The sequence below is a fragment of the Heterodontus francisci genome, chromosome 8 (genome assembly GCF_036365525.1).
Source record: "Heterodontus francisci isolate sHetFra1 chromosome 8, sHetFra1.hap1, whole genome shotgun sequence".
Taxonomy (NCBI): Eukaryota; Metazoa; Chordata; class Chondrichthyes; order Heterodontiformes; family Heterodontidae; genus Heterodontus; species Heterodontus francisci.
The window spans coordinates 65422930-65711287 of record NC_090378.1 but is presented as its reverse complement, the minus strand read 5'-3'; the positions used below and the strand labels follow the sequence as shown (position 1 = coordinate 65711287).

At 42.7% G+C, this 288358-nt stretch overlaps 3 protein-coding genes across 6 annotated transcripts; 2 read left to right on the top strand and 1 right to left on the bottom strand.

Moving 5' to 3' along the window:
* Positions 1–4654: 4654 nt before the first annotated feature.
* Positions 4655–53962, top strand: srsf11 (serine and arginine rich splicing factor 11). 3 transcript variants are annotated; one of them, XM_068037252.1, is made up of 12 exons: positions 4655–4998; positions 14731–14864; positions 18054–18163; positions 22945–23046; positions 24728–24774; positions 31128–31255; positions 32163–32244; positions 50827–50955; positions 51127–51210; positions 51988–52101; positions 52560–52713; positions 52895–53962. In XM_068037252.1, the coding sequence occupies exons 1-12, from the start codon at positions 4883–4885 to the stop codon at positions 53093–53095; spliced, it is 1401 nt and encodes a 466-aa protein (XP_067893353.1). In that variant the 5' UTR covers positions 4655–4882; the 3' UTR covers positions 53096–53962. The 3 variants fall into 3 exon arrangements, with proteins under 3 accessions (XP_067893353.1, XP_067893352.1, XP_067893354.1); XM_068037251.1 differs by having other exon boundaries at positions 22924–23046; XM_068037253.1 differs by lacking the exons at positions 4655–4998; positions 14731–14864 and adding an exon at positions 17625–17738 and having other exon boundaries at positions 22924–23046.
* Positions 53963–69382: 15420 nt separating this feature from the next.
* Positions 69383–188901, bottom strand: ankrd13c (ankyrin repeat domain 13C). 2 transcript variants are annotated; one of them, XM_068037249.1, is made up of 13 exons: positions 188182–188901; positions 176859–176900; positions 128271–128375; positions 125983–126068; positions 120302–120347; positions 120090–120156; positions 118665–118809; positions 113405–113536; positions 106377–106538; positions 93314–93393; positions 88847–88945; positions 84481–84581; positions 69383–71299 (listed from the first exon to the last, which is right to left on the bottom strand). In XM_068037249.1, exons 1-13 carry the CDS (start codon positions 188468–188470, stop codon positions 71169–71171), a joined length of 1485 nt encoding a protein of 494 aa, XP_067893350.1. In that variant the 5' UTR covers positions 188471–188901; the 3' UTR covers positions 69383–71168. The 2 variants fall into 2 exon arrangements, with proteins under 2 accessions (XP_067893350.1, XP_067893351.1); XM_068037250.1 differs by lacking the exon at positions 188182–188901 and adding an exon at positions 188077–188096.
* Positions 188902–197127: 8226 nt separating this feature from the next.
* LOC137372873 (cystathionine gamma-lyase-like) lies at positions 197128–281227 on the top strand. The gene is made up of 12 exons (XM_068037248.1): positions 197128–197402; positions 208073–208154; positions 210459–210554; positions 215369–215478; positions 228388–228519; positions 233387–233444; positions 238576–238653; positions 258959–259111; positions 265725–265846; positions 267284–267336; positions 275842–275980; positions 277597–281227. The coding sequence occupies exons 1-12, from the start codon at positions 197226–197228 to the stop codon at positions 277630–277632; spliced, it is 1236 nt and encodes a 411-aa protein (XP_067893349.1). The 5' UTR covers positions 197128–197225; the 3' UTR covers positions 277633–281227.
* The last annotated feature ends 7131 nt before the right edge of the window (positions 281228–288358 follow it).

Sequence of the window (288358 nt, the reverse complement as noted above, 5' to 3'; positions counted from 1 at the left end):
AGATCTGAGAAGCAACTGTAAGAAATGGACTGAATCTGTTGCTGCATTTTTCCTGGAAAGCCTGCCCAAACTGATCTTCAATGTCGCCTGACAAGAACTGTTCTAGGAAGATCCCAGTCACAGTCATCTATGCATATTTGGGACACCAAACTAAAACAAAGGACACCTGACATCATTCCATATCTTCTCTTTTTTGATCAAGGATTAGGAAGTATTTGGCTAAAAGATTATTTTTCTTTGTTTTGTATGAGATCTCTAAAGAGTAAATCTCTTGATTTTTTCAGTTAACCAGTGTATGTGTGTTTGTGTGTGTGAGTGGCGAAGGTAAAAAGGAAACTTTTATATTTCAAGCTGTGTGCTAATGTTTCGCTTCATTACTGGTTATGTCTTGTTTTTACAATAAACTGATAATTTTGTTGTTTATTAAGGAAACCTAGTTTATGATTTTATTCTGGGCTAAAAATAGTCTATGATTGACCATATTGGTAACTGGGGAAAAAATCTAATATATGTTGTGACCTGTGGAGAACTAGAACTAGAAAAACAGTGCACTTCTCTAGCCTCGGTCCTAACAATACTACAAAAAGGATACTGAAGACCTGATAGAGGGTATTAAAGTTTTGAAGTGGTTCAATGCCATGGATGTATGGATGTGGAGAAACAATTTTTACTTGTAGGTGAATCTAGAACAAGGGGCCTAAATACATGATAGCCACTAACAAATCAAATAAAGGAGTCAGGAAAATTTGGAACTTGCCACATGGAATAATTGAAGTCGAAATCATTGATGCGTTGAAGGGTAAACATGATCACACATGAGGAAGAAAGGAATAGTGGGAAAAGGGGACAGGATGGGGAAAAGTAATAAAAGTTGAAGGAGACTTCTCAGGAATATAAGTAGAGTCACGGGATCTTCGACATCCACAAGAGGGCATGTGAGGCCTCAGCTAAACATCTCAAGCAAACAATGGCACCTCTGACAGTTTAACACTCCCAAAGTTCTGCACTGAAGTGTCAGACTACATATTGTGCTTAAGTCCCTGGAGTGAGACTTGAATTGACAATCTTCTGACTGAAGAAAGAGTGCTACCACTGAGCCAGGGTTGACACCTGTGATAGAACAGGAATTTCTATAAAGTTCAACAAAAGCAACTAAAACCAGGGCTGATCGAGAACATATTTACTTCCTTACACTTTGCACAATATCTTACAACAAGGGTGAATAGAGTCATAGAGAGATACAGCACTGAAACAGGCCCTTCGGCCCACCGAGTCTGTGCCGACCATCAACCACCCATTTATACTAATCCTACATTAATCCCATATTCCCTACCACATCCCCACCTTCCCTCAATTCTCCTACCATCTCCCTACACTAGGGGTAATTTACAATGGCCAATTTACCTATCAACCTGCAAGTCTTTGGCTGTGGGAGGAAACCGAAGCACCCGCCGGAAACCCACGTGGTCACAGGGAGAACTTGCAAACTCCGCACAAGCAGTACCCAGAACCAAACCCGGATCGCTGGAGCTGTGAGGCTGCAGTGCTAACCACTGTGCCGCCCATACAATATAACATCTTTAAAATTATTTCTTAAAAAGGTGACTGTGGCAACATTTTGAAAATGAAAAGTGTATGTCTTGAGTACTTTTTATACAGAGATTTATAACAACATCTCAAAAAGAAAATACAGTATTACATCATAAAAATTAATGAAAAATACTCGTCTCAGGAGCATTTGTATGCTGAGAAGAATTCTGTGTTTTTTTATGGCGTTTCGCATATTTTACATACAAGGCTGTGTCTGATTTCCTAGCAGCATAGGAATCCATTTGATTCTTGAAAGCTTGCCAAGTTCTTTGGCAAGCTGAATAGCTTTAGATTTCAACGGGCAACTGTCAAGTTGGATTCTCTGAACTTAAGTGATTATATCACCTATACTTTCTTTTGTTTAAACTTAGAAATAGTAAACAAAAGAAATGCTTGTGGCATTATCACACCCTTTCTCTTTCTATCTCTGAACTAAACTTTCTAAGTCTCAGTGATGGTGCCATGAAGCTATCATTGATTGTTGTAAAAATCCATCTGGTTCACTAATGTCCTTTAGGGAAGGAAATTCTACCGTAATTACCTGGTCTGGCCTACATGTGACTCCAGACCCACAGCAATGTGGTTGACTCTTAACTGCCCTCTGAAATGGCCTAGCAAGCCAACTCAGTTGTCAAGAGCAAATAGGGATGGGCAACAAATGCTGGCTTTGCCAGCAATGTCCACATCCCACGAAAGAATAAAAAAAGTTCCCCAGCACTGTCAACTTGTAAGATTTTTCCCCTTTCTCGTACTGCCATATTCTATGAGCAGCACCGGGGCAATCCATTTGTACAATTAAAAGTCTTTCTGCTAGAATTCATCCTTCTTAATTTGAAATAACATAAGTAAAAGTCTCATTCATCCTCATAATCAGCTAAATTATCTACAAATTAGGACTCTAGTGGTAGATCTTAACCTGGACTGCCTCGCATAAACACAACAGTAGTGGCCCAAAAATGGCTTATTACCCCATTTACAAGAGTGCTCTGGCCATTTTATACTGAATTTCATCTAATTTAAAAAAAAAATATCAACTTCAATATCTGCAGAAGGCAATGACATCAATGGGGAGAAATCCTGTGCCACTCCACTGTAAACAAAAGATCTATAATCTTGAATTTACCCAAATATTGAGCTTGAGTCACTTAACTCCCAGAAAGCATACTGGGATTGCAAAGGAACCTGCCGATTGCACGATTTCCTGAGTGTGGGCACCTATTTACAACAACAACTTGTACTTATACAGCACCTTTAACATCATAAAACATCCCAAGGTGCTTGTATATGGGCAAAATACTGTGGATGCTGGAAAACTGAAACAATAACAGAAAGTGCTGGAAATACACAGCAGGTCTGGCAGCTTCTGTGGACAGAGAAACAGAGCCAACATTTTCATATTAACTCTGTTTCTCTCTCCACAGATGCTGCCAGAGCTGCTGTGTATTTCCAACACTTCCTGTTTTTGTCCCACGGTGCTTCACATGAGTGTTATCAAGCACAATTTGACACATAAGGAGATATTAGAACAGGTTACCAAAAGCTTGGTCAGAGGTAGATTTTAAGCAGAATCTTAAAGAAGGAAAGGCAAGGGATTTAGAAGAAATTCCAGAGCTTAGAGCAGCTGAAGGCACTGTCAGTGATGGTGAAGCAATGAAAAATGAGGTGCACAAGAGACCAGAATTGAAGGTGCACAGAAATCTCAGGGGGTTTATAAGGTGGGAGGAGATTACAGAGATAGGGAGGAGCAGGCTGTAAGGTCAGTCCACTACGATAGCTAAAATAGTTCTATGGAGCTAATCCAATATAGTTGGGTTCCCAATTTTTTAATTCAATTCAAGGGATGTGGGCATCACTGGCAAGGCCAACATTTATTGTCCATCCTAATCACCCTTCAGAAGGTGGTTGTTAGCCAGCTCCTCGAACTTCTGCAATCCACATAGCGTTGCTATACTCACCGTACTGTTAGGTAAATGGTTCAGGATTTTGACCCAGCAACCGTGAAGGAATGGTGATATATTTCCAAGTTAGAATGACGTTCCTGTGTTCCAATGCACCTGCTACCCTTGTCCTTCTAGTTGGTAGAGATCATCGGTTTGAAAGTGCTGTTGAAGAAACCTTGGTGAGTTGCTGCAAAACATCTTGTAGATTGTGAACACTGCTACAAGGTACACCTGTGGTGAAGGGAGTGAATGCTTGAGGTGGACTATTTTGTCCTGGATGGTGTTGAGTTTCTTGAATGCTGTTGGAGCTGCAGGACCTCCAGGCAAGTGGTGAGTATTCCATCACAGTCCTGGCTTGTGTCTTGTAGATGGTGGAAAGGCTTTGGGGAGTCAGTAGGTGAGTTACTTACTGCAGAACTCCCAGCCTCTGACCTGCTGTTGTAGTCATGTGCCTGGTCATGTTAAGTTTCTGGTCAATGGCGATCCTCAGACTGTTGATGGTGGGGGAATTCAGCGATGCTAATGCCATTGAAGGTCAAGGGAAGGTGGTTAAACTCCCTCTTGTTGAAGATGGTCATTGCCTGCCTCTATTGTGGCACAAATCTTACTTGCCACATAGCAGCCTATAATAAGCCTGAATGTTGTCCAGGTTTTGCTGCATGCAGGCAAGGACCATTCCCTGCTTCTGATGACCATCGACCTGATACATTAACTCTGCTTCTCTCGCCACAGATGACTTGCTGAGTATTTCATTTAAACAGAGACCTTGTGGGATATATCTTGTGTGAATAAAATATACGTCGTGTAAAAAAGCACAACATGAAATGGGTAAGTTTTCACTCACCCACAAAAAAATAATAGGCATTGGGAAAAAGCGAGACTTTACTTCTTCCGAAATTAAAAGAGGAAGATGCAAAAGCAATAATTTTATTTATTTTCTCCGTTTCCCTTACAGTTGTGATGAGGCTGTGGAACCCTCTGGAAGATGATGGTGGCCGCTCTGCTCTGGGATGTGGATCTGGCAACGAAAGCGCACAGCTCCCTCTTGCGCTTGCGCTTGCGCTCCCGCTTCCATCCAACCGAAAGCGAGAGGGTGGGGGGAGTGCTGCGCTTGCGCAGGGGATTGTGGGATACCGCGGAGTCTGCCCGTTGTCGTTGTTATTGAAGGTTTCGGGGGAAGACTTCAGAATTTTCAGTATCGATTAATTATCTGTAAATTGTCATATATACTCTCCCACTTTCTTTTCTTCTGTATTTTAATGTCTTAGGTTCAAGAAAACGTCGTGGAACAATCGGATCAAGAAAATAATTTACCTTTTTCAAAAAAACTTATAATTTTTTTTAAAAAAGAGATGGCTACGGACGTCATTCAAGTGACCAATGTTTCGCCAAGCGCCACCTCGGAACAGATGAAAACTCTTTTCGGGTTTTTGGGCAAAATCGACGAGTTGCGGCTCTTCCCTTCAGAGTGAGTAACTCCAAACTCCCAGGCAGGGCCGTGGCCTAGGCCGCGCCGCTTCAGATCCGACGCTAAACCTTTTGAGGGAAAGCAGCTTTTGTGTTTTACGGATTTTCGATTTGAACTTTTTTTTTTGAAAATGTCCAATATGTTCCCTTTTACAAATAGCGGAGTTGTATTTCTTTTCCACTATTGTGTGGCTTTGGGACACTCTGCCATCTCACACGCACCATCTCCCCGGACTATGCTTCCAGCCGCATTTATCTGGATTCATATCGGGTGGTGGCCTCATCGTTTAAAAAAAAATAAAACATTAGAATACTCTTCATAAAGATGTTTTTGAAATACTTAAGTTGGATGTTTCATTATTAGCCGTGTGAACTAAAATGGCCGCCAGTATACAGCCTTTTCTTAATGCCGACAGGCCATAATTATTATTTTCTAAGTTTTTACGCTACATTTTTGAACAGTGCATTGAGATATTAAGTTTAATATTTTGTAGATTATTGCATGCATCGAACAATGTTATAACTAAATTAACTACATTTTACGCGAAAATGTGGTGAGAGTAGTAAAAAAAAAAAACAGGCTCGAGAGGCCGTAAGGCCTACTCCTCGTGTTACTTAAATGGGGAACAAGGTTGTGATTTGATATGTCTGGCATCAGTAGAGAAAAGTGGTTATGAACATTTTTCTTCAAAGTACATGTTATCCCCCTTCAAAATATTGTTTGAAGCCTCCATTTGTAATTTATTAGGTTCCCATCCTCCCTGTGTATGGCTTAGTTGTCATATGGCTATAATTGAGTGGGAGAAGAATCACGTGTAACCTTTTTAAATTACATTGCTTACTAACCGTTTAAGCTTCTGTTTGCCTCTTTAGCTAAGGATATACACTTTGCTAAGCCTGGAAATGTAGGTACATATTGGTCAGAGTTAAGGATTTGGCGTCTTTATGCACAAGGTGCTGCTGGAGTTTAACTGACTAAAAATGCATTTGCGAGCACAGAGCATTAATAACCTTCTGTTATCCATTTAGAACCATGTTACGTCAGGGAATTAACTTGCAGGTTTATCTGGAGCTATGATGACGTCTACTTCAGGTATATCAGTGAACTAGAATATCATCAATAATCCCCTGTTACTTATACTACATTCTATCTTGTACTTCGAATATTTTCAACATTTAAGTACTACTTTGGTCACACTTGAACTGATTGCTGGAAAATACCTGAGATTGCCAGTTTCTAATGTCAAAAGTAAACATCTTTATCACTTCTAAAATAGCTAACTTTTAATATTTTTATATCTTGGGACATAAACTTGCTAGATAATGGTTTGCTGGAAAAAAATTTTGATAACCCAAGGTTTGTAAGACAGTGCTGCCAAGGCTGAAGAATAAAATATTACAACGATGATTAGATGATGCCAATATTTAGTTTTAAGATTCTGAATGGTGAAAGGAAGGGGAATAGGGAATTCCATAGTTTTGAGATAGCCATTATGGTGCAGAAGGAGGCCATTCGGCTCATTGAGTCCATGCTGGCTCTGTTGAGCAATCCAGTTAATCCCATTCCCCTACACCATTCCTGTAGCCCTGCAAGTCTATTCCCTCAAGTGTCCATCCAATTTCCTTTTAAAATTATTGATTGTCTCTGCTTCCACCACCCTCATAGACAGCAAGTTCCAGGTCATTGCCACTTGCTGCATAAAAAAAAATCCTCATGCTCCCCCTGCATCTTTTGCCCCAAACCTTAGATGTGTGTTCCCTAGTCCTTTTATTGGAACAGCGTTTCTTTGTCTACTTTATCTAAACCTGAGATAATCTTGTACACCTCCAGCAAATCTGTCCTCAATCTCCTTTGTTGCAAGTAGAATAACCCCAGCTTCTTCAACCTAACCTTGCAGTTAAAATCTCTCATCCCTGGAACCATTCTGGTAAATCATCTCTGCACCCTCTCAAGGGCCCTCACATTCTTCCTAAAGTTGGACCCAGAACTGGATGCAACAACTGTTGTGGCCTAACCAGAACTTTATAAGGGTTCAGCATAACTTCTCTGCTTTTAAACTCTATCTCTATTTATGAAGCTCAATATCCCAAATGCTTTGCTAACTGCTCTCTCAATATGTTCTGCCATGTTCAAATATCTATGCATATGAACCTCCATGTCTCTCTGTTCTTGCACACACTTCAGAACTGTGCCATTAAGTCTATTGCTTCTCCCTATCCCTCCTGTCAACATGCATCACCTCACACTTCTCTACATTAAATTCCATCTCCCACTTGTCTGCGCATTCTCCTAGCCTATCTCTGTCCGATTTGCGGTCAATTGGTATAGTCCTCACTGTCTTCCACACCTCCAAGTTTGGTTTCATGGACAAATTTAGAAATTTTGTTCTGTATTCCAATATCCAAGTCACTTTATATATAATATATACGCAGTGGTCCTAGCGCTGACCCTTGGGGAACATCACTGTTTACCATTCTCCCATCTGAAAAACAACCATTTACCACAACTCTCCTTTCTGTCCATAAGCCAATTTATTTTATCCAAGATGAAAATGGCCCTCTTATTCCATTCCTTCCTATCTTTTCTGAACACTCTGTATCCAGGGATATTTAGTACCCAGACCTGCCCCTTTTTGAATCACGTCTCCGTTATCACCACATCATATTTCCATGTAGCTATTTGCGCCTGCAGCTCACTAACCTTATTTATTATGCTCTGCATTTTCATACATGCATTGTAAACCAGAATTAGATTTTGCATATTACCTTTTAATTGACCCCATCTAATACCTGACTATTTCTTACTCTAATGCTATCTGTCTCTACCAATCCTTTGTGCACCTCGTTTGTCCTTTCTAACGCTACAGTCTAGTTTGCACCAACCTGCCAAGTAAGGTTTTATCCATCACAATAGCAGTGGCAAACCTTCCTGGGAGGACTTTGGTCTTGGCCCTGCTGAGGTGCAACCTATCTGTTCTGTACAGGCTTTACCTCCCCTAGAACTGGTCTCGACGTCGCAGGAAATGTACTCACTAGTGCATGGAGCTGGGAGTAATCCAGATATTAATACCTTGGAGGTCCTGCTTGCCAGCCTCCATAAAATCTGCCTGCCGGGCCTCATTCGTCTGATACGGACCGCAACCTCTGGCTGTTCACCCTCACCCCTCATAGCTCTCTGCGCCAGAGAGGTAACATACCATCCTGGATTCGTGTCTGTGACAGAAACGCCTGTTCCCTTATCGCAATTGCTCTCCCAATTTTCCTCCTGTTCCCCAGTACAGTGAGTCACCCATAGTGCTGTGGACTTGATTCTGGCTGCATGCCCCAGATGAACCATCTCTCTCACCAGTATTAACTGAATACTGATTGGAGAGTGAGATGCACTTGGGGGACTCCTTCACTACCTGCCTGGTCCTCCTTGACTGGCAGTCACCCATTCCCTCTCTGTCTGCACACCCTTAAGCTGCAAGGTGAGCACCTCCAGAAATGTACTATCCACATCATGGATGCACTGCACTGATGCCAGCTGCTGCTGGAGCTCAAGCTGCTCCAGCTGATGACCCTTCCTGCGCATGTGTTTGTCCAGGACATGAGAAGTGTCCTGGAGTTTCCACATGGAAAAGGATGTGCACTCCACTGGAGTGAGATGTCCTCCCATGCCCCTATTATCTAACTATTGAGGCCTGCTTTAGGTCAGGAAAAAGAACCCGACCCGAACCCGCCAGTACTTGACTCGACCCCCCCTTTGCTTATCTTCCTGACACCAAACCTGCCGGAAGCTGCAGTGCGTGCGTGATGACTCAGTTTTGTCCCGGACTCCCAGTTCAGGTAAGTTTTTTTTAAATTCCAGTACTTACCGGCAGAGCACTTAACGTGTGTCCGATCTGACACGACCCGAGCCCGAAAGCCAGGCCCAACCTGACACTTCGGGTAGCAGTCCCTCTGTGCTTTGTGAGGGGTGGAAGCTTCTTCAAATAATACAAGACAAATTACATCCAGGAGGCAGAGTTAGGGACACGTGACTCCCTAAGCTTCTCAGGCTCCCTGGAGATCTGGCACTGTAGCAGTGTAGGATTCACTGAGCAAGTGGAGGCATATTGTGCAGGCCTCTGCAAAGGTGCATGTGGTCTCTATCTGTAGTTTGCACAGCAGGCAAGCTGCCAGCACCTTGAAAGAGTCTCAAAACAGTTTGCTGAATGACCTGCTTAGGAGGCCAATTGGCATACGGCCAGTTGCAGGGAGCGGGTCAACCCCTACCCCATGGTCGGGAAATGTAAGGGAAAGCAGGCTGCTACAAGGCTCATTTCTTTCATCAGGTGACCATGGAACTATTTCTGCTGCAATCCTGCTTGATTTGGGTGGAATAGCAGGATAATCCTGGTCATATAGTATATGCGCCAAGTTAATTGTGGAAAAAGTCAGGGTTCCTGCTCCAAAGTTGCGAGTTTACCTCCAAAAGTGCGCATGAGTGTCCATGGAATATTACTGCAGTGAGTGTGTTCAGGAGAAGATGGGGGATAAAACAGGCAAATTTGGAGAACACAATGAAGAAAAATAGATGTTTGCAAACAGCTGCAAAATAATTCTACCAGCATTATTGAATTTTGAACCATGCCAATTGGATGTATAAATGGAATCAAAATTAAGATTCATATGTGCACAAATTTATTCACCAGTTTGCTTTGTAAGTTGGAGGGAAGATGTACTACTTTTATGATCATGGGTAAATCTGGGTAATATAATTCAATAGAAATACATTGAACAGTAGTATCCTAAAACACAGAACATTGCTTAGCTAATCTTGAGATGAGCAAATGATAACCACTGTCCTGACAGACTTTAACCAATACTTGCATCAAAGAGATCCTGAGTAAGTGAGTAGGAGATTGCACTAAGTCTTGATTTCCATACTATGATGTAAGGGGCAAAAACTTTAAGTATTTAGTTCTTGGATGGAGTTGGGCATTTGAGAGTTAGGTTTAACAGGGTAAAATAAGTGTTTGGAACAAAAGGGAAACTGAGGCATTTGAGGATGTGGGAGTGCCATTTTAAGTCAAGAATTTGGATCTTTAACACTTGTGCTTGTAACCTTAATCTCTTTTAATCTGACTTTTTTTTAATGTATATACATACATATACATTGGGTGTGGCCCATTTGTCCACAAACCTTGCATCTTGCTGTCACGATTTGAGTACTTTCATAACATTTACAATGTAAAATTGCCATGTTAACAGTTTATTATGAGAATTTCTATGTGAACAATTGCCTGTCGGTATAAACAGGCCTCCCACCACTGGTGGAGCTGTGGTACGAATTGCCCAGGTCTGCCTGTCGTTTTCTTCCTTCCTTGTCAGGTAAGTTTTATTTTTAATTTGATCTATTTTTACCTTTTTGGATCTTATTTCTATTTTCATGCCTCTTTCTCCATTCCCACTCTACCTTGCTTCCCTTCAGTTTCCCAACCTTCTCCCCTTCTCTATCTGGGGCAGTCCTGTTCACCCATTGCTTATCCTTGTAGCCTTTCGGGCAGACCTACTGGTATTCCTGGCAACCCTGCTTACATTTTTGTGTCCATCTCGCATCCCCTTTGGTTGCTATGCTATTAAAAATTAACATCTTTACCTGCACATTTAAACTTTGATTCTTCATGCTGTCAGCCCAACTGCTTAATTATTTTATTTTGCTCTGCTGCTGAAATTTTCATGCCACCTCCCCCTGCTGTTTAAATTGTTACTTTATTTTCCAACGGCACTGCTTTAGATTATAAAAGCCTGCTACTTAAATTACAATTTTCTCTTGTGGTCGTGTTGCCTAATTTACATGCTATTTTTAACCCACTCCACTATATATGTAATAATATGAAATCCTAATCTACACCATATTTAACATGATGTATCATTGCTCCTGTAAACATTAATATTAGGTTTGCCTACAACATAACATCTGTGTTTCAGAAGTAATTCCTTGACTGTAAAGCACTTTGGGCCACCCTGTGACATGAAAGGCACTACATGAATGCAGTTTTGATCATGTATTGAACTAGTATTAATGTAATATTGCAACTTACCTAACAACTTACTTAACAGCACTACAAGTACGTATATATATTCGTACAAGAATGATCCACTTTTCTCCTACAAATCCATGTGTGCTTGATACCTAGAAACTTGATTCAAATCTGAAGTTAGGAAAATAGTAGGACAATGCTTGTTAAGTGTAAGAAGTTGTATGTTTGCATCTAGCTATTACAAAACACAGATTTGATACTCCTGGTATGTAATTATAAATCTGATTGCCTACAGTAGCGCTAAACTTTTAATCAAGCCTCGTGTAACTACTTCCAATTTTGTAATGTTTGTTATAGAATTGGTTATTGAACTGCTTTAGCTTAATATAGTGTGCCATAATGGCTAGGCAATACATTTTCAATACTTGGGCTTATAGGGAATGCTTCACAGCTATTACTTTTGGTGTATTGGAAGTACCTCTATGTGATCGTGTAATCATAAGTTTATACTTTTTTTTTAAAAGAACTGTTCATGATTGGCCACATTCATTTATAGTTTCTCTGTAAATCTTTTAAAACTTTACATGTAGAGAATTCAGCATAAACTGATATAAAAGTTCCAGGTACAACTTGTACTCCAGGCAGCCAGCTGAAGAAATACTTCTTACAGATTGTTGCAGATTGTAACCTGCATCAAAGTTCTAATGAAGCTTTAAATGGTGCACTGCGAATTTTGCAAGTTTATATCCATATTTAAAATAAAGTACTGCTATCTCAAGTTTGTGAATTGAAGAGTTGCCTCCTATTTCAAAGTGTATGTTGACTGTAGAGGAATTAAAAATACAGAATACCATGTCATACAAAAACATAAATGATCTCCTGAAGATAATCCACTTTTATTGGTGCCATCCCCAATTATCCATTCCTTATTTTTGTTTCTTGTCTTCAGGGTTCCATGGGTTCTTTTTAACCCATGTGTTGCAATGGCTACATGAGATATACTGACACACTTCTTTTAAACTCAACAAAACTTATATACCGCCTTGAATGTAATAAAACATCCCACAGTGCTTCATCAGAGCATTATAAAACAAAATAACACCAAGCCACATGCGATATTTGGTCAGATGGCCAAAAGTTTGGTTAGAGAGGTAGGTTTTAAAGAGTGGCTTGAAGGAGGAAAGTGAGGTAGAAGTACAGGGGGAGTATTCCCAAGCTTGGGGCCACCAACGATGGAGTGATTAAAATTGCAGATGCACAAGAGGCCAGAATTAGAGGAGCGCAGATATCTCAGCATTGTGGGGCTGGAGGAGATGACTGTTATGGGCAGGGGCTAAGCCAGGGTTTTGAAAATAAGGATGAGAATTTTAAAATCAAGAGGTTGCTTGGTTGGGAGCCAGTGTAGGTCAGTGAGCATAGGGGTGATGGGAAACAGGACGATGCGAGTTAAAATCCGGGCAGTGGAGTTCTGGGTGACCTCAAGTTTGTGATTTTGTATCAAGAGAGGGATGAGAGAATCTTTGTCCCAATTTGGAACCTTGTATCTGCATCCACGTCTCCAGGAGATTGGAGAGTGAATAGCACACACAGAAGAAATCTTGCAGCTGTTCCTGTATAACAATGGGTAAAATATTTTTTAAATGGGAGATGGAGGGAAGCAGGAACAAGTTTGATGGGATGACTGTTACGGTTGTACTGTTGAGATTTTACCTTTTGTGGTTTTGGTTGAAATGATATGAGGATACCTGGTAATGTGATTTGACCTTGTGCAGGTTGAAAGTAATTTTCTTAGTAGTATGATGCTGCTGAAGATTGCTTTGAGAGTCCATTGCTTGAGAGTAGAATAAAATCCCAAAGTCTTAAAACTTCAAATTGAGCTAAATTTCAATGTTAGAAAATTGGAATAGTTCTTTATTGAAGTTACAGATCACTCTTGCTGAATCTAAAATATTTAATGTACTCAGTAAAAGCACTTGTCAATTCCATTTGGATTGAAGAGATGGTTTAAGATGTTACAGGGCAATATAAGTCTTGATACTAGGATTTCTAGTGGTCACCCCCAAAATTGCAGTTGACCCCAAACTTTTTCGAAAAGATTTTGATGAATCTAATTTCTCTTCCTAATAGAATATTTAAATTCCATATCAGTCAGTTGCCATTGAAATCCTTCCAAAAGTGCACTCAAAATCCGATTGCTTGTTGATGAAGCGAAGTTCTTTCTTTATAAATGGTGACAGTAATGTTTCCTCATGTATGTCTGAGCCAGAACTACAATTCTGCTTTTCTAAATTTTCATATTGATTGGTTAACCCTGGCCCTTCCCACCACCCTTATATTTTGGGAAGAGGGCAAAATCTGTATAGTTTTGGACCATTTCCTACTTGGCTGAAGTGATTTTTGTGTTAATTTTTGCTTTCTTTCCTTCAGCCATAATATGCCCCATAGTCATCTATGCACTCAAGGTTTGCTTTCTTGGCCTTCACTTATGGCAATATTTATTTGTTGTGTCTCCAAGAATAGCCTGGGCATGTAGGCTTCATTTTCTATTCTTCCCTTGTAAAGAGTTTGTGCCTGCTCTGTGTTGGCAGAAATGAAGGGAAAACTGATTCGGTGGTGACTTGTCTGCTTCAATGCATTTGCAGATATTGTAGTTAAGGAGGAGGGGTGTGATTAAACATAGGAAGAGAGGAAGTATTAATGGGACTAGCATCCTTGAAAGTTGAAATTTAACTTGTGTTACCAGATATGCCGAATGCCGAAATACCAGATATGTGGATAGTGCCGAAGGATGTTGTAGGGTTCAGAGGGACATAGGCTGCAGAGCTGGGCTGAGAGATGGCAAATGGAGTTTAATGCCGAAAAGTGCGAGGTGATTCACTTTGGAAGGAGTAACAGGAATGCAGAGTACTGGGCTAATGGGAAGATTCTTGGTAGTGTAGATGAACAGAGAGATCTTGGTGTCCAGGTGCATAAATCCCTGAAGGTTGCTACCCAGGTTAATAGGGCTGTTAAGAAGGCATATGGTGTGTTAGCTTTTATTAGGGGGATCGAGTTTCGGAGCCACGAGGTCATGCTGCAGCTGTACAAAACTCTGGTGAGACCGCACCTGGAGTATTGCGTGCAGTTCTGGTCACCGCATTATAGGAAGGATGTGGAAGCTATGGAAAGGGTGCAGAGGAGATTTACTAGGAGGGTATGGAGGGAAGGTCTTACGAGGAAAGGCTGAGGGACTTGAGGTTGTTTTCGTTGGAGAGAAGGAGGAGGAGAGGTGACTTAATAGAGACATATAAGATAATCAGAGGGTTAGATAGGGTGGATAGTGAGAGTCTTTTTCCTCGGATGGTGATGGCAAACACGAGGGGACATAGCTTTAAGTTGAGGGGTGATAGATATAGGACAGATGTCAGAGGTAGTTTCTTTACTCAGAGTAGTAGGGGCGTGGTAGTAGTAGGCCCTGCCTGCAACAGTAGTAGACTCGCCAACTTTAAGGGCATTTAAGTGGTCATTGGATAGACATATGGATGAAAATGGAATAGTGTAGGTCAGATGGTTTCACAGGTCGGCGCAACATCGAGGGCCGAAGGGCCTGTACTGCGCTGTAATGTTCTAATTCTAATATGATTTGGGATTGAAAGATCAATTTGTAGCAATTGTCTTTTCATTTTTTTTAAATAAACAATGTAATCTCAACACTGGTTCAACCATGTTTGGATTTTTTTTTTCAGTGAATCACCATTACCAGTGACGTCTCGTGTGTGTTTCGTAAAGTTTCATGAACATGACGCTGTGGGAGTGGCGCAGCATTTGACAAACACAGTCTTCATTGACAGAGCTTTGATAGTTGTACCTTACACAGAAGGTTTGTGTTTTATTGCTTGGGGTTTTTCTGGCCCTTTATAACCTCTGTTGTGCCCATTAGAATATTGTACAGTAAATTGCAATGTGCCAGCATGCTAAACATTATTAATGATATTGCTGCATTAACCCTTGGTATACTGCCATCATCAACGCAACAAAAATGTTAAAGCTGCAGTGTATTTTGAGAAATTATTGATGAAACCTGTCTGACTTTGACTGACTTCAGTAGATCCTTTAGCGACAGATGATTGTAGAATTTAGACTGAATCATTAATATTAGTGCTGACTGTTATGGACGGGACACTTGCATTTTAAGATAGATTGTACTAATAAAAATTAATTGCTTTTGACATCAATTCTTTTTTTGTAAAAAGCAACATGTTTTGGCTTTGGGTGTGTTTAGTCCAAAGCCATGATAGTGCACATTGTTTCTTATGAACAACACCATCGGTAAATGTGCAATTCGGCCACACATGAGAATAACACACCTCAAAATATAGTTGAATACTAATCGTTACAAATTAATTGTAATTTCCCTACCATTGTCCATCTTAAAGTGTTGTATTTCGAGTGATGAAGTATTCGAATGAGTAATACACTGTGGCATTAATATTTACTAATGTTTCGTGCTTCAGCTTACTGAATTCAGTTATAAGCAATATCACAAGAATATTTGGTTGTAATATCAAACCTGAAAGCAATTACTGATTTTTACTCGAGAAAACCTGGTTTAAAATGGAAGTAACGAGGAGTGAAACTATTGACACTCTAATTGCTATCGGAATATATAAGAATATTCTCAGTTTTTTAATTGCAGTACACGAAGGGTTGTTAATGGGGTGTGAATTCTTAGTCTAAAGTTCTTAAAAAGTTGGTTAATCCAGCTTTTTATGTGTGCTTTTGTGAAGGTGGAGTTGTCTTTTTTTATAACCATATTGTTTCATAAAACCCAGAGCATCACCCAAAATAATAAATTCTTCTCTCTGTTATCTGTGTGTGTGATTTTTATAGTGGAGAAGGCAATTGCAGAGCCCCTTCCCCGATGACTGAAAAAAGTGGGTCCTCTGCAGCGACAGGGGATTCTAGGCAATTTACAAAAGGCCAGCAAGCATAAGAGTCCCCATGTGTTGTCCTGTTGTAAACATTTGTTCTTGTTAACTGCCTTTTCTCTTCACTGTTTCTATATTTCTAGGCTTTGATGTTATCCAGTTTAGATTGTATGAAGGAAATAATTCAGATTGAGAGTGCAGGCTAAAAGAAATTTATTGTAAGGGTTAATGTACTATAGAGTAGGTAATTTTGGCACAGTTTAGTTTGGTTTGTGTGAGACTAGAAAGTGATTGCTAACAGTTCAATTTATAAATCAAATTACGCACTTTGGAATGGCAACACAAGGCCGTGTATGCCAAAATGGCCTGCTTTATGGTATCTGCAATCTCACATTATACAATACTGAATTTTTTTTAAGTAAAATTCTCTCAGGGCTCCAGGTAAGTTACTACATCCTATTGAGCTGCAAAATTCCTTGATTTGTAAAAGTGCTTATTGCATTAACAGTAAAATTTTTGGCCTAGTATTGTGTGCCACTTAAGAGTTTTGATGCACTAAACCAAGTTTCTTAAGGAATTTGGTTAAGATGAAAACATTTCTCGATTAGTGAAATTGGTCAATAAAAATCAAATTTTGAAAATTTGGGGCTAACTCTTGTATGAGCCATAAACTTGAGTACCAATTTACTCTGTGTACTATGCACCACATAAAATCTAACTTGCCTGGGGCCCTATATAGAGGTTTCCTTATTTGCATGTTTTAATTTGTGTGTGATTGTGATTTGTGCTGTAATAAAGATCTGGATTAGCTAAATACAACCAAGAAACACGGTAAGCAAGTAATATGCGCAATAACTTGCTCAGCTTGAAAAAGGACTTACAGCATGTCGGAACTCTTGTTTACTGGTAGACAATGGCTGTCAGTTGTCTTTCATTCTGTTGTCTGTTTTCCTTTTCCTCTTTTTTTCTTCTTTCCCTCCTGTCAAATTCCTCTTCCATCTGAGTATGAACGCCAAAGGTACATATGAACTGCGTAGTAAATTTCATAAATCATTTAAAAAGACAATCCTTTAGTTATGACAGTCGGTAGCATCACAGTGATGTAAACGACCCAGATAACGCTATGCTAAGTGCATTCTGTTAATTTTATCAGCACTGCTCAGTACAGAAAGTGGAACCATTGCCTTTATTTAACAGTGGTTTTTCTTTTTTTGTTGTTGTGTTTTACAGTTCTTTTCCCTGGTTCAGCCAGACCTATTTACCAGGCCCTGCTGAAAATACCACCCAACAGTTTTGCCTTCTGCAGCTAATCCAGTTTCTCTTAAGTGTCCTTTACTTGTTGTATGTTCTCTTGCTGAGGTGCTACACAGTATCTTTATACATGCAGTGCTGATAATTACTATTATCTGTAAAGGATAGAAATGCAGTTGGTGTGTATATATATTTGCAGAATGTCACTCTTGATTATGGGGCATTGGGGCACAGTGGCAAATTGATATCTAGTAACATTGAAAAAAAAAGTGGTTCACTTACACAAAAAGTAGCATTTAATATATAATGAGCAGTATGTTTCAGCTTGTTCATGAATTTCTCCTGTCTAATGGTAAGTTCTAAACAAGTCATAGTGAACTTTTTCATGATTTTGGTCCCTAAATCATAAACTTTTTTTTGTCTTGTGTATCTTGATTTTTCTGTGTGCTTTATAGTGAAGCAGCCGACACGAGTCGCTTGTTCATAAAACATCTTTTGAAAAGTTGAGAGCACAACCCCTGGAGAACCGACTGTGCTTGCTTACGTTTGGTTCATGACTAAAAAATCGAGTACAGGTGATAATATCTTGGCAGTGTTACAAAAAAAAAAGTAGTGTGTATTGTGATATTTATTTATTTTTACTATAGTATATACTGATTTGTAGATTCAGGGCAAAAATCAAATTTTACATCTATGACATTTCATTCTAAAAGTTTAAAGGTTTCAGTTGTAATTAGTAAAACATAAAATCTATTTTAGCAAGATTATAAGTGTACTTTCTACAAGCTAAGGTGCTGAAAACAGTGAGACCTTGTTTTGCTGGGTGTATGTATGTGTATTGTCTCAACTTGAGTGGGCTTATTCTAATGCAGATCTGAATTTTTCTACAGGAGTCATTCCTGATGAGTCTAAGGCTTTGTCTCTGTTGGCACCAGCTAATGCAGTGGCAGGTCTGCTGCCTGGAGGTGGACTTTTACCTACACCAAATCCTCTGACATCAGTAAGTAAACTCTTCAGTTTCAGGTTAGTTAAAATAATCATTATTTTGAAATTCCAGCATAAGAAACTGAGCCAATTTTAATGAGTGGAAGGCGGTGCTTGCAACCCTGAAGCTAGTAAGATTTACGGTGATGAGACTTTCCCATCAGCTCAGCTGAATTGTTTTTCGATTAGTCTCTGCCACTTACGCCCACTTTTGAAACTGGCAGTGGCTTATATCAGCCAAAAAGCAATGACCATTATCCAGTTGCATTGATGTCAGTTTCAGTGTTCATAGTGCCATCAAGTGCTCTGTTTATTTTAGTTAGAACAGGTATGCTGGCTTTTGGATTTTTTTTTGCTTGTCTTTTTATATCTTGATGCACTCCCAAGAAAGCACAAAGCAATTAATTCACCAATTAAGATCAAAGTTCGTTAATTTGGATTGTACGCTTCCAAGGTATAACTGGCAGAATTAACATACTGCTAAATCAGCCCAGGATCTTTAATTGTTGTCTGCTACACGCACTTAGCAGATTTTGAGTCCAAGTGTAAAGTTCTGGCAGCTGTAGTGACATTCATTTTGAGACTTTAAATGTCCTTTAAGCAATATTATCTTAAAAGTGGTGCTCGTCTGCTATTTAAAAACTATCATGATAACACTGACCCTGTTGTACATTGGATGTCAATGGTCAGTGTCTGATCCCTGCAGTTTGACTTTTGAAACCATGTCCTGAGATTATCAGCTGATTGTAGGTTTAGAACCAAGGGATAAAAAGGGCAAAATGCAGCCCAGTGGCAATTTTATATAAACTATTCATTGAACCTTAAAGGTTGATGTTTGCACCAGGAATAATGATTTGGAGAAATTCACAGGCTTGTTCCTTATAAAGTTTGTATCTCATGGCCTGATAGTCCCGGAACAATTTAGGTTAGATGTCCCAAAGCTGGGTGATTCTAACATTCTCAGTCCCTTTTTGTTAAGTTTCGTAATGTGTATTGTTTTCCTCTGTAGCGGGCACATTGCATTGGAATGAATATGCCTGCTATTAGCAAAGGGGGATATATTGGTAAAGTATAATGGTTATATGGGATTTTGTACTGTAACCACATGGTGAAAAGTACAATTTTCGTATTGTCAATCTAAATGTAGTTTATAATCTGAGAATTCAAATGTCTAAAGTATAACATGGATGTATCATTGATTTATGTATGTTACTCTGAAGCAATTTGAACAATGAATTAACAGCACACAAGAAATGTATTGCATTATATGAGAGCGCAATGGATAAATAGCCACTTTTTAACTGCATATTGGCATCAGTATACAATGTATCCCAGTGATAACACTGGAAAATACTGTTGCCTTCAGAAACAAATACTGATTATTTTTGTTTGTGGGAATAAACTAACTTTTTCAAAAATCTACAGTATTTGTTCTAAATGTGTTTGATTAAAATACACAACACAAATAGTCGTCAGCATTGATTTGCAATATCTGAATCCAGAGTGTTTATGATTACTCCAATTCCTATTGGCCCAGACGGATTTTGCTGTCAGTGGCAAAGCAAGCACGCTCACTGCTGACATCAGCTGTCCACAAAGGTCTAGCGATCTCACGCAACTTTCCCCTTTCCGGATGGCAGTTTAAATTTGACACCAAGTCAAGGGGATGTCCTGGCATGCAGCAACAGTGATGTCAGATGGGCAGCCAATAAAATTGAAGTATTTTCACAGACAGCGAACCAGAAAGTTAAAGGCACTTAATATCCTTTACCTTTAATTTAAATTTTAAGATAGTGAAATAAATGATTGGGTTGAGATGGACGCTAAAATAAAGAAACTTCGAAAAAGTTTGTGGAATTTATTATGGCTAAATTTAATTTTCACGAATAGAAAATTAGCTTTTCAGGGCCAGTGAGTGTGTTTAGCTGAAATTATGAAGTTAGTATGCCATTGAAAACTAAGTTACACCCGATTCAACAAGGGGTAATTTTTTTAAGGCGAGACTAACAGCAGTAGAACATAAGAGCATCTGAAATAGAAGCAGGAGTAGGCCATTTGGCCCCTCAAGCCTGCCCGCCATTCAATAAGATAATGACTGATCTGCCCCAGAGCTGTACTCTTTCGTGCCAGATCCTCATAGCCCTCAACTCTGATATTTCAAAAATCTGTCTACCTCCTCTTTAAATACTTGGTGATCTAGCCTCCACAACTCTCCAGGGTAGAGAATTCAGACAATCACTACCCTCTGAGAGAATAAGTTCCTTTGCATCTCAGTTTTAAATGAGTGTCCTCTTATTCTGACATTCCCCCACTAGTGGAAACATTTTCTCAACATCTACCCTGTCAAGCCCCCTCAGAATCTGGTACGTTTCAATAAGATCACCCCTCATTCTTCTAAACTCTGATGAGTAATGGCCAAACCTGTTTAGTCGTTCCTGAAAAGTCAACCCCTTCATCCCGGGAATCAGCCCAGTGAATCTTTTGAATTGCTTCCAGTGCCAGTATACCCTTAAATAAGGGTGCCAAAACTGTACACAGTACTCCAGGTGGGGCCTCACCAACACCCTGTACAATTGTAACAAGACTTCCCTATTTTTAAACTCCAACACCCTGACAATAAAGGTCAAAATTCCATTTGCCTTAATTACTTGTTGCACTTGCGTGCTAACTTTTTGCGTTTCATGCACAGGAACACCCAGATTCCTCTGTGCTGCACTTTTATGAAGAGTGTCTCCATTAAAATAATAGTCTATCCTTTGATTCTTCCTACCAAAGTGCATGACCTCACATTTTCCTACATTAAACTCCATCTGCCAAGTTTTTGCCCACTCACTCAACCTATCTATATCCTCTAGCAGGTTCCTTATGTCCTCATCACAGAATGCCCTCCCACCTATTTTTGTATCGTCAGCAAATTTGGATATATTACACTCTGCCCCTTCCAAGTCATTAATATAGATAGTAAATAATTGAGGTCCTAGGACTGATCCTTGTGGCACTCCACTAGTTACATCTTTCCAACCTGAAACAAACCCATTAATCCCGACTCTCTGTCTTCTGAGAGTTAACCAATCCTCAATCCATACTAATACATTTGCCCCAATACTGTGAACTCCTATCTTGTGCAATAATCTTTTATGTGGCACCTTATCGAATGCCTTCTGGAAATCTAAATACACTACATCTTACAAGTTCCCTTTTATCAACTCTGCTTGTTATATCCACAAAGAACTCTAGCAAATTTGTCAAACATGATTTTCCTTTCACAAAACCATGTTGACTGATTGCATTAAGCTTTTCTAAATGTCCTGCTATTTCTTCCTTAATAATGGACTGTAGCATTTTCCCAACGACCGATGTCAGGCTAACTGGCCTATAGTTTCCTGCTTTTTGTCTCCCTCCCTTCTTGAATGGGGGCGTCGCATTTGTGGTTTTCCAATCCGCTAGGATCCTCCCGAAATCCAGTGAGTTCTGGAATATTTCGACCAGTGCCTTCACGATCTCTGCAGCCACTTCCTTTTAAAACCCTTGGATGTAGGCTATCAGGTTCTGGCGACTTGTCTTCCTTTAGTCCCATTAGTTTGTCAAATACTTTGTCCCTCGTGATAGAGACTGTTACAAGATCTTTCCTCCCATTAGCTCCTTGCTTATTGGATATCTGTGGGATGTTTATAGTGTCCTCCACCGTGAAGACCGATGCAAAATATTGGTTTAAATTATCTGCCATTTCCCTGTTCCCCATTATCAGTTCTCCAGTCGCATCCTCCAAGGGTCCCACGCTCACTTTAGCTACTCTCTTTTTATATACCCGTAGAAGCTCTTGCTGTTTGTTTTTATATTTCTTGCCAATTTGCTTTCATAATCAATTTTCTCTCTCTTTATTAGCTTTAGTCATCCCCCACTAATTAGTTTAAAGTATTTACAACCCTAGTTTTACAATTTGCCAGGACACTGGTCCCAGCATGGTTCAAATGAAGTCGTTCCAACGGAACAGCTCTTTGCTTCCCCAGTACTGGTGCCAGTGCCCCATGAATCGGAACCCATTTCTCCCACACCAAACACACGCGTTTACCACTCTAATCTTATTTACTCTATGCCAGTTTGCACATGGCTCAGGTAGTAATCCGGAGATTATTACCTTTGTGGTTCTGCTTTTTAATTCAGTCCCGAGCTGCTCATAGTCCCTCAGCACAACCTCTTTCCTAGTTCTACCTATGTCATTGGTACCTATGTGGACCGCGACAACTGCATCCTTCCTCTCCAAGTTCATCTCCAGCCCAGAAGAGATGGAGCGCACCCTCCGACGAAGTGTAAAATCACTCACAGCAACTTCTGGATATCTGTGCATGTGCAGAATCCAGAAGTTGCTGTCAGTTTCAGTAGAATAATGACAATGAGTGCTGACAGTAACAATGACAAAATCCAGGCCACAAATTTTATTCTTAAACCTAACTGTAAATGTCTTGCTTCAGATGCACATAAACACTTAGGAAGGTGAGTGAGTTGAGATTGAATTCAATCTTAGAAATGCAGGATACCAAATTTAACTTGATTTAATCAATTAAGGGTATGGGGTAATCTGAAAAAGTACAATTTTTCATAAAATAATTAATTGTCTTGAAACAAAATGGATATGTTTTATATCCATAAATGAGACTTCCTTCAGATGTAAATGTGCAATCATTGTTTTATTTCCTGCATTGCTCCAATGTATTGTAAAAAAAAAAAATGAAGGCCATTTTCAATTAAAACTTTTAATGCAAACTGTTGTTTCAGACAGTTTTTTCTTTTAACCAGCTCAGCAGTGTTCCTTTGGCTGCTACTCTTGGGAATGTTAATCCTGGTTTGGACCCAACACTTGCTGCACTTGGACTGCCAGGAACAAACTTGAATTCGCAGGTAAGTGTGGTCGGATAGCTGTAATATGAATTTTGAGATGGTAATTGGCTGCTATTTTGACTTCATACCATAAAGTAATCAGTAATTCAAGTCTTGCGTGCAGGCTCTGTTAATAAGTATGACTTAGTGACACTTCTTTGTTGTGGGCTACTCTGTTGCTTTGGTACTTGTGCTTTAGATTGATTGATCTTCAGGAGTCTCAATTCCATCCAACTGTTCTGTACACCCAGATGTGAACAGTGGGATTTGTAAAATTGTACTCCTTTGCTAAGTCAACTCATCTGGAGTATCAGGAGGGCCACTGCAGTTGTTCCCAGATTTCTCTGGGCTTTGGAAGAAGATTGGCTGAGCTTCTCGCTCCTCATCACTACCTGTTGCCTCTTGATAGATGGTCTGCGTGCCCTGAGAAGGGAGAGTTGCCCTATATGCATCATAGGAGGAGTTGCCCAGATATTTATAGTAGTATGGGAGTACGTACGAAATAAGTGTTGATTATATAGGACCATAGAAAGAGGCCATTCAGCCCATGTCTGTGCTGGCTGAAAAAAACTATCCGCCCAATCTAATCACACCTTCCAGCATCAGGTCCATGCCTTGCAGGTTACAGCACTTCAGGTGCAGGTCCAGGTACCTTTTAAATAGTTGAGAGTTTCTGCCTCCACCACCAATCCAGGGATCGAATTCCAGCCACCCACCACCCTCTGGGTGAAAAGGTTTTTCCTTGTGTCCCCTCAAATCCTTCTACCAGTCACCATCTGTGCCCCCTGATAATTGACCTCTCTGCTAGGGGAATCAGGTCCTTCCTGTCTACTCTGTCTAGGCCCCCCAATATTTTGTGCACTTCATTGTTATCCCTCAGCTTCCTCTGTTCTAAGGAAAACAACCCTAGCCTAGCCAATCTTTCCTCAAAGCTGCAATTTTCCAGCCCTGGCACCATTCTTGTAAATCTCCTCTGTACTCTGTCCAGAACAATTACATCCTTCCTGTAGACTGAAAAGTCAACAGGTAACTGGGCTTCAGATCTTGCTAGGATTACTGTAAATTATAGGTATTAAAAAAAAAAAAAAATTGGCAAACATCTATATAATTGTGTACAAAACCCAGTTGGCAAGTGCAAGTTACAGTTTATTATCCGAGACGGTTAATAATGTGCCGGTAGAAATTGAAATCCAATGGCAGGTATCTTGTATCTCCTGAAGATTTTCACTTGCTTGTTCCTGATTTAGTGTTCACATAAGGTTTTAATTAATTGAACAGATTTTCGCAAGATTTTCAAGCACAGGTAAAAGTTCGAAATATTCAGGCCTTGCTCCCTTCAGCCTGGTCCTTTTTGTTCCCTTGTGTGAGGGTATGAAACTTAGACTCCATCTGAGTGAGAACCACTGATTCTGTCTTCCACACTTCTGTAGTGACAATATCCTCCAAAGCAAGTGCAGAGGAAAAACGTAGCTGTTTAGTAAGTGGAAAACATTGATTTTGAAATTCTGTTTGACTGAAGAAATGATTTGAAAAGGAATTTGTGCAAAGAGCTAGGAATGGATGTGTTTCCAATTTTGTACTTGTGGAGCCTGGAATTTATCTAAGGTCTTCAGTGACTAACGTTGATACTGTTTTATTCCCAAAGTAAGTCGGTAAATTTTCTTCCATTACCATATAATAATGTTTATTTTTGTGCTCTTAGGTTACAGCAGATCAGCTTTTAAAGCTCATCACTCAAGTTGATCCAAAGTAAGTTAGATAACTTGTTATTCAATAAAAACAGTTTTCTTTACCAGTCCATCCTTGCAGTGAAAGAAGGCATCAGGCTGCCTGCTCCCTGTTTGTCTCAATTACTGGTGCATGGGATAACTTGCTTTGTAGATTTTGGGAAAAATGCAAAGGCTTCCCCAGTTACCCCAGAAGGTAAAGCCTGCTATAGTTCTAAGCCATGAAAAAGAATGTTCCAGTTCAGTGGCACTAAAGGAGGCCATTCGACCCATCGAGTCCATGTCTGCTCTCTGTAGAGCAATCCAGTCTGTCTCATGCCCCTGCTTTATGCCCATATCCCTGCAAGTCTATTTCCCTGAAGTACCCATCTAATATCCTTTTGAAATCATTGGTCATCTCTGCTTTCACCACCTTCATAGACTGCAAGTTCCAGTTCATTACCACTCACTGCATAAAAACCTTAAATCTGTGTCCCCCGAGTCCTTGTGTGATTAGCTAATGGGAGGAGCTTTTCTTTGTTTACCTCATCTAAACCTGTCATAATCTTGTACACCTTGATCAAATCTAAATCTCCCCTCAACCTCCTTTTCTCCAATGAGAACCATCCCAGCTGCTTCAACCTAACCATGTACCATGTAGCTAAATCGCTTATCCCTGAAACCCTTCTGGTAAGTCTCCTCTGTACCATCCTTCCAGTGGTAATCAGAACGGGATGCAACACTCTTTTGTGGCCTAAGCAGCGCTTGATATAGGTTCTCTGTTTTTATACTCAACACCTCTATTTATGAAGCCCAAGATCCCATGTGCTTGGCTCATTACTCCCTCAATATGTCCTGCCAGCTTCAAAGATCTGTGTTCATGCACCCCAGGTGGCTCTGTCCCTGCACGCTCTTTAGAACTGTGCCATTAAGTCTATTGCCTTTCCCTATCTCTTCTGCCAAAATGCATTACCTCTCATTTCTGTGTTAAATTCAGTCTGCCGCTTGTCTGCCCATTCTACCAGCCTATCTGTCCTGTTGCAGTCAATTGGCATCCTCCTCATTCTGCTACACTTCCAAGTTTGATATCATCGTACGAACATACATATGAATTAGCAGGAGTAGACCACTCGGCCCTTCAAGCCTGCTCTGCCATTCCTTAAGGTCACAGCTGATCTGACTGTAACCTCGACTCCACATTCCTGCCTATCCCCAATAACTTTTCAACCACTTGCTTATCAAGAATCTGTTTCCACTGCCTTTTGAGGAAGAGTGTTCCAGAGACTCATGAGCCTCTGCGGAAAAAAATTTTTCCTCATCTCTGCCTTAAATGGACCATTCTTATTTTTAAATAGTGACCTCTAGTTCTAGAGTCTCCCACAAGGGGAAACATCCTTTACACATCCACCCTCTGAAAACCCCTCAGGACTTCTATATGTTTCAATCCAATTGCCTCATACTCTTCTAAACTCCAGCGGATACAAGTCTATCCTGTCCAACCTTTCCTCATAAGACAAACTGTCCATTCCTGGTATTAGTCTAGTAAATCTTCTCTGAACTGCTTCCAAAGCATTTACATCCTTAAATAAGGAGACCAATACTGTACACACTACTCCAGATGTGGTCTCACAATGTCCTATATAGCTGAAGCATAACCTGCCAACTTTTGTATTCAATTCTCCTCGCAATAAACAACATGCTATTAGCTTTCCTAATTACTTGTTGAACCTGCCTACTAACCTTTTACGATTCATGCACTAGGACACCCGGATCCCTCTGCATCTCAGCTCTGCAATCTCTCACCATTCAGATAATATGCTTGTTTATTCTTCCTGCCAAAATGGACAAATTTGCATTTTCCCACATTATAGTCCATTTACCAGATCTTAATACTTCAGAAAGCCTAGAAGAGTATAGAAAGTGCAGGGATGAAGTAGAAAAGGAAATTAGAAAAGCGAAGAGAGGGCATGAGGAAAAACCTTTTCACCCAGAGGGTGGTGGGTGTCTGGAATTCACTACCAGGAATGGTGGTGGAGGTGGAAACCCTCAATTCTTTTTAAAGGTACTTGGACGTGTGCCTGAAGTGCTGTAACCGGCAAGGCTATGGACCAGGTTCTGGAAAGTGTGATTAGATTGGGCGACTAGTTTTTTCGACCGGCACGGACATGACGGGCTGAATGGCCTCCTTCTGTGCTGTAATTTTTCTATGGTTTACCCACTCACCTAACCTATCTATATCTCTAGTCCTCCTCACAAGTCACTTCCCTACCCATCTTTCTGTCATCAGCAAATTTAGCAACCATACCTTCAGTCCCTTCATCTAAGTCATTTATGTAAATTTGTAAAAAGGTGAGGCCCCAGCACAGAGTGGCACACCACACGTTAAACCTTGCCAACCAGAAAACGAGCCATTCATGCCTGCTCTCTGTTTCCGGTTAGCGAGCCAATCTTCTATCCATGCCAATATGTTACCCCCTACACCATGAGCTTTTATGTTCTGCAATAACCTTTGATGTGGCACCTTTTCAAATGCCTTCTGGAAATCTAAGTACAGTACATCCACCAGTTCCCCTTTATCCACAGCATATGTTACTACTTCAAAGAATTCCAATAAATTAGTTAGACATGATTTCCCTTTCACAAAACCATGATGACTCTGTCCTGTTACCTTAAATTTTAAGAGCCCTGCTATAACATCTTTAATAATAGCTTCTATTATTTTTCCTAAGACAGATGTTCAGCTAACTGGCCTGTCTCCTCTTTTTTTAAGAAAGGAGTTGCATTCACTATTTTGCGATCTAATGGAACCTTCCCCGAATCTAGGGAATTTTGGAAAATTAAAACCAATGCATCAACTATTTCACTAACCACTTAAGACCCTGGGATAAAGTCTATCAAGACCTAGGGACTTGTCAGCTCGCAGCTCCAACAATTTGCTTAGTATGACTTCCCTGGTGATTGTAATTTTCTTGGGTTCCTGCCTCCCTTCCATTTTCTGATTTACAGTATTTCTGGGATGTTACTTGTATCCTCTATAGTGAAGACCGATGCAGAATACCTGTTCAATTCATCTGCCATCTCTTTATTTGTCATTGGCAAATTTTGAAATTTTACTCTATATTCTAATATAATTTTCATTAAAATATCAAAAAGTGACTTCTGACAAAGCATGCGCAGAGCGAATATTTGCCAGCTTGCCGGTATCAATGCATGCATGATGTCACCACACAATGATGTCCTCACCCCTCAATAAATCCTCCATTCCCCCGAACAGTACCTCGCTCCCTCCTACCATCCCTGCTTCAATCGCTGTTTGTTCCCGGCTTTGCCGCTCGCCCCATCCCCTCGGCTGATCGAAGAAACAGCGTAGCATGAGCTGCCAACGCGCAAGCCAAAGAGTGAGGGGTGACGCAGGAGCAAGTGGCTGAGAGGAGGGAAGTGACGCGGTCTGGAGCAAGCAGCCGGAGGGGGGTGGAAGCGGGGAGCAGGTGGCCTTGGGGGGGGGGGGGGGGGCGGAAGAGAGTGGCGAGGCCGGGAGTGAGTGGTTGAGGGAAGGCAGCCAAGAGGTGAGATGCAAGCGGTGAGAAGACAGGCGCAGGAGGGAGCAGCAAAGAGAAGCGCAATGGCAGGAAGGAGCGAGGTTCTGTTGTGGGATGGAGTCTGCAACTGCAACCATTGAGGGGATTTGGGTATAATTTGTTCTTTGTCATAAATTGCGCAGCACCATCTTTATTACTGGCAACTGCTTGAGACGTCGCAGACAGTGACATTTCAGTGGATAAGGCTGCATTTGTGCATGTGCTAGTACTGTGCCACCTAGTGGCTGCGTTGTCAGCAAACGCAAAAAAAAAAGTGGTCCTAGCACTGACCTTTCGGGAACACACTGTCACCATCCTCCAGGTTGGGGACTAAAAGCATTTACCATGTTTTTTGTCCTTTAGCCAATTTTTTATCCAGCTGCATACTGACTCTTCTATTCCACGTGCCTCAATTTGTTAACCAGCCTTTTATGTGGTACGTTATCAAACGCTTTCTTAAAGTCCATATCAACAACATTCTTTGTATTCAGTTTCATCTACCACCTCTGTTACTTCATTCTTGACTAATCTAATTGAATTTTTTGATCTGCCTTTTACAAATCGATGCTGGCTATCCTTAATTCAAATCTCTCCAAGTGCCTGTTAATAAGAGTACTACAGTTGGCCTCCATGTCTCTGCATTAGGTAGGGGAAAAATTAGCCAGAGTTCCTACTTCTGATTTCTAACCATGGACCCCTGATTTTTTTAAATATATTTATTTGTGGGATGTGGGTGGCACTGGCAAGGCCATCATTTATTGTCCATCTCTAATTGCCCTTGAGAAGGTGGTGGTAAGCTGCTTTCTTGAACCACTGCAGTCCATGTGAAGGAACGGTGGTATAGTTCCTAGTCAGGATGGTGTGTGGCTTGGAGGGGAACTCGGGCGTGTGTGTTCCCATGCGCCTATTGCCCGGCTCCTTCTGGGAGATAGAATGAGGATTGGCAAGTTGCTACAGTGCGTCTTATGGATGGTACACTGCTGCCACTGTGCACTGGTGGTGGAGGGGTGATGATCAAGTGGGCTGCTTTGACTTGGTTTCGAGCTTCCTGAGTGTTGTTGGAGTTTCACTCATCCAGGCAAGTGGGGAGTATTCCATCACACTCCTGACTTGTGCCTTGCAGATGGTGGACAGGCTTTGGGGAGTTGGGAAGTGAGTTATTTGTTGCAGAATTCCCAACCTCTGACTGGCTCTTGCAGCCACAGTATTTATATGGTTGGTCCAGTTAAGTTTCTGGTCAGTGATAACCCCAGGATGTTGATGGTGGGGATTTCGGCAATGGTAATGAATGTGTCATGGGGAGATGTGTATATTCTCTTTGAGATCGCCATCATATGGCACTAATGTGGCGTAGATGCTCTGCATAGAGTGCGTCTGCATGAATCTATATATAGACATAGGTGAGAACAGGATCTATTATATCTTCATGGTCAAATAATCTGTCCATGTCTGGTTCACACATCAAGAACAGATACTTGGGTCAAGTATAGTAGGAGTGCTGATTAGCTGTGAAGTTCCAGCTTGGCAAATATTGGTACCTTCGAGAGACATCTGCAATTGAAAATATTGGTAGTTTTCTCCTTTAGCTTAATCAGTGGCATGTTTAATATTTTTCAAAAGGCACATTGATACATAGAGGCCTGGTGGAGTTCAGCAACCTGTATGATCCACCAGCAGTTCCATCAAAGCAGATCTACTTGAAAAGGGCAGATATCAGTAGCTGATTAATGAATGAGAGATGAACCCTTTTCCCAGCTGGATTGCCATGGGACTGCACTGTCCAAACTCATTAGCCGGAGCATGATGTGACCAGTCTGGTACTGCAGAAACTATTACGCCATTTGGTTATTAAAGAATTAACTGTTCTGTTCCAGATCTCTGGAGGACTAACAGGCATGGGAATATACAATGGATGGTGGGACCCTAGGAAGTACAGAGGGTCAGAGGGATCTTCGTGTACTTGTCCATAGATCACTGAAGGCAGCAGCACAGGTAGATAAGGTGGTTAGGAAGGCATACTTGCCTTTATTAGCTGAGGCATAGAATATAAGAGCAGGGAAGTTATGATGGAGCTGTATAAAGCACAGCTGGAGTACTGTGTGCAGTTCTGGGCACCACACGATAGGAAAGATGTGATTGCACTGGAGAGGGTACAGAGGAGATTCACCAGAATGTTGCCTGGGCGGGAGCATTTCAGCTATGAAGGGAGACTGAAAAGGCTAGGGTTGTTTTCCTTAGAGGAGAGAAGGCTGAGGGGAGATAAGATTGATGTATACAAAATTATGAAGGGCATTGATAGGGTAGATAGGAAGACACTTTTCCCGTAGTGGAGGGTTCAATAACCAGGGGGCATAGATTTAAGGGAAGGGGCAGGAGGTTTAGAGGGGATTTGAGGGGAAAAAAGTTCACCCAGAGAGTGGTTGAAATCTGGAACACACTGTCTGAAGAGGTGGTAGAGGCAGGAACCATCACAGCATTTAACAAGTATTTAGATGAGCACTTGAAAAGCCATAGCATACAAGACCACAGGCCAAGTGCTGGAAAATGGGATTAGAATAGTTAGGTGTTTGATGGCCGGCATGAACATGATGGGCCGAAGGGCCTGTTTGTGTTGTACGACTCTGACTCTGTGTGCTGCCTGGAGAATCTTCGTTGGCCAATTAAATGAAGGTGGTACCATCTCATTAGTGGACTCTGATCTTTTCCCATTTTCCTTTTCATATGTTAAGTAAAATGCAATATGTATTCAGATCCAGTTTTCCCATTTTAGAAAAGATGTTTTGTCTTGAGAGTTGCACCTTGTGCATTGTTTACCCAGGTTAAACCATGCTGCTGGTGCCATTGTGAGTCCAGCCCTGAAATCTGACACCTCTTCAAAGGACATAGAAGAAGCAATGAAGAGAGTTAAAGAAGCACAGTCACTGATCTCAGCAGCTATAGAAACTGGTAATACTTTTTAAATATCTCACTTCTGATCTTAGTTATATTTATACAGCTTAAACATAAAATAATTAAGTTGAGATAATGTACTCGGAGCCACACTTGTTTGCTTTTGTATGATGGTTGGATCAGTATCCTTATTGTGCTAATTACATAGAGAATGCTTGACATTCAGTTCCTCAGTGTAGTGACAGCACTTGTTTTAAAAAATCACAACCTTTGCGTAAGTCAGTAGAAAACTGAAAGATTGTGTTTTTTGGTGAATTGAGTAACAATTTTTTTTCAAAGGCTCAATTTGTAATCTTGATAGTAATAAGCACATGGAAGCATTACTGTGTTGGCCTAGTCACGCAAGCAGTACATTATTGAATTCTTGCACTATTCAGCATAGCAGTTAAAATATCAAACAGGCATGCATTCAATACTTCAACTGTAACAGCTCTGCTATGTCAGGTCATTTCAGGTTGCTGTTTTGTGAATGGAGTACACTATTAGCGCTGATGGTAACAATAGCAGATAGACATGATCAATGTCATCAATGCAACAGAAATGGCCATTTTATAATTTCCAATTTAAATCTAATTGGGACATCTGATTAGCTTTCAAACCATGATTTAAATTTTGGATACTAATTTTAATTTGAAACTTTGGGAAAATTCGGTCACTCCATGGGATACTACAGTCAAAATTGACCTAAGTTATTCTCGGCGGTGCACAGAGCAACATTTTGACGTAATTTCAAGTAGTGGAGTGGGTGTTATATTGGTTAGTGCATTTGTTTTTTTCTTAAATCTGTCTATTACCAAAATTATTAATGTAGTCAATTTCTGCTCTTTTTAAAGCAAAACAGCTTTGTTATATATTTTGTTACTTCTGCTGCGTTTTGCCAGTTATTTTGGCTTTTGTATTCCAGACAAAAAGGACGACAAAAGGAAACATTCTAGATCAAGGTCTCGTTCGCGCAGGCGGCGGTCCCGTTCCCGGTCAAGGCATAGGTGAGAATAAGGGTTCCTATTATGGAGAATTTTGATGGAAAAGGGTGATTTGGCACATTGTGGCAACTCAAGAAATTTCATGTAATGTGATTTTCTGCCCATTTACTGAAATTGGGATAAATTCCAGTACTGTGAAAATGCTGCCTTCTGAATAATAAATAATTTACTTCACTGATCATATGTGCAACATTTGAAATGTTTGACCTGCAGTGACTTGGGACTAGGCAAAATGGTCTGTCTTGAAACTTACTTTTCCCAATAATACACAAAACAAGGATGAAGAGAAGTACAGCCCAGAATACAGCAGCTAGGATATATATCTAGTCTTTTATTAGTCCTCAGGCATTGCACATTTTCATCCAGACCATTCATCATGTAACATCCTGCTCCTGCCCAGCATAAAGGCCCAGAATCTCTGAAAATTCTGCATCCCTTCCGCCACTCAAATTTTGAGAACATCCAAGTTCTATGTTCTCGATTGTCAGGTGATCAAATAAAGAAGTCAAACTAAACAAGAATAAGGAATGACCAGCACCAAGAATTGCCAGTTATAATATAAAAGATTTCAAGACACTTTAGTGGATGGATTAGCTCCTATCTGAATGCGTTCCCAGGAGTGTTTATTCCTGATGCAAAGCTTTGAGTTAGAAAGACATGGTTGGTCTTAGAATTTAATATGAAATTTGATCCAATTTCTGTTTCAGCTGGATGTGCAAGTTGTTTAAGTTTGTTTCCTCCCAACTTTCAATCCACCTGGTTGCCAAATTTGACTATTTGGTTATAAAAGTGCAAAAGTTTCCAGCAACTTTTTGAAACCAATTTAAGCCTTCCTTCAGCCCAGAGATGCATTGGATTATCATCAGTGCAGATGATCGCCATCTGGTCCTTTTCACCATGGGCAGGTCCCCTTTGAAAGTTCTTATTGACTCCTCCCTAGGCATGATTGAGAGCGATGATGAGACTTATTCAGCACCCTTGATGGATTGGGATATGCTTGTGTTTCTCTTTCTTGCCTGCTTACTGTCCCATTCCGTACCTTTCATTGCTTATGTCTGTTGCAGACTGTTTAATCCTGGGGTGGAGGTGGTTTACTTACATAGGGCCAGCATTTATTGACTGCATTAAGTCAATCAGTGATTGGTTGGAAGGTTCCATTGTATCCAATTTCTCTTATGGAGCTCTTGATTTGAGGCAGAGCTTGTAATTTCCCATATTGGGTGGACTTCATTAACAATATTTCAAGAGCAGAAGGTGTTTTCAAAAGTGAGTCAATGAAAGAAGATGAGGTGTAAGATATTGATGTGCTTGAGAATAGTAAAGCAGGCATTAATGTTAGGTTTGCTGAAGACATTGCCGAGAATGTTAGCTTTGCTGAAGACTTTGGTGAGAGGACGAGGAGATTTTGAGGGTGGTGAGTGGGGTGGGGGATGTGGAAGTGGAACAGCCAGAAGTCATGGCCCATGTGGGAACAAATAACATAGCAAAAAGATTTGAGCTCCTGCAGTCTGAGTTTCAGGAGATCAGGAGGAACTTAAAAAGAGTAAGTCTTCAGTGATCTTGGCTTACTCCCAGTGCCATACACTAATGAGTAAAATAATAGTGGGATAAGAAGGTTAACATACAGCTGAAGAAGTAGTGCAGAAGGGAGGACTTCAGATTCTTGGAGCTTTGGGACCTGTTCAGGGCGGATGGGTTGCACCTCAACAGCTAGAATCAATGTCCTTGCAGGAAGGTTAACTGGTGTTTTGGGGGAGGGTTTAAATTAATATGATATGGGGGTGGGCACTATCATGAAACATTAAAGAGGAGAAACAAGATGCACATAGGACTGGGAGAGACCAATAGTACTAGAGTAAAGAATTTTGAAATAGGGATCAGGCAGGACAAATGTGATGCAGTCCAAGATGGGTTTGGATTGCATGTAATGTGGTATGTAAGGTTGATGAGCTGCAGGCACACATTGCCACCTGAGAAAATGATATAGTGGTAACAACAGACCTCCTTCAAAGAAGGGGAGTTATTGAGGAAATATGGTGAAGGAAAAAGAGGGGGGGGTTGTTTGTGTGAAGGGAGATTTAGAAAGTCAAAGAGGAAAGTCAAGGCAATAGAACAGTCTGGCGATGTGAGTAAAGGTGAACAGAGTGAGACAGGAAGGGACAGAGTTTTAACAGTAATTGTGCATCAGCAAGTAAGGTCCGTGCAGGAATAGCAGTAAAAAAAAAAATAATAAATGCAAGGTTCTTTATCTGAGTGCAAGAAGCATTCATAATAAGGTAGGTGAACTCGTAGCACAAATAGAAATAAATGGTTTTGATCTAATCACCAATACAGAGACATTGTTACAAGGTGACCAGGGTTGGAAAATAAATATTCCAGGGTACACAGTATTTCGAAAAGATAGACAGAATGGCAAAGGAGGAGGGGTAACCCTGGTGGTAAAGGGTCACAGGGCATTAGTGAGAAAGGATCTTGGCTCAGAAGCTCATGAAGTAGAATCAGTATGGGTGAAGATTGAGTAGGAAGGGTCAGAAAACCGTGGGAGTAGTTTATAGGCCCCTAACAGTAGATATACCATTGCACAGAACATTAAACAAGAAATTATCGGAGCTTGTAACAAAGGAAATGTAATAATTGTGGGGGACTTGAATCTTGTAGACTGGACAAATCATATTGGCAAGGGTGGTCTAGAAATTGAGTTTGTGGAATGTTTTCGTTATAGTTCCCTGGAACCAACTAGGGTAAAGCAGTGTTAGATCTAGTATTGTGTAATGAGGCAGGGTTAATTAGTAATGTCAGTAAAAGATCTGGGAAATAGTGATCATACAATTGAATTCCATGTTGAGTTTGAAAGTGACATAATCTGATCACAAACAAGCATTTTAAACCTAAAGCCAATTACATAGGTATGAGGAGAGAGCTGGCTGAGGTTAATTGGGTATGTAGATTAAAAGGTATGACAGTAAATAAACAATGGGAAACATTTAAAGAAACAATTCAAAAGGTTCAACAAAAATACATTCAATTGAAAAATAAAAGCTCAGCAAGGAAGATCCATCCTTGGCTTACTCAAGAAGTTAAGTAAAGTATTATTTTAAATGAAGAGGCTTATAATGTTCCAAAGCATATCAACAAGTCTGAGGATTGGGAGTGTTTTAGAAACTGGCAAAGGGCCACCAAAAAGGTAAGGGATAAAATAAAATGAGAGTAAACTAGTTCAGAATAGTAAAACAGATTGTAAGAGCTTTTATAAGTGTTAGCCATTTGGTAGTGCGGAACTTCTGAGTATTGCTGAAAATAGAGACATTTCGTCAAAGCTTTCGCCTTGCACTCATCAGGGCAATTCGCAAGAATACCAATATAAGGGGAAGCAACAACTTTATACTGTATGAGAAAAGAGTGCTGATTGGTTAGCAGGTGAACTCTGATGGTGGCGTTGCCATGGAGAATGCACCAGTTTATGGTGACAGTTAACTGTCCAGCTTTATTTGAAGTTTAAACCAGGCAGCTTGACTCTTGATTGGTCAAGGCATTGCCCTGAGGAATGAACCAGCGAATGGTTGTCACTTATTTTGTCTAACTGAAGCAGGTGCAATGTGTGTACATGTTCTTTCTGTCTGCAAAGAACAGGGCCATGTGTATTAATATATGTAGCTTCCAGTACGCGCAAATGTGAGCCTTACTGACACTGAAGATTATTTAGCAAATGTTGTCCAATTGCGGAATCGCATATGAACATACGAATTTGGAGCAGGAGTAGGCTACTTGGCCCTTTGGGCCTGCTCCGTCATTCAGTAAGTTCATGGCTGAACTGATTTCTCCAAATTTCCACCTATCCCCGATAACCTTCCACCCCCTTGCTTATCAAGAATCTATCTACCTCTGCCTTAATATTCGGACTCTGCTTCCACCAGAGAATTCCAAAGACTCACAACTCTGAGAAAAAATTTCTCCTCCTCTCTGTCTTAAATGGGCGACCCCTTAATTTTAAACAGTGACCCCTAGTTCTAGATTCTCCCACAAGGGAAAACATCCTTTCCACACCCACCCTGTCAAGAGCCCTCAAGAACTTATATGTTTCAATCAAGTCACCTCTTACTGTTCTAAATTCCAGCAGATACAAGCCTAGCCTGTCCAATTTCCTTCATAAGACAGCCCGCCCATTCCAGGTAGTGGAAGGGGACTGTCAGAGAATACAGCAGAATATAGATAGACTGGAGAGTTGGGCAGAGAAATGGCAGATGGAGTTCAATCAGGGCAAATGCGAGGTGATGCATTTTGGAAGATCCAATTCAAGAGTGAACTATACAGTAAATGGAAAAGTCCTGGGGAAAATTGATGTACAGAGAGATTTGGGTGTTCAGGTCCATTGTTCCCTGATGGTGGCAACGCAGGTCAATAGAGTGGTCAAGAAGGCATACGGCATGCTTTCCTTCATCGGACGGGGTATTGAGTACAAGAGTTGGCAGGTCATGTTACAGTTGTATAGGACTTTGGTTCGGCCACATTTGGAATACTGCGTGCAGTTCTGGTCGCCACATTACCAAAAGGATGTGGATGCTTTGGAGAGGGTGCAGAGGAGGTTCACCAGGATGTTGCCTGGTATGGAGGGCGCTAGCTATGAAGAGAGGTTGAGTAGATTAGGATTATTTTCATTAGAAAGACGGAGGTTGAGGGGGGACCTGATTGAGGTGTACAAAATCATGAGAGGTATAGACAGGTTGGATAGCAAGAAGCTTTTTCCCAGAGTGGGGGATTCAATTACTAGGGGTCACGAGTTCAAAGTGAGAGGGGAAAAGTTTAGGGGGGATATGCGTGGAAAGTTCTTTACGCAGAGGGTGGTGGGTGCCTGGAACGCATTGCCAGCGGAGGTGGTAGACGCGGGCACGATAGCGTCTTTTAAGATGTATCTAGACAGATACATGAATGGGCAGGAAGTAAAGAGATACAGACCCTTAGAAAATAGGCGACATGTTTAGATAGAGGATCTGGATCGGCGCAGGCTTGGAGGGCCGAAGGGCCTGTTCCTGTGCTGTAATTTTCTTTGTTCTTTATTAGTCTAGTAAATCTCTACTTCCTCCAAAGCGTTTACATCCTTAAATAAGGAGACCGGTACTGTACGCAGTACTCCAGATGTGGTCTCACCAATGCCCTGTATAGCTGAAGCATAACCTCCCTTCTTTTGTATTCAATTCCCCACGTGATAAACGATAACATTCTATTAGCTTTCCTAATTACGTGCTGTACCTGCATACGAACCTCTTGCGATTCATGCACTAGGACACCCAGCTCCCTCTGCATCTCAGCTCTGCAATCTCTCACCATTTAGATTATATGCTTTTCTTTTTTTCCTGCCAAAGTGGACAATTTCACAATTACCTACATTATTCTCCATTTGCCAAGTCTTTGCCCATCACTTAACCTATCTATATCCCTTTGGTAGCCTCTTTAGTCCTCCTCACAAGTTACTTTCCTACCTGTCTTTGTGTCATCAGCAAATTTAGCAACCATACCTTCGGTCCCTTCATCCAAGTCATTTATATAAATTGTAAAAAGTTGAGGCCCCAGCACAGATCCCTGTGGTACACCACTCATTACATCTTGCCAACTAGAAAATGACCCGTTTATGCCGACTCTGTTTCCTGGTAGCTCGCCAACCTTCTATCCATGCCAATATGTTACCTCCTATACCATGAGCTTTTATTTTCTGCAATAACCTTTGATGTAACACCTTATCAAATGCCTTCTGGAAATCTAAGTACAGTACATCCACCAATTCCCCTTCATCCACAGCACATGCAACTCAAAGAACTACAATAAATTGGCTAAACATGATTTCCCTTTCACAAAACCATGTTGACTCTGCTTGATTACCTTGAATCTTTCTAAATGCCCTGCTATAACGTTTGTAATAATAGCTTCTAACATTTTCCCTGTGACAGATGTTAAGCTGTAGTTTCCTGCTTTCTGTCTCCCTCCCTTTTTGAATAAATGATGTGCATTGGATATTTTCCAATCTAACAGAACCTTCCCCGAATCTAGGGAATTTTGGAAAATTAAAACTAACGCATCAACTAACTCACTAGCCACATCTTTTAACACCCTAGGATGAAGTCTGTCAGGACCCGGGGACTTGTCAGCCCACAGCTCCAACAATTTGTTCAATACCACTTCCCTGGTGATTGTAATTTTCTTGAGTTCCTCCTTCCCTTTCATTTCTTGACTTGCAGCTAATACTGGGATGTTACTTGTATCCTCAATAGTGAAGACTGATGCAAAATATCTGTTCAATTCATCTGACATCTCCTTATTATCCATTATTAATTCCCCAGACTCACTTTCTATAGGACCAACGCTCACTTTGTTAACTTATTAAAAAAAATATCTACAGAAACACTTACTATCTGTCTTTGTATTTCTAGCTAGCTTTCTCTCGTACTCTAATTTTACCTTCCTTATCTTCTTTGTCATTCTTTGCTGTTTTTTGTATTCTGTCCAATCTCCTGACCTGCCTTCCATCTTTGTGCAATTATAGGCTTTTTCTATAAGTTTGATAATACTGTCTTTAACTGTTTTAGTTAACCATGGATGGCAGGTCCCGCTCCTGGAATTTTTTTATTTAGTTGAAATGTATCTATTCTGTGTATTCTGAAATATCCCCTTAGATGTCTGTCACTGCATCTCTATTGACATATCACTTAACCTGATTTGCCAGTTCACTTTAGTTGGCTCTGCTTTCATGCCCTCATAATTGCCCTTATTTAAGTTTCAAATACTAGTCTTGGACCCACCCTTCTCTCCCTCAATCTGCATATAAAATTCAATCATATTATGATCGCTGCTACTTAGGGGCTCCTTAACTATGAGGTCATTAATTAATCCTGTCTCGTTGCACAGTACCAGGTTGGGTATAGCCTGCTCTCTGGCTCCAGAAGGTATTGTTCCAAGAAGTTATCCCGAAAGCATTCTATGTCCTCCTCATCTAGGTTACCTCTGTCCATCTGATTTTTCCTCTCTATAGGTTAAAATCCCCCATAATTATCGCTGTACCTTTCTGACCAGCTGCAATTATTTCTTCCTTTATACCCCGTTCTGCAGTGTGGTTAATATGAGGTGGCCTGTACACCACTCCCAATCCTGCCTTTGATTGCTCATCTCTACTCAAACTGCTTCTGCATCCTGGTTTCCTGAACTTGGACCATTCCTCTCTGTTGCGCTAATATCATTAATTAATGGAGCTACCCCTCCACTTTTTCCTAGCTTCCTGTCCTTCCTAAATGCCATGTACCCGTCAATATTCAGGTCCCAATCTATGTTGTCCTGCAGCCATGTCTCTGTAATGGCTATCATATTGTACTTATTTATTTCTATTTGTGTTGTCAGTTCATCTGTTTTGTTTCGAATGTTACATGCATTCAGATACAGAGCCATTAGTTTTGTCCTTTTATTATTTTTGTAACCTCTAATGTTGGGCACTGTTTTGAGTTTTGCAAGCACGGGTTGTTTGGGTACAGCCTGTACCTTGAATGTTGTGAATAACGGAAGGGACATGAATCCTGGAAGGGTAATGTATCCCAAATATTTGAGCAACAGGTGAAGCTAGCTGTTTCACACAAACTATGCAGTAGCAACACGCATGATGTTTGCCACTAACAGGATGCTGCCATCAAGCCAGAAAGACGTTCTGCCTATCACACAAATGGGTAATGTGATATATGAATTTCAACGCCAGTGTGATCCTAGGCATATAGGCTGTACATCCCAAAGACTGGCGGATTGTATCAAACATGTACCTTAACATCTTAAGGGATTAAAATCCAGCAACTCCCCAAGAACTGATGGGCTGCATCCCAGGGTTCTAAAAAAGATAGCTACGAAGAGGTTGATCAACGGGCTTTGATTTTCCAAAATTCTATGGATTCTGAAACCGTGCTAGCAGATTGGAAGTTAGCAAATGTAACCACTATTCAAGAAAGAAAGGAGGGAGGGGGAAAACTGAGAATTACAGGCCAGTTAGCCTGATATCAGTCGTCTGGAAAGTGCTAGAATCTGTTATAAAGGAAGTCTTAACAATAAACTTTGAAAATCATAGTATGATCAGGCAAAGTCAACATAGTTTTACGAAAGGGAAATTGTGTTTGACCAATTCATTGTGTTTCAGGATGTAACTAGAAGGGTAGATAAAGGGAACAAGTAGATGTAGTATACCTGGATTTCTGAAAGGCATTGATAATGTGCAACACAAAAGGTTAATACATAGGATAAGGGCTCATAGAGTTGGGGTTAATATATTAGCATGGATAGAGCATTGGTTAACGGACAAGAAAGAGTGTAGACGTAAATGGGCATTTTCAAGTTGGCTGTCTTTTTATCATTCATTCATGGGATATGGGCATCGTTGGCTAGGACAGCATTTATTGCCCATCCCTAATTGCCCTTGAGAAGGTGGTGGTGAGCTGCTGCCTTGAACTGCTGCAGTCCATGTGAGGTAGGCATACCCATGGTGCTGTTAGGAAGGAAGTTCCAGGATTTTGACCCAACAGCAGTGAAGGAATGGCGATATAGTTCCAAGTCAGGATGATGTGTGGCTTGGAGGGGAGTTGGCAAATGCTGGTGTTCCCATGCGTCTGCTGCCCTTGTCCTTCTAGTTGGTAGAGTTCACGGGTTTGGAAGGTGCTGTCTAAGGAGCCTTGGTGAGTTGCTGCAATGCATTTTGTAGATGGTACTGTTACCGACTGAGGGGGGAGGAGTGCACTGTTTATTTTAGTTCCACTTCTCCACGGGCCACAACATATATTGAAATTTTTTCCCACTTACCGATACGGTCAATCATAGACTCTATTTTTATACCAGAATAAAATACACCAACTGGGTTTCTTCAATAAACAACAAAATTATCAGATTATATAACTAGCATTAACCAGAAATGAAGTAAAGCATGAACACACAGATTGAAATATTAAAGTTCCCTTTTAACTTAATCCCTCATAGTCAACGCACATACACTGGTTAACTGGAAAAATGAAGGGATTTGTGTTTCAGAGCTCTATTACAAAAAAGGCAACAAAAACCACGTGGGTTGAATACTTGCTAATTCTTGAAGAAAAGATATGGAAGATGTCCTTTGTTTTGGTTTGGCGTCCCAAATGCGTACAGACAGCTGTCTCTCGGGTCTTCCTAGAACAGCTCTTTTCAGGTGACGTTGAAGATCAGTTTGGGTAGGCATTCCAGTAAATGCAGCGAGAGATTTCAGACACAGGCCTTGAAGGAGGAATGTAGCCATCATTTCAGTCTGCTGCTTACACTTGTTTTTCAGCTCCTTGAGGGGCGGAAAACTGGAAGGCTTTTTCCAAGCTGCTGGACCAGACTGAGTTGGGATGGTTTGTTCTTGGCAAGTTTTCTCCCACTGTCTTTTTAAAACCACTGTCCATATCCCAACTCTCTGTCCAAAGGGAAACCATAATCAATGTCGAGTCAAACCTGCTGACCCCTATAAATCTTGATCTTCTCGGTAAACATCTTCCCCAAGTCACAAACAACTCCTGCTGGGTAATTATTTGAAGACTTCCAGTAACTGTTTAAAATTTAAACCTCTGTGATCCTTGTTTTAAAAAAAAAATCCATGGATTCCTTTTCAGTTTTAAACAACAAATTCTCAAAAATTAACAAAATGGAAGCACTCGTAACAGCACACACTGCTGCCACTGTGCGTTGGTGGTGGAGGGAGTGAATGTTTGTGGATAGGATGCCACTCAAGCGAGCTGCTTTCTCCTGGATGGTGTTGAGTTTCTTGAGCTTTGTTGGAGCTGTACCCATCCAGGCAAGTGGAGAGTATTCCATCACACTCCTGATGTGCCTTGTATATAGTAGACAGGCTCTGGGGAGTCAGGAGGTGAGTTACTCAGTGCAGAATTCCTAGCCTGTGACCTACTCTAGTTCAGTTTCTGGTCAGTGGTAACCCCAGGATGTTAGTGGGGGAATCAGCGATCATAATGCCATTGAATGTCAAGGGGAGATGGTTAGATTTTCTCTTGCTTGAGATAGTCATTGCCTGGCACTTGTGTGACACAAATGTTAGTTTCCACTTATCAGCCCAAGCCTGGATATTGTCTCGGTCTTGCTGCATTTCTACATGGACTGCTTCAGTATCTGAGGTGTCACGAATGGTGCTGAACATTGTGCAATCATCAGCGAACATTCCCACTTCTGACCTTATGATTGAAGGAAGGTCATTGATGAAGCAGCTGAAGATGGTTGGACATTAACCTGAGGAAGTCCTGTACTGATGTCCTGGAGCTGAACATAGCAGGAGTAGGCCATTCAGCCCATTGAGCCTGCTCCATCATTCTGTACGATCATGGCTGATCCACTTCAATGCCTTTTTCCCACACTATCTCCATATCCCTTTATATCATTGGTATTTAGAAATCTGTCAATCTCAGCTTTAAATATATTCAATGACTGAGCTTCCACAGCCCTCTGGGGTAGAGAATTCCAGAGATTCACAACCCTCTGAGTAAAGAAATTTCTCCTCGTCTCTGTCCTAAGTGGATTCCCCCTTTGAAATTGTGTCCCCTGGTTCTAGACTTCCCAACCAGCGGAAACATCTTACCTGCATATACCCTGTCTATCCCTTTAAGTATTTTGTAGGTTTCAGTAAGATCACCTCTCATTCTTTGAAACTCTAGAGAATACAGGCCCAGTTTCCCCAGTCTCTCTTCATAGGACAATCCTGCCATCTCGGGAACAAGTCTGGGGAATCTTTGTTGCACTCCCTCTATGGCAATAATATCCTTCCTAAGGTAAAGGGACCAAAACAGCACACACTACTCCAGGTGCGGTCTAACCAAGGTTCTATACAATTGAGGCAAGACTTCATTCTATACTCAAATCCTCTTGCAATAAAGGCTAACATACCATGAGCCTTCCTAATTGCTTGATGCACCTGTATGTTAGCTTTCAGTGACTTATTGACAAGGACACCCAGTTCCCTTTGTACATTTACACTTTCTAATCTCTTACCATTTAAGAAATACACTGCACATCTGATCCTCCTACCAAAATGGATAACCTCACATTCTTCCACATTATATTCCATCTGTCTCGTTCTTGCCCACTCACTAAGTCTGTCCAAATCCTCTTGAGGCTGCTTTGCATCTTGCTCACAACACACATTCCCACCTAGTTTTGTGACATTTGCTAACTTGGAAAAATTACATTTTGTCCCCACATCCAAGATCAATATTGTGAACAGCTGGGGCCCAAGCACTGATCCTTGTAGTACCCCACTAGTCACAGCCCGCCAACGCGAGAATGATCCGTTTGTTCCTGCTCTGTTTTTTGTCTGTTAAGCAATCTTTAATCCGTGCCAGTATGTTACCTCCTATCCCATGTGCTTTCATTTTGTTAGCCAACCTCCTGTGGGGGACTTTATCAAAGGCCTTCTGAAAATCCAAGTACACTACATCCACCAACTCCCCTTTATCAATTCTGTTAGTAACATCCTCAAAAGCGTCCATGTTGACTACACCCAATCAGATAATTATCCAAGTGTCCATTTATCACATCCATTAGAATAGATTCTGGTATTTTCCTTCCTGCTCACAGCTCTGTGGCTCCCTGTTTTCTCTCTCCCACCCTTCTTAAATAGTGAGATGATTGACCTCCAGCAACAGCAACCTTTGCACCAGGATATGACTCCAGCCAGTGGGGAATTTTTCCTTGATTCCTATTGACTCCAGTTTTGCCAGGGTTCCTTGATGCCATACTCTGTCAGATGTTGCCTTGATGTCCATGGCAGTCACTCTCACCTCACCCCTGGAGTTCAGCTATTTTTGTCCATGCTTGAACCCAGGTCGGGAGCCAAGTGGCCCTGGCGGAACCCAAACTGAGCGTCACTGAGCAGGTTATTGCTAAGCAAGTGCTGCTTGATAGCACTGTCTACGGCACCTTCCATCACTTTACTGATGATAGAGTAGACTGATGGGGCAGTAACTGGCCAGGTTGAATTTGTCCTGCTTTTTGCATACAGGACATAGCTAGGCAATTTTGCACATTGCCGAGTAGATGCCAGTGTTTTAGCTGTACTAGAACAGCATGGCTAGGGGCTCAGCTAGTTCTGGATTACAGGTCTTCACTACTATTGCTGGAATGCTGTCAAGACCCATAGCCTTTGCAGTATCCAGTGCCTTCAGTCGTTTCTTGATGGCACTGGAGTGAATCAGATTGGCTGAAGACTGACATCTGTGATGCTGGGAACTTTAGGAGGAGGCTGAGATGGATCATCCACTCAGCGCTGTTGGCTGAAGATTGTTGCAAATGCCTCAGCCTTATCTTTTGCACTGATGTGCTAGGTTCCCCCATCATTGAGGAGAGGGATATTTGTGGAGCCACCTCCTCAATTAGTTGTTTAATTGTCCTCCACCATTCATGACTGTCTGTTTCAGGACTGCAGAGCTTGGATCTGATCTGTTGATTGTGGGATCACCTAGCTCTGTCTATCGCATGCTGCTGCTGCTGTTTGGCATGCAAGTAGTCCTGGGTTGTAGCTTCACCAGATTGACACCTCATTTTGAGGTATGCCTGGTGCTGCTCCTGGCATGTCCTTCTGCACTCTTCATTGAACTAGGGTTGATCTGTTAGCTTGATAATGGTAGAGTGGGGGATATGCCAGGCCATGAGGTTACAGATTGTGGTTGAATACATTTCTGCTGCTGATGGCCCGCAGTGCCTCATGGATACCCAGCTTTGCATTGCTAGAGCTATTCAAAATCTATCCCATTTAGCACAGTGGTAGTGCTACATAACATGTTGGTGGGTTTCCTCAATGTGAAGACGAGGCTTTGTCTCCACAAGGACTGTGCGGTGGTCTCCTCTCAATATGGTCATGGGCAGATGCACCTGCGACAGGCCGATTGGTGAAGACAAGGTCAAGTATGTTTTTTCGCTCTTGGTTCTCTCACCACCTGCCGCAGACCCAGTCTAGCAGCTATGTCCTTTAGGACATGGCCAGCTTAGTCGGTAATGGTGCTACTGAGCCACTCTTGGTGACATTGAAGTCCCCCACCCAGAGTACATTCTGTACTCTTTCCACCCTCAGTGCTCCATCCAAATGGTGTTTAACATGGAGTGGTACTGATTCATTAGCTGAGGTGGGGTGGTAGGTGGCAATCAGCAAGAGGTTTCCTTGCCCATGTTTGACCTGATGCATGAGACTTCATGAGTTCCGGAGTCGATATTGAAAACTCCCAGGGCCACTTCCTCTCAACTGTATACTGCTGGGTCGGTTCTGTTGGGACATGCCTGGGGATAGTGATGGCAATGTCTGGGACTTTGTAAGGTATGATTCTGTGAGTATGACTATGTCGGGCTGTTACTTGACTTGTCTGTGATACAGTTCTCCCAACTTTGGCACAAGCACCCAGATGTTAGAAGGAGGACTTTGCAGGGCCAACAGGGCTGGGTTTGCCATGGTAGTTTCCAGTGCCTAGGTTGATGCCAGGTGGTCCGTCTGGTTTCATTCCTTATCGACTTTGTAGCCGTTTGGTACAACTGAATGGCTTGCTGGCCATTTTTGAGAGCATTTAAGAGTCAATCACATTATTGTGGGTTTGGAGTCACATGTAGACCAGACCAGGTAAGGGCAGTAGATTTCCTTCCCTACAGATGGGTTTTTACGACATTTTCATGGTCATCATTAGACTAGCTTTAATTCCTGCATTTTTTTTTTTTAATCAATTGAATTCAAATTCCACCATCTGCTGTGATGGGATTTGAACCCATGTCCCCAAAGCATTAGACTGGATCTCTGTTATTGTCCAGTGACAATACCACTACGCCACCGCCTCCTGTGACTAGCGAAGTACTGCAAGGATCTGTGCTGGGGCCTCAGCTATTTACAATCTATATTAACGACTTGGATGAAGACACAGTGTAATATATCTGTTTGCTGATGTTACAAAACTAGGTGGAAATGCAAGCTGAGGACGACACAGCTGCAAAGAGATGCAGACAAGTGTGTGGGCAACAGAGTATAATGTGGGGAAGTGTGAGGTTCTTCACTGTCTTTAGAAGGATATAATTTTTTAAAAGGCTTAGAACTTGTAAATGTTGTTCAGGGACACTTGGGTGTACTAGTACAAAGAACACAATGTTAACATGCAGGTACAGCACGCAGTTAGGAAGGCAAATGGTATGTGACCTTTATTGCAGGGGGATTGGTGTATAGGAATAAGGAAGCCTTGCTACTGGGTACTGCCTGTGTGGAATTTGCAAGTTCTCCCTATATCTGCATGGGTTTCCTCCGGGTGCTCCGGTTTCCTCCCACAGCCAAAAAGACTTGCAGGTTGATAGGTGAATTGGCCATTATAAATTGCCACTAGTATAGGTAGGTGGTAGGGGAATATAGGGACAGGTGAGGATGTGGTAGGAATATGGGATTAGTGTAGGATTAGTATAAATGGGTGGCTAATGGTCGGCACAGACTCGGTGGGCCGAAGGGCCTGTTTCAGTGCTGTATCTCTAAATCTAAAAAAAATCTACAATCGTACCGGGTTTTGGTGAGATCACACTTGGAATATTGTGTGCACTTTGAGTCTCCATATTTAAAGAAGGATATACTTATATCCACAAGTCCGAATGTATCGAGCCTGTGTCCTCAGTACCTTGCTCTATGGCAGCGAGGCCTGGACGACGTATGTCAGCCAAGAGCGACGTCTCAATTCATTCCATCTTCGCTGCCTCCGGAGAATACTTGGCATCAGCAGGCAGGACCGTATCTCCAACACAGAAGTCCTCGAGGCGGCCAACATCCCCAGCTTATACACACTACTGAGTCAGCGGCGCTTGAGATGGCTTGGCCACGTGAGCCGCATGGAAGATGGCAGGATCCCCAAAGACACATTGTACAGCGGGCTCGCCACTGGTATCAGACCCACCGGCCGTCCATGTCTCCGCTTTAAAGACGTCTGCAAACGCGACTTGAAATCCTGCGACATTGATCACAAGTCGTGGGAGTCAGTTGCCAGCGTTCGCCAGAGCTGGCGGGCAGCCGTAAAGACGGGGCTAAAGTGTGGCGAGTCGAAGAGACTTAGCAGTTGGCAGGAAAAAAGACTGAGGCGCAAGGAGAGAGCCAACTGTGTAACAGCCCCGACAAACAAATTTTTCTGCAGCACCTGTGGTAGAGCCTGTCACTCTAGAATTGGCCTTTATAGCCACTCCAGGCGCTGCTCCACACACCACTGACCACCTCCAGGCGCTTACCCATTGTCACTCAAGATAAGGAGGCCAAAGAAGAAGACTTATATTGGAGGCAGTACAGCAAAAGTTCATTAGATTGGTCCCTGGAATGAGAGGGTTATCCTGTCGTAGGCTAAATAAATTGGGCCTATATTCTCGAGTTTAGAAGAATGCGAGGTGATCTCATTGAAACATATAATCTGAAGGGGCTTGAGAGGGTAGACAGAGGTTGTTTCCATTGACTTGCAAATCTAAAACACGGGCACAGTCTTAGGATAAGGGGATGATCATATAGGACTGAGCTAAGAAGAAATTTCTTGGCTCGACGGGTTGCAAATCGTTGGAATTCTCTACCCCAGAGTGTTTTGGATGCTCCATCGTTGAATATATTTAAGGCTGGGATAGGCAAATTTTTGATAGCTCAGGGAATCCAGGAATATGGGGAGCTGCCTTGAAAGTGGAGTTGAAGCCTAAGATCAGTCATGGTCATAATGGTAAAGCAACTCCATGGGCTGTATGGCCTATTTCTTATTTATTCTAACATTGGAGAGGGATGATGTAGTTGAGGGAACCAAGAATCTATTTGGTTTGCATTAAGTAACAGTAGTGGAGCTATTAGACCACTGTTTGTATACTATAGGCCATCAAATAGAGCTGGAGGATGGAGGAGAAAATTTGCAGGCAAACTACAGAAAGATGCATGAACTACAAAGCAGTGAACATGGTCTCCAGTTATCCTGATATAGACTGGGCTAGTAACAGTGTAAAGGGAAAAGAGGGAAAAAATATTCCTGAAATGTGTGCAGAGAACTTCCTTGATTAGTATTTCTCGAGCCCAACAAGGAAGGAAGCAGTGCTAGTTCTTGGGAATGAACTGATGCATGTTTCAGTGAACAAGTGTTCACAATATCATTTGATTTATAGTAACAATGGAAAAGGGACAAGGGATAAACATAAAAATAGTTGGAGGAGGGCTAACTACGTGAATTGAAAAAAATGATCTGGCCCTTTAGATTGAAATGAAAAATTTGAAGGTTAAACAGCAATTGAATAAGGGAGTTAAAATACTGCAGGTGCTGGAAATCTGAAATAAAAACGTAAAGTGCTGGAAATACTCAGGTCAGGCAGCATCTGTGGAGAGAGAAGCAGAGTTAACATTTCAGGTCTGTGACCTTTCATCAGAAGTGGCAAAATTTTTGGATAGAATAAAACTAGCTTATACTTGAAAGCTGACTAATCCTCAAAGTAGAAAAGTCACCTGATCTGATGGGATACATCTTAGGCTATTGAGGAAGTACGTGGAAACTTTGCAGACTCCGGCCACAATTTTCCAATCCTCTTTGGATATGGGAGTGGTGCCAGACGATGAAGGGTTCCCTGTGTTACTCTTCTGGAATAAACTCTGCAATTACGGACCAGTTAGTCTATGATGGTAGGGAAATTTAGAGACAGTAATCTAGGGTAAAATTAATTGCCATTTGGAAAAGTACAGTATAATAAACAGCACAGATTTGTTAAAGGCAAAACCTGTTTAACTAACTGAATTGAGTTCTTTGGAAGTTAACAGTGAGAGTTGACAAGGGTAGTCCGTTTGGGTTTATGGACTTTTTAAGGTGATTTGCAAGTTATCTCATTGGTTAACAGTAACAGCATGGGTACTAAATTGGCTAGGGGACAGAAAACCGTAGCGGTGAATAGTTGTTTCTCAGACTAGAGTTAAAGTATGTAGTGATGTTCCCCAGAAGTCAGCATGAGGACGAGTGCTCTTTTTAAATAACTTAGGCTGGGTTATTTAGGGCATAATTTCAAAGTTTACAAGGTCTTGGAGAGGGTGCAGAAGGCATTTACTAGAATGGTACCAGGGAGGAGGGACTTTAGTTGTGTGAAGAAGCTGGGTTTTCCTTGGAGCAAAGAAGGGTAAGATGGGGTTATGGGGTTTGATGGAGATTTCCAAATTCATGATCGGTTTTAGAGTAAATAAGGAAGAACCATTTCCAGTGGCAGAAGGATCAGTAACCAGAGCGCACAGATTAAAGGTGAAACATTTTTTTGCACATTGATTACCATCTGGAATGTGATGCCTGTAAGGGTGGTGGGAACAGGTTAATTAGTAACTTTGAAAAGGGAATTGGATAAATACTTGAATAGAAAGAATTTACAGGGCTGTTGGGGGGGGGGGGGAAGCAGGGGAGTGGGACTAATTGGATAACTGCCGAAGTGCCGTATCATTTTATGATCTATCGCTGGATAGTAGAATGGTTAAATGATGTTCCTTGCACGGTATCAACAGCCCCTATAGTATCTCCTCTTCAAGTGTCACACTGACAAACTTTGTTGCAATTAATAGGTTTCCATTCCCGTTAACCATTTTTACATGCTGCAAGAGTCTGGTCTAATGCAAGGAAGCGTCTGTGTTCTACCTTCTAGTTGTGTCAGATATTCACTTGTGTTGCAAATTTTCAAGATCAATTGACAGTACCAGACTCATTAGAGGTAATTTACCCAACTCCAATTTGGCAGGCATGGAGCAAAGACCTGGCATTTTCAGATTTTTCTCAAGGTTGCATCTAAATCAACTGCACTTTCAAGGTTCTTGGGAGCTTTGAGCACCCACTCCAAATACTGTTCTTTAATAATCTATGCAAATACCCACTATTCTTCCCTCATACTATTTCATAAATTGTATAAGGTAGGTCAAGCACTTGAGAAATTCATGCAGGCTGGCCCTGATTGACTCGTGTTTCAACCTGCATTGTAGACTGATAGTTCTGTTAGCAACTTCAGCAAATAGTTAGCCTATAGCTGCTGGCTTATTCCTATCTTGGAGCGTAGTGATATGTGCCAACTCCACAGTCAGAGCCTGTGCTATTCCTTTTCTGGCTTCCTTCAGGCTGCTTGCATGTAAAACCCTCAGTTAATTGGGCTACCTTTGTATTTTAGTAACGTTTTTAGTAATTTTCTCTTTAAATAGTGCCCTCCATTAACTTCTAAATGTATTTTTAGTTTACTTTTCTATTCTTCCACGGAACCCCAGCTCTTTTTTTCCTTTACTGGAATATACTGTGTATTGTTTATTTTATAGTTAAGTAAGATTCACTTCGAAGACCATTCACGTCATAGCACTCGAGCTCGTGGCTTTTACTGTCATGCCTGTTTGTCATTTGCATTCACAGTACAAGTTTAACCCATTTGTAGGGCTTTGCTTGTACGTTGTATTTTGTTTTGAGGAGTGGTTTCTATTTGTGTCCTGACCCACTCTTTTAATGCAAATTATTTTTTAAATGCTCACAATATATTTAAATTGCTTTGTTTATTTTGTTGAGTACTTCACACATGTGCTTTGAACAGGCGTTCCAGGAGCAGATCTAGAAGACGTTCACATTCAAAGTCGAGGAGCAGGCGACGATCACGAAGTCCAAGACGAAGACGGTCGCGCTCACGAGAGCGAAGGCGGTCAAGGAGTATATCAAAACCAAGGTTTGTTGCAGCTTTTTTTTGTTTTGTTTTGGTGTTTAAGCATTTATCATTCTTGTCTCTAAATCACTAAATTAACATGGATTTTAAAGGTTTTTGTATAGTTGAACAATGTGCAAGTTATATAGAGCTACTTTTAAGCATAAATTTTATATTTCCTGAACATATTCTTAGGGAGAAAAAGAAGGAAGAGAAAAAAAGATCAAAAACACCCCCCAAAAGCTACAGCACAGCCAGGCGGTCTCGCAGCCCTAGCAGGTATGCATTCAAGTGGGGCACTTTACAAAATAAAACTACATTTTGGAAATGTGGGTGAGGAGAATGAAGACAGCATTGCATTTCTTTCTCCAGTTTTCATAGTTTATGGTCCATGCAGCATTCCTCATTTGGGGGAGACAAAGGATCTTCTCATTCAATAAACTATTAAGCATGTTTTAGAACTGCAAACAGAAAATAGGAAAATCGGGCAAGATCTTGTGTTGCGCTGCTCTATGGCATAGAACATTGAAGTGCCAATGTGATGTGTTGATTGGTGTGTACCTACATCTATTTTCCAATTGGAAACAGGGTTTTAACAATTTCAAGTCATGTACATTTGAAGGGAATTATCACCTTGGCGTCTTAAATGATTGGTGCAATTGCAGGTGTCTTTGTCCCCTCTGTTTTTGAACTTTCCTGGAGGGACAGCACTTAAATCTGAATAGTATTTTCTCAATGCAAGGATTCACTGCAGTGCAATTTCACAGCAGCTGAAATTCACTTTGGAAACTGGACTATTGACATTGGTCCCTGTTTTTTCTCCTAGACCTTAACTTCGTGATAGTTCTGTAAATTAAGTTTTGCCTTTTAGGGGAAAAAACTTGTCAATTGATCTTTTGATGGTTTTAAAAGCATAAACCATGGGAGCAAAGGGAAGCAATGCAAATAGTTATCTTTTATAGAATACTATCTGGATTTATATGGCAAGTCATATAAATTCTGGATGATTATGCAAGAGTAATAGAATACCATTGTTAACATGTTCCCCTTCGGCAGAGAGAGAGAGCGCGAAAGAGAACGAAGGCGTAGAAGAAGTAGGACTATTTCAAGGTCCCCAAAGAAGTCAAGATCACCCAAGCGTAAACTGTCACGGTCACCATCCCCCAGAAGGTAAATGTCTGAGATACAGCCTTCGTTTTAAATTACTACTGTTGATTAACCATTTCTGTGTAGTGTGTGTAAATATATCTCAATGGGTATTCGTATCTTTTAGCATAGTGAACAAGTTCCGAGGATCAATGTTATCAATTTCCTTTTATAATAGAACTTCAGTGTAATCATCTGACATTCTGTTTGGTTCAGTAGTAGCATTGTTGAGTTAAACGGTTCTGGATTGTAGTAGAACTCGGCAAGTGATGTAGGCCACCATTTTGGTCCAGTATTAGAGGTATTATGCTTTTGAATGAAAGATTAAACGAATTCCCTATCTTTTTTGCTTTTCTTTGCCTCCCTCTCCTCATTTCTCTCTTTCCCTGAAGATAAATCCAACTTTTTAACTTTTCCTTGTCTTAAATTGTAAAATACAACTTCAGCTTGTTCGAAGATGTTGACCAAAGTTCATCTTTTAGGCACAAGAAAGAAAAGAAAAAGGACAAAGACAGAGACCGAAGCAGAGAAGTAGAGGAAAGGGAGAGATCATCTAGCAAAAAGAAGAAGAGCAAAGACAAAGAACGAGAGAAGGAGAGGGAGAAAAAGGCAGAGAGTGAAAAGGGGGATGTGAAGGTAAATCTTAAAATATACAGAATATTAGAAATGGTAACTCTCCCTTCTATAAATTTGTTCTGGCTTGAATCATTTAATATTTTAAGGGAGTGAGAGAGGTTGTATATTAAGCTAGGTAATTTTATATGGATTGGTTTATTGAATTGGACAAGTATTCAAAATTTCTGACTTCTTTATGCAGGTTACAAGAGATTATGATGAAGAGGAACAAGGATATGACAGTGAAAAAGAAAGAAAGGAAGAGCAGAGAGTTTCTGAATCTGGTATGTCCCCAAAATTGAAAGAGTTAGCACAAGCAAGCGACAAGGAAAGTACAGATGTTAAAGAGTCAAAGGTCAATGGTGACGACCACCATGAAGAAGATATGGACATGAGTGAATAAATTTAGTGAGAGCTGATTTATATTCCTAATGTGAAGTGATTATTTTTAGCAGTGCTTTCTGTCAAAATTGAAGTGTCGCCCTTCTGTTATATTTTCTACAATTAGAAAGTGGTGACCTTGGCACCTGCCTTGTTCGACACAGTTTGTGAAAGAGGTGTACAGATGACTTGGTTCAGGAAGTGAAACTGCACTTCTTATAGCATCAGATTGGTGTGCCAGTAAGAAGCTTTTTCTGAAATGTATGCAGGGATCTCCTTTTAACACGAGTAGGAACCTCAGTAATGTGTAATATTTGTCTAAAGAGACTCAACCAATACTGATGTAGATAGTTACATATCCTATGAGCCTTGTGACTGTAGATTTGAGTTCATGTAGTTTACTGTTTATTTGGCTTTCTTAGTTTTCAGTGGCTTTGTCTGCTTTTGTATGTAGCTCTACTGAATAACGTACTTTGATATTCCCTGCTCTTCAACTTATTACTGGTGCATTGCCCGCTGTTTTCAAAATGGGAGGCATCTGCACAAACTGGATTTAATGTGCAAAGTCTTGTGAGGAAAATAGTTTTCTTTACCTTGATACTGACAAGTCTGTCAGTTTGTCAGTTTTGGCTGCAGTATGTGCCATGGTCTTGTACAGTTTATGAAAACAATTTCTGTTTTACATGTGAGCTTTGATAATAAAAGCTATTTTAAAGCCTGGTTCAGATCTTCATTATTTTCATTTGGAGCTTCTTTAGTCAGGTCTTCAACTTGAATTCAAATGTAACAGATGTGTGATGGAGAGTAATTTGTGAATCTGCTGTGAACATGGATTGCAATTTTTTGTATTTAAACTAGCTATAAATAAAAATAATATAATTTTAATGAAGTTTCTTTCCTCCTCTTCTCCCATTTTGTTCATTTCCAAGCTGCAGCTAGAGGAGCAAAATGGCCTGGCCTGGCCTGGCCCACAGAATCTCCAAAGCCACCTCCAATGTTTTTTTTCCCTCCCTGCCTTTCCTGGACATGTGAATTAGTAGCTATGGTAGAGTTATGACTTCCAGTGCCTTTTGGAAGGCATTATATCCAGCCAGACTAGACAGGATTCTTTTCCACCTTTTAGCTCAAAAGTGCATATGAACTAGGAGCAGGATTGGGCTATTCAGCCCCTCGAGCCTGCTCTGCCATTCTATAAGATAATGGCTGATCTGTTTGTAGACTCAACTCCACTTTCTTGCCTACCCCCGATACCCTTTGACTCCATTGTTTGTCAAGAATCTTTCTACCTCTTCCTTAAAAACTTTCATTGACCCTGCCTGTACCACTCTCTGGAGAAGAGTGTTCCACAGACTCATGACCCTCAAAATATTTCTCCTCATCTGTCTTAAATGGGAGACCTCTTATTTTTAAACTGTGCCCCCTAGTTTCAGTCTTTCCCACAAGGGGAAACGTCCTTCTAAACTCCAATGATTACAGACCCAACCTGTCCAACATTTCATCATAAGACAACCCCTCATCCTAGGAATCAGTCGAGTGAACCTTCTCTGAACTGCTTCCAACACAATTATAGCCTTTAAGCAAGGAGACCAAAACTGTACAATACTCTGTATGTGGTCTCGCCAATGCCCTGTACCACTAACAAAACATCTCTACTTTTATATTCCATTCCCCTTGCAATAAATGACAACATTGCATTTGCCGCCTTAATCACTTGATGTACCTGCATGCTATTTGTGTTTCGTGTACTAGGACACCCAGATCCCTCTGCATCTGAGTTCTGCAAACTCACTCCATTTAAATGATATGTTGCTTTCTGGCCAAAGTGGACAAGTTCACACTTCCCCACATTATACTCCATCTGCTTAATCTTTGCCCACTACTTAACCTATCCCTTAACCCCTTGCAGACTCCTTATGTCCTCCTCCCACCTTACTCTCTTACCTATCTTTGTGTCATCAGCAAATTTAGCAACCATGCATTCTGTCCCTTGATCCAAGTCATTGATATAGATTGTAAACAGTTGAGGCTGCAGCACTGATCCCTGTGGCACCCACCAGTTATAGCTTGCCAACCTGAAAATGGCACATTTATGCCTACTCTTTCCTGTGAGCTAACCAATCCTCTGTTAATATGTTGCCCCTATACCATGGGCTGTTAGTTTAGTAACCTTTGATGTGGCACCTTGTCAAATGCCTTTTGGAAATCCAAGTACACCGCATCCACAGGTTCCCCTTTATCCACTTTGCTTGTTACTTCAAAGAACTGTAATGAATTTGTCAAACACTATTTCCCTTTCACAAAACCATGTTGACTCTGCTTGATTACACTGAAATTTTCTAAATGACCTATAACCTCCTCAATAATAGATTCCAGCATTTTCCCCATGACGGATGTTAAGCTAACCGGCCTGTAGTTTCCTGCTTTCTGTCTTCCTACTTTCTTGAATAGTAGAGTTACATATGCTATTTTCCAATCTGATGGGACCTTTCCAGAATCTGGGGAATTTTGGATAATTAAAACCCATGCCTTCACTGTCTCAGCAGCCATTTCTTGTCAGACCCTAGGATGAAGTCCATCAGGACCTGGGGACCTATCAGCTGTTACTTCTAATAATTTTCTCAGTACCCTTTTCCTGGTGATGGTAATTGTTTTAAGATCCTACCTCCCTTTCAACTCTTGATTCCCCAAACACACTCAAGAGGATCAAGACTCACTACTTTTTTCCTTTTTAAATACCTGTTTAAAAAAAAACATACTATCTGTTTTTATATTTCTAGTTAGCTTTTTCTTGTACTCTAATTTCTCTCTGTGCTGAGGGACCAATTCGAGCACTGCAACCATGGCTCAGATTGAGAATGCAATGTAGACCAGAGCTTGAATTCGGAACCCTTCTGATGTTAAGTTGATGCATAAGGGGAGCTTGCTAATCGTTTTGATCAGCATTAAGATATGTGCTTGTGAAGGGACACATTACAAACCTCTTCAGCTCTGATTAACAGTCCGTCTGATAATTGATCAAACTTGTCAAACTAAAGCAAAGTGGAGTTCTCATTGGCTGGTAGATCTGGGACTATAGACTTATTGAATATACTTTAGTTGATCATTTTACTTCTAGTATACTACTTGAATCCTGACAAATGTGCAAGTTTTCCAAGAAATGTTAATACTTAGATTGGGGAATCTCCGGTCTACACAGTTTTTAAAAAAAAATTACCAACTTGCAACCTTTTGTACTGCAGCTTATTTCTTTTGCAGCCCAGCTTAAACTTGAGACTTCATAGGTTCACTGTATTCAGTTCAATAAAGTAATAAAAGAAAAATAGAAGAGATAGTGTTCCTGATCTTGTGATTTTGTACAGTGGAGTTAAGTTTCATACATGATTCAAGTTGAAATTTCAATGTATGTGTCTATAATTTGCTTTCGTAAGCATCTGCTATTAACATTAAAATACATCTAAAATTGAGTCATTTATCAAACTTGTGAAAATGGTGAGTGGTTTAATTTTTAGGGCAATGTTTTGATTGTGCAGCCCAACTTAAAATAGCATTTGTAAATTTGTCATCAATTTATTCCGGGTGGGGGTGGAATAATTGTGTGAAACTATTGAGCTCCATGAACAGACCAGGAAGGTACCAGAGGCCAGGTTCAATTTTTAATATGCGGGATTAAATGACATCTGCTGGGAGTGGCAATAGAATGATTGCAAATTGGCATCTGCACCCATGAGCTTGGGAAGAAGGTAAAGAACAATCCAATGTGAACTTGAAGAATAGATCAGGATTGGTTGTGATCCTGCTGCCTTCTACTGTGGTCAAATTGCCTGCTAGACTTCTACATGGAAAGCCATTTATGTAAGTTACAGGACTGTAGCTCGTTGCTGTGAGATAATTTCCCAGCAAAAATATGCACTGTAAGGCGGAAGAAGCTACTTGATAGAAAAATTAATGCTAAAAATGTTAACCATCCGATGAAAAGAATGTTTTTCAGAAAATCTAATTTTCTGATTTTCCCCTAGGCAGATTGTGAAAGAATCAGAAGGGATCGTTCCCTTCGCGACACCTTGGTCCACTCCTCCATTACCCCCACCACCTCATCCCCTTCCCACAGCACCTTCCCCTGCAATTGTAGGAGGTGTAATATCTGCCCATTTACCACCACCTCACTATTCCAGGCCCCAAACACTCCTTTCAGGTGAAGCAGCGATTTACTTGTATTTCTTTCAATGTAGTATACTGTAGTCGCTGCTCACAATGAGGTCTCCTGTACAGTGGGGAGACCAAACGCAGACTGGGTGACCGCTTTGCGGAACACCTCTGCTCAGTCCGAAAGCATGACCCTGAGCTTCCGGTTGCTTGCCATTTCAACACTTGCCTCCTGCTTGCATGCTCACATCTCTGTCCTGGGATTGCTGCAGTGTTCCAGTGAACATCAACGCAAGCTTGAGGACAGCATCTCATTTATCGATTAGGGACACTACAGCCTGTCGGACTGAACACTGAGTTCAATAATTTTAGAGCATGGCTAGGCCCCCCATTTTACTTTTATTTTGTTATTTTAGCTTTTTTATGTTTTGTTTTGTTTTTTATCTTAGTTTGTTCAGTTTGCCTACCCACTTTTTTCATGTTCGTACATGTGGCTGTTCAATTTACAGTCCGTTAACACCCTATCTGTACTAATGCATTGTCTTTCAACACACCGTTAACATATTGTTTGCCTTTGCTCCATGACTTTCTGGTCGGTTATTCTCTATGACCTTGCCCTATCTACACCTTTGTTATCTCTTGCACCCCCCTCTGGCTTTACTTGCTTAAAACCTTATACATTTCTAATATTTGCCAGTTCTGAAGGAGGGTCACTGACCTGAAACGTTAACTCTGCTTCTCTCTCCACAGATGCTGCCAGACCAGCTGAGTATTTCCAGCATTTCTGTTTTCATTTCAGATTTCCAGCATCTGCAGTATTTTGCTTTTATTATATTGTGAAAGAATCTATCTGCTTTCAGCATGCCATCTCCTGCATGGTTTAATCCATTATCCATCTGTTTTATCTGTAAGTATAATTCTGATGGAGGTGCCAATAGAGGTGGATATTTATGATGCACAGTTTTTCAGCTATTGCTGAAGGCAAGTCTAACCTTGCTACTTTGGCAAGTTACTAGAAAACTATGCAATCAAATTATTTTTTATCAGATAAATAATTTTGTACCCTTTTTAAGCAGCAGGAAAGTCTGAGGAATATTTTTCATTCCAAGTATGCCAACTTTTATGGGATAAAACACTATACTTAATTAAAATTTGCAATAATTTTCTTGAAAGTTTAGAGACATTTACTTAGCCTAAGAGCTGTCTGGTAATCTTTGCTAAATATCGTGCATGTAGATTTCCTAATGAAAAGTTTTCCAGAGCCACTTCTTCCCCAGCAATTTTAGCAAAAAAAAACCCTTTAGGCTTGCCTTCTCAGAAATGCATATTTTTGTAAATGAACAGCAGAACCACCATTAAATGCACCAAACTTGTCCCTTTTTCAGGCATTAACCCCTACCTGTTTCTTCTCATCCTAATCTCTAAATCTGTTCTCTTGATCTATTTTATAACTTGTTCCACAATTTTTTTTATTAACCTTTTGAGTGGAAAAATTTAGTTTGATTTGTGTTTTTTGTTTTATTCCCCTGACATTTGAACTCTTCACCATTGCAAACTCTCTGGATCAATTATTCTTAATATCAAGTTTCAAGTAAGACATCTCAATCTTTTCTGAAGAAACTAGGCCCAACTTCCTTAACTTTTCTTAACCTAAACTAGTTTGTGCACTACTCAAGAGGAGTAACCTGATAAATTTTTATTGCTTGGTCAAGTGCCATTTAATAGTGCAAAATTGTGTCCGTTGTTTGGGTGCTACATGTGTTTGAGGACCAAAATGGAGTCCGCAGTGCACCCATACTTTTGGAGCGAGTTATGCTGGATGCCGTATTGACAAGGGTGTTAATGTGCTCACAGTGAATGGCCACCTTGCAATGCTGATTTGATGCCAGTGATGCCTTTTTGGAACTCAACACTTGCTAATGCCTTTTTAATCTTGTACAACTGAACGCACATTCAGCATGACTTGTAAAATGAACAGAGGACATGCAGAGCAGGACAAGCTTCTGGATGAGGGAAGCGAGGGAGAGGGATCTCAGCAGGAGGCCATATCTGCCCAGAGTGTTCAGATAGAGAAATAATGTGTGCGATGTCTATGCTTCATTAAGGATGTTGTCATTGAAATCTGCCACCAGGGTAAGGACCGCATTGCTGGTGACTATGCCAATGAACTTGAATACATCTGGTTTCTTACAAGGTGGAGCTGGAGATACTTGCAACATCTCGCAATTTGCTGTTCCTCTGTTTTCTGTGAGTCTCAACTCATTCCCTTGCCAGAAAGAAGTAGGTGGAACAAGCACATGGTTTTGCTAAGATTGCTGGCTTTCCCATCTTACAGGGTACTATTGACCACGTGCACATCGCTTTGCGTGTGCCGCATGTCAACTCTGACCCATACCAGAACTGAATGGAATTCCACTCAAATGTCCAACTGAAATCTAACATGCAGGTCCAGCAAGCAATTAGGAAGGCTAATGGTATGTTGGCCTTCTTCGCAAGAGGATTTGAGTACAGGAGTAGCGAAGTCTCACTTCAGTTCTATAGAACCTTGCTTAGACCGCACCTGGAGTACTGTGTGCAGTTTTGGTCCCCTTACCTTAGGAAGGATATTATTGCCATAGAGGGAGTGCAATGAAGATTCACCAGACTTGGTTTCTGGGATGGTGAGACTGTCCTGTGGAGAGAGAGTGGGGAAACTGGGCCTGTATTCTCTAGAGTTTTGAAGAATGAGAAGTGATCGCATTGAAACCTACAAAATACTTAAAGGGATAGACAGAGTAGATGCAGGTAAGATGTTTCCGCTGATTGCGGAGTCTAGAACCAGGCGACAAAATTTCAAAATAAGGGGGAAGTCACTTAGGACAGAGCTAAGGAGAAATTTCTTTACTCCGAGGATTGTGAACCTTTGGAATTCTCTACCCCAGAGGGCTGTGGAAGCTCAGATTGACAAATTTCTAAATACAAATGACATAAAGGGATATGGGGATAGTGTGGGGAAAAAGGCATTGAAGTGGGTGCTGAGCCATGATCATATTGAATGGTGGAGCAGGCTCGATGGGCTGAATGGCTTCCTCCTGCTGCTATGTTCCTATGGTGTGTGGCCATAGGCAGTGAATCATGCAGGTCAATGCTGACTTTGCATGACTTCATGGCTGCTGATTGAGTGTAGGCTGATAGGGCAATAATTGGCTGAATTGAATTTGTCCTGCTTTCTGTGGTAAGGACTTACCTCTGGGCCATTTTCCACTTTGTCAGATAGATGCCAGTGTTGTAGTTGTACTGGAACAGCTTGACCAAGGGTGCAGCTAGTTCTGAGCACAAGTCTTCAGTACTGCAGCCGCGATTTTGTCGGAAGGTATGGTGATTATTTCAATGTCAGGATGGTGTTTGGCTTGGAGGGAAAGTTGGAGGTGGTGGTGGTGTTCCCATGCATCTGCTGCCCTTGTCCTTCTAGGTGCTACAGGTCGTGGGTTTGGAAGGTGCTCTCTAAGGAGTCTTGGTGCATTGCTGCAGTGCGTCTTGTCGATGATGCACACTGCTGCAACTGTGCATTGGTGGTGGAGGGAGTGAATGTTTGTGGATGGGGTGCCAGTCAAGTGGTCTGCTTTGTCCTGGATGGTGTCAAGCTTCTTGAGTGTTGTTGGAGCTGCACCCATCCAGGCAAGTGGAGAGTATGCCATCACACTCATGACTTGTTCCTTGTCGATGGCAGACAGCTTTTGGGGAGTCAGGAGGTGAGTTACTCGCTGCAGGATTCCTAGCCTCTGACCTGCTCTTGAAGTCACAGTATTTATATGGTTACTCCAGTTAAGGTTCTGATCAGTGGTAACCCCCAGGATGTTGTCAGGCCATGAATCTACAGATTGTGGTAGCATACAATTCTGCTTTTGCTGATGGCCCACAGAGCCTCATGGAAGCTCAGTTTTGAGTTGCTAGATCTGTTCTGTATCTATCCCATTTAGGATGGTGGTAGTGCCACATATGGAGGGTGTCCTCTGAAGACTGGACTTCATCTCCCCAAGGACTGTGTGGTGGTCACTTCTACCAACACTGTCATGGATAAATGCATCTGTGACAGATTGGTGAGTATGTGGTCAAGTAGGTTTTCCCTTGTGTTGGTTTTCTGAGCACCTGGCACAGGTCCAGCCTGGCAGCTATGTCATTCAGTTCCCCCACCCAGAGTAGGCTTTGTGCCCCGCTATCCTTGGTGATTTTTCCAAGTGCTGTTGAACATGCAGGAATACTGATTGAACAGCTGTGGGAGGGCAGTGGGTGGGTGAAAGGAGGTGGTAATGGCAACAGGGCAGGCACATGCGATTAGAAACTGCTCGTGTGGAGGATAAACATCAATGCACACTAGTTGGGCCAAAGAACATGTTTCTACTTGTAATTTTTTCTGAAATGTATATGGTGCTGTCTTGGTCTTTCATTGGGAGCCATTGCAGCAGAGGAATACCACCACAGTGCAGCAGCAACGAGGTTATCGGAGAGGTGCAAGGAGGACGCTCACAGCAATCGCCAACAGAAAATGCCTGCATTATGCATTTACTCCATTGGGGTCACTATCATTCAGGCTGATTTCTGACTGCTGTCTTCAAAACTTGGGCATTCCCTGCAAACAGTTCCACAATACAGGTTTTTTCAATGCCACTCAGCTTAAATGTAAGTTTAAAAATATTTTTTGACTTCTGGTCTATACCCCTGTGCAGCGTAGATTTGTTTTTGGAAGTGCTCATGAGTCCGGAAGACCCTATTATTTAGTGTGAATAAATAGCAAAACTTGCAAGAGGCTCAAGGATTATTTTATGATCCAGTGCTCTGCAGCTTTTCAGAAAGTTTATTGTGCCCTTTTTGGATTGTGTTGCTGCTTGTTTGGCATCTTAAAATGAAAAATAAATTAATAAATAGCATATTGATTTTTGCACTCAAATTAAAAATTTTAGTTCCACCCAAGCAATCCAAACTTTATTATTCTGTTCCTACCAAAACAACCTGACCATAGCTGTATTCTACTTCCTTCTATAGAGAATTGTTATACTTGCACTTAACTCATGTCACTGATCATTTTTTCACTTAGTATAAGCAACTTCACTATCATAGTTACTGGAAAGGTCCTCAGGTCCACTCACGCTTTACCAGCATTACTACAGCAATGTGGTGGAAAATCCCAATTATGGGCATAAACTGGGTTTCTGCACCACTTTCAGCAAATTAATGAACACAAATGGGAGCATAGCTGAGATATTGCCCAGCTAATGAAGAAAGATTTGCATTTATATCGTGCCTTTCATGATCTCAGGACATTCTTAAAGCACTTACAACCAATGAAATACTGTTTTCACCCAAGTATTATCACTGTGGCAATGCAAAGCCAATTTGTGCACAGTAAGCTCCAACCAACAGCAATGTGGTAATGAGCAGATTTCTTGTTAGGTGATTTTGACTAAGCAATAATACTGGCCAGCTGAAATCTGTGTGCTCCATTCTCTGGAGTGGTACTTGAACCCACAACCTTCTGACTCAGACAAAAGTGCTATCAGCTGAGCCATGGCTGACACACTAATGATATAATTGGACTTCATATTAAAACCTGAAAACGCAAAGGAACAGAATTAAAACAGCTGGTGACAAAACTACTCAAGAATTCTTGGGGTTGAATTTTATTCTCCTGCTGCTGGGAGCGGCAGCCGGCTAAGAAAATGGCAATCTAGCGCACGGCGGCTCATCTGCATATACTCAGCAGTCCATTTCCCCCCCCCCCCCCCCCCCCCCCCCCCCTCCACTCGCATGGTGGCAATGGACTCTGCTGCCAGCAAAAGCGTCAGCTGCCTCTGCGCAGCGCTGGTGCTATTTTTAAAGGGCTGCCACACCTGCACAGTTGAAGCCTGTACCCCACCCCCAAAAACAGTGAATTGATTATAAAAAGAAATAATGCTAGAAATACTCAGCAGGTCTGGCAGCATCTGTGGAGAGAGAAGCAAAGTTAACGTTTCAGGTCAGTGACCCTTCATCAGAATTGTGAATTGATTTTGGCCCATTACTTCCCCACCACCTCCCTGCATATAAAGAAAATTGCCCCGTTTCTGTGTCTCCCCCCAGCCCGCAAAAACAATTTGTATTTAATATATGATCTGCAAAAGTGCAGAGGTTACCCCTCTCTTTTTTGCCAACACCCCCTCCACTTCCCCTACTCTTCACATGCAGATTTGATTCCCCCCCAACTGCACTAAAAATCCTAAGTACCCCATTCCCCACTTTGGTGGGGCCAGCTTTCCCGGGACGGGAAAGTGAAGGTGCATGTGTGCTGGCCGCCGCATGCAAAATTGCAGACAGCCAGCAAGATCGCAGTGAAAGGTCTGTTCATTTATTCGTGTCCTTTATTTAAATATTTAAAGTTGGTTCCATTCGCCAATCTGTGGGGTGGGCCGCCACAGAGCCTTGCCACCACAGCGAAGATCGGGCTCCACGACAGGCTGCTGCCTCAGCGTTCTTCCAGCCCCTCTGCCACGGAACCCGCAGTCAGGCGGTCAACAAAATTCAGCCCTTGTTTTCAGCTAAATCTGGACTATTGTGCAAAAATAGTGTTTCTTAGAAAGAGGGGGCATTTGTTAGAACATGAATCGCCATAGGGGCTTAGCAACAAAAGATTGGAAACCTCTGCTGTGCTAGATGGAGGGAAGAGATAGAAATCTGGTACCAGCAAAGTGGGGAATTTAGGATTTTTGGTGTAGTTGGGGGGGAGGGGGGGATCAAATCTGCACGTGTAGAGTAGGGGAAGTGGGGGGGTGGGTGGGGGAAGGGATGACCTCTGCATTTTTGCAATTGGGGGGTTGAAAGGTCATATATTAAATGCAAGTTTTTGGTGGGGGGGGGAAACAGAGCAGCCATTTATTTTCTTTATATTGTGGGTGGGGGTAACGGGCCAAAAATCAATTCAGTGTTTTTGGGGGGGTACAGGCGTCAACTGTGCAGGTTTGGCAGCCCTTTAAAAAATGGCACCGGCACCTGTGCAGAGGCAGCTGGTGCTGTTGCCGGCGTCAGCGCCTGCCCTCACCATGTGATTGGGGGGTTGGACCACCCGGTATATGCAGATCAGCCAACGTGCGCAAGGCTCACCATTTTCTTCAATAAGGGTCACTGACCTGAAACGTTAACTCTGCTTCTCTCTCCACAGATGCTGCCAGACCTGCTGAGTATTTCCAGCATTTCTTGTTTTTATTTCACCATTTTCTTCGCCCGCCGCCACTACCACGCGGGAGAATAAAACTTACCAGTAAGGTTTGCTCCCATCCACTCCCAAAATACTCAAAAGGAATGCAATTTTCAGGCAGACTGTTTTCTCCACAGACAGCTGATAACAATACCCATCTAGATTGGTAGCTGCAGTCTGCTAACCTCTGGGGGCTTCTTTTAATACTTATCTCTGGGAAGCCCCATGATCTCAAGCCCATGGCTTCTATGGCAGACGCACACATAGCTTAATTGTTTTGACGTCATTAGTTTTTTTCCCCACCCATTCCTATTTGATTTGTTCCTATTTTACAAATGTGAGATTACAGCCAATCAGTGACACAAACATTAATACATACATGACAGAGAATTAAAATGTTATACTGGATCTGAAAATGTAATGAATTGATGTTAACCAATTGGATGAGTTTTTGGTAAACAAAATCCCTCCATTTGCAGATGTTCCAAAATAGAAGTCAGGGCAATTAATGAGGAAAATGCAATAAGAGTTAATGTTTTATCTAAGTGTAAAGTAATTACTGTGGGAAGAAAGAAAGCAAAATAGTGTTATCTGTTAATTGGAAAGGCATACTGTCTGCAGGAGGGTCTAGAATTCTTGATTAAAAGCTTTCTATCTGCACACCTACTGCCTACAAAACCTTACTTCCGGTGGTTATGCTTTTAAACCACACGTGCAAACTTTTTCATTGCAGATGTCTATGTCCTCATTTATAACTGCCTATGTAAACTTGGTACACTATAATTATGCTAACACTGTAGCATCTCCCTTTTGCATTTTCTCATTACACTCCAACGAACTTGCTATCACTTTTTATGTAAGTTGATGTATAGCCCAAGGATAAAATATAAAAAGAGTTTACCATTAGTGCATTAAGTTATCACACCTGGGAGGAGCCTGTCAGTAGTTAGCTGCAGTGTTGCTGCAAGCAAGATGCTGAATATTGGTGCAATGATATACCCCCATTTGCTGCCTGTTTGATGGGGATGGATATTTGCATATTGTCATGTAGGAGACGGGTGATGTTTGTGAACTTAGCTGGGCATCCATATCCCTGTAGCATCTTCCAAAGGGCAATTCAATTCACTGAAGGCTTTTGCGAGATAGTTAAAAAGCCACGTACGAAGGGATGTTCTCTCTACATTTTTCCTGAAGTTGGCATGCTGTTCTTCTGCTGGGTTGGAAGCCCCACTGGGACTCTTGGAAAGACCTCTGCAATTGGTGAGTGACAATTAAGAAGTATCACAGATAGGACATTTTCCACAATTTAGAGCAATGCAATGCTCCTGTACTTGCTGCAGTTCGATTTGTCTCCTTTTTTGAAGATTGTGGTAATCATGGCATCTATAAGGTCACTTGGGACTTCAACCATTGAACAAAACCAAAACAACTTCTATAATAGAACTACAGTATGCTGATGTCACACAAGTTAGTGATTACTCTGAAGAACTGCAACAGATGGTTGACTTATTCACCGAAGCCTATGGGAGCATGGGACTTGCCTTGAACACCAGGAAGACCAAAGTCCTCGAGCCACCCACACCAAATTTATCAAATCCAACTCCTTCAGTGGAAATTCATTGTGAAGTGCTAGAAAATAGCCCTAACTCCCTGTATCTTGGAACCTATCTATCCCAAAAAGCTGACATTGTTGAAGAGGTACACCGCTGAATCCAATGTGCTAGCTCAGCCTATGGTGAATTATGTACTCGCTTTTTTGAGAATCGTGTCATCAGACCCAATACTAAACTCAAAGTCTATTGGGCAGTGGTTCTATCCTTGCTTCTTTGTAGTGCTGAAGCTTGGACAACTTAGGCACCATAGCAAGGCCTTAGAACAACATTATTACTACTGGCTTAGTAGAATCTGGTGAATCAAGTGGAAGGACAAAAGAACTAACATAAGCGTCCTCCAAGACACAGATAGGCCATGATAATCTCACATGAGCTAAGATGGATGAGAGGTGTTGTCAGAATGTCTGTCTCAAGTCTGCCCAAATAGGTGCTTGACTCAGCTACATTAGGAAGCCCATTCACACAGGCCAAAGGAATGATTCAAAGGTAATGTCCTAGGACCAACTATCTTCAGCTACTTCATCCATGACTTTCCCTCCATCAGTAGGCCAGACACATTTTTAAAAAGCTGCCAAACCCTTGACCTCTACCACCTAGAAGGATAAGGGTAGATGCATGGGAACACCACCACCTGCAAGTTACCCTCCAAGTCACACATCATCCTGACTTGGGTCTGTATCGCCGTTGCTTCACTGTAGCTGGGTCAAAGACCTGGAACTCCCTTCCTAACTGTGGGCGTAGCTACACCGGATGGACTGCAGCAGTTCACGATGGCGGCTCACCATCGCCTTCTCAAGGGCAATTAGGGAAGGGCAACAAATGCTGGCCTTGCCAGCAACCATCACATCCAAGGAGAATAAAAAATACAGTAATTTGTTCCAGGAAAGGAGGATTTAAACACCAAAATGAAAAGCACGTCCAGATTATTTATTCCAACAATACATTAAGAAAAATCCTGTATATGTCACTGATTATGTTTTGATATCTTCAGAAACCATTTTCAAGACCACAGTTATCTAGAAAAACCCAGTTTGTGAATACCATACTTGAACAATAAACCACTGGTGATTAACCATAGAATTATATTTCATGTGTGAGAGATCATAGTTTTCTCAGAATTGTAATTAATTTTCCACCTTTGATATAACTTGTGGGAGAATAATACAGCACACAAAACAATTAAACCTGGACTTAGATTCCACATTAAAAAGAATTTATAAAACCTGACAATATTACAATGCCCAAGTAACCTGGAAAGTAGTTCTTTTGCAGCTTGTAATAATCTTTTGCTTTTTTATTGACATGGGGGCATATATTTTTTCCACCCTTTCGAGTTTGTGGAAATTATGAACTGTGTCAGAAGTATAGAAAATAAAAACAGGAAGTGCTGGAAATACACAGCAGGTCTGGCAGCATCTGTGGAAAGATGATCAGTTAGCATTTCAGGTCTGTGACTTTTCATCAGAACTGGCAAAGGTTAGAAATATAACAGTCTTTGAGTAAATGAAAGGTTGGGTGGTGGAAAGAGGGGAAGAACAAAAGGGAAGGTCTGTGATGGGCTGGAAAGCAAAAGAGATTAAATGACAAAGATGTCATGCAATAAAAGACAAAATAAATAGTAGTAGCCATAGTAAAAGACACAGCATTTGTCCAGAGTGTTATTGGCAGAATGATAAACAAAAGCAAAAACATGGAAAACAAGTTTGAGACTGGTTTAAAAAAGAAACAATCAAAATGGCAGTCATAGTTTGAATTTGTTGAACTTAATGTTGAGTCCAGAGGGCTGTAGAGTGACTAATCAGAAGATAAGGTGCTGCTCCTCGAGCTTGCGTGAGCTTCACTTGAACAGTACAGCAGGCAAAGGACAGAAATGTGAGGGTGAGATCAGGGTAGTGAATTACAATCGCAAGCAACCAGAAGCTCAGGGTCATGCTTGCAGACTGAGCACAGGTGTTCTGCAAAGCAGTCACCCAATCTGCGTTTGGTCACCCCAACTTAGAGACCGCTGCATTGTCAGCAACTGTACAGTATACTAAATTGGAAGTACAAGTAAATTGCTGCTTCACCTGGAAGGAGTGTTTGGGGCCTTGGATGATGAGGAGAAAGTAAAAGGGCAGGTGTTACACCTCCTGAAATTGAATGGGAAAGTGCCATGGGAAGAGAAAGAGGTGTCAGTGGTGATTGAGGAATGCACCAGTGTGTCGCAGAGGGAACAATCCCTTCGCAATGTTGACAGGAGAGGGGAGGGGAAAATGTGTTCTGTGGTGGCTGGTGAGGTGGAATGTGAGGACAAGGGGAACCCTGTTACAGTTCTGGGAGGGAGTGGAAGGGGTGAGGGCAGAAGTGCGAGAAATGGGTCAGACATGGTCAAGGGCCCAGTCAACCACAGTGGTGGGGGGAATCCTCGGTTGAGGAAAAAAGACCTATCGGAAACGCTGTTGTGGAAAGTTGCATCATCAGAACAGATGCGACAGAGACAAGAAACTGGGAGAATGGAATGGAGTCCTTACAGGAGGCAGGATGTGAGAAAGTGTAGTCAGGTAGCTGTGGGAGTCGGTGGGCGGTTCCAGTAGATTTATCTGGATTTTCTCTCCATCACTCATTACCTCCAACCTCCCCTTTCCTCCTCCCTGACCCCCAATAAATTTGGTTGATAATAGAAACTCAAAACAGGAAATCACAAGGCCAAATCTACACTTTATAACTAGAGAATTCTAAATAAAACAACGGTTGTCACAACTTTAAACAAAAGGTCTCTTTTTCCCCTCCTACTTTTGGTGCGAGTACTGACTTGTTTACTTTTCATGTTATTTTCTCTACCCTCCCTGTCACATACTAGATCCACACCCAATAAAACAAGTACAATGATTCATTTCTAAGTTGTTGCTTATGCTCCTTGAAGTGTCTGCAAATAGGTGCACATGATTAGCTGCATGGTGATTTTATACTGTCATCTCTACTAATGGGAAAGCCATCTATCATCCACTCAGTGCTTCTCCACAGTAACATGGCTGAGACCAATAAGTCAGTGTGATAACCAATTATGGATACAAACTAGGTTAAACCATTCTGTGACACCAGGTATCAACTTTCTATATGCATCAAGTTACTCAAGTTTAATTAAGTAAAAAGCAGCAACAGGCAAATCTAATTATATTATTTTTAATGGTAAATACAAATAGGAAAATACAATTTGACTTAAATGAAAATCACTCAATCAAAATGAATCATAAAGACTTGTTCAAATTATTCAGTTAATAGTAACAATGGTTACTAATCTTATGCTAAATTTTTCAGTCTTTATAAAATTCCTAAAAACAATGTAAAGAAAGCAAGCACAAATGCGCAGGGTTCTGAACTATATTTATTTGTACAAAGCACATTTGGTAAACAATTTTATGCTAGTTTTTCATCATACCAATACCACAAGATATTGATATATTTATAAGATACATTTTCTTTTTAAAATTCTATTTATCCAATTTAGCACTTTCATATCTTGACATCCCTATTGCTTCATGCTCCCAGTTTTGTTGGCCTAGAGGAAAGATTCCGATAATTTGCGAAATGTTAATTTTATCCAACTTTTCTTCAAAGAGATTAAAACTCCCCGCACTTGACTGACTATGTTTAATACTTAAAGGGAACTGCAAACCTTACAAGGTCAGCTATCATGAGTAAGACGATTAAATCAATTACAAGAAAGAAATGTCACGTAACTCGGGCTATTAATGAGTCACATTACTCTGTTCCACGAGTGAGGTAGCCTTCAGACAGTTCTCACTTGGATCGTCCTACTTCGACTTTAAACATGGTTATACAAGCATTAAAGTTAAAAAGGAGTAGGATTTTTTTTTGAAAGAAAAATGTCTGTGTAGTTATATACAGTGCATTCATTAAACGAACAATTCTGTTCACCAAAAAGCTAATGCTTAATGAATAGTATTTCAAAAATTTTGGGGGATATTATATTAGTTTTTAAACTCTGTTTTATACAAAAAACACTTTAAAACTGTGTAGATTGTGAATTCTGAGTGTGACAATGTTTGCATCAGCTGCAGTCTAGCTGTTTATTTGACACAAAGAACAAGTCTTTTCCACGTGGAAAAGGTTAGGAATCATCATATTCAACAGGAACTGACTGGCCACTTTTGGTCACTTGTTTTCTCACCAGATAGAAGGATAAATCATCATCAGGCATGGCTAAACAATGCAGTACTACACTACAGCCAAACAGACCTCAAGGTCTTACTGGAAGTTCCATGCAATTCCAGTTGAAGCAATGGGATATTTCTAATATCCCATATGTGAGTATCACCACTTTGAAACCTTGCTGATAACTGTGTATGCACAATCATGTTTATACAGTAATTTTTCAATTACGTTCAAAAAAAAATTCCCTTTTAGAATCATGTAATGCTAATTAAAACATAAGATTTAACTTAACGTGAAACTGCAGAACATTAACCTTTACCTTTCTGAACAACCATCATACAATCAGCACAATAAATGCTGCCTCCTGCACTTTGTGGGTTACCTCTTCAGAAACTAGCTTTCTCTTTTTGCCAACACTTGTAAAACTAAATGTAGCACTAATAAAATAGTGTTTTGAAAATATTAAGACACTGAATAAGTACCCCAAAAATAAATATCAAAATATCAACAGCATACCAATTTTATAAAAAACTGAGTCAATTTGGCTTTTTAGTAATTAACTGGTATGTATGCTGTAATATTTTGTCTCTTTTCATTTAGTCAATTACTTGAAGGTGAATTACAGCAAAATCCCTTCCTTCTAATTTTCTAGCAACCAAATTATTTAATCATTGATATATGGACGTACATTTTCATGAAAAAGCTGAAGTTCTTAATGGATTACTTTGCAAATAGAACATCTTGAATTGAAGGTAAGGAATTTAATAAAGGAATTTATCCAAATCAAAGAAAAAAGCTGTATAATCTATTTCTGTAAGACTTTCCATTCTTCCATTTAGGAATGTTCCAGAGTTTCTCCAAATGATATCTTTGGATCATCAAGGAAGAAAGAAGTCAAACTCTTGGATGAGGAAAAAAAAGAGCACACAGCACCTAACATATTTTTCTCTTAGTCCCACAATAACCAGGCAGTCAAATCAAAGTTCAGGGAACCGGCTGGGGTCTTCGCTATAGTCACTTGGAATATTGAAGATAGATTCGTTAAACCCGTCATAGCGGAATTCCTGAAATGTCACAGTGGCAGTGATGGTTGGAAACACAGGCATGTCTAGACAATAAGAAACACAATCGGATTAGTGCAGGTCGATGATACACCATCATACATTGCAGTAAAATGTTCCAGATTGAGATTGCTTAAATTGTTCACTTCTACCAGAATGTTTGGTAAATATGAAATGTTTTAAGGGCAACCAAATTATTTCTATATTACTATTTTGTATACAAATCAATTGGTTTTGTAATAATTGATGCCTTTTAAATGGGAATAGCAATGCAGTGAGCAAAATATTATTTTAAACCAAATGTAGGAGACTAAAATTATGAACTTTTGTTCCTACGTGGGGTACCATTTCAGAGATGCGGGGATGAGCAGGCAATATTCTCCCATACCACTTGGTGCACAGATTGTGAACCTTTCCTCTCACTTTGAAAGGAGGCATCTGACCTCTGCTCAGGGTTATCTTAGATGCTTACACATTTTAATGGTGTGAATGAGATCATGGAGTGACTGAGTGCTGAAGTCACATGAATCACCATTTTCCCATTATCACTGTATACTAGTATTACACAAGCAGAACACCCCTTCTTTCATTATTTCTAGAATGTTCAGGAGATGAACAATCAGTAATCCTAATCCCGTCATATGCCCACTTTGTTCCCTTATTACTTTATCCTCTTTTCCTTCACCCATCTATTTAAGCGATTCTTAAATAGTGATCTGGTCTCTGCTGCGTACAATAATTCTGGATCAGATTGTGAGCTGGTCCAAAAGTTTTCACAAGTCCGCTTCAGGACCCAGTGGATTGATTCTCCATCAATTGCATCAGCAAATAGCTAAGCAGGGAGTGAGGCCTGACCTAATGGATATGTAAAGACATCAAAAAGTTCACCTTTCTTTTGAAAAAAAGAAAATCTAATTTGTTTACCAATGGCAAATTGCATTTTCAAACTTATAACTAATGCTAGATTCAACAGATATGGGGATAACTTCTAAGACTGCACACAGTATTAAAAAAAAGCCAGCAGCATGGAACCAGTCTGATTGAAATAGTAATTGAAGGGTTAGTTAGTTCTTCAGAGGGAAGACAATTGTATACAATATGAAAATTATGACATTTAAGAAGATGGCTCAGTACAGCATTCAGCTATTCCGATTGTCTCTGCTATTTGCATAGTGTAGGGCTTAGCCAGATAGATATATCAAAGGGTAGTCTCTCCCCTCAAGGTAGCAACTTGATTGATAGCTATTTTCAGGTCCCTTGAAGAAAGGGGTAAACCATCTCCTGCTCCCTCAACCCTATTCCCACCAAATTACTTCCTCATTCCCATGTTAACTGATATTGTTAATGGGTCTCTCTCCTCAGGTACTGTCCCCCTCCCCACCAAATCTATCATCACCCTTATCCTCAAAAAAACCCAGCCTTGTTTGTCCTTGAAAACTACCACCTCATCTCCAAAACCCTTGAATATGCTGTCACCTCTTAAATCTGTGCCCATCTTTCCCTGGAACTCCATGTTTGTATCCCTCCAATCAGGCTTCTGTCCCACCACAGTACTGAAACTGCAGATATCCAAGTGGTAAATGACATTCTACATGACAGTGATCATGGTAAAGTATGCCTTACACATTCTCTCAAACCGGTCTGCAGCCTTTTACACAGTTTGCCACATCATCCTCCACCAACGTTTCCTGTCATAGCCAGCTGTATGGGACTGCACTTGCCTGGTTTCATTCTTTTCTATCCAGTCATAAGCAGAGATTCAACTGCAATGGCTTCTCTTCTCACTCCCACACAATTACTTTTCGAGAGCCCCAAAGATCTATCCTTGGCCCCCTATTTTTCATCTACACCGTGCCCCTCGGCGCCATCAGCTGAAAACACATTAAGGTTCCGTAAACATACTGACAACACCCAGCTCTACCTCACCACAATCTCTTGAGCTTCAAATGATTAAGCTAGAGAAAGTAACCTTCTTAATGATGGCAGAGCCCACTGAGTGCAAAAAAAAGGCTGATGCATTTGCAACCATCTTCAGCCTGAAGTGCCAAGTGGATGATTCATTTTGGCCTCCTCCTGAGGTCCCCACCATCATAGATGCCAGACTTCAGCCAGTTAGATTCACTTCATGTGACATCAAGAAACAGCACTGGAAACAGCAAAGGCTATGGGTCTAACAGCATCCTGGCCACTGTGCTGAAGAATTGTGTTCCAGAACTAGCCAAGCTTCCAGCCAAGCTGTTCCAGTACTGTTACAACACTGGTATCTACCCGACAAAGTGGAAAATTTCCCTGGTGTCCTATCCACAAAATGCAGGACAAATCCAATCTGGCCAATTGCTGCCCCATCAGTATACACTCAATCAATCATCGGCAAAGTGAGGGGAGGTGTTGTCAACAGTGCTATCAAGTGGTACTTCCTCACCAATAGCCTGCTCATCAATGCCCAATTTGGGCTCCTCCAGGAGACCTTGGCTCCAGAGCTCATTACTACCTTGGTCCAAACATGGACAAAAGAGCTGAATTCCAGAGGTGAGGTGAGAGTGATTGTTCGTGACATCAAGACAGCATTTCACCAAGTGTGGCATCAGAGCCTCAGTAAAATTAAAGCCAATGGGAATCAGAGGGAAAACTGTCCACTGGCTGGAGTCATACCTAGCAGAAAGGAAGATGGTTGTGCTTGTTGGAGGACAAACATCTCAGCCCCAGGACATCGCTGCAGGAGTTCCTCAGCGTAGTGTCCTAGACTCAAACATCTTCAGCTTTAAAAAAAATTATTTTATGGGACGTGAGCATCATGTCAGGGCCAGCATTTATTGCCCATCCTTAATTGCCCTTGAGAAGGTGGTGGTGAGCTGCCTTCTTGAACTGCTGCAGTCCATTTGTTGTTGGAACACCCAAAGTACTGTCAGGAAGTGAGTTCCAGATCTTTGACCAGCAACAGTGAAGGAATGGCAATATAGTTACAAGTCAGGATGGTGTGTGGTGTTCCCATGCGTCTGCTGCTCTTGTCCTTCTAGGTGGTAGAGGTCGAGGGTTTAGAAGGTGCTGTCGAAGGAGACCTGGCGAGTTGCTGCAGTGCATCTTATATATGGTACACACTGCTGCCACTGTGCGTCAGTGGTGGAGGAAATGAAGGTTTAAGGTGGTGGATGGGGTGTCAATCAAGTGGGCTGCTTTGTCCTGGATGGTGTCGAGTTTCTTGAGTGTTGTTGGAGCTGCACCCATTCAGGCAAGTGGAGAGTATTCCATCACACTCCTGACTTGTGCCTTGTAGATGGTGGACAGGCACTGGGGAGTCAGGGGGTGAATTCCAAGCCTCTTACCTGCTCTCGTAGCCACAATATTTATATGACTGGTCCAGTTAAGTTTCAACGATGAACTCCCCTTCATCATAAGGTCAGAAGTGGGGATGTTCGCTGATGATTGTAGTGTTCAGTTCCATTTGCAACTCCTCAGAAAATGAAGTAGTCCTTGACTGCATGCAAGACCTGGACAACATTCAGGATTGGGCTAACAAGTGGCACATAACATTCATGCCAAACAGATGACAGGCAATGACCATCTCCAAGAAAGGAGAGAATCTAGCCAACTTTTCTTGACATTCAACGGATTTACCACTGTTTAGTTTCCTACCATCACATTCTGGGAGTCACCACTGAGCAGAAACTTAACTGGACCAGCCATATAAATACTGTGGCTAAAGAGGTCAGAGCCTGGGAATTCTGCAGTAACACCTCATAACTCCCCAAAGCCTGTCCACTATCTACAAAAGTTAGAGATGTGATGGAAAACTCCCCACATGCCTAGATCAAAGTTGCTCCAATACTCAAGAAACTCAACACCATCCAGGACAAAGCAGCTTGCTTGACTGGCACCCCATCCACCTCCTTAAACATTCACTCCCTATGGTATATATGTACCATATATAAGATGCAATGCAGAAACTTGCCAAGGCTCCTTCAACAGCACCTTACAAACCCATGGCTTCTACCACTTAGAGGGACGAGGGCAGTAGGCGCATGGGAACACCACCAGCTGCAAATACCCTCCAAGTCACACACCATCCTGACTTGGAACTATATTGCCATTTCTTCACTGTTGCTGGGTTAAAATCTGGAACTTTCTCCCTAACAGTACTGTGGGTGTACCTACCCCATATGGACTGCAATGGTTCAAGAAGGTGGCTCATCACCACCTTCTCAAGGGAATTAGGGATGGGCAATAAATGCTAGCTATGCCAACAAAGCCCCATTCCCATGAATGAATAATAAAAAAAATAAATTTGGGACAGCAGGTTTGAATTATTTTACAACAGAAAACCAGAATAGGTAAGAGGGAAGAGACATTATGAACAGCAATCAGAACTTCTCCGACAAAGTCTGGTCCTGAATTATCTTTAAAAAAATCTTTAGTATCTTCCATGGCATTGCTCATGGTAACAGATGATATGCTGTTTATAAGGACAAAATAAAGGTCCACTGTACAGATGCTGCAGTGTTTTATCAAGTAATGCATAATGTATTTTTTTGCTAAGGTGGAGGTAAATCACTAAGACCACAAAGTTTAATGTCGTAAGTAAATTGTGTTCAGGTCATTCAAAGTTTAATTACTGTTTGGTCAGTGAATGTGTTGGTTAGTGTCAGACTGGAGATTAGATATACGAGATGAGAAGCACACATTATTTTTAAGATAATCTGTATATCTGAAAATATATAACATCTGCCAATATTAGATACACATACTGAAGAAAAATACAATCTGCTGTTTGGTGGCTTGAAAATAGTAGTTCCCCATTTTCGTCTGGTCTCCTGAAGCCACTGAATCCTGCTGGGCTATCCTTCAACAGGTAACCAGCTGCTCTCTGATAAGTCGTAAGTGGCTATTCTTTGTGCAGCCACATCAGGAAGTGTAAGGATGCTATTCAACTATGGAGATGGCTTTATACCTGTACCCAGTCTCATGCTCAATCATCTCTCTCAATTTTCCCCTCCACACGTCCCTCCCCACTACGGTCAAGAATGTGAACTTTGGCTAGTGTCTCGCACTGTGCTCCCACCGACTGCACGAAATGAAGATTCTTGAATCAACTGAAATGCAACAGTTGCCCCAGGTGAAATCAGGTGAGGTGGTAACATCAAATTCAGAGCCTAAACATAAAAGTGTTACACTCAAAAGCATTTTTACCTCTTAGAGCACTGGGGAGCAGGGAAAGCATGGTTAATTTTGTATATTTTCTCAGTTCATCTATGCTGCATCTTGGAAATGGTAAAGAGCCTGTCCGTGATGATGACAAATGCGTATTTTATCACTTACAACCTGGATTTCTATTCTTTGGAATCAGCTAAACAATGATGTAAAGTTAAATGTTTTATGTATTAATAATACTGGATACTTACTAACCAATATATTTGTGTGTTCTGTTTCTAATGTTATTCTGAAGTTTTCCTGCAAGTAAAAACCACATCAGCTCCACCCCACCTTCTCATTTGTGCAGGACTGGAGTACAAGGAATGTGGAAACACACATACAATGATATACTAGATGTGTCAAATGGCACCTCTGCTCAAATCTATCATTCTGACTAACTTATTTGCAAAGAGAAAATTTCCTGGAGTTTCATGCCCTGCCTCCTGGACGCAAGGCAACTAAAAGTTCAAAGGTGGCTGCAGAAATCAGAAAGAGGATATTGTCAAGGACTTGTAATTATTTTTCTCCTCAGATTAAGAACAGTGTGTGTGCCTTTAAGACATTGGTAAAAACAGTGCATCTTTAAGGGAGAGAAGGTTCTGGAGACACAGTGTGCCACAGCTGTACTTTTGTTATCCTGGGCAACAGCAGGAGAAAGAGAGGTCACATGGTAATATTTCCACTTGCCTGTGTGGGGAACTGGGAGAAACTGGCTGAAACCAGTTAGTTCTGAGATATTATCCAGCGAAGCATACTGAAGAGAAGAAAGCTTTCTTTTTCCTCCCAGCAAAAATTCTACAAGGAGCTACAAGCCAGTTAGTTCCGTAAGTAAAGAAAAGACTGATTTTCCAAGAAACCATTTGTATTGCTGTGCTCATCGTTCAAAGAACTATTTAATGCTTGCTGCAGCCGAAGAGTTGAATGCCTATCTACTGAAGGACTATTTTCATCAAATCCACTTGAAGACTTCAGGTGAGCTTTGATTATTTTTTCACATTAGAAGACCGCATCCATCACGTAACCTACAAAAACACTTATTTTATTTATTCTTAAGAGACAGCTAATTTTTAAAAACTCCACTTTTAAAACCAATTAACTGTTAGTTTTTGAGTGTGTGTGAGAATGCGGGAGTTAGATTAAAATAAGAAGTTATAAGATCTTTAGACATAGGTTTATAATAGTGTTTAAGATTTAGTTTTTTTAATAAATAGTTAATTTGTTGTTGTCTAAAGATACCTGGTTTTGTCTGTTTCATTCTGGGGTTACTAGAGTGTTTAATTTGGCTGTTTTCCAATTTGGTGTGAAAGCTTAATAATATGCTGCGACCTACGGAGTGACGGGACTAAACTGACAGTGCGTTGCTCCTGTCGCGGTCGTAACAATATTGTAAACTGACCAAGTCAAATTGTCCTGAACATCAGCACAGCAGTGACATTACTTCCATGCATCAGTTAATAAACTATATCTCAAAATTATTTCTGTCCTGTTATATAATATATAAGCAAGAGGCTGTATTTTTCTGTCTACTAATAACTCTGCTCACAAATAAAGATTTAAACTTGAGAAAACAAGCCTGAAACAAAGGACAGAATTACTGTATTTTGATACATTACACAAAACATCACTGTTCTCCAAACCAGTAACATATCTCATGGTTGAGATAACTTTGGCTGTTAAACCTGGTGGGCTTTGATAATATCTCAAAGCTTTTGCAGTAATATTGGTTGTAACACAAGGCAAATTCTGTATATAATGTATTAAAGAACACAAGAAATAGGAGCAGTAGGCCATATTGTCCATTGAGCCTGCTCTGCCATTCAATACGATCATGGCATCATGGCTGATCTTAGGCTTCAACTCCACTATCCCGCCCGCTCGCCATATCCCTCAATTCCATGAGACACTAAAAATCTGTCTATCCAAGCCTTAAATGTATTCAATAATGGAGCATCCACAACCCTCTGAGGTAGGGAATTCCAAAGATTCACAACCCTTTGAGTGAAGTAATTTCTACTCATCTCAGTCCTGAATGATCAACCCCTTATCCTGAGATTGTGCCCCTGTTTTTTAGATTCCCCGACCAGGGTAAAAAAATCTCTGCGTCTACCCTATCCAGGCCCTTCAGAATCTTGTATGTTTCAATGTGATCGCTTCTCATTTTTCTAAACTCAAAAGAATGTAGGCCCAATTTGTTCAGCCTCTCATCATAGGACAACGACCCCTTCATGCCAGGGACCAATTTTGTGAACCTTTGTTGTACTGCCTCCCATGCAAGTATATCCAGACCAGTAAGTATATAAAAAAAAACTTACCTCGGGGATTCTCGGAGCAGACTCAGAGGGCAGAGTTCCGGAACGGTGAGCATATAAAAAAAAACTTACCTCGGGGATTCTCGGAGCAGACTCGGAGGGCAGAGTTCCGGAACGGTGAGCATATAAAAAAAAACTTACCTCGGGGATTCTCGGAGCAGACTCGGAGGGCGGAGTTCCGGACCGGTAAGTTACCTCGGGTGGGGGAAAAAAAACTGAAAAAGTGACATCACAGGAAAGCTGTGACCTGATTGGCTGGTAGGGAATCTGTACCGAATTTGAAAATAAAACTGATAAGAATTGATTAAAACACTAATTAACTAATTAATAAGTAGAGTAACTAAACCAGAAGGAGGAGATTACTATATTTAGACAGCATTTAATATTTATTGTAGAAATCTAGCACTAGGGACCATATAGTTAAGTGTATCATAATTTAGTACGGATTTAATAAGTATTTATTTATTTTACATCAATTAACTAATTAGTGATGGTTAGAGGGGTGAAGTGCTTCACCTGTGAGATGTGGGAAGTCCGTGATGCTTCCAGCGTTCCGGGCGACTACATCTACAGGAAGTGTACCCAGTTGCAGCTCCTCACAGACAGCATGGATCGGTTGGAGCGGCAACTGGATGCACTTAGGAGCATGCAAGTGGCGGAAAGCGTCACAGACAGGAGTTTTAGAGAAGTGGTTACACCCAAGGTGCAGGCAGATAGATGGGTGACCGCTAGAAGGGGCAGGCAGTCAGTGCAGGAATCCCCTGTGGCTATCCCCCTCTCTAACAAGTATACCGTTTTGGATACTGTTGGGGGGATGGCCTATCAGGGGAAAACAGCAGCAGCCAGAGCAGTGGCACCACGGCTGGCACTGTTGTTCAGCAGGGAGGGACAAAGAGCAGAAGAGCAATAGTTATAGGGGACTCTATAGTCAGGGGCACAGATAGGCACTTCTGTGGACATGAAAGAGACTCCAGGAAGGTATGTTGCCTCCCTGGTGCCAGGGTCAAAGATGTCTCTGAACGGACAGAGGGCATTCTGAAGGGGGAGGGTGAACAGCCAGAGGTTCTGGTACACATCGGTACCAATGACATAGGCAGGAAGAGTGATGAGGTCCTGCAGGGGGAGTTTGGGGAGTTAGGTAGTAAGTTAAAAAAACAGGACCTCTAGGGTTGTAATCTCTGGATTACTCCCTGTGCCACGTGCCAGTGAGGCTAGAGATAGGAAGATAGTGCAGCGAAACATGTGGCTGAGCAGCTGGTGTAGAAGGGAGGGTTTCAGATATCTGGACCATTGGGCTCTCTTCAGGGACAGATGGGACGTGTACAAGAAGGACGGGTTACATCTAAACTGGAAGGGCACTAATATCCTGGCTGCAAGGTTTGCTAGCGTCACTCGGGAGGGTTTAAACGAGTGTGGCAGGGGGGTGGGAACCAGAGCAGTACGACAGCTAGTGAAGTAAATGAGGAGGACATAGTAAATAAGGCCAGTAGGACTAAGAGGAAGAGCAGGCAGGGAGATGTTGCTGAGCACAGCGGGACTGGTGGTCTGAAGTTCATTTGTTTCAATGCGAGAAGTATAACAGGTAAGGCAGATGAACTTAGAGCTTGGATTAGTACTTGGAAATATGATGTTGTTGCTATTACAGAGACTTGGTTGAGGGAAGGGCAGGATTGGCAGCTAAATGTTCCAGGCTTTAGAAGCTTCAGGCGGCATAGAGGGGGATGTAAAAGGGGTGGGGGAGTTGCATTACTGGTTAAGGAGAATATCACAGCTGTACTGCGGGAGGACACCTCGGAGGGGTCATGCAGCGAGGCAATATGGGTGGAGCTCAGGAATAGGAAGGATGCAGTCACGATGTTGGGGGTTTACTACAGGCCTCCCGACAGCCAGCGGGAGGTAGAGGAGCAGATATGTAGACAGATTTTGGAAAGATGTAAAGGTAACAGGGTTGTAGTGGTGGGTGATTTTAACTTCCCCAATATTGACTGGGACTCACTTAGTGCTAGAGGCTTGGATGGGGCAGAATTTGTGAGGAGCATCCAGGAGGGCTTCTTGAAACAGTATGTAGATAGTCCAACTAGGGATGGGGCCATTCTGGACCTGGTATTGGGGAATGAGCCCGGCCAGGTGGTCGAAGTTTCAGTGGGGGAGTATTTCGGGAGCAGTGACCATAATTCCATAAGTTTTAAGATACTTGTGGATAAGGATAAGAGTTGTCCTCGGGTGAAGGTGCTAAATTGGGGGAAGGCTAATTATAACAATATTAGGTAGGAACTGAAGAATTTAGATTGTGGGCGGCTGTTTGAGGGTAAATCAACATCTGACATGTGGGAGTCTTTCAAACGTCAGCTGATTAGAATCCAGGACCAGCATGTTCCTGTGAGGAAGAAAGACAAGTTTGGCAAGTTTCGGGAAGCTTGGATAACACGGGATATTGTGAGGTTGTCAAAAAGAAAAAGGAAGCATTTGTAAGGGCTGGAAGGCTAGGAAGAGATGAAGCACTTGAGGAATATAAAGACAGTAGGAAGGAACTTAAGCAAGGAGTTAGGAGGGCTAAAAGGGGTCATGAAAAGTCATTGGCAAACAGGATTAAGGAGAATCCCAAGGCTTTTTATACATATATAAAGAGCAAGAGGGTAACCAGGGAAAGGGTTGGCCCACTCAAGGACAGAGATGGGAATCTATGCGTGGAGCCAGAGGAAATGGGTGAGGTGCTAAATGAGTACTTTGCATCAGTATTCACCAAGGAGAAGGACTTGGTGGATGATGAGCCTAGGGAAGGGAGTGCAGATAGTCTCAGTCATCTCATTATCAAAAAGGAGGTGGTGTTGGGTGTCTTGCAAAGCATTAAGGTAGATAAGTCCCCAGGGCCTGATGGGATCTACCCCAGAATACTGAGGGAGGCAAGGGAAGAGTTTGCTGGGGCCTTGACAGAAATCTTTGCATCCTCATTAGCTACAGGTGAGGTCCCAGAGGACTGGAGATTAGCCAATGTTGTTCCTTTGTTTAAGAAGGGTGGTAAGGATAATCCAGGAAATTATAGGCTGGTGAGCCTTACGTCAGTGGTAGGGCAACTATTAGAGAGGATTCTTCGGGACAGGATTTACTCCCATTTGGAAACAAACAAACTTATTAGCGAGAGGCAGCATGGTTTTGTGAAGGGGAGGTCGTGTCTCACTAACTTGATTGAGTTTTTTGAGGAAGTGACGAAGATGATTGATGAGGGAAGGGCGGTGGATGTTGTCTATATGGACTTTAGTAAAGCCTTTGACAAGGTCCCGCATGGCAGACTGGTGCAAAAGGTGAAGTCACACGGGATCAGAGGTGAGCTGGCAAGATGGATACAGAACTGGCTCAGTCACAGAAGACAGAGGGTAACAGTGGATGGGTGTTTTTCTGAATGGAGGGATGTGACTAGTGGTGTTCCGCAGGGATCAGTGCTGGGACCTTTGCTGTTTGTAGTATATATAAATGATTTGGAGGAAAATGTAGCTGGTCTGATTAGTAAGTTTGCGGACGACACAAAGGTTGGTGGAGTTGCGGATAACGATGAGGATTGTCAGAGGATACAGCAGGATATAGATCGGTTGGAGACTTGGGTGGAGAAATGGCAGATGGAGTTTAATCCGGACAAATGTGAGGTAATGCATTTTGGAAGGTCTAATGCAGGTGGGAGGTATACAGTAAATGGCAGAACCCTTCGGAGTATTGACAGGCAGAGAGATCTGGGCGCACAGGTCCACAGGTCACTGAAAGTGGCAACGCAGGTGGATAAGGTAGTCAAGAAGGCATACGGCATGCTTGCCTTCATCGGTCGGGGCATAGAGTATAAAAATTGGCAAGTCATGTTGCAGCTGTACAGAACCTTAGTTAGGCCACACTTAGAATATTGCGTGCAATTCTGGTCGCCACACTACCAGAAGGACGTGGAGGCTTTGGAGAGGGTACAGAAGAGGTTTACCAGGATGTTGCCTGGTCTGGAGGGCATTAGTTATGAGGAGAGGTTGGAAAAACTCGGATTGTTTTCACTGGAACGACGGAGGTGGAGTGGCGACATGATAGAGGTTTACAAAGTTATGAGCAGCATGGACAGAGTGGATAGTCAGAAGCTTTTTCCCAGGGTGGATGAGTCAGTTACTAGGGGACATAGGTTTAAGGTGCGAGGGGCAAAGTTTAGAGGGGATGTGCGAGGCAAGTTTTTTTTACACAGAGGGTGATGAGTGCCTGGAACATGCTGCCAGGGGAGGTGGTGGAAGCAGATACGATAGCGACATTTAAGAGACATCTTGACAAATATATGAATAGGAAGGGAATAGAGGGATATGGGCCCTGAAGTGCAGAAGGTGTTAGTTTCGGCAGGCATCAAGATCGGCGCAGGCTTGGAGGGCCAAATGGCCTGTTCCTGTGCTGTACTGTTCTTTATTCTTTGAATGTGCAGGCCAATAAACTGCACACACCACTTCAGATGTGGTCTCACAAAAACCCTGTACAATTGTAGTAAGACTTCCTTAATCCTGTACTCCAATCCCCTTGCAATAAAAGGGCAACATGCCATTTGCCTTCCTAATTGCTTGCTATACCTGCATGCTAACTTTCTGCTTTCCTTGTACAAGCACACCAAAGTCTCTTTGAACATCAACACTTAGAAGTTTCACACCTTTTAAAAAATATTCTGCTTTTCTATTCTTATGACCAAAGTGAATAACTTCACACTTCTCTGCATTATACTCCATCTACCATCTTGTTGCCCACTCATTTAACCTGTCTATATCTCTTTGCAGCCTCTCTGTGTTCCCCTCTCCCCCCACAGCTTACCTTTCCACCTACCTTTGTATCAGCAAACTTAGATACATTACTCTCTTTCTCATCATCCAAGTCATTAATATAGATTGTAAACAGCTGAGGCCCCAGCACTGACGCTTGCAGCACTCCACTATTCACTGCCTACCAACTTGAAAATACCCTGTTTATGCCCACTCTTTGCTTCCTGTCCATTAACCAATCCTCTATCCATGCTAATAAATTACCTCCAACACCATGAGCCCTTATCTTGCCTATTAACCTTTTGTGTGGCACCTTATCAAATGCCATTTGGAAATTCAGGTATACAACATCTATAGGTTCTGCTTTATCTACCCTACTAGTTACATCCTCAAAAAACTCTAATAAATTTGTCAAACAGGATTTTCCTTTAGTAAAACCATATTAACTTGTTCTCATCATACTGTGCCTTTCTAAGGGCTTTATCTCTTTTAGAACCCTAGGGTGTAAGCCATCAGGTACCAGGGATTTGTCTGATTTTAGTCCATTAAGTTGCTCCAATACTTTTTCTTTGCTGATAATTTCCTCACTCTTTTTGCCCCCACGTTACCATCTATTTCTGGTATGAATCTTGTGTCTTCTACTGTGAAGACAGACAAAATATCTGTTCAATGCCTCTGGCATTTCCTCATTCCCCATGATAATTTCTCCTGTCTCTGTTTCTAAGGGACCAAGCTTTACTTAAGCTACTCTCTTTTTATATACCTATAAAAGCTGTTACAATCTGTTCCTATATTACTGACTAGTTTACTCTCATATTCTTTTTTTTCCCTTAGTCAACGTTTTGGTGGCCCTTTGTCGGTTTCTAAAACACTCAAAAAGAACAAGAGTTACAACTGAATATGATCAATCCAAATCCTTTCTTTTGTTTAGCTAGTCCAGCATTTCTTCACATTACAGAGACTACTTACCTAGTTTAACAGGGAATCCTGGTGGAAGTTTCATCTGAACAAATTCTCTGAGTTTATTAAAGTGCTTGAAGGGTGCTATGACCTCTAAAACATTCAGTAATCTGTCAATAAAAGATCAATAGAAAAAGAAAAATTAGGAAACCAGAATCAAGTTAACAAAACCAGGGAAAACCTACATCAAAAAACTTTCCTATTGATTATTTACGACGGTTACGCAAAGTTTTTACATTATTACGTGGTGACACCTGCATTTAAAACAATGAGAACACACTCATTTATATACACACCACACTTCTCACTCATACCCAATGACAACTTATATTTATAAAATGCCTTTAGGTAAAGGTGGAAGGGTAGCACTGTTAATCAAGGATGGCATTAGTGCAATAGTTAGAGAAATCCTTGGTTCAAGAGATCGGGACGTAGAATCGGTTTGGGTGGAGATGAGGAATGGTAAGGGAAAGAAGTCACTAGTGGGAGTGGTCTACAGGCCCCCTAACAGTAACCACAATGTAGGACCATGTAAACAAGAAGAAATATTGGGTGCTTGTGATAAAGGGACGGCAATAATCATGGGTGATTTTAATCTACATATAAACTGTAAAAATCAGATTGGCAATAGTAGCCTGAACGAGGAGTTTATAGAATGCTTTTGAGATAGTTTCTTAGAGCAGCATGTTCTGGAACCAACCAGAGAGCAGGTTATATTAGACTTGGTATTGTGTAATGTGACAAAATTAATTAATGACCTCAGAGCAAAGGCACCTCTGGGTAATGGCGACCACAATATAACTGAATTTTACATCCAGTTTGAAAGACAGAAGAGTGGGTCTAAGACTAGTATTTTAAACTTAAAAAAGGGCAACTATGTGGTCATGAAAGCTGAGCTAGCTGAAGTGAACTGGCTGACTAGGCTAGGAGATAGATCAATAGAGAAGCAGTGGCAGACATTTAAGGGGATATTTCAGAATACTCAGAATAAGTATATTCCGACTATAAAACAAAATTCTAAGGGGAGGACCCACCATCCAAAGTTAACTAAAGAAGTTAAGAAAAGCATCAAACTTAAGGAAAAGGCATATAATTACACAAAGATGAGTTGCAGGTCAGATGATTGGCCAGAACATAAAGAACAGCAGAGAATGATTAAAAGGTTAATCAGGAGAAAAATTAAGAGTATGAGAGGAAGCTAGCTAGAAATGTAAAAACTGATAGCTTCTACAGGTATTTAAAAAAAGAGTAAGTAAAGCGAGTGTTGGTCTTCTAGAGAGTCAGAATGGGGAGTTAATAGTAGATAATAAGGAAATGCCGGATGAAATGAACAAATATTTTGCTTTTTTCTTCACTATAGAGGATACAAAAAGCATTCCAGTAATAGTTGTAAATCAGGAGGTGGAGGGAAGAGAAGAACCTGGTGAAATTACAATCACCAGGGAAGTGTTGCTGAGCAAACTGATGGAGCTGCGGGCTGACAAGTCCCGGGGTCCTGATGGACTTCATCCTAGGGTCTTTAATGAGGTAGTGGATTCTGGAAAGGTTCCTTCAGACTAGAAAGTAGCAAATATAACCTGCTGTATTCAAGAAGGTTTTGGGGGGGGGGAACGCAGAAAACAGGTAACTATAGGCCAGTTAGCTTGACGTCCGTCGTGGGGTAGGTGTTAAAATCGATCATTAAGGAGGCTATAGCTGGGCACTTAGAAAAACTGAAGGTAATCGGGAATAGTCAGCATGGTTTTGTGAAAGGGAAATCATATTTAACCAATTTATTGGAGTTCTTTGAAGGAATAACATGTGTTGTGGATAAAGGGGAGCCCGTTGATGTACTGTACTTGGATTTCCAGAAGACATTTGACAAGGTGCCACATAAAAAGTTATTGTACAAAGTAGGAGCTCATGGTGTAGGGGGTAACATATTAGCATGGATAGAAGATTGACTGGCTGGAAGAAAACAGAGAGTATGCATAAATGGGTCCTTTTCTGAGTGGCAGGATGTGACGAGTGGAGTCCCGCAGGGGTCTGTGCTGAGGCCTCAACTTTTTACTATTTATGTCAATGACTTAGATGAGGGGAGCGATGGCATGGTAGCTAAATTTGCAGATGACACAAAGATAGGTAGGAAAGTATGTTGTGAAGAGGACACAAGGAGGTTGAAGACCAATATAGATAGGTTGAGTGAGTGGGCAAAAATTTGGCAGATGGAGTATAATGTGGGAAAATGTGAAGTTGTTCACTTTGGCTGGAAAAATAAAAAAGCGGAGTATTACTTAAACGGAGAACGACAGCAAAATTCCAGGTGTTCTGGTGCATGAGTCACAAAAGGTTAGTATGCAGGTACAGCAAGTAATGAAGAAGGCTAATGGAATGTTATCCTTTATTACGAGAGGAATTGAAAATAAAAGCAAGAATGTTATGCTTCAGCTATACAGGGCATTGGTGAGTTCACATCTCGAATACTATATGCAGTTTTGGTCTCCTTATTTAAGGGAAGGATGTAAATGCGTTGGAGGCAGTTCAGAGGAGGTTTACTAGATAGATACCTGGAATGACCGGTTGTCTTATGAGGAACAGTTGGACAGACTGAGCTTGTTTTCACTGGAGTTTAGAAGGATGAGGGGAGACTTGATTGAAGTATCTAAGATCCTGAACTGTCTTGACAAGGTGGATGTGGAAAGGATGTTTCCTCTTATGGGTAAGTCCAGAACTATGGGGCACTGTTTTAAAATTAGGGGTCACCCTTTTAGGACAGGGAAGAGGGGAAATTTTTTCTCTGAGGGTTGTGGGACTTTGGAACACTACCTCAGAAGGATGTGGAGGCCGGGTCATTGAATATTTTTAAGGCAGAAGTAGATAGATTCTTGGGAGGCAAGGGGATCAAAGGTTATCGGGGATAGATGGGAGTGTGGAATTCGAAACGCAAACAGATCTGCCATGATCTTATTGAATGGCGGAGCAGACTCGAGGGGCTGAATGGCCTGCTTCTGCTCCTAATTTGTATGCTTGTATGTTAAATGTAATAAAATGTCCCAAGGAGCTTCAAAGGAACATTATAAAACAAAATAAAACACTGAGTCACATAAGGAGATATTAAATCAAGTAACCAAAAGCTTGGCCAAGTTGGTAGGTTTTAAAGAGTGCCTTAAAAGGAGGAAAGTGAGGTAAAGAGGGAATTTCAGAGCTTAGGGCCTAGTCAACTGAAGGCGCAGCCACCAATGGTGGAGCAATTAAAATCAGGGATGCTCAAGAGGCCAGAATTAGATGAGCGCAGATATCTGAGAGGGTTTGGGGCTGGAGGAGATTATAGAGATAGGTAGGGGCGAGACCATGGAGTGATTTGAAAACTAGGGTGAGAGTTTTAAAATCAAGACTTTGCTTGGCTGGGAGCCAAGGTAGGTCAGCGAGCACATAGGGTGATAGGTGAATGGAACTTGGTGTAAGTTAAGACACAGGCAGCAGAGTTTTGGATGACCTCAAGTTTACAGAGCATAGAATGTGGGAGACCAACCAGGGGTGCATTGCAATAATCAAGTTTAGAGGTAACAAAAGCATGAATGAGGGTTTCAGCAGCAGACGAGCTGCGTCAGGGACTGTTGGGTGATGTTACAGAGGTGGAAATAGGCTTTGTGGTCAGAAGCTCATTTGGGGGTAAAATATGACACAGAGGTTATGAACAAACTGGCTTAATCTTAGACTGTTACTAGGGAGAGGGATGGAATCAGTAGCTGGGGAACAGAGTTTGGAGTAAGGACCAAAAACAATGGTTCCAGTCTTCCCAATATTTAATTGGAGGAGGAAATTTCTGCTCATCCTGTGCTGGGTGTCAGATAAGCAGTCTGATAATTTAGCAACAGTGTAAGAGTGGAGAGATGGTGGTGAGGTAGAGATGGGTGTCATCAGCTTATATGCAAAAACTAATGCTGTGCTTTCAAATAATGTTGCCATGGGACACCTGTAGATGCGAAATAAGAAGGGCTCAAAGACACCAAAGGTAATGGTGCAAGAGCAGGAAGAGAAGCCATTGCAAGTGATACTCTGGCTATGATTGAATTATTGAAGTTTATTTTGTTCGGGAAATACCTCCTGATCCGGAGAGGGGCAAGATATTTTACATTACCTTCAGGCGAAAGGAAAATCATCTTGCCGAGTCTGTAATCGAAAGATATTGTTCCAACCAAATAACTATCAGTTTGAACACCAAACAGAACAAAAAAATGATTTTAACAGGAGTTTATGTAAAATACTAACCTGCCTTTTGCTGTTCAGTTTTCTATACAAAAGATTAAGTTTTTGGATACTAAGGGATGTGTTGTGTATCTGCAGCATATCTTCAAAGAAATTATGAAGAATAGGTCCACACAAGGCTACTTACGAGTCAATGCCCAGAGGAAACTCCTGGCTCATGGCTATTGTGGCTTTGAATGTTTTTTTGCTCTCTTTGCAGATCAGTTCTCTTCCTAGATGAGGAGCCCTAGATGGAAATTAAAGTTATATTAGTGAACTGTTATGATAGGATAATTATATACAGTGTAGAAGAGAAAACCTAAAAATTTGTGTGTATATATATATAAATAAATAAAGTAAGCTTGTATAATAACCAAGATCACCAGTACAGGAAATCAAAGGCTTCTCCTCCAATACACACAAGATCTAATATCAACAGCAAAGAACCAGGTGTGGTCACTATTGCTTAGCATGCAAACTAATATGCATCACAAATATTTTTCATTTCATTCAGTATATGAACATCCCTGATAACCACCTTTTTAAAACTGAAAACAGTTAACTCCCTTACATCCACGTACTTTAGAAACCTTTGACAAATATTGCCTCAGAAAAGGCATGTACAGCAGAATTAGGATGCATTTCTATTACCACTTTTAACATCATTGCAAAGCATTTTCCACTTGGCGAAGACCGCATGAAGCAGGCAGCCTCATGCCACTTGAATATGAATCCCAGCACACTATTTAAAAAGTTCAGGATCCTTTGGATTTTGTTGACACTTTCTAAAACTACTTGGAGTGGATTTCATAGAATCATAGAAAGTTTACAGCACAGAAAGAGGCCACTTGGCCCACTGTGTCTGTGCTGGCCAAAAAACAATCCACCCATTCTAATCCCACTTTCCAGCATTTGGTCCATTTAAATGTTGAGAATCGGAACACTCCTTGCCAAACTCTCAAATGGTGCTGGGAAGGGGACCTCTGCTACAAGGGTTCAATTCATTTGTTATGGTGATCAGATTTCAGCGTCCAGAGATATTGTAAAATCAGAATCTTAATGCCTTATTAAAACTTTTTTCTGGAAGATCTGGGATGGCATATCCATTCATGTGCAAAGTTCCCTTCTAGACAGGAACCAATATTGTATCATTAATATTATACCAGCAAAAACAGCCGCCACCCTGCTGATGGCCTACTGGGTAAATGTACCTGTTGGTATAGTACTAAAACACATGGAACCAGAAGATCCCTAGTTCAATACCTAGTCAATGCTGAATTAGCTCTCAGTCAGGGCAGTATCTGGGACACCAGTGTTCATTAGATAGGGAGGGAGCTAAAGATACCAGATAAGTTTGTGTGGATGTCTGATGAAGGTAGGACCTGCATCTCAATGAGTCGCACCTTCAGGAGTGGGACAAAATTGTGTATTGTTGGGGGGGGGGGGGCGGGGAAGGTAATGGGGAAGAGAACAAGTATAAAAATATATAAGTTTACAGAGATAGGGACAGGAGAGGTCAAGAAAGGATTTGAGGATGAGAATTTTAAACTAGAAGGAATAGGGACCAGGAACCAAAGTAGATCAACAAACACAGGGCTGACGGGATCAGTGGAATAGCATACAGGGAGCAGAGTTTTGTAGGAACTGCATGTTGATAGAAGGGAGAGGACAGGATATTGGCAGCAGGGCATTGAAATACTTGAGTCTGGAGGTTGCTGTGGCCTGGACAAGGGTCTCGGCAGATGTGCTGAGGCAGGGTGGATATGTGAGTAATTGGTCTTTGTGATGGCAGAGGATGTGGTCAGAAATTCAGCTCGGGATTACATAATAGTACAGCACTGTAGCTAGTCATGTGGCCTATTGTGTCTGCACTGGCTCTTTCGAAGTGTAAACCAGTTAATCCAACTCCCTTGATCTTTCCCCACATGCCTGCAATTTTTTCTCCTTCAAGTATTTATTCAATTCCCTTACTACCTATCCATTAGCTGACCTGAGAAGTTGGTGATACCTCCCCTTAAATCACAATAGTACTTGTGGTGATGTGGCTTCCATGATGGAGGTACATAGGAAATTTCAGAATTTTTTAATCAGCGATGATGATGAAATTACATTATCTGTCTGTCAGGATGGTGTCTGACTTACATCAAAGAGAACACCAAGGTTGCAAACAGTTTAATTCAACCTAACAATGGCAGATGAAAGGGACATAATCAGTAGCAAAGATATGGAGTTTGTGGCTTGGTTGAATACAATAGCTTGGGTCTTCTCAATGCTCAACAAGAGGAAATTACCCCTCATAGTGGTCTGAATGTTGTACATGAGGCAATGAAGGGGTTGAGACGGGTGGTAATGACGTAAAGGTTGGTCTCGGCAATGTACATGCGTCTGCACCAGTTCTAACCACCACAGTCCAAAAGATATTGCTGCTTTTGAGAGGGTACAGAAGAGGGATACAGAATATTTGAGGGGATGGAGAGATTGAATTATGTCAAACAATTACTTAAATTGGGTATGTTCTCACTGGAAAATAGATTGAGAGGTGACATGATTGCTGTTTTTAGGATTCGAAAGGAATTAGATAACGTAGACCATAACAAGCTGATTCACATGGTTTAGGGAAGTAGAACCAGAGGACACAGCCTGCATTTGGAGAATAAGTTCAAAACTAATCTGCAAAAATGTTGTGTTATCAGTCAGTGAGTGTAAATCTATGGGACAGGCCCCCTTGGTAGAGGAAGCTGATAGTGCTGATTCAATGAAAATTAGATTTCTTTCATAAAATAAACTTTGGGACACAGTACATGAGTAATTTAAGACAGCACTAAGTTAAGTGTAACATGCTTGGCGAGAAGTGGTGACTTTGGACCTATGGTTCCGAAAGCTTTCCACCATTAAAAGGTTTTCCTTACCTCATGCCTGGGGCTGTTGTAGACTAATTGATGGAGATTGATTCCTTTGTTGTATCATGCAATTTTCAGGATAGTAGATAGTGAACTAGACGACCTTGATCTTTATTCTATCTTGCAACTATGTGTAACCTGGCCCCCATGTCTTTGGATGATGTTGCCAAAGGGCCACACATCGATCAGGAAGAGAAGGGGACTAAGTTCACTGGTGGACTCCAGAAGTAACTGTGAGGGGATGGGAAGAGAAGCCATTCGGGACTACGAATGGATAGTCAAGAGTGGAACCAAGGCAGTGCTGTCACATGGTACCTGGACAATGGAGGACAGCCTTTGGAGAATGGTGGTGTGGTTGACCATGCCAAAAGATGCAGAGAGGTCATGAAGAGCAAGGAGCGATAATACACCACAGTCACAGAGAATGTCAAGTGTGATTTTGATTAGGGGCCATTTCAGTGCTGTGGCAGCAGCAGAAACCTGACTGAAGAAATTCAAACATGGAGGTGCAGGAAAAATGGGCACCAACATATTGAAGGACTTTGGAGAGGAAAGGGAGGATGGTAATGGGACAGTAGTTTGGAAGGACACAGGGGTCAAGTGTGGATTGTTTTGAGAAGTGGGTTTATGGCAACAGCTTTTAAAGGAAGGGGGACAGTACCTGAGGAAAAGGAACCATTTGCAATTTCAGCTAGCATCTGGAAAAGAAAGGGAAGTTTTTTGGTCAGCAGTTTAGTGGACCAGGATCAAGAGAAAAGCATGGACAAGATGAGCTGAGGGAGGGCTTGAAGGTAGAAAGGAGAAATACTAGGTAAAGACATGGATTCAGGATTACAGCAGGTAATGCAACAGAGGCAGCTGAGCCAATAGTCTCAATCTTACTGACAGAAGCCCAGGAGGTATTTGTACTTATTGGAAGGAAAGGATGGAGGCGGCAAGAGACAGTTGCTAGCAATGTTCTCTATACATTTTGCGGCGATCTGGAATGTATCACACAGACAACAAACAAGCCAGGCACAAGCAGCATTCCCTTTAAGATGCGCACATGGGCGGCATGTGACAATCTTAAAGGGACCGCACAGTGCAACAAATAGGCCATGCACAGTAAAGGTTAATTGGAGGGATCATTGATTGGTAGTACAGAAAAGAATCTAGGAGTGATTTATTCTTTTGCACATGAACGCAAGAATGATCTTGCAGGATGATCTTGGAGCAGTAAGTGGTTTTGGTAAGAGATAAGGGTGAATAGTGCTTGAATGGAGTCTAGCCAGAGCTTTATGCTGGTATAGGCATGTATTCCTTTAATTGTTCACTGAGCAGGAACATGGTAGGGACACGGACAAAGCCACTGTACCCCTACACTAGTTACTATTTGAGTGGCAGCAGATTCGAAGTTATCAGCATACTCTGAGAAAAAAAATGATAGTTTGCTTTTTGTTTACGTCCATAAATACTATTATAGTGCTAAGAGGTTAATCCATTTTGTTGACAGGAACCCTCAGATATGCCAAATCTATGAAACCTACTGTAATTCACAGCATATATCTATTGCGCAGCCTGTACTGAACAAGGAAGAAACACTGTGCATTAAGGGCTTGGTCCAGAAGCTCCAAATGAATGCTTAATGTGAATGGGATCAAAGACCAATTTAAGTATTTTCCCCTAATAAATACAAATTACATTGTTATGTTGGCTGATAATTCCTTAGTACTTACTTTCCAGTCTCTGCCGAGATGTACTCCTCCCAAGTGATTGTGTTAGCAGGGGGAGTGCTAAGTGACTGTCTACGAACAGGCTGTAAAAGGGAAAAATGTTCATCTATAAAGTTTAAAATTAATTTTAAAAAACTTTCCTCATGACAATTTCATATGCACAAAATTCCTACAATCTTCAGATTCCAGTTGCTAAAAATGAAATCTTTCAATATTTCCCAAATAAAGAGGCTTAAACCCATTTCTGAAAGGAAGGTTTCCTTCGTCTGTCCAGGTCCCAGCATAAACTCCAATGCCTGGTTTCTATGGATGCCGGTCCATTTGGACATCCAGCAAACCAACAAGGAAAGTGAAGTGGGAAGTCAGGAATGCCCTCTCCTGCCTCATTTGAATTGTTACACTGGGACATCTCCTACTCCAAATGCAGGTCCATATGTTCTATCAAGGGATGCCAATGAAATTCCAGAACATAGTGGAGATGGACACCTAACTTAACTTTTTGCTGAACCTGGCAACTAAGTATTCCCCTGGCCCAATGAAGAGGAAATCTACTCTCTGTCCTTCATAATGTTTATAATTTCTCTACACTTAGAGCATAGAGCAAGTCTTTCCTCCCAAGTGACTAGGAGCTTCCAAAATACTAAATATGGTGTGTTTAAGCAAGCATAATACTCAAATTATTATGCATTTGGCCAGTTGAATAGATCAATAGGCTTTAGGGTTAAGGAGAATATCACAGCTGTACTGCGGGAGGACAGCTCGGAGGGGTCATGCAGCGAGGCAATACAGGTGGAGCTCAGGAATAGGAAGGGTGCAGTCACGATGTTGGGGGTTTACTATAGGCCTCCCAACAGCCAGTGGGAGGTAGAGGAGCAGATATGTAGACAGATTTTGGAAAGATGTAAAGGTAACAGGGTTGTAGTGGTGGGTGATTTTAACTTCCCCTATATTGACTGGGACTCACTTAGTGCTAGGGGCTTGGATGGGGCAGAATTTGTAAGGAGCATCCAGGAGAGCTTCTTGAAACAATATGTACATGGTCCAACTAGGGAAGGGGCCGTACTGGACCTGGTATTGGGGAATGAGCCAGGCCAAGTGGTCGAAGTCTCAGTAGGGGAGTATTTCGGGAGCAGTGACCATAATTCCATAAGTTTTAAGGCACTTGTAGATAAGGATAAGAGTAGTCCTCGGGTGAAGTTGCTAAATTGGGGGAAGGCTAATTATAACAATATTAGGCAGGAACTGAAGAATTTAGATTGTGGGCGGCTGTTTGAGGGTAAATCAACATCTGACATGTGGGAGTCTTTCAAATGTCAGCTGATTAGAATCCAGGACCAGCATGTTCCTGTGAGGAAGAAAGACAACTTTGGCAAGTTTCGGGAACCTTGGATAACGAGGGATATTGTGAGCCTAGTCAAAAAGAAAAAGGAAGCATTCGTAAGGGCTAGAAGGCTGGGAACAGACAAAGCCCTTGAGGAATATAAAGAAAGTAGGAAGGAACTTAAGCAAGGAGTCAGGAGGGCTAAAAGGGGTCATGAAAAGTCATTGGCAAACAGGATTAAGGAGAATCCCAAGGCTTTTTATACATATATAAAGAGCAAGAGGGTAACCAGGGAAAGGGATGGCCCACTCAAGGACAGAGGAGGGAATTTGTGTGTGGAGCCAGAGGAAATGGGCAAGGTACTAAATGAGTACTTTGCATCAGTATTCACCAAAGAGAAGGACTTGGTGGATGATGAGTCCAGGGAAGGGAGTGTAGATAGTCTGGGTCATGTCGTTATCATGTCGTAATCAAAAAAGGTGTTGGACGTCTTGCAAAGGTAGGTAAGTCCCCAGGGCCTGATGGGATCTACCCCAGAATACTGAGGAAGGCAAGGGAAGAAATTGGTGGGGCCTTGACAGAAATCTTTGTATCCTCATTGGCTACAGGCGAGGTCCCAGAGGACCGGAGAATAGCCAATGTTGTTCCTTTAAGAAGGGTAGCAAGGATAATCCAGGAAATTATAGGCTGGTGAGCCTTACGTCAGTGGTGGGGAAATTATTAGAGAGGATTCTTCGGGACAGGATTCACTCCCATTTGAAAACAAATGAACTTATTAGCGAGAGGCAGCATGGTTTTGTGAAGGGGAGGTCGTGTCTCACTAATTTGATTGAGTTTTTTGAGGAAGTGACGAAGATGATTGATGAAGGAAGGGCAGTGGATGTTGTCTATATTGACTTCAGTAAAGCCTTTGACAAGGTCCCTCATGGCAGACTGGTACAAAAGGTGAAGTCACACGGGATCAGAGGTGAGCTGGCAAGATGGATACAGAAATGGCTCAGTCATAGAAGACAGAGGGTAGCAGTGGAAGGGTGCTTTTCTGAATGGAGGGCTGTGAATAGTGGTGTTCCGCAGGGATCAGTGCTGGGACCTTTGCTGTTTGTAGTATATATAAATGATTTGGAGGAAAATGTAGCTTGTCTGATTAGTAGGTTTGTGGATGACACAAAGGTTGGTGGAGTTGCGGATAGTGATGAGGATTGTCAGAGGATACAGCAGGATATAGATTGGTTGGAGACTTGGGCGGAGAAATGGCAGATGGAATTTAATCCGGACAAATGTGAGGTAATGCATTTTGGAAGATCTAATGCAGGTGGGAAGTATACAGTAAATGGCAGAACCCTTCGGAGTATTGACAGGCAGAGAGATCTGGGCATACAGGTCCACAGGTCACTGAAAGTGGCAACGCAGGTGGATAAGGTAGTTAAGAAGGCAAACGGCATGCTTGCCTTCATCGGTCAGGGCATAGAGTATAAAAATTGGCAAGTCATGCTGCAACTGTACGGAACCTTAGTTAGGCCACATTTGGAATAATGCGTGCAGTTCTGGTCGCCACACTACCAGAAGGACGTGGAGGCTTTGGAGAGGGTACAGAAGAGGTTTACCAGGATGTTGCCTGGTCTGGAGGGCATTAGTTATGAGGAGAGGTTGGATAAACTCGGATTGTTTTCACTGGAACGACGGAGGTGGAGGGGCGACATGATAGAGGTTTACAAAGTTAGGAGTGGCATGGACAGAGTGGCATGGACAGAAGCTTTTTCCCAGGGTGGAAGAGCCAATTACCAGCGGACATAGGTTTAAGGTGTGAGGGGATGTGCGAGGCAAGTTCTTTCCACAGGGGGTGGTGAGTGCCTGGAACGCTGCCGGTGGAAGCAGGTACGATAGTGACGTTTAGGAGGCATCTTGAAAAATACATGAATAGGATGGGAATAGAGGGATACGGTGCCCGGAAGTGCAGAAGGTTTTAGTTTAGACAGGCATCAAGATCGGCGCAGGCTTGGAGGGCCGAATGGCCTGCTCCTGTGCTGCACTGTTCTTTGCTCTTTCCAGAAGCACATATCTTACTGTATATCAGATATAATTATTAACAATGCAGCTTAATAACTATTATTCCTATGTGGTGTTCAACCCATACTGAAAATTAAGCAGTAAGCAAGAAAAACCCTGTAGTGTACCCATTTGGCCTGATCAGTGTTTTTTACCTACAGCTTTGTACAATGGCAAGCATTTTATAAGGTATCTCACTAATGAGGAAGTTGAATAAGTAGGAAGCATCATCACAAGTACCACAGCACTTCAAGGCAGCTCACCACTACTTTCTTTGGGCAATTAAAGATGCACAATAAATGTGGACTTGTCAACATTACCCACACCCGAAGAATAAATAAAAATATACCAATAGAAAAATAAAAGGAACTTCACTAAAGGAAATCAAGCACGTCAGCTAGGGAAGGAACCTTTTGAGATTCTCAATCCATATTATGAGACTTTCACTTTTAGAGCCAATTAAGATACCTGTCCACTTGAGTTTCACCACATGACTATCTTTAAATACCAGTTAAAATTAGCCCACAGAACAGCAATTACACTTGCTGACTGACCTCTAATTGTACTTGATAATCTTTGTGTTAAATGGCAATCCTGGAGAATATACCATCAACCAAAATATATTTTGAATTCAGAAAGAGACCTAATAAGGTTTGGTTTTATCAGACACCAAGTTTTAAAAGAATTCTACATTTACTCTGCATAGTTACAATTCACAACTTGGATACCAAATGAGAATTAAGTGAAATGGGAAGAAATGCTGAATTCAATTTCTTAAGCCAGTTCAGACATGTTGGGTATGTTGGATTTACACATTACGAACTGATCATAATGATGACCGTGTCATGCATTGAGCTAGGTTAAGACCAGCCAATGAGAAACTGAGTCTTTGTATCTTTGAAAGTGTGATGGCATGCACTTTGGTAGGAAGAATCAAAAGGCAGACTATTATTTAAATGGAGAGAGACTCCAAAAAAGTGCAGCACAGAGGGATCTGGGTGTTCTTGTGCATGAAGCACAAAAAGTTAGCATGCAGGTGCAGCAAGTAATTAAGAAGGCAAATGGAATTTTGGCCTTTATTGCAAAGGGGTTGGAGTTTAAAAATAGGGAAGTCTTGTTATAACTGTACAGGGTGTTGGTGAGGCCGCACCTGGAGTACTGCGTACAGTTTTGGTCCCCATATTTAAGAAAGGATATACTGGCATTGCAGGCAGTTCAAAAGAGATTCATTAGGCTAATTCCTGGGATGAAGGGATTGACTTATCAAGTATGGCTAAACAGGTTAGGCCTTTAGTCATTAGAGTTTAGAAGAATGAGGAGTGATCTTATTGAATTCTGAGGGAACTTGACAGGGAGCGAGTGGCTGAGAGGAGGGAAGCGGTGTGGCCTATAACTAGCAGCTGGGGGGATGGGGGGGCGTGGGGCGACCGACTGACCAGAGAACAGGGTGGCACGAGTGGGGAGCAATGAGCCAGGGATGTGGGGGGGAGCAGCAAAGTCTGGAGTGAGGGGCTGAGGGGGGGGGGGGGGGGGGGGGGAAGGGGGAGAAAGCGAGTTGCTGAGGGAGGAGAACGGCTAGTGGGGTGGGAGCTAGCAGCTGCATTCGGGTAAAATCAGTCCTGGCCAGTCATATAATTGAATCACAATAAAGAATTGGCAGCACATTTTATACTCTGCCTGATTTTCGATCGGGGTGACAATTCACTCTCTTCCAATGGAAATTCAAATATAAAATTCTTTTTGTATTTAATAGGATTACTGGAATATTAAATGGATCTGAGGATTACAGTTAATATCCTATAACTACATAGTAGCATATTACTGGGTTTCCATCCAACTTAATGTAAGGTTAGTTTGCTAAAAAGGATTTAGCCATAAGCCTTTCCTGTGAAAATTTGAGCAGCGCCATCTTTAATCCTGGCAGCTGCCTGAACGTCGCAGACACTGACATTCCAGATGAAGAGTCTGCATTTGCACATGTGCAAGTACTGCGACACCTAATGGTTGCATTGTCAGCAAACAGCCAAAAAAAATGACCTCCACAGGAACAAAACCCTAGGCAATCATGGCAATGGGCAAACTGAAGAAAAGCTTCCCCAAAGAACCACATGGGTACTGGGATGCCAAAAAAGGGGAAATTAAAGCAGCACTGGCACCTAGAAAAGACAATTTTAATAGGCTTTAAGATTGATGAATGAATGGAAATGAATGAGAGAAATGTATGGTTTTTCTTTCTGTATCTTATATTTCTCTCAAACCTTTTAGTGAAATGCACTGTTTTTTTTTTCAAATTGCATTTCATTCCGCTGGGTATGGAGGTGTCATGCAGGCCCCCACCCACCAAGAATGAGGCACATTAATTTCACCACATGGACATTAAATTTTAAAAATGTTGCTGGGAAGAAAAGGCGGCTTATTACAAGGGGTTGCCAAGCCCCTGACTGTAAAAACATTTTTTGCATACTAGCAGACAGTGTTGGAACAAAGGAACCAGTCCCTGCTCCCCAATACACAAAAGAGTCCTGGTTAAACCAGTCGGTCATGTGACCACCTGCTGGCCAACTAAGGGAGTTTTAAATTGGAGAAACAGTGTTGGAACTCAGAAAGTTCTTTGCTCCTGGACTGAGAACGTCTCTGTCCTGTCTGCTCCCATCTCTTTCTCACGGAACTGAAGACCCACTGAAGACACATGAACCCCAAGAGAGAAAAGTCTCCTACAGTGAACAAGGTTTAAGAAGAATACTGGGCCCCAACGAAAAGCAGATCTATCTACAAGCAAGGACTATAGCGAGCTCGAAGCACACTAACAAACCCCCTTCAGAGACTGCCTCAAACTTTTTCACTTTATTTTTTTTCTGCTCTTTTCTGTCTCTATTTGCACTTGTATATGCCATATGCTTGCTAGTGTGGGGCGTGGCGTGTATCCGTAGGCGTTAACCAAAATAGAGTTTAAGTTTAAATAAATTTCACTTTTCTTCTTTAAACCTAAGAAAGCCTGTTTGTGCTCATTTCTTTGCCTTGTAATTGGAAAGTGGTGAACAAGGATTTACCAAGGGGGAGCTCAAAACACAGTGTGCTTAAAACAAAACCCTGTTACAGAAAGACCAGGTGAAGGCTGAGAAAGACACTAGACACCTTTCTCACCTGGTCGTAACAACACACTTTTCTTTCTAAATCTACATTATATTTTAAAAATGCTATGTAGATCAAAATATTCCACTTCAAAATCCATTTTATAAATGTTTACTTGCAGTGAAAGTTGCAATTGTATGTGACACTCAAAATGATAAAATGCCTGTTGTGGTAATGCACGCTCTGGATTCTTAAATTCCGACTCTGCCTGCAGTTCCTGCCTGAGACCACTCGGTGACACCAAAGGAATCATAAGAACACAGGAAATTGGAGCAGGAGTAGGCCATTTGGTCCCTCAAGCCTGCTCCACCATTCAACTAGATTCTAGCTGATCATCTACATCAATGCCATTTACCCACACTATCTCCATATCCCTTGATATCTTTAATAACTTTAACTGGCTTCAGCAGATCAAAGAGGATAAAATATATTTGCAGGATTGATCTTTTGTAAAAGGGGTGCTCTAATTAACATTGTTTTTCAGCTTCTGCCCTTCCAAGAGGGTGTAATTACATGATGACATGTTTACATAGGCAACTGTGGACATAAGAATACATAATGAATAAAGCTGACAGGAATCTTTAATACTTCAGTCGATATTTTTATAAATAATGTATATTTTTGGAAAAAAAAACTTAACGTATATTCCCTTGGGTTAAGATGGTTGAGGGTAATTTGCTCAAGTGTTTAAAAACTTTAAAAGAATTCAAAAGGGTAGATAAAGAGAAACTATTTCCTCTGGTGTGGGAATCAAGAACAAGGTGGCAATCTTAAAATTAGAGTTAGGCCATTCAGAAGCAAAATCACAAAGCACTTTTCACACAAAGAGTAGTAGAAATTTGGAAATAGCACCGTTGTCTTTAGGGGGTGACATGACAATTGTAGCTCTCAAGAGAGGGGGCTGAATGGCCTACTCCCGTTCCTATGTTCTGGTCCAATTGTTCACAGTTTCCTCTGCAGAAATGTCGTAAAACTTGCAGAAGTGAACAATGTTAATGTGACGTTAAACCATTTATTTTGTTACATTCTTCTTTTGCTTATTAGACTTGCAGGTTTTGGTGTTAAATTCTGATTTCAAACTACCAGCTTTAAAGGATACAAATAGAGCTTTGGCAAATAGTTCTGTGCTCAGACTTGCTCCTGTTCCATTTCATTTATACCAGATGGTGAGAAAGATGCAGTGACAATTCAAAATATACACATAACATGCCTGTTGTTAGCCTGACTGCTTCCTGTTTTGCACAATTCTCACTGACAAGAGACCTGTTCATATTGTTCCAAAAAGTTGCTTTCAGAAGCAAAACATGCATATTAATGTATTAAATGTCTTACATCTAGCACACACTTCCTCTGTCACAATTCCTTCACACCCATGCATAGAAGTGCTTTAAAAAAAATTTTTAAATCACTATTAGGCCTTCTAATACTTCTTTAAACTCTTGTTCCATCCACAATCAGCTACCCCATCTCTAATGCAAGGTGTTTGTTACTATTTTAAATCTTTTGAACATTAAAGCAGCTTTGAATTGTCATCTCTTTAACAAATTTATTACATTAAATCTGATTTTGGCAGACCAGCAAGCAATTTAAACAACGGACTTCAATTAGAAGAATCGGGTTTAATTTAAAACAAGCCTTTCTGAAAGCCAGTCATCATCTCTTGAATAAATGAATCAAATAAAATTGGGCTGCACCTAAATTTGAGAGACAAAAATCAGGGTTTGGTAGGCGCAGGCCAATCATGCATCATACAAACTGCTGCAGAATAAATTAAATTGGGCTGTACACTTTGCCCCACTTTTTCCCCGAACATCCACTTAGGCCTGCTGTCTATCTGGTCCTTCATATTCATTCTTCCTTCCAATTCAAGTCACCATTTTGTATTTATTTCAAACTGCATCCAATACACAAACCTTATCCTGCACCATGCCCCCACCAATCTTCCATCTCCAAATCTCCAACGCTCTGTTTCTCAGATATCTGTCTCATTTGTACCCATATCCAAACTGTTGCTTTCTCCCAACAACCCGCTCTCCCACAAATACCCACTACCTCTCCCAATATCCAATGCTACATTTTTGGGTGTGTGTAAGCTAGATATTTTCTCAGGTTCAATATCACTGCTCATTACCGTAAGCAGATCTTACATCCTTAGAATCCAGAGCGCAAACTTTTCTGCTCAATATCTGAGTAAATTAGAGTGAGCTCCAGAGCTTGCAACAGCTTTTACTTTGTGTACTAGATACTGGAATGCATCACATGCTGTCAATTCTCACCTCTTCAAAATACAGACTGGGTATACACACTTTACAACTGAGTACTCAGACAGTTTATTTATCTATCAGATGTAAATAAAATAGCATAAAAAGTGAAATCTATATTTTTCTCTCAGATACATAAAATAATAAATGTGCCAACCCCTTTCTCACAGATTTTTTTCTAAAATATAGACTCACTTCCCATCCTGTAGAATAGGCTATTGTTTTGAAATCTCACTCAACTATCTGCTTCTCAGACAAATCTGTCAAAGACACTGGGCTGGACTTTACGTCGGGTGGACAGGAGCTGCCACCAACGTAAAAGTCAGCAGCGAACCCGCTTCTGCCTAGCCTGAGGATCCATCCTGCATTTTACGGGTCCCCAGGCTCTAATTGTTCTGAGGCGGGACTTCCACCCCCTTAAGTGGCTGTTAATTGGCAACTTAAGGGCCTTGATTGGCCTGGGGCGGGCAGCCCGTTTCCCACCTCCCTCCCATCCTGCATAAAGTGGGGCGGAGGCGGGAGCGGGTCGGGAAGGCCTGCTGGAGCCTCCTGCTCCATTTTACACCACCCCCCGCCACCATCTGGCTCATTGGGCTGGCGTAAAATTCCGGCCACTATCTCAGGCTGTGATCTAATCTTTGAAATGGAGTTTCTCAAATCAACTGATGAAAGGGTCTGGTTTACATCACACCAAAACCTTTAAATCCAATTCAGGAAAGCGTTTTTGGGAGCTCCTCATTGTAAGAGTAGGGAGATGCTGGTAGATCAGGGATTTTCATGGAGGTGCGTTGAGAAGATCATAATAATAAGGGGATGCTTCTAAATTCAGTGGTCTATTCTGACAGTCTTTGAAAAGTATTGGTTGGGAGATTATTTCCAGCCAAGTGTTTAGGCCATAGATATAGGCTGCTCTCTTATTTTGGGTACTGATGCTGCTCAAGCCAAATCTGCAGTCTCTTGTCTGCCCAGAGGATCTTCCAAGGTATGACTGTCCAGGTCTTGGAATTGCTACGTCAGGAGGAAGGAAGGGAGATTCAGAGAGAAGCAGTGGGAGAGGACAGAGTTTTAAAAGCACGCCAAAACCACAGAGATTCGGACAGCAGCAGCAGGAGAGGAGGCGGAGGTTTGGAGGCAAATCAAAAATCCAAAAGTGACTTCACAATCAACAGAGAGTGCGGAGAAACAGAAAGCCAGTTGGGATGAGTACACTGGTAAGTTGGAGTCAATGGGAATCAGGGAAAACTCTCTGCTGGTTGGAATCGTACCTAGCTCAAAGGAAGATGGTTCTGGTTGTTGGAGGTCAATCATCTCAGCTCCAGGACATTACTGCAAGAGTTCCTCAGGGTGGTGTCCTAGGACCAACCATCTTCAGCTGCTTCATCAATGACCTTCCTTCAACCATAAGGTCAGAAGTGGGGATGTGCACTGATGATTGCACAATGTTCAGCACCATTTGCGACTCCTCAGATACTGAAGCAGCCCGTGCAGAAATGCAGCAGGACCTGGACAATATCCAGGCTTGGGCTGAGAAGTGGCAAGTAACATTCGCGCCACACAAGTGCCAGGTAATGACCAATTTCAACAATAATGAATCTAACCATCTCCCCTTGACATTCAATGGCATTACGATCGCTGAATCCCCCACTATCAACATCCTGGGGGTTACCATTTACCAGAAACTGAACTGAAGTAGCCATATAAGTAGCCACGTGTACTTAAGCAGGTCAGAGGCTAGGAATCCTGCGGCGAGTAACTCACCCTCCTGACTCCTCAAAGCCTGTCCACCATCTGCAAGGCACAGGTCAGGAGTATGATGGAATACTCTCCACTTGCCTTGATGGGTGCCGCTTCAACAACACTTGATACCATCCAGGCAGCTCATCACCACCTTCTCATGGGCAATTAGGGATGGGCAATAAATGCTGGCTTGGCCAGCAAACCCATATCCCATGAAACGAATAAAAATTAAGCTTTTAATTTATTCTACATTAGCAAATATAAAATAAGAGTTGATAGTTTTTAGTTTTTATACAAAAAATCAAAGATGGATTTTATAATTTACCCATATATAAGTATCTATAGAGAGCAAGAATGAAAGCAGCAGGGAAGATATTGGTTCAAGTTATGAGCTGGGTGCTTAAAAATTTTTCAAATCGGTGTAGTGTAACAGCAAGTATTGTAATAATATAAACACACAGCAGGACGAGAAGTAATAATTCTTGTTTGAACAAGGTACTAAATAGATTGTTTAAAAAGGGAATAGAGGTTTTTTTGTTTTAGATCATGGATGGGCACCTGCGACCTATTGCTTGCAATTCCTGCACCATATGGGAAATTCAGGACACTTCATGTGTCTTGGGGGACCACGTGAGTTGGAAGTGTCTCCAGCTGCTTCAGCTCGAGCTCAGTCTTTCCCATCTTGAAGGGCAGCTGAAGTCACTGCAGAGCATCAGGGAGCAGAATCGTACATTCCATGAGGTGGTCATCCTACAGGCAGTAAGAATTCAGGATAGTAGGCGGATGGCCATCTGGAACAGAGGGAAGAGGCATAAAGTTGAGGAGTCTTTGGGGTGTGTGTCATTCTCAAACCGGTTTGGAGACTGCTGAGAGTGACAACACCTTGAAGGAGTGCAGTCCAGACCATGGCACCAATGGGCAAGGGACTGTTACAGGAGGGAGCAGCAAAGTGCAGAAATGCAGTTGTTATAGGTGATTCCACAGTCAGGGGACAGATAGGCACTTCTGTAACCATTATGGTGAGTCCCGCATGGTGTGTTGCCTCCCTGGTGCCAGGATGAAGGACATCACAGAGATTGTGAAGGATACTCTGCACCGGGAAGGGTGTAAGCCAGAAGTTGTGGTGCATGTTGGTAAAAAAACGACATGGCAAGGGCAGGTATTGAGGTTCTACAGTCAGATTTTCAGGAGCTCATGAGCTAGGGAGGAAGTTAAAGAATAGGACCTCGAGGGTAGTAATCTCTAGATTACTGCCAGTGCCACGTGCTAGCGAGAGTAGAAATAGGAAGATAGGGAGGATCAATGCGTGTCTTGAAGCATGGTGCAGGAAGGAGGGCTACAGATTCTTCGAGAATTGAGACCAGGTCTTAACTTTTAAATCTGACCTTCCCCTGCCAGATTGCACAAAGTTTAATTTCACGCCTTCCCAACATCCCCTACACCCATTATATTTGACCCCGTCCCCCCCACCGCACTGAAAATCTTAATTCCTCCCCTCTCCCCACCAGTGTCATGCGGCTTTCCCCAGACAGGGAATTGAAGGCACAGGAGTACCGCCACCGCACTGAAGATTGTGGCGGGCCCAGAAGCTTTAAGGTAAGCTTATTTAAATTTATTCATCCCATTCATTTACATATTGTAATTCAGTTGCCATCGCCCAGCTGCTACAGAGCCTCACTGCTGCCGGAAGGATTGGGCTGGGCCCTCCCGATGTTGGCCTCCGTGGTGAGCCTCTGCCAGAACAATCTTCCTCATCCTCCCACCGAAGAGCCATATGTCATGGGCTTGGTAAAATCCAGCCTATTATATACAGTCTATTCAGTAGTAAAAGGAATTTATTATTGCATCTAGTTATCTGTGTGTATATATAATGGCTTGGTAGTGATAGGGAAGGTCAGCAGGACAAGACCATTTTGTACAAATTGGCAAGTTTTGGTGTAATGTGTAGATCCAGTTCCTGATCATACAAAGGGTTAGAATTCCTGTATGTGCGTGGAACACCTTGTATGAGGTACATGCCCTCAGTTTTGAAGTTGTTGAGCTTGTAAGCTCAAAGTTCTCCAAATTCTTGTGAAATACTGGGGAGTGAAATGGTTGAGTTATTTACATATAATAGTATTTCAACCACATACAGAGATATTTTGCGCTTGGTCCCTCCGTTCAATGCCACAGTAGACGGAGTTAGACATCCATCCACTAAAATCACAAATGGTAATTTCTAGGTGCATACAACAAAATCGAACTATTTTCTGCAATAATTAAGTAGCTTGTTACTTGAAACCTATTTAATGTTTCCCAATTTTGAACATGAAGAAAAAACAAATTTGATCTTGTTTAACTCTCATTAAAAAGCAGACAGATATCTTCTTCTTTGGCCTCCTTCTCTCGGGAGACAATGGGTAAGTGCCTGGAGGTGGTCAGTGATTTGTGGAGCAGCGCCTGGAGTGGCTTAAAGGCCAATACTAGAGTGACAGACTCTTCCACAACATGAAGAAAAAACAAATTTGATCTTGTTTAACTCTCATTAAAAAGCAGACAGATATAATACTCAGAATAGGATGATCTTTACCTCAAAGTTTTGTTCCATCAAGTTTCCTCCTTTGCTCAGACTTTCCATTATAGCCTTATTTCTTAGAATATCCTCTTCACTGAGGTGCTCACGACGCTTTCTTGATTCCAGAACAAGGCCATTTACCAAGTAAAAATCTGCCAAGAAGTTTCCTACTCGTTCCTGTAGAATTTTGTTATTCTCGAAGTTAGAAAATGACCTTATTTTATCAATTATATTACACCATAGTTAAGTAGAATCAAGTGAAAGCAAAGGTGACGCATATTCAGGAGACTACACCTTATCTGGGAGACGAGATTTGAGTAGAGTAGGATAGGACAAATAGTACACAGTTAGTTAATGGAAGGAATGGTTCTGATCAGTCGAATTACCTTTTCTCATTCCACGCCTAACAGGCTGGATTTTGTTGAGCTCCCAACATCGGGCTCCATGGCAGGGGGAGGGGGCCTGGAACATTGCAGCGGCAGCAGCCTGCCACGGAGCCCAAAGACGGGATTGCCAGGCCCGATCTTCCTGGCGGCAGCGAGGCTCCATGGCAGCCCACCAGCAACCCCCACCCAACCCCATCCCCCACTGCTCGGCGACTGAACCCAACTTTAAATATTTAAATAAAGGATAGGAATACATTTACATACCTTTCACTGCAATCTTGCCGGCTGCGCGCGATCTTCAGCGCAACAGCCAGCACTCATGCACCTTCACTTTCCTGTCCAGTGAAACCTGGTGCAACCGAGATCGGGAAGAGGGATCTTAGGACTTTTAGTGAATTGGGAGGGGGGGGGGGGCCGGAAAGGGGGGAAATGGGGTCATATCTGTATTTCTTGTATGGGGGCAGAAGGATGACCTCTGTACTTTGTACAGTTGGGGGGAGGGAGGGGGGGAAAAAAAGAGCTCAAATCAACAATGTAAGTGTTTTGGGGAAGGGGGGGGAAAAACAGGGCATCCATTTATTTTCATTGTATTGGAAGGGGGAACGGGTCAGAAATTAATTTTCAGTGTATTGGCAGGGCGGGGGGTTGGAATGGGTTTCAACTGTGCAGGTCTGGCAGCCTTTTAAAAATAGTGCCAGCGCCTGTGCAGAGGCAGCTGATGCCATTGCCGGCATCACAGAGCCCACTCCCACCACGTGATTGTGGTGGGGGGCGGGGGAAGACCGGCCTACATATTTAAATGAGCTGCTGTGTGCTAGATCGCTGCAGCATGGTGGCATGCTCATTGGTGGGAGAATAAAATTAAGCCCTACGTTTCTAAAACACCCATGAAACAGCTATCTGTAAAGTTCTGTCCTCCATTTATGATCAAAGATAAAAAGAGCACCTTCATTTCAGCTTCATATCCACTCTGGTCCAGTTAAAAGCAAATACACTTAAAATATAATCTAATGCAGTAGAGAGGTTTTGAAACCTGAGCTATCACTTTACATTACAACAATGACTATACTTCAAAAAAAGTATTTAATTGACTGTCCTGATCTTAAAAGCCACGATATAAATGCAAGTTCATTCTTTCTTTGTCGCATATTTAGAACATAACATATGAAATAGGAGCAGGAGTAGACTATTCAGCTCCTCGCCTGCTCCGCCATTCAAGGTCATGGCTGACCTGATTGTAACCTCAACTCCAAATTGCCTCCTACTCCCAGATAGGCCCAACCTGCTCAATTTTTCCTCATATGGCAACCCCTTCATCTGAGGAATCAGCCCAGTGAACCTTCTCGGAACTGCCTCCAATGCCAGTATATCCCTCCTTAAGTAAGGAGGCCAAAACTGTATGCAGTACTCTAGCAAGTCTTCTCTACTTCTAAACGCCATCCCCGTTGCAATAAAAGCCAACATTCCATTTGCCTTCCTATTACTTTCTGCACCTATATGCTAACTTTTTGTGATTCATGTCCAAGAACACCCAGATCCCTCTGTACCGCTCTATTTTGCAGTCTCTCTCCTCCACGTAAATAATATTCTGCTTTTTCATTCTTCCTGCCAAAGTAGACAACCTCACATTTTCCCACATTATACTCCATCTGCCAAATCTTTGCCTACTCACTTAACCCATCTATATCTCTTTGGAGATACTTTGTGTGCTTCTCACAACTTTCTTTCATACCTATCTTTGCATCGTCAGCAAATTTGGCTGCAATACATTGGTTCCTTCATCCAAGTCATTAATATAGATCATAAATAGTTGAGGCCCCATCACTGATCCCTGTGACACTCCAATAGTTACAGTTTACCAACCTGAAAATGCCCCATTTATCCCGACTCTTTTTCCTATTAGTTAGCCAATCCTCCATCCAAGTGAACATATTACCCCCAACACCATGAGCTCTTTTCTTGTGTGGTAACCATTTATGTGGCACTTTATCGAATGCCTTTTGGAAATCCAAATACACTACATCTACTGGTTCCCTTTATCCACCCTGCTTGTTACATCGTCAAAGAGCTCTAATAAATTTGTCAAATACGATTTCCCTTTCATAAAACCATGTTGACTCTCCCTGATTGCATTATGATTTTCTAAATGCCCTGCTTCCTTAATAATGGCTTCTAGCACTTTCCCAATGACAGGTGTTAGGCTAACTGGCCTATAGTTTCCTGCTTTTTGTTGCCAGCCCCTCCCTTTCTTGAATAGAGGTGTTGCATTTGTGGTTATCCAATCTGCTGTGACCTTTCCAGAATCTAGGGAATTTTGGAAGATTACAACCAATGCATCCACTATCTCTGCAGCCACTTCTTTTAAGATCCTTACAACAGGCAACAAAACAAAGAGGGGCAATCACTTGACTGGGAGTATACTACAGGCCTCCAAACAAACAGTCAGGGAGAGACAGAGGAGCAGATATGTAGGCAAATCTCAGAGAGGTTTAAAGATAATAGGGTAATAATAGTAATAGTAGGGGATTTCAACTTCCCCAATATCAACTGGGATAGTCTTAGTGCAAAAGGCTTAATGGGGGAGGAATTCTTAAAATGCATACAGGAGAGTTTTTTGAGCCAGTACGTAGAAAGTCCTACAAGAGAAGGGGCAGTACTGGATCTAATCCCAGGGAATGAGGCTGGACAAGTGGTAGAAGTGTCAATGGTGGAGCATTTCGGGGATAGTGACCATAACTCTAAGATTTAAGGTAGTTATGGAAAAGGACAAAGAAGGACCAGAAATAAAGGTACTGAATTGGGAGATGGCCGATTGCAACATGATAAAACAGGATCTGGCCAAAGTGGATTAGGAGCAGCTACTTGTAGGCAACTCTACTTCAGACCAGTGGGAGTCATTCAAAGAGGAAATAGTGAGAATTCAGAGCCAACATGTACCTATTAAGGTGAAGGGAAGGACCAACAAGCCCAGGGAACCCTGATTGTCAAGGGATATAGAGGAATTGATCAGGAAAATAAAGGAGGCTTATGGCAGAGTCAGAGTGCTGAAAACAGCAGAGGCACTAAAAGAGTATAGAAAGTGAAGGGGGGTACTTAAAGTAATTAGGACAGCGAAGAGGGGACATGAAAAAACACTGGCGGGCAAGATAAAATAAAATGCCTTAGGATTTTCCCAAGTATATTAAGGGCAAGAGGATAACCAGGGAAAGAGTAGGGCCCATTGGGGACCAAAGTGGTAATCTGTGTGTGGAGCCGTGGGACATAGGTGAGGTTTTAAAATATTACTTTAATCTGTGTTCACTATGGCGAAGGACAATGTAGGTGTAGAGATCAGGGAGGGGGATTGTGATATACTTGAACATATTAGTATTGAAAGAATTAGCTGTTTTAGCGGGCTTAAAAGTGGATAAATATCCCAGGCTGTTATGTGAGGCAAGGGAGGAGATAGCAGGGGCTCGGACACAAATTTTCAAATCCTCTCTGGCCACAGGAGAGGCACCAGAGGATTGGAGGACAATGAATGTGGTACCATTATTCAAGAAGGGTAGCAGGGATAAACCAGGTAATTACAGGCCGTTGAGTCTAACATCAGTGGCAGGGAAACTATTGGAAAAAATTCTGAGGGAGAGGATTAATCTCCACTTGGAGAGGCAGGGGTTAATCAGAGATGGCTTTGTCAGGGGGAGATTATGTCCAACTAACTTGATTGAATTTTTCGAGGCGGTGACTAGATGTGTAGATGAGGGTAAAGCAGTTGATGTAGTCTACATGGACTTCAGTAAGGCTGTTGATAAGGTCCTGCATGGGAGATTGGTTAAGAAGATAACAGCCCATAGAATCCAGGGCAATTTGGCAAATTGAATCTAAAATTGGCTTAGTGGCAAGAGGCAGAGGGTAATGGTGGAGTCTTGTTTTTGCGAATGGAAGCCTGTGGCCAGTGGTGTACCGCAGGGATCAGTGCTGGGATGCTTGCTGTTTGTAGTGTACTTTAATGATTTAGATGTGAATATAGGAGGTATGATCAGTAAGTTCGCAGATGACACGAAAATTGGTGGTGTCGTAAACAGTGAGGAGGAAAACCTTAGATTACAGGACAATATAGATTGGCTGGTAAGATGGGCAGAGCAGTGGCAAATGGAATTTAATCCTGAGAAGTGTGAAGTGATGCATTTTTGGAGGACTAACAAGGCAACGGAATATACAATGGATGGTAGGACCCTAGAATGTACAGAGGGTCAGAGGGACCTTGGTGTACTTGTCCATAGATCACTGAAGGCAGCAGCACAGGTAGATAAGGTGGTTAGGAAGGCGTATGGAATACTTGCCTTTATTAGCCGAGGCATAAAATATAAGAGCAGGGAGGTTATGATGGAGCTGTATAAAACGCTAGTTAGGCCACAGCTGGAGTACTGTGCATAGTTCTGGGCACCACACTATAGGAAGGATGTGATAGCACTGGAGAGGGTGCAGAGAAGATTCACCGGGATGTTGCCTGGGCTGGAGCATTTCAGCTATGAAGAGAGACTGAAAAGGCTAGGGTTGTTTTCCTTCGGGCAGAGAAGGCTGAGGGGGGGGATATGATTGAGGTATACAAAATTATGAGGGGCACTGATAGGTTAGATAGGAAGAAACTTTTCCCCTTAGCAGAGGGGTCAATAACCAGGGGGCATAGATTCAAGGTAAGGGGCAGGAGGTTTAGAGGGGATTTGAGGAAAAAAAGTTTCGCCCAGAGGGTGGTTGGAATCTGGAATGCACTGCCTGAAGAGGTGGTAGAGGCAGGAACCCTCATAACATTTAAGAAGTATTTAGATGAGCATTTGAAACGCCGTAGCATACAAGGCTACAGGCCAAGTGCTGGAAAATGGGATTAGAATAGTTCGATGGCTGGCATAGACACGATGGGCCCAAGGGTCTGTTTCTATGCTGCATAACTCTGTGACTATCCTCGGATGTGGGCCTTCAGGTCCAAGGGATTTGTCAGCCTTTGGACACATTAGTTTTCCTAGTACTTTTTCTCTAGTGATAGTGATTGTTTTAAGTTCCTCCTTCCCTTTTGCCTCTTGATTTTCTGCTATCCTTGGGATGCTTTGTGTGTCTTCTGCTGTGAAGACAGATACAAAATACTCGTTCAAAGTTTGCGCCATTTCGTCGTTTCCCATTATTTATTTCCCCAGTCTCATTTTTTTTTTTAAAGGGACCAACACTTATTTTAGCGACTCTTTTCCTTTTTATATATTTATAGAAGCTTTTACTGTCTGTTTTTATATTTCTTGCTAGTTTACTCTCATATTCTAATTTCTCCCCTTTTTTAAGGAATACTCTGCAGGTTTCCAAAGTTTTCCTAATTTTCTGGCCTACCACTAATCTTTGTAGCATTGTACACCTTTTCTTTCAATTTGATACCTTAACTAACTTCCTCAGTGAGCCACGGATGGTGCATCCTTTTAGTCTTTCTTTCTCAATGGAATATATCTTTGTTGAGAGTTATGAACTATCTCCTTAAATGTCTACTTCTCTACTGTCCCACCTTTTAACTTATTTTCCCAGCCCACTTTAGACAACTGTCTTCATATCCTTGTAATTGCCTTTACTTAAGTTTAAGACACTAGTTTCAGACCCAAACTTCTCACCCTCAAACTGAATGTGAAATTCTATCATGTTATGATCACTCTTGCCATGAGGGTCCTTTACTATGAGGTCATTTATTAATCTTGTCTCATTACACACTACCAGGACTAAAATAGCCTGCCCCTGGATTAATTCCAGAGCACATTTTTCTAAGAAACTGTCCCTAATACACTCTATGAACTCATCCCCCAGGCTAACTTTACCAATTTGATTAGTTCAATCTATATAAAGATTAAAATCATCCACAATTATTGCAGTACTTTTCCTATAAGCCCTCATTATTGCTGTTAGAGGGCTTACAAATTATTCCCACCAGTGACTTCTTTCCTTTGCTATTTCCTATCTCCACCCAAACTGATTCTACAACTTTATCTTATGAGCCAAGATCATTTCTCACTACTGTACTGATCTCATCCTTTCTTAACACAGCTACCACACCACCTTTTCCTTTCTTCCTATCCTTCGGAAATGTCAAATACCCTTGAATATTTAGTTCCCAGCCCTGATCACCTTGCAACCACGTCTCTGTGATAGCTATCATATCATACCCATTTATTTCTAGTTGTGCTTTCAATACATCCAGCTTGTTACAATGTTACCTGGATTTACATAGCAGAGTAACCAGACACAAAGCCGGGGTTGGAGGATTTGGGGGGCGGGCAACAAAAAAGAAGCACACCTACATTCTCCAGTACAAATTATAACAAGCGATAAATAAATACACAAATAATTTTCTTGTGATATTTTTTCTTCATTCTTCTTGAATCTCTCAATCAAGAATTATACTCACAGGCATCCACCAAATGTGCTTTACCAGCAAGTGTATGAACAGCACAGAGTGGCCGTTCCTCTCAGTAAAGAAATGCATGGCCTTCACGTGTTAGCTTGAATCATTGGTATTTATTAGGTGGAGGATCCTGTCAGGTACTGCACATCTCACAAATGAACATTTTGGAAAGATTAATTTATACGTTACCAACCACATGTATCTTAATGAAAGTTAACACTCACAAACAAAAGCAATCATACCGTTTTGTCCTCCCGGAAAAGCCAGCCTGTCTGTGCACGCGCGAAGGTAATAGATTTTGTAGATAACGTTGCTGAGTAAATGTCACTGCTCATCAAAATATCTACCTCCTCTTCAGTTTCCATCTCCGATTCCTGAAAGGAAATTTTTGGTATATGAAGCAGGAAAAGCAGAATTGTTCAGTACCCAAATACTTGCAGATGACAGGAATACAGGAGGTTTTAACTGAAGGCAGGAAGATTGGTAATGACACATTAGAATAGAATCATTGGCTGAGATCGGCAGCGAGCTTCCAAAACGGCGTGGCGCACACGTGACATATGCGGCATGGAGATATTTAGCGTGGTGGCTCATTTACATGAAGGGAGCGGGTGTGCCCTCCCTGACAATGGCGTCACCATGCAGACGCCATTTTTAAAGGACTTCAGGCCCTTCTGAGGCATTTAAATTCTTACGGCACAGTTTTTCAAAAACTAAAATTATATTCAAAGTTCTAATCCCCCTCCCACCCATACCCATGACTAATCAGTTGATTTATTGCCCTCTCGCCCCCTGAACTTAGGTAACTTTGACCTTCAACCCCTTTTTCCTTTTTGAAAGCCATGATTGAATCTGCCTCCACCACATTCTCAGGCAGTGCATTCCAGGTCGTAACAACTTGGCTGTGTAAAAAACATTTCTCCTTATGTTGCCATTGGTTCTTTTGCCAATCACTTTAAAATCAGTGTCCTCTGGTTCTTCACTCTTCTGTCAACAGGAACAGTTCCTCTCTACTCTGTCTCGACCCCTCAGGATTTTGAACACCTCTATCAAATGTCCTCTCAACCTTCTCTTCTCTAAGGAGAACACCAGCTTCTCCAACCTATCCATGTAATTGAAATCCTCATAGAATCTTAGAAAATTTAAGGCACAGAAAGAGGTCACTTGGCCCATCGTGTCTGTGCCAGTCGAAAAACGATCCACCTATTCTAATCCCACCTTTCAGCATTTGGTCCATAGCCCTGCAGATTATGGCACTTGAGGTGCATATCCATACTCCTTTTGAATGAGTTGAGGGTTTCTGCCTCAACTACCCTTTCAGGTAGTGAGTTCCAGACCCCCATCACCCTCCGGGTGAAAAAGATTTTCCTCATCTCCCCTCTAATTTTTCTACCAATCACTTTAAATCTATGCCCCCTAGTCACTGACCTCTCTGCTAAGGTGAATAGACCCTTCACATCCACTCTATCCAGGCCCCTCAAAATTCTGTACATTTCAATCAGATCTCCCCTCAGCCTTCTCTGTTCCAAGGAGAACAACCCCAGCCTGTCCAATCTTTCCTCATAGCTGCATTTTTCCAGTCCTGGCAACATCCTCATAAATCTCCTCTGTACCCTCCCTAGTGCAATTACATCCTTTCTGTAATGAGGTGACCAGAACTGCGCACAGTACTCAAGTTGTGGCCTAACCAATGATTATACAGTTCCAGCATAACCTCCCTGCTCTTATATTCTATACCTCAACTAATAAAGCAAAGGATTCCATATGCCTTCTTAACCACCTTAATCGACCTGTCTTGCTACCTTCAGGGATTTGTGGACATTCACTCCAAGGTCCCTCACTTCCTCTACACTTCTCAGTATTTTCCCATCAATCGTGTATTCCTTTGCCTTGTTTGGCCTCCCCAAATGCATCACCTCACACTTCTCCAGGTTGAATTCCATTTGCCACTTTTCTGCCCATCTGACCAAACCATCAATATTTTCCTGCAGCCTACAGCTATCCTCCTCGCTATCTACCACACAGCCAATCTTTGTGTTGTCTGCAAACTTCTTGATCATGCCCCCTACATTTATGTCCAAATTGTTAATATATACCACAAAAAGCAGGGGACCAGTACTGAGCCCTGCAGAATGCCACTGGAAACAGCCCTCCAGTCGCTAAAACGCCCGTCAACAATTACCCTTTGTTTCCTGCCACTGAGCCAATTTTGTATCCACCTTGCTGCATTTCCCTGGATCCCATGGTATATTATCTTTTTAACCAGTCTGTCATGTGGGACCTTGTCAAAAGCCTTGTTAAAATCCATGTAGACCACATCAACTGCACTACCCTCATCTATCTTCCTTGTTACTTCTTCAAAAAATTTGATCGAGTTGGTCAAACAAGATCTTTCCTTAATAAATCCATGCTGACTATCCATGATTAACTTGTGCCTTTCTAAGTGACAGTTTATCCTGTCTCTCAGAATAGATTCCAATAATTTGTCCGCTACTGAGGTTAGACTGACTGGCCTGTAATTATTCAGTCTATCCCTCACTCCCTTTTTAGACAGAGGTACAACGTTAGCAGTTCTCCAATCCTCCAGCACCACATATGTATCCAGTGAGGACTGGAAAATGATGGACTGACCTTCTGCTATTACCTCTCTTGCTTCTTTTAACAGCCTTGGACATATTTCATCCGGCCCTGGTGATTTATCAACTTTCAAGGATGCTAATTCCATTAATACTTCTTCTCTCCCTATGCTCATCACATCCAGTACTTCACACTCCTCCTCCTTAACTACAACATCTGCATCGTCCCCTTCTTTTGTGAAGAAAGACACCTGAACCATTCTCTTACATCTTTTCTGCATCCTCTCTAAAGCCTTCACATCTTTCCTAAAGTGTGGTGCCCTGAATTGGACACAATATTCCACTTGAGGCCGAACCAATGTTTCATTACAGTTCATTATAAGTTCCGTGCTTTTATACTCAATTTATAAAGCCCAGAGTCCCATAGGCCTTTTAAACCATTTTCACAATTTGCCCTGCCACCTTCAATGATTTTGCATATGCACCCACTTTATAATTGTACCCACTATTTTATATTTCCTCTCCTCGTTCCTCCTACCCAAGTGTATTACCTCATGCTTCTCTACATTAATTTTCATCTTCCGCTTGTCCACCCATTCCACCAGCCTGTCTATGTCTTCTTGAGGTCTATCACTATCCTCCTCATAGCTCAGAATACTTCAAAGTTTTGGTATTATCCACAAATGTTGAAATTGTGCCCTGTACACCCAAGTCTAGGCCATTAATATAGATCAAGAGAAGCAGTGGTCCTAATACCGACCCCCAAGCAACCCCACAGTATACCTCCCTCCAGTCCGAAAAATAATCATTCACTGCTACTCTCTCAGCCAACTTCATATCCACACTGCCACCTTCCTTTTTATTCCATGGGCTCTAACTTTGCTAGTAAATTGATTATGTGGCACTTCATCAAACACATTTTGGAAATCCATAAACACCACATCAACCACATTATCCACATCAACCCTCCCTGTTGCCTCATCAAAAAACTCAAATCAAGTTAGTTAAACATGATTTGCCCTCAACAAATCCATGCTGGCTTTCCTTAATTAATCCACACTTGTCCAACTGACTGTTAATTTTGTCCTGGATTATCATTCCTGAAAGCTTTCCCATCACCAAGATTAAACTGACCAGCCTGTAGTTGCTGAGTTTATCCTAACACCCTTTTTTAAACAATTCTCCAGTCCTCTGGCCCAATCACCATCACCCCCATCACCCCGCACCACCCACCCCCAGGCATTCACACCCCCCCCCCCCCCCCAACCACCACCGCACACCCCCTCCCGGCCCTGTATCCAAGGAGGACTGAAAGATTATGGCTTAGTACCTCTGCAATTTCCACCCTTACTTCCCTCAACATCCTCAGATGCATCCCATCCGGTCCAGATGACTTATCAACTTTCTAATCGCTTCTCTTTAGAAATTTTTATCCCATCCAGTGTCTCAACTACCTCCTTTTTCACTATGACTTTGGCTGCATTTTCTTCCTTGGTAAAGACAGATACAAAGTACTCATTTAGTAACTCAGCCATGCACTCTGCCCCTCTTATTTGCTTTTTCACTTCCTCGGTGAACCTTCTACAATCGCTTGGTTCTCACTTGTTTAATAAACTTGGCATCTGTCATACATCCCCTGTTTCTGTTTCATCATATTCTCCATCGCTTTCACCATCCAGAGTGCTCTGGCTTTGGTTGCCCTACCTTTCCCCCTCGTGGGAATGTACCTTGACTTACCCAAACCATCTCCTCTTTAAATGCAGCCCATTGTTCCATTACAGTTTTTCCTGCCAATCTTTGATTCCAATTTACCTGGGCCAGATCCATTCTCACCCTACAGAAATTGGTTTCCTCCAGTTCAGTTTTTTTTTACTCTAGATTGCTCCTTGTCCTTTTCCTTAGCCAGCTTAAACATTATACCATGATCACTGTTCCCTAAATGTACCCCTACTGACACTTGATCAAATCTCATTCCCCAGAACCAGATGCAAAAATGCCTCCTTCCTCATTGGGCCAGAAACATACCGATCAAGAAATTTCTCCTGAACACACTTCAGAAACTCTTCACCTCTCTGTCCTTTACACTATTACTATTCCAGTCTATATATTAGGATAATTAAAGTCCATTATCACTATTGTATAGTTTTTTCACCTCTAATTTCCCTGCAAATTTGCTCCTCTCTCTGTACATGTAGAAATATAAAATTGTGATATCAGATTTTTAATCTGAGAATACTAGATGCTGATGTTTTTATATTTCTGTTTCCAATTGTAAATTCGGTGCACTGGAAGAGTGATAAGATCAGGAATGAAGTCAGTAATAGTCAGTAAATGTTTCAGTTTGTGACTCATGCATTTAACACCAAAGTAACATTGACAATATATGCTCTTGAAAAAACAAGACGGAGTGACTTATTAATCCTGCTCTCACTACTGTACAGTATTGATAAACTGCACAACTCTAAACTGAGCCTTTAAATAGTAACTTAAATATTATACAATCCTAGTTCTTTTTCTATTTGCAGATGAATAAGCATGCAAAGTACAAGGAGAAGTCAATCGTATGTGCTTTCTCTGTGTATTTGCACCCATATGCAGCCAGGAAAATAAATGCACAAGCCAAAACTCAAGAAAAGGCCAATTACGACATGTGATCACTGCAGTGTATATGTCCAAACTGTTTTTGTGAAGTTCCGTATCTTGCCACAATTTTAGTAAATAACATTTGTGTGAATAGATTTGTATATCAGGAAACATAAGTAAATACATAGCCAGTAAAGCTATTTATCAAACTTTTAACTATATTAATTATATACATTCATACATCCTGTTTACTGAAAATGATACGAATGGTCCATAGTTAACTGTTCTTACTACAAGATAAATACAGAGTTTGCGGCTGCTATTCATACAACACAAAACTCACCTCATGATGTATTCGTTGGTAAACCTTCTGCTCGTTGTCCAATACTATGAAAGATTCAGAGGGTATAGCCTCACCATTGAAAATGAAGCTCAAATCTCCACGTTGACACTTCATATCCGTAAAGTCTATTAGAGTTGTATCAAGCCTGAAAATACACATTAGTTGCAGCAGTTTTTAGTTCATGTTAAATGTTACTATTTATGAACTTACAGAATTTTCTGCATTAAGATATCAGTGCTCTCTTATGCAGATGATGTTTCACTGGATAACAATCTTTCTTTACATCATCTATAAATAAGAAAATTCAACAAAAATTTTCTGTTAACAAAATTTATTTGTAATAATTTCGTGATTTTGTTGAACTAAGCTAGAAAGCCACTTTACCAATGCAATACAGAACACAATCTGTGTAGTATTTGTTTAATGGCTTGCCTAATGCTGTTTTTAAATTGCACCAGCTGGTAATGGATTACACACAAGTGGTGATACAAGTCCACAGCTATGGTTTAACTGCCTTAGGCAAGTGTTAACGCTTGAAGTCCTGGTCAGCTTATACACAAGCTGGCTTATAAATGATATAAAAACAAGAAATCCAGTTCCGAAGAAGGGTCACTGACCCGAAACGTTAACTCTGCTTCTCTTTCCACAGGTACTGCCAGACCTGCTGAGTGGTTCCAGCATTTCTTGTTTTTATTTCAGATTTCCAGCATCCGCAGTGTTTTGCTTTTATTTTAGTGGCTTATAAATGATTCCTTGCAAGATCCTTGAAAATGGGCACCCTGAGATGAGAGTATTTAGGTGAAGTCAGTAGGATCTGGAAACTAACCTCAACTAGCACACATCTTGAGACCACCATTTGATGACCTTTGGTTAAACTTTAAGACATTGGAAAGCATACAGGAAATCGAGTTAGCTAGTTCAACTGTAACTGGGTAGCATAGTGATTATCTTACTGTACTAGTAATCTACAGAATGTGTTCAAATCCCATTATGGCAGATTGAGAATTTGAATTCAGTTTAAAAATAAAATCTGGAAATAAAAATTGGTATCAGTAAAAAGGTGACCACAAGGCTGTTGGATTGTCATTGGAAAGAAAAGAAACCTGCCATTCTTACACAATTTGGACTAGCGTGACTTTAATTCCACACAACGTAGTTGATTCTCAACAGCCCTCTGACGTCGCCTAGCAAACCACTTAGTTGCATCAAACCACTTTAATGTAGTATGTTTCAAGAATATGACCTATCATCTCCTCAGGGGAAACCAGGGCAGGGAAATAAATGCAGATCTTGACACCAACACCTAGATCCCAAGAATAAATATTTTTTTTTAAATGAAGAATCTAGGATCCAGAAGTACGAATGTACCCTCTAGGAGTAATTGACTTCTGCACCTCATTCTTTAAAAAAGTGAAATTAACTTACCTGATGTTTATACCCTGTTTGTAAATTTTACAAGCATCTGAAGGCAAAATTCTGGAAAGTAAAGGCACTGTAATAGAGAAAGGATAGGAAAAAAATAATGAATCTAGCTTGGCTGCTATACTGACTTAAATTTCATATTTAAAAGTTCGAAAGCAATTGAAGAGCCCAAATTGTGTAGAAAAAGTCAAAAAGACATGACAATCAACACTTACCCCAGCTTTGAAAATCCCAGTGAAGTTCTAAATAAAAATCCCCTAGCTAAAAAATAAAATAAAGATATAAACAAAGTTACCTCCGACATAAGAGACTAATTCTAATTTAATTGATCAATCATGTATGAATATAGAAACAGATAACCTTGTATCTCAATTTACTTGCCTGCAAATTGAACTATAACATTCACTATTTTGAGTCAGTGATTTTCAAACTATTACAATGCACAACATTCACAAAAAGCTCAGGAAAGGGCTGGAAGAACCAGAATCAATAATGTTTTGCCTGAATGATGCTGGCAAGTAAGCGTACAAAACAGTGAGGAGGCTTCAAGAGGACAGATAGGCTGGTGGAATGGGCAGACACATGGAAGATGAAATTCAACACAGAAAAGTGAGAGATGATACCTTTTGGTAGGAAGAACGAGGAAAGGCAATACAAGTTAAGTTTTTAAAGAGGTTGTAAGAAGAGAGAGATCTGTGGAGTGTTAGTGAACAAATCTTTGTCGGTGGCTACAGGTTAGTAAAGCTGTCCTGGGCTTTATAAAGAAAGGCATAGAGTAGAAAAGGCAGGAAATTATGATAAACCTATATAAAACACTTGTTCACTCCAGCTGGAGTACTGTGTCCAATTCTAGTCACCACACTTTAGGAAGGATGTGAAGGCTTTGGAGAGGATACAAACAAGATTTACTGTAGTAGTTCCAAAGATCAGGAATGAGTTATGTGGATAGACTGGGGAAGCTGAGCTTCTCCTTAGAACAAAGACTAAAACGAGATTTGATAGCAGTGTTGAAAATCATGAAGGGATAGAGTAAATAAAAGAAATGCAGTTTCCAATGGCTGAAGGGTCGATAACCAGATTTAAGTTGATTGGCAAAAGAAAGAGAAATGAACAGGAGGAGAAATTTTTTTTTTTTTTTTACACAAGTGGTTAGAACCTGGAATACATTGCCTGATATGGTAGTAGAAACAGAATAGTAGCTTTCAAAAGGAAACTGGATAAATACTTGGAGAAAAAGATTGCAGGCATATCTGTGATTCTGTGATATGTGGAATGAGTGGGACTAACAATTGCTCTTTGGAAGATCTGGTACAGACCCCATTGGCCGAATGGCAGTCTTCTGTCAGTACTGTTCTATGATTCTATGGTAACTAGAAAGGTTTTTCCCAACTACCTGGAGCCAAGACCAATCTCACCAAATTTCAGCACAGCTGCACATTTGTTTGGTTTTCGAGTTTTAGGATTCCACTCTTCATTTTTTGCCTTTTCAGTTGTTGCAGTGGTGCAACGAGATTTGCCTTATCCTACAAAAAAAATAAAGCATTGCAGGGACAAACGAAAGAGAAGTGAAACAGCAGAAGAAAGGTCGAGAGGAAAAGAGAAAATGAAAAAAAAATGTTTTAAAGCTTTTTAAAAAGTTCCATATGCAAAGCTGCTCGTTAAGCTTAAAATGGTTAGCATTGAAGATACAACCTGGAAATGGATAAGGAACTGTGTAAAAAGGATAGTAAGTAGCAGAAACTTGTTAGAGAAGCAAGATGGGAAATCCCCCACATCAGCATTGAGATGCCTAATTTACATTAATGACTTGCATTCAGAAGCACAATGCAAATTGCTTAATGTTACAGGAGAAAATCAAAAGGGAGTCAACTGAATTTGAGGCACCCGGGGGCCTACAGAATGTTAAATCACATACAACTGGGAAGAACAAGGACAGAAGAAATTTGAGACAGACAATTGCAAAATATTGCACTTATGAAAAGATGGACACTTTCATTGCTCAAAAAGGTGTTAAAACTGCTACAATTGGATGCTGTGATTGAGAGAGTAGGGGCAAAGGGGAGGGATATTCAGTTCTTTTTGGATGATTAGCTAAATATGCATCCTCATTCGTATCTTTCTCGCAGTATTAATTGGAATTGGAGGAAGGAAGTGAGAGAAGACAACAAAGTGAAGGAGAGAAAGAATGGAAAACAGAAAAGGAAAAACAAGTATCTTAAACTAAAGCTGCATGAGAGACACAAGAGTATTTTGATGGCTTCATCTTAAATCAAGTAGGAACCCCAGCTTTAAACGATTCATTAAAATGTTAGGCAGAAGAAAAATAACTGTTCACTAGACTCTTAATATAATGGGAAATAAATTATTACAGCATGAAAAGTATTAAGAATTTAATATTGTTTCTCCATTCAACAAAGAAAGATGACGTGCACTCAGATGTTTCTAGTCACATGTTTATAAATTGCAAGAGCTTGAAAATATGACACTTGTTACTGCCACGTGGTGAGCGGTTTGGGTGGTTCCCACAGTTCAACTCCCACCTGATCGCAGCAAGTGTGTTTTATTAGGGGTTAACCCCTTTGTGTTTTATTTGTCAAATAAACAGACAGTGACAGGTTTTCTTGTAGGTTTAAAACAGAAAATCAATTATTTATTTATCAATATGCCTTATCCTGAAATTATCACAACCGTATCCACTCATTCATTCGTGCGCGCACACACATAGAAGAGACCGAGTGAGAGGAAAAGTGGTAAGTGGGTTTACAAGTGGGGGGTCACGGTAAACCTGTTAAGATCTCTCGGAAGTCAGGCTCTCGTTAGTTGCAGGCCTAAGGTATTTGTAGGTTTCTCTCTTGGTTGAAAGTTCAGTTGAAGACAGTGGATCACTTTTAATTCACTGCTGTATAAAAAGTGTAGATGTAGAATTCTACAGCAGGTCATGCCCCTTCTGGTTTTCTGGAAACAAGCTTCTTGGATGCAGTTTTCTGGGTGATTCTCTTTCTCTCTAGGCTGCCTTTTAAAGGTAAAGACATGTTACATCTCACCTTCTGGGAGGAGTTGCTTTGGTCTTTCCACCTTGGTGATCGCACAATGGCCCAGGACGTGGCTACTTCATACCTTCTTTGTTTCAGAAGAACCCAATCAATTCAAAAGGGGCTCTTGATGGGTTCAGGATAAGAATAATTCAGTTATGTTTCCACTTCACACCTTCTTTGTTTCACAAGAACCCATTCAATTCTGTAATATTTTAGGATGGGTGCATTTGACACATCTTAGCTTTGAGGATTTTCCTTTGTCCCTGTCACAGTTTGAATATACAAAGGCCAAGGCCTTTTCCTTTGGTAGCCATTTTGGAGCACATTGTTCACTTTCTAAAAGAAAGATCTTTTTTTTTTTTAAAAAGACAAAGTCAGTTTTTATAACTCGTTAAGTTTCTGTCTGTAACTCTTCATCGTCTCACATCTTGCACGCACGATACATTGCAAAACTAATTTTAACAGGCAAAACCTTATTTGTAATTGGCCAATATTAGTACTATTAAAATCACTTAATATGAAAATGGCAATTCTATTATAATGAACTATTAGCTAAGAATAGGTCTTTTGTTACAGAATTCACTTTTTCCAAAGAAATTTTAGTATCAAGCTGTTCTATTAGGTATTCAGTCTTACATGATTTCGGCTCTTTCATTTTAATATTAAATTGAAGTATTTGATCTTAATTCCTGGACAAGTAGTTTGCTTGCTTTAATACATTTTTGTGCTCTAGGCGAGGGATGTCAATGCTCAGGAATGGAACACTCTCATTTTGGTTTCAAGTCACCTCAGGCCTGTTACTGCAAAGTTCATATGGAGAACACTTTCTCCAAACGTTAGACTTTAAACTCACTTTGAGAAGAGCGCTATGATTGCAAACTAGTTTGATAATTTTATATCTTAAAGTAAACAATATTATTTGAAAAGTAATAAAAAAAAGAAAATGCTGGAAATACTCAGCAGGTCAGGCAGCGTCTCTGGAGAGAGAAACAAAGTTAACTTTTCAGCTCTGTGACCTTTCATCGTGACTGTTCTGATGAAAGGTCTTCGACCTAAAACGTTAACTCTGTTTCTCTCTCCACAGATGCTGCCTGACCTGCTGAGTATTTCCAGCATTTTCTGATTTCAGATATCCAGCATCTGTAGTATTTTGCTTTTTTTATTTAAAAAGTAATTTGCAAAGGTGCTTAAAATGGATGCTGCTGGGAAATTATGAAGGGTGAAAATTGCATACTTGTTTAAAGGGCTTGTTTAAATCACTTACAAAATATGGATTCTTTTCAGTAAAGACAGACTCCTAAAAAGTAAACAGCAACTTAAATCTACAAGGTTATATGAATATAAAGGTTTTTAAATAGGATTGACACATCAGATTTTATTAAAATGTCAGCTCATGAAACTATTAATTGATGTTCATTGGAGGCAATCAAGAGCCAAGAGAAATCCTGAAAACTTTTGCAATTATGATTGATTTGGTTGATCCAGATCAATTCTAAAAGGACCTTAAATAGCAATTATTCTGTGACATGTCTTTTCCAATAAAGATACTATCCTGTTATTTCAGCTTTTTCTTACAAACGTTCACCATTTCCAGATGCCAAGAAATATGTCTTTGTTGGAGATATCTCTTCAAGATTATTCAAGAAAATTTGATGTATTTGGAGAATATAGTTAGTTTTGTAATCCCAGTTTCCCAAGTTGTTTTTGCTCATACAAGTATTTTATATTAAAAGTTCATAAAGTTTCATAAAATGTCTCTAAGACTAACTACTCAAAAAGTAAACATCTGAGGAGTATTCTCTAACCATTTTCACCAATTTTTAAAATCTGGTTTATGTACAAACAAAAATACTAACTGGGTACTAAATACAGGATTCACACAACAGAGGGCATGTCAATCTATTAGAAATGTCCAAGAAAGAAAATATTAATATACAGTCTCAATGCTTCCATTCTTCCCCCCCCCCACCCCTCCCAGGAAACTTTGAAAGATTTGTAGCTGTATTTTAGTTCAGTTTATATTTTTCTTGGTGTAGTGCATCATCGATCAATTTCTCATAACAGCCATACAATTGTGTGAAGTGACTTACTGGCTAGATGCTTTGCCATTAGGAAGGATGGGAAAATTGGAAGAAATTCTTGTTACACAAGAGTTTTTTTTTCAAAAGTGGATATTTGTGGTGATTCACAATTTCACTAACAGAACAAATTAAACATTTTATAGATATCCTTTAAATAGCTGATTTTTAAAAACTAATCTCTTAGTAGTAGCCAAGAACAGACATAGGCTTTAAATTCCCAACATTTGCAGTGTATTTGACAATGAAGTTGCACAGTTAATGAGGCTGAAAGACAGAAAAAGAACTATGTGCAAGAGAAACAGCAAAAAAAGTCAAGTTTGTTAGGCAAACTTTACTACAAACCATTTATGTTTCTCCCCTTCTATGGGCTCAATGCATCACATACCATCTTCTACAAATCATGATGCAAAATGAACCACTGGGGGTATGCAAGAGTAGACCAGGATGACACCTTTCATCTTCTCTCCTTTCCTCTCCGTGGGGAAGTTACCTCTGCTTACACCTCCCCTAGACGACAGAGCAAAGCTCTGGAGTTCAGTGTAGAATCAGAAACACAAACTTCCAAGCCAACATTTAAGTCCCTATTTAATCTCAAGGATTTTACCATGTTTCAAGTAATGCTATTTACAAAGTATGATGCGCAAAGTTAACTGATCACTCAGTTCAATCAATATTATAATAAACATGCTCAACAAAAGTGACAGTGCAAAAATATTTTGACCTAGCAAATTATTGCTCCAAACTTTTATTTAAAGAAAAAGCATAAAATTGCAAGTTTACCTCTTTCAGAGCTTTTAGTAATCGAGGTCGTTTTTCCTCTACATTTTCTCTTGATTGCTGTTTAAGTTTTCGCAACAAAGCTGTGACTAAACACAACCCACAAAAAAAAATTACAATAGCACTGCAGCAAATCTCAATTACTCAAAATAAAACTTTTCAGAAGCTTTTGGGATCAGTTCCCGCTGCTGTAATTTTGTGACATTGTAGGTACAGAGAATTGATAAGAGTCCCCATCATTCGCACCGTCCCTGCTTATCTCAAACAACTGCCAGTATCACGAATATAAAAACAAGAAATGCTGGAAATACTCAGCAGGTCTGGCAGCATCTGTGGAGAGAGAAACAAAGTTACCATTTCAGGTCAGTGACCCTTCTTCAGAACTGGAAAAGATTAGAAATGTGAAGGGTTTTAAGCAAGTAAAGCAGGGGTGGGGCAAGAGATAACAAAGGAGAAGGTGTAGATAGGACAAGGTCACAGAATAGCTGACCAGAAGGTCATGGAGCAAAGGCAAACAATATGTTAATGGTGTGTTGAAAGACAAAACATTAGTACAGATCGGGTGTTAATGGACTGAAAATTGAACAGCCGCAAGTACAAACATGAAAAAAAAGTGGGTAAGCAAACTGAACAAACCAAGATGAAATAAAATAAACACAAAATAAATATAAAAAGGAAAAAATAACTAAAAATAAAAGTAAATTGGGGGGCCCGCCATGCTCTGAAATTACTGAACTCAATGTTTGGTCCGGCAGGCTATATTGTGCCTAATCGGTAAATGAGATGCTGTTCCTCGAGCTTGTGTTGATGTTCATTGGAACACTGCAGCAATCCCAGGACAGAGATGTGAGCATAAGAGGAGGTGGGGGGTGGGGGAGGGGGGAGTGTTGAAATGGCAAGCAACTGGAAGCTCGGGGTCATGCTTTCGGACTGAGCGGAGAGTTCCGCAAAGTGGCCACCCAGCCTGCGTTTGGTCTCCCCAATGTAGAGGGGACCATATTGTGAACAGCGAATACAGTATACTACATTGAAAGAAGTACAAGTAAATCGCTGCTTCACCTGAAAGGAGTGTTTGGAGCCTGGGATAGTGAGGAGAGAGGAGGTAAATGGGCAGGTATTACACCTCCTGCAATTGCAGGGGAAAGTGCCGTGGGAAGGGGACGAGATGGTGGGCGTAATGGAGGAGTGGACCACGGTGTCGTGGAGGGAACGATCACTTTGGAATGCTGAAAGGGGAAGGGAGGGGGAAGATGCGTTTGGTAGTGGCATCACGCTGCAGGTGGCGGAAATGGCGGAGCATGATCCTTTGGATATGGAGCCTGATGGGGGGGCCAATATCACTACTTGCAATCACCATAGGCATCAATCACAAAACCATATCAAGGCCTGGCTATTTTGGCCAGTTCAATCAGCTGTTTGCACCTCACTGAAGTGCGATTACGAGTCATTATGTCCTTTTAAGCAACTCCACCGCTTTTAGTCATCCCCAATGGCCTGCAACTGCTGCTTAAAAAGACGGTGAAATTGACTAGATTGTTGTCTCCTAATGGACCAGATCAAAATCCCTTAACAGGTTAATTGCTTGTGAATTGCAGACCACTTTGTCTCCAGTGCTCTTTGTAAGCCGTGCAGTAGCCATTTGCAAGCAACTACAAATTTCCCCAAAGAATAGTTGTACTGAACAGTCCTTTGATTCAACATTAAACTTGCATCTAAATGTCAACTTGCTGTAAATGACAGCTCGATAATCCAATAAACGGGTGCAACGGCTGCTTCACATTGAATACAGAATATGTCAGAACCACTCTGGTTCGTCCAGCAGCTAAACTCAATCCTCTTCAGTCAACTGTTTGACACAAATCCATTTTTAAACAGGTGCAAGGTCAGCAAGCAGTAAAAGATAAAGATCCCCTCAGTGGGGGTCAGATTTACTCAGTACACTATGTATCAGTGGCATTAGTTAGAGAATGGATTATTAATCGCCTGATTACACCGGCCACAACATACAGTGGGCAAATTACATTGACATCAAAACCCCACTATACGTGGTGGGACTATACATCAATAGATTCACTCCAAAAGACTGTTCTTTTTCTGTAGATACTGAGACTACAGGAACAGGGAAGCTGGAGGGACTAAGGGAATGAGGGCTTCAGTGACGGAGAGAGGGAGGGAGCAGAGTCTCGACTCAAGAGCAGGGGTGCAACTGAAAGAGAGTGGGCGAGATACATATTAATGCAATTTGTTTTATTCCAAATTTAAACAATTGAAATAAAAGTAGACCGCCTTACTCATTTGTCGGTCTCCATAGCTGATGGCTTCTGCCAGCGGGCTCCATCCCTGAGCATTTTTCACCTTTACTACAGCGTTGTGAGCTAGCAGTAAATGGGCACACTCTGCAATGCAAAAAATGCATATTGGAAAACAGTGAGTCAAATGACTATAATGCACAATTAAGTTTGGATAACCACCTCCAACTTCACTTCGATGACAAGTACTCACCAGCAATACTGGTTACTTTCAGTTAAAACAAAATGAATTACCAACAAGGTGATTTGCATTATCTCAGTTTGTTCAAGTATGAGTAATAAATGTTTCATCATTACTCAGCAATTTTGAAGTATCAGTGGAGTATCTAAGGAGCAGGTCATAAAAGTGCATGGGTTAAAGGGAAACAAAAGTCTAACAAACATCTAACCAGCAACACCCCCACCACTATCTTCAGTGATGGATCGCTATTTTAATTAGCATTCAAGTTGAGAATTTCAATCAACAGTTTAGCTGGTAAAGACAGTGCAAAACTGCCATACAGATGAGGAAAGTCTTGGATTCAAATCTCCAAGTCAACTCTTAACTGGGATGGAAATGTGCATGCTACAATTGTCTTCATTGCACCTGGGTCAGGAAATCAATCAAGATTCATACTCCTGTACACGTAGACGAGTGATCGGGTAACACTGACTTTACCAAACTCACACAAAGAGCGTCCCCATGAGAAAGCTGGAATGGTATCTCAGCATCTTCACATGAAGGGGGAGGGAAGAAAGCAAGAAAGAATAAAAATAAAATGCATGACTCAGTACAAAACAAAATACCAAGATTTGAGAAAAGACGACTAAATTTCTTTGTTTTGTTTTCACATTCTAACAGAGTTCCCATGACATTACTCACAGTAAGTCAAAGGGCAAACTGTTTATTAAAAAAATTGAACTTTATACCATATAATTCACACATTGCCCTTTCATACTAGTAATGCGGAGCTATGCTTAAATGTGCCTTTTAAAGGCACAGTCTAGTAACTAAGCAAACAGTCAAAGGTCAATCTAACTGAACTGTTTAGTGAGGTAATACTGCAAATTTCCAGCTTCAGCATGAAATCATAACCCTTCGTTTTCTCTCTTTATACTTTAAGCATGACATCTGAGAAGTGAACAGTTCAAAATGACAATTATGCAAACCACAACAATGAAGTAAAAAGGGCATGGATTCAAAGTTTTGCAGTATAAAACACAAGTTATTTAATTTTTTGCTTTTAGTCTCAGCAGAATTGCAATTCTTTTTTACATTTCATACCAGCCTCCACGACTTTTAACCAACCACTCCTGCCACACAAAGCGCAGGGAATTTCAGTAAAGATATAGTACCTATTTATATAGAGTTGACAGCTAGTCTACGATCAGGAACGTATTACTTATGAAACACTGGGCAGTTCATTCAAAAATACCCTGTTGTAGCAGAGGGCAGCTTCATCAACAGATATATTTTCACATGCAAGCCATTCTCTAAAGTCACAATCAACTGAGCTATAAAGTTTTCTTCTTCATATGAAACTCCCTTAACCAAGTATTTCCTTAAAAAAATACATATTACTCAAATATCCAAAGGAAGTAATATTTCAGCGTTTGAAGGAACTTACTTTGAATATCTGTAAAGAAAACCTATATTGTTTTAAATAAAGGATCTGCTTTGTTTCAGTTGTAGTATATCTAAAACAACCAAAGATAGAACTTGCACTTATTCAGTGCCTTTCAAGTTCTCAGACATCCCAAAGCACTTTACAGCCAATGAAGCACTGTTAATATGCAACCACTCTGGTTATGTTGGCAAAATTTGTATAAAGCTTAAATAAGAGTGAGGTATGTGATCAGTTAATCTGTTCTGGTTGTGTTGGTTGAGGACTAAATGTTGGCTAGGACACAGAACTTCTCTGCATTTCCAATAATGCCACTGGATCTTTTGCATACACCTGAGGAGAAGACGGAATCTTGGTCTAAAATCTCATCTGAAAGGCAGCACCTTCAACAATGCAATACTCACAGTACCGCACTGAAGCATTAGCCCAGGTTAAGATGACAAACGGAAAATGTGTACAATCTCAGAATATACAGCAACAAGACTGGGTTGGAAGGGAAGGAACTAAGCAACTGCCTGAAACGCAGAACTCAACTATTGCTGATTTAAGTTCAAACTCCAAACTGTGCAATTGTCCACTGTTTAAAAACTAATCCCTCAAACCCACAAAGTCCCCTCTTGTGATGTAGCAGGTGAGACTGAAGTGGAAAAATCAGTTGGTTGCATAAAACTTTTTTTAAAAATTGCCTTGCTAGTTTGTTTGGTTGTTGGTGCTTACATTTTCTTTTTAATTGCCATCAATGGCCCAATTTAGTTTAAGGCTTACACAGGTAGGCTTTTTCTGATCCCACAGATCTCAGCACTGAGTTGCAGAATAGTTCAGTGTCAGCAGAATCGGCCTGTATTTACTGAGGGCATCCTACAAGATTCCAAAAGATCTTTATACCACTAAGCGACAACTGACCAATATGAACAACTGACTGCAGACAGGAACTTTGAAGCTGAAGCCTGCCCAATCTGCACATCAGATACTTATAACATTGCAATTTTAGCTCACTTAGGACTAATAAAGTTTGTCTTGTATTTATAAACTTCATAACCATGCAGCTAAAAGTACAAACTGAACTTATTAAATGGCAAAGTTTAAAAAATACAGTTTTACAATTGGCTTTTTGTATTTATTAGCTGTTAATACAAAAGCCAGAAATTATTATACACAGAGGCTGATAATGCAGCAAATTCAGAGAATTCACAATAATTTCTCAGAATTCAGTTTGTCACATAATTCAGCCCAAAAAAGGCTACCAATTTTCAGTTTTCCAAGGATATTCCTGGTTCTTCCATTTCATACATTTACAATGAAAATTTTAACAAACAAAACATAACAGAAGATGGTGACGTACTGGAGAAACCTTTAAAAAAAAAACAGTAATTCTATTGCACACAAAAACTTGATCCTATATCCTATATTTAATATGCTATTAAAAAGTGACGTTCTCTGCACCGAAGGTTTTGACCTTGGAATATCATGCCAAGCAGGTTTCCAGTAACCATGACAAAGAGAAAATAGATTTTGGGAGAGGCAGTAACTATGATTTCGTAAACAGCATTGACACATTTAAGGTGAATAGATAATTACAGCAGGAGGAAGTTTGTGTGGAGTACAAATACATAGATCTATTGGGCCTCAAGATCTGTTTTTGTACTGTAGACAATATGCAATTCAGTACAAGAACTCTGAATGAGAAGCTTGGCCAATGACAAATAACACAGTTCTAAAGCAATTGCCTTCAGTTTTTTTTGATAAGTTATTTGTATACTTTACTTTGACCAAAATGTCTACCTTGCTAGTGTTCTCCACATTTTAAACACAAACTATTAAATTTGCCCAAATTATGTCCTGTGCACAAAAAAACAGAACAAGTCCAACCTGGCCAATTACTGCCCTATCAGCCTACTCTCGATCATTAGTAAAGGTGATGGAAGAAGTCATCAACAGTGCCATCAAGCGCCACTTAAATAGCAATGACCTGCTCACTGACGCTCAGTTTGGGTTCTGCCAGGGCCACTCAGCTTCTGACCTCACTACAGCCTTGGTCCAAACATGAACAAAAGAGCTGAACTCCACAGGTGAGTTGAGAGTGGCAGCCCTTGACATCAAGGCAGCATTTGACTGAGTATTGCATCAAGGAACCCTTAAAACTGGAGTCAAAGGGAATCGGGGAGAACTCTCCACTGGTTGGAGTCATACCTAGCACAAAAGAAGATGGTTGTTGTAGTTGGAGGACAGGAGTTCCTCAGGGTAATGTCCTAGGCCCAACCATCTTCAGCTGTTTCATCAATGACCTTCCCTCCATCATAAGGTCAAAAGTGGGGATGTTCACTGATGATTGCACAATGTTCAGTACCACTCGCGACTCCTCAGATCCTGAAGCAGCCAGTGTCCAGATGCAGCAAGATCTGGACAACATCCAGGCTTAGGCAGATAAGCGGCAAGTAACATTTACACCACAGAAGTGCCAGACAATGACCATCTCCAACAAGAGAGAATCTAACCATCTCCCCTTGATGTTCAATGGCATTACTACTGCTGAATTCCCCACTAACAACATCTTGGAGGTCACAGTTGACCAGAAACTAAGCTGGACCAGCCATATAAATACTATGACTACAACAGTATGTCAGAGGCTAGGAATTCGTCAGCGAGTAACTCACCTCCTAACTTCCCAATGTCTGTCCACCATCTACAAGGTACAAATCAGGAGTGTGATGGAATATTCACCACTTGCCTGGATGGGTGCAGCTCCAACAATGCTCAAGAAGCTCGACACTGTTCAGGACAAAGCAACCCACTTGACTGGCACCCCATCTACCACCTTTAACATTCACTCCCTTCACCACCAATGCACAGTGGCAGCAGTGTGTACCATCTACAAGATGCACTGCAGCAACTCACCAAGGCTCCTTCGACAGTACCTTCCAAACCTACGACTTCTACGACCTAGAAGGACAAGAACAGCGGATGCATGGGAACACCACCACCTGCAAGTTCCCCTCCAAGCCACACACTATCTCGACTTGGAACTATATTGCCGTTCTTCGTTCTTTCACGGACACTGGGTCAAAATCCTGGAATTCCCTTCCAAACAACACTGTTGGTGTACCTATACCCAAGGACCTCAGCAGTTCAAGAAGGCAGCTCACCACCACCTTCTCAAGGCCAATTAGGGATGGACAATAAATGCTGGCCAAGCCAGCGATGCACATATCCTATGAACGAATAAAAAAAACTCAGCACCAAAATTGGACGGTGGGGGATGGGGGAGGGGGCAGGTAAGAGAAAGTAAAAATACATAGTTTAAAAGGCAAAAAAGTAATAAGATCCATCTTATATGGTCAGATAGCCCCTTTAATGTCATCAATAATGCATCCTTGAACTATTTCCTTGTGCAAGAGCAATTTCAGAATCTGCTTTAAAACAGATGACCAGAGAAATTCCAACAGGTCATTGTTGCTGTCAGACCCAACAGGGTGAGGGGGAGGTGTAAAATTTCCAGTCTATTGATAATTTTACATTATAGTCAGCTTGGGAGTAAAACAATCACACCAATTTTTGTGCCAAGATTATTACAGGAGGAACTATGGGAACTGCAATACTGAAAATGACAAAAGGAAGTTGCCTTTAGAACCAAGTTAAATGTCCAGCTCCAATCAAAACTGAATTTTTAGGCCTTGTTTGTTAGCACACCAAGAGGGTGGTCTTTGGAACTGTGATCAGAAGGTTTTCCAAGACCCACAATCTGACACAAAATGACAGCTATGTCCTCTTCAGCATCTGCTCTCTACAATTCTTGGGTTTCACTGCATCTGTTTAGCTCTTGCGTTCCTTAGCTCAAGAAACTTTTCAAAGCTGTGTGGGTGGTAAAAACATTTGGATGCATGGATCATTAAATTAGATGGGGTAATACCAGCTGAAGCCAAAATCTGTTAATTTAACTTGGTACAGTCCCCACTGCTTATAGCGGGTGCATTAGTGCTAACGTGGTTTACCTGCTATGAGGTGGATGGCAAAACCTCAGTTGCAGTATAGTGCTCTCTGCGGCCTGATTAACAGGCTCAACTGTAAATAGTTGCCCGTAATAACCATGGCAGTATAAGTGGTAGTAACTGTATTCTCGAAGTGATGCAAGGGTGTTCACTGCAGTTCTGAATATTCCTTCAAATTTGGATAAAAAGACATATTTCCTCAGCAATTCCTAGGATTCTAGAGAAGTGTACATAGGTTTTACTGAAGCAAAAATGTGTAACCAAGTGTACTATACAGGGGAATTCTGGATAGTTTGGCTACCTAAAGACCCAGGTCAAGGGCATTATTTGTCTGGTCTTACCTTAATACGGTACCTGTTTTTGTGCAATGCAGTTCAATTCTCTCCTTTAAAATCTTGAAGACAATAAATAATCTGAAATTTGTTAAAAATTTATTCTAGTTTTGAAGCTAAACCATCAGCAAGAGCCCATCTCATGAAGCTTTCAATGCATGATGAAAAAAAAATAAGTTGATTAGAAAACAAAATTATCTGTGAAAATGTTTAATTTGTTTCTTTTCCTGAAGTGTCAACTCTTATTGAGGTACAGGTCCATGAATTCTGATTGCCCTTCTTACATCACTCAAGTGACCATTCTTCATGCACCCCACCCTAGTGATAGGTTATTAAACTTCAGGCACCAAGCCTGGATTTCATTCTTAACAGATGTTCACATAAGAACACTCTCCAGCAGGGGCAACTGAATATCAATCAAAAACAGGATATCGGACTGATAATCCTCTCCCTTGCCTACAAATACCGAAACCACCTATATTGCCACATCAGTCAACTCAGTACAGTGCAGTCCAGGAAATGAACTGGGAATATCTGGTTTCTACAGCTAGGCTATATACTGATTTTATCATTATGAGGAACCGTTAGCTTTTATTCTTCTTATAAATCTGACATCGTAAAAGCATTACACCCTGACAATTACTGGGTAGGTGAAGGGATCACAGTATCTTTCCATATAAAACAAATCAGACATAAAACACCAAGTTAGGAGGAACAGCAAGTTGTATAAATGGCAGCAGGAATATAAAAAGGGACAGACAGAATAAGTGGGTGGATAAAACCGTAGCAGATGGAATTCAATATGGGGAAATATGAGACTACCCACTTTGGAGCCAAGAAAAACATCTCAAGAATATTTTCTTAATGGCAAGAGATTATAAATCACAGAGGAACAAAAGGTCTGGGTGTCCAAACACACACCACTAAAAGCCAGCGCACAGATACAAAAAAGGTTAATGGAATGTTAACATTTATTTTTGGAATACAATGCACAGAGCTTTGGTCAGAACTCATCAGGAGTATTATATTCAGTTTTGGGCACCGCACCTCTGCAAGAACATAAACAGCGCATATTAACCAGATTAAGTTATGAGGGCAGGTTGCATAAACCTGATTTATAATTCCCTTGGGTTTGGAAGGTTGAGGAGTGATCAAGGTTGTTAGAAATGATAAACGGATTCGATAGAATAGATACAGAGAAGCATCTTCCCGAGTGGGGGAATCCAGAACAGGGGACACAATTTTAAAATTACAGCTAGGCCAGAGTCAGAAACCTGTGGCTCTGGAGCCACATGCATGCTTTAACATCTCATTTGTGGCTCCCAACCCTTTCCAGTTGGATTGCATTATCATGAAAAAAGCCTAAAAAAATTAAGTCAAGAAAATGACAAATCAAAGATCAAAACGGCAACAAAAATTTCACTGTTCAATTATTCATCTGTTCAATAAAAAATGTAGTTTCTACACTGTCAGGCTTCAAAAGTGGTTTGGCACTTGAGCAGCCTTAACAATTGAGATCAAAAAATGCAAAAAAAAAATTCAAACACATTGGGCTGGGTTTTAAAGGCCCTCCGCCGCCAGGAACTGTGGCAGGGGGTCAATGAAGATCAGTACAGTGGAGGCCCGCTACCAACCCTGACGCCTCGTACTGATCTCAGCTGCGGCGGCGAGGCCTCGATGTGGCCACCCCGCTGCTTGGCAATGGGACTGAATTAAAATATGTTAATGCCTACTTACAATGCAGGCTACAGCAATTCAGCCACCACGTTCCAATCTTTATTCTTGCGGCCGTTCAGGAAAACGAGACGTGATACCTGTGAGGAAGAGGGAGGAGATGATTTTCTCTGTGTGGGAGGGGGAAGCAGGGTTCAAACACTGCGGAGTTGTTGTGGGTTGATGGGAAGGAATAAAAGACAAAAGGTTCTGAACTTTGGGGGGGGGGGGGGGTGCAGGAATGTTGTTATATGCCATTGAGGGGAATGGGAGAGCGCGTGGAAAGATCATTTTATTCATTTTTGCAAAACTTTACATTAACTGGCCCCATAAATTTTAAATGTACATTGAGGGCTGTAAGCCCTTTAAAAATTGTGCTGGCAGCTGCGCATTGGCACCGGATGCTGTTGCTAGTGACGGCTCACCCACCCCCTCCACCTCATCGCGGGAGGCGGGTGCCACGGCCATGCAAATGTGCTGCCGCATTTGAAATTGCAGCAGCTCCGCAACGTGGTCCCCATGCGTGCGGGCTGCATTTTTTAATTACGTCCACCGCCTACTTTGGCGGCAGAGTCTTCAAATGCATCCCATTATGTGCATATACCTCTAATTTGCGAGAAAGTTCTTCAAAAAATATTTGTTTGGTTAAAAAAAGATTTGCAGGGAAAAAAGGGGTTATAAACATCAAAGAATGGTAACAGCACAGAAGGCCATTCAGCCCTTCATGTCCATGTTGGCTCCGTATAAGAGCAACTCACTCCCCTGCCTTCTCTATTCATCCAGCAAATTTTTTCTCTTTTGACAGCCTCGATTGAATCTGCCTCCAACACACTCTCAGGCAGTGCATTCCAGATCCTAACCACTTGCTTTTTTCCCCTCATGTCACTGTTATTTCTTTTGCCAATCATCTGAAATCTGTGTCCTCTGGTTCTGGATCCAACCGCCAATGGGAACAGTTTCTCCCAATCTACTCTGTCCCGGACCCCTCATGATTTGAACAGATCCATCAAACTTCCTCTTAATCTTCCCTTCTCCAAGGAGAACAGCCACAGATTTTTTTTTAATTCATTTCATGGGATGTGAGCATCGATGACAAGGCCAGCAATTGTTGCTCATTCCTGATTACCTTCAATAAGGTGGTGGTGAGCTGCCTTCTTGAACCGCTGCAGTCCATCTGGTGCAGGTACACCCACAGTGCTGTTAGGGAGGGAGTTTCAGGATTTTGATTCAGCGACAGTGAAGGAACAGTGATATATTTCCAAATCAGGATGGTGTGTGGCTTGGAGAGGAACTTGCAGATGGTGGTGTTTCCATGCGGCTGCTGCCCTCGCCTTTCTAGGTGGAGGGGGTCACAGATTCAGAAGGTGCTGCCAAAGAAGGCGTGGTGAGTTGCTGCAACGCATCTTGTATATGGTACACACTGCTGCCACTGTGTGCGGCGGTGGAGGAAGTGAATGTTTAAGGCAGTGGATGGGGTGCCAATCAAGCGGGCTGCTTTGTCGTGGATGGTGATAAGGTTCTTGAGCGTTGTTGGAGCTGCATGCATCTAGGTAAGTGGAGAGTATTCCATCACACTCTTGATTTGCGCCTTGTAGATAGTGGACATGCTTTGGGGAATCAGGAGGTGAGTTACGCGCCACAGAATTCCCAGTCTCTGACCTGCTCTTGTAGCCACAGTATTTATATGGCTACTCCAGTTCAGCTTCTGGTCAATGGTAGCCCCTTGGATGTTGATAGTGGGGGATTCAGCGATGGTAATGCTGTTGAATGTCAAGGAGAGATGGTTAGATTCTCTCTTGTTGGAGATGGTCATAGCCTGGCATTTGTGTGGCGCAAATGTTACTTGCCACTTATCAGCCCAAGCCTCGATATTGTCTAGATCTTGCTGTATTTCTACACAGACTGCTTCAGTATCTGAGGAGTCACGAATGGTGCTGAACATTGTGCATTCATCAGCGAACATTCCCACTTCTGACCTTATGATTGAAGGAAGGTCATTGATGAAGCAGCTGAAGATGGTTGGCCGAGGACACTACCCTGAGGAACTCCTGCAGTGATGCCCAGGAGCTCAGATGATTGACATCCAACAACCACAACCATCTTCCTTTGCGCTAGGTATGACTCCAGCCAGCGGAGGGTTTTCCCCCTGATTACCATTGACCTTAGTTTTGCTAGGGCTCCTTGATGCCATACTCGGTCAAATGCTGCCTTGATGTCAAGGGCAGTCACTCTCACCTCACCTCTGGAGTTCAGCTCTTTTGTCCATGTTTGAACCAAGGCTGTAATGAGGTCAGGAGCTGAGTGGCCCTGGCGGAACCCAAACTGAGCGTCACTGAGCAGGTTATTGCTAAGCAAGTGCCGCTTGATGGCACTGTTGATGACACCTTCCATCACTTTACTGATGATTGAGAGTAGGCTGATGGGGCGGTAATTGGCCGGGTTGGACTTGTCCTGCTTTTTGTGTACAGGACATACCTGGGCAATTTTCCACATTGCAGGGTAGATGCCAGTGTTGTAGCTGTACTGGAACAGCTTGGCTAGGGGCGCGGCAAGTTCTGGATGACAGGTCTTTAGTACTATTGCCGGAATATTGTCAGGGCCCATAGCTTTTGCAGTATCCAGTGCCTTCAGTCGTTTCTTGACATCACGCGGAGTGAATCGAATTGGCTGAAGTCTGGAATCTGTGATGCTGGGGACTTCAGGAGGAGGCCGAGATGGATCATCAACTTGGCAATTCTGGCTGAAGATTGTTGCAAAAGCTTCAGCCTTATTTTTTGCACTGATGTGCTGGGCTCCTCATCATTGAGGGGGGGGGATATTTGTGGAGTCACCTCCTCCAGTTAGTTGTTTAATTTTCCACCACCATTCACGGCTGGATGTGGCAGGAATGCAGAGCTTAGATCTGATCCGTTGGTTAAGGGATCGCTAAGCTCTGTCTATCGCATGCTGCTTACACAGTTTGGCATGCTAGTCGTCCTGGGTTGTAGCTTCACCAGGTTGACACCTCATTTTGAGGTATGCCTGGTGCAGTTCCTGGCATGCCCTCCTGCATTCTTCATTGAACCAGGGTTGGTCTCCTGGCTTGATGGTAATGGTAGAGTGGGGAATATGCCGAGCCATGAGGTTACAGATTGTGGTTGAGTACAATTCTGCTGCGGCTGATGGCTCACAGCGCCTCATGGATGCCCAGTTTTGCATTGCTAGATCTGTTCGAAATCTATGCCATTTAGTACAGTGATAGTGCCACACAACACGATGGACGGTATCCTCAATGTGAAGGCGGGACTTGGTCTCCACAAGGACTGTGCGCTGGTCACTCCTACCAATACCGTCATGGAGAGAAGCATCTGCGGCAGGCAGATTGGTAAGGACGAGGTCAAGTATGTTTTTCCCTCGTACTGGTTCCCCCACCACCTGCCGCACACCCAGTCTAGCAGCTATGTCCTTTAGGACTTGGCCAGCTCGGTCAGTAGTGGTGCTACCTAGCCACTCTTGGTGATGGACATTGAAGTCCCCCACCCAGAGTATATTTTGTGCCCTTGCCACCCTCAGTGCTTCCTCCAAGTGCTGTTCAACATGGAGGAGTATGGAGTCATCAGCTTAGGGAGGGCAGCAGGTGGTAATCAGTAGGAGGTTACCTTGCCCATGTTTAACCTGATGCCATGAGACTTCATGGGCTCCAGAGTCGATGTGGAGGACTCCGAGGGCAACTCCCTCCCTACTGTATACCACTGTGCCACCACCTCTGGTGGGTATGTCCTGCCGGTGGGACAGGACATACCCGGGGATGGTGATGGCAGTGTCCGGGACATTGTCTGTAAGGTATGATTCCGTGAGTATGACTATGTCAGGCTGTTGCTTGATTAGTCTGTGGGACAGCTCTCCCAACTTTGGCACAAGCCCCCAGATGTTAGTAAGGAGGACTTTGCAGGGTCGACAGGGCTGGGTTTGCTGTTTCCGGTGCCTCGGTCGATGCCGGGTGGTCCGTCCGGTTCAACTGAGTGGCTTGCTAGGCCATCTCAGAGGGCATCTAAGAGTTAACCACATTGCTGTGGGTCTGGAGTCACATGTAGGCCAGACCAGGTAAGGGCAACAGATTTCCTTCCCTAAAAGGACATTAGTGCACCAGAGGGGTTTTTACAATGGTTTCACGGCCATCATTAGTCTAGCTTTTGATTCCAGATTTATTAAATTCAAATTCCACCTTCTGCTGTGATGGGATTCGAACCCATGTCCCCAGAAAAATACCCTGGGTCTCTGGGTTACTAGTCCAGTGATGATACCACTACGCCACCGCCTACCCCAAAGACAGATAAATGGAATTAGCCATAATCTAAGTGAATAGTAGAAGAGGCTTGAGGGGCTGAAAGGTCTACTCCTGTTCCTAAAAATTACCCTGGTCCAGAAACCTCTTTATTTTTTTTTAAACATCACATCTATTGACTACAGAAAAGACTAAACAACTAGGCTGTATTCTCTTGAAATGATTGAGGGGGATTTGATAGAGGTGTTCAAAAATAACAAAAGAAATAAAATAAACAGGTAGATTATTTGGATGGGTAGGTAAATTCAACACAAGAGGTTATGACCTAAACATAAGCACCTGATAAATAAAGGTTCGTATTAGAAGAAACATTTTCCAAAGAATGGTGAAATGATTTGCTGCGAGTAGCGATTAATACATTCAAAAAAGGTACTGGATACTTACTTAAAATGCACGAGGAGAAAGCAGTAAAGCTACAAGAAAGCAGGAAAATAGAATTATACAAAATCAGCAACCAAGAAGGGTCTTAATTAAGTGCAGGTCAAATAGGGCTCAAGGATTTTCTCTGTGCTGAAATTTTGAATTGCTTTCGAAACAATTCTTTATACCCACATTTACATGAAAACTTAAGCTTAAGTGTTGAGTGGAGTGTGCTACAGGAAAAATGTTCTATTTGTTAAATAAATTGTTTACTCCCAAAATGTTCTTTTTGGCATATCTACAAAATTAGTTTCCATCAATAAAAATACATCATGCAAAAGAAAATCTATTAGTTTATTGAAAGACCATAAATTGCAAAAATATACTTTAAAATTTCTTTCAAATTTTTTAAACAAAGTGAAAGTTGCAATAAGAAACAAAAATCAAGCCAGGTTCCAGGTTCTTTTTTAAACTGATTGATTATTTCAAATGGATAGATCACATTACCCTTAAAACCATACTACAGACCATATCAGACTTTACAAACTTATATGGACAGTGTTGCAAACCACTGAGGTACTCAGTAACATTTTGTTGCAAGCCATGCTCCAAGAGCTAACAAATCCTCGTGGAAACCGTCCAATGTGTTGCACTACAGAAAGATGTTAATTAGATTTGCACTCACATTTACCCCTGGTTATATGGTGCATCAAGTATGTCAAAGGCCAAAGAAGGAGGCAGACAGCATAGTTATCCCTAGTTATATGAGCACTGCACAAGTTGCAAAACATATGCAAGACTTACAACTGGTGCCTTTGCAAGGCTACTTTAAAATGTGGTGTTTCTGATTTCTTTTAATATAAAGACTTTTGCAATTTGACTCCCACTATTCTTCGCAAGAAAAGACAAATAAATAATCTGCTCTGTGACCTGCCACCACTGCTTCTCAAAAGGTGAAGAACGTCTTTGGTTGGGGTTGGGGTTGGGGGTGGGGGTGGTGGTGGTGGGTGAAGTGGTGGTGGTGCGGTGGCAGAGAGAAAGATAGAAAGTGCACTCGCATAGCACATTATCCTCAGGAGGTCCCAAAGGATTTTACAACACTGAATCAAAGGGCGGCACAGTGGCGCAGTGGTCAGCGCCGCAGCCTCACAGCTCCAGGAGCCCGGGTTCGATTCTGGGTACTGCCTGTGTGGAGTTTGCAAGTTCTCCCTGTGACCGCGTGGGTTTCCGCCGGGTGCTCCGGTTTCCTCCCACAGCCAAAGACTTGCAGGTTGATAGGTAAATTGGCCATTATAAATTGCCCCTAGTATAGGTAGGTGATAGGGAATATGGGATTACTGCAGGGTCAGGATAAATGGGTGCTTGTTGGTCGGCACAGACTTGGTGGGCCGAAGGGCCTGTTTCAGTGCTGTATCTCTAAATAAATAAAAAATGTGTGGATTATGCGTTGTGGTCATAATGGAGCTCGTCCAAAATATACATTAAAAAAATACACATTTCTACCTCAGAGATATGTTCTTCTGAGAAAAACAGAAAAGGCTGGAAACATACTGTAAGTGAAATCAGCATCTGTGTAAAGAATAGACAAGTTAAGATTTTGGATGTAACTAGTCATCAGAATTGAAAAATAAAAAATGAAGTCATGTAGATAGAATCAGAACAAAGGAGAGGAAGGGGCAAAAAAAGTACACACGAGAGGAAGCATTGGTGGAATGACCTTCAATTTGCTTAAAAGGGAAAAAAAAAGTTAAACAGCTGAGACGGTCTCTGCAGCGCACAGGAGATCAAAGTGACTGCTTTGCCAAATACTTCCCTTCTGTCCACACTTGCAATAGTTAGCTTTGTTGCATGCTACTTTACATTTGTAAGCATCTTTCGCCTGGACAATATGGAGACCTCTGGCTGCAACAATAATTCCTCAAGCCTTCAACTTTAACCTCACTCTTTTCAGTAGAGAATGCTAGTCATATTGGATGGCTCTGTTGACATGGGAGTGCGGAAGGGGGGGTGGTTGTGGGTGGAGCAGATAGAAGAGAAGACAGAATGACACCAGACAACCACCTGTTTTTGCCAGTTTCACATTTCAATTTCAGACCATATTTACCTTACTGCTTCAGGCATCCACATTTTCTTTGTTTCACTCATCTCTTTAATTTATTTTATGCTTTTTCCCCATTATCTGATTTAATGACCATTTGAGCAATCAAAACTCTCCTGCTTTTCCTTTTAAAACAGACCACAGGTTATGCCACTGATACTTCATCTTCACTAAAAGCAAACATTGTTGTTTTCCCCCCTCCCTTTTGTTCTGAATCTATTCAAATGCTTGTTTATGCTTCACTTTTCAGTTTTGATGAAAGTATTTTGGTGGAACCTGTCAGTTCTCTGCACAGATGCTGAATTGATCTGTTGTATTTCTCTAACATTTTCTGCTTCATGTTTCATTTCAAGCAGGTGCAGGATTCTTCTGGTCAATTTAAGTCTCTGTTCCTCCAAGCTACTTCAGTGATATCACAGTCAGGTAGGAAATATCTGTGTTGCGAGGCAGTTCCACATATTTTAATAGGAGGGTACAGCTTTAGACCAGCATTGAAACTGATCTGGGACCAAACTCCAATTATACTTCAGAATTTATATCAAAGACAAGTGTTTATTAGCTGAGGTGTAGAATATAAGAGCAGGGAGGTTATGCTGGAACTGTATAAATCATTAGTTAGGCCACAACTTGAGGACTTTGTGCAGCTCTGGTGACCTCATTACAGAAAGGACGTAATTTCACTCGAGAGGGTACAGAGGAGATTTACGAGGATGTTGCTGGAACTTGAAAAATGCAGCTATGAGGAAAGATTGGATAGGCTAGTGTTGTTCTCCTTGGAACAGAGGGCTGAGGGGAGACCTGATTGAAATGTACAAAATTTGAGGGGCCTGGATAAAGTGGAGGAGAAGGGCCTATTTACCTTAGCAGAGAGTTCAGTGACTAGGGGGCATAGATTTAAAGTGATTGGTAGAAAGATTAGAGGGGAGATGAGGAAAACATTTTTCAGCAAGAGGGTGGTGGGGGTCTGGAACTCTCTACTGCCTGAAAGGATAGTTAAGGCAGAAGCCCTCAAGTCATTCAAAAGGAATCTGGATATGCACCTCAAGTGCCGTAATCTGCAGGGCTATGGACCAAATGCTAGAAGGTGGGATTAAAATGGGTGGATAGTTTTTCGGCTGGCACAGACACAATGGGCCAAGTGGACTCTTTCTGTGCCGTAAACATTCTATGATTCTAAGTGTTTATCATTGTTCATCATAACATGCTTGATTAGCATAAAATAAAACTTTGCCTTCCAAACAACAACAACTTATGTTTATCTAGCACCTATAATGTAATGACCTGGAACTCACTGCCCATGGTGGAAGCGGAGACGATCAATAACTGCAAAAGGAAACTGGATGGGCACTTGAAGGAAATAAACATGCAGGGCTACAGGGATCCTTTATTCAAAATGGAAAGGAGAAAGAAAGCAGGAAACTACAGGCCAGTTAGCTTAACATCTGTCTTAGGGAAAATGCTAGAAGCTATTATTAAAGACGTTTTAGCAGGGTACTTAGAAAAATTCAAGGTAATCAGGCAGAGTCAACATGGTTTTGTGAAAGGGAAATCATGTTTACCCAATTTATTGGAGTTCTTTGAAAAAGTAACGTGCTGTGGATAAAGGGGAACCAGTGGATGTACTGTACTTAGATTTCCAGAAGACATTTGATGAGGTGCCACATCAAAGGTTATTACAGAAAATAAAAGCTCATGGTGTAGGGGGTAACATATTGGCATGGATAGAAGATCAGCACTGTAACAGGAAACAGAGAGTAAGCATAAATGGGTCATTTTCTGGTTGGCAAGATGTAACGAGTGGTGTGCTGCAGGGATCAGTGCTGGGGCCTCAACTATTTACAATTTATATAAATGACTTGGATGACGCGACTGAGGGTATAGTTGCTAAATTTGCTGATGACACAAAGATAGGTAGGAAAGTAAGTTGTGAAGAGGACATAAGGAGGCTACAAAGGAATATAGATAGGTTAAGTGAGTGGGCAAATATCTGGCAAATGGAGTACAATGTGGGAAAATGCAAAATTGTCCATTTTGGCAGGAAGAATAAAAAAGTATATTATCTAAATGGTGAGAGATTGCAGAGCTGAGATAGGAACAAGGAGCAGGAGTAGGCCATTCAGCCCATGAGCCTGCTCCGCCTTTCAATATGATCATAGCTGATCATCCCCTTCAATGCCTTTTTCCCCCCACACTAACCCCATATCCCTTTATGTTATTGGTATTTAGAAATCTGTCAATCTCTGCTTTAAACAATGACTGAGCTTCCACAGCCCTCTGGGGTAGAGAATTCCAAAGACTCACAACCCTCAGAGTAAAGAAATATCTCCTCATCTCAGTCCTAACTGGCTTCCCCCTTATTTTGAAATTGTGTCCCCTGGTTCTAGATTCCCCAACCAGCAGAAACATCTTACCTGCCTCTACCCTGTCTATCCCTTTAAGTATTTTGTAGGTTTCAATTAGATAATCTCTCATTCTTCAAAACTCTAGAGAATACAGGCCTAGTTTCCCCAACCTCTTCACAGGACAGTCCCGCCATCCCGAGAACAAGTCTGGTGAACCTTTGTTACACTCCCTCGATGGCAATAATATCCTTCCTAAGGTAAGGGGACCAAAACTGCACCTAGTACTCCAGGTGTGGTCTAACCAAGGTTCTACATAACTGAAGCAAGACTTCACTACTCCTGTACTTAAATCCTCTTGCGATAAAGGCTAACATGCCATGAGCATTCCTGATTGCTTGCTGCACCTGCATGTTAGCTTTCAGTGACTTACTGACGAGGACACCCGGGTCCCTTTGTACATCTATACTTTCTAATCTCTTGCCAATTAAGAAATACACTGCACATCTGTTCCTCCTACCAAAGTGGATAAACTCACAATTTCCCACATGTTATTCCATCTGCCATGTTCTTGCCCACTCACTAAGTCTGTCCAAATCCCCTTGAAGCCACTTTGCATCTTCCTCACAAACACACATTCCCACCTAGTTTTGTGTCATCCGCGAACTTGGAAATACTACATTTGGTTCCCACATACAAATCATTGATATATATTGTGAACAGTTGGGGCCCTAGCACTGATCCTTGCGGTACCCCACTAGTCACAGCCTGCCAATGTGAGAATGACCCGTTTATTTCTACTGTCTGTTTTTTGCCTGTCAACCAATCCTCAATCCATGCCAGTATATTACCTCCTATCCCATATGCTTTAATTTTTCTAACCAACCTCCTGTGGGGAACTGAAAATCTGACTGCCCTTCATCAATTCTGTTAGTAACATCCTCATAAACTCTAACAGGTTAGTCAAACATGATTTCCCATTCATAAATCCAAGTTGACTATGCCCAATCAGATCGTTATTATCCAAGTGTCCATTTATCACATCCTTTGGAATAGATTCTAGCATTTTCCCAACAACTGATGTAAGGCTAACAGATCTGTAATTCCCTGTTTTCTCCCTCCCTTCTTAAACAGTGGAGTGACATTTGCAACCTTCCAATCTGCAGGAACCACTCCAGAATCTATAGAATTTTGGAAGATGATCAATGTATCCCCCATCTCCATAGCTACCTCTTTCAACACTCTCTTTCTTTCTTTCTTTTGGGCCTCCTTATCTCGAGAGACAATGGATACGCGCCTGGAGGTGGTCAGTGGTTTGTGAAGCAGCGCCTGGAGTGGCTATAAAGGCTAATTCTAGAGTGACAGGCTCTTCCACAGGTGCTGCAGAGAAATTTGTTTGTCGGGGCTGTTGCACAGTTGCGCCTCCCCTTGCGCCTCTGTCTTTTTTCCTGCCAACTACTAAGTCTCTTCGACTCGCCACATTTTAGCCCTGTCTTTATGGCTGCCCGCCACCTCTGGCGAATGCTGGCAACTGACTCCCACAACTTGTGATCAATGTCACACGATTTCATGTCGCGTTTGCAGACGTCTTTATAGCGGAGACATGGACGGCCGGTGGGTCTGATACCAGTGGCGAGCTCGCTGTACAATGTGTCTTTGGGGATCCTGCCATCTTCCATACGGCTCACATGGCCAAGCCATCTCAAGCGCCGCTGACTCAGTAGTGTGTACAAGCTGGGGATGTTGGCCGCTTCAAGGACTTCTGTGTTGGAGATATAGTCCTGCCACCTGATGCCAAGTATTCTCCGAAGGCAGCGAAGATGGAATGAATTGAGACGTCGCTCTTGGCTGGCATACGTTGTCCAGGCCTCGCTGCCATAGAGCAAGGTACTGAGGACACAGGCCTGATACACTCGGACTTTTGTGTTCCGTGTCAGTGCGCCATTTTCCCACACTCTCTTGGCCAGTCTGGACATAGCAGTGGAAGCCCTACCCATGCGCTTGTTGATTTCTGCATCTAGAGACAGGTTACTGGTGATAGTTGAGCCTAGGTAGGTGAACTCTTGAACCACTTCCAGAGCGTGGTCGCCAATATTGATGGATGGAGCATTTCTGATGTCCTGCCCCATGATGTTCGTTTTCTTGAGGCTGATGGTTAGGCCAAATTCATTGCAGGCAGCCGCAAACCTGTCGATGAGACTCTGCAGGCACTCTTCAGTGTGAGATGTTAAAGCAGCATCGTCAGCAAAGAGGAGTTCTCTGATGAGGACTTTCCGTACTTTGGACTTCGCTCTTAGACGGGCAAGGTTGAACAACCTGCCCCCTGATCTTGTGTGGAGGAAAATTCCTTCTTCAGAGGATTTGAACGCATGTGAAAGCAGCAGGGAGAAGAAAATCCCAAAATGTGTGGGTGCGAGAACACAGCCCTGTTTCACACCACTCAGGATAGGAAAGGGCTCTGATGAGGAGCCACCATGTTGAATTGTGCCTTTCATATTGTCATGGAATGAGGTGATGATACTTAGTAGCTTTGGTGGACATCCGATCTTTTATAGTAGTCTGAAGAGACCACGTCTGCTGACGAGGTCAAAGGCTTTGGTGAGATCAATGAAAGCAATGTAGAGGGGCATCTGTTGTTCACGGCATTTCTCCTGTATCTGACGAAGGGAGAACAGCATGTCAATGGTCGATCTCTCTGCACGAAAGCCACACTGTGCCTCAGGGTAGACGCGCTCGGCCAGCTTCTGGAGCCTGTTCAGAGCGACTCGAGCAAAGACTTTCCCCACTATGCTGAGCAGGGAGATTCCACGGTAGTTGTTGCAGTCACCGCGGTCACCTTTGTTTTTATAAAGGGTGATGATATTGGCATCGCGCATGTCCTGGGGTACTGCTCCCTCGTCCCAGCACAGGCATAGCAGTTCATGTAGTGCTGAGAGTATAGCAGGCTTGGCACTCTTGATTATTTCAGGGGTAATGCTGTCCTTCCCAGGGGCTTTTCCGCTGGCTAGAGAATCAATGGCATCACTGAGTTCCGATTTGGTTGGCTGTATGTCCAGCTCATCCATGACTGGTAGAGGCTGGGCTGCATTGAGGGCAGTCTCAGTGACAGCATTCTCCCTGGAGTACAGTTCTAGGTAGTGCTCAACCCAGCGGTCCATCTGTTTGCGTTGGTCAGTGATTATGTCCCCCGATTTAGATTTGAGGGGGGCGATCTTCTTGATGGTTGGCCCAAGAGCTCTCTTCATGCCATCATACATTCCTCTGATGTTTCCGGTGTCTGAGGCCAGCTGAATATGACTGCATAGGTGTTGCCAGTAGTCGTTTGCGCAACGCCTAGCTGTTCTTTGTGCAGTACTTCTGGCTGCTTCAAGTGCTGCGGATGTTGAATCGCTGGGGGCTTTCTTGTAGTTCAACAGTGCAATGCGCTTAGCGGCTATGACAGGTTCCAGCTCTTCATTATGAGATTGAAACCAGTCTGCATTTCTCTTCGCACTTTTGCCGTAGGTGGTCAAAGCTGACTCATAGATGGCGTCTCTGATGTGGGCCCACTTGGTCTCAGCATCCCCTGTGGGAGTGTTTTGAAGGGCTGTTACAAGTGAATTTAGAAATTTTTCTAACAGCTGTGGGTGAGAAATTCTGCTCGTGTTGATGCGCGGGTGGCCCTTCTGCTTGGAATGATGCAACTTCTTTGGTCTGAGTCTAACCTTGCTGCACACCAGGGAGTGGTCGGTGTCGCAGTCCGCACTGTGGAAGCTGCGTGTGATTTGAACACTGTTTAAGGCGGCTCGCCTTGTGACAATGAGGTCTAGCTGGTGCCAACGACGCGATCTTGGGTGCCTCCATGAAACCTGGTGACAGGGTTTAGTGTGAAAGAATGAGTTAGTGATGCAGAGGTTATGATAGGTACACAACTCAAGCAGTCTCTGCCCGTTCTCATTCATCCTTCCAACGCCATAGCGCCCAAGGCAGGAGGGCCATGAGTCATGGTCGGCCCCAACCCTGGCATTAAAGTCCCCCAGCAGGAATAGGTGTTCAGTGTTGGGGATGCTGCTAATGATGTTATGGAGTTGTTCATAGAACTGGTCTTTAGCTTCAGGTGGGGAGCAGAGAGTTGGAGCATAGATGCTGAGTAGGTGTACTGGACCAGAGGTGGTGAGCAGTCGGATGGACAGTATGCGTTCCGAGCCATTTGAGGGAGGCTCTATCATGCCGAGCAAGGAGTTTCTGATGGCGAAGCCCACTCCATGCTGTCTTGGTTCTTCAGGATCTCCATAGCTACCTCTTTCAACACTCTGGGATGTGGAATATCAGATCCGCGTGACTTATCAACCTTCAGCCCCATTAATTTCTCCAATACATCCTTCTTACTGATACTAATTTACCTCAATTCCTCATTTTCCCTAGTTGCTTGGATCTCTAATTCTGGAAGCTTTCTTTTATCTTCCTCACTAATCAAACTAATCATTTAGCTTCTCTGCCATTTCTCTATCCCCATTTAAATTCTCCTGACTCTTCCTGTCATGGACCCGCATTTGTCTTCGCCAAACCTTTGCTTTTTATGTATTGGCAGAAGCTTTTACAGTCCGTTTTTATGTTGCTGAGGGATCTGGGTGTCCTTGTGCATGAATCGCAAAAGGTTGGTTTGCAGGTTCAGCAAATAATTAGGAAAGCTAATGAAATGTTATTGTTTATTGTGAGGGGAATTAAATTCAAAAGTAGGGAGGTTATGCTTCAGTTATACAGGCCATTGGTGAGACCACATCTGGAGTATCGTGTACAGCATTGGTTTCCTTATTTAAGGATGTAAATGTATTGAAAGCAGTTCAGAAAAGGTTTACTAGACTAATACCTGGAATGGGCGGGTTGTCTTATGAGGAAAGGTTGGACAGGCTAGGCTTGTATCCACTGGAGTTTGGCAGAGTAAGAGGCGACTTGTTTGAAACATAAAAGATCTTAAGGGATCTTGACAGGGTGGATGTGGAAAGGATTCTCCTTGTGGGAGATCTAGACTAGGGGTCACTATTTAAAAATAAGCATCACCCATTTAATACAGAGATAAGGAGAAATTTTTTCTCTCGGAAGGTCGTGAGTCTTTGGAACTCCCTTCCTCAAAAGGAAATGGAAGCAGAGTTTTTGAATATTTTTAAGGCTGAGGTAGATAGATTCTTGATAAGGAGGGGATGAAAGGTTTTTTTTTTAAAATCGGGGGTAGGCGGGCATGTGGAGTCGAGGTAACAATCAGATCAGCCATGATCTTATTTGAATGGTGGAACAGGCTCGAGGGGCTGAGTGGCCTACTCCTAATTCGTATGTTTGTATTGAGCGGGGGGAGTGGGACTGACTGGCTAGCCCCTTGGAGAGCCGGCATGGACTCAATGGGCCAAATGGCCTCCTTCTGCTCCGTAGATGACTAAACAAAAGACTAATAAAACGTCCCAAGGCACTCCACCGGAGCATTAAAAATAAAATGACTCCGAGCCATATAAGGAGATATTAGGTCATATGACCAAACGCTTGGTCAAAGAGGTAGGTTTTAAGGAGCGTCTTAAAAGGAGAAACACGAGGTAGAGAGGCGGCGAGGTGTAGGGAGGGAATTCCACAGCTTCGGGCCTAGGCAACTGAAGGCACAGCCACCAACATGGAGCAATTAAAATCGGGGATGCGCAGAAGGTCAGAATTAGACGAGCACAGATATCGCGGAGGTTTGTGGGGCGGGAAGAGAATAGCAAGATAGGGAGGGGTGAGACCATGAATGGATTTGAAAACAAGATGTAGCAATGTGCAAAACATTTAATCTACAGCAACATAACTGTTGATAGTACAAAATAACTATCTCAACAATATTAAGGCTGACAATAAACATATTTTAAAATTTTATAGTTTTAATGTGGAGTCCTGTAATTTTTCATAGCACTTTAAATATAAAACAAATCATATTGTACATAAAAGAATTGAAAATTTCATCTGAACACTTCCATCTTTAAATGGGCTGCTTTACTTTCTCTTGCAGTAACGCCACCATTGAATGAGTTCCCAGAGAGGGAAAAAAAGTAAGCACTTAATAGAAATACACAAAAACATTATTGCTTCAAGATTTTTTGTACTTTACAGTCTTTCAATAAACAAACAACAGGATTCTATTAATATACTAAGTTCCTTGGAAAGCAAGCCCATTCAAAAATGTGGACAACAGATCTCACCCTTAACTGACTGGTAATCATAATACTTTTTTTATTCTTTCGTGGAATGTGGGCATCGCTGGTAGGCCAGCATTTGTTGCCCATCCCTAAATGCCCTTGAACTGACTGGCTTGCTCGGCCATTTCAAAGGGCAGTTAAGAATCCACCACATTGCTGTGGATCTGGAGTCTGAAGAGGGCAAGTAAAGGGTTCAGATTAGCTAGCTTCATAATTAACCGGGCTGGAGTTGCACAAACACAGGTGTAGTTGCCAACACAAGGGGAAGATGCGTGCAGGGTGAAGATTTCTCATAAACCACAAGGTGCTGTCTGTTCATGGTCACAGGAACAAAGATGATGTGAATTTTTAATACAGAATGTAATAAGAGTTAATTGCTCGAGGATAACGTGGTCTGCTGACATGTACTTTTGAGCTTCAGTTAAAGGCTGTGTAAACACTACGGATGTGTCTTCATCGTAATAGGACAATAAAATCACTGTGTACGAGTGAGCTTTGATTAAACAACGTCACTTTCATCTTGCGAGTGAGCTTTGATTAAATAAGGTCAATTTCATGTCAATCTGTGATTGGTGTAAGCTAATAATTGGATCTATCTGAACTGTATAATAATGATGGAATGTAATTGATCGGGGAGCTGTACAGGCTCACTGGATATGTGTGACTCCCTTGCATATGCTTGGATAAACCAGTGGAAAAAGACTTGAGTCTCGTCTGGTGACTGCAGGTGCAGAGGGCGAGGGAACTCCCATGACAAGTCACTTGTAAGCAGACCAGGGAAGGAGAGCAGATTTCCTTCCCTAAAGGCCATTTTACAATAATTGATGAAAGTTTCATGGCACCGTTATTGATATTAGCTTTAAATTTATTTATTTATTTAGAGATACAGCACTGAAACAGGCCCTTCGGCCCACCGAGTCTGTGCCGACCAACAACCACTCATTTATACTAACCATACAGTAATCCCATATTCCCTACCACCTACCTACACTAGGGGTAATTTACAACAGCCAATTTACCCATCATCTGCAATTCTTTGGCAGTGGGAGGAAACCGGAGCACCCGGCGAAAACCCACGTGGTCACAGGAAGAACTTGCAAACTCTGCACAGGCAGTACCCAGAATCGAACCCGGGTCCCTGGAGCTGTGAGGCTGCAGTGCTAATCACTGCGCCACTGTGCCGCCCCTAAAATTCTAGAGTTTTGTTAATTAATTAAATTAATTAATTAATTGGATTTAAATTCCACTAGCTGCCATGGGATTTGAATCATTGTCCCCAGTGCATTAGCCAGGGCCTCTGGATTACTAGTCCAGTGACATTACCACTATGCCACCGTCTCCCTGACATTGGCAGCTATTTACAGCCCTCCTTCCTTTCACATTTATCTCTTGGTAGACTTGCCATTCAACTTGCCTCCTTCACGAACTACCCAGCTACTCGATGTGGACCACGTTGGGTTTGGTGATGTTCCTGCAGCACGAAAATGCTACAGGGATAGGGTTATTGCCAAGCACAGGAAATAATTTTTTAAAACGAGTTCTATTAATTATAGGTTAACTCAACAGAACTAATGGTCCCATGGTCTTATTTTTCTTTTCTGGTGTGGAACTAACTGGTTTCTAATTGACAACTGCTCAGAAATATGCAACTTATTTTATTCGTTCGGGAAATGTGGGCGTCGCTGGCTATGCCATTGCTAATTGCCCTCGAGAAGGTGGTGGTGAGCTGCCTCTTGAACCACTACTGTCCTTGGGGTGTAGGTACACCCACAGTGCTGTTAGGAAAAGAGTTCAAGGATTTTGACCCAGCGACAGTGAAGTAACAGTGATATAGTTCCAAATCAAGATAGTGTGTGGCTTGGTGGTGTTCCCATGCATCTGCTGCCCTCGTCTTTCTAGAGGTCGCAGGTTTGGAAGGTGCTGTCGAAGGAGCCTTGGTGAGTTGCCGCAGTGCATCGTAGATAGTGCACATTGCTACCACTGTGCATCGGTGGTGGAGGGAGTGAATGTTGAAGGTGGTGGATGGGGTACCAATCAAGCGGGTTGCTTTGTCCTGGATGGTGTCAAGCTCCTTGAGCGTTGTTAAGCTGCATACAGGCATGTGGAGAGTATTCCATCACACTCCTGACTTGTGCCTCGTAGATGGTGGACAGGCATTGGAGATTCAGGAGGTGAGTTACTCACTGCAGAATTCCCAGCCTCTGAACCTTCTCTTGTAGCCACAGCATTTATGTGGCTGGTCCAGTTCAGTTTCTGGTCAATGGTGGCCTCCAGGATGTTGATAGTGGGAGATTCAGAGATGGTAATGCCATTGAATGTCAGGGGGAGATGGTTAGATTATATTTTGTTTGAGATGGTCATTACCTGGCACTTGTGTGGCACGAATGTTACTTGCCACTTATCAGCCCAAGCCTGGATGTTGCCCAGGTCTTGTTGCATATGGACTTGAGCTGCTTCAGTATTTGAGGAGGCACTTCTGACCTTATGATGGAGGGAAGGTCATTGATGAAGCTGCTGAAGGTGGTTGGGCCAAGGACACTACCCTGAGGAATGTCCTGGGGCTTAAATGATTGACCACCAAAAATCACAACCATCTTCCTTCGTGCTAGGTATGACTCCAACCAGCGAAAAGTTTTCCCCCCGGTTCCTATGACTCCAGTTTTGCTAGGGCTCCTTGATGCCAACTCGTTCAAATGCTGCCTTGATGTTACTCTCACTCTCACCTCTGGAGTTCAGCCATGTTTGGACCAAGGCTGTAATGAGGTCAGGAGCTGAGTGGCCCTGGCAGAACCCAAACTGAATGTCAGTGAGCAGGTTATTGCTGAGCAAGTGCCCTCGATAGCACCGTCAACGACCCCTTCCATCACTTTGCTGATGATCGGCAGTAGACTGATAAGGAGGTAATTGGCTGGATCAAATCTGTCCTTTTTGTGGACAGGACATACCTGGGCAATTTTCCACATTGCCGGGTAAATGCCAGTGTTACAGCTGTACTGGAACAGCTTGGCTAGGGGCGTGGCTAGTTCTGGAGCACAAATCTTCAGTACGATTGCCTGAATGTTGTCAGGGCCGATGACCTTTGCAGCACCCAGTGCCTTCAGCCGTTTCTTGATATCAGGAGGAGTGAATCGGATTGGCTGAAGACTGGCATCTGTGATGCTGGGGACCACAAGAGGAGACCGAGATGAATCATCCACTCGGCACTTCTAACTGAAGATGGATGCAAATGCATCAGCCTTGTCTTTTGCACTGATGTGCTGTGCTCTGCCATCGTTGCGGATGGGTATGTTTGTGGAACCTCCTCCTCCTGTTAGTTGTTTAATTGCCCATTACCATTCATGACTGGATATGGCAGGACTGCATAGCTTAGATCTGATCCATTGGTTGTGGGATCACTTAGCCCTGTCTATTGAATGCTGCTTCTGCTGTTTGGCATGCAAGTAGCCCTGGGTTGTAGCTTCACCAGGCTGACACCTCATTTTTAGGTATGCCTAGTGCTGCTCCTGGCATGCTCTCCTGCACTCTTTAATGAACTACAATCACTGCACTCTGTACAGAGAATCATATGCACAGACTTGTATCCCATCACTGTGATTAAGCACTTCTAAAAAGGGACCCACAGAGAACAGTATAATACAGAGAGGAAAGAACCTGTGGCACTCTGTGCTTGCATGAGGGGCTGGATTTCGTCGTGCTGGCGGGGTTCCCAGCACTGGATCGAAAAGGAAAGGGGAACTCAGGCTCGGCCTTTTGGAGCCACCTCCCACCAGCAAGGCCTGGACAACATTCAGCCATGGGCTGATAAGTGGCAAGTAACATTCATGCCATACAAGTGCCGGGCAATGGCCATCTCCAATAAGAGAAAACCTAACCATCTCCCCTTGACATTCAATGGCATTACTATCACGGAATCCCCCACCAACACCCTGGGGAATTACCCAAAGAAGTTAACTAGGCCATGCAAATACTGTGGCAACAAGAGCAGGCCAGAGGCTGGGAATTCAGCCGTGAGTAATTCACTTCCTGATGCTCAAAGCCTGTCCACCTTCTTCAAGGTAAAGCCAGCAGTGTGATGGAATACTCCCCACTTGCCTCAATAAGTGCAACTCAACAACACTCAAGAAGCTCAACACCATCCAGAACAAAGCAGCCTACTTAACTGGCACCCCATCCACCATGTTAAACATTCACTCCTTCCACCATTGGCGCACCATGACAGTAGTATGTACCATCGACAAGATACACCACAGCAACTCATGAGGCCACTTTGACAGCACCTTCCAAACCAGTGACCTCTCTCACCTAGAAGGACAGAAGGCATGTGGAAACACCAACATCTGCAAATTCCTCTCCAAGTCACACACCATCCTTACTTGAAAATATAGCACAGTTTCTTCACTATTGCTGAGTCAAAATCCTGGAACTGCAACAGTTCAAGAATGCAGCCAACCACCACCTTCTCAAGGGCAATTAAGGACTGGCAATAAATGTGACGCCCATGTTCCACAAACAAATATAAAAAACTCCTCAGTGATTGGAGTAACTTGATTCTTCCTTCCCACTTCCTTTATTCCCTCTTTTATGCAGGCAGGAGTGGAGGGTGGGCAGGGAAAGAGAATTGATTCAAAAATATTTACACTATTGATTATAATGCAATGACTTTCCCCACGCATGTGTGTGAATATCAGTGAAAAACAGGATGTGGCTCAGCTGGGATGCACAGCACCAGCTAATAACTGCTGATGATCACTATCTAGCGCCACACATGAAAAATGTCCTGCCAACAGGGAGGAAGGTCTTTTTTTTTTTAAATCATGCTTTTCACCGCTTTCATGAAGGTCATTTTACTACATTGCTTGACAGTAACAGCACTCCTGTATATCACATATTTTACAACATTGTCAGTGGATATACAGATTAGCAGTAAGAAATTCTAACCACCATTTATCCACAAGCTGCAAAAAATCCAAGATTTTCAGAGAACACGTGCAAGTATCCCAATTCTTCCTCTTCCTACCAAGAATCTCAGGAGACCAATTGTAGTTACAATACATACCTCTGGACTCTTTTTGGGAATGAGAGATTTTTAAAAGTGCAACGTTATAATATCCTGGTGCATTTACATTTCAATATATAAAGAAAATGAACAGAAAAGGTGTGATCTATAGAAAAAAAAGTGATTAGGATTTGGGAGGGCATCTACGTTACTGCTTACAGGCATGAGTGGAAATGATTAAAAATGACCGGAGCATAACTGGCTGAAGGATCATTATGATTTTTGTCCTTGTGTATTTATTTGCTAGGAAAATTCCATACTTGCCACATAAAGAGAATAAGTCCCAGGCACTGAGTATTATATTGGGTTAATAAACTGATTTTTCATTTCCGAAACTTGGAACTCAGCCCAGAATTTACAAGAAAAGCTTCCGAAACTTGGAATTCAGCCCAGGATGACAAGAAAAGTTTCCTCTGCCTACTAACTTCCTTTTGAGTTGAGTTTGGACAGTCTCTACTAATGTCTTAATGGGCATAAAGCAGAAAATTTCCACTTATTCAGCATGACATAGATTGCATTCAGGCATAGTAAAGGATTGCTTGTATCAAAAATGGAAAATTCATATAGGGTCTGTAAGGATGTGCTGCCATGGTTGGAGTTAAGGCACAATGTTGGAGTAAGAGCAGAGGAAGCTTTATTCTGCATCTGGCCATGGGAGTGTTTTGCATTGATGCTGAGCAACAAAAGTTCAGAACACAATAAAACATCAAAGATTTGAATATCTTAGGATGGCTGACATCCACAACTTGAAGATTTACCAGCATTATTAACATAGCTGAAGTTGACAATAGTCTGTACACCAGTGCTGCACAAACCATCACTTTTAAGAATCTAGACTGCCCTTCAAATAACTTTTTAAGTCAAGAGTTGTATGACTGAGAATTTGCAGTGGTGGTATTGAGAGGTATAGTGGTTTAACCACTATCCTCTGGTACCTAGGTTCAAATCCAGTACAGACTGATGGAATGAAAATCTGATGATGATAAGAATCCAATATAAAGAGAAATTTTTTTGAAGTCTCAATCTAGTTCCTATCAAATATTGTTCAAAGCACAAAACCGGCAATCTTACATGAGAAGCCGCATAATGAGAGCTGTGGAAAATGAAAAAAGGTCACATTGTTGCAATACCAGATACTTATGAGACTGGAACTCAGGAATATGTTCGGTCAGAGCAGACGTAGATTTGAATCTAACTGCTATTACCTGACCTCTGAGCACTTGCTGCGAAGACTGATAATTCAACAAGGTAAGATGTTTCACTTCAAAACACTAATATTGCTTACAATGAAGAAATAAACCTCACCAAAAAAGTGTCATTGCTCCTACAAAGATTTCCAATTGTATGATTCAAACGTAGTACCAGGAACTTCAAACACTACTCTGCAAGAGAGGCTTTGCTGGCCCATTATATAAACATTGAAACAGCACTACAACAGAAAATGGCAAACATTCTTGCAAAACAAGGCATCAATTAAATCTCTGTACCTGTAAAGTCTAGTGGTTGTCCAATACAACATTTCAATATAGAATCCAGGAAATAAAAATTAGTTTGATTACACAAGATGCAACATTATTGACGTTCTGAGGGACTTACAAACAATTAAAACTTCCTCTTATAATCTAAGGTTTCTGCTAAAATGACATGTTCCAGCTCTGTAATATTATTAGCTTTCCAGATGTGTAATCCAAATAAAGATCACAAGTAGCTTCTGCAATACAATTAATTTTTTTGTTAAGACTCAAATAAACAACCACAAACTTTTCAGCAGAGGTCAAAATATGTAAACGCAGCTACGTAGATCTGACGCTAATATGTATAAAATTCAGGTCACCATAGGGGGGCTAACAACAGCTATATTGTCTTTCTGAAGAATGAAGGCAGCTGCTAGCTTATCACTGTACTCAATACCAACATATATGATTCCTTCCTCGCAAGTGTCACATTTCATAAAAGCAAAATACTGCGGATGCTGGAAATCTGAAATAAAAACAAGAAATGCTGGAGTTAACGTTTCGGGTCAGTGATCCTTCATCGGAACTGACTGAGCTATGTGGCCTGGTCCAATCTAGACCTCCTTTGTTATCTCTTGCCCCACCCCCACCTCACTTGCTTATAACCTGTGACTTTTCTAATATTTGTCAGTTCCGATGAAGGGTCACTGACCCGAAACATTAACTCTGCTTCTCTTTCCACAGATGCTGCCAGACCTGCTGAGTGTTTCCAGCATTTCTTGTTTTTGTCACATTTCATAATTCAGACAAAGAAAAAAAGCAGCAATCATTCCTGCTTTAATCTGCATAAACATATAAACAGAAAAATAGGAGTAAGAGTAGGCCATTCGGCCCTTTGAGCCTGCTCCGCCATTCAATACGATCATGACTGATCAGCCAAACTCAGTAACCTGTTCCCGCTTTCTCCCCTTGATCCCATTAGCCCTAAGAACTATATCTAACTCTTTCTTGAATATACTGAATGATTTGGCCTCAACTGCTTTCCGTGGTAGAGAATTCCACAGATTCCCACTCTCTGGGTGAAGAAATCTCTCCTCATCTCAGTCCTAAATGGCTTACCACTCATCCTTAGACTGTGACCCCTGGTCCTGGGTTCCCCCGCCATCGGGAACATCCTTCCTACATCTAGTCTGTCCATTCCTGTTAGAAATTTGTAGGTTTCTTTGAGATCCCCTCTCATTCTTCTAAACTCTAGCGAGTATAAGCCTAATCGACCCAATCACTCTTCATATGTCAGTCCCGCCATCCCCGGAATCAGTCTGGTGAACCTTCGCTGCACTCTCTCCATAGCAAGAACATCCTTCCTCAGATAAGGACACCAAAACCGCACACAATACTCCAGATGTGGTCTCACCAAGGCCTTGTATAATTGCAGCAAGACATCCTTGCTCCTATACTTGAATCCTCTCGCTATGAAGGCCAACATACCATTTGCCTTCTTAACTGCCTGCTGTACCTGCATGCTTACTTTCAGCGACTGGTGCACAAGGACACCCAGGTCTCGCTGCACCTCCCACTTTACCAATCCATCGCCATTCAGTTAACAATCTGCCTTTCTGTTTTTGCCACCAAAGTGGATAACCTCATATTTACCAACATTATACTGCATCTGCAATGTATTGGCCCACTCACTCAACCTGTCCAAATCACACTGGAGCTTCTCTGCATCCTCCTCACAGCTCACACTCCCACCCAGCTTTGTGTCGTCGGCAAACTTGGATATATTACATTTAATTCCTTCATCTATATCATTAATATATATTGTGAATAGCTGGGGTCCTAGCTGAGCCCTGCAGTACCCCACTCGTCACTGCCTGCCACTCGGAAAAAGACCCGTTTATGCCTACTCTGTTTCCTGTCTGCCAACCAGTTCTCTATCCATGTCAGTAACTTGCCCCCAATCCCATGTGCTTTAATTTTGCACGCTAATCTCTTATGTGGGACCTTATCGAAAGCCTTCTGAAAGTCCAAATACACCACATCCATTGGTTCTCCCTTATCTTTTCTACTAGTTACATTCTCAAAAAAAATCCAGTAGATTTGTCAAGCAGGATTTCCCTTTCGTAAATCCATGTTGACTTTGTCTGATCCTGTCATTGTTTTCCAAGTGCTCTGCTATTACATCTTTTATAATAGACTCTAGCATTTTCCCTACTACTGATGTCAGGCTAACCGGTCTATAATTCCCTGTTTTCTCTCTACCTCCTTTTTTAAATAGTGGGGCTACATTAGCTACCCTCCAATCCATTGGAACTGTTCCAGACTCTATAGAATTTTGAAAAATGATAAGCAATGCATCTACTGTTTCTAGGGCCACTTCTTAAGTACTCTGGGATGTAGATTATCAGGCCCTGGGGATTTATCGGCCTTCAATCCCATCAATTTCCCTAACACCATTTCCCTATTACTACTGATTTCATACAGTTCCTCCTTCTCACTAGACCCTACATTCTCCAACATTTCTGGGAGGTAATTTGTGTCCTTCTTTGTTAAGACAGAACCAAAGTATGTATTTAATTGGTCGGCCATTTCTTTGTTCCCTATTATAAATTCCCCCGTTTCTGACTCTAAAGGACCCACATTTGTCTTCACTAATCTTTTTCTCTTTACATATCTATAGAAATTTTTAGTCAGTTTTTATGTTCTCTGCAAGCTTACTCTCATACTCTATTTTCCCCTTCTTAATCAATCCCTTTGTCCTCCTTTGCTGAATTCTAAACTGCTCCCAATCCCTCAGGTTTGCTGCTTGTTCTGGCCATTTTATATTTCTCCTCCTTGGATCTAATACTATCCTAATTTCTTTTGTAAGCCATGTTTGAGCCACCCTTCCTGTTTTATTTTTGCGCCAGACAGGAATGAACAATTGTTGTAATTCATCCATGCGCTCTTTAAATGCTAGCCATTGCTTATCCACTGTTACCCCTTTAACTAACGTTCCCCAATCTATCATAGCCAACTCGTGCCTCATACCTTCATAGTTTTCTTTATTTCGATTCAGGACCCTAGTCTCGGAATCAACTCTCTCACTCTCCATCTAATGAAGAATTCTATCATGTTAAAGTACCATGATAAAGTATCAAAGGTACTAATTCAACAAATTACAAAGTATTAAGAGAAGGTGCTACTTACATTTTTATTAACAAAATACATGAGTCAAAACTATTTTAGATAAAACAGACATCTTTCAAATGAATACATTCAAATGTAAGGAGATTCAAGTAATTTCAGTTACCAACAAAAGAGCTTTAAAAACATCAAACTACAAATAAAATTGACAGTAACTGCTGAAGCAGTGTTCAAACTGTGTTAACTCCATTTTTAGATGACTCAAGTGCTTTAGTTAAGCTTTAGTTTTTAGTAATGATTAGCTAGCTTAATACAATTCAGTAACTACTCATTACTGAAATGTTCTACATTTGCACAACATAATTTAATCTTCGCGTGAACAGAATGTAAAAGTATTAATCAGATCATGTAGCTATGACCCAATTTATCTGGTTACAGTACACTGTTCTCAACAAAACAGTTTCAACACAAGAAGCAACATTGTACCACACCTTAAATGCTAAGAGCAATTAGGTTCTGATCCAGCTCACGGCTAAGAGAAAAACAATACAATCCTGTACTCGTATTGAGAAACTGCTTCCTGACACAATTCCACAGTACCACTTACTAAAGAAACTGACACATTTATATTGGGCAATATGCACAACTATGTCAAAGCTGCAACACCAAAGTTTTTCTAGGGTATTATTCAGTAGTTGGAGAAGGTTTGTACAAGTCAGAGTGCAAAATCACTGCTATCTTGTCCAGCATAGTGAATATAAACATCTCAGTCACCTAGCAAACGAGTACACAAAAGGATTTCAAGTACATATTTCACATTGTCCTTATTGAAAACGAGGGTAGAAATGCTCAATTACGGAAGAGCTAATTTAAGTGATTTAAGAAAGATTGGTTGCAGGGTAAAGCAGTAATGGAGCAATGGAGGGCATTCAGATACAAACTAGGCATATTCCTTTGAAGGCTAATGTGCTCTGGATGACAAAGGAAATAGAAGTAAAAATAAAACAGAATAAAGAAGGCTTATGACAAACGTCAGGAGCAAAATTCAGTTAACAATCAGAAATATTATGGAAAATACAGGAGGCAAAGCGAGGTTGTGAGAAAAGACTAGCAAAGAACATTAAACTGAACCCTAAAACATTTTATAAACATAAAATTTGAAGTGTAAGCTGTTTGCTAGGGAAAAAGTTGGGCATATTAAGGATCCAAAAGGAAATCTTCATGTAGAGACAGAGGACATGGCTAAAAGTATTAAATGAAGACTTTGCATCTGTTTTCACAAAGGAAACAGATGATGTGAAGGTTACACTACAGGCGAGGGAAGCTATAGACAGGACAGTAATAGATATAGAAGTAGTACTCAAAAAATTAGCATTACTGAAAATTAGTAAGCCATCTGATTCTAGGTTGCTGATAGATAGCTTCAAAGGTAGAAATAGCAGAAGCAGCGGTCACACTCTTTCAATCCTCATTGGATACAGATGTAGTGCCGAAGGACTGCAGGGTTGCTAATGTTATACCATTATCCAAGAAAGGGGAGAGGGATAGACGAGAAAACTACATACCAGTCAGCCTAACATCAGTGGTGGGGAAGTTATTGGAAACCATTGTCAGGTACAAAATAAACCTTCATTTAGAAAGATATGGGTTAATCAAGAACAGCCAGCACGGATTTGCTAAAGGTAAATTGTATCTGACTAAGGGACTGAATTCTTTGATCAGGTAACAGAGATGGTTCATCAAGATCGTGTAATAGATGTACATATAGACTTTCTGAAAGCATTTGACCAAGTGTCACACAGGAGACTTATTAAGAAGATGGAAGCCCATGGAATTAAGGGGAAAGTGGTGGTATGGATATGAAATTGACTCAGTGTAAGGAAGCAAAATACGGTGGTATATGGACATTTTTCAGACTGGAAGGCAGTTTGAAGTGGTGTTCCTCAAAAGACAGTTTTGGGTGCATTACCCTTTTCAATTTTTATAAATTTCCTAGACTCAGGTGTAGGGAGCACCATTATAAAATTTGCTGATGATACGAAACTTGGCAAAGTAGGAGATAGTGATGAAGAGTTATAGGCTGTAGAATGACAGACAGGATAGGGAAGATGGAGTTCAATGTGGAGAAATATGAAGAGATGCACTTTGGGAGGACTGATATGGAAAAAACAGCATTCTATAAATGGCTTGATTTTAAAAAGTCTAGGTGAGCAGAGCGACCTTGGTGTCTGTATACACAATCCTTAAAGCTGGTAGGGAAAGTTGATAAGTTGGTTTAAAAAGCATAAGGGGCTCAAATAGAAGAGCAGAAATTACGCTCCAACTCTATAAATCATTGGTTAGGATTCAACTGGAGTACTGTGGACAATTTTGGGCACCACGCTGCAGGAAAGGTTAAGAGGATGTTACCAGGGATGAGGGACTTATGAGAGCAAATTGGAGCAGTTAGGATTGCTCTTCTTGAAGCAGAGAAAGTTAGAGGTGACTGGATAGACAAGATAATGAAAGGTTTTGGTAGAAGAGAGAGAGATAGAGTCAGAGTCATTTATGGCACAGAAGGAGGCCATTTGGCCCTTCAAATCCATGCCAGCTCTCCACGGAGCTATCCAGTCAGTCCCACAACCCTGCTTGATTCCCGTAGCCCTGCGTCTATTTCTCTCAAGTGGCCATCCAACTTCCTCGAGGTCATTGATTGGAAGCACTTTCACCACGCTTGTGGGCAGCGAGTTCCATGTCATTACCAACCTCTGCATAAAAAGTGTTTCCTCTTATTCTCTCTGCATCTTTTGCCCAAAATTGTCAATGCGTCCCCTAGTCCTTGTACCATTAGTTAATGGGAACAGTTTTTCCTTGTCTAACATATTTAAGCCTGTTATAGTCCTGTAAACCTCTATTACATCTCCCCTCGATCTCCTTTGTTCTAAGGAGGACAATCACAGCTTTTCCAACCTAACCTTGCAACTAAAATCCTCCATCCCTGCAACCATTCTGGTAAATCTCCTCTGCACCATCCTTCCTGGCAAGTGGGTCAATACCCAGACATCACAGATTTAAAATCATTAGCAAAAGATCTAGAGGGGAGAAGAGGAGAAATATTCCCACTCAGTTGGCAGGATCTGGAACACTGTACTTAAAAAGATGATGGAAGCCAATTCCATAAATAATTTTAAAAGGGAGTTAGACAGGTAATGGAAAATGAGAAATGTACAGGGTTATGGACAAAAAGCAGGAATGTGGGGCTAAGCACAACAGCCTTTTCAAAGAGCCAGCACAAGCATAATGGGAAAAATGGCTTCCTTCTGCAGGATAAATTTCTCTGATTTCATTTTAGCAGCCTCACTACTGACACGCTACGTACTGCGTTTTTTGCTACTTTTTAAACACCGGTGCTAATTCAGAAAATGTATCTTTCCATAACTTGCCTGGGTTTTCTATTTCTCACCATTGTTTGCTTCATAGTATCTTCAAACGGAATTTTTTTTCATTAACTCTTCCTGTTTCTTACAAATCAAACACATAGGCTCTCTCTTCATATCCACAAAGAAATATGAAATCAATTTCATAATTCAACTGAATGTTTGCTAATTTACCTAACTGGCGCCATATGTGTTTTGGGCTACAAACTGCACGGTTTAAAGAGCGGAAGTACAAAAGTAACTGTTGCAGCTTAAAAATTATATACCCTTGCTTGTGAAAAAGCTAGATTTTCTTTGCATCAAAGGCAATAACCTGCATTTATATAGAACCTTTAATGTCATAAAACATCCCAAGGTGCTTCACATGAGTGTTATAAGGCACAATTTGACAACAAGCCACACAAAATATAAGGGCAGATGACCAAAAGCTTGGTCAAAGAAGTAGGTTTTAAGGAGCGTCTTAAAGGAAGAGAAGTGGAGAGGTTTAGGGAGGAAATTCCAGAGCTTAGGTCCTTGACAGCTGAAGGCACAACCATCTACGGTGGAGCAAATAAAATCGAGGATACTCAAGAGAGCAGAATTAGAGGAATGCAGATATCGCGGAGGATTGTGGGACTGGAGGAGATTTGAGAGATATGGAGGAGTGAGGCAATGGAGGGACTTGAAAACAAGTATGAAAATTTTAAAAATCAAGGTGTGCTTAACCAGGAGCCAATGTAAGTCAGTGAGCACAGGGGTGATGGGTAATGGGGCTTGGTGCAAGGACACAAGTAGCAGAGATTTGGATGACCTCAACTGTATGGAGGATCAAATGTGGGAGGCCAGCCAGATGTGTGTTGGAATAGTCATGTCTAGAGGTAATAAGGGCATGGATGAGGGTTTCAGCAGTAGAAGGGGTGAAGCAGCGCAGAGTTGGGCAATGTTACGGAGGTGAAAATAGGCTGTCTTTGTGATGGTGCAGGTATGCAGTTGGAAGCTCATCTCAGGGTCAAATATGACACCGACGTTGCAAACATTCTGGTTCAGCCCGAGACAGTTGTCTAGAATGCAGGATGGAGTTGGTGGCGAGAGAACGGAGTTTGTATCGAGTACTGAAGACAATGGATTCAGTCTTCCCAATATTTACAATTTGAGCAAATCTCTTTTCATCCAGTACTGGATGTTGGACAAGCAGTTGAACCACTTAGAGATAATTTAGGCACTGAAGCGAGTAGGAATCACATCTCAAGAGAATCGGTAGCTGAAGCCAAATAAATCATTTTTAAATTAAACCATGGAAGTGTTAGATTTAGAAATAAAGCACATCAATGGATTTACGCATGGATGTATCTGCCTTTCCAAGATTTATGGATTTGTATGGATTTACGCATGGATGTATCTGCCTTTCCAAGATATATAGATTTGTATCAAAATCCCAACCAGCAGGAAAGCCTCTCCCTCCAAACCCATCTTTTAGCTTTGTCAGACCCAACATCACACTCATGAAGCCATAATTATTGTGCACTTGTAACAAAATCATAGACGAATCAGCATTTATTTCAACTCCAGTTTTCTGTTTATTCATTATTTGAGATTTCTACTTCCATCTCCTTCACTCTGGATTCAACTGCAATCAGTGGGCTTACTGGGCTAGTAAGCTCAAATTACTTTGTTTCAGTATCAAAATAAAAGCAAAACAGGGCAGATGCTGGAAATCTGAAACAAAAACAGCTCGAGGAGAAGCACCTGATCTTTCAATTAGGCACTCTACAGACTTGCAGCCTCAACCTTGAGTTAAACAATTTCAGAGGAGGGTAGGCCCTTTTTATATTTTTATTTGATTTTATTTTTTAACCATGTGCCTGTTTTTCATGTGGACAGAGCTGCTCATTATTCTGCTATTAACACTCTCTCTGGACTAATATTTTGTCTTTCACCACAAGCATCGACACGCTCTTTGCCTTTGTCGCATGACAGCTTTGTTATTTAATCTCTCCTGCCCTATCACACACCTTCCCTTTTGTTCTCTTCCCCACCAACTCCCCTCGCCCCCTTCACTTGCTTAAAACCTAATTCTTTTCTAACCTTTGCCAGTTCTGATGAAACGTTGCAGACCTGAAACTTTAACTCTGCTTCTCTCTCCACAGATGCTGCCTGACCTGCCGAGTATTTCCAGCACTTTCTGTTTTTATTACTTTGATTCAGATTTGGTCTTATTTTAAAGTGCTTAAGAGCACCCTGCTACTCTGACATATGGTAAAATACACTACTTAACGTACAGAGAGATCCAGATTTTTATCAACCTACAATTTTTATCAACTACAATTAACAGCCAGTCCCAACAAGACAACAACTCAGAACCAAGGCCAATTTGACTTTCTTGCAGGCTAGATTGATGCTATATAAGTAAAAAGTAAATCTATTTATCATGTTAGATTGAATTTTCTCAAGTGTATCTCACAATTGTTCCAAACATTTAAAAGCAAAAATATGAAATGCTCTTAAAAAGTTGATTACAAATATATTAATCCAAAATAGCTTAAAAAAATAACCCAGCCACCAGTAAGTCTCATTTTTCAGCTATTCCCATTGTTGCTGATTAAAGCTCAGGCTGCAAATTCTCAGATCCCAAGTAAAGAGCCTAGTCGAGACGGGGTGTCAGGTCAGTGTTGTTTGTGGGGTCTGTTGCCCCAAGAAAGGGGCTGAGGGAGCAGGGCTGCAGTCGCAGCCGCTCCTGTTCACTCCTCACCAAGTGTGCAGTTCTGATTGCAGCCACTAGCAATTCAGCATCAAATTAAAGTCGTGCAGGATAGAACTTGACCCCACAATGCACACCCAATGCCCAGCCAACGCAGGCCGCAACCCTCGCTCAAATGCAGTGTGAAGTGCTGCGAGCCGCTTAGCACTACATGCCTCTTTGGCACTACTGCCCTACGAGACGGTCTCTCAAATCCCTGCGATACAAGCAGAAAAAAAGTATTGTTCCACTTCTTCCTCATTACTCAGAGCCAAACATTAGTGATCAACATCGTGGCTCTTCTCTGCACTACCTACAGGATTTAATGACTCACCTGTTTTTCAGTATCCAGACTGGACACAATACTCAAGGTGAGATCTGCCCAGGGCACTGTATAGTTTAACCACCATTTCTTCTGTTGTATTTTCTACTATTTTGGCTGTGTTGTTGAATATGCTATTAGCTTTGTTGATTGCTGAACATATCTAGCCAACGCAGAGCAGCATTGAGTCTTTCATTACTCCAAGGTGTCTCAACTTCATCTGTGGCCATTTCAACACCATTCCTGAGGTATGGACATTGTTTCTTAGCCTTCCTTGTGTTTAATAATTTACACTGACCTGCATTAATTTCAACAAGTGTTCAGCCCACTCACACTTTTACTAGTCTGTAGTTTCAGGATTGCCTCCTTAGACTCAACTATTTTGGTATCCTGTCAATTTACCCAATTTGCTTTGACGTTCATAATCCAAGTAATTTATGTAAATTACTAAACAGTAGTGGTTCCAAAACTGAACTCTTTGTACTTTTACCCATTCTGACATTATTCTTTGAACCTGTTGTTTCAACCCTTCAGTTTCTTATCTATCCAAAAATACTGCCCAGAGTCCCCCCAGCTTTGAGTTTAATTTGTAATATTTCTGTGGAACTTTAGCAAATGCCTTTTGAAAGGCAATGTACACAAGGTCCAGGGATTATCACAATCCATTTGAGTTGTCACTTTCGCAAAAGAAATCAAGGAAGTTGGTCAGACTATTTATTAGGTTGCTGTAGATACGCCATTTATAGCCATTCCAGGCGCTGCTTCACAAACAACTGACCACCTCCAGTGGTTTCTCGAGACAAGGAGGCCAAAGAAGAAGATACGCCTCAAGTTTACTCATTAATTCCATGTAAAGTAACCAAACTGATTAAATAAAGATTAACATACTTGTTATGTGTTGTTAATGTGTCTGTTATGCTACCTTTTTCAAATATAAGTATATTAGCCTGTTTTCAAGGTACTGGTACTTCGCGCGTTTACCAGCTCACTATGATTATCTGTGCCTTGCAAAATCTCCTCACTAATCTCTCCCGACTATTTGGGATAAATACCATCTAATCTTGAAGATTTAGATGTTTTAAGTCTTCACTTTGTCTAAGACTTTCACCTCATTCATATTAAAGTCTTGAATTACACCTTGGTACTTTTTTTTGGAGCAGGATATGTTCATGCCTTCCCTCGTGAATATCTCAAGGTAGTAATTATTCAGAATATTTACTACCTTGTGATCACCTGTTTCAAGCCTATTTACATATTTTACATATTTCTGAATGACAATAGCATGAAGACTTTCAGGAATAGTTTTTTCTGCTGTTTCATTTTGCCTCTGCAGATATGCTTTTTCTAAATCTCTTTTAGTCCATCTAATTACCTGTTTAACGTCTTTCTGCATGATCCTATATTCCTTCCAGCATTCCCCTTCTTCTTTCGCCCTGTGGAATTGTATTGGTAATTTCTCCTCTTGATTTTACTTTTAGTTTGTTAATCCATTAAGGATCCTGCTTGTTTAAGTTTAAGCTTAGTGAAACTTGGGCATGCCTTTTAAAAGTGTTCTGTTTGGTTTCAACTGAAATTTGACAAACATCCATTTCTCAATCCCTTCGTCAGTGCATTACAAATCTTATTCCTACTCTTGCTATAATTGGGTTCTGGATCACATTAACTTTGATCATTCTGCGGTCACTGTTCCCCAGAGACACCTTCCATTTTCTGTACAGTATTTGGGTAATCTACTAATACCAAGTTAACTGTGCCACTAGTGGCTTCCTTTATGCACTGATTTGTGAAGCAGTCATACAGTACATTTACAAACTCTGACCAAGTCACTTGGGCTTTCCCAATTTCAGTTGGATCTAGGTAGACAAGTACACCCCGAAGATGTAATAAAGTGGTTTCCCTGGTAGCTCATTAGCTAAATGTATAGCATGGCTTGGTACTCTATTATAAAGTCAAATTCAATTTTCAGGGCCACGTGAATCCTTTCCAAAATATTGAACACCAGATGGTCACTTTAGCTCTCACTCATTGATGCATTCCCATACCTTCAAAATAGAGTATTTTCTGACAGAAATAGCAGCGAGCAGATCTGCCGCATCAGTGTTGAGTCTTTTCCTTTATTCTTTAGGAGCAGGAATGGTCATGTATTTTTTGAAGCAATTCCCATCATGGATTTGCAATAATCCCCATCTCATTCCAAAGCACTCCTGTCTTTTCTCATTTCTTTACACAATATATGGTAGCTACTTTCTCCCTCTTGCTTCTAACAATGGATTTGTGGTTCTTACAGTGACAGACATTAGCACAGCACTGCATCAGCGAGATTTTTCCCACTGCCAATGGCCAACTTCTTGAGCAAGAGGTCATTCAATATACTCCAGACTTAACTAATTCCAACCACGATATCAGAGCTTAGAAAAGTGCCTCATACATTGCAAACCCCAACCCCAGTGTAAATCTCAGTTCCCTTTGACAAGACAATTTTTAAAATCTCAAACACTAACTCAATTTTTATTTAACAGCTTTAATTGTTAATAAATGAAAAATATCAAACCTTTTTCATTTAGGATTCCCTCCTGTCCTAGTCATTGTATTTTTTTTAAAAACCTGATTGTGATGTCACGGAGCTTGTTGTGGTGCATTCTGTGTAATGTAATTACACACGTACAGGCTGAAATGATCACTCTCAAGATGTACCTCTCTCTCTTTGACACACTTAAGAATGTGGTGACAAGTCATGGAAAAACCTTGAGTTCAGAATTCGCATGCCCTTGCCAGGGAGATATGTGTAAGGAAAGTTTCCTCCATGCATTTCTCAAATTAAATTACCTATTTTATGTGTGTTTAGTGAGTAATTAGATCAAAATTGGCTTTGTAATACTGGTTTACTGTGGTTTTCCTGCTGCCTAGTGAAGAATGGCCGCCTCTAATTGGCTCAAGCCAAATCAATTTGGACTAAAAGCAAAATACTGAAGATTTATTTATCTGAAATAAATACAAAATGTGCTGGAAATACTCAGCAGGTCTGGCAGCATCTGTGGAGAGAGAAGCAAAGTTAATGTTTCAGTTCTGTGACCTTTCATCAGAATGCTTTGTTTTGAACTGTTGTCCTCACTGAGGCTTGACATCCTATGGATGCATAATCCATATTTATACTTATGATTGGATCTTCAATGGCACTACTCACAGTGCGGAAGAGGTTACATTGCTGAAAAAAGGGATAACACACCATGAATGAAAAAAAAATTTAAAAAATATGTTCTTTCTTTGATTCCTGGAAGATTATATTTTTCTTATTCAACACAGATATGCTGCTCAACGGCAGAAGTATGTAGCACAAATGCCGCAGTTACATAAATAAACTTCTGCATGTAATAGGAGGTACATCTTAAAATATGGTTAGGCTATGCTTTCTTTAAACAAAGGTCAATCTGTAAAATTTGAGGTTAATCTTCCATTTGCATCAGAAATTAATTATTTTGGTAAAATATTTTAAACTGAGGACTTGCTCTAAATTTGAATAATGGTACATTCTTTCATGTATTTGCAAATAATAACAAATACAAAAAAAAGGTAGCTGCTGTAACCATCTAGAATGGAGTACAAAATATAAACACACTTTGAAATCTGGCACTGCTTGAAGTTTCATGTCATACATTTGTAATATGTTGGATGTATGTACACAGTACTTATATTTATTGTAAGCACATTTTTCATTTCAGGATTATCTCAATCAAAGTTGAAGAGTTGATAAATTACTTGATCTTTGATATTTTATACAAAAAAATCAGACTACTTTCACTGTCCTTGACATGGCTTTGCTGTGTGGGGGGGGGGGGGGGGGGGGGAAGAGAAGGAATAAAAGATAAAAGTACATTCTGACTTCCTTTACACTAAGGGACAATGTTTACAAACAGCAAATCCTGGGGCATTCTGTGAAAGGCCAATCTTGCAGTCAGTTCTTAAACTATTCTAGAATATTCTGACACCATGTGCATGCTGAGATCTATAGCTTGTTAGCATGAGTCTCTACTGTAAACAATAATGAGTCTGACAATCTACGTAGACAAACTCAAAAGCTCAGGCTAATCACATAAGCATAGATCTCCAAGGGAAACTGGGTATTAGTAAGTTTCATAATTTTCTTGTAAATTTTGCAATTATACTGTAAATGTTATTTTGAATAGCAAGCGTTCAGATTAGTACAGAAACTAAGATGGCAGCCAAAGGGAGTTTTTTTTTTAATTGAGAAATTTTGTCTGTCACTTTTTATTGGTAGCTGCTGCCAATTGCCCATTTTTGATTCTCTAAATTGCACTATTTGTGGTTTTCTTTTCCATTTGCTACTTCCTGATGATTCATTCCTTACCTATTCAGTTACATTTACTGCTGTTTATAAATACGAAAATTGAGCCACAGTAACAAGAAATCAGCAGATCAAAAAGATGTGATACTCAAAGTGGGATGTGCGATGAACAGAAAGCACTGTGCATATTGTATCTATATAGTATATTAGAAACATTTATTTCTACATGCATTTCCTATGTCTGCCTTTTCTATTATAAATTCCTGTGTTCATATTTATAATGGAAATTGCCTATTTAAACTTTAATTATATCCTCCATCAAGGGCAATGTTGCAGTGCCTCCGTTTTGCATCGCCTGCAACCTAGGCCTGTACAACAGAGAAACTCCTCAGTTGCAACAAATTAGTCTTAAAGTGCTTTGTCAAAGTATTATGTTAAAATGGGCGGCGCAGTGGTTAGCACCGCAGCCTCACAGCTCCAGCAACCCGGGTTCAATTCTGGGTACTGCCTGTGTGGAGTTTGCAAGTTCTCCCTGTGTCTGCATGGGTTTTCACCGGGTGCTCTGGTTTCCTCCCACAGCCAAAGACTTGCAGGTTGATAGGTAAATTGGCCATTATAAATTTCCCCTAGTATAGGTAGGTGAATATAGGGACAGGTGGGGATGTGGTAGGAATATGGGATTAGTGTAGGATTAGTATAAATGGGTGGTTGATGGTTGGCACAGACTCGGTGGGCCGAAGGGCCTGTTTCAGTGCTGTATCACTAAATAAATAAAAATAAATAAATAAAATGAGAACGGAATATATGACTTAGGATAAAAGTAGATAAAGAGGAGGTACTTAAAAGGTTGGCAGCACTCAAAATAGAAAAGGTCACCCTGCCCTGATGCATCTTAGATTGCTGAGGGAAGGAAGGATGGAAGTTGCGGAGGGTCTGGCCACAATTTTAGAATAGTGGCGCCAGAGGACTCGACGGTTGCAAATGTTACACCCCTGTTCAAAAAAAGGAAAAAGGCCTAACATCAGTGGTGGGGGAAACTTTTAGAGACACAGTAATCTGGGACAAAATTAAATGGCTCTTGGAAAAATGTGTGTTAATAAATGAAAGCCAGCAGAGATTTGTTGAAGGCAAATTGTGTTTAACTAACTTGATTTGTGTTATTTTGATGAAGTAATGGAGATAGTTGATAATAGAAGTGTAGTTGATGGTGTATACATGGACTTTCAAAAGGCATTTGACTTAGTTGTACATAATAGAGTTAGCAAAATTAAAGTCCATGGGTATATTAAAAGGGGATGTGGGATACAAAATTGTCTAAGGGACAGAAAACAGAGAGTAGTAGTCAAAAGCTGTTTTTCAGACTGGAGGGAAGCGCAGAGTGGTGTTCTTCCAGTAGTCTGTGTTGGGACCACTGCTCTTTTTGATATATATTAATGACCTGGACTTCGGTAAAATTGGCACAATTTCAAAGGTTGCAGATAACACAAAACATGGAAATGCTGTGAACAGTGATGATAGTAACAGGCGTCAGGAGGATATAGACAGGCAGTGAAATGGGCAGACATATTTCAATGCAGTAAAGAGTGAAGTGATTCATTTTTGTAGGATGAATGAGAAGCAATACAAACTAAATTATACAATTTTCAAAAAGGTACAGGAACAGCAAGTCTGGGGGGGGGGGGTGGTGGGGGGGTGCGGTATACAAGTCTTTGAGGTTGGCAGGACAAGTTGAGAAGGCTACTAAGAAAAAAGCAACAGGATCCTTCACTTTATAAATAGAGGCATAGAGTATAAAAGCAAGGAAGTGATGCTAAATATTTCTAAAACACTGGTTAGGTTCTAGCTGGTGTGTTATGTCCAATTCTGTGCATCACACTTTAGGAAAGATGTCAAGTCCTTCAATTTACTAGAATGGTACTAGGGATGAAGTTACATGGAGACAGTAGAGAAAGTGGAATTGTTCTCTTTGCAACAGAAAAGCTTACAGGGCGATTTAACAGAGGTGTTCAAAATCATGAAGGGTTTTGATAAATAATAAGAAACTGTTGCCAGTGGCAGAAGGGTCAGTAACCAGAAGATAGAGTTAAGGTAATTGGCAAAAGAACCAGAGGTGGGACAAAGAAAAAGTTACAGTGAGTTGTTCTGATCTAGAATGTGGTTTCTGAAAGGATGATGGAAGCAGATTCAATAATAACTTTCAAAAGGGAATTGGATAAATACTTGAAGTGAAAAAAAAATGCAGGGCTATGGAGAAGGGCAGGGAATGGAAGTAATTGCAAAGCTCCTTCAAGGAGCCAGCGCAACCACAACTAGCCGAATAGCCTCCTTCTATGCTGTATGATTCAATGCTTCTATTCTGTGACTTCATCAAATGGGGACTGAGCAGGTTTAGTGTGTATAATCTCTCAGCGTACATCAGTTTGATTTTCAGGACTACAACTTAGTTTTTGCTCAAGCTAGAGCATTAAGTGCTATACTAGAGTCATAGACTCATACAGCATAGAAACAGGCCCTTCGGCCCATCATGTCTGTGCTGGCCATCAAGTACCTGCCTATTCTAATCCTATTTTCCAGCACTTGGCCCGTAGCCTTGTATGCTATGGCGTTTCAAGTGCTCATCTAAATACTTCTTCAATGTTGTGATGGTTCCTGTCTCTACCACCTCTTCAGGCAGTGCGTTCCAGATTCCAACCACCGTCTCTCTGGGTGATAACATTTTTCCTCAAATCCCCTCTAAACCTCCTGCCCCTTACCTTAAATCTATGCCCCCTGGTCATTGACCCCTCCACTAAGGGAAAAAGTTTCTTCCTATCTAATCAATCAATGCCCCTCATAAATTTGTATACCTCAATCATGTCTTCCCTCAGTCTTCTCTGCTCTAAGGAAAACAACCCTAGCCTTTTCAGTCTCTCTTCATAGCTGAAATGCTCCAACCCAGGCAACATCCTGGTGAATCTCCTCTACACCCTCTCCAGTGCAATCACATCCTTCCTATGGGGTGGTGCCCAGAACTGTACACAATACTCCAGCTGTGGCCTAACTAGTGTTTTATACAGCTCCAGCATAACCTCCCTACTCTAATATTCTATACCTCGGCTAAGAAAGGCAAGTATCCTATACGCCTTCCTAACCACCTTATCTACCTGTGCTGCTGCCTTCAGTGATCTATGGACAAGTACACCAAGGTCCCTCTGACCTTCTGTACTTCCTAGGGTCCTACCATCCATTGTATATTCCCTTGCTTTGTTAGTCCTCCCAAAATGCATCACCTCACACTTCTCAGGATTAAATTCCATTTGCCACTGCTCCGCCCATCTTACTAGCCCATCTATATCATCCTGTAATCTAAGGATTTCCTCCTCACTATTTACGACACCACCAATTTTTGTGTCATCTGCGAACTGACTGATCACACCTCCTATATTCATGTTAATGTACACTACAAACAGTAAGGGTCCCAGCACTGATCCCTGCGGTACACCACTGGTCACAGGCTTCCACTCGCGGAAACAACCCTCTACCATCACCCTCTTCCTCCTGCCACTAAGCCAATTTTGGATCCAATTTGCCAAATTGCCCTGGATCCCATGGGCTCTTACCTTCTTAACTAATCTCCCATGCGGGACCTTATCAAAAGCCTTACTGAAGTCCATGCAGATTACATCAACTGCTTTACCCTCATCTACACATCTAGTCACATCCTCAAAAAATTCAATCAAGTTAGTTAGACACGATCTCTCCCTGACACAGCCATGCTGACTATCCCTGCCGCTCCAAGTGGAGATTAATCCTGCTATAGTACTCACTACAGCACTATAATAGCATATAGTACCACTTTTGAAATACAAACAATTTCAAAGCAAGCCAAATCAATATCTTTAAAAACCATTTTTTTTGAGGTATGGTATTATAAGAAACCTATTTTCACATGTTTTTGTTTATCTCAGAGTGGCTAGATGACCCACAGACAAAGGGGAGTGAGTATAGCATATACTCTTATTTCACCTCTACTGAAAATTCAGGAAAAAAAAGATTTGCAAAGATTTATTTATTCAATGGTGATATCTATTTATCTAGCTGCAGTTAGTAAGGAAAAAAATCATTAGTTTACAGAAACAAAACACCACTTGCCTCAAGTGTCACTGGGCAGAACTTCTACAAATTTAATTCAGAATTCTTTCCTCTGAATCAGTGAGCAATGCTGCAGAAGGTTCATTAAAAAGTCACAGCAGTTATGCTTGGTAGTTTTAAGGAACACGCTAAGTTGCATGTTTCTGCACTTAAGCAGCAGAATAATGCATTATGCATTACAGGTATAATGCTCGTGTGCTCCTTAAAGCAATACATCTTGACTGACAGTCAGCACTGCCACAAGAGATTGACTTCATATTTTTCTCTGTTAGTAACATGTTAACATTATATACTGTAAATGCAATGTATATCGCATGCCAATCACATATTAATTGGGTGTTTAATTGTATTCAGTTGGTGGGCATTAATTGGGGGCTCAACTGTCCTCATATATATAAAATACATATTATAGCAGCAGGCTGTAACTGTGGTTGTTGGGTTGAAAGTGCACGAAATAGAATATGCGTCTCTGTAAATAAAAGCTTCTAAGCGCATACCTGGCTCCAGTTCTACCCTTTACCTCCTGGCTCTGGAGTTGTAATAATGTACAATGTATATATGCTATTCATAACTCTGCAAATTGAATCCTAGGTGAGGTAGTGTTATAAAATAAATTTCTGTGTGTCTACATTAATGTAACATCCAATTTAATTTCTGATTGAATACAATATGGGGAGAAATTGGATCAGAGAATCACATTCCACAAGAGTCACACACATCCATTATACTTCCATATCAAAAACCAAAAGTTTAAGTAAACATATTTATATAACTCTTACCTCAAAAGTTTAATTCATTAAGTAACTGACAATAACTGGAAAAAAACTAAATCCATCTAAGTTCTAACAGCAATTCTAACTGAATTGATGGTCTAAGCCGCATCAAGGAAAGCCCAAAGACTGTTCAATTCCAATTTTTACATTTAAAATTCTTTCGGTCTGCAATACTTTGAGTGATCAACTTGACAAATTGATCCATTTGACAATATTTTAGGTTTGTAGCAATCTACAATGTTCAGATAAATCTTCTGCAATAAATTAGAGAGAATACAGTACTAAGTGCAACTTTTAGAGACATCAGAAAATGTACTCACCTTTATGCCCTAGCATCACAGCAAGGTGCAACGGTGTATTTCCTAAAAAAAATAAAATATGTAGAAACTGAGATGTGACTCTATACAATTTCTGTCAAGTGTTATTTATATTACCTATATCAGTAAAATTTTTGCAAATGATTATACCCAATTATGTCTGAACCATTTCTAATTTATTTTTATTCTCTTTGACATGAAAAAAGAACATTAATGAAGATCAGGAGAAATTAAAGCTTTTGGACTTAGAAATAGCATTAGTTTCAAAGCTACAGGTGCAGCTTTAGTTACACAGCAATGCAAAGTAAAGCAAGACAACAAGGTAATTTTGCTACAATAATACTAAATATCAATAACCAATACAGGTTTATGTTGTTCTACTTAACCCAAAGGGACATAGCAATCCATGAGAACATGAGTGAGGAGCAACAAAAACTAATGTAAGAGGAGTGTGGTTTTGAAAGGTGATGAGTTCAGTCATTCCAGAGTAAGGCCAAGCAAGGTGAATTACCACTACGACAGGACAGGCAAAGCTGATATTTTGTGGAAGTTTCTAAGCATGAAAAGAAATCATAAATGCAAGAATGATCTTTCAACTGAAGAGTTCTGAGACAAGCATATTACTGGAGGTAGAAACCCATAACTAGAGGGGCACAGTATGGAAGAGGACAGGAAGAGGAGACCATTAGTTGAGAAGTGAGGTGAGAGGAAAGGAGAACTCAGATAGAAGCGATAGAGACAACTTGTGATGGTCTGAATTTGTCTGTTATCTAATATTGTATATTGATCAAAGATATAGATAAGAACAGGAATACATGATCCCAGGAGCCAGGGTGAAGGAGAATAGGGAACAGCAATCATGGTTCATGATGGAACCAATATCAGAAGAACAGATGGAGATCGTGTACAATTTGAGGAGCTAGATGTTACGTTAAAAAGTAAGACCTTCAGGCACAGGTTCATGAGAAAATTCAGAAGCATAAATACAAAGTTGGTTGACAGACAGAAAACAAAAAGTCAGGGTTAATGAGAGTCGCTCAGATTGGTGAGGTGTTGGAAGTGGTATATCCAAGTCTGTGCCGGGTCCCCTTTTGTTGATAAATCTACTTGGGTATAAACATCACAATATTTGATTTTGCTGACAATAGAAAAATAAGGAGTTTGGTAAACAGAGGCAACTGTAAAAAACTTCAAGAGAAGAGAGAAGTGGAAAGGTTGTAGATGCAATTTAATGCAGAAAGGTGTAACATTCTACATTTTGGGAAGACACATGGAATGGGAATTTAAACCCAATGGAAGGATATTGAAGGGGGTTATGAACAGAGAAACCTTGGGGTTCAAATACATAATTCATTGAAAGTGTAAATGCAGGTAGAGAAAGCTGTAAAAAAAAATCAACAGAATCCTAGATTTCACAAACAGGGGCATAGGATACAGAAGCAAAGAGGTTACAATGAATTTGTACAAGACACTGGTCAGACCACTGTTTACAGCACTGTGTGCCATTTGGGTACCCCATTATTGCTTTAATGAAGGCATACGGCATTGATTCATCAGAGTGATACAAGAGATGACAAACTATATAGTTATGAGGAAACACTTCAGATACGAAGACTATTTCCAATGAAACAGAGATGACCGGAAATGTTTAAAAGGTTTTTAACACAAAGCGTTTTGATGGGCTCAGCAAGCGAATGTGGAGACCTATTTAGGACAGGTCGGAGAAATGTTGAGAACAGTGAAGGACAAATTATGAAATAGACCAAACTTCCTGCACTTCAGTCCCACAATCCTGATCTCTGGCCAGCTGGTGCAGAGGTTGGCGGGCAAGTCAGAGGACATCCTGTGGGACAGCTCCTGGGCTTGGCCAAGGTACCATTAACATGTCTACAAAGTGTGCAACTGAAGGGACCCCACAACTATGTCTACGCCCAGGTGTCGATCAAGAGGGAGCATGTGATGTCCACCAGTACGCTTAAAGCCTTCCATGACTAGTGGGCACCAAAGCAACTAGAGTGCATTGTGTACATGGCAACAACATTTTGATTTGATTAAATTAAAAGCAAAATACTGCAGATGCTGGAAAACTGAAACAAAAACAGAAAGTCCAGGAAATACTCAGCAGGTCAGGCAGCATCTGTGGAAGAGAAGCAGAGTTAACATTTCATGTCTGTGACTTTTCATCAAAACTGGCAAAGGTCTCAGACCTGAAGCGTTAACTCTGCTTTTTTTCTCCACAGATGCTGCCTGACCTGCTGAGTATTTCCAGCACTTTCTGTTTTTATTTTTGATTTGATTAGTTTCCTTTTGTTTTGAAATATAATTTGAAGTTTATTGTTTGTGCTCCTTTGAAAAGGGGGAACTTTTGTTAATTTGACTGATGACAATGTCATCCTAATTGCCGATTAACAAAAGTTAGACCAGATTTCCATGGCAGCCAAAAATCACCAAATCATACCTCCATTCTGCCCCTAGTCCTTGAAGCACCACAATCTGTTTCGTCCCTTCTCCTTTGCATTCAAAATTCTTGTTTACCATTCTCCCAAGCCCCAAGTTAATTTCCTCCTTTCTCCAACATCAAGTAACTACTTACCCTTAGCAACTTCAATCTCCACCTAAGTTCCCACACCCGGTTTTTGCGGCCCTGCATAAACGCTCATCCAAAACTCCTGCCTGTATCCTAACTTTCACCAAGTCTCGTTCACCCATCACCCCTGTGCTCACTGACCTATTTTGGCCCTTGGTCCCCAAACACCTTGATTTTAAAATTCTCACACTATTCAAATCCCTCACTGGCCTCGCACCCCTCCCCATCTCTGTAATCTCCTCCAGGCCTGCAAACCTCCAAGAACTCTGCATTCCTCTAATTAAGGCTTCTTGTGCATCTCTGATTTCCTTCACTTTTATCATTGGTGGCCATATCTTCACATGTAGAGGGACACAGCTCCAGAATCCCTCTCTCTCCTCCTTTAAAAGATTCCTTAAACTCTACCAAGCTTTGGTCACCTGTGTTGTTTTTGCTATCCTCACCTTTCACATACCTATATCCACCCTCTTGATCTCACGGAGTCTCGGCATGTGACATCATCATCAGCAATAAGGATATCCCTTCCTGCGCCGCTTACCCACCATATTCCTGAATCTTACCCCAATCGGAATAACCTCAGCATTTCTATATGGAAATTTTTTTTTCAAAACCGTAGAGCTCTCACGACTTTTCTTTCCACCCATCAGGACACCTACTACCATCAACTTACCATTCCTTCATCTCAACTTTGCTTTCCTAGAAACAAGGATGTCATTCACTGCCTTCCATACCTGTTGCTTCCTCTGGTACACTACCATCTTTGCTCTGCTAAATCAAAAGGGTCCAAGTTTTAGCACATTTGACACACAACTGGTGTAGTCATTGACAGATCTGCCTACTGTTCCAAAATCCTCCTGTAAAGTAAGACCAACACAAGGCTCCTTTCCTCCACAACTATCCTTTCTCCTTTCCCCACTATCCTTGGCTCCAATTAAAAAGATGTAGAACTAAAGGAGCTATTCTGTCTCAAAGAACAAAGCAATTTTTTTATTTTATTTATTTAGAGATACAGCACTGAAACAGGCCCTTCGGCCCACCGAGTCTGTGCCGACCATCAACCACCCATTTATACTAATCCTATATTCCTACCACATCCCCACCTGTCCCTATATTCTCCTACCACCTACCTATACTATGTGGTGGGAGGAAACCGGAGTACCCGGAGAAAACCCACACAGACACAGGAAGAACTTGCAAACTCCACACAGGCAGTACCCAGAATTGAACCCGGGTCGCTGGAGCTGTGAGGCTGCGGTGCTAACCACTGCGCCACTGTGCCGCCCATATTTGTGTAGCTGCTGCCCTTTTCTCCACTTCTAGACCTATCCTCAGTCCCCAACCATTCCAGCAACATATCCTCAATACTTTCCAGTTGCTTTGCTTTCAAAACTCCACCTCCAGGAAACCCACCACATACTCCCTAGATGACCTCCCCAACACTGATCACTCATTCTACTGCCACTCATCACCCCCACACATGCGAGCTATTACTTTAATAGCACCCTTTCATCGGCATCATCACCCTCAAAACCTATCATTACCTCGTACTCAAAAAACTCACCTTCAACCCATCCATCCAATCATCCCATTTCTAAGCTTGCTTTATTCCAAGGTTCTAGAGCAGATGTTGCCTCCAGCTCCATGCCCATCTTTCCAGAAACTCCTTATTTAATTCCTCTAGTCCAGTTTCTGCCAATGTTGCAACACTGATATTGCCCAGGCTAAATTCATGAATGACACCCGATATAATATTGATCCCCCTCAATCTTCCTGCAGCATGTCACAGCTGGCAATACTGTCCTCCTCTACCACCTCTTCTCTGCTTAGTTCCATGGGGCTGCCATCGCTTGGTTCCTTTAACTTTCTGAACATGGCCACTGCATTTCTAGTAATGGCTTAACCTCCCCCTTCCTACCACACCATCACCTCGGTAGTTTAAGGACCGATCTTGGCCCACTCCTTTTCCTTAATTTCATGTTGCTCCTCAGTGACATCATTCACTGGCATAGGTTCAGGTTCTGTATGTATAATGATGATATCCAGCTCTACCTCTCAACACCAAAACCACTCAGATGAGGAAACTGCTCTTCATCCAAGACTTTGGAGAGCCAACTTTCTTCAGTTTAACATGGGGCAGACTGAAGACACGATTTTCAATGCTCAACACAAACTCTGCTCACTTGACATGGACTTCATTCAACAAAACTGTGCAACCTTGGGGTTCCTCTTTGACCCAGAGATGTACTTCTAGACTGATTATGTCTCCAGCATAACCACTTATTTTTACCTATGCAACATTGCACAACACTGCTCCAATCTTAGCCTCTTCACATTGCTTTAGTCACCTCCAGACCCAACTACTTCAATGCTCTCCTTCTGCCTTCACAAGCTCCAACTTAGCTGCATTCTGGTTAAGTTGAAGTTCATCCATTATTCCCACCCTCACAGGCCATTAATGGTTTAAAATCCTCATCGTCAAATCCCTTCCTGGCCTTGATACACCCTAACTTTCTCCAGTTTTACATTTTTTTGTTTCATTCATGGGATGTGGGCGTCACTGGCGAGGCCAGCATTTATTGCCCATCCCTCATTGCCCTTGAGAAGAATGTGATGAGCTGCCTTCTTGAACCGCTGCACTCCATGGGTAGGTACACCTACCGTGCTGTTACGGAGTTCATTACTTACAGAGTTTGTAGTGGTTAGATACAACTGAGTGGCTTGGTAGGCCATTTCAGAGGGCATTTAGGAGTCAACCACATTGCTGTGGGTCTGGAGTCACATGTAGGCTGGACCAGGTAAGGACAGCAGATTTCCTTCCCTAAAAATGACATTAGTGAACCAGGTGGGTTTTTACAACAATCGACAATGGTTTCAGGTCACCATTAGACTAGCTTTTAATTCCAGATTTATTAACTGAATTCAAATTCTGCTGTGGTGGGATTCGAACCCATGTCCCCAGAGCAATACCCTGGGTCTCTGGGTTACTAGACAAGTGACAATACCACTACGCCACCTCCTCCCCCAATTTCTCAGTTTTCCAACTCTGGCCCCTTGTACATCTACCCTTCTTCTGTCCCATCAGAGGTATCAGAGCTTCCGTTTGTCTCTGCCCTGCTTTCTGTAATTCTCTCAGCCCTCTCTCTCCTCCTTTGAAGAAAATTCTGAAAGCATAACTTTTCACCAAGCTTTCAATCACCCCTCCTAAGCTCTCTCTTCTGGCAATCTTTTTTTAAAAGAACTGCATGAATGTCAATTGTAGTAGGTGGTACAAGGGTAGAAAGAATATAAAAACAGAGGAGCCTCACTAAAAACTTTATTATAAATATAGAATTTTTTTTTTTAATTGATGGTGTTCAGACAAAACTGTCTGGATTAAGAAACAGAGGGATCCATTACAGTACTGAGACCTGTTCCAGTATCAGGCATGCATTATGGGTGAAATAGTCAGAAAGAAATCAGGATAAGGTTTCCAGGCAATTTGGAAAGACTTACAGTGGTAACGGAGTTACAACACTGGAGGATTTTTACTATTCCAAGATAGACTAGGATAAGACATTTGTTTGTGGTCAAATTGGAGAGGCTTCTAGAATGCAACCAAGTCTGCTTCCTTAATCAGGATTTTGCACATTCAAAACAAAAGGAGTGCGCAATATTAAAACTAATTCTGGGTAATTTGTCAAGATAAGTAAGTAACCTGAAGCAGAGCAACACTTGGAAAACAGCAACTATTACCTAATTAGTTTCACATTCAAAATAGATATGAAAAGGGAGTTAACAATAAAAGTGCTGCAACGAAAATAAGCTAACTTATATGGAATGTATGGTAATCTAGCCCAGTCTTACTGCGTGAGAAAATATCAAGCATTTAACCAGCAGTGGGAAATACTTAAATAAGGTGCAAATTAAACAAATTCCGACGATGAGCAAAGCAACTGTACCAAAGGCCAGGGGTTCTATGGATGAGAAGAGTGAACAAAAAATAGGTTTACAAATGCATAAAATAAATAGACGTATATTACAAAGAAAAATGGAAAAATAAAAAAATATGCAAGCAAGCAAAATAGTGGGCGGCACAGTGGCGCAGTGGTTAGCACTGCAGCCTCACAGCTCCAGGGACCCGGGTTCGATTCTGGGTACTGCCTGTGTGGAGTTTGCAAGTTCTCCCTGTGTCTGCGTGGGTTTTCTCCGGGTGCTCCGGTTTCCTCCCACAAGCCAAAAGACTTGCAGGTTGATAGTTAACTTGGCCATTATAAATTGTCACTAGTATAGGTAGGTGGTAGGGAAATATAGGGACAGGTGGGGATGTTTGGTAGGAATATGGGATTAGTGTAGGATTAGTATAAATGGGTGGTTGATGGTCGGCACAGACTCGGTGGGCCGAAGGGCCTGTTTCAGTGCTGTATCTCTAATCTAATCTAATCAAACGAAAAGTGTGATTAGATAAATGAAAGATAATGGTAGTCAAGTTAAAGAGAAATAGCAAGCACATTGGGATATATTTATCCCAAGTCATTACTGAAGTGAATCAGAGGTTTTAAGAATAACATCTCCTGAATCCAAAAGCCTTTCCACCATCTACAAGACAAGTCAGGAGTGTGATGGAATACTCTCCAACGACACTCAAGAAGCTTGACACCATATAGGACAAAGAAACCTGCTTGACTGGCACCCCATTCGTCACTTTAAACATTCACTCCCTCCAACACCAGCGCAGCCTAGTTGTAGCGCATACCATTTACAAGAAGCACAACAGCAACTCACCAAGGCTGCTTCAACAACACCTCTCAAGCCTGCGATCTCTACCATCTAGCAGAACAAGGGCAGCAGGTGCACGGGAACACCACCACCTCCAAGTTTCACACCATCCTGACTTGGAAATATATCGCCGTTCCTTCATTGTGGCTGGGTCAAAATCCTGGAATTCCCTCCTAACTGTGGGAGCACTGTCACCACACGGACTACAAACAGTTAAAGAAGATGGCTCACCGCCACTTTCTCAAGGACAATTAGGGACAGGCAATTACATTTCCCCTGCCAGTGACACTCATACTTCATGAATGACTAAAAAAAAATGATCAGGGACATGGACTTAGCAGCATTGGGATGGGTGTAAAGGTCTAACTATATTTTGAGGTGGGCTCAAGTTTTCAGGAACACTGAAAAGGCAAGTTCTTAAAACAAAGGAAGGTCCAAGGATTCTGGAACAGAGAGGCATTGTGGAAGGTCAATGTCTCGGAGCAGTTAATGAATGTGGTGCACAGTTTGTGTTTCCTAATATTATATGCTCCATCAGCAGTTCTCATCATAATCACCCAGTTTCTATTTTTATGTTCTTACTTTCAAGCAATAGTGTAAATTTTTCCACAAGTTAAAGTTAATTGACAGAAAATCAGGGATTGAAGGTATGTGGTTTCCTGATTTATGCAATTCTGTCATGGACCACAGCACACTATTAATGAGATTGCTAACTAATACAGTCTTTGATAAATATAAATTTCCATAATCAAACAAAAATTCTCAAATCACACATTTGTTTTTATAGTTCCAAGATTTTATATTTTAAAAATCAGTAAGTCTTAAAAATAGTTCAGGTGATGTTATGTGCAACTATAACTGATGAGTGACCCAAAAAAAACCTTCTATAAACACTAATTTTTTTCCCTAAGCGCCACCAATAAAAAAACCAAACAGATAATATTCCTACTACTGCCTCTATTTGCATTCACCACATATTGTTTTGTTTTTGAGCAAGTATATATAAAATTTCATTGGCTGTCTGAAATAAAAGCTTTGAGAATTTAATCAGCAGTTTCTTTCAAAGTCTTTTGGAAAAAGCAAGGAAACTTTCAAATCCTTACTAGATGAGAGGATACATCCTTCTATATTTCAGCTCTCGTGATGCAAAGAATGTAGGCCAACACATTTTGCAGATGTGAGGCAGAAAGCAAATGGGAGAACAAGGGTGTAGAGGGATTAGTTATTTATCAGTTTTGGGGGTGGGTGTACCTTTTCCATACCCTATATGTCATTAACCTACTAGAGCAGCCCAGATTGTCAGCATTGGGGGGGGGAAGGAGAGAGGCACTATTTGAGACATCGGGTGGTCATGAAAAGTGCTATATAAATGTAAGTCTCTTTTTCTTTCCAAAAGCAAGGAAGTTACGTTAAATTTTAATAAATTAATGGTTAGGCCCCAGCTGCAGTTGTGCCCATGGCCTGTTTCTGTGCTGTAAATACAATGCATTTTGCAGTAGAAATAACAGTGAGGCTGTCACCATTATTAAGGAGTAAATTTGACAGCAATTTCCAGATTTGCACATGCACAGTTAAACGTAGAAATGTTAACACTGCTGAGTTGCCCTGCGCCTCCAGAAGCTTTGCTACACGGGTATCTCAGAGACTCAGGAAGCACAAGGAAGGGTGATAAGTCGGAATGCTTACATGATAGATAGCTATTAAACACGCCAGAAAAAGTTTGGGCTCGTCCATTCAAGAGTAAATGAATTTTTAACGGCATGATAAGTTTTAATTACTGCCAAACAACTTCTCTGGAATGAAAATTAGCTTTTATAAGTGTGGAGTCTCATTCCTTCAGATTTTAATGATTGAAGATTTTTTTTTAATCTACAAAAAATTGATTTTTGTACTTTTTGATTTTCATTTCTCTCTCTGAATTCCACCTTTCTTTCCCTCTCTTTATTTCACATAATTTGACATTGAATTAAACATTCTCACTTACACTTCCTGGTTATATATTTCAGTAAGGACTCTTCAGTCTGATTAGTTGAGATACACAGTTGCTTTCTCTCTTCACACAAGTCCCAGATCTCCTGTCGAGGGCACTGTGCTACTTTGACTTTCTAATAACTGCAAGTGTCAGTGTAAAAGCTCATGGAAAGTCTGTGGGCACGTGTACGTGCAGTAAATGGCTAATGTTATTTGTTTGGCACCGACAGCAAAGTCCGAGCCTTTGTAATATTATGTAATTCTGGACATCACACTTTAGGAAGCTGTATAAAACGCGAGTTAGGTCATAGCTGGAGTACTGTGTACAGTTCTGGTCACCACACTAAAGAAAGGATGTGACTGCACTGGAGAGGGTACAGAGGAGATTCACCAGGATGTTGCCTGGGCTGGAGCATTTCAGCTATGAAGAGAGACTGGGTAGGCTAGAGTTGTTTTCCTTACAGCAGAGAAGGATGAGGGGGACCTAATTGAGGTATACAAAATTATAAGGGGCATAGATCGGAAGAAACTTTTTCCCTTAGCAGAGGTGTCAATAACCAGGGGACATGGATTTAAGGTAAGGGGCAGGAGGTTTAGAGGGGATTTGAGGAAAACTTTTTTCATCCAGAAGGTGGTTGGAATCTGGAACACACTGCCTGAAGGGGTGGTAGAGGCAGGAACCCTCACAACATTTATAAGTATTTAGATGAGCACTTGAAACGCCATAGCATACAAGGCTACGGGCCAAGTGCTGGAAAATGGGATTAGGATAGGCTTGACGGCCGGCATGGACACGGTGGATCAAAGGGCCTGTTTCTATTCTGTATAACTCTATGTCTCTATCAAGGCCTTACAGAAGGTGTAGACGAGATTTTCTAGAATGATAACAAGGATGAAAGACATCAGCTATGTGGAGATTAGAGAAACTGGAGTTGCTCTCCTTACAACATAGAAGGTTAAGGGGAGATTTAATAGAGCTGTTGAAAATCATGAATAGTTCTGCTAGTTTAAATAAGGGGAAACTGCTTCCATTGGCTGAAGGATCGGTAAACAGAGGACACAGATTTAAGGTAAATGGCAAAAGAACCAGAGGTGAGAGAGAGATTTTTAAAATATATACCTAGCATGTTATGATGAGCTGGAATGCACTGTCTGAAGGTGTAGTGGAAGCAGCTTCAATAATAACTTTCAAAAGGGAACTTGATAAATAGTTGAAGTGGAAAATTTGCAGGGCTATGGAGAAAGGTTTGGGACTAATTGGCAAGCTTTTTCAAAGCACCAGCATAGACACAGTGGGCTGAAAAGCCTCCTTCTTTGCTGTATCATTCTATGCCTATAAGATTTTATGATCGAGGTGGAGTAAAATTTGCCAGAGTCATAATCTATTTCAATGGGTCACAGCATTACAAATATTTCAGGTTGCACTATCAATAAAACAAAATGTCAACTAGATGCTTAAAACACACTTTTCAAGTGAATACTTGCAGTTTGTTTGTATTGAAAAATACACGTACAAAGTAATACCAACAGCCCGTACAATTTGCTATGTGTGTTCAAAACTTGAACAATTCTCTCCCTGAAAGTTTAGCTAACTCAACACGAACTTTCCTGTTTATAGTGCACCATTAATTTTTGATCCATCTATGCAGAACTAAGCAGGAATGTAAAAGTCTTTTCATTGTGATAATAGCTATAGTTTTCAGAATCAAAGTTCTCAAAAAGCAGATTTTAGCATATTTGAGACTGAGTAACTAAATAGATTCTGTAGTTTTCTCTACGATTAGTATATTCTATTTGGTCAACTTTATATATTAAATTTAAAGTTGAAAATTAGGTAGAGCAAATGATTAAAAACTGGTAAGATATACATTTCCCTATTAAATTTATCTCCCAATTAAAAAAACATACACTTAACAACCAAAAGTGCGTATCCATTCAACTTTGATCAGCAATCGCTACTGGTAGCGCCGTACTCCCAGAAGAATTACATAGCACTGCAGTAAACAAACTCACCATGGAGATCTTTTTGAGCGATGTTGTGGGTCCTTATCGATGACGATAATTTACGAATATCGCCCTTAAAGACGCACTCGTGGACTGGAAAATCCTCGTTTCTGGTCGCGGACGCCTCCGTGGTGAAAGCTGGGCTCTTGATCAATTTGTGGTTCGCAAAGAGTTTAGTCCGGTTTTTAGTCCTAGCCGCCTCGTCGTCCTGCTCAGCTTCAGCCTCCTCTTTGAACAGCCTGTGATCCCTACGCACCGAGCGGCCGTTGGAAATCCTTTCCGCCTTCTCTCCTGTCATGACGACGAGGGCAACAGTAAAAGGGACAGTGGCAGTACTGCTGCCGTACACCTCGCACGAGCTCGGAGGTTGACGATCGCACTTTTAGCTGCTGTTGCGCCGTGACAGCCACACAACGACATGTAGAGCAGTCAAACACGGGGCTCGGAGGCTGCAGTAACATAGGAATAACACAGCGGCCTGGAGCAGGGAGTGGGGGGGAGCGGCACCAGAGAGAGCCTGAGGGAAGGCGGGAAGCAGTGAGAAACTAACTTTGTGGGGAAAGAAAAGCTACAGCAAACGCGGCTAAAAAAAAAAGGGCACATATAAAGTGGGAGGGCCGCTGATCACCAGCGCCACTATCCAGTTCGCAAACTCTTCGATCTTACTTAAGATAACACCGCCATTTTTCTTCCCTCACTCCCCTCTGTCAAATATCGCGAGGCTTTGCGCGGCCTTCACTTTTGTCGCGATCTTTCATAACTCCCGATTGTCGCGTTGCGCCGTAGCCAAGGCAACCGGGCAGCTACGCGTCTACATAGGCCGGATCTTGGTTTGTGGGAGGATGAAGTAATGTGTGTAGAAAATGTTCACTGTAGTATACAAAACAATAATCTAAAAACAGTTTAAGGCAAGAGGAAAGCTTGGAAATCAAATGAGGTCACGAAACTCTTGGGTCACTGACCCGAAACGTTAACTCTGCTTCTCTTTCCACAGATGCTGCCAGACCTGCTGAGTGATTCCAGCATTTCTTGTTTTTGTTTCACGAAACTCTTGTTTTACTCAAACAGTGGGCAATAGTGCTTCCAGTGCCAGGGGACATGTTCACACTGGCTTGTTGGTGTTGAGATGGAAAGTGAGGTGTGACTATTTTTTAAAACACCAAGGTCAATAATAGTGGCCTGGAATTTTCTCTCATCGGCAAAGGAACGGCTTTTGCTGTTCCTTCCGTGCCGTTGCACATAGACTTTTCACGGGCTTGACAGCGGAGATTTTGACTGATCCCTTGCTGCGCCATGTACATGGGATCCCTGGTGTCTGTGAGCTGGGGAAGCAGCGGGGAGACTTTTCAACTAATCAGATTGAAGAATCCTCACTGAGACACACCGACTGTAAACCAGGAAATGTAAACCATATTTGAATCATTGTACAGGAAGCAAAATAAAGGGATGGAATCTACACCTACAGATGGAATCAAGGGAGAGAGATGAGGAAAACTAAACATAATTTTATTTCATTTTTAAATAAGCAGCATTAATTTTCTTCTGAGGGAATGAGACTCAATACTTTTAAAATTTTGGGGGGGACCAGAAGTTGTTCAGCTGTAATTATCACTAATTACACTGTTTCTGGCAGCAACGTCTGGATTTCTGCATTTAACTGCATGTATGGATGCCAAATGTTCCTGTCAGATTTACTCTCTAGTAATGGCGAGTGCAATCAGCCTCGCTATTATTATTACGGCAAAATCCAGGCCATTGTTGAGTAAGATAGCAGGTGAGGCCATTGAAATGGAAGCTATATGGATTCAAGTACAGTAATCAACATTTGTGTGAGATGCGAAGAGTGACATTTATACATGTCTGCAATGATTGACAGATCACCAATCCGTTTGAAGACAGTGGATGAGATTTAATTGTTTTGACTTTAAGGGGCAATTTAAATATGTTTATAGAGTCATAGAGAGATACAGCACTGAAACAGGCCCTTTGGCCCAACGAGTCTATGCCAACCATCAACCACCCATTTATATTAATCGTACATTAATCCCATTTTCCCTCTCACATCCCCACCTTCCCTCAACTCTCCCACCACCCACCTACACTAGGGGCAATTTTTTTTACAATGGCCAATTTACCTATCAACCCACAAGTCTTTGGCATGTGGGAGGAAACCAGAGCACCCAGAGAAAACCCACACAGTCACATGGAGAACTTGCAAACTCCACACAGGCAGTACCCAGGTCACTGGAGCTGTGAGGCTGTGGTGCTAGCCACTGTGCCACCCTTTGTTTAGAGATAAGAGCCATTGAGGGATTTGATGACAGGGATTGGTATTTATCAAAATGGGACAGACTTGTAGGCCCTAAGTGCAATTCTTCCACATAAGACATTTTTCACACATGCAAGTTCATGCAAGGTAAATTTCCCTTTTAAAAAAATTATGTTAAAATTCATGGTCTATACTTGGCCAAGTCTTTTCATTAATGTTCAAAGATGAGACCTGCATCTGCAAAATTCTAAATTTATACACTTATAATATCAGAGTATGATACAGGACAGGAGGTGGCAATTCATCCTATTGTGACTGTGCCAGCTCTCTGTTAGAGCTATACAATTAGACCCACATCTTCGCTCCTTCTCCATTGTCCTGTAAATGTTTTCCTCTTCAACTGTTTATACCTTGTGAAAAGTACTATTGGAGCTACCTCCACCAGGTGTTCAGGCAGTGCATCCCAGACCATAATAATTCTGTGTATGAAAAAAGTTTGCTTATGTTGCCTCTGGTTCTTTTTCCAATCACCTTACTTCAGATAATAAGTTAGTTGTTAGTTTATATAGCTTGATTTTAACAATTAGTATGCTGGTTAGTAACTTTTAGTAACCTAATAATCTTACAAACAGTACTGTTCTTACTCTCTTCCTATCTCACTCCATGGTGCGTTCATTATTAAAACCAATGTTCTCATTAATAACTCTTTTATATTCTACCAAAAACCAGTTTCAGCTGTTCAGTCAAGTCAAATACACCGTAGGTTACTTAACACCCAGCTGATGACTAATCATCACCTGCTATCTATTAACTAGCAATTCACAATGGTTTCTTAAATTTAAACTTCAGTTGAAAAGTAGAAAAGACACAAAAGATCTTCTAAATGACTTACCCATTACTTACCTCACCACTGAATTCCCACAGTGATTACATTTTCATTAATGGAAATACTGCTGTCACTCTGTACCTGTCCCCACTCCCACCTTGTTACCAGTTCATGTCTTGGTGTGTTCGATGCTCAAACTGGCTTCTTTGTTCATGTTCCCCACCTGCTCTTGGTAGTATCAGCATCAGTTAGAACACAGTTGGACCTCACTACTATGATGGGCACTAGAGGTCAGCATTGTCATTGATTTTTCATTCTGGAATTCAACTTGGTCATACATCTAAAGTTATTATTCTCTCTTCCATTAAATATGTTTTATTGCCTTCTACAATTGGGATATATTCTAACCCTTTGGACAACATTTCAGTCTTACTGTCAGCATGATAAAGATGATAGGTCGTCAACAAATACTGATTTCCCCTCAACTTGCTCAGGTGATGGAGATAAGTTTTCTAATAGTTTTTCTCTCCACCATCATAGATACCTTAAGGGTGCCTTAATGGTTAACAATTAGAAATAAACTTTATAACATTTCTTTCCTCCGATGACTTATTGTTGCACTCAGATGATTTGCTTGTCAGCTTTTTGAATAGTCTGGGAATGCATATTCAGTTGTCCAACATAATCTTCTCATCCAGTCTAGTTTCTAGATTTCAACTCTTAGAGAACATCTGATTTGCTTCTTTTTGCAGTTGAGTGGATGGTGGATGGCAGGCTTCCAGTCTTATGATTCAAATCGCCTCATCAATTGAGAAACTAGCAACAAAAAAGTAGGGTTATTCTCTTCTACCATATTCTGTAATATCCACAATATTGGAATCTGCTTTTTCTAAAAGAGGGTACTTGATGTTGGAATCTGAGCAAGGACAGGAGAAGTCCCTCCTCACTCACCATAACTCAGTACTATATAACCAGATGGTGTGGCTTTTATATTATTTTTAATATCAAGGTAGCCTAATTACTGAATTAATTGCATCTGGATGGTCCAGAGACGTGAGTTCAATCCCACCATGGCAGCTGGGGAATTTAAATTTAGTTATTTAACTAAATCTGGAATAAAAAGCTAGTATCAGTAATGTTGGCCATGAAACTACCGAATTGTCATAAAAACCTATTTGGTTCACAAATGTCCTTTAGGGAAGGAAATCTGTTGTCCTTTCCCAGTCTGGCCCATATGTGACTCTAGCCCCACAGCAACATAGCTGACTCTTAGCTGCCCTCTGAAATGGCCTAGGAAGCCGCCCAGTTTTATCAAACTGCTATGAAAATATCTAATAAGAATAAAACTGGACGGATCACCCGGCGTTGACTTAGGCACCAGACATGACAAAGGTACATATTATATGAGAAAGGTACACCTGGCCCCTTAAATCTGCAAAGTTCACCTTCACTAACATCTGGGGTTTTGCTCTAAAATTGAGACAGTTGTCCTGTAGATGAGTCAAACAACAGCCTGACATGGTCATACTCACAGAATCATATCTTTCAGCCCACATCCCTGACTCCTCCATTAGGAATATAGGAGCAGGAGTAGGCCATTCAGCCCGTCGAGCCTGCTCCGCCATTCAATTAGATCATGGCTTGATCATCTACCTCAACGTCGCTTTCCCACGCTATCTCCATATTCCTTGATGTCATTAATATCCAGATATCTATCGATTTCTGTCTTGAACATGCTCAATGATTGAGCTTCCACAGCCCTCTTTGGTGGATAATTCCAAAGATTCACCACCCTCTGAGTGAAGAAATTCCTCCTCATCTCAGTCTTAAATAGCCTACTTCATATTCTGAGACTCTGTCCCCTGGTTCTAGATGCACCAGCCAAGGGAAACATCCTATCTGCATCCACCCTGTCACGCCCTGTAAGAATTTTGTAAAATCTCCTCTCATTCTTCAAAACTCTAGAGAATACAGGCCCAGTTTCCTCAATCTCTCCTCATAAGACAATCCCACCATTCCAGGGATTAGTCTGGTGAGCCTCCTTTGCGCTCCCTTGATGGCAAGTATATCCTTCCTTAGATGAGAAGATCAAAATTGTATACAATACTCCAGACGCGGTCTCACCAAGGCTCTATACAATTGCAGCAAACTTCTATACTCATGTATTCAAAACCCCTTGCGATGAAAGCTAACATATTATTTGCCTTCCTAATTGGTTGTTGCACCTACATGCTAGCTTTTAGTGACTCGTGAACAAGGACACCCAGGTCCCTTTGGACATCAACACTTCCCAACCTCTCACCATTAAAAAAATACCCTGGCTTTCTGTTTTTTGTAACTAAATGGATAACTTCACATTTATTCACATTATATTCCATCTGCCATGTTCTTGCTCATTCACTTAGCTTGTCCAAGTCCCCTTGAAGCTTCCTTGCATCCTCCTCACAACTTACATTCCCATTTAGTTTTGTGTCCTCAGCAAATTGGGAAATATTACACTTGGTCCCCACATCCAAATCGTTTATATAGATTGTGAACAGCTATGGCCCCAGCACTGATCCTTGCAGTACCCCACTAGTAACAGCCTGTCATCCTGAGAATGATCCATTTATTCCATAGAACCATAGAAAAGTTACAGCACAGAAGGAGGCCATTCAGCCCATCGAGTCTGCGCTGGCTGTAAAAACTAGCCGCCCAATCTAATCCTACGTTCCAGCACCTGGTCCACAGCCTTGCAGGTTACAGCACTTCGGGTGCAAGTCCAGGTACCTTTTAAATGAGTTGAGGGTTTTAGCCTCCACCACTGATGTGGGCAATGAATTCCTGACACCCACCACCCTCTGGGTGAAAACGTTTTTCCTCATGTCCCCTCTAATCCTTCTATTAATCATCTTAAATCTGTGCCCCATGGTAATTGACCCCTCCGCTAGGGGCAACAGGTCCTTCATGTCTACTCTATCTAGGCCCCTACTCTCTGTTTCTGTCAGTTAACCAATTCTCAATCCATACCAGTATATTACCCCCAATCCCATGTGCTCTAATTTTCTTTACTAACCTCCTGTGTGGGACCTTGTCAAAAGCCTTCTGAAAATCCAAAAACACCATATCCACTGGTACTCCTGAAATAAAAACAGAAAGTGCTGGAAATACTCAGCAGGTCTGGCAGCATCTGTGGAGAGAGAAGCAGAGTTAACATTTCAGGTCAGTGACCTTTCATCAGATCCAGTGCAAAAGACAAGGGTGAAACATTTGCGACTATCTTTAATCAGAAGTGTCAAATGGATGATCCATCTTGGTCTCTTCCTGAGGTCCCCACCCTCACAAATGTCAGCCTTCACCCAATTTGATTCACTCCACATGATATCAAGAAACGGTCAAGAGCACTGAACACAGCAAAGGCTATGGGTCCCGACAACATCTTGGCTGTACTGCTGAAGACCTGTGCTGTAGAACTAGCCACACCCCTAGCCAAGTTGTAGAGCTACAACACTGGCAACTACCTGACAAAGTGTAAAATTGCCCAGGTATGTTCTATCCACAATAAGCAGGATAAATTCAATGCAACTAATAACCACTTCATCAATCTACTCGCAATTATCAGCAGAGATGGAAGGTGTCATCAATAGTGCTATCAAGTGACACTTACCAATAACCTGTCAGAATCACCTTGCTGCAGACCCCATTACAACTTTGGTCCAGACATGGACAAAATATATGAATTCCAGAAGTGAGGTGCGAGTGACTGCAATTGACATCAAGGCAGCATTTGACCGAGTGTGGCATCAAGCAGCCCTAGTAAAATTGAAGGCAATGGGAATCAAGGGGAAACTCTCCACTGGTTGGAGTGATACCAAGCATAAAGGAAGATGGTTATAGTTTTGGAGGCCCATCATCTCAGCCTAAGGACCTCATTACAGGTGTTGCTCAGGGTGGAGGCCTCGGCCCAAAAATCCTCAGCTGATTCATCAATGACCTTCCCTCTATCATAAGGTCAGAAGGGTGGATGTTCAGTTCATTCACAACTCCTCAGATAATGAAGCAGTCTGTGCCCACTGCAGCAAGACCTGGACAACATTCAAGATTGGACTGATAAGTGGCACATATCATTTAAGCCACACAAGTGCCAGGCAAGAGTCTAATCACCTTCCCTTGACATTCAATGGCATTACTATTGTAAAATCACCCACTATCAACATCCTTAGGGTCACCATTGACCAGAAAATGAATTGGACCAGCCACATAAATACTGTGGCTAAAAGAGCAGGTTAGAGACCGGATATTCTGCGGCGAGTAGCTCGCCTCCTGACTCACCAAAGCCTTTCCACCATCTATAAGGCACAAATCAGGAGTGTGGTGGAATACTCTCCATTTGCCTGGATGAGTGCAGCTCCAACAACACTCAAGAAGTTTGACACAATCCAGGACACAGAAGTTCACATGTTCAGCACAGCATCCACCACATTAAACATTCACTGCTGCACGACTGCTGCAATGTGGCTGTAGTTTGTGCCATCTACAAGATGCACTGTAGCAGCTCGCTGAGGCTTCTTCCACAGCAGCTTCCAAACCTGCAACCTCTAGCACCAAGAAGAAAAAGGGCATCAGATGCATGGGCCCGGATTTTGTGTGGCCCACTGAGGTAGAGTTGGAGGCGGGGGTGTACAGAGTATCATGATGGGTGGCGGGGAGGACAGTGGCTGGCCTGTCACCTCCCCATTGCCCAGCGATCTTCTCGGGGGCAGGATAGGCTGATGATGGCCTACCCACCCAAATACAAACTGAGGTCCTTATGTGGCATATTAACAACCAATTAAGAGCCTTTTCCTGCTGCTGCTGGGATCTTACTAGCAGCAGGGGAGCGGGCCCTCTGCCACATGGGGAGGATGCCTGTAAAACGAGGTGCCCTCCCTGTGGGCTTGGGGTGGTGAGGGCGCCCAGTCCCTCCTGCATGGGCAAACTATGGTCCATGCAGGGACCCCAGCTGGAACAACGTTACCCCTGGGACCCCCTCCCCTTGGACTGCACAACCATCCCCGAGCCCTCCCCCCCCCCCCAAGACTGGCCCCAGTGGTCCTGCCTCACCTGCTTCTGTTCTGGGGTTCCAGCACTGGGCCTGGGTCTGAGACCTCTGCAGTACCGACAGTGGCTACTGCTCCCAGTGGCACTCTAGCCCTCTGATTGGCCAGCAGCTCTTGGAGGGGGAATCCCTATCTTTAAAGGGACAAAAATTCTGCCTCCTGAAATTTTGATTTAAAAAGACCAGAGGATCGGTCCGGTCGGTTGGGGGGGGGACAAAAAAGCAGAGGTTCCCCCTGCCTTTTTGGCCATGAGCCGGGAGATCCGCCTCCAGCACAGAATCCAGCCCATGGGAACAACACCACCTTTCAGGTTCTGCCTCTGTGCCTCAGTAAGGATTCTTCATTCTGATTGTTTAAGGAGATACACAGGTGCTTCTCCTGTTCACGTTGGTCCCAGGTACAGGGCACTGCATCGAAATGGCATTCTAATCACAAAGACGATGTAATACCTATGGAAAGTCTGTGGGTAAGTGTAATGAACAGCTGGTGCCGTTTATTCGCCACTGACCTCAATTCGGGTTATTATGATTTAATTTATTCAGCTTCCTTCCTTTTTGTATAATTTGGGTGTTTATTGTTTGTGGACCTTTTAAAAGGGGGGAACTTTTGTGAGATTATTTGTATTTGGGTTGCTGACTCTGGCCGTGTTCTATTTGGCCAATAATAAGAGAAGCAAGGGCGTTAGATTTGCAGTAGTTTGCAGCATTTAAAAGGTTAAGATCATGTTCTGTCACGAGGGAGAAGCTGTGCCTCTTGCTTAAGCGAATCAGATCAACTGCAGGGGGAGGTCTTTGTCAAGTGTCTTTTGAACTTATCCCTGGTGAAAGTATACTGCGTATTTGTTTCCAGTCAAGGTTATTGTGTCGCATAAAATACAGTAATGTCGGCTGGAGACACAGGAAACGATCTGTTGAGCGGGTTTCAGCCGCCTTTTGAACATTTTTCCACGCAGGCACTTCATGTGGGGCAGGAACCCGAACAGTGGAAATCTATGGCAGTGGTTCCTCTAATTTCTCTATCCACCACGTTTAAACAGAGCGGTCCGGGAGAGCATGCGGTAAGTGTTTCATTGCAATGCAGCTTTAGGTTTCTGGTACTATTGACCAGTATGAAGAAGCAAAAGCCGTGTGCGCACCTTTTGTATATGTATGTTTTTTGGTTTGTAATAAAGTGTTATGGGGATTGGGGGCGATGAACAATTATTATTAACATACTAGTAATTTGTCTTATGCATCGTTTACATTGTAAAGATGTTTACCAACAAAAGGAATTGTATTTTAGATTAAAAACAAGAAATGCTGGAACCACTCAGCAGGTCTGGCAGCCTCTGGAAAGAGAAGCAGAGTTAATGTTTCGGGTCAGTGACCCTTCTTCGGAACTGACGAATATTAGAAAAGTCACAGGTTATAAGCAAGTGAGGTGGGGGTGGGGCAAGAGATAACAAAGGCGGTCTAGATTGGACCAGGCCACATAGCTGACCAAAAGGTCAAACAATATGTTAATGGTGTGTTGAAAGACAAAGCATTAGTACAGATTAGGTGTTAATATACTGAATATTGAAGTCGAAGAGACTTAGTAGTTGGCAGGAAAAAAGACAGAGGCGCAAGGGGAGAGCCAACTGTGCAACAGCCCCAACAAACAAATTTCTCTGCAGCACCTGTGGAAGAGCCTGTCACTCCAGAATTGGCCTTTATAGCCACTCCAGGCGCTGCTTCACAAACCACTGACCACCTCCAGGCGCGTATCCATTGTCTCTCGAGATAAGGAGGCCCAAAAGAAAGAATTGAACAGCAGCAAGTGCAAACCTGAAAAAAACAGTGGGTAAGCAAACTGAACAGACTAAGATGAAATGAAATAAATGCAAAAAAAAAATTGTAAAAATTGTAAAAAATGTAAAAAAGAATAGGGGAGAAAAAAGTGACTAAAAATGAAAGTAAAATGGGGGGCTGTCATGCTCTGAAATTATTGAACTCAATGTTCAGCCCAGCAGGCTGTAGTGTGCCTAATCGGTAAATGAGATGCTGTTCCTCGAGCTTGCGTTGATGTTCACTGGAACACTGCAGCAATCCCAGGACAGAGATGAGAGCAGGGGGGAGTGTTGAAATGGCAAGCAACCGGAAGCTCAGGGTCCTGCTTGCGGACTGAGCGGAGATGTTCCGCAAAGCGGTCACCCAGTCTGCGCTTGGTCTCCCCAATGTAGACGAGACCACACTGTGAGCAGTGAATACAGTATACTACATTGAAAGAAGTACAAGTAAATCGCTGCTTCACCTGAAAGGAGTGTTTGGGGCCTGGGATAGTGAGGAGAGAGGAGGTAAATGGGCAGGTATTACACCTCCTGCGATTGCAGGGGAAGGTGCCATGGGACGGGGACGAGGTGGTGGGGGTAATGGAGTGGACCAGGGTGTCGCGGAGGGAACGATCCCTTCGGAATGCTGACGGGAAGGGAGGGGAAGATGCGACTGGTAGTGGTATCACGTTGTATTTTAGCATTGCATATGATGTGGATTGCTCGTTATATTTTAAACGCAAACTCACTTTGATCGGTTGCTCTGTATGTTAGGTGAAGTTTTATCATGTAAATTGACTTAACATTGGGGCAAAAATAAAGCACCAGAACAGATGGATCTTTTATTCAGCTACTGAAGTTGTTGCCGGTATGATCGCGTTTTGCAAAGTTACAAAAGTTAGCTTTAACACAAAAAATGCATACGTGTCAGACAGTGAAATGAAACCAAAAAGTGTTGGAAATACTCCGCAGATGTTGCAGCATCTGTGGAGAGAAGCAAAGGTCAATGACCTTTCATTGGAACTGGCAAAGTTAGAAATGTAATAGGTTTTAAGCAAATAAAGTGGGGGTGGGGCAAAAGAGAACAAATGGGAAGGCGTTGATAGGACAGTGGGTCACAGAATAACTGGCAAGGAGGTCATGGGGCAACGACAAAGAGTGTGTTCATGGTGGGTGGTGAAGTACAGTGCATTATTGCAGGGAGGGTGTTAAATGACCTGAAATGTTAATCCTCAGATGCTGCCAGACCTGCTTCTTGGTTTTATTTCAGATTTTGAGCATCTGCAGTATTTTGCTTTGACTTCATGGAAATGCCTCAGGCCCAATGTCTCAACCTGCGTTTTCCTATTTCTCTTGTTTGGGTTCTGTTTCGTAAAGGACATGGGGTGGTGGAAGCAGGTAGCTGGACAAGAATTCCTTATCTTGCCTGGACAGTTTGAATAATGTCTCTTTTTCCCATTAGCCTTTCTCCCCTCTTTTCCCCCCCCCCCATTTCCAACTGGCTCCTCCCATCCCCACACTGTCTTGAGCGCACAATTTTATACTGCTGAACACATTATTCCAATACATTAGGATTGAATTAGGCTGCCATAAAGCTACTTTTTAAAGTCTACTTTTATATATTGCCTACAAAATTTGAAAATTGAGGGGTACTGCATGAGACATTAGATTAAGTACAGACCTGAGATAGCACTTGGAATATTGCTCCTTTGTTTGATCAGTATTGTGGTACAGATGGTGTTATCATTTGAGCCATGGAGTGAAATTCATGTGTTGAATGCTGTTTTTTTTAAACACGGAGTAATTACTGAACAATTATTTTGGCATGTGCTAACAACTAGATATTTTGTCTACGCTTTTTTATTTTCTAACTCTACAACATTTTTTCTGGGGTGGCAGGGTTATTTTAGCTCAGCTGGTAGTACTGTTGCCTCTGGATCAGAAGGTTGAGAGTTCAAGCATTGCAGCAGGCCTCAGAGTGCTGAGGGAAGTGTTTTGTTCAGAGTAGTGCTCTGAGACATTAGCTTCTATCTGAGCTAGATAAATAGGCTTTTCAAGATTAGGAGGTGCTGTAATACTAGTCCAGACTAGTATTTCTTCTTCAACCAAAGTTGCCACTCCTACCATCTGTCCATATTTAGTAATTAACAAGAATGAGTATTTGATCAGATGTAAGATCTTACAAATTCTGTCCTCGGAAGTTGAAATTAATTCCCAATAAGCTGAACATTGTTTTATTTTATTTTATTTGGAGATACAGCACTGAAACAGGCCCTTCGGCCCACCGAGTCTGTGCTGACCAACAACCACCCATTTTATACTAATCCTACATTAATCCCATATTCCTACCACATCTCCACCTTCCCTTGATTCCCCTACAACCTACCTATACTAGGGGCAATTTACAATGGCCAATTTACCTATCAACCTGCAAGTCTTTGGCTGTGGAAGGAAACCGGAGCACCCGGCGAAAACCCACACGATCACAGGGAGAACTTGCAAACTCCGCACAGGCAGTACCCAGAACCAAACCCGGGTCACTGGAGCTGTGGTGCTGCGGTCATCCATGCCATTGTTTGCTCTAGATGACTATTACAAAGCTTTCCTGGCTGGCCTCCCAACCCCCACCTTATGTAAACTTGAGCTCATCCAAGACTCTGCTGTAACCTAACTCACAGCAAGCCCTTTACCTGGGCTCACATACCTGCATTGGCTTTGGTTCAAAGCTGCAATTTAAAATGCTCATCCTCATTTTCAAATCCCTCCATGGCCTCACCCCTCCCTACTTCCAACCTCTTCCTGCCATACAATCTTTAGATTGGAACTCCTCCAATTCTGGTCTTTTGAGCAGCCCCGATTCTAATTGCTTCACCGTTGGTGGGCGGCATGCCTTCAAGCTGCCAAGGCCCCGAGTTCCAGAATTCCCTCCCTAAACTTCTAGCTCTCCACCTCTTTCTTCCTTTAGGACGCTCCTTAAAACCTACCTCTGACTAAGTTTTTGTCCTCCCAATCTCTCATGTAGCTTGGTGTCAAATTTTGTTTGGGAACACTTGTGAAGCATCTTGGAATGTTTTACTTCAGTAATGGCACTACTTAAATCCAAAATTGTTATAACAACAGTGAAGACACAGCTTCGCTTGTATGACCACATACAACTCTACACCCCCCCCCCCCCCCCCCCCAACCACTTTCTCCACCCCATTACTGTCTATATTATGCAATTCAGTCAGGAATCCAATCTTGACGGAGCTATAATTTCCTCTAAATACTAGAAATACAATGGCCATTTGGTCTTCAGACCCTTGTCAAAACTCCACTTTTTTTATTATCAATTCCAGCCCCTCCCCAGTCACCATCTGTCTGAACCAGAACGTTCAGATCAACTTCTTTGATCCCCGGGTGGAGTTTTGACCCTCATATCCTCTCCATCACAAAAATGCCTAAATCCTTTCAACATTGCCTGCCCCACTCCTACCTCAACCCATCTACTGCTGAAGCCACCATCCATGCAGTTGTCAGCTCCAGACTCAACTATTTTAATGTTTTCCTGGCCAGCTTCCCATCCTTCACCTTCCATAAATTTTAGCTGATCCAAAACTCTCCACATCATATTATATCCTGCACCATGTTTTGCTCACCCAGCACCTCACATCCCAACTGACCTATTTTGGGATGCAGGAGCCATTGCCTCAAAATTTAAAATTCTCGTCCTAGTTTTCAATCCATCTAACCTCCTCCAGTCATACATTCCCCCACGCCCCCAACCTAGAAACCCAATTCATGGACTCTGCCCTTATGTACCAGCTCCTTTGTCCATCATTAGCAGCCATGCCCTGAGGTACTTGCGCTACATGCTCCAAGATCACCATTCCAAATCTCACTTTTTTAAATAAAAAGAAAAGGCCCTTTACCTCTGACCAAACTTTTGTTCACCTACCAAATATCTCCTCCTTTGACTCAGATCCATTTTCTCCCATTCCTATAGTGCCACACAAGTGTAATTTTGTAAAAAGATTTTTATTTATATATGCAAATTATTTGAAGCTTACAAAATTCATTGCATTCCAAACTCAGCTGTGCATGCAGCAGAAACATGCAGTAATATTTAAAAATTGTGCAACATACAGGAAAAATTAAGTGCCAAACTGTTGTAACAATTAAATTAGCAGGAACATTTGATGGAATGGAGTGCCAAGCTTCCAAGTAGATACAACTTCTATTATTGAAATTGCAGTTCCAGAGAGCTTGCAAGCATGCCTGTATCTCATTAGTCATAAAACTAAAAAGTTTTTAGGTTCCATTATCCCAAAGTTTGATGTAATTTATGAGAATCCAACATACCAAGTCATAGCTGGATAGGTATTAGTTATGATAATGCAACTTTTAAGCTCAATAGTCAGAATGCTATAGTTTGAACTTTAACAGTTGCCCAGAAGTGCAGAGAAACTGATTTATACCCCACATATTACAGGACTACTTTCACAACATTGCAAATTGAAGTTTGAATTTCCCAATTTGTACTGTACAGATTTAGAGACCAGTTAAAACATTGGTACAATTGCACTTGGACAAATCTAAATATTCAAAAACCATATTCAGACCACAACAGCACAGCAGGAGTTCCTTGGGACCCAACTGTCTTCTGCAACTTTAAACGACCTTTTCTCCTTCATAAGACCATGCTCATCAGGCTGGATGCTTGACTGCAGCGGTCAGCTTTTCCAATAACGAAGCAAGTCATGCTGGGCTACTGTAGGATGTGTGCAACATCCAGGCTTGGGTCAGTTGAGTAGCAGGTAATATGTGCACCACAAATGCAAGGCAATAACCATCTCCAGTTAAAAAACCTAGCCATTTCCCTTAATCACTAATAATTGTGCTCTTGGCAGCATTGCTCACATCCAATTAAGGAAACAATTCTGGCTGCAGACATGGGAAGGCTAGTTTGGGGCAATTGTTAAAATGTTATTGACCTGTCAGCCTGGCCAGGGCCAGATGGACAGCAAGTGGAAAATGTTGGCAATGGGTGTTTGCTTAACTTAAAGATCTAAGCAACATTTTGAATAGTTTCCAATTCCCTTCTGTAAACAACCAGTTTTGTACAGTGCGAACCTTGTACATGCATTTTAATCAAAAACCTGATAATTGTACCCATGTAACCGTCCACAAATTTCACAACTTGTAACCTCCTATGGTAACCTTGAAACATCTATGTAATTAAATCTTCGTGTTAATTTGTGCTACTTCAACCTATAATTGTGATTTGCTGCAGATTTAAAATTTACTTGCATTGTATATTTGAGTTCAACATTTGTACAGTAATCTTGAAGTTAAGTTCAGCAGGATAGGTAAATATAGTTGAGGTGTAGCTTGGGTACTACAGTATTACCTCAAGGCAGAAAAGTCCAAGAGGAAACTTAATACTGGCTTTTAAAACAGTTTTGATGAAGTAAATGAGGATAGAAAATTTCCTCTGGGGAGTCAGTGAAAGGGAACATTTTAAAATTTCAAGTGAGGAGAGGGGTTAGAAGAAATTTCTTGAAGGTTGTTGGAGCATGGAATGTTTTGTTGCAGGAAGTGTTTGAGGCTGAGACTTTTGCATCTTTTACTGGAAAACTAGATAAATATTTTAAATCTGAGAAAGATGCAGGGCTATGAGGCAGTGGGATTAATTTTTAATTATTCTAAGCCAAGTACTAATGCAGATATGATGAGCCAGGTACTTTGTGCTGTAGACCTTTTTTATGGTTCCAAGTTCATTGTGTACTTGAAACTAAAGTTCAGCTGCAGTGCTGAAAGTGATTTGGTAGCTCAGGTGGTATACAGCAATGGACTCAAAGATTCATGTAAGTACCTTTCTTTAGTCCTATTGCTTGTTTTGGCTTTAATTTTCCTAATTTCAGTTGGAGGAAATTGAGTCATAGACTGTCTCTCTGACATCAAGCTTTCAGACAGTATAACTGTTTGAGGGGGCTAGTGGGACGAAACCACTTGTCGGACCATCCATGGGGAAGCTAACTCAATGCTTACAGTTGATGTAGTATAAGGATGTTAAGGGTTAATACCAAAGACCATGAGACCCCTCCCACTGTACGAGCAATGATGGATCATTCACATGAGAGGCTTGAGACAAGGAAGGTATAGCAGCATAATATAAAAGCAAAATACTGCGGATGCTGGAAACCTGTAACAAAAACAAGAAATGCTGGACTCACCCAGCAGGTCTGGCAGCATCTGTGTAAAGAGAAGCAGAGTTAACGTTTCGGGTCAGTGACCCTTCTTCGGAACCCTTCTTCGGAAGGTATAGCAGCATGATGGGTGGCTTGTGTGAGACCTTCCGTCAGTATAGGAGATATGTAGTCATAATCAACTTATCGTAACATTCTGGGGGTTACCATTGACTAGTAACCGAACTGGACCAGCCACATAAATACTGTGGCCGCAAGAGCATGTCAGACGCTGTGAATCGTGCGAGTAACTCTCATCCTGACTTCCCAATGCCTGTCCACCATCTACAAGGCACAAGTCAGGAGTGTGATGGAATACTCTCCATTTACCTGGATAAGTGCAGCTCCAAAAACACTCAGGAAGCTCGACACCATCCTGGACAAAGCAGCCTGCTTGATTGCCACCACATTATGCATTCACTCCCTCCGCCACCAATGCACAATGGCAACAGTGCATACCACATACAAGATGCACTGCAGCAATTTGCCACGCCTCCTTCGACAGCACCTTCCAAGCCTGTAACCTCTTCCACCTAGAACGTCAAGGGCAGCAGACGCATGGAAACATCACTATCTCCAAATTCCCCTCCAAGCCACACACCATCCTATTTGGAAAACATTTCTGTTCCTTTACTCTTGCTAGATCAAAATCCTGGCACTCCTTCCCTAACTACACTGGATGTACCTGCACCAGAGACAACAGAGGTTCAAGAAAGAAGCTCACCACCACCACTTTCTCCAGGGCAATTAGGGATGGGCAGCAAATGCTGGCCCAGCCAATGCCCACATCCCATGAAACAAAAAAAAAGTACAGAGCAAGGGCATAATCTTCAGTATGGTGGCCTGGGATATCTAAGGATATTGAGACAATGATCAGCAACTGTCAGACGTGTGATAGAGGCCAGAACAGCGCAGACTGCTATGGACAACCCAATTTCCAACTAGACCTTGGTAAAGAATAAGCATGGATTTATTCATGTTTGGTAGGAAGCCATGCATCATTATCAACTACTTTCCCAGGTGGATATAAGTCAGATGGTTACCGAGGAAGTTATCAGAATCCTTACGAACATCTTCGCAACACGTGGGATTCTAGATGAAATATTATCAGACAACGGACCACAGTTTGCAAACAAATGTTTTACCCAGTTTGCTCTGAAGATGGGCTTTCAGCATTTTACGAGCTCACCGAGGGTATCCATGGTCCAATGGTGAGGCAGAACAAGGTGTGAACTATAAAATCTTGGAAAAAAATTGAAGATCTTCCCATCTCACTCACTCCTAGTTTATCGTTCAATGCCGCTGCTGTGTGGGTTGTCACCAGAATTACTAATGGGAAGGAAGTTGAGAACACCGCTTCCAGAATTGCCTCAACAATTAATGCCAGGATTTAAGACTACAAGAACGAGAAAACTCCTACAGAAGGAAAAGAACCAGGAAATACGATAGGAGATTTCAAGTAAGAAGCTTGCCCAAATTAAACAATGGTCAAAAAGTTTGGATGTGACCTGGTTCGAGAAGGTATAGTAATCCATAAATGAGGGCTATCAGTGATTTTGTATGTTTTTTTTTTATATGAACAAATGAAGGGAACATAAGGAATCTGAGGAATATCATTTCTATTCCACAAAAACAGCCAATAATGTATCTGCAAGATCCAGATAAAGATGAACAAAACCCAAACTGAACGGACTGCTACAACCTGTAGAAACGAAAGACCAAGTCAGCAATCCAGACTTTTTACAAAGACTACTGATCATCAGACAGATTATAGTTGGATCGGGGAGAGGTGTCAAATCTGAGACTGAATTTGTAAAGCTGGACACTTTTTTTTGAGAGGTGGTGGGGGTGTGGTGGGGGGGAAGAAAGGCGGAGAATGGTGGGGGGTGGTGTAGAGAGATGGTAGTACACAGGTCATAAATGCAGATTGTTACAACTGAGGTGGGAGGAATGCGCTTCTGATCCCACGTCTCCACAGGTCACAACATAACTTTCCCACTTACCGTTATGGTCAATCATATACTTTTTTTCCCCCAGAATAGAACACTCTCTAACCAAGTTTCTTTAATGAACAACAAAATTGACAGTTGACTAGTTAAGACTTATTCGATAATAAAGCATAAACACAAATTTTAAGTTCCCTTTTTTACTTCTTGTCCCAGTCCTACCCAGGCGCCCCTCCCTCACCACTTTTTTTTCTGGTTATGATGACTGTATTGGTGTCGCCTCCTGTTCTTCTGTACTGGAAAATTTCATTTTGGCTTTGCTTCCAATTTCCACTTTTTTTTTTTCGCTCCCCCTCTCTTCCGCTCCCCCTCTCTTCCGCTCCCCCTCTCTTCCGCTCCCCCTCTCTTCCGCTCCCCCTCTCTTCCGCTCCCCCTCTCTTCCGCTCCCCCTCTCTTCCGCTCCCCCTCTCTTCCGCTCCCCCTCTCTTTCTCATTGCTGAAACAATGGCAGGGTAGTCTTGTTTGTGGATTTTGGGAAGGAGGTGAAAGCGGGCTGTACGGGGTTGAGGGACTGAGGTTGGAAGCCATAGAGGGAAGGTCTCCAGAGAAGATGAGGTCCATGACAGTCCTGGATACAATGTCGATGGTGGGTTCAAGATCCGGGGGAGGTAGGAGGAAGTGTCAGAGTTGGCGTTCAGCCTCTGCGAGGTAAAGCCTGGCTACTAGACCTGACCTACATGTGTCTGGTTTAGGTCGGGTCCAAATTCCAAGTCCAGCATTCGGGCTTGGGTCGGGTCGGGCTAGACACTGATTCCGGGAAGTCACGTGATCAGGCTTACCCATGATTACCCACAACTCCAACTGCAGGAATAGCCTGCTGCCGGAAGAGATGAAGGAAATTGGGGTCAGGTCGGGCGCAGAAAAAAATTAAAGGGCTCTGGTTCTGGTTGGCCGTGGTCAGGTCGGGTCCGGGTCGGGTTTTAATTTTATACCTGAGCCAGGCTTTACTGCTAGGTAGAGGTCGGTATGGCACACAACAATGGCACCACCCTTGTCAACAGGTTTGATGACTTTGTTTGTTTGTTTGTTTGTGTTAGACCTGAGAACGGAGTGCTGCAGGTTCAGAAGGAGGTAGGTTAGAGTGATTGAGAGGAGCAGAGGAATTGAGATGGCCGATGTCAAGCTGGCAGTTCTCAATGAAAAGCTGGAGAGAGGGTAAGAGGCCAGAGGGAGAATACTGGAGATGGGTAAAAGTATCTGCTGAGCAGGGGGAAAGACTCCTGGCCAAAGAAGTGGGTGCAGAGTGTAGATGACAGAAGTAGAGCTCAGCGATGTGTCAAGCTTGAAATTTATTGAGCTGGGGACGTGAGGGGATGAAGCTGTCTTCAGCAGAGAGGAAGGTCAGAGTGTATTGTGACTACATGGCAAGGGGTGGAGTCAGGGGGAAGAAGGGTCCAGAGGGATGTTGGTACCCATGAGTTATTGATGCTTGAATCCTTTCACATCTGAAAGGGAGATCAGTTTTTGAAGGACAAGAATCTGTTGCTTCCTGGAAAAAAAAACACATGGCTGTCTGGCTGTCAAGGGATAATAGTTAACAATGGGAGTGTATGCTACGTTTAGATAGAAACTGTAGGCTATTGAGAAACTTGTTTTTTGTTTTTTTTTTTTTAAACTGTACGTGACAGAGGATTATGTTTCATCTGCAAAGCTTTTTGTGGATCTATTGTACTGCTAAAGTGTCTGCTTCTGGATTTTTCTACAGGGCTTTGAATACAGCCGCAGTGGGAACCCTACACGGAACTCTTTGGAGAAAGCTATTGCAGCAGTTGATGGAGCGAAATACAGTAGGTCACAGTACCTGCTATTTTTTTTTGTGGCGGGATTTTTGGGGGCGGTGGGGGGGTGGGTGGAGTGTTGATGAGTAAGAGGGGACGCTTTTGTCTCACGACAGATATGCATATCCTTTTGATCCCAAGTTTGGGTGAATTAAACGAGTTGGTGTTTCTGTCAGCATTGCATGCTAGAACGGGTGAAATTGGGCATGGTAGTGCCCTTTTGTTTTTGAATGCTCAAAGTCCTCTTGGGGGTTCCAAAATGGTATCCACAGTGTGAATGCATAATGCTAACCTGAAGCGTGCCAGATGCCATCTTGGTAAAGGGGTTATTCCACATGCATTTAAATTCCACTGGAAGCATGTAGAGCAGGCAGATCATGACGCTGTTGCCAGCGCTGCTTTTTTTTTGGAGTTTCATGCTCCAGCTAACGCCCTCTCTTAACCTCATACAGTCAAATACATGTTCAGTAGTGGCACAGTGGTTAGCACTGCAGCCTCGCAGCTCCAGCGACCCGGGTTCAGTTCTGGGTACTGCCTGTGCGGAGTTTGCAAGCTCTCCCTGTGACCGCGTGGGTTTCCGCTGGGTGCTCTAGTTTCCTCCCACAGCCAAAGACTTGCAGGTTGATAGGTAAATTGGCCATTGTAAATTGCCCCTAGTATAGGTAGGTGGTAGGAGAATGATGGGGATGTGGTAGGGAATATGGGATTAATGTAGGATTAATATAAATGTGGTTGTTAGGCACAGACTTGGTGGGCCAAAGGGCCTGTTTCAGTATTGTATCTCTAAAATAAAATAATATAAAATAAAAATAAGTAGCACGAAGGGTACACACCAGTGCTACTTAAAGGGATCATCAATCACTTCAGGGTAGTTGCTGGCTTTTTTTTTTCTGGCTGGAGTGGGTAGATGCTGAGAGATTTTTTTTTTCCCCCCCTGATTAGTGAGTATAAAACCAAGTATCATCGCCTCAGGTTAAGGGGTCAATTGTTTAGGACTGATAGGAAATTTCTTCGCTCGGAAGATTGTGAATCTTTCGGACTGTGTATCCCAGAGAGCTGTGAATGCTCAGTCTTTGAGTATACTGTAAAGTGAGATCAGTAATTATTTTTGGATACTCCAGGGATAGGATAGGTGGGAAAGTGAAGTTGTAGAAGTTCAGGCTCGAGGGGTCTACTCCTATTTCGTATGCTCAGTATCTGAAGTGAACTTGATAGAGCTCAGCAAAATCAACCAGTGGAGTATGAATGCAAAATGGTGTAGGGATGCCCCTACCTTTTCTTAATGGAACACTTAATTGCTTATCATGGAGTTCTATGACTAGTATATAAGCAGTTACAATGCAAAACATGGATTTTGATGCTTTTTGTGAATTTTCTTGCTTTTGTTGCTAAATAAATACTTGAGAACCAAATATGTTTCAAATACCATTGCACTATATGATTAATGTGGGATAATTTTAAGGTTTTCAATGGATATTGATCAAATGTCAGAACTGCATTAATGTTCCACTGTATGCCTGTTCCTATCATCGATTTGGACAGTGTAAAAGATGGTAACCCTACCAGAATTGCCTTTTTAAAAGAGCTATAGTCTATCTCTCCCTATAACAAAAATTTCTCTCATGACTATTTCCAAAACGTGCACTGGATGTTTTGAAGTGATCTGTTTACAATGGCAATTCACTTTCTCCCAAATTGAAGCACCAGTCATCGCCACAAAATATTTCACCCACAGATTACTACTGGATTTCTTAGTCTGTGTCTGTGGGTAAAAACCTGCTTTGTTTGAGTTATCCCTATTAATCACTTCAATTTTTAAACAAAAACTTCTTCCACTAAATACATAAGCATTAGACAACTCGGTCAAATAACTCTTTTTTTTCAATATCTGATCCCAAATGGTGAATGTTGGGCTACCTGACTTTGTGGGCTTAGATTTGCACCTGATTGTGTTATTGTCTGACATTTCCGTGTATTCACTTCCTTGCATCCAGTAACACCATGCTATCAAGTGTCAGAATCCCAGCTGGTAGTTTATGTTTCTTGTTTTGTTTTCTTTTAGTCTTTATCCACAGATGATTTTTGTATTGCTGTAATTGTTAACCTGGTTGGGAGCTACCTCCATACGGTCCAGGGATTGGATCTGAGTCCTTTATGGTTTGTGTGGCTCATTGCTATATTGGACATTACACTTGCCCATTAAGTCATGCAGGAAGCATATTTTGCTTTTTATGAATACAGCATTCTAAACTATCTTGCATTGCATTTTATTGCGTAGTTCATTGACTTTATTTTTCTTTTTTCATTCTGCAGGTTTAGCATTTGCATCTGGTTTGGCAGCTACAGTGACAATTGTTCACCTGTTGAAATCTGGTGATAACATCATTTGCATGAATGATGTCTATGGAGGTATAGTTTGCATTGTCTTGATGTAGAATTTATGGAAGAACATAAGGGGAAATTTAACTCCTACCTGACAGAAACTGGGTTGGCAGTTGGCAGGAAAAAAGACAGAAGCGCAAGGGGCGAGCCAACTGTGTAACAGCCCCGACAAACAAATTTTTCTGCAGCACCTGTGGAAGAGCCTGTCACTCTAGAATTGGCCTTTATAGCCACTCCAGGCGCTGCTCCACAAACCACTGACCACCTCCAGGCGTTTACCCATTGTCTCTCGAGACAAGGAGGCCAAAGAAGAAGACCTGACAGAAACTGGGTGGGCGGGCAGTTAAAATGAAGTGGGTAACTTGCTCGTTGGCCTCCTGCCAACCAAGACATCAAAAACACCAGCTTGAAGCTGGTGGGGTTGAGATTGAAATATACAGATTGGATCCTGATGACGATATCTGGGCCCGACTGCTATTTTAACGTTCTCCTAAGTGGGAGAGCAGCTGTGGATATCCTGTCCGGCTGAAGCAGACTGAGCACCAATGGAAGCAGCCCCTCCAGGAAAAGTATATTTCTTGCTTTTTGTGGGGTCTGGAGGAGCAGGAGAGATCGTCCATTCTCCACGAAGAGAAAATGTAGGTTTCCTCTGCTCCACAGTGCACCAGCCCCCCCCCCCCCCCCCCCCAAACCCGTTTTTAGAATTCCTGCAGCCTATATTTAATTGGTCTAAATGGTGTCCTTGGAGCTGCTCAATTTTAATAGCTGGATAGCCACTTCCCAACAACATCCTGGACATTTTGGCCAGCAGCATATTAATAAGCTGCCTCTTCAGATGGTCTGGCCACTTGCTAGGCCACTTTCCTGTGTAGGAGTTAAAAATGCCCTCCCAGAAATTCGAGAGGAGGAAAAGGCTTTTAAGATCTCCAACAGGATTAAGGAAAATCCCAAGGCTTTTTATACATATATAAAGAGCAAGAGGGTAACTAGGGAAAGGGTTGGCCCACTCAAGGACAGAGAAGGGAATCTGTGTGGAGCCAGAGGAAATGGGCGAGGTACTAAATGAGTACTTTGCATCAGTATTCACCAAAGAGAAGGACTTGGTAGATGATGAGCCTAGGGAAGGGAGTGTAGATAGTCTCAGTCATCTCATCAAAAAGGAGGAGGTGTTGGGTGTCTTGCAAAGCATTAAAGTAGATAAGTCCCCTGGGCCTGATGGGATCTACCCCAGAATACTGAGGGAGGCATGGAAAGAAATTGCTGGGGCCTTGACACAAATCTTTGCATCCTCATTAGCTACAGGTGAGGTCCCAGAGGACTGGAGAATAGCCTATGTTGTTCCTTTTGTTTAAGAAGGGTAGCAAGGATAATCCAGGAAATTATAGGCCGGTGAGCCTTAACGTCAGTGGTAGGGAAATTATGAGAGAGGATTCTTCGGGACAGGATTTACTCCAATTTGGAAACAAACAAACTTATTAGCGAGAGGCAGCATGGTTTTGTGAAGGGGAGGTCGTGTCTCACTAACTTGATCGAGTTTTTTGAGGAAGTGACAAAGATGATTGATGAAGGAAGGGCATTGGATGTTATCTATATGGACTTCAGTAAAGCCTTTGACAAGGTCCCTCATGGCAGACTGGTACAAAAGATGAAGTCACACGGGATCAGAGGTGAGCTGGCAAGATGGATACAGAACTGGCTCAGTCGTAGAAGAAAGAGGGTAGCAGTGGAAGGGTGCTTTTCTGAATGGAGGGATGTGACTAGTGGTGTTCCGCAGGGATCAGTGCTGGGACCTTTGCTGTTTGTAGTATATATAAATGATTTGGAGGAAAATGTAGCTGGTCTGATTAGTAAGTTTGTGGACGACGCAAAGATTGGTGGAGTTGTGGATAGTGATGAGGATTGTCAGAGGATACAGCAGGATATAGATCGGTTGGAGACTTGGGCGGAGAAATGGCAGATGGAATTTAATCCGGACAAATGTGAGGTAATGCATTTTGGAAGATCTAATACAGGTGGGAAGAATGGCAGAACCCTTCGGAGTATTGACAGGCAGAAAGATCTGGGCGTACAGGTCCACAGGTCACAAAGTGGCAACGCAGATGGATGGTAGTCAAGAAGGCATACGGCATGCTTGCCTTCATCGGTCGGGGCATAGAGTATGAAAATTGGCAAGTCATGCTGCAGCTGTACAGAACTTTAGTTAGGCCACACTTAGAATATTGCGTGCAGTTCTGGTTGCCACACTACCAGAAGGACGTGGAGGCTTTGGAGAGGCTACAGAAGAGGTTTACCAGGATGTTGCCTGGTCTGGAGGGCATTAGCTATGAGGAGAGGTTGGATAAACTCTGATTGTTTTCACTGGAACGATAGAGGTTTACAAAGTTATGAGCGGCATGGACAGAGTGGATAGTCAGAAGCTTTTTCCCAGGGTGGAAGAGTCAGTTACTGGGGGGCATAAGTTTAAGGTGCGAGGGGCAAAGTTTAGAGGGGATGTGTGAGGCAAGTTCTTTACACAGAGGATGGTGAGTGCCTGGAACTTGCTGCCGGGGGAGGTGGTGGAAGCAGGTACAATAGCGACGTTTAAGAGACATCTTGACAAATACATGAATAGGATGGGAATAGAGGGATACGGACCCCGGAAATGCAGAAGGTTTTAGTTTAGGCAGGCATCAAGATCGGCGCAAGCTTGGAGGGCTGAATGGCCTGTTCCTGTGCTGTACTGTTCTTTGTTCTTTGTTAACAGATTGACCCCAGCTCCCTGTCTTCTCACCAATATCCCTTGGTGACTTTTGACCTGAAATGATTCAAGTTGTCTATTGAATCCATATACACTGTCTTTCCTTCTCCACTTCCTGATCTAAATGCAGCCTCTTGGTGATATTATCTGCAGATATGTGGTCAGCTCTCCACGTATATCCTGGTGATATGCAATTCTACCTCTTCACTGCCCCTCTCAATCCCTTCACTGCCCCTGACATCCAGTCTTGGATGAGCAACAATTTCTGCCAGCTAAACACCTGTAAGACTGATGTCATCAACTTCAGCCCATCACAAGCTTCCCACTGATTCCATCCTCTTTGCTGACCAGTTGAGGAGCTGAACTAGATTATTCAAAATCTTGCAACCCTATTCGATCCTGATCTGAGGTATCCAACACACAGACTGCTTATTTCCACCTCCTTATCATTGCCTGTGCCTACCCCTTGCCTTTACCTCTACCAGATGTGACCGTTTCCATCCTTCATCCTACGTTTCAGTTAATCTAAAACTCTACTACTACTTTCTTGCTCCAAATCCTGCTCGCCCATCAACTCTGTCCTTGCTGATGTATGTAGGCTTCCGGTCTTGCAATGGCTTCGCTTTAACGTTCTCATCCTCACACTTAAATTCCTTTGTGGCTTTGCTCCTTCTTATTTCTGTACCACCTCCAGCCCTCCAATCATTTTCCCCTCAGACTGTGGATCATTCCTCTGACTCTCTGTTCTGTTCATTTTCCCCCTGTGTTTGCCCCATCATTGGCAGTCATGCTTTCAGCTGCCTCTGATCCTTGCTCTAGAATTCTCTACTTCTGTATCCTATTTTTTTTTTAAATTCCTTCCTTAAACCATACCTTCAACCAAGCTTTTGATTACTTTCCCATATATCTCATATTTTGACTTGCTGTTTGTTTTCTTTTCTTCCCTATATGCCTCTGAAGCACATTTGGACCTCTAAATGTTAAAAGGTACTATATAAGTACAAGCTGTTCCCTATGTCCTTTCTTTACATCCCACCACTTCTTCCCAAGCTTTCTTTCATTTCTTTCCTCCCTCATGCCCCTTGCTCGCCATATCAATTTGCAGCTTCTCTTTTTTTTTTTTGAAACCTGTTTTCTGCTCCTTCAGTCTAATCCCCGATCAACTCCTGACTTTTCAATTACCCTTCTTTTCCATGGCGTTCGATGGCTGGCTTTCTTTTCACAAATAGCTTTCCTTTCTCACTCAAAACTGCTGTCATCACCTCTGCCACAAAAAAGTTCACCCTCAACACCTGTCTTCTCAGCTATTGCTCTATATCAAATCCAACACTACCTCTTTATAAGTACCCTTCTCTTGTTAGACTGCTTGTTTGACATTGTTATGTATGAGTCAGAATTTTGTCCAGTTATTGCTTTGGTTCCCACAACAGCTCCAACTAGTACCCAGGCTGAACCATATGGTGTGCAATCTCTGTGTGCTCTTTGATCCTGATTTGAGCCATATTCAATCCCATATCTTGTCTGTCACCAGGACCACTTGCTTCCATCTCTATAACATTGCAATTTTAAAAAAAAAACTGAAGTTGAGAAGTATGAACATTCATAAATCGCCTGCCACTATATTGAGTAAATTTAAGTGGTAGCTTTATCAAGCATTTGGGTTTGTACTTGAATTCAAGTAATCTGTATTGTCATTTGTCATATGTTGTCTCTAATTACATTGAATAGGAGCAGATGGAAGGTAAAATATTGGATGTTTGGGACAAAATTCCTGCATCTCCTTAGTTCCCAATACCTGTGGGAAAAGTGCTGGTTTGATGCTAGGGGCCTCCTTACAAGGAGGGAAAAGAAATTTAAGATAGTGCTGATCTAGGCTGTTTTCGTCTACCTATTAGCTGATTTGAATATCCTTAGATACTTGGAATCTGTGAATGATGTATGGCATAAGACAGCACAGGACACCCAGGGAAAGGGAAAATGTGTTTTTTTTTTTGCAATGTCTTGGCAATTATAGCTTGTTTCTTTATCACCTTTTAAATGGAAGGAAGAAGGATAAGAACTTGATCAGTATAAAACACAGGATTATGGAAAAATTCTCTTTCAGGTACTAACCGATATTTTCGCAGAATTGCTTCTGACATGGGTTTGGAAACTTCTTTTGTTGACTGCACATCATTGAAATGTCTGGATGCAGCTATTAAGCCAAACACTAAGGTAAGAATATGTGTAAGCTGTTTTCCAGTATTTTTCCACTTCAATCACTCTGCGACCATCCCCACCCCATCTATCACCTGGTTTTTAAATGTTGCAGCGGAAATCAATACCCTAATCTTTTTTGTGCAATTTTTAAACTGCATCATGTTTAAACTATAGATATGTGCAATTTTTAAAAAGTGTGGATATCAATTAAGGCCTAGGAGGGATTTTGAGTAATTTAATAAAATCATGCTATTAAGGTGTGCAATTAAGTTTTAAAAATCCGTGCAGAGGCGCTATTGCAAAAATGGGAGTGGTAGGATGCATTGCCAGGAATATTAAATATAAAACAAAGACTATTTACTGTCTGTGTCTATCTCTCCCTTTTATGTATCAGTCCTTGCAGGACGAAGAGTTTGCAGGCTTAAATATGAACATGCATACTGTAAAAATGAGCAGAATGGAATACCTTATTTTTCATATTAGAAATTATACCAAATTTATTCTGTTTGTTTATTCCAGTAAGCAGCTTAAAAAAATCATATGTGACACTTGTGTTTGGACATGCCCTAGGGCAAACTACAATGGACAGGTGGATTGGGGAGGAAGTGGGAACAGGTTATTGAGTTAGATAATGAATGGCGGAGCAGGCTTGAAGGGCCAAATGGCCTACTCCTCCTATTTTCTATGTTTCTAGTCTGCCATACCAAATGTAGAAGAAATGCACGTGGGGGCATGCTCAAGGTTACAGTATTGGCCACAAAGAAGGGGTTTCATTGTTATGATCCCTGGGTCATACTGCCATATGACTAGATACTGGGCAGTCAGGGCAAACTCCTGATTACTGGGAGCAGGGGGGCGGTGGTCTGCTTGCAGGAGTAGTCAGTGATGATGTACCCAAGACAATATCAAATGTGGACATCAATTTTCAAGTTTATTTTAAAGTTATCTGATTTGTATAAGCAATATATATGTAAAATTATGCTGTAAAATCTGCCAAAAGATTCTGTTTGTCCCATTTGTGTCTCTGCTGATTCCGAATTATCTACTTGGTCTTATTCTCACTGGCCTTTCTCCATACTTTTTTGTTTTAAACGTTCCTTTTGCAATATTTATTTACATGGCCTTTACAACAATTTGTATTTATATAGGACCTTTTAATGTAATAATGTTCCAAGGCACTTTTGGCATCCTTCCATCTATGAAAGATGATGGACACACAGTAAACAATCCATTTAGGTGGGGTGTCTTCTCTTGGTGCATCTTCTGCTGATGGCTGCGAAGGCCTTTCCTTGAGTTGCAGCTTCTGCCATAGTGCTACACGTGAAGCTGTGAGTTGTTGTTTTTGACATTGTCATCTGTTGCCAAGCTGCTGTAGCAACTGGCCATTGTGGTAGTGAACACCAGTCCACAGGATGTGTCACCATTTCTACTTTTACCAGCTAGTGACTCCCAGGTATGACGGTCGACATTTAGGGCTTTTATGTCATGCTCGCAAGCATTCTTGATGTGGAGCTTTGGGTGCCTCACTTGTCTGGCTCCTGCTACCTCCCCATACAGAAAGTCATTGGGTGTGACCATCTTCCATACTGTGGACATTTTCGATCCACCAAAGCCACCTCTGGTGCCTAAACGCTTGGGAGCGCTGCCCTTGAGAGGACTGCCGAATTTGTGATTTTTGTCCTGCCAGGATATACCCATAATGTGCTGCAGACACCGAAGATGGAAATTGTTGACTTTTTTCCTGATAGCTGTAAGTTGCTCATGTTTCACAACCATTCAGCAAGGTGCTGAGAACGCAGGCCTTCTAAACCATCAGCTTGGTCCCAAGGGTCAGCTTGATGTCATCCCATGCACATTTCACGAGTCGGCCAAAGGTGGTAGCTGCTTTCCCTATGTATGTATCAAGCTCTGCATCAAGGGAAGGATTGTCTCACTATGGAGCCAAGGTCGCAGAATTTGCTAACCACTTCCAGTGGGCTGTTATTGAGTGTGATCGGGGCAGGGATGCAACAGCTTGTCCATGACCACAGTTTTCTCTTCGCTTATAGTCAAGAAGAACAAGTTTCAGGCATGGGAGAGACTGTTCTTGAATCTTTGTAGCCAAGTTTCTGTGTGAGCAACTAGCACAGCATCAGCATAGAGGAGTTCTCTGATCAGGAAACGCTGTGTTTTTGTCTTTGCTTTCAGCCTTGATAGATTGCAGACCTTGCTGTCTGACCTAGTGTGCAAGTAGACTCCTATGTCTGCAGGTAAGGCAAAGGTCAGGAGCATTTGACACCAAGCCACATTAGGAGATATTTGGGTAGATGACCAGTAGCTTGGTCAGAGGTAGGTTTTAAGGAGCATCTTCAAGAAGAAAGTAGAGGTTTAGAGAAGAAATTCCAGAACTTGGGGCCTTAGCAATTTGGTCACCAATGGTGGAGCAATTAAAGCGGAGATGTTGAAGTGGCCGCTATTGGAGTGCAGAGATATTGGACAGTTGTAGGGCTGGAAGAGATTAGATATAGGGAAAGGCAAGGGCAGGAAGAAATTTGAAAACAGTGAGAATTTTTACAATCAAGGCATTGCTTAACCAAGAACAATTTTAAGTCAGTGAGCTGAGTTGATGGTTGAACGGAACTTGTGGAAAGTTAGGACAGGCAGTAGAGTTCTGGATGACCAAGTTTTAAAGAGGGTAAAACATGGGAGGCTGGCCAGGATTGTGCTGGAATTGTCACATCTAGAAGTAACCAAAGCATAGATGAGGGGTTTCAGCAGCAGATGATCTGAGTTGGGACAGAGTTGGGCATGTTAGAGATGGAAATACTCAGTATTAATAGTGTTAGTATGTGGTCAAGATCTCCTCTTGGTGCCAAATATGACTCCAAGGTAGTGGAGCAGCCTCAAAGTTGCCAAGGAGAAGGCTGGAGTCAGTGGCTAGGGAACGGAGTTCGTAGTGGGGACCATGGATAATCGCTTCTGTCTTCCCAATATTTAGTTGGGGGAAATTTCTGCTTGTCTGACAGCTAGTACTGGATGAGCAGTCTAAATTTAGAAACAGTGGAGGGGTCGATAGAGGTTGGGTGAATTCGAGCTGGGTGTCATCATAGAATGTGCAAACTGATGCAGTTTTTGGATGATGTTGCCAAGGGGCAGCATGTAGATGAGAAATAAGAGGAGACCAAGGATAACTTCTTGGGACGCCAGAGGGAATGGTGCAGGAGTGGGAAGAGAAGCCATTTTGGGTGATTCTCTGACTGTGAATAGATAGATGAGAATGGGGCAAAGCAAATGCAATCCTGCTCAGCTGGACGATGGTGGAGAGGCATTAGAGGAGGATGGTGTGGTTGACTTGTCAAGACTGCAACCAGGTCGAGAAGGATCAACAGGGATGGTTTATCTTTGTAACCGTCGTATTCTTTCTTTTGGGCCTCCTTATCTCGAGAGACAATGGATACGCGCCTGGAGGTGGTCAGTGGTTTGTGAAGCAGCGCCTGGAGTGGCTATAAAGGCCAATTCTGGAGTGACAGGCTCTTCCACAGGTGCTGCAGAGAAATTTGTTTGTTGGGGCTGTTGCACAGTTGGCTCTCCCCTTGCGCCTCTGTCTTTTTTCCTGCCAACTACTAAGTCTCTTCGACTCGCCACAATTTAGCCCTGTCTTTATGGCTGCCCGCCAGCTCTGGCGAATGCTGGCAACTGACTCCCACGACTTGTGATCAATGTCACACGATTTCATGTCGCGTTTGCAGACGTCTTTATAACGGAGACATGGACGGCCGGTGGGTCTGATACCAGTGGCGAGCTCGCTGTACAATGTGTCTTTGGGGACCCTGCCATCTTCCATGCGGCTCACATGGCCAAGCCATCTCAAGCGCCGCTGACTCAGTAGTGTGTATAAGCTGGGGGTGTTGGCCGCTTCAAGGACTTCTGTGTTGGAGATATAGTCCTGCCACCTGATGCCAAGTATTCTCCGAAGGCAGCGAAGATGGAATGAATTGAGACGTCGCTCTTGGCTGGCATACGTTGTCCAGGCCTCGCTGCCGTAGAGCAAGGTACTGAGGACACAGGCCTGGTACACTCGGACTTTTGTGTTCCGTGTCAGTGCGCCATTTTCCCACACTCTCTTGGCCAGTCTGGACATAGCAGTGGAAGCCTTACCCATGCGCTTGTTGATTTCTGCATCTAGAGACAGGTTACTGGTGATAGTTGAGCCTAGGTAGGTGAACTCTTGAACCACTTCCAGAGCGTGGTCGCCAATATTGATGGATGGAGCATTTCTGACGTCCTGCCCCATGATGTTCGTTTTCTTGAGGCTGATGGTTAGGCCAAATTCATTGCAGGCAGACGCAAACCTGTCGATGAGACTCTGCAGGCATTCTTCAGTGTGAGATGTTAAAGCAGCATCGTCAGCAAAGAGGAGTTCTCTGATGAGGACTTTCCGTACTTTGGACTTCGCTCTTAGACGGGCAAGGTTGAACAACCTGCCCCCTGATCTTGTGTGGAGGAAAATTCCTTCTTCAGAGGATTTGAACGCATGTGAAAGCAGCAGGGAGAAGAAAATCCCAAAAAGTGTGGGTGCGAGAACACAGCCCTGTTTCACACCACTCAGGATAGGAAAGGGCTCTGATGAGGAGCCACCATGTTGAATTGTGCCTTTCATATTGTCATGGAATGAGGTGATGATACTTAGTAGCTTTGGTGGACATCCGATCTTTTCTAGTAGTCTGAAGAGACCACGTCTGCTGACGAGGTCAAAGGCTTTGGTGAGATCAATGAAAGCAATGTAGAGGGGCATCTGTTGTTCACGGCATTTCTCCTGTATCTGACGAAGGGAGAACAGCATGTCAATAGTCGATCTCTCTGCACGAAAGCCACACTGTGCCTCAGGGTAGACGCGCTCGGCCAGCTTCTGGAGCCTGTTCAGAGCGACTCGAGCAAAGACTTTCCCCACTATGCTGAGCAGGGAGATTCCACGGTAGTTGTTGCAGTCACCGCGGTCACCTTTGTTTTTATAAAGGGTGATGATGTTGGCATCGCGCATGTCCTGGGGTACTGCTCCCTCGTCCCAGCACAGGCATAGCAGTTCATGTAGTGCTGAGAGTATAGCAGGCTTGGCACTCTTGATTATTTCAGGGGTAATGCTGTCCTTCCCAGGGGCTTTTCCGCTGGCTAGGGAATCAATGGCATCACTGAGTTCCGATTTGGTTGGCTGTATGTCCAGCTCATCCATGACTGGTAGAGGCTGGGCTGCATTGAGGGCAGTCTCAGTGACAGCATTCTCCCTGGAGTACAGTTCTAGGTAGTGCTCAACCCAGCGGTCCATCTGTTTGCGTTGGTCAGTGATTATGTCCCCCGATTTAGATTTGAGGGGGGTGATCTTCTTGATGGTTGGCCCAAGAGCTCTCTTCATGCCATCATACATTCCTCTGATGTTTCCGGTGTCTGAGGCCAGCTGAATATGGCTGCATAGGTGTTGCCAGTAGTCGTTTGCGCAACGCCTAGCTGTTCTTTGTGCAGTACTTCTGGCTGCTTTAAGTGCTGCGGATGTTAAATCGCTGGGGGCTTTCTTGTAGTTCAAAAGTGCAATGCGCTTAGCGGCTATGACAGGTTCCAGCTCTTCATTATGAGATTGAAACCAGTCTGCATTTCTCTTCGCACTTTTGCCGTAGGTGGTCAAAGCTGACTCATAGATGGCGTCTCTGATGTGGGCCCACTTGGTCTCAGCATCCCCTGTGGGAGTGTTTTGAAGGGCTGTTACAAGTGAATTTAGAAATTTTTGTAACAGCTGTTGGTGAGAAATTCTGCTCGTGTTGATGCGCGGGTGGCCCTTCTGCTTGGAATGATGCAACTTCTTTGGTCTGAGTCTAACCTTGCTGCACACCAGGGAGTGGTCGGTGTCGCAGTCCGCACTGTGGAAGCTGCGTGTGATTTGAACACTGTTTAAGGCGGCTCGCCTTGTGACAATGAGGTCTAGCTGGTGCCAACGACGTGATCTTGGGTGCCTCCATGAAACCTGGTGACAGGGTTTAGTGTGAAAGAACGAGTTGGTGATGCAGAGGTTATGATAGGTACACAACTCAAGCAGTCTCTGCCCGTTCTCATTCATCCTTCCAACGCCATAGCGCCCAAGGCAGGAGGGCCATGAGTCATGGTCGGCCCCAACCCTGGCATTAAAGTCCCCCAGCAGGAATAGGTGTTCGGTGTTGGGGATGCTGCTAATGATGTTATGGAGTTGTTCATAGAACTGGTCTTTAGCTTCAGGTGCGGAACAGAGTGTTGGAGCATAGATGCTGAGTAGGTGTACTGGACCAGAGGTGGTGAGCAGTCGGATGGACAGTATGCGTTCCGAGCCATTTGAGGGAGGCTCTATCATGCTGAGCAAGGAGTTTCTGATGGCGAAGCCCACTCCATGCTGTCTTGGTTCTTCAGGATCCCTGCCCTGCCAGAAGAAGGTGTAGTCTTGCTCTGCTAGAGAGCCACTCGCGGGGAGGCGAGTCTCCTGAAGTGCTGCAATGTCCACATTGAGTCTACTGAGCTCGTTGTTAATGATGGCGGTCTTCCGAGAATCGTTGATTTGTGTAAGGTCTTCCGACAGGCCAGGACACATAGTTCTGACGTTCCAGCTTGCAAAGCGAAGGGCTGGTACCTTCTTTCCTTTTTTCATGTTGTTTGGTGCGGTGTATCAGTCCACCTTTCGGGCAATGACCCTGAGCTCCAAGCACCCATTGAAGCAGGCAGACTGTGGCGGGACAGAACCTTATTGACCGGGGGCTGCCCGGTTTGAGGCGGGCGGTAGCTGTCCAGTGAGGTGCAATGACCTCTCCCACCGACAAAGGCAACCCGTGGCGCCCAGTTTCTACGCCAATTTATCTGGACTTATAACCCGTAACTGCTGCCTTCCATGTTGTTTCAGTCGCTGTGAGGCAACTATGGAGTGACCTCTCCATGGCGCATGCCTGGGCAAATTTATGGAGGTTGAGAGTTGCCCAGTCGTCAAAACCCCCCTCTTGGCCTTTCTGGTGGGGTCCAAAGGAGTGCAGGACACGACGTTTGGCACCAGTATGGCTGCAGGAACTGCCGGAAACATGCCAAAGGTGACACATGACCGCCTACGGGGTTCCGCTCCGGATTTTCTGTTAGGGTTTACTCCCTTAGCCTTGGTCTCTCCCGAGACGCCCACAAGGCAGTGGGGTTGTTGGGGCCCCTACACAGGTGTAGGATGGTGCCGGTGGGAGGAGGGGATGCAAGGGGGAGGGGTAGAGGGAGGGGGTGGGGGGGGGTGCAGGGGAAGGGGGTGCGGGGTGAAGATGGTGCGGGGGGGGGGGGGCGGGCTGGGACGGGGTTGTGAGGGGGTGAGCTGAGAGGGTGGAGCAGGGAAGGGGACGGGGGTGGGGGGGGTGGAAGGGGGGTAAAGGGGGGGGGTGGAATCTGGTGCAGGTAATAAGCCATTTCCTCAGTGCCCACCATCGACGTCCGGAAAGCTCATCTCCGTCCTTCGGGAGGTGAAGCATCATTTGGCAGACTTAGAGGTGGTTACATTTGCTAAGGGTTTTTTTTTTTTGCAGTGGTTTAAATAAAGGCATGCAGCATTGCCGACAGTGCGCTGCAGATGCTCTCCGAGCCATCTCCCGCGGGCGCTTTGAAGTTGCGGCCGGGGGGGCCGCTCGTGGATGTTTTGGGTGTTCGGGGCACCTTTTCACAGGACTTCTCTCGGGTCCCGCAGCTCCTTCTTCACCTCAATGGACTTACCGCATGCCGTGGCTGCAGACACTCTGGACTGTCAAGACAGCAGGATCGGAGATTAAAGTATCGGCAGCTGTTCTCGTCAGTTTCATCCGGATCAATTTCATTGAGAAAACAAAGAGCAGGTGTGGCTGGGGGAGGGCAGTGGGCCCAGGTAACATACACTAAACTAACTGTTAACTTTTAGATAGGGCTAAAATGAACTGATTTAAAGAGCCAGGGGAACCGTCGTATAGGATGCCAGTTACTAGGGGACATAGGTTTAAGGTGTGAGGGGCAAGGTTTAGAGGGGATGTGCGAGGCAAGTTTTTTTTTTAACACAGGGTGGTGAGTGCCTGGAACTTGCTGCCAGGGCAGGTGGTGGAAGCAGATACGAAAGTGACATTTAAGAGACATCTTGACAAATATATGAATAGGAAGGGAATAGAGTGATATGGGCCCCGGAAGTGCAGAAGGCGTTAGTTTCGGCAGGCATCAAGATTGGCACAGGCTTGGAGGGCCGAATGGCCTGTTCCTGTGCTGTACTGTTCTTTGTTCATTTGTGACTCAGCCGTTTGGTACTGTGGCAGGGGTGGAAATCTGATTGCCCATCTATTCCAGAACCCTTCCAAAGATTCAGAGGTGGCAGCATGTTCAAGGACTTTGGAGAGGATCAGGAAGTTGGAGATGAGATGGTAGCTTGCAAAGAAGGAATTTTTTTTTGAGGAGGGGTAATGATAGCAGATTTGAAGGACAGTACCTGAGGAGAGGATTGTTAACCATATGGGGCCAGAAAGTGAAGCTGGGTGATCAGTTTTGTGGGAATCAGGTTGCGGGGACAGGAGGTGGTTCTCATGAACAAAATGATCTTGGCAGGAGATGGGGGAGAAACTAGAAAGATCTGAATTCAGGGCTAGGGTATGGGGAAACCTTAGAGGATCTTTGGCCTGGTGGACTAGGGAAGAGAGGCAAACAGCTGATTTAGATGGTAATCTTAGTGACAAAAGAAGTTCATGAGCTCCTCGCACTTATTGAGTGGAGGAGAGGGTAAAGGGGTTTAAGAAGACTGTTTGCAGTAGAGAAAAGAAGCTGGAGTTAGCTTTGCATGACTGGATAATCCTGGAATAGTGATCAGTTTTGGCACAAGACAGTGGGACCTTATGGTGCTTTAAGTGGTCTAGCCAGATTTAGTGGTGAATGGCTAAGCCAGTTGTCCACCATGTTCGTTCAAATGTGCATCTCTTGGACATAAGTGCAGATGAGTGTCGGGGAGGTGGGTGGTGGTAGCGTTGACTGCTAGGATGGGAGACAGTAATGCTTTTAATAATTATTAGGGAATTAAAGGTGGAGGTGAGGGTATAGTTGAGCAAATCACTAGTCACCGGTTAGGAAAACTTTTTTTTATTGTACTTGGATGGGCGGTAGAGAATGAGGATTTTAGGAATCTAAATAGGAGCAGGAGTAGGTCACTTGGCCCTCTCGAACATGCTCCCCCATTCCAAAGATCATGGCTGATCTGCCTCAATTCCATGTTCTGCATTATCCCCATCTCCTTTGATTTACTTAGTATCCAAAAACTCACTTAATATACTCAATGACTGAGCATCTGGGGTAGAAAATTCCAAATATTTACAACCCTGAGTGAAGAAACTTCTCATCTCTGTCCTAAATGGCCAACTCTTATTTTAAAATTGACAAGAGTGAGAAGGCTGGAATGAGGTGAGGCACTTAAAATAGGAGAAAGCGCTAGAGGAGTAGGGAGACAGAACAAGGTGTGGTTTAGTGATGAGAACCACCACACCACCAGGACTAGTAACCCAGAGACCCAGGGTATTGCTATGGGGACATGGGTTCAAATCCCACCACAGCAGAAGGTGGAATTTGAATTGAATTAATAAATCTGGAATTAAAGAAAAGCTAGTCTAATGGCCATGAAATCATTGTCGATTGTTGTAAAAAGCCATCTGGTTCACTAATGTCCATTAGGGAAGGAAATCTGTTGTCCTTACCTGGTCTGGCCTACATGTGACTCCAGACCCACAACAATGTGGTTGACTGTTACATGCCCTCTGAAATGGCCTAACGAGCCACTCAATTGTTTCTAACTGCTACGAAGTCAATAAAAAAAGAATGAAACCGGACGGGCCACCCGGCATCGACCTAGGCACTGGAAACGACAACGGCAAACCCAGCCCTGTCAACCCTGCAAAGTCGTCCTTACTAACATCTGGGGGCTTGTGCCAAAGTTGGGAGAGCTGTCCCACAGACTAGTCGAGCAGCAGCCTGACATAGTCATACTCATGGATTTATACCTGACAGACATTGTCCCAGACACTGCCATCACCATCCCCGGGTATGTCCTATCCCACCAGCAGGACAGACCCACCAGAGGTGGTGGCACAGTGGTATACAGTAGGGAGGAAGTTGCTCTGGGAGTCCTCAACATCGACTCCGGACCCCATGAAGTCTCATGGCATCAGGTCAAACATGGACAAGGAAACCTCCTACTGATTACCACCTACTGCCCTCCCTCAGCTGATGAGTCAGTACTGCTCCATGTTGAACAGCACTTGGAGGAAGCGCGGAGGGTGGCGAGGGCACAGAATGTACTCTGGGTGGGGGACTTCAATGTCCATCACAGAGAGTGGCTCGGTAACACCATTACTGGCCGAGCCCTAAAGGACATCTGCGGCAAGTGGCGAGCGGAAAACTTACTTGACCTCATCCTCACCAATCTGCCTGCCGCAGATGCATCTGTCCATGACACTGTTGGTAGGAGTGACCACTGCGCAGTCCTTGTGGAGACAAAGTCCTGCCTTCACATTGAGATACCCTCCCTCCATGTTGTGTGGCCCTACCACCATGCTAAATGGATAGATTTCGAACAGATCTAGCAATGCAAAACTGGGCATCCATGAGATGCTGTGGGCCATCAGCAGCAGAATTGTACTCGACCACAATCTGTAACCTCATGGCCCGGCATATCCCCCACTCTACCATTACCATCAAGCCAGGAGACCAACCCTTCTTCAATGAAGAGTGCAGGAGGGCATGCCAGGAGCAGCACCAGGCATACCTCAATGAGGTGTCAACCTGGTGAAGCTACAACCCAGGACTATCTGCGTGCCAAACTGCGTAAGAAGCATGCGATAGAGCTAAGCGATCCCATAACCAACGGATCCGATCTAAGCTCTGCAGTCCTGCCACATCCAGCCGTGAATAGTGGTGGACAATTAAACAACTAACTGGAGGAGGTGGCTCCACAAATATCCCCATCCTCAATGATGGGGGAGCCCAGCACATCAGTGTGACAGATGAGGCTGAAGCATTTGCAACAATCTTCAGCCGGAAGTGCCGAGTTGATGATCCATCTCGGCCACCCCCTGAAGTCCCCAGCATCACAGACGCCAGACTTCAGCCAATTCAATTCACTCCATGTGATATCCAGAAACGACTGAAGGCCCCATGGCCCTGACGATATTCCGGCAATAGTACTGAAGACCTGTGCTCCAGAACTTGCCGCGCCCTAGCCAAGCTGTTTCATTACAGCTACAACACTGGCATCTATCCGTCAATGTGGAAAATTACCCAGGTATGTCCTGTACACAAAAAGCAGGACAAGTCCAACCCGCCAATTACAGCCTTGTCAGCCTGCTCTCAATCAGTAAAATGATGGAAGGTGTTCTCAACAGTGCCATCAAGCGGCATTTGCTTAGCAATAATCTGCTCAGTGACGCTCAGTTTGGGTTCTGCCAGGGCCACTTGGCTCCTGACCTCATTACAATCTTGGTTCAAACATGGACAGAGCTGAACTCGAGGTGAGAGTGACTGCCCTTGACATCAAGGCAGCATTTGACCGAATATGGCATCAAGGAGCCCTAGCAAAGCTAAGGTCAATGGGAATTAGGGGGAAAACCCTTCGCTGGCTGGAGACATACCTGGTGCAAAGGAAGATGGTTCTGGTTGTTGGTCAATCTCTGAGCTCCAGGACATCACTACAGGAGTTCCTCAGGGTAGTGTTGTCGGCCCAACCATCTTCAGCTGCTTCATCAGTGACCTTCCTTCAATCATAAAGTCAGAAGTGGGGATGTTTGCTGATTGCACAATATTCAGCACCATTCGTGACTCCTCAGATACTGAATTAGTCTGTGTAGAAATGCAGCAAGACCTGGACAATATACATGCTTGGGCTGATACGTGGCAAGTGACATTCGTGCCACACAAGTGCCAGGCAATGACCATCTCCAACAAGAGAGAATCTAACCATCTCCCCTTGACATTCAATGGCATTACCATCGCTGAATCCCCCACCATCAACATCCCAGGGGCTACCTTGGACCAGAAACTGAACTGGAGTAGCCATATAAATACCGTGGCTACAACAGATTAGAGACTAGGAATCCTGCGGCGAGTAACTCACCTGATTTCCCCAAAGCCTGTTCACCATCTACAAGGCACAAGTCAGGAGTGTGATGGAATACTGTCCACTTGCCTGGATGGGTGCAGCTCCAACAACACTCAAGAAGCTCGACACCATCCAGGACAAAGCAGCCCACTTGATTGGCACCCCATCTACAAACATTCACTCCCTCCACCACCGACGCACAGTGGCAGCAGTGTGTACCATTTGCAAGATGCACTGCAGCAATGCACCAAGACAGCACCTTCCAAACCCGCGACTTCTACCAACTAGAAGGACAAGGGCAGCAAATGCATGGGGACATCACCATCTGCAAGTTCCCCTCCAAGTCACACCATTCTGACTTGGAACTATATCGCAGTTCCTTCACTGTCGCTGGGTCAAAATCCTGGAACTCCCTTCCTTCCTAACAGCACTGTGGGTGTACCTACCCCAAATGGACTGCGGCGGTTCAAGAAGGCAGCTCACCACCACCTTCCCGAGGGCAATTAGGGATGGGCAATAAATGCTGGCCTGGCCAGCGATGCCCAAATCCCATGAATGAATGGAAAAAAAAGTACTGAAATGCAGGACCGAGCTAGATATGGTAGCTAATCAATCAGCCAACAACACTGCCTGGCTCAAGTCTCTCCTGGGACAACCCCCGAAACAGTACAAAGTCCATTTTGATCTTAGTCCTAGCTTTTGAGAACCCAATAGTCTGTGCTACTTTGTTCTCACTTATCCTCCCCGCCCCCAAAATACAAACCGGAATGCCCTTTTGGAGAAACCTCTGCCTCTAATCTGTTTGTTTCCTTTCACAGCTTGTCTGGATTGAGACTCCTACTAACCCTATGATGGCTGTTGTTGACATCAAAGCTTGTGCAGAAATTGTACACAAGCATGGAGACATCATTATGGTAGTGGATAACACCTTCATGTCAGCCTATTTCCAGGTAATGGTGGCCTACAAATATCCACACTACTGAATTGATTCAAAAAATTCTCAATGTATTTTCAAATATTTGGCATTGGTTAATTTCTTTTGATTGGAATATCATTTTTCTTTGCTCATGCCTCCTGGCATGTCTGATTCTACCAGGCTCAGTAAAATTGCCAGTGTTACTGAAGTGATCTCTCCTGCATTCCAATTGATGGACTTATATATGAATAGTTCTTGCTACTGACATGTTGCAACAATTATCTGTATGATGTGGCTTTTCCATTATGCTACCTATACATTATATTAAACATTTTGCAATATGTAAAACTTTAGTTATATACTTTACAGCTTCATGGTTGATTGAAATGCAGTGGTTTCTATAAATAATTCCAGATCCAGGCGTCCTTGAGATAAGGATCTTAACCTAACATAAGAAATAGGAGCAGCAGTAGACCATATGGTCCCTCGAGCCTGCTCCGCCATTCAATATGGCCATGGCTGATCTTTGGCTTCAATAGCACTTTCTCACTTGCTACCCATATTTTTTTTTTGAAGAAATAATGGCATTTCAGCAATTAACTTGTGCATTTTGCTATTGTAATAAAACTCATATTTGTTTTAATCATTTGGATGCATTTTGACATCAAATCCATTCTTGAAAGGGAGTAGGACAGGGAAACATCCATCCATGTCAGTCCATCTGCTTCGTCTGAAACTCCAAAAGCAATGCAGAGTTCACTTTCTGTGTCCTTCGTTTGATCTTATTCACCAAATGCTTGACCAACTCCTTTTTTTTTTATAATTATCAGCATCAACTGCTTCCCTTAGAACTCCATTTCAGACGTCACCATCCCCTATGTGAAATAGTTATATTTATCTGTGCATTCACCTTGCCTCTTTTGAACTTCATCTTGTGCCCCTCACACTGTCATTCTTGAAGATAAACATTCTTTTGCTTATGTTCTTGAGAATCTTCCAATATCTTGACCCCCTCTAAGATTGCTCCTTTAGTGTAAACAAGCTGTTTCTGTAGTCTTTTTCCTAGTAGTTCAAGTATCAGATAATCTTTTGCTGCTGTTTTTCCAGTGCCATCATGTCTTTACTGTAATATGGTGACAGGAAATGCATAGGGTATTCCAGATGGAGATGAACCAATTCCCTGTACAGGATCCATATCATTTCTGTGCTTTTGTGTTCTACAATCTCAATGACTTATATTTTACAGAGTGCTGTTTAACCTAATACAACATCCTAGGGTGCTTTACAGGAGTATTATAAAACAAGGTATGACAGCCACAAAAGGAGATATTGGGTCAGATGACCAAATGTTTGGTCAAAGATGTAGGTTTTAAGGAGTGCAGGAGAGGTGTAGGGAGAGTTTTCCAGAGCTTGGGGCCTAGGCAACTGTAGGCACAGCCAGCAATAGTGAAGCGATTAAAATCACCGAATGGTCACATTACAGGAGGCCATTGGGCCCATCACGTCCATGCCAGCTTTCTGCAAGAGCAACTCGCCTAGTCCCACTCCCCTGCCTTTTCCCTGTAGCACTGCAAATTTTTTCTCTTCAGTTAATTATTCAGCTTTCGTTTGAAGGCTTTAATTGAATCCGCTTCCACCACACGCTTAGGCAATGCATTCCAGATCCTAAGTACTTAATGTATAAAATGGTTTTTCCTCATGTCGCTATTGCTTTTGCAAATCCGTGTCCTCTATTTCTGATTTAAACTCCGGGATGCTCAAGTGGCTGGAATTAGAGGAGTGCAGATATCTCGGAGCGTTGTGGGGGTGGAGGAGATTAGAGAGAGGGAGAGGTGAAGCCATAATGGAATTTGAAAACGACGATGAGAATTTTAAAATCCAGCCATTGATTGACCAGGAGCCAGTGTAGATTAGCAAGCACAGTGTGGTAGGGGAACGGGACTTGGTGTGAGTCTGGCAGCAGAGTTTTGGATAATCTCAAGTTTACAGAGTAGAATATTGGAGACCAGCCAGGAGTGCATTTGAATTGTCAAGTCTAGGCGTAACTAAGGCATGAATAATGGCATTGCCCTGAGGAATCAGTCAAGCTGCCTAGTTTAAATTTCAAACCAAGCTTGGCAGTTAACTGTCAGTCACCATAAACTAGTGCATTCTCCATGGCAACACCTCTATCAATCAGTGCACTCCCTTCTCATATTGTATAAATTTGTTGCTTTCCCTTACATTGGTATTCTTGCAAATTGTCCTGATGAGTGCAAGACGAAAAGCTTCGACAAAATGTCTCTATTTTCAGCAATACTCAAGCTCTTTACTACCAAATGACTACTATATAAATAGTTGTTGCTGTTGCAATATTCATGGTCATAATATATGACTAATCCTTTGGGAACCCGGCTAATTACTTCATGCCACACAAACACATTTCCATTTCCGCCATGTCCAGCATGATGCCACTACCAAACGCATCTTCCCCTCCTCCTGTGTCAGCATTCCGAAGAGATCATTACCTCTGCGACACCCTGGTTCACTCCTCCATTACCCAGACACCTCATCCCCCTTCCCATGACAGGCGGTGCAATATGTGCACTTTTACCTCTTCACTATCCAAGGCCCCAAACACTCCTTTTCAGATGAAGCAACGATTTTTACTACTTTCAATTTAGTATACTGTATTTGCCGCACACAATGCGGTCTGCTCTAGATTGGGGAAACCAAATGCAGATTGGGTGACCGCTTTTGCGGAATAGCTCCGCTCAGTATGAAAACATGACCCTGAGCTTCCTGTCGCTTGCCATTTCAAACCCCCCCAACTGCTCTAATGCCCACATCTCTCTCCTGGGCTTGCTGCAGTGTTCCAGCGAACATCAACGCAAGCTTGAGGAACAGCATCTCATTTACCGATTAGGTACTCTACAGCATACCGGACTGAACATTGAGTTCAATAATTTCAGAGCATGACAGCCCCTGCCCCCTTTTTTTTTTATTTTTAGTTTGACTTGTTTAATTATTTTAGTTTCATCATTCAATTTTGTTACCATGTGCCTCCCCACTTTTTATTTTCTCATGTTTGTGCTTTTGGCTAGGGCTTTCAATATTCTGTCATTTAACACCCTCTCTGCGCTAACTTTGTCTTTCAGCACACGGTTAACACACTCTTTGCCTTTTCCCATGACTTTCTTGTCAGTTATTCTGCGACCCTATGTCCTATTAACACCTTACCTTTTTTGTTTTCTTTTGCCCCACCCCCACTTTATTTGCTTAAAACCTATTACATTTCTAACCTTTGGCAGTTCTGATGAACGGTCACTGACCTGGAATGTTAACTTTGCTTCTCTCTCTCTCTCTCTCTCCACAGATGCTGCCAGACCTGTTGAGTATTTCCAGTACTCTTTTGGTTTTATAACACATTTCTATGTATGCCCACCCTCTGTCTCCAAGTGCAGTCAAATGCCAATCCACTTCAATAAGGGCCTTCACTTTTTCAAAAATATGGACCATGTTCTGTTTTTCTCTCCAAGGTTTTGGTCGAACTTTTAATTGTAATGACTCCCAAAAGATATTTTGCTGCAACAATTTGTTCATTCCGAAGGAATCTTTTATGTATTCAGCTAACTGAACTTAGATCATTACCTTTTTCTAGTGCCTGCAATGTATGTCGTTTAGTTATGAATTTCTATCGTCACTGGTATTTCCTCCTCAACTCTGGGGAAAAACCTACCCCCATTTGCAAGAGAGTCGCAATAATGAAGTTGGATTCAGTCATTTGTTGGTCACTTTCAAAGCAATTCCTTCTGTGAAGGATCAACATAGTTGAGTAACAGCTGGGTTTGCTTGCTAATGTCTTGTCCTATCTGCATCAATTTCAAAGCAATGTTAAAATTTCTGCGACATTTAACTGTGGTTACTTTGGCTTTAAGATGTTTTTCCTGATTCAAACATAAAATGGGAGTGGTTGATCTTCAACTTGTCTGACCTCTAGTTTAATGCTCTATCTTTGTGGTCAACTTCATCAATGAGGATACCATGATCAGTCGTTTGTGTACATGCTGTGGATCTGCCTGTATACATGGTGCAATTAATTATAGTCATTCAGTTCGAAAGTGAACTGAATGTATAGCCAGTGAAAGCTAGTCACTTTGAGTAAAAGTTCAATAGACCCGAAGGTTAATCTAACACTAGTAGTTTGGGAGGTGGGAGAAGGCAGTAGTGCATCTGATGACTCAGCTGGTTAAGTCAGTGAGTAATAGAGTCAGCAAGATCTATGGTTCTTGCTCCATGTCGAGTTGGGAGGTGACAATAGTAGTGCAGCAACAGAATTGGTGCCTATTGGTTAAGGTGCAGAAATTAGCCACGTTTCATGCTCATCAATATTCAACTAGAAATGCATGTGTGTAAACTTGAGGATGGAATCAAACTGGTCTTCGGTGCTGCTGGGGTTAAGTAGCCTGCCAACATTTTCTGTTTAAATAGGTGAAGTACCAGAGGATGCCTGTACTCCAGAAAGAGAGCAAATCCTGCAAGGTGTGAAGTGAGAAATTTTGGGCTGTGGGAGAGAAAGGAAAGAGAAAACAAGACATTTTAATGTTTTGTGGTTTTGAGTTTTTTGTGTCAGCTGCTCTCATTAGACTGGAGTTGACCATCAATCCTATGCAGAATCAGCAACTTGAAGTTTGGAAGGTTTGTGCCAGAATTTGTGTATTTACAATTGTGCTTGGGTAAATCTAGTCTTAATACTCCAGTATAATGGTTATTTAACCAGTTTTCCTCCTAAATACCATGATGTGAATTGGTTCAAATTATGGTATCTAATTTGATGGTTCGTTCAAACGCAAAAAAAATACACTTGTAGGATGTTGTATTTATGTCGCCACAGCAATAATCTTTTTCTCTTTTTTTTTTAGCGTCCTTTGGCCCTTGGTGCTGACATCTGTATGTATTCTGCGACAAAATACATGAATGGTGAGAGCATTCGTATTTAAATAAAGCATTATATTTGCAGTTTCGTGTTGAGTTCTGACATCTGAAAAATGAAAGTGAAATTCTGTTGTATTGTCTCTCTCAGCATTTCTTCATGAACTAAGCTTTTGGTAAGGTTGTAGTCGGTTGCAGGCCCGCTGGTGGCTAGTCAGGCCTATCCGTGACGGGTAGACTTTCCCATAGTGGGTACAAGTGAAGGTGTAGTCGCTGCTGGGGACAATTGGATCTATCCTTCTCCTTTTTTGTTTTCATACTGGTTCTTCGCTCAGTCTCAAAGGTGTCTGTAGCCCTCCCGATGTGGCATCGCCAGCATCAGGATCTATGGCCTGCACTTCCCACTGGCGATGGTCGATCAGGCACTCGGCGAGGGACTTCTTTAGGGAGTCCTTGAAACATTTGCATGGGGCCCCTCTTTTACCCATGGCCAGCTGTCCATACAATGCAATCTTGGGCACACGACTGCCATCCATCTGGGCAACACGACCTGCCCAATGCAGCTGGCTTTGCAGGAGGATGGCCTCTGCTGGTGATGACTGTTTCCAGGACTTCATTGTTTGTAATACGGTCCTGCCTGCAGATCTTGAGGATGCTGCAGAGGCAGCGCTGATAGAAGTGCTCTAGAAGGCATACATGATGGTGGTATAGGACCCAGTGCCATACTGAAGAGTAGTGAGAACTATGGCTTTGTACAGTTTGAGTTTGGTCTGTGCTCTGAGGCTGTGGTTGCTCCACACACATTTGTAGAGTCTGCCGAATATACTGTTTGCTTTTGAGAACCTATTGTCCACATCCTTGTCTATGGTGGCATCAAACGAGATGACGCTCCCTCATAAGTAAATTGCTTGAGGGCATTCAGCTGTGTTCCCTTGATGACTATGCTTGGTGGTCTATCATCTTCTTGGGGTGCAGGCTGATGCAGGACTTCAGTTTACTTTAAACTAATTTTTAGTCCGAAGAGTTGTGCTGCCTCAAAAATATGTTATGCTTTGCAGGTCTGACTGTGCTCTTATGGCCCACAGTCAGTCATCAGCAAAAAGAAGTTCACAGAAGAGTTTTTCTTGTGGCTTCGTGTGAACCTGAAGATGCCTGAGGTTGAAAAGGCCTCCCTCAGTCTGGAAGCGTATGTGAACTCCCTCAAGGTCTTCCTTTGCCTGCTGCCGCTTGCTGAAAAAAATGGCGACTAGGGTTAGGGCCAGTACACATCCCTGCTTCACGCCATTGGAGATATGGAAGGGACTTGAGCAGTCACTGTTTTGCTTGACTTGTCCATACTTATTTTCATGAAACTGCTTCACCACGGCCAGGAACCTGGGTGGGCATCCAAGTTTTTCCAAGGATTTTTCCAAAGTCCATCTCTACTCCGTGTCGAATGCCTTGGTGAAGTCTATGTACAGGCCTTTGTTTTGCTCACAACACTTGTAATTGTCTGAGTGCAAATACCATGTCTGTGGTACCTCTGTTTTCTCTGAAACCACACTGGCTCTCTGGGAGGTTTTCTTCTGCAATGCTAGGCATAAGCCTGTTCAGACGTATTCTAGCCAGGATCTTCCCAGCAATAGAAAGGAGGGTGATCCCATGGTAGATGGAGCAGTCTGATTTTTGCTCCTTTTTTTTTATAAAAGGTGATGGTTACAGCACCACAAAGATCCCGTGGAATCCTGCCCTGTTCCCAGCAGGCCATGGAAAAACCCATGGAGCTTGATGTATAGGGCAGGGCCATCATGCTTCAAGGCTTTGGGTGGAATTCCATCAGCTCCGGGGGCTTTGTTCTTCTGGTTGATGGTGGTCACAGTTTCCTCCAGAGTTGGGCTCTCATCCAGTCTTCTTTGACAGGCTGTCGTTGAATGCGATTGATGGCAGTATCATGCACTGTGCACTTGGCGCTGAAGAGAGTTTCAAAGTGCTCCGACCAGCGATCCAGGACTGACTCCTTGGCGGTGTGTAGGGTCTTGCCATCAGCGTTCCTTGAGGATTTTGGGTTTCATATGCTGGTCCGTAGACAGATTTTAGTGCTTCATAGAAACTTCTTATTTCGCCAATATCAGCGTACAGTTGAATTTTTTTTTTTCCTCAAGCGCAAGCCACCAGTCATTTTGGATGTTCCACAGTTTACGTTGAAGGTTGCTGCATGCTTGATAGGCTGTCTTTTACTCTTGGCTGGCCGGCTGAGCCTGATGAGCTGACTTTTTTTTATTATTTTTAGCAGAACTTGAATTTCCATGTCATTTTCATCAAACCAGTCCCTATTCTTGGTGCTGGGCCCAGTGACCACGTTGGAAGCATCCAGTAGTGCAGCTTTGTGCTCCCAGAGTTCTTCTGGAGTGGAATCAGCGGTGAGATCTGGATGTTCCAGTCTAGTCTGTAAGGTCGCTTGATATCAGTCTCTGCAAGATGAGGTTTGCAGGTTGCTGACTCGAAATTTCTTTGATGGTTTGTCTCTAGGCCTGTTCTTGGGCTTAGGCTTGAAGTGGAAGTTCAGCTTTGAATGAACGAGGTGGTGGTCTGTATGACGGTCAGCACTGGGCATGACTCTAGTATGCAGGACGTCCTTTAGATTACATCGTGGTGTGCCAGTGTTTAGAGTGGGGGTGCATCCATGTGGTCTTGAAGCGATCTTTTTTGTTGAAAGGTGTTGCTGGACAGCTGCTTTTCTGCACCGAGTTCCAAGAGTAAACGGCTGTGTTTTCATTACAGTTTCCAAATCCATGGTTTCTGAGCACTCCCTTCTGTGCCAGACTGTCATGCCCACTCTGGCACTGAAATCGCCAAGAACAACAGTTTTGTCTTCATTCTAGATGAGTTCAGAGATCTGTGTAGAACTTTTTTTACCTGGGTTAGCCTTCAGGGTTCGAGCAGAAACATTGAGGGTTGTATGTTGCTGCTATTGGAGGGGCAGGCGTAGGGACATGATGCGTTCAGAGTGGCTGATTGGCAGGTTGGAAAGTTTAGTGGTGATAGTCTTCATGAAACCGGCACCAAAGAGGTATTGTTACCTTGAGGTCTACCTGACCAATAGAGGGTGTAGCCAGCATTCTGTTAGGCTGCCTCGCTCTGAGAGGCGGACCTCACCTCAGGGCCACTGTATCAATGTCTAGTCTGGCTAGCTCATGGGCCACCAGGGCTGAGTGTTGTTGGGGGCGGCTGTTGTCACCAGAGTCGAGCATTGTTCTCGCATTCCAGCAGGCAGGTTTCAGAATTTTTCTTTTCCCACCTTTTGAAACGAGGTTAGGAGTTCACGTTTCCTTCACTGTCGTAGTTTGCCCGCATTAAGAGATGCCCGTTGACCGCTGCAAGCCAACTTGGTGGTAGGGAGAAGAGCATTCATTTAGGCCACCTTTTCTAGGTCCCTCTTCAATTTTGGAGCAAGCAGTGCTGTCCTTCAAAAAGGCTGCTTGTCGCTCAAGGTGCTACCGGGTGATGTCATCTCTAGGTCGTCATCAAAACGAACAATATCCTGAGCCGCCTGCATGTAGGATTGGAACTGCGGCTGCCACTTTGCACCTGCCGTTTTCACCCCTTTCCCGTCGCTACAGGTCTTGCTTGTTGAGTTGTTATAGTTTGGGTGGATGGATTTCCTTGCCTGCCTGCGCAGTGGTGCTTTTAAGGTGGAGTACAGTTTGCGCTGACTGACCCCCACCCTTTAAGCCTGGAGCTTGTCTGTCGTGGCCCAGTGAATTGGGATGGCAGCAATGAAGCCTCTAAGCTGTAGGTTTAGATTTCTGAGTTTCCCTCTCCTAGGTGGGTTGCTGACTAAGGCTTGAAGTGTATTGATCTGTTAAAGTGTTTGAGAGGTGTGTAAAGATTTAATAACCATTGGAAGTGCCAGGACTTCCATAAAGATTTCTTCCTTCCTCCCTCCCCAAGTTCCAGTTGTTAATAGCTGCAGTTACATGATTAAGTAGTATAATGTCCAGATTGATCACCTTCAGCTCAAACCTCTTGTGCAGCAAACTTTTTCTTTTTAATAAAAATTGCTAAGTTTCTGAATTTCTTTTCTATTTTTTTGCTTGGTATTTGTGATCCAGTGCCATGTTTTAAACCTTATGGCCACCAGCTCTGCTTTGTGACTCTCTGGTATCCTACTTGTACAGAGAAATTCAGTACAATTCTCTCCAACCGTCCCCTTCCCAGTTGTATCTTTTTTTTTTCTTTTGGCTGTTTTTCTTAATTCTTTTTTCAGCTCTGCTCTCCAAATCCTTGTTTTGCCTTGTTGGTTCACTTTAGGGCCCTGCCCTTAAACCCTCCTGTTCCATACACCCCTTATTCCCCCAAATGCTTTTCTCTGTCTGTCTCAATTTTTTTTTAAAATCACCATACATGTGTTCCCCTTTATCTTTGTTCCTGAATACCTGTTCCCAATTTTATTGTCTTTTCAATTTCGTTTTATAACTATCTTCTATCTTTCCTGCAAGCACCCAACCTAAAATCTAAGCATCCCAGTCCACACATTCTTGTTCTCCACTTCTGCAATCCCTTGAAGCACTCTGTATCCCATTACATCCTCCTCTTGCCAATTGATCTCTTGGGCAGTGCTGGTGGCAACCTGAGAGGAAATTATTTCATATTCACAGTTCATACCAGAGTGCCTATGTACTTCTGCAACTTGGGCAACACTTTCTGCATCTAACTTCCATCATGCCTCCCATTTCAAAATGACCTGGAATTTCTACCTAACTGGTTGTAAGATTTGGGGTATAGTGCAGATTGTGTAAGGCTGGCAGGTTTCCTTCCCTAAAGGACATTTAGTGAACCATTTGGGTTTTTTTATGGCACTCCAATTGTTTTTTATTTTGAGATTTGTTTTTAAACTGCATTCAAATTCTCAAATTGACATGGTGGGGTTTAAATGAGAGGTCTCTGGATTATTGCTCCAGTCCTCCTGGATAACTAGTCCAATAACAACCGCTACACCACCATAACCTTTGCAGTGATTATGGGCAACACCAAAGGGTGTCTGTGTGTGTGTGTGTGTGTGAGACAAGCAGTTGATACTTTGCTAGATCTTGAAGTCCAAGCAATTTCATGATTTAATTTTTAACATGTTATTCCTTTTAATAGCTGTGTGATCGCCATGTGTGTACACACCAGAAAAAAATTATTTTTAAATTTCCAGGTCACAGTGATGTAATCATGGGCTTGGCTTCTACGAATCGGGATGATATCTATGAAAGATTGAAATTCTTGCAAAATGGTAATGTATAATTTCTATGGCTTTGCTTATGGTAACTGAATACTCTTCTTTCGTAGGACAGGGGATTGTTCTACTGTGAAATACACACCATCATTCTGGCAATGTGGTGTTAAAACCACAGGTCAGTTAGAGACTTACTGTTAGTTTGTTGGGGAATTTTGCAAATTGACTTGGCATCTGTACAGGAACATGATAACTATAATGAGGTATGTAATTTTTAATATGTTAATGGACTTCCTGTGCCATTGCTTGTGGTATGTCTGAAGTGCTGTTTCACAGTTGCAAATGTTTGGAACATATAATGCAGAATGTGTTCTGCTAAGGTTGAGCTGTGTTTGAGACCAGATAAGGTCCTAATCATACAACTTCACTGTGCAAACACCTGCCATTTAATAGACAGGCCTTGGATTTACTCAGTTAACTTTTTAAGAAATTAAGCCATAATCTTGAATTAATGCCATCAGATGAAAAAGCAAAAAATTAGGGTTATGTACAGTCTGTCAACGGTGGATAAGTAATAGGCTGAATTTTGTTAGCCTCAAAGTCCTGCTGCCAGCACCAAAAGCAGGAACCAACCCCATGCTGGTGGGTGGCAGGAACCTGGGTGGCATTTTACTGGTGGCAGCCAATTAAGAGGCCGTCACCAGGGCTACTGCCCAAGAGGACGGCCGCCCACCTCCCAGTGCTTGTCCAGAGTGTCGGCAGCTTTGGCAGTGCCACTGCTGAGGCTGCAGCATGAAGGAGAGGGCACCTCAAACCCGAGGTGCCCTTGAAGACTGGTACGTTTTGTTTGGGCAGTTGGGGCTAGGCTGGCAGGCCCTGGTGATTGGGGGAGCGAGGGTGAGGGAGAAAGAATTATTCCAGCAGCGGTGCTGCCTTGAGTGTAGGGTGGCCATTGCCACCAAGGTGCCGCTCCATGGGCCATGGAGCATCCATCAAGGAGTGATTCCCTTTTTTCTTTTTCCATCCCCTGCCCCAAACAGGTACCCACTTGGAGGCCTTAGTGGTCTCCCAATGTGGTGGTGGTCCCTCCCAACACAAGTAAAATGCCTGCAGGGAACAGAGTTGGCTCTTAATAGGGCAATTAATTGCCTCAGTTGGCCACCTGATGGACGGCCGTGCCACTGATGATCCCGCTGCTGGCAACGTGCAATATCATCTGGAAGACATCTTCCTGACTCCTTCCTCTGTCCTGTTACAAGTCCTCCCGCCTCACAGCCCATCGCCACAGATCTGGGCAAATTTCAACCCATATATTCTTTATCCTCTAACTCTCTCTTCTTGGTTGCGTGGCTTGATCCTTTTAGGCAATTGTTAAGGATCCCAAATCTGAAGAGAACTAACATCCATGCCTTATGCCCTAAGCCAAATCAAATGAGGGAAGATGTGATTTCAGTTACATCAAATGATAAGATAAAACTAGGGTCAAACCCTCCTCTATCAAATGTCTTTTTAGTAACCAATAAAATAGCCAGGGGGCGATACACATTGTTGGATTGTATGCATGCGCGTAGACGCTGTGTTATCTCCACCAACCCCCACCCCCACCCCCCCCCCCCATCCACAAAAACCCGGTGAATCCCTGTGCCCCAACCACTCGCCACCTATAAGGCAAAGAACCTGGCACAAAAAGTGAAATTCTATTGAACTTGAACTTAACCTCTAATTTGATTAACGCCTATGGATACACGACGTAGCCACGCTAGCATGCACATTGAAATAGCGACAGAAAGTGGAAGAAATAAAGTGGAAAAGATTGAGGCAATATTGGAGGAGGTTTTTTCTGTTATGGTCCTTCGAGCTCATTGTAGTTTCCTTATTGTAGGTAGATCTTGCTTTTCGTGGGGGCCCAGTATTCTTCTTGAACCTCATTCGCTGTAGGAGACTTTTTTTCTCTCTTGGGGTTCATGTGTCTTCAGTGGATTTGGAGTTCTGTGAGAAAGAGATGGGCGCAGGCAGATAGGAGAGACTCTGGCGAACCAGCCAGGAGAGGTCTTCAGTCCAGGGGCATTTTGCTTTCTGCTCAAACTGTTTGTACAAATTTAAAAAAAAAAACTCTGGTTGCCCAGCAGGTTAATCATGTGACTAGCTGGTTTGACCATGTCCGTTTGTGTATTCGGGCATCTTAGCAGTCAACCTGGAATGCAAGCTCCCCCACCTTCAACGTCAAGTGATCAAAAGTCCATTGTGGGTTGAGTGTGTTGGGGAATGGCTGCTTTGTCCTTCCAACACTGTTTGTTAATATGCAAATGTCTTTTCCAGCCATGACTGATCTGTTTAACAAGTCCTTTCTTCACTCCAATAACGGTTTAAAATCAATGTTCATGACAAAATTAATGTGCCTCATTCTTGGCACATGGGGGCCTAGCATGACATTAGCGAGATGTTGGTCCTGCCGCTGGAACCAGAACTGGGCACAAGGCACGTTAGTGGCTGGCCAATTAAGCCTAATAAGCTGTGACCCCTGACCATTTGCGTGGTCGGGCCCAGAGGTGGGGAACACAGCGTCAGGTGATGCCTCAGCAATTGCTGGTGCCATTTTGAAAGGTCTTCCAGCCTTGCATTGAAGTCTGCATCTGAAGGCTTGGGCGAGAAGGAGGTCATAGTCATTTAGAGATGGCTGAAAAGAGGCCCTATGCAGCCTCGTGCGTCCTTGATGCCTCCCTCCAGGTGCTCCTACAGACTGCTAGGGAGAGGGGAGACAGAGGCGATGACTTGGGAGCCAAACCAAGCAGGCATGGCTGCAGATTGCAGAGGAGGTCAACAGCTGTGGGGTCACGCCGTGCATGTGGATTCAGTGCTGCAAGCGGTTCAACGACCTCATGTGGGTTGTGAAAGAGTACCTTTTTAATGTCTTCATCCTCTTGGGCTTGCATCTAACAAACCAAAATGAAGTGTTGGGAGGAGAGGAAGCAACACCTCCAGATGTGGTCAAAGGGTCAGGGGATGCAAGATAACTGACAGCAGCACGGCAAGGAGGCCCCCTGTCATAGCACAATCTCATGAAGTCCCTCAAAAGGGAAGGCATGCAGGAAGCAGCTTTGTGGCTCCCTCAGTGGCTACTGGACTGCCAGTTGCCAATGTGTTGGGATTGATGTCGCTTGTGGACCAACATCTCCCTTCCCTCTGTCTGCAGGAGAAGATAGCACATAATCATAGAGAGTGGACCAAGACCGGCAGTGGAATAGGGGTCAATGGAGCTAGCTGGACCGCGAGACGGATGGAGAGATGGGGGCATCTTCTCAAGATTGTGAATAAGGTCCCCATGTGGCACAATGCTGCATTTGTAACGATGGAGCCATGCTGCTCATCAAACATTCAGTGCCCACAGTTCTGCAGTGTAGGGGTGTGTGCTATGGAAGGAGGGCACGTCCTTGACCCTTGCATGTCTGTGTTCTCATACAGGTCAAGCAGTGCCAAATCAAGACAGCCACCAAATCCGCGGTGGAGCCTGCCACCTCTGGGGGGGGGGCGGGGTGGGAACAAAGCCTTGGAGGGTCGATCGGCACCTCATGCCCCTGCACCATCCACCAAAGCAAATACTTGCACGTCAGTGGGTTTGCACTTGAGTTTAGATCTGGGCACACAAGCTGGTGAGTATAGCACATATGCACCCGAGCAGCTGACGGCTGTGATAGCCCAGGCCTCTGATAGTCGGAGGACTGTGGAAGGGGTGCCCCTCCTGAGCCCCAGGTTCATGGCATGCCTCTGGTTTCGGCAGCATCATGGGAAATGTTGCAGCTGGAGGTGTGGTAACATCTGGCAGAGATGCCCGAGGCTATGCGTGCCGAAGCACAGACAATAGAGGTGTATATCCAAGCCTTGAGCTCGACATTGGGCCAAATTTTATGCCCCCCACCCCCCAAAGCCCCCAAGAGTGGGAAGGTGGCAGGTGGCATAAAATGGAACAGGAGGCTCCGGGGGTCCTGCCTGACCCGCATCTGCCGCCACTTTTTATGCAGGGCAGCAGAGAATAATGGGCCTCCTGCCCCATGCCAATCAATGCCCTGAAGTGGCCACTTAAGGACCTTCGTCCGCCTCCACGGTGATATTATCTGTGGCTGGTCGGGCGGCTGAGGACCGAGAAAAGCAGGCGGCTCTCGACCAGCCCGGGGGGTTGGGGGGTGAGCCCTCATGATTGGGCACTCTATGACCGATGGAGGGCCGCCCCCCACTACCCCAACTACACCCACATCGCCCCTCCACAATCTATCGCCTTTGCCTCGTCGGGGCTCAGCCGACTTACCCCCGGCGAGGCAACCAAAACTTGTCTTTTCTCCCGGAGCCATGACCTCTTCTTCACGCTGGGCCGTAGTCCTAGAAGTGGCCACCGCTCCCAGTGGCGCTGCTGGGATAAGAGCTGACAGCCCGCTGATTGGCTGGCAGCTCGATTAGATGAGGCTTCCTACCTCGTGGGTGGAAGTCCCGCCTCACATCGGTTGAAGCCTGGCGACCCGCAAAATACAGGTCGGATCCCCAGGCGAGGCAGAAGCGGGTTCATTGATTTTTTTCAGTCGGTGGCTGGCTGCCATCAGCCTAGGGTAAAATCCTGGCTATTGTCTCTGCATCAATGGCATCTTCCATTGAGAGGTTGGTGGCTCAGTGTCTGCAGGGCATTCATGCAGACTTCCATACCCTCGTTCTGACTGTGGGCGCAAGGCAGCAGTGGCAAAGCAAGAGGGGGATAGGGACTTCGAGTCCCCACCAGGTCCTCTGCCCTGTTTAGGTGAGCAGGGAGGCAAAGGTCTGCCTTGCTAGGGAGGAGGAGCGGCTGCCTCTGGCAACTGGGGGCTCCTCTTGGTGCTCCTGCTGGAGGCAACTGCTCCTCTGCCAGCATTGCCCATTCCTCTAACATGCCTGCTGAAAGCGGATGGTATTCTTTACAGGTGGCCCCCAGCATGCCAGGGCTGCCTAGGACCAAAGCATCCAGAGGATGACTGCCAAAGTCATCCATAGTCATGGGGCAGCAAGGTGAGCAGCCAGTTTCCACCTTAGCTGACAGTGCAAAGGCAGCACTCTGTAGGGGTTCATGAAAGAGAATTAAGTGCACATAGAATCATGGGAAAGTATAGTTTCTGATGAAAATGGCAGTCCCCAGTAAAATCTTTTCCATTAAATGTGGACTGTCTCCTTTTCTCTTCCATCAAATGCTTCATTCCAGACTCTCTGAAGAGGCTGGAGGTGATCCAAGGAGCTGCAAGGGGGCAACTCTGGAGCCTTACCAGATCTGCCTTGCGCGAATGCTCAATAAGCCACTGCATCCTTAAGGAAGGAAACAACATGGCTATATAAAAGTAGATCTTTATTGGTGAAGGTACAAGGGGCAGTAAGGATCAAAGGAAACTCAAAGGTATAAGGGCATCGTGAGCCTCCCTTGCACTTCTCTCATGGCCATTCTCGTATTTCCCCTGGCATCCTTCACCTGGCCTGGCTTGCCCATCTTCCCACTCCAGATCCTCATCGTCTGCAGGCTTGGAGGGCTGAATGGCCTGTTCCTGTGCTGTACTGTTCTTTGTTCTTTGTCTGAGAAGGCAGTTTGCTCTTCACATTTTTTGTTGCTCATTGACTGTGTCCTCTGCTGGGCCAGGTTGTGCAGCACATGGCAAAGCACAACAACTCGCAAGACCCTCGCCAGTGCATACTGAAGGACTCCACTGGACCAGTCCAGTCTGGAGACTGGCCTGCTCTATGGTACCTCTTGTTTTCCTCTGGCAGGCGTCATATCTCTCCTCAGCATCCATGTGTGGGTTACTCACAGGAGTCAGCAGCCATGTCTTCATTGGGTAGCCCTTGTCTCCAAGGATCAATCCCTGAAGGCTGGATGGAGGGCAGAAAAGCTCTGGCACCTGGGACTGCTTCAAAATACAGGTAGCATAGCAGCCTCCCATGGAGTATGCACAGACCTGCAGGATCTGTTTATGGTGGTCACTGACCAGTTGTAATTGAGGGAGTGGAAGCCCTTCCTGTTTGAAGGCCGTTGACCGGTATTCCGGGGCCTTGAAGGTCACGTGCATGCAGTCAATGACACCCTGCACCTGGGAGAATCCAGCGATGGCCCTCTGCTTGCGAGTTGGGATCAGTGCAGAAGCGCACATAGTCTCTGGCCCTCTTGAATAGGGCATTGGGGATCTCCTTGATGCGCCAATGGGCTGCTAAGTACGAGATCCCACACTTGTTCTGCTGGTGTCGAAATTGAGTGCTGCGGTAACCTTCAGGGCCACTGGCATTGGATTCCCACCAAGTCCCCTGGGGTGCAGCTTATCCTGCATCATGGCACACAAGTCCATTTACAGCCTTCCTGGCTCTGGCACTGCCTCTCAGACATCTTTAGATAGTTCAGCCTCGACCTGTAGACCCTCTCCAGGGCTGCTGCTGCCCCTTCTGAGAGCTCGCAGGCTGTTGTGGAGCTGCTGCAGTTGCCTCGTCCTCCCTTTGCTCAGCTGCACCTCGTCTTTGCGGTCCCCAAAGCCTGGATGAATGAGGCCCATGATAGGTGGCTGAACGGCAGTCCTTCCCTGCCAGTGACCCCCTCTTGTCCCCACTTGAGTCTTGCCCAGATGTCACTTGTCTGTTTTCCCTCCTTTTGTAGTGGGGGGGCCCCCCTGCAGCTCAATCAACCTTCTCCTCACTTCTGGCGTGCCGAGCCCTCCATTCAGGGTCCTGCCAGGCCCTCGATGGTTGCCATCCCAATGGCCTCCCCTCGCTCTGCTGCCTCCATGTCTCCTCCTTGTAGGAATGGAGCCACATGAGACCTGTGCGCCATTTGTAAAATTCAATCCGATCCATAAAATCGCATTCAGTTGCCTGTTAACTATCTTTAATTACCTGCCTAGCACATTGCCGTCGGATCTCTGCCCTCCATGTTTGCAGCCATGGATGAAATAGAGATGGAGCGCCACAATATTGCACTTCCGTCCGGTGTGTCCTGTCTAAATTTTATGTTCTCCACCCCCCACACCTCTGTTCCTGTCCACTTCATTCCCTTAATATTCAGCCCAGCATCTGAGTATGGCCTTGTACAAATCTTACCCCTGTTGTGTGTAATATGTGGAAGCACCAAAGCAATGCAAAACTCTTAAAATGCAGGTTAAAAAGACCTTAGTACTGCAGTAGGGATGGGATGCTTCATTTTTCTATGTTCCGTAGTAGTGATGATCTTGCAATGTTGACAGAGTTTGGCTTCGAGTGTAAGATTTTTGAGTTTAGGTGGGATGGTGACTAGCTTTTGACCCATGAGGCACAAACTCTGGTTTCTTAAGATCGAGAGTTTATTAAGTAAAGCAATATTTAACCAATGGCAGTAGTTATACAGCAGGATATAGGGTGCCCTCGGTCCTTGCATTCCGAGCTGCTGTGGCGCCGTGTTCTGTTTACTGTAGGTTGGTTTCTTGAATTGTCCCAGCACCTGTCATTTATGGCCCCCTCGAAAATACGAATTGGGAGCAGGAGTAGGCCACTCGGCCCCTCGAGCCTGTTCTGCGTTCAATAAGTTCATGGCTGAAGTGATTTCTCCACATTACCACCTACCCCGATAACCTTTCATCCCCTTACTTATCAAGAATCTATCTACCTCTGCCTTTAAAAAAAAATATTTGAAGACTCTGCTTCCACCGCCTTTTCAGGAAGAGAGTTCCAAAGACTCATGACTGAGAAAAAATTTAGCCTCATCTGTTTTAAATAGGCGACCCCTTATTTTTAAACAATGACCCCTGATTCTAGATTTTCCCACAAGGGGAAACATCCTTTCCACATCCACCCTGTCAAGACACTTGAGGATCTTGTATGTTTCAATCAAGTCGCCTCTTGCTCTTCTAAATTCCAGCAGATACAAGCCTAGCCTGTCCAATCTTTCCTCATAATATAGCCCACCCATTCCAAGTATCAGTGGAGTAAACCTCCTTTGAACTGCTTCCAACGCATTTACATCCTTCCTTAAATAAGGAGACCAGTATTGTACACACTACTCCTGATGTAGTCTCACCAATGCCCTGTGTAGCTGAAGAATAACCTCCCTACTTTTGTATTCAATTCCACTCACGATAAATGATAACATTCTATAGCTTTCCTAATTACATGCTGTACCTGCATACTAACCTTTTGCGATTTATGCACTAGGACACGGATACAAGATCCCTCTGCATCTCAGAGCTCTGCATTCTCTCACCATTTAGCGAATATGCTTATTTGTTGTTCTTCCTGCCAAAATGGACAACTTGCATTTTCCCACATTATATTCCATCTGCCAGATTTCCCTCCCCCCCCCCCCCTCACTTAACCCATTTATATCCCTTTGTAGCCTCCTTATGTCCTCTTCACAACCTACTTTCCTACCTGTCTTTGTCATCAGCAAATTTATCTTCATCTCAGTCATTTATGTAAATTGTAAAACGTTGAGGCCCCAGCACAGATGTCTGTGGCACACCACTTGTTGCATCTTGCCAACCAGAAAATGATCCATTTATGCATACTCTGTTTCCTGTTAGCTAGTCAATCTTCTATCCATGCCAATATGCTACCCACAACACCATGAGCTTTTATTTTCTGCAGTAACCTTTGATGTGGCACCTTATCAAATGCCTTCCAGAAATCTTAAGTACAATACATCCACCGGTTCCCCTCTATCCACAGCACATGGAACTCCCTCAAAGAACTACAATCAATTGGTTAAACATGATTTCCCTTTCACAAAACCATGTTGACTCTGCCTAATTACCTTGAATTTTTCTAAATGCCCTGCTAGAAAGTCTTTAATAATAGCTTCTAACATTTTTCCTAAGACAGATGTTGAGCTAACTGGCCTGTAGTTTCCTGCTTTCTGTCTCCCTCCCTTTTTGAATAAAGGAGTTACATTGGATATTTTCCCCTCCAGCAGAACCTTCCCTGAATCTAGAGAATTTAGGAAAATTAAAACTAACGCATCAACTATCTCATTAGCCGCTTCTTTTAAGACCCTAGGATGAAATCCAACAGGACACTGGGACTTGTCATTATTTAGTCTGTACCACTTCCCTGGTGATTGTAATTTTCTTGAGTTCCTCCCTCCCTTCCATTTCCTGACTTACAGCTGATTCTGGGATGTTACTTGTATCCTCTATAGTGAAGACTGATGCAAATTACCTGTTCAGTTCATCTGCATTTCCTTATTATCCATTGTTAATTCACCAGACTCATTTTTCTATGACCGCAATTGTTGACAACGCGATCGGTAGGTGGCGCTGTTTTGGCACATGCGCAAATACAGCCTGTGCCACGAAAACGTCACAGCTTGCGACTGCAGCAGCTGCCAGGACTAAAGATGGCGCTGCTCAAAGAATCACAGAGATGAAACCTGACAAACACGTGGCAGAATACAATGGCCGGAGTGAGAGAGCAGCGCGGGGGCCGGGGAGATCAGCGCGGGGAGACCAGCGGTAGCGGTGCCGGGGAGGGAGGGGGAGAAAGAGAAAGGGGGGGAGAAAGAGGGAGGGGTAAGGAAGGGGGGAGGGAGAGAGCTGGGGGAGAGGGAGGAAGGGGAGAGAGTGGGGGGGTGAGCAGCGGAACGGAAGAGGAGCGCCTTTTTCTGTGCATGCGCCATAAACACAACAGCAAAAGACTTACTGGCCAGTCCCTGGACCCGGTGACACCAAGGTCTTCGCACGCTCACTCCCCGCGGCTCTCTACGGCCTCTCGCTTCCGGCCCTCTCCATTCAGCCGTTCCCTCCAGCTGCGGATGCCCAATCCAGTTGCTTTCTCTACTTCTCCACAGTACTTCAGGCATTGCAACTGTTTGGTCCCTGCATTTTGCATGCTCCCTCTCCCCACCCCTCCCCGCTCTCCCCACCCCTCCCCTCCCCCTCCCTCTACCCCCCCACCATAGTTGAATATCTGAAGTGCAGTTGCAAAGTCGGGGAAATAGCATGCAAAACAAAACCTCAACAATTCTGGGTTTAATTATTGAAAAGTTTTATTAAGTTCATTAAGTATCCGAGGAACTGCTGTGCATGGATACATGAGTGTTGTGTCCAGCATTCCCGTTAGACAGGCCGAGTCTCTGCTATGCACAGCTAAAGAGATTGTTCCTGGAGAGCCTTGTGGTGAATGAACGCTTGGCTCTCCATTCCACTACTGTATTGTCCATGTGAAGAAGGCAAAGTCACAAGAGTCTGAGCTCAGTCTATTCTTGGTGAATGTTCCCCAAGCGCATCCCAATGTACATTCCCAATTCATCCATAAATGCAATGTTCCTTTCCACATCGTGATGAGCTCCGCAGCATGATCTAGTTGCCTTCGTTGCTTGAATGCTGACCTTAAGTCTCAAGGATTGTTTTCTCGACGGCATGTTTTACATGAAAAGAAATAAAGCAAATCAGAGTCAGAGCTTGCCTCCCTCCATCCACTGAAATTACTGTTGCGCACACCTTTTTAAGTTCTGCAGTGAAGGCACCAATTGATAACGTCGCCAATGAAGCACTTATTACCCACCTCAGATACAGGAATCAGCACATCCTTGCATCCTCTCCCGCACTGCCTCCTTTGCTTGAATGCCGTCCTTAAGTGTCAAGGATTGTTTTCTCAAGGGCACATTTTACATGAAAGAACATCAGTGTCAGAGCTTCCCTCCCTCCAATGAAATTACTGTTGCGCATGCTTTGTGTTCTGCGGTAAAGGCATGTACTGATAACACCGCCAATGAATCACTTAGTACCCACCTCAGCTGTAGGAGGCAGGATGATGTTACTGCCCCTATCTCGTGATGGTTCAATGCTGCTCTCAGGGAAAACATGAATGATGTGAGGGTGCTGGAAAAGAAGCACATTTCTTTTGGGCTATGAACATAAAGCTGGCTATTTAGCCCAGCAGTTCCCTGCCAGTGGTTATGTTACTCGTGCGTCTTTCCATCCATTCCCATTTAATCCTGCCTACTACTATCACCAGTTGTGTTCACAGCAAGAGCATTCACATTTCTGCTACCACTGGACACGGCATGCTTGTTTCTTTTAGTGCTCAGTCTCTTCTTGCTGAATGTTCCCCAAGTGCTTGACCCCTTTGGACGCCCTCTCTGCTTGACAGGCAGCAACTGGCAATTGCGGAGTCTCACAAGGCTCTGCATGGTTGTTTCAACGTCGGATGGGGAAACAGGTGGCTGTGTGTCCATGAGCACTGCCCTGATGCGTGTAGGAGCAGGTAACTGTGTGTCCATGTGCACTGCCCTGATGGGTGTAGGAGCAGGTGACTGTGTAACTGAGCAGCAAGGAGAGGGTACCGCAGGTAGGGGAAGTGGAGATTTGAACAGGCAGGCATATGTATGGTCCATCAGATCATTAGGCCAGGGGGTGAGACGCTCAGGATCCAGGGTTTGTGACACGTGACTGATGTCCAGCGCGCGGCCACCTCCATCCGAAGGTGCTTCTAGGCAATTGTTGGGTATAGTAAATGGCTCCATCTCATCAGCCAGTCCTTGCTGCCAGCGGAGAGTCTGTTGCCGCAGCCAGTCCAGTCTCCTCATGAATGCTGCTGTTCCACTCTGCAGAACGGCCTGTTGTAGCTGGTACAATTGATCTGAAAGCAAGCGGTATTTTTCATTGTGGCTGAGGGGCCTTGGCTGTTCCTCTGTAATCACAATGGCAGCAGCCATGCCTGTCGTCGTTGGTGTCTGAGATGCACGCCAGCGACAATTGGGGGCGAGCCTGTCCAAAGGCAGACCCAGATGCCTCTGCACAACAACAGCATGTTTGCAGGGCAACAAAGTCTGAATGGAGAAGATGCAGCTGCAGGTAGCCTGGCCATCATGTATCTGCAGTGTGTACTGTTTGGCGCCAGAAATCACAGTCACTGTGTCTTCATCCTGCTACATGCGGTGGCCCAGCCAATGGAAATGTTTTCAGAGCAACTCACAACAGGGACTGGAGAACATGCGGTGGCCCAGACAATGGAAATGTTTTCAGAGCAACTTACAAAGGCAGAGCAACTTACCTTGGAACAATCTCCTGTGTCAAATAAAAATGAAGCAAGTCTCCAAAACGAATAAATAATTCAGAGAAAATGCCCGACGAAACCTCCCCTCCTTCCACTTTCAAAAAGTCGCGCCGAAGCTTTGACGCATGCGCAGAGGCCAAACAGGCGCGTCGGCGAGGAAGACGAAATAACGCGATGACGTCATCTGCGCATGCGCACAACGGTCCTGGCAGGGGACCGCAGCGCATGCGCAGTGATGAGACTGTGTGCGCATGCGCGTACCATGTCGTCTGCGCATGCGCAAAGCGGTCCTGGTAAGCCGGACTGCAGCGCATGCGCAGGGGGCATGAGACCGTCTGCGCATGTGCGCACCGCGGCGCATCCTGATGACGTGTCCGATGAAGTAGCGTTGTCATGAATTACTTTGTTTTTCTATAGGACCAACGTTCATTTCGTTAACTCTTTTAAAATTTCTATAGAAACTCTTATTATCTGTCTTTATATTTCTAGCTGACTTTCTTTCATACTCTAATTTTACCTTCCTTAACAATCTTTTAGTTAATCTTCTGCAGTTTTTTTATATTCTGTCCAATCTTCTGACCTGCCACCCATCTTTGTGCAATTATATGCTTTTTCTTTAAGTTTGATATTATCTTTAACTGCTTTAGTTAACCATGGTTCCTTCCTTCCTTCCTTCCATATTGGGTTATAGTCCACCTTAACCCTTTGGTCAGGTTTAACCTCACCTTCTGTACATTGTCCCTTCTTGATTACTATAAACTAATCAGATTACAGCAGATGTAACCCTACCCTCTGTACATTGTCTCTGCAGACAGCTTGATGGCCCAAGTCATTGTCACACAATGGGGAATGTTTGCTGTCAATTCAAGTCTTGAATGGTCTGAATATCTTTGGTATTATCATCCTTCGTGAGGCCTACACATCCATCCCTTATTATGACTGAGTCTGTCTTAGTTGAACTGCAGAATGGGCATCTGGTCTCATAGCAATGCTACTTCTGCTACGATTGTTAAATTTAACACCATCTTCCACCACCTCCCCACTTTCTTTTTCTTTTGGGCCTCCTTATCTCGAGAGACAATGGATACGCGCCTGGAGGTGGTCAGTGGTTTGTGAAGCAGCGCCTGGAGTGGCTAAAAAGGCCAATTCTGGAGTGACAGGCTCTTCCACAGGTGCTGCAGAGAAATTTGTTTGTCGGGGCTATTGCACAGTTGGCTCTCCCCTTGCGCCTCTGTCTTTATTCCTGCCAACTACTAAGTCTCTTCGACTCGCCACAATTTAGCCCTGTCTTTATGGCTGCCCGCCAGCTCTGGCGAATGCTGGCGACTGACTCCCACGACTTGTGATCAATGTCACACGATTTCATGTCGCAGACGTCTTTATAGCGGAGACATGGACGGCCGGTGGGTCTGATACCAGTGGCGAGCTCGCTGTACAATGTGTCTTTGGGGATCCTGCCATCTTCCATGCGGCTCACATGGCTAAGCCATCTCAAGCGCCGCTGACTCAGTAGTGTGTATAAGCTGGGGGTGTTAGCCGCTTCAAGGACTTCTGTGTTGGAGATATAGTCCTGCCACCTGATGCCAGGTATTCTCCGAAGGCAGCGAAGATGGAATGAATTGAGACGTCGCTCTTGGCTGGCATATGTTGTCCAGGCCTCGCTGCCATAGAGCAAGATACTGAGGACATCCCCACTACAGTATACCAATATACATTTCACATCTAACAACGTGATGATCTTCTGAATTTTATCAGACCATAACTTGTATAGATTCATCCAACAGAGAAAACATGGCAGAGGTTGACCCTTTAGTTGATCCGGACGAAACTGAAGAGCACAGCTGTCGATACTTTAATTTCCGATCCTGCTGTCTTCACTGTCCAGACTGTCTGCAGCCACGGCATGCGGTAAGTCCATTGAGGTGAAGAAGGAGCAGCAGGACCCTAGGGAAGTCTTGAGAAAAGGTGCCCCGCAAACCCACAAAATCCACGAACGGCCCCCCGGCCGCAATTTCAAAGCATCCGTGGGAGATGGCTCGGAGAGCATCTGCAGCGCACTGGCAATGCTGTATGCCTTTATATAAACCACATCAAAAAAACCCTTAGTGAATGTAATCACCTCTGTAAGTCTGCCAAAAGATGCTTCGCCTCCCGAAGGACGTGGATGAGCTTTCTGGATGTCGATGGTGGGCTCCCCCCACTTTTTCTTTTCTCTCCCCTCTCTCCCCCTCCCCCGTGTAGGGGCCCTAACAACCCCACTGTCTTGTGGGCATCTCGGGAGAGACCAAGGCGAAGGGAGTAAACCCGAATAGATAATCAGGAGCGGAACCCCATAGGCGGTCATGTGTCACCTTTGGCATGTTTCCGGCAGTTCCTGCAGCCGTACTGGTGTCAAACGTCGTGCTCTGCACTCCTTTGGTCCCCACCAGAAAGGCCAAGAGGGGGGTTTTGACGACTGGGCAACTCTCAACCTCCATTGATTCGCACAGGCATGCGCCATGGGGAGGTCACTCCATAGTTGCCTCACAGCGACTGTAACAACACGGAAGGCAGCAGTTACAAGTTATAAGTCCAGATAAATTGGCGTAGAAACTGGGCGCCACGGGTTGCCTTTGTCGGTGGGAGAGGTCATTGCACCTCACTGGACAGCTACCGACCGCCTCAAACCGGGCAGCCCCCGGTCAATAAGGTTCTGTCCCGCCACAGTCTACCTGCTTCAATGGGTGCTTGGAGCTCAGGGTCATTGCCCGAAAGGTGGACTGATACACTGCACCAAGCAACACGAAAAAAGGAAAGAAGGTACCAGCCCTTCGCTTTGCAAGCTGGAACGTCAGAACTATGTGTCCTGGCCTGTCGGAAGACCTTACACAAATCAACGATTCTCGGAAGACCGCCATCATTAACAACGAGCTCAGTAGACTCAATGTAGACATTGCAGCACTTCAGGAGACTCGCCTCCCCGCGAGTGGATCTCCAGCAGAGCAAGACTACACCTTCTACTGGCAGGGCAGGGATCCTGAAGAACCAAGACAGCATGGAGTGGGCTTCGCCATCAGAAACTCCTTGCTCAGCATGATAGAGCCTCCCTCAAATGGCTCGCAACGCATACTGTCCATCCGACTGCTCACCACCTCTGGTCCTGTACACCTACTCAGCATCTATGCTCCAACACTCTGCTCCCCACCTGAAGCCAAAGATCAGTTCTACGAGGAACTCCATAACATCATTAGCAGCATCCCCAACACCGAACATCTATTCCTGCTGGGGGACTTTAATGCCAGGGTTGGGGCCGACCATGACTCATGGCCCTCCTGCCTTGGGCGCTATGGCGTTGGAAGGATGAATGAGAATGGGCAGAGACTGCTTGAGTTGTGTACCTATCATAACCTCTGCATCACCAACTCGTTCTTTCACACTAAACCCTGTCATCAGGTTTCATGGAGGCACCCAAGATTGCGTCGTTGGCACCAGCTAGACCTCATTGTCACAAGGTGAGCCGACTTAAACAGTGTTCAAATCACACGCAGGTTCCACAGTGCGGACTGCGACACCGACCACTCCCTGGTGTGCAGCAAGGTTAGACTCAGACCAAAGAAGTTGCATCATTCCAAGCAGAAGGGCCACCCGCGCATCAACACGAGCAGAATTTCTCACCCACAGCTGTTAGAAAAATTTCTAAATTCACTTGTAACAGCCCTTCAAAACACTCCCACGGGGGATGCTGAGACCAAGTGGGCCCACATCAGAGACGCCATCTATGAGTCAGCTTTGACCACCTGTGGCAAATGTGCGAAGAGAAATGCAGACTGGTTTCAATCTCATAATGAAGAGCTGGAACCTGTCATAGCCGCTAAGCGCATTGCACTGTTGAACTACAAGAAAGCCCCCAGCGATTTAATATCCGTAGCACTTAAAGCAGCCAGAAGCACTGCACAAAGAACAGCCAGGCGCTGCGCAAACGACTACTGGCAACACCTATGCAGTCATATTCAGCTGGCCTCAGACACCGGAAACATCAGAGGAATGTATGATGGCATTAAGAGAGCTCTTGGGCCAACCATCAAGAAGATCGCCCCCCTCAAATCTAAATCAGGGGACATAATCACTGACCAATACAAACAAATGGACTGCTGGGTTGAGCACTACCTGGAACTGTACTCCAGGGAGAATGCTGTCACTGATACTGCCCTCAATGCAGCCCAGCCTCTACCAGTCATGGATGAGCTGGACATACAGCCAACCAAATCGGAACTCAGTGATGCCATTGATTCTCTAGCCAGCGGAAAAGCCCCTGGGAAGGATGTCATTACCCCTGAAATAATCAAGAGTGCTAAGCCTGCTATACTCTCAGCACTACATGAACTGCTATGCCTGTGCTGGGATGAGGGAGCAGTACCCCAGGACATGCACGATGACAATATCATCACCCTCTATAAAAACAAAGATGACTGCGGTGACTGCAACAATTACCGTGGAATCTCACTGCTCAGCATAGTGGGGAAAGTCTTTGCTCGAGTCACTCTAAACAGGCTCCAGAAGCTGACCGAGCGCGTCTACCCTGAGGCACAGTGTGGCTTTCGTGCAGAGATATCGACCGTTGACATGCTGTTCTCCCTTCGTCAGATGCAGGAGAAATGCCGTGAACGACAGATGCCCCTCTACATTGCTTTCATTGATCTCACCAAAGCCTTTGACCTCGTCAGCAGACGTGGTCTCTTCAGACTACTAGAAAAGATCGGATGCCCACCAAAGCTACTAAGTATCATCACCTCATTCCATGACGATATGGAAGGCACAATTCAACATGGTGGCTCCTCATCAGAGCCCTTTCCTATCCTGAGTGGCGTGAAACAGGGCTGTGTTCTTGCACCCACACTTTTTGGGATTTTCTTCTCCCTGCTGCTTTCACATGCGTTCAAGTCCTCTGAAGAAGGAATTTTCCTCCACACAAGATCAGGGGGCAGGTTGCTTAACCTTGCCCGTCTAAGAGCGAAGTCCAAAGTACGGAAAGTCCTCATCAGGGAACTCCTCTTTGCTGACGATGCTGCATTAACATCTCACACTGAAGAGTGCCTGCAGAGACTCATCGACAGGTTTGCGGCTACCTGCAATGAATTTGACCTAACCATCAGCCTCAAGAAAACGAACATCATGGGGCAGGACGTCAGAAATGCTCCATCCATCAATATTGGCGACCACGCTCTGGAAGTGGTTCAAGAGTTCACCTACCTAGGCTCAACTATCACCAGTAACCTGTCTCTTTCGATGCAGAAATCAACAAGCGCATGGGTAAGGCTTCCACTGCTATGTCCAGACTGGCCAAGAGAGTGTGGGAAAATGGCACACTGACACAGAACACAAAAGTCCGAGTGTATCAAGCCTGTGTCCTCAGTACCTTGCTCTATGGCAGCGAGGCCTGGACAACATATGTCAGCCAAGAGCGACGTCTCAATTCATTCCATCTTCACTGCCTCCGGAGAATACTTGACATCAGGTGGCAGGACCGTATCTCCAACACAGAAGTCCTCGAGGCGGCCAACATCCCCAGCTTATACACACTACTGAGTCAGTGGCGCTTGAGATGGCTTGGCCATGTGAGCCGCATGGAAGATGGCAGGATCTCCAAAGACACATTGTACAGCGAGCTCGCCACTGGTATCAGACCCACCGGCCGTCCATGTCTCCGCTTTAAAGACGTCTGCAAACGCGACATGAAATCCTGTGACATTGATCACAAGTCGTGGGAGTCAGTTGCCATCGTTCGCCAGAGCTGACGGGCAGCCATAAAGACAGGGCTAAAGTGTGGCGAGTCGAAGAGACTTAGTAGTTGGCAGGAAAAAAGAGAGGCGCAAGGGGAGAGCCAACTGTGCAACAGCCCCGACAAACACATTTCTCTGCAGCACTTGTGGAAGAGCCTATCACTCCAGAATTGGCCTTTATAGCCACTCCAGACGCTGCTTCACAAACCATTGACCACCTCCAGGCGCTTTATCCATTGTCTCTCGAGATAAGGAGGCCGAAGAAGAAGAATCTGTTCAGATTTTGAGTAATTGTGATGCTACCTGGGGCACCTTTTTTTTAACCATTTTAGTCTGCGTCAGTCACAATGTATCTACCCAAACTAAACTTTCCCTTTTTGTATGTCAACAAATGTTATTGGATGTGAGTTAGTGCTGAGCCATGTTTAAGCCATTTCTACCCTTGGAACCTTAGAATTTGTTAATGAAGTGGTTGTACTCTCGGGCTGCTGCCTGGGATTCAGATGGTATAGAAGATTGAAATACTTAGTTGAAGTTTCTATAGCTGTTTCCATTTTTATTTTCCAACCAGCAATCATCTTGCTTTACCTTTTTCTGGTCAAAATAATTCTATTCTATTTGTATTTTTTTTTTTTTTTTGCTGCTTCCTTTGGCTGAAGTATTGTTTATGAAATGTCCCAGCTTCATTGCCTTGAGCTTCCTAGAAGGATACCTTCAAGGCCACTGAGTCACCATTTTCAGTAGATTTTTTAAAAAGGCATTCATGAGATGTGGGCATCACTGGTAATGCCAGCATTTATTGCGATTTGTAAGTGTCTTTGAAGGTGGTGATGAGCCTCTGCCTAGAACTGCTACAGTCCTTGCAGTGTCAGCACACCCACAGTACTATTGGGGATGGAGTTGCTGGGTCAAAATCCTGGGACAGTGAAAGATTGTCAAGATATAGTTCCAAGTCAGGCTAGTGTGAGACTTGGAGAGGAACTTGCATGGGAACACCAACTTACAGGTGGTGTTCCCACGCGACTACTGCTCTTCATCTTCTAGATGGTAGAAGTCGTGGGTTTGGAAGGTGCTGTTGAAGGAGCCTTGACAAGTTGCTGTAGTGCATCTTGTAGATGGTACACACTACCATCACGGTGTGTCTGTGGTGGAGGGAGTGAATGTTTCAGATATTGTTCAGGGTGGCAATCAAACGGGCTGCTTTGTCCTGGATGGTGTCGAGCTTCTTGACTGTTGGAGTTGCATTCAACCAAGCAAGTGGAGAGTATTCCAACGCACTCCTGACTTATGCTGGACAGGTTTTGGGAAATTGGGAGGTGAGTTACTCGCCACTGAATTCCCAGCCTCTAACCTGCTCTTTTAGCCACAGTACTTGTATGGCTGGTTCAGTTAAGTTTCTGGTCAACAGTAACCCGTAGGATGTTGATGGCCATTGATTCAGCAATGGCAATGCTATTGAATGTCAAGGGTATTGATTAATTTGCTATTGCTAGCTCCTGCATGAACATGATCAATTTTTCTTCCCTCTCCATCATGGAGATTTCTTCTCAAATGTCAAGAAAGTTAAAGAGTAAGTAGTAGATTAAATGTGGGCAGTTTTTATAAGAGAGAATGATGGGGTTCAAATGAAATATTTTCCACTATAAAAACCAAACTAGCCAAGAATGAGATGCCATAAAGAGTTGAGGATAAAACGAATTCTAAAGAAAAAGGCACATGAACGATAAAGGAGAGGATGGCAATGGGACTGTTATGAGGTTGAGAACAAAGTTAAAATGACAATTGGAACAGAAGAGGCAATCTGAAATGAAAATGTCAGAATATAAAAGTAAATAGTCTTCTATAGGCACATAAGGAACAAAAAGGGAATTAAGATGAAGATAGACTGGCCTCAGATGAACAAAACAAATTCGCAAGAAATTATACTAAAATGATAGAGATATTGAATAGATATTTTATCTCTGTTTTCACCTAAAGAGGCTAACCGAGGAAATGACATGAAAAGTCATGGGATCTGTGCTGGGACCTCTGTTCACCATATACAAAAATATTGTAGAGATATGATAAAATTTGTAGGTAATACTAAATTAGGGCATGTAACTGACTGTGAATAACTGGCAAAATAAAGACATAAACATGCTTGCAGAGTGGACAGATAAATGACAAATGAAATTCAGCATAACACAGTGTGAGATGGTTTATTTTGTAAAGGGAATGAGGATGGCAGTTATTCCCTGGAAGATAAACTAAATATGATGGAGCAGAGATTTGGGAATATAAATGCAGAAATTATTAAATAGCTACACTTTTTGACAAGGTCAGAGTGTAACAGAGTACTGGGCTTTTTTTTTATGGAGTAATAGAATTCAAAAGCATGGAGATAATCTAAACAGAATCTTAGTTGAAACTCACTTGAAGTGCTGTTCTGTTCTCTATAGGGTATGAGGGTGATTTAGAAAATGTACAAGTGCATTTGGTATGCTTTTCTATACTTCATGTTTTCTGTACCTACTATTCAAATAACTTCCAAAATACAAAATATGATTTATAGAACTTAATGTTTTAAATAGAAATATTGATTTGTGTTGTAGCTATAGGTGCTGTTCCATCTCCGTTTGACTGCTACATGTGTAATCGTGGCTTGAAGACCTTGGCCCTTCGAATGAAACAACACTTTGAGAATGCTCTGGTTGTAGCCCAGTTTTTGGAGGCAGATCCCCGGGTAGAGAAGGTTATTTTTCCAGGTCAGTGGTTTAGACTTTATTTCTATTACAGATGTGGAAGGCTATTTCTGGACTAAACTGACTTGATGGATGATCTTGCCCTATCTTTGTATTTGGTTGGCTGTCTGATTGTGGTGTGGAATTGCAGCAATTAACAACCTGGTCAGATGTGAGTTAATTCATTAGATACTCTGTTCCTTTTCAGAAAATTACAGTGCTGATTATTGTGTGCACGTGTCTTATTCCAATAACTAATGTGATCTTGTACTGTACTTAGTGTAGTATGGATAACATCTTAACCATTTTAATATAGGATTGCATTGCCAGTGCAGTGAAATGCAGTGGTGGTAAAGCAGTATGCCATGTACTATAGTGCATTTCTTCAGACTTGAGAAAATCTGATGGTGAAATTGATATTGGAAGCCATCAAGGATGCGACACAGGTTCCGGAAGATTGATAAATATGAGCTATTTCTGGATTTGTTAAACTTACTTTGGACTACCTTTGTTTGCTACTAGTTTTATTTTTTAAAAAGTATGTTTTGTATCTGTAAACCTTTTGCCCATGACCACATTTGTCAAATAGTAACTTTTATTCCCCTTTTAATATCATCCCTTATCTCTGGAGATGCTGAGTCATGCAGGAGCGCTGTTCCATGAATGCTAGATGCCTTACAGCACCTGTCCTCTGGTTACACTTAGTCATGGAGTGTTATGCTATTTTTCAGTGCAAGGACATTGCAACTGAGCTCAAGCTGGTGCCTACTACCTATTAACATGCCATTCCCAGCAGAAATTGTTAGGCAGCTATCTGAAGTGGGCTGTAGGTGCAGCTGGGACAATTTTGTCATGTCTTTATTGCTGGTATGACTAACTCAACCCAGTTCAGAGTTTGAAGCTGGTAAGTTCCTCATCTGTATAAATCAATTCTATACTGGACAAGGCAGTTGTTAGCTGAACCTTTGTGGCGCTGTTGTAGTTTTTGAAGCAACCTTCATTTTAGATCCTTTTTTCCTCACCTGTCCAGTCCATCATCTCTTCCGAGAGCCTGGTTCTTGCTGACATCTGGTTCTTTGCACAAATGGCTCCTTCTGGTGAGATCCTATATTGATTATCAGCAGGCTTTTCTAACATGATCATCAAAGCTGAACCTGATGTAGCCTTCATCTAACATCCACACATGCATGCTTTCCAGCAGGGATCACCTGGATAATGATTAGGAGTGGGAAACCTGGCTCCTTCCTACTCCAATTCTGGGCCCCTGAGGCCGACTAGCATTATTACCACTGCACCAGCTGACATCAGCTAACTCCAGAGACTGGGATTCACGCTTCAAACCTTCCTGGTCTGTAGGACTTGGTACCACACTGGACCATACATTTACCTACTAAAACACTGGGAGACAAAAGTGCAACTTTTTGCTGTACTTTGGCTAGAAGTTGAAGCACATTTGTTAGTATTTGATTTAATATAACTGCTTTGTTTGACATAGTTAAACATGCTTTTCAAGCCTTTCAACTTGATTTGCAGTTTATGTAATCAAATATATTTGCGGAATGCTTTTGTATCTGGGAGTACACGAGTGATTTCTAGTATTTTGATGACCTCAGTGCTGTGGTTTGTTTCTGTAAGAAAAAGTTTGTACAATGTGGCCCTGCTAGAACATGATTTTTGTATGTCTTTCAAATGAGTGTTATAAGTCTTATAAATAAAACACTTTATGCAAAAATGATAGTTTACCCCATTTCCAACAGTTCTTTAAAAAATTGACTTTATTTTACAATAGTTAAAATTGTGCTGCATGTGGCTGCAAAATAGGGGGTCATTTAACATTTCCATTGTCCGAAAAGAAAATTGAATTAATTTTAGTCAAGTAAGGACTTGGCTTTCTTGTATGTTCATTGATCAAAATATTAGATTGAAGAATTACAGTAAATTAGCTGTTGAATTTGGCAGTTGAGAATGAAAATCCCAGCTGGAAAGAGGTGGGTCAATGTGGATGGAGTTGCAACTGAGAAAATAAATAATTTCTGTGTTGCATGCACCAGTATATGCAGAGGGTGCAGAAAACTTTTTTTTTAAATCTGCATGAACAGCTCATTACCATGTTAATTACTTTTTAAAAATAATTTTAAAGCTGCAGTGGAATTATAAATTGCAGTTTTATGATGACCTTTCTCCAAACAGGTTGTGGAAGTAAATCTTTAAACTTGGTATGATATGTTCCAAGAGTTATGGAGATACCTCTTGCGAAAAGCAGCAGTGGTAAGAGATTGTCCAGGTGATCTGACTTTGATCAGTTCTTGATTGATTTAAAGCATTCCTGAATTTTTGCATTTTAGAAAGTATACCAACATTCACTACCAATTGAGATTGGATTAATGTTTTATTTTCATGTATGAGGCGTGGGAGAAAATTTGCTTGCCTATCCTCTTGCCCTTCAGTCCACATGCATGTATGCATATATTGGAATGGTCAAACTCAATTTGCCCCTTCCTTTCAGCCTCCCAAACTCAACTGAGTTTTTAATTGTGCTGACATCCATGTGATTTAGGCACTGAAGAAACTAAACCCCTACCATAAGCAGGCAGAGAAATCTTAAACATGTATATAGTGCCTTTAATGTAATTGTATTAAGGCATTTCAAAGGAGCATTATAAACACAATTTAACACTAAGCCACATAAGGTGATATTAGGGTCAAAAGCTTGGCCAAAGAGAGAGGTTTTAAGGAGCGTCTTAAAGGAGGAAAGAGAGCGAATCGGAGAGGTTTAGGAATGGAATTCCAGAGCTTAGGACCTAGGCAGCTGAAGACACGGCCACCGATGGTGGCACAATTAAAACCCGATGCTCCAGAGGCCAGAATGTAAGGTATCTTTGAGGGTTGTGAAGCTAGAGGAGGTTACAGAGATGAGGAGGGGTGAGGCCATGCAGGGATTTGAAAACAAGGATGAGAATTTTAAAGTCAAGGTGTTGCTTGACTGGGAGCCGGTGTAGGTCAGTGAGCACAGAGGTGATAGGGAAATGGGATCTGATGCGAGTAAAGACATAGCAACCGAATTTTGGATGACCTCCAGTTTACGGAGGGTAGAATATGGGAGGCCAGTCAGAAGTGTGTAGGAATAGTCAAGTCTAGATGTAACAAATGCATAGATGAGGGTTTCAGCAGCAGATGAGCTGTGGTAGCAGCAAAATTGAGCAGTGTTATGGAAATAGATGATCTTGGTGATGGCATTTTAATATTTGATCTCAATATGAACTTCTGATCACATGTGATACCAACGTTGCGATCTGTCTGCTTCAGTCACAGACAGTTGCCAGGGAGAGGGATGAAGTTGGTAGTGAGGGAATGGAGTTTGGAGCAGGAATTAAAGACAATGGCTTCCGTCTTCCCAGTCTTTCCAATATTTAATTGGAGGAAATTTCTCTTCATCCGCACTGGATGCCAGATATGTAATCTGATAATTTTAGCAGCTGTGGAGGAGTCGAGAGAGGTTGGGGTATGGTAAACCTGGGTGCCGTCGGCGAACATGTAAAAACTAATGCTGTGCTTTCGAGTGCTATCACTGAGGGGCAGCATGTAGGTGAGAAATAGGAGGGAGCCAAGGATAGATTCTTGTGGGGCACCAGAGGTATCTATGGGAGCAGAAAGAGAAGCCATTGTAGGTGATGCCCTGGCTACAATTAGTTAAGGATCGAACCAGGCGAGAGCGGTCCCACTCAACTGGACAACAATGGAGAGGTGTTGGAGGATGGTGTGGTCAGCTGTATTAGAAACTGAAAACTGGTCGAGAAGGACGAAGAGGACTGGTTTAGCTTTGTCACACTTGCGTAAGATGTCCTTCGTGACATTGATAAGAGCCGGTTCAGTATTGCAGCAGGGGTGGAAACTTGATTGGAGGGATTCAAACATCGTGTTTCAGGAGGGATGGGCATGGATTTGGGACGTGAACAGTTCAAGGACTTGGGTGAGAAAAGGGAGGTTGGAGATGGGGCGGTATTTTGCAAGGAGGGTGGCGGTCAAGGGTGTTTTTTTTTAGGAAAGGGATGACTGCAGATTTAAAGGAGGGACAGCACCTGAGGAGAGAGAGAACTATTAATATCAGCTAACATGGGAACCAGGAGGGGAACTTGTGTGGTCAGCTGTTTAGTAGGAATAGGGTTGAGGGAGCAGGAGGTGGGGTCAGGGACAAGATGAGCTCAGAGAGGGCATAAGGGATATAGAGAAAGTTGAGTTCAGTGCTAGGGCAGGGGGAATTTTCTAAGAAATTTGGCCCGGTGGGCTGGCAGAAGGGAGGGAAGAGGCAGCAGCAAAGAAGTCCATGAGCTTCCTGACACTTAATTGTTGGAGGTAAGGCTGGAGACAGGGAAGAGGGGTTTTAAAAGATGGTTTGCAATAGAGAAACCAAGCCAGGGGTTTTCTTTGCATTCCAGGATTTTAGATTGGAGATACAGCACTGAAACAGGCCCTTCGGCCCACCGAGTCTGTGCCGAACATCAACCACCCATTTATACTAATCCTACACTAATCCCATATTCCTACCAAACATCCCCACCTGTTCCTATATTTCCCTACCACCTACCTATACTAGTGACAACTTATAATGGCCAATTTACCTATCAACCTGCAAGTCTTTTGGCTTGTGGGAGGAAACCGGAGAAAACCCACGCAGACACAGGGAGAACTTGCAAACTCCACACAGGCAGTACCAGGAATCGAACCCGGGTCCCTAGAGCTGTGAGGCTGCGGTGCTAACCACTGCGCCGCCCTCCATGATCTGGAATAGTGAGCAGTTTTAAACAGACCAGAGACGGCCCGAAGTGCTTTATGTGGTCCAGCCAAATCTAGTGGTATATCTAATCTAAGCCAGTTATCCACTATATCCTTTCAAGTCAGCAGACTTAAAGGAGTGGACATGAGAGCCATACTGGGGGAACCTCCAGGCTTAACAGACTTGCTTGTGTGTGTATCTTGGTTGATGTGGGTTAGAAAAACTAGAAGATCAGTACCCTGAATGTGCAGCTATTTATAGTAGGCTGTTTGACGATGCAACACCAGGTGGCACAGTACTTACACATGTGCAAATGCACCCTCATGCACTGAAACGTCACTGTCCTGAGACGTTTTGGTAGCTGCCAGGAGTAAAGATGGTGCTGCTCAATTTATCACAAACACAAAAATCCCCAAATGCCCACAGTGGCTGCGATCGCCATCTCCATCCCACCTTAAACAGTACCCTGCTCCCTCCTGCCATCGTGCTTCTCTTCGCTGCTGCCTCACGCGCCTGTCTGCTCGCCATTTGCTCCGTACCTCACCATTTCTCCTCCCTCCCAGTCATGCTGCATCCTTGCCTCTGCTCCCCACTCTTTCCTGCTATTGCTCCCCGCTCGCAGTCCCCCTCTCCACTTCTCTCTCGCCACCCACCCCCCTGCGCCCCCCCAACTTCTCCCCTATCCGTGCGGGGAAGAAAGAAGGAGATCACGGGAAGAGGCCAGTCCGGAACGAGGGGCCCACAGGTAGGTTGGAGGGGTTGGTGAAGCAGGGAGCGAGCGGCCAAAGGAGAAGTGTCGAGGCAGCAGGCAGACGTTGTATTACCAGATGACGTTTACGCGCGCAAGCGTGAATTAGTCCTGGCAAGCTGGGTGCTGACGTAGGCTGCGCATGCACAGCGCCATACTAACAGCAAGGGTCCGTTCTGTGCATGTGCGAAGCTGGGAGCGCTCTAATGTTGGCACTGGGCTGCGTTGTCAGGAGTCGCTTTGTAAGGGTACTGGAATATAAGCCACTAATATTTAAGTAGGGACTCTTCCCCACTTCAGTTTACTTTGAATCAAAATTCTGTGCAAGTCTTGAAACCATAAGCTGCAGTGTTGTCCAACACTGCAAACTACTATCAGCTGGGGGTGGGGGTTACTATGAACAAAGTAACTCTTGACAAAGCAGCCCAGCGCCGATTTGTCATCAGAGCGCTCCCAGCTTCGCACGTGTGCAGAATGGATCTTTGCTGTCAGTATGGTGCTGTGCATGCGCAGCCTACGTCAATACCCGGCTTGTCAGGACTAACACATGATGGCATCGCGTACCGCAATATCTGCTCGCCGCTCACTCCCCGCTTCACCACTTCACCTCTCCCTACCCCCCCACCCCCACCACCACCACCAAACCACCTACTGTGGGCCACTCGCTCTGGCCTCGCTACTCCCTCCCCTCTGCTCTGCCTCTGCTTCCTCGCTCCTTCCCACTTCTGGTCCTGTGCTCTCCTGCGATTGCTGCCTTTCTTCCCCGCGTGAGTGGGGTAGGGGTGCTGGTGATGGGGTGTGAGTGGCCGAGGGGGGAGAGGCGACGGGCATGGGGAGGCAGTGGCAAAGAGAAGCACGATGGTGGGAGGGAGCAGGGGACTGTTAGGCATGGGATGGAGCTGGCGATGGCAGCCAGTGGGCATTTTCTTTTTTGGTTTTTGTGATGAATTGAACAGCGCCATCTTTACTAGCAGCTGCCAAAATGTCCGACTGTGATGGTTCAGTGCATGAGGCTGCATTTGTGCTTGTACAAGTACAGTGCCACCTAGTGGTTGCATTATCAGCAAACCGCCTTTTTGAAAAGCCTCCTTTTTCACCAACTGTATTCTTTTCAGGTCTCCCTTCTCATCCACAATACAATCTGATGAAGCAGCAGTGCACTGGGTGTTCAGGCATGATGGCTTTCTTAATTAAAGGAGGATTGGAAAATGCCAAGACATTGCTTAAAAATTTAAAAGTGAGTACTTTTGAAATTTCATCTACACTTCATTTCTTATTAAATTTGGCTTGTTTTAATATGTTTGGTGAGCCCACTTCTAAAATGAGTGGGCATATTAGTTTGTTCACTTCCATTTCTGTCTGCGATATAGCTGAACCTGATTTGAACACTGTCAAATTAAATGAGGTGTTCAGCTGTCTTTAAAAGAGAAGGATTTTTTTTTCTGGGAGAGGAGAAATTTTCTAACTGTTTCAGTACCTTGTCCAGGTGGCCATGCTTCAACAGGCTGTTGGATTATGATAGGGCATCACAGGTGACCTCAAATTTACCTTGCCTGACATCCCTACACGTGTACTCTGCAGCAATAAAAGAAAAGCAAATTTTGGAGATACTCAGCAGGTTCAGGCAACATGTGTGGAGAGAGAAATAGTTAATGTTTCAGGTTGATGGCCTTTTGTCAGAACTGGAAAAACTTGAGGATGTAACAAGTTTATATGGAAGTACAGAGATGGAGAAAGAGGGGAGGAAAGAACAAAAGGGAAGGCAGGAGTGATGGGATGATGGTGCAAGGCCAAAGAAGATGGTAATAGGACGAGTTCAGAAACAAACAATGGGTCTAGAAGAGATGTAAGTGGGAATAGCGGAATCACTACTAACAGCTGCTTTCCCCCCCCCCCAAAAAAAAATGGGGGCAGTGGATCTAAAATTTCTAACTTCATGTTGAGTCTAGAAGGCTACAAAGTGCTGAATTGAAAGATGAGGTGCTGTTCATTAAGCTTATTTGAGCTTCATTGGAATAGTGTAGGAGGACAGGTCTGTTTGTATGGGAAGATGCCTTGGGAAGGGTGTGTTGGGGGTGATGGAGAAGTGGACCATGGTATCGTGGAGGGAACATCCCTTTGGAATGCTCAAAGGGAAAGGGAAGATGCGTTGGTGATGGCAGCCCACTGGAGGTGGGCTAGAGGATGATCTGTTGGAGGGGAGGATGAGGGGAACCCCTCATGGTTCTGGGAGGGAAGGGGTGAGAGAAGTGTAAAAATGGAATGGACGTCGTCAAGGGGCCTGTCTATCCCAGTGGAGGGGAATCCTCAGTTGCCTTTCTACTTTTCAGCTGTTTGTTTTTGTTCCCTGTCAAAGCCAATGATTGCACTCTTTGCTGATTGGCTGAGATTAGCAAATGTGGCTCAAACTGTGCCTTGGACCTTTTTGGCCTATTTGGGCAGAGCTGCTTTGACTCTTTGAAGAATATGTTGCTATTTCAGGATTTTAATAATCTATGCATGTCTATGGTAGCGAAAAATCTATCTAATTTCATTGCTTATTGTCAGATTCCATTTATGTAAATAGATATCTTCTGCTTCCTAATAGGATAGATTGTACATGATCTGTATCAGGAGTGAGATTCTGAGTAGAATGACCTTTTTTCTTTCATGCTTCACTCTCTTTTTCTTTCAGCTGTTCACGCTTGCCGAAAGTTTGGGAGGATATGAAAGTCTAGTGGAGCATCCGTAAGGAATTTTTTCAAATATATCTGTTTAAGCAAATTATTAATCTGACTCTGCCTGCCTGGCTTTGATGGCAGTCCCTATTTATATAAAAAAATTTTCAACATAGCAAGCTGGCAAAGACTGGCTTTTCAACATGCCAAGGAAACTATAAATTGGCAACTGGCAATAAGCAGTTTTCTTAGCACGATGAGGAACAAGTAAATGCACAGAGAACGACAGTCTAATGAGAGGAATATAGATCTGAGTCGCACTATTTTAGCTGTAGAGATAGCTATTGAATTTAAAGGGTATAAGGATGGGTTATTTGAAAGTATGAAATTATGAAGGTAATGCAAGAAAACAAAACATTTTTCACAATGTATGTGTTGTGATATGTTTACAGAAGAAATATCAATTACATAAAAAGTTGCTGAACACTCAAATTTCCTCAAATTGTCATGGGCTGAATTTTGTGCTCCTCTGAAGTGGAGTTTTAAGTGGGGTGGGAGGGTTGGCGGTTGATCAGCATGAAATTGGCCGCCACAGAACTTGACGCCGTAATGCTGCGTTCCAATTCTTTCGAAAGCAGTGAAGTACCGTGGTGGCACTTCCACACCGCCATGACGGCATTGGCATTTACATATGTTAAACACCCTTTAGCATACATCTGAATCCAATTAAGTGATCTTACCAGGCATGCGCAATCTTGTGTTGGGTATGCAGCACTCGCGTGCCTTCAGATTTGCATCTTTAAAAAGCTGGCGGCACCGAGGTGAGAGTCCTCGGTGACTCAAAAGGATAATTCATGGTGCTGCAAGTGGTGTGTTTGTTGGGCTGGGGAAGTGGGGTTTGGGCGAACTCTAAGTGGTGTCTTTGTGAAGGGAGGATTGGAACATAAGAGCAGGAGTAGACCATTCAGCCCATTGAGCCTGCTCTGCCATTCAATACGATCATGGCTGATTATCCACTTCAATGCCTTTTCCCCACACTATCCCCATATCCCTTTTATGTCATTTGGTATTTAGAAATCTGTCAATCTCTGCTTTAAACATGCTCAATGACTGAGCTTCCACAGCCCTCTGGGGTAGAGAATTCCAAAGATTCACAACCCTCTGAGTAAAGAAATTTCTCCTCCTCTCGGTCCTAAGTGGTTTCCCCCTTATTTTGAAATTGTGTTCCCTGGTTCTAGACTCCCCAACCAGGGGAAACATCTTAGCTGCATCGACCCTGTCTAAGCCTTTAAGTATTTTGTAGGTTTCAATGAGATCACCTCTGCAAGTGGTTGGGGGGGCTTGGGGGTGGTTTGGGCAAACTCTGCAAGTGGTATGTCTGTGAAGGGGAATTGGGAGAACTCTGCAAATGTAGAGATGGTTGTGCAGGGCACTGAAATGTTGTTGGTTTGCTCATTGCCTTGCATTTTTTTGGAGATTGTGCTCGTCCCAACATCAATCCATACCATGGCGCTAATGTAGGCTTCTCTTAGCCAAAATACCAACATCTCTTTGCCCAGATAGGTAAACCTCACCTTTTTTAAGGAAGTCGAAGGAGGTAGCGATGGGTATGATTCACCCTGTTTTCTTGGATCCCCTTGCTGTGCTGAGGCGAATCCGCCAGAGGCGGGCCCAAGAGGCAGCTGCAGCACAAGAGGAGCCTCCCAGAAGTGATCAGCAGCAGCTGAGAACGCAACGAAAAGCACCGATGCAGCAGCGAGTACATAGAACCTACCTGACAAACCTTCAGATATTTGAGGGAAACTGCTGGCGAAGACTGCGGCTGTCCAGAGAGGCCGTCACAGACCTCTGCGCACTGCTCAATGATGATTTGCAACCAGTGGGTTTTGGTGGTCACCCTATGCCTGTGGCCCTAAATTTTTGTGTCTCTGGATCATTCCAGGGATATATGTGGGGTCTGTCAATCGGCTGCCTGAAGGATTCCTGCACTGGTGCAGGAGTGCATTCGGGCATTGTGGCTGCTGGAGCATGGCTGACTGGCGGAGGGGATGAGGAGCTGGTGTGTTCAAATCACCCTGAGAGATGACCAGAGATGTGGAGCACTTCCTCTCCTCCCTCTCAAAGCTCCTTGGAGCCTCCCTGCTCACCAGAGAAGGACTAGGAGCTGGATCGTTCTCCGGCCTTCTGGTCCTTCTCTTGTCCTGCCACTGCTGAGTGGATCTCCTGGCCAAGGCGAGAATTTGTAGGTAATTGTGCATCTGTGGAATGTGGCTCTCCAAGAGGGTCACCAGCCTCTCCATGGATGAACGCATGCGCTCATGCTTGGGATATGGCAGCAGTCATGACATAGATAGACTCCCCCACCATCTGCTCAAGGTTACGGATGGCCTCTGGCGTCACCACCAGATGTTGCCTTCCCTCTTCCTGCAACTGCAGCATGCTGTGTGCTGCTGAATCCAGAGGCTTATCAGCCTGGGGCTTAACTTGGGCCTGGCCACCCACAGTTCTCCTGCTGTCACAGGCTTCAGCTCTCAGCCTCAGCCAGCTGCACGGGCACGTGTGTTGTGCTTTGTGACCCTAACTGTAAAGCCGAGCGGATTCCCATTTGAGGTGAAAGTATCTGAGCTGGTGGAAGGTGCAGGAGAGTCATTCTGCATTCTGAGTGCTCCTCGTCCTGCAGAGGTTGTCATCAGTCTCTCGGGGTTTGTGGTCTCCTGCAAACGGTGACCTGCAAAATGCAATGGAAATAACATAGATGTGGGGTAGGCTCCACATATCCCATTAAAGACAGCATGCCAGAGCTAATTCACCGTGACTGCTGTATTTGTGTCTGATTGGCAATGATCACTCTCTTGAGCTGGGATCCTGGGCTCCCATGTCAGAGATGGCATATCCTCTTAGGCACCCGGCTAGTTGCAATGCCTCCTCTTTGGCCTGACTTAAAGGATGCAGTTCAGGCACTCTGCCACCAGTCTTGGCTGTATCCTTCCTGTTATGGGCCCTCTTCTCCTTTAAAGAGCAAGGATGCATATATTGAACATTGCCAAATGTCAACATCATGGTTCTACTAGCATGGGCACTTCATCAACACCGGGGGGATGCTTTGTCTGGCATATTGATCCAACCTGTCATGGATCTAACTTGCTCCTGAGGTATTAACGGAGACTTGATTCATATGCAGCTAGTCATCTGCCATCAATCTGCTGTGACTACCCTGTCATTAAAATTGCAGTGACAGTAAAGGTCAGCTACCTGACCCGAACCTGACTGGACCCGACGACGTGGGTTGGGTCACAACTCCGAGTCTGCCATTCGGGCTTGTGTCAGGTCAGCCGGGTCGGAGACACACTATCACCAGCTTCGGTAAGTGGCTGCAATATAATGTACTTTTTGGACTTCAAAGGTCGTTTTGTTAGCTATTTTAAGCTTGTGCAGATAAGCAACAAAGTGAAAAACAGAAGGTAAGTTAACTGATAGTTGAGTCGGGTGGGGAAAAAATTAAATGACTCTGGCCGGTTCAGGCTCGGGGTCAGATGTGTTTCTGTCGGGCTCGGGTTGGGTTTCATTTGCAGACCCGAGCTGGCCTTTAAGTGGCACCCGTGTGACATACCATGTAGTGACAATCCGATCACACCAAGCCTTTTTGGAATGTGCCACTTACCTTTGCTGAATGCAGGAGGTCATTGACCCTCTTCCTACATTGGACCCAGTTTTGTCCCCAGGGCTACTAACCTCCTCTGCAATCTCTGTCCAGGCTTGCTTGGTCAAGCAGGAGGCCTTTTGCCATTGCTGGGGAAAAGGACCTTGCGGGGGCCAACCTTGCTGGGACCTCTGACATGATCAGAAGGATGCCCAGTGGAGTGGCTTGCTGTGTTTTAACCTTTTTTGAACAGCACTGAAATGTTGCTTCAGTGCGCTCCTATAGAATGCAGGGAGACAGTGAATGCAGGGCTGGCAGGCTTTTAAAGATGGTGCCAGCATCTGGTCCTGCATCAGGTGATGCCATGAATGCTGCTGGCGATTTTGGGTGGGGTGGAAATGCTGCCCCCATTGTGCAAAATGGCCACCTGCCGCGTAATCGCGGCAGTGTGGCTAATAATGGGACAAGCTGGAGCAGTCTAAATTTAGAAACAGTGGAGGGGTCGATAGAGGTGGTGGTGAATTCGAGCTGGGTGTCATCATACAATGTGGAAACTGATGCTGTTTTTGGATGATGTTGCCAAGGGGCAGCATGTAGATGAGAAATAAGACGAGACCAAGGATAACTTCTTGGGACGCCAGAGGGAATGGTGCAGGAGTGGGAAGAGAAGCCATTTTGGGTGATTCTCTGACTGAATAGATAGATGAGAACGGGGCAAGGCGAATGCAATCCTGCTCAGCTGGACGATGGTGGAGAGGCATTAGAGGAGGATGGTGTGGTCGACTTGTCAAAAGACTGCAACCAGATCGAGAAGGATCAGCAGAGATTGTTTATCTTTGTAACCGTCATATAGGATGCCAGTTACTAGGGGACATAGGTTTAAGGTGCGAGGGGCAAAGTTTAGAGGGGATGTGCGAGGCAAGTTTTTTTTTTTTTACACAGGGTGGTGAGTGCCTGGAACTTGCTGCCAGGGCAGGTGGTGGAAGCAGATACGAAAGCGACGTTTAAGAGACATCTTAACAAATATATGAATAGGAAGGGAATAAAGGGATATGGGCCCCGGAAGTGCAGAAGGTGTTAGTTTCGGCAGGCATCAAGATCGGCACAGGCTTGGAGGGCCGAATGGCCTGTTCCTGTGCTGTACTGTTCTTTGTTTGTTCACTGCCATTTTTCTTACCTGCTGCTGCTCCTGGTGGTGTGATGAGAAAATTCAGCCCTCTATTCTTTTAAAAGCCTTTATGCTGTTGATGAGATTTAAGCCCTCTGGAAGTGTTGCAAGGTAGCAATTACACCTGCTCAAAGGGAAATGAATACTGTGTATACACCTACTATATGCATTAAAATAATTGGTGTGCACTCATATAGAAGTTCTGTAATATAGTTCCTGTTCATTTTTTGATTAATCTGGACTGATCTAAAAAATGTATTTGATATTTTATATAAATATTTATAATTCAAAGTGTTTTTTTGTCCATTTAGCACTATCTGATCCATGAAAAATGTGACTACTAAATATTATTGGACCTATTTCTTTGGTCGGTAGTAATCATGTGATCTTTCCTACCCAATTACTGGTATTCCCAAAACAGCCGTTAGTGAGAAACACTTAGTATTTTTTTTAAAGTATTCAGTCTCTCTTTTTGACCAACAGAGCAATTTAAAAAAAAAGATTTTTTTTCTTTTTGCACAATGGTGCAAATACAAGAAAAATAATCAATTGCTGTTTTTTGACTAAAATTGGAAACTTTTCAAATTTTATTCCTTTTAATTCCACAAACATTAAATTCAAATACTACACTATGTAATTCAAAGTCACTTAATCCTAATTATTGGTTGGTTGAAAGCTGTGTTTAAATTACTCAATTCTCAATGGATAATTCAAAATATTGGAGTGGAAATAACCAAGTTAACAGCAGTAGATTTTGTAGTCATTGTGGTCACATTGTTGACACAATTAGCAAAACCAAAGCATTTTTATCTCATTAGTCACTCGTATTTTCAAATTACCTTAGAATAATAAAAAAACATTCAATTTGATTCCTTGCTCTATTTATATTTTAAACTTTATGTTGTGTGGCTTTTCTTTAATTTTTACAGTGACTACTTTGAATTAAATTTTATTAAAGCTCAAAAGATTGGCATTAATAATTTTGATAATGAGACATTGCCTTCAATACTTGTACTGCACCTGCTTTTACCTAAATCATTTTATTAGACATTTCCTTTTAACTACTTTTTTACTCATTCTTTAAGTTTCAGACAGAACAATTAAACATTTTTGGTGATTCATTATATTTTGTTAGTACTGCTGAAAGAACAAAATACTATCATGTGTCTACTTAAATTTTTAGTGAGCCTCAAAGGATTGTTCTTTGCTGCTGACTTGAATTGATTTTGTATTTTGTCCCCTTTACAGGAATTAAAATATGTAGCACTTATTCACCCCGCAAACAGTTCAGTCGTTCATCCTTGTGTTTTAGCCAGCGAATCATTTTTTAAAAAAAAAATAATCCCACCAAACATTTAACTACATATCTTGGGAGAATTTTTATTTCAGTTCCTTCTCAGAATTAAAACATTTTTTTATTTACAACAGCACAAAAACAATTTTGTTTATCATTGCAATACATAAGAATTACAACACTATGATGAAAATAACTACAAACTAGGTGTAAAATACAGAAAGTTGTGTGATTGCTTAATTTGTTCCATTAACAATATCACAAGCTTATTTATCCATAAGATTTTACATTTGCTTTGTGTCACCTCTCCCACTGGGATTAACTCAGATATTTCTTATATTCTTACTATGTCTGCTTTTGGTCTGAAGTACACATAGTAAACACCAAATGTTTTCTCTGTGGCAGCTAACCATTTTACTTCAGCTTGGAAGATATAGTTCACTAAAAATGTGTATGTAAATTTATTTAAAGGTTTGTTCAATTTGAGGCATCTTATGAAATTTAAAGTAGAATGGAATAGTCAAAACTAAATGGCTGATTATTGATATTTTATTATAGCCAAGCCTTTTACAAACCTAAGGAATGTGCATTATCACATCCTCAGGATGTCCTAGTCGTTTACATACAAGTTACTTTGACTATAGTCATTGTCATGCAGCAACATGTAGAATATATTATGAACGCTGGACTTTGTAACATGATTGTTTTAAAAATAGTGATTTTTAAAACATTAAGATGGAGTCTGGAAGATCAGGTGACCTCGTATCCACTCTGCTCAAGGGCAAGACAGAAATCTTGATTACCAGGACAGCAGAGAACATAGATCAAAGACTTTTTTGTTTGAAAGAACAGAGACTGCAGGGATAACACCTGAAGAACAATGGGTTTCACCCACCCAGACTTCTGGGTCATAAACGAGGAGTCAGTGATTTTGAAGATACAAATGTGCCAAGCAGCTGTTAACGCCTGGGAACAATGGAAGGCCCAGGTGGCTCTGAAACCACACTTCTGGACTTTGCATATTAGACAATAAGCTATTGTCTTTTGAGTCTAGATAAATTTTTAACAGATTTCTGAAGGCTGTAAGAAGGGAACCCAGTGGTTGGAGCCTCCGAACAGGCTGTAAGGAAGGCAACCAGTGGTGGTGGCCTAGAGAGACAGGGAGAAGTGGAATACCTGCTCTTAGAAGCCTGATACAGTGAAAGGCTGTGAAGACTGGAACCTGTTTGGAAGTTGAAATTTGCAGAGAAGTAAAAGCCCAACATGATCACCAGGAATCTCCTTATTCACGGACGTCCAGCTCTGAGAAGTGAAGGAAGAAGACATTGATTTTTGAAAAGGTCTGGAAGGTCCAACCCATGGCAACTGGGAGGAGTTTGGAACTTTTATCTGCGAAGATTTTGCCATCAAGAGGACTGTGTAATGTATAAGTGTGTTGTGAGATTTTTAACAAGAAAACACCTTTCTTTGTAATTTGTGGTATCAGCTACTTACAAAGTACTGTTTAGTTGATGGGGATTTCATTTAGTTTAGTTGTTATACTAGTCTTACAATGTGAAATCTAGTCATGCAATTCTTTTAAATGGCTCTGGGGATTCATATCTTGTATTTTTAACACTAATGATTTCACTGAGGTCATAATAATGGTTAATAAATTTGTATGTCTATACAGGCCTATCAATAACTCTACACCATGAAAGAAATGAATACAATTAGTCCTTCCTAACACAAATTAATGTTCTATTTAAATTCTAGCTTGTAAATCTTTACAAAATTTTCCACTTCAAAGCAAATCTTTGTGAATTTTATCTTCATTTGAAAAGGGAGGAGAGGAACATTTTTCCATATTTGTCACCAAATGCTTGCGGGTCAAGTGTAGCATGGTTAGAATCAAAATTGAGTCTCTTATTCTAGCCCAACAATGTGTGTCTGCCCATATTACATTAAAGCACCCACTGCACCAGTGTGACACTCTTCCATTTACCACATAAACTATTTTTCCTCTGAGTGAGATTGCTAGTTTGATACCAAGTTAGAGGCAGTTTTGAAACTGCACCTATGCCCACCAGAGGCTGTTGAAATCTGCCTAATGCATTTCATCTAGTATACCTGCCCTTTTTCAATCAATTTTATAAAGCTTTATCTTGCATATAGGGTATGCAATCCTATCAATCTGGGTTGAGTTGGGATCCCAGTCCCATGTGTACGAAATAACTATATCACAAAAATATCAAGTGTGTCTCTGTCTATTCCTGCAGTCATTTCCAAGGTTCCAAGTATTGGCTAAGTCTTTGGGATGAGGTGGCTGACAGGCTTGGAATGAAAGCACATTTCTCCTCCACCCACTCACCCAGTACTGTGCATGTGCAAATACAGGAATAGAATCTGCTTTATATATACACTCGTACTGTGTTTGGCAGAAAACATCCTTAATAAAACAGCGCAACACTAATCATTCTGCATTCTGTTTTAGGGCTCTGATGACGCATGCTTCTGTCCCGAAGGAGGATCGCAATGCGTTGGGGATAAGTGACACCCTGATAAGATTATCTGTTGGTTTGGAGGATGCAGCAGACCTTATCGAGGACCTACATCAAGCACTAAAAGCTGCAGTAAGAAATCTAATTTAAAGGGGAAAACAAAATTAATGGCTTTTGAATATTAGTTCTGACCTCTACAACAGAACATCTTGAGTAAAAGCATGAATTGCAAGTTGTTTCTTCAGTGTAACTTGGAATGTTTTTATTCTCCCCTGCCATCTGTTCCCCTAACCACCTGTTCTCCGCTTCAATGCTGATGTCCAGCTTTGATCCCAGATTCTTATCTGAGATAGGGATGCTATAAGTGGCCTTGGTGTTCCTGATTGAGGCGGGGAAGGCAATCGGCCAAAGTTCCTACTTCTAGTTTGAAATGGGTAATGGTGTCCCACAGGATGCAACTGTGGCCATTTTTGTTCCCTGTGTATCTCAAATGATTTGGATATAAACCTAGAGAGTGGTGTCAATTTGCAGCTGATCCCAAAATAGGAGTTCTAGTTAATTTCTTAGACCTGTGAATAACGGATATTGAAATGATAGTGGGAATGAGCTCAAAAGTGGCTGATTAGAATTCTATGTCAATAAGCATGAGGTTAATACATTTGAAAAAAAAAAGCAGTAATTATACTCTGAATGGAAGCAGGTTTGGTGCTGTGAAAGAGCAGAGTTATTTGGGGTACAGGTTCACAGAACATTATAGGTAACACCCTTAGTTGATGCTATTTTTAAAAGTAAAAGCCAACGGCATTTTAGGTTTTATCATGCAGCAAACCTAATGACGCGATATAAAACCTCCTGAGAGTATACTTTGGGAAGATATGGAGGCTTTAAAGAGGGTGCAACAGTGATTCTCTAGGATGCTGTTGGGTATGAGGAAACACAAATATGAAGAAAGACTTGAGAAATTGGACTTTTTTATTAGAACAATATTATGATTGAGAAAAGCTTAAAAATTATAAAAGGATGGAACAAATAAAAAGAAGCGTGGTTGTCAAGAGCAATGGAACACCAGTTCAAAATTAAGTAAGATGTATGGAATGGAGGGCAGGAAAAATACCTTTAGAGTGTTGATGCTGTAAGTTAGCAGTTGAGACACAAATGGCCAGCATCCAGGATTGCATTGGATAGGTGAATGAAGGGAGTTGAAGAAACAATGGGTAAATGTCACTTGAATTAGTTGCTGACAGTCGGATATTGACGTGGACTATTTGGGTCGAATGGCCTATTTCCATGTTGTAACTTCTATGTATTTCTATGCTTACCATCTAGTGACTTGTTCTTGAAAGCATATGAATGTCTGATGAGGACAGTTTTGAACCTTTTGGTGGGAATAGCCTGCTGACCTTCTGAAGAATGGGCACTTGGTGAGGTATGAGAGAGTATCAGACCCCTATGGTGTTCTACGACAAGCAGGAGTACCTGTTCTCAGGAGAGATGCATGTTATTCCATATAAGATGTTGATGCACTCTTGCTGATCAACACTTTGGCCTAGTCAGCTTGTCAATGTTTGCTTGAAAAAAATCATCACAAGGGCCCCCTCTGCTATCACGTCGACACCTGGCGCCAATTCTGTTCCTCCTGAATTTCTCGCCATTTGGGTGAAGTACCAGGAGAGTAGGATTTTAAATAACAGGAGTGAGTTGAGGGAAAAAGAATGTCACTCACTTTTTATTAAATTTTGTTTTTCCAGCATCCGAATGTGATTATACCTGCTGAGCGTAACTGAGTGTTCCCTTGAAGGAGATGCCATTATTGATGGAGGGTAGTCTCAAAAGAAGAATGGCAACACATTTTGCAGCAAATTATGAAATTTGATGATCCACATAACTGCAGCCTCTTGAAATACTTTGATCTATGATTAATCTCTTGGGACACTGAAATTGTAATATGTATGCAAACTGATAAAGTAGCAGATTCTGCCTTTTCTAATATTTTTGTTGTAGCTTTGCAAAGGGTTGACTTGTATTCATTTGCTAAAATTTGGATTTTTAAAAAAAATCTTGTACCCTTCTCTGGAATGATGGTGGGGGAAAACGAGGAAAATATTTTTATGATGCATTAATGAGTTGAAATGAATTATGATTATGCAATTAAAATTCTGGAAATATTCAACAGGTCAGACATTGTTTGGAGAGAGAAACAAAGTTAACGTTTTGGGTTAATGACCTTCCATCAGACCTACAAAAATTTTGAGATCTAATAGATTTTAAGCAGGTATAGAGGCAAGGAAAGGTGGGGTGGATAGGGGTTTGGGTAGAACAAAAGGGAAGGTCTGTGCTAGGGTAGAAAGCAGGAGAGAGTAAATGACAAAAGGGATGATGGTGCAGGCAAAGTGAGATGGTAAAAGTTTAATTTTTTTTTAAAAATGGATCTAGAGGAGGTGTAAATGGGGATGGCAGAATCATTACCAACAGCTGCTGAACAGTGGTTATAATCTGAAATTATTGAATTCAATGTTGAGTCTGGAAGGTTGTAAAGTGCCTAATTGAAAGATGAGATGCTGTTTCTTGTTTACGTTTAGCTTCATTGGAACAGTGTAGGAGGCCAAGGTCAGAGTAAGTGATGCGGAGAATTAAAATGACAGATGACCAGAAGCTCAAGGTCACGCTTGTGAACTGAAAGGAGGTATTCTGTAAAGCGGTCAATCCGTCTGCATTTGGTCTCCCTAACGTGGAGGAGATTGCATCATGAGTAGCGAATATATTACATTAAATTGAAAGAAATACAAGTAAATCAGTTTCACCTGGAAGGAGTACTTGGAGCCCTGGAAAAGGAGGAGGCAAAAGGGCAAGTGTTGCATCTTCTGTGCATCTTTCATCTTCCTTTGCTTCCACATCCGTTTTTGACCAGAAGTCTTCCTTTTGCACAGTAGACCCTTTTCTCCTATCTTCAGCATTCCCTCTAGCCATTTACTCTCTAGATCTTTTCATTGGGAGCTGTTGGCGTGACATCAGCATCTCAATTTCTGTTCCCCTCACTCACTCTAATAACTTATTTCCCTCTGTGCACTGTTCTCTCTGGTGCAGCCCTAACATTGTCATTAAACCTGCTGACATGTGCTGTTTGGTGAACTGACCTTTTTACCTTTCAGAAGCTGAATGAGAGCCCTTTGACACCTCCCACGGACCCTGAACATCAAGCCATCATTTTCCAGACTATCACTGACCTCACCTCCTCCTGCAGACTTTCCCTCCATGACCTCCAATATCATAATTCCCCAAACCTGCACAGCCTGCTTCTATCTCCTTCCCAAGATCTACCACCTGCACAGGTAGACCCATCATTTCAGCATAATCTGTCCCCATGGAACTGATTTTTTCCTAATGACTTGCCCCCCCCTTGTCTAGTCTCTTCCCACCTAGATCAACAGTTCATCTGATGTTCTCTATCACTTTAATAGTTTCCTTGCCCAACTCTCTCCTTTTCACCAAGGACATCCAATCCACCTCCATCCCCCACTAGGATGGCCTGAGGGCTGTCCACATGTCTCTTGACCAGAGGCCCAACCAGTATCCATCCAACACCACCCTTCTCTGCCTGACTGAACATGTTCTCACATTGAACAACCTCTTCTTTAACTTCACTCACTTCCATCAAACAAAAGGTGTTGCTGTGGGAACCCATATGGGTACTAGCTATAATAAAAACAGAAAATGCTGGAAATACTCGGGTCAGGCAGCATCTGTGGAGAGAATCAGAATTAATGTTTCAAGTCATAACCCTCCATCAGAACTGGGAAAAGTTAGAAATGTTACAAGTTTTAAGTAAATGGGAGAGAGTGGAAAAAGAACAAAAGAGTAGGTCTGTGATAGGGTGGGAGGTGTTAAATGACAAAAGTTGGTGGTGCAGAGCCAAAGGCAGTGGTAATGGGACAAGTACTGCGCTGTAATGTTCTAATTCTAAAGAAACAAAAGATGTATCCACAGGAAGTATGAATGGCAGAATAATGAACAGCTGTACAACAAGAGCAAAACAAGATTAAGACTGAAACATGCAAAGAAAAGGAGACCAAATAGGGGTTGAGATTGGAGTCTAAAATTGTTGAACTCCATATTGAGTCTAGAAGGCTGCCAAGTGCCTAATCAAAAGATGAGGTGCTGTTCCTTGAGCTTCATTGGAACACTGCAGTATGCTGAGGGCCTGCTAAGTATTTCCAGCATTTTCTGTCTTTTTTTTTTATTTCCGATTTCCAGCTTCCATAGTAATTTGCTTTTGAATTGGGTTCTAGCTATACCTGCCTTTCGTTGGATATGTGGAACATTTTGTTCCTGTCCTACTTGCTGTCCCCTCCCTCACTACTTTTTCCTGAACATTGTATCAGTGCTATTTCTGTTCTTGCCCCGAACTGGAAAATTTCATCAATATTACTTCCAATTTCCACCTTTCCCTTGCCTTAACATGGACCATCTCAGACTCTTTCCTTCCTCTACTTCTGTCTCCATTTCTGGGGATAGGCTATTGACCAGCATCCACTATAAGCCCACAGCTACCCTGACTTCATTTCCTCCCACCTCACTTCCTGTAAGGACTCTCTTCCATTCTCCAAGTTTCTATGCCTCCATCACATCTGTTCTGACGATGACCCCTTCCATACCAGTGGTTCCGATGTCTTTTTCCTCAATCAAGTGTTCCCCCTCCGCTGTGGTCCAGAGTCCTTGATTGTGTCTGCTCCATTTCCCACGCTTCGGATCCCTGCCCTTCCCCTCCCTCCCAGAATCATGATAGGGTTACGCTTGTCCTCAGCTTCCACCCCACCAACCTCTACTTTCAGCATATCATCTGCTGCCACCAACACATCTTCCCTCCCCTTTCAACATTGCAAAAGGACTTCTCCCTCCATGGTTCACATCTCAATCACCCCCAGAGCCCCCTCACTTTTTCCACAGAACCTTCCCGTGCAAGCACAGGAGATGCATTATCTTCCCTTTTACCTCCTCCATTCCACTGTCCAGGGCCCCAAACCCTCCTTCCAGGTGACACAGCAGTTTACCTGTTCTTTCAATTTAGCATGCTCTATTTGCTGCTCATGATGTGTCATTTAATCCCTCCTTCCTTTCACCCTATTACAAAAGTTCCCTTTTTATTCTTTCCCCTTTGCCTGCCTCTGTACTTAAAATCTGGTGCATTTCTAACTGTTCCCAATTCTGATGAAAGGCCATCAACCTGAAACATTAGCTCTGTTTTTCTTTCCACAGATGCTGCCTGGCCTGCTGAGTATTTTTAACTTTTTTTGTTTTAGATTTCCAGCATCCACAGTATTTGCTTTTGTAATGATTTCTACGCTGCTGTCTAAACATTAAACTTCTAACTGTGGTACGTGCCCTTGGATTTCTTGTTCCTTAATTATAAAAGGATAAAGTACACATTAGAATTTGACACTTAGCACAATGTGTGCCCAAACGCAACAATGGCAGTGCGGTATGTCCTTCAGTATTGCTACGTTTAATGCACTGGGTGAATCAAAGCAATTGAAGTTCTCCATCGTGTCTGCACTGGCTCTCCGAAAAAGCAATTCCCTCCGTCCCATTCCCCTGCCTTCTCCCATAACCCTGCACGTTCTTCCTTTTCATATAACTGTCTAATTCTCCATAATTGGGTCTATCCCAATTGCTGGCAAAGACTTTGAATAGTTCCAAATGCAATAATCTATTCTTGAGTCTCACTGCTCACAAGCATTGTATAAAATTCTCATCATGGTAACATGATACTTTGATTTACACCTCTCGTGAAAAACGCCTGTAATTATTTTGGACAAGATTGATGAACATCAGCCTGAGAAATAGAGGTGCACCCAGTTGCCTGTTGCTGAACGTACAATGCATTAATGATACTGAGGAAACGCTGGCACCTTGAGGGTCTGAGAGCTTGCCGGCGTCTGTTGTTACCAAAGTCCTGGGTGTTGGCCAGGCACTGACTAATGCTGAAAACCCATTTCTATCCTTCGGTACCAAAAGTTCAGCAGTTGATTAGTACACCAGAATCTTGCAACCAAATTCTATGTAAATCAAGGGCAAATTATATTTAATCCCCCCAAGGTGTGATGCTTATTGTTTTAACGATATAAGACTCCTTTCATAAAAGGACTCCCTTTGGCCGGAAGCACTTGAGATAATATTGCTGAAGCAACTCCACAAGTTGATACAGTTGCTCTTTAGATTATATTTTCTCAGCTATTTGAAGTATAAATATCTACTTGCATTACATGGAGAAGACAGCCAAGTATCCTGAAACAAACCAGCTTTGTGTTCACAATCCACTCCTATTTGGGTTTATTTCTTCCCCCCCCCCCCCCCACTCCCTGCACCATTTCCATTGGGGGTTCCTCTTCAGGATACATCCACATACTCTTTTTGAAAAGGAGGGTTTGAACTGGAGAATCTGGCACCCTTCCCTGGCCACTATGCCATGGAACCACAGAACATTTCTGACTTTGCTTCCCTGAATCACAGAATTGTTACAGTGCAGAAGGAGGCTGCTTGGTCCATCGTGTCTGCACTGGGTCTCCGAAAGAGCAATTCCCTCCGTCCCATTCCCTTGCCTTCTCCCCATAACCCTGCACGTTCTTCCTTTTCATATAACTGTCTAATTCCCTTTTGAATGCTTCAGTTGAACCTGCCTCCACCACACTCAGGTAGCACATGCCAGACCCTAACAACTCTCTGCATGAAAAAGTTTTTCCTCATGTCACTTTTGCTTCTCTTAACAAATACTTTAAATCTGTGCCCTCTTGTTCTTGATCCTTTCACGATCCTATCTACTCTATCTAGACACCTCATGATTTTGAATACCTCTATCAAATCGCCTCTCAGCCTTCTCTTCAAGGAAAACGGTTCTAACTTCTCCAATCTATCTTCATAACTGAGTTTCCTCATCCCTGGAACCATTCTCATGATTCTCTTATGCACTCTCTCCAATGCCCTCATGTCTTTCCTCAAGTGCGGCGCCCAGAATTGGACGCAGTACTCCAGCTAAGGCCTAACTAGCGTCTTCTACAAGTTCAACATAACTTCCTTGTTCTTGTACTTTATGCCTCTATTAATAAAGCCCAGAATACTGAATGCTTTATTAAGTGCTCTCTTAACCTGTCCTGCAAGCTTTGATGATTTATGCACATATACACCTAGGTCCCTCTGCTCCTTTAGAATTGTACCCTTTATTCAGTATTGTCTCTGCATGTTCTTTCTACCAAAATGAATCACCTCACATTTCTCTGCATTGAACTTTATCTGGTACCTGTCTACCCATTCCACCAACTTGTCTATGTCCTTTTGAAGTTCTACACTATCCTCACAGTTCACAATGCTTCCAAGTTTTGTATCATCTGCAAACTTTGAAATTGTGCTCTGTACAGCAAGGTCTAGGTCATCAATATATCAAAGTGATTCCTGACAACGCTAGCTGCCACTGATGTCATCAGGCTGCGCAGCGGTGCACACATGCGCAGACGGTCTCCTGCTCTCTGCGCGTGCGCAGCATTCCGGCTTGCCAGGACTGGTTAGCGCATGCGCCGATGACGTCAGCGTGTGAGGTGTGCATCTTCGGGCAACGCGCCTGGTTGGCCTCTGCGCATGCGCTTCATGCAGCGCCAACAGGTAGTCACGCATGCGTCAAATTTCGGATATTCACGCATGCGTCAAGCTTCGGCGCGAGTTTCTGAAAGTGGAAGGAGGAGAGGTTTTGTCAGGCATTTTATCGCAATTATTTAGTCGTTTTGAAGATTTCAGTCTGCTTCATTTTTATCAGAAAGAGGAGATTGCTCCAAGGTAAGTTGTTCTGAAAACATTTCCATTGTCTGGGGCACTGCATATGCTCCAGTCCCTGTTGTAAGTTGCTCTGTTCCTGCACCCATCAGAGCAGTGCACATGGACACACAGCCACCTGCTCCTGCACCCATCAGAACAGTGCACATGGACACACAGCCACCTGTTTCCCCATCCGCCCTTGGAACAACCATGCAGAGCCTTGTGAGACTCCGCAATTGCCAGCTGCTGCCTGTCAAGCAGAGAGGGCATCCAAAGCGGTCAAGCACTTGGGGAACATTCAGCAAGAAGAGACTGAACACTAAAAGAAACAAGCATGCCGTGTCCAGTGGTAGCACAAATGTGAATGCTCTTGCTGTGTACACAACTGGCGAAGTGGGAATGCAGCCACACCCTTCTCCATCCTCAATGTTGCTTTAAGGCAAAGGTAGACAAGAGCGAAAGAAATGGAAGGTGATGCTGATAGTAGCAGGCAGGATTAAATGGGAACGGATGGGAAGGCGCAGGAGTAGCATAACCACTAGCAGGGAACTGCTGGGCTAAATGGCCTGCTTTATGTTCATAGTCCAAAAGAAATGTGCTTTTCCCAGCACCCTCACATCATTCATGTTTTCCCTGAGAGCAGCATTGAACCGTCACGCGATAGGGGCAGCAACATCATCCTGACTCCTACAGCTGAGGTAGGTACTAAGTGATTCATTGGCAGTGTTATCAGTACATGCCTTTACTGCAAAACATAAAGCATGCTCAACAGTAATTTCATTGGAGGGGGGAAGCTCTGACACTGATGTTCTTTCCTTATTTCTTTTCATGTAAAACATGCCGTCGAGAAAACAATCCTTGAGACTTAAGGTCAGCATTCAAGCAACGAAGGCAACTGGATCATGCTGCGGAGCTTGTCACGATGTGGAAAGGAACCTTGCGTTTATGGATGAAGTGGGAGCGCATATTGGGATGCGTTAGGGGAGGAGAGGGGGAGGTGGGAGGAGAAGGGGAGGTGGGGGAAGAGGGGAGGAGAGAGGGAGGTGGGGGGAGAGGTAGAGAGGGGGTGGAGGGAGAGGGGGTGTGGGGGTGTAGTGGAAGGGAGTTAAATTCAGAAGTGCCTGAAGAGAGGGATGCAAAAGGCAGGGAGCAGACAGCTGCAATGCCTGAAGTACAGTTGAGAAGTAGGGGAGAAAGCGGCTGGATGGGGGATCTGCAGCTGGAGGGAACGGCTGGATAGAGGGGGCTGGAAGCGAGTGGCCTTAGAGAGCCGCGGGGAGCGAGCAGCCGAAGACCTTGGTGTCACCGGGTGCGTCTTTTGCCGTTGCAAGTTTATGGCGCATGTGCAGAAAAACACACTCCCCCCAGGCCCGCTCCACTCCCCTCCATCACTGGCCCGTTCGCTCGCCCACTTGCCGGCCGCTCCGCTCCTACCAGGCCCGCTCTGCTCTCCCCCCCGCCCCCTCCCCGGCCCGCTCCCCGGCCCCGGCCCGCTCGTTCGCTCTCTCACTCCGCCATTGTGTGCTGACATGTTTGTCAGGTTGCCTCCGTGTGATTATTTGAGCAGCGCCATCTTTAGCCCTGGCAGCTGCCTAAAGTCGCAGTCTGTGACGTTTTAGTGGCACATGCTGCATTTGCGCATGTGCCACAGCAGCGCCACCTAGCGATAGCATTGTCGGGAAATGCAGTCTTAATATATATCAGGAAAAGAAAGGGTCCCAACACTGATCCCTGGGGAATTCCACTACAAACCTTCCTCCAGTCCAAAAAAATCTGTTAACCACTACTCTTTGGCTTTGTGACAGGAAACAATTTCGTATCCATGTTGCTACCATCCCTTTTATTCCATGAGCTACAAGTTTGCTCACAAGTCGGTGTGGCACTGTATCAAATGCCTTTTGAAAGTCCATGTACACCACATCAACAGCATTGCCCTCATCAACCCTCCCCGTTACCTCCTTAAAAAAACTCCAGCAAGTTGGTTAAACATGATTTTCCCTTAGGAAATCCATGCTGGCTTTCCTTAATTAACTTGCATTGTCCACGTGACTATTGATTTTGTCCCTAATTTTTTTTTTTTAGAAGGTTTTCCACCACCAAAGTTAAACTGACTGGCCTGTAGATGCTGGCCTTATCTTTACACCCTATTTTGAACAAGGGTGTAACGTTTGCAATTCTCCAGTTCTCTGGCACCACCCCTGAGTCTAAGGAAGATGGAAAAATTATGGCCAGGAGCTCTGCGATTTCCACCCTCACTTCCCTCAGTATCCTTGGATGCATTTCATTTGGTCCCGGTGCTTTATCCACTTTAAGTTCAGACAGTCTATCTAATATTTCGTCTTTATCAATTTTAAATCCCTCTGGTATCTGACTAACCTCCGCTTTCAACATTGCCTGGGTTGCATCTTCTTCCTTGGTAAAAACAGATACAAAGTATTCATTTAATGCCTCAGCTATGCCCTCTGCCTCCATGTGTAAATCCCCTTTCTGGTCTCTATTCGGCCCCACTCCTCCTTTTACTACCCTTTTACAATTTATATGCTTATAGAAAACTTTGGGATTTCCTTTTTTACTAGCTGCCGGTCTCTTCTCATGCTCTCTCTTTGCTTCTCTTATTTGCTTTTTCACTTCCCCTCTGGGCCTTCTATATTCAGCCTGGTTCTCAATAGTATTTTCTACTTGGCATCTTCATAAGCACACTTTTTCTTCTTTATCTTAATCTCTACCTCTTTTGTCATCCAGGGAGCACTGGATTTGTTTGCTCTACTTTTCCCCTTCAAGGGAGCATACCTTGACTGTGCCCGAGCTATCTCATTTTTGAAGGTAGCCCACTGTTCATCTACTGGTTTTTCTGCCAGCTTTTGACTCCAATTTATTCACCCCAGTTCCATTCTTACCCCATTAAAGTTGGCCTTCCCCCAGTTAATTATTCTTACCCTGGATTGCTCTTTATCATTTTCCATATTCCGCCTGAACTTTATGATACAATGATCACTATCCCCTAAATGCTCTCCTACTGATACTTGATCCACTTGGCCCAGTTCATTCCCAAGAACCAGCTCTAGCAGTGCCTCCTTTCTTGTTGGACTAGCAACATACTGTTGTAGAAAATTTTCCTTCACTGCCCTTTATGCTACTATTATCCCAGTCTATGTTTGGATAATTAATGTCCCCCATTAAAACTACCCTATATTTTTGAACCTCTCTGTAATTTCCTTGCAAATTTGTTCCTCCACGTCCTTCCCACTAGCTGGTGGCCTATAGATAACACCGAGCAATGTAACTGCACCTTTTTTGGTTCCTTAGCTCTAGCCAAATTGATTCTGTCCTCGACTCCTCTGGGACATCCTTTTTCTCCAGCACTACCATGCTTTCCTTAATCAATACCACCACCCGTCTCCCTTTTTTCCCTTTCTGATCTTTTCTGAACACACTGTATCCAGGAATATTTAACACCTAGTCCTGCCCTTCTTTGAGTCAGGTGTCTGTTATAGCCACAACATCATATTTCCACATGGCAATCTGTGCCTGTATCTCACCAGTCTTATTAACTGCACTCCGTGCATTCACATACATGCACTTTAACCCTGATTCAGACTTTATTACTTTCTCCCTTACTCTGATCCCACCTAATAACGTACTGTTCCCTACTCTCGTGCTAGCTATCTCCCAGACTCGGTGGGCCGAAGGGCCTGTTTCAGTGCTGTATCTCTGTATCTCTATCTCTAAACTCCCCCAGTATTCTGTGCACCTTGGTATTCCTCTCTAATACTTGCTCCTGGTTCCCACACCCCTGACTAGTTACCAGTTTTGCTTCCCTCCAATCTGAGCTCCCTCTCAGGTTCCCATTCCCCTGACAATTTAGTTTAAACCCTCACCAACAGAACAAAATGGTCAGTGACATGGCAGAATTCACAGCAGGGTAGCTTCTATGCCTAAGTTAATGTGGATTCAAAAGTCCACTTTAGAAGCTTCTCTTTATAATTCCAAATGACTGTGAGCAGGGCAGGCCTCAATATGCTGGCTTGGGTTCCCAACCACAGAACAGACCCTTCCTCTGGATCTTGAGTAGATTATGGCCACATCCTCATACAACATAGTTACCAAGATCTGGGCTTATATCACAACTTATCCATGTCTAGCCCTAAGACTTGAGGGTACACTAGGAGTCATTGTACTGTTCTATGGTATGTCAGATGCTAACTAGTTTTTTGTATTTCTGTCTCCTGCCATAGAAAATTCACTACTTTGTACAAGCCCTAAGGCACCAAATGGATAGATACACTTGGCTGAGCTATTTATCAAGTTGGATGGTATACAGCAGGCTTATTGTTAAGGATTTGTTTACCAAAGGGCCACAATCATTTAGTGAGAGACCTGTTTCCTTTTCCAACAGCCACTGTTGTGTTTCAGCTCAAGGACAAAGGCAGCAACAGCTGTCATCCAGGATGGTCTTTTCTTGGATATGTAGGTTTCTGATTATAAGAATTTAAGTAAGAGCAGGAGTAAGCCATTTGGCCCCTTGAGCCTGCCTTGCCATTCAATAAGATCATGGCTGATCTCATTTTGGCCTTAACTCCATATTCCTGCCTGCCCCCCATAACCCCTTACTCCCTTGTAGATCAAAAATCTGTCTAGCTCAGCCTTGAATACACTCAATGACCCAGCCTCCACTGCTCTCTGGGGAAGAGAATTCCAAAGATTAACGAC

What these genes read in the sequence shown, in the direction of transcription:
- srsf11 (XM_068037251.1), top strand. Translation starts at nt 4,883, where the DNA reads ATGGCTACGGACGTCATTCAAGTGACCAATGTTTCGCCAAGCGCCACC. An exon ending in AGTTGTACCTTACACAGAAG is followed by an intron (nt 14,865 to 18,053) that starts GTTTGTGTTTTA and finishes ATTTTTCTACAG; the next exon opens with GAGTCATTCCTGATGAGTCT. An exon ending in CACCAAATCCTCTGACATCA is followed by an intron (nt 18,164 to 22,923) that starts GTAAGTAAACTC and finishes CTGTTGTTTCAG; the next exon opens with ACAGTTTTTTCTTTTAACCA.
- ankrd13c (XM_068037249.1), bottom strand. Translation starts at nt 188,470, where the DNA reads ATGACAGGAGAGAAGGCGGAAAGGATTTCCAACGGCCGCTCGGTGCGT. An exon ending in TACTAAAAGCTCTGAAAGAG is followed by an intron (nt 120,348 to 125,982) that starts GTAAACTTGCAA and finishes TTTATTTTTTAG; the next exon opens with CTAGGGGATTTTTATTTAGA. An exon ending in AAACAGGGTATAAACATCAG is followed by an intron (nt 118,810 to 120,089) that starts GTAAGTTAATTT and finishes GTGTATTTTCAG; the next exon opens with GCTTGATACAACTCTAATAG.
- LOC137372873 (XM_068037248.1), top strand. Translation starts at nt 197,226, where the DNA reads ATGTCGGCTGGAGACACAGGAAACGATCTGTTGAGCGGGTTTCAGCCG. An exon ending in AGAGAAGGTTATTTTTCCAG is followed by an intron (nt 259,112 to 265,724) that starts GTCAGTGGTTTA and finishes TATTCTTTTCAG; the next exon opens with GTCTCCCTTCTCATCCACAA. An exon ending in CATTGCTTAAAAATTTAAAA is followed by an intron (nt 265,847 to 267,283) that starts GTGAGTACTTTT and finishes TTTTTCTTTCAG; the next exon opens with CTGTTCACGCTTGCCGAAAG.